Source organism: Nomascus leucogenys, chromosome 11 (assembly GCF_006542625.1).
Source record: "Nomascus leucogenys isolate Asia chromosome 11, Asia_NLE_v1, whole genome shotgun sequence".
Classification (NCBI taxonomy): domain Eukaryota; kingdom Metazoa; phylum Chordata; class Mammalia; order Primates; family Hylobatidae; genus Nomascus; species Nomascus leucogenys.
The window spans coordinates 116,989,743-117,258,426 of NC_044391.1; the positions used below are offsets into that span (position 1 = coordinate 116,989,743).

At 46.4% G+C, this 268,684-nt stretch overlaps 7 protein-coding genes, 2 long non-coding RNA genes, 1 other non-coding gene and 1 pseudogene across 15 annotated transcripts; 4 read left to right on the top strand and 7 right to left on the bottom strand.

Moving 5' to 3' along the window:
- Window positions 1–25,707: 25,707 nt before the first annotated feature.
- ZDHHC19 (zinc finger DHHC-type containing 19) lies at window positions 25,708–36,711 on the bottom strand. Its single transcript, XM_030823129.1, is given in 8 exon segments — window positions 25,708–25,767; window positions 25,770–25,881; window positions 26,219–26,304; window positions 33,123–33,228; window positions 33,937–34,109; window positions 34,924–35,063; window positions 36,077–36,198; window positions 36,566–36,711. Coding segments are annotated over 8 exon segments (945 nt in total).
- A 4,898-nt stretch (window positions 36,712–41,609) lies between these two features.
- On the top strand, window positions 41,610–59,117 carry SLC51A (solute carrier family 51 alpha subunit). The gene is made up of 9 exons (XM_012510647.2): window positions 41,610–41,856; window positions 43,275–43,369; window positions 52,382–52,536; window positions 53,104–53,177; window positions 53,562–53,720; window positions 54,247–54,358; window positions 55,373–55,519; window positions 58,104–58,209; window positions 58,747–59,117. The coding sequence occupies exons 1-9, from the start codon at window positions 41,819–41,821 to the stop codon at window positions 58,881–58,883; spliced, it is 1,023 nt and encodes a 340-aa protein (XP_012366101.2). The 5' UTR covers window positions 41,610–41,818; the 3' UTR covers window positions 58,884–59,117.
- Window positions 59,118–60,055: 938 nt separating this feature from the next.
- Window positions 60,056–109,551, bottom strand: PCYT1A (phosphate cytidylyltransferase 1, choline, alpha). 3 transcript variants are annotated; one of them, XR_004032372.1, is made up of 10 exons: window positions 109,414–109,551; window positions 91,944–92,070; window positions 81,187–81,286; window positions 72,725–72,841; window positions 71,868–72,019; window positions 68,318–68,396; window positions 67,710–67,852; window positions 65,310–65,498; window positions 61,384–64,658; window positions 60,056–61,334 (listed from the first exon to the last, which is right to left on the bottom strand). XR_004032372.1 is itself a non-coding variant. In XM_003280108.4 (9 exons), exons 2-9 carry the CDS (start codon window positions 92,058–92,060, stop codon window positions 64,452–64,454), a joined length of 1,104 nt encoding a protein of 367 aa, XP_003280156.2. In that variant the 5' UTR covers window positions 92,061–92,070; window positions 109,414–109,551; the 3' UTR covers window positions 60,056–64,451. The 3 variants fall into 3 exon arrangements, 2 of the variants coding, with proteins under 2 accessions (XP_003280156.2, XP_030678871.1); XM_003280108.4 differs by having other exon boundaries at window positions 60,056–64,658; XM_030823011.1 differs by having other exon boundaries at window positions 60,056–64,658; window positions 109,331–109,500.
- A 3,384-nt stretch (window positions 109,552–112,935) lies between these two features.
- Window positions 112,936–140,476, bottom strand: TCTEX1D2 (Tctex1 domain containing 2). Of its 3 annotated transcripts, XM_030823013.1 has the most exons (5): window positions 140,007–140,474; window positions 138,683–138,816; window positions 129,093–129,162; window positions 118,647–118,710; window positions 112,936–113,091 (listed from the first exon to the last, which is right to left on the bottom strand). In XM_030823013.1, the coding sequence occupies exons 1-5, from the start codon at window positions 140,114–140,116 to the stop codon at window positions 113,044–113,046; spliced, it is 426 nt and encodes a 141-aa protein (XP_030678873.1). In that variant the 5' UTR covers window positions 140,117–140,474; the 3' UTR covers window positions 112,936–113,043. The 3 variants fall into 3 exon arrangements, with proteins under 3 accessions (XP_030678873.1, XP_030678872.1, XP_030678874.1); XM_030823012.1 differs by lacking the exon at window positions 112,936–113,091 and having other exon boundaries at window positions 118,100–118,710; window positions 140,007–140,476; XM_030823014.1 differs by lacking the exons at window positions 112,936–113,091; window positions 140,007–140,474 and adding an exon at window positions 139,573–139,979 and having other exon boundaries at window positions 118,100–118,710.
- LOC115837320 lies at window positions 140,324–145,741 on the top strand. The gene is made up of 2 exons (XR_004032373.1): window positions 140,324–140,401; window positions 144,592–145,741. It is a non-coding gene; the product is annotated as an uncharacterized LOC115837320 (long non-coding RNA).
- TM4SF19 (transmembrane 4 L six family member 19) lies at window positions 144,320–148,846 on the bottom strand. 2 transcript variants are annotated; one of them, XM_030823015.1, is made up of 4 exons: window positions 148,192–148,846; window positions 147,747–147,824; window positions 145,155–145,320; window positions 144,320–144,881 (listed from the first exon to the last, which is right to left on the bottom strand). In XM_030823015.1, the coding sequence occupies exons 1-4, from the start codon at window positions 148,465–148,467 to the stop codon at window positions 144,598–144,600; spliced, it is 804 nt and encodes a 267-aa protein (XP_030678875.1). In that variant the 5' UTR covers window positions 148,468–148,846; the 3' UTR covers window positions 144,320–144,597. The 2 variants fall into 2 exon arrangements, with proteins under 2 accessions (XP_030678875.1, XP_030678876.1); XM_030823016.1 differs by having other exon boundaries at window positions 144,699–144,881; window positions 145,151–145,320.
- Window positions 146,907–148,766, top strand: LOC115837321. Its single transcript, XR_004032374.1, has 2 exons — window positions 146,907–146,946; window positions 147,569–148,766. It is a non-coding gene; the product is annotated as an uncharacterized LOC115837321 (long non-coding RNA).
- A 14,059-nt stretch (window positions 148,847–162,905) lies between the features above and the next one.
- LOC115837381 lies at window positions 162,906–163,012 on the bottom strand. Its single transcript, XR_004032430.1, has one exon. It is a non-coding gene; the product is annotated as a U6 spliceosomal RNA (small nuclear RNA).
- Window positions 163,013–176,022: 13,010 nt separating this feature from the next.
- On the bottom strand, window positions 176,023–255,540 carry UBXN7 (UBX domain protein 7). The gene is made up of 11 exons (XM_030823017.1): window positions 254,859–255,540; window positions 228,858–229,005; window positions 224,583–224,650; window positions 215,018–215,083; window positions 213,151–213,263; window positions 194,196–194,342; window positions 191,310–191,400; window positions 189,878–190,005; window positions 183,824–184,217; window positions 183,378–183,457; window positions 176,023–178,041 (listed from the first exon to the last, which is right to left on the bottom strand). Exons 1-11 carry the CDS (start codon window positions 255,346–255,348, stop codon window positions 177,880–177,882), a joined length of 1,887 nt encoding a protein of 628 aa, XP_030678877.1. The 5' UTR covers window positions 255,349–255,540; the 3' UTR covers window positions 176,023–177,879.
- LOC115837377 lies at window positions 215,176–215,295 on the bottom strand (annotated as a pseudogene).
- Window positions 253,153–254,886, top strand: LOC115837322 (collagen alpha-1(III) chain-like). Its single transcript, XM_030823018.1, has one exon. It carries the CDS (start codon window positions 254,149–254,151, stop codon window positions 254,884–254,886), a length of 738 nt encoding a protein of 245 aa, XP_030678878.1. The 5' UTR covers window positions 253,153–254,148.
- Window positions 255,541–268,684: the final 13,144 nt, after the last annotated feature.

Sequence of the window (268,684 nt, forward strand, 5' to 3'; positions counted from 1 at the left end):
GCCTCGGCCTCCCAAAGTGCTGGGATTACAGGCGTGAGCCACCACGCCCGGCCCACATTGCAGTTTTGCAAGAGCGAGACTTCTGGAGATGGATGGGGTGATGGTTACACAACAATGTGAATGAGCTTAATGCTACTGATCTGTACACTTAGAAATGACTAAGATAGTACATTTTATGTTATGTGTATTTTACCAGTTAAAAGCGTTTTAAATTTAATGACTTTTGTTTTCTGTATATAAAAAAAAATTATTAAAAATCGTGAGCCCAGGCACAGTGACTCACACCTGTAATCTCAGCACTTCAGGAGGCCAAGGGGGGAGGATCACCTGAGGCCAGGAGTTTGAGACCAGCCTGGGCAACATAGCAAGACCCTGCCTCTACAAAAAATAAAAAAATAAAAATTAGCTGGGCATGGTAGTGCACGCCTGTAGTCCCAGCTGCTAGGGCAGCTGAAGTGGAAGGACCGCTTGAGCCCAGGAAGTCAAGGACTCAGTGAGCTGTAATTGCACCACTGCACTCCAGCCTGGGAAAATAAATAAAAAAAAATAAATGGGCCGGGCGCAGTGGCTAATGCCTGTAATCCCAACACTGGGAGGCCAAGGTAGGCAGATTCCTTGAGGCCAGGAGTTCGAGACCAGCCTGGCCAACATGATAAAACCCCGTCTCTACTAAAAATACAAAAATTAGACAAGCGTGGTGGCGCGTGCCTGTAATCCCAGCTACTCAGGAGGATGAGGCATGAGAATTGCATGAGCTGGGGAGGCAGAGGTTGCAGTGAGCCGAGATCCTGCCACCGCATTCCAGCCTGGGCAACAGTGGGAACTTGTCTCAAAAAATATATATATAATAATAAATAAATAAAAATCTTGAATGTATAGAAAAATCGAAAGAGGGCGGGTGCGATGGCTCACGCCTGTAATCCCCGCACTTTGGGAGGCTGAGGTGGGTGGATCACCTGAGGTCAGGGGTTCAAGACCAACCTGACTGACATGGAGAAACCCTGTCTCTACTAAAAATACAAAATTAACCGGGCGTGGTGGTGGGCGCCTGTAATCACAGCTACTCGGGAGGCTGAGGCAGGAGAATCGCTTGAACTTGGGAAGTGGAGGTTGCGGTGAGCTGAGATCGTTCCACTGCACTCCAGCCTGGGCAACAAGAGCAAAACTCCATCTCAAAAAAAAAGAAAAGAAAAATCCAAAGAGGCAAAGATGTAATATCTCTCTTATATCATACATAAATACTCATAAAGAAATAAAACTACCTATAACTCTACTACCCAGAGACAACTGCTGCTAAAGACATGATCTATTTCCTTCTGCATTTGGAACATACACAGCTGTGTACCTATCTCTAGCCATCTATAATTCAGATCAGTTCAACAGCTATAGTTATGTACACTACTTTTTCACTGCATGTATTATTTCTAAAATCTCCTATAATATGATTTTTAGTGGCTTCCTGGTATTTGATCATATGGACATAATGTTCAACGAATCTTCTATTTCTGAACATTTAGGTTGTTTAAAGTTTTTCAATGTTTTAAACAATACTGTGATGTACATCCTTACGTATATCCTGTTATCCATATTTCTCGAACTCCTGACCTCAAGTGATTCGCCCGCCTGGGCCTCCAAAAGTGCTGGGGTTACAGGCGTGAGCCACCCCGCCCCACACTGTTATCCATATTTCTGATCATTTCCTTGGATGATTTCCCACAAGTCATTTCACCGAGTCAAACACTGAGTGTCTTGAGGCCTGGGGCACGCACGGATCGGGCCCTCCTGACAACAGGGCCGCGTCTGGCCCAGCGCTCTGTGCTGTGTCCCCTCCAGGCTCCTAAGGCCTCAGACTTTCTTTCCTTTGACTTTGGCCAGATTCGACTCCCGTAAGTGCTGGTGAATGAAAAGTTCTGGAATTTAAGCAAAATGGGGCCCCCGTGTCCATATGGGCTGACTTTGTAGGCTCAAATGAAATCTTTTTTTTTTTTTTTTTTTTTTGAGACAGAGTTTTACCCCTGTCACCCAGCCTGGAGTGCAATGGCGTGATCTCGGCTCACTGCAACCTCTGCCTCCCGTGTTCAAGCAATTCTCCTGCCTCGGCCTCCCAAGTAGCTGGGACTACAGGCACCCACCACCACATCCAGCTAATTTTTGTATTTTTAGTAGAGATGGAGTTTCACCATGTTGGCCAGGCTAGTCTTGAACTCCTGACCTCAAGTGATCCACTCGCCTTGGCCTCCCAAAGGGCTGGGATTACAGGTTTGAGCCACCTCGCCCGGCCCTCAAATGACATCTTAAGGCTGGGTATGGTAGCTTACACCTATAATGCTAGAACTCTGGGAGGCTGAGGCAGGTGGATCACTTGAGCCCAGGAGTTCAAGACCAGCCTAGGCAACATGGTGAACTCTTGTCTCTACAAAAAATACAAAAATTCGCTGGGCATGGTGGCATGCACCTGTAGTACCACCTACTTTGGAGGCTGAGGTGGGAGGATCACCTGAGGCCAGGAGGTTGAGGCTGCAGTGAGCTGTGATTGTACCACTGCACTCTAGCCTAAGTGACAGAGAGAGAGACTCTGTTGAAAGGAAGAGAGAGAGAGAGCAGAGAGAGAGAGGGAGGGAGGGAGAGAAGGAGGAAAGGAAGCAGGGATGGGGAGAGACAGAGAGAGAGAAAGAAAGAACAAAAAGAAAAGAAAGAGAGAGAAAGAAAATTTACAAAAAAACTCAGAATCTCTGTTGCAGGAAGAGGCTTAGAGATTGCCTCCTCCAACTCTTTCATTTTATGAAGCAGAAAAATGAGGGCCACACGTGGGATCCGCTATTCCCTTTTCTTGATGGACAGGCTGAGCTGGCACTGGCTTGGTCCATCACCCCAGGGAGTAATGGCTGGCTTCACAGCCCACAGCAAATTCTCTGGTTCGCTGGACCAAGCAGCAGGTTCCAAGACAGCTGTGGGGTCAGTTGGGGCCATCTTTGGACTCAGCCTGAGTGTCAGCTGTCTCACGCCCACATCCCGGCACTCGGAGGAGCCAGTAAAACTCTCTCCAGGGCAGTGGCTGAGACCCCGTCTCCTAGAGTAAACTCAGAAAACCAAGTCCTAACTTTGGGGACTTGGGGGGAAGGGTGGGAGGGGATTGAGGGATAAAAGACTACGAATAGGGTTCAGTGTATACTGCTGGGTGATGGGTGCACCCAAATCTCACAAATCACCACTAAAGAACTTACTCATGTGACCAAATACCGCCTGTTCCCCAATAACCTATGGGAACAATAGGAAGAAAAAGAAAACCGGGTCCTAGTCTCCTCAGCCAGTGGGGCGGTGTGTGGTGGGTGGTCTGCACTTGGTCCCAGAGAGGTCAGCGAGACCCAGACTTGCCCGTGAAGGGAACGGAGTGGTGGCGGGGCCCGGGAAAAACCCCTGCGTTCACTCGTTCACTCGGCGCCTGCTGTGTGGCAGGCAGCCCCCCTGCTGGGCTCGCTCAGTCCTCAGTACCATCCTTGGAGGCAGGCATTAGCCCCCTTTTGCAGATGAGCCTCAGAAAAGGTGAAGAACTTGACCAAGGGTCAAACTGAGCAAATGGCAGAGTCAGGCTCCCTGCTCTGGCTGACCACCCAATGCCCAGTGGCTGCGGCGTTCCCGTTACACAACACGATAGCTCTGCAACGCACATAAGCATGCATTAAACCAGAGATGCGCCATCACTCCCACGTCTGGAAGCTGATCTCGTAGCACAGCAAGAGACGAGCAAGAAGGATGTTCTATCAAGTGTGTTGAGGGTCGCAGAGGGGGCCTTTCTCACTCGAAGGCTCTGGGGCTCTTGGAACTCTGGTAGGAGCAGGGGAGACCAATCCTGCCTCGGATGCAGGGGCAGCATCCGAGGACCCAGATAATGACCACAAGAAAGAGGCAGCACCTCGAGGGGAGGAAAGTGCTGGGGGTCGGAGACATGGGTGCCATTCTAGGCTGAGCCAGGCTGGCGGTGTGAGCCCGCGTGAGTCGCTTAACCTCTGAACTTAGTGCTTCCCGTGCAAAAGGGGAAAGCATCCCTCATCCTCCTCCAGCCGTCACCCACTGCCTTCCTTCCTTCTCTCGGCAGCAAAACAGCTCCGGGTTCCGAAGTGTTGTCTACGCTTCTTTTCTCCGATTCTTTATTTAAATTTGCACTTACTAGGCCGAGCGCAGGGGCTCACACCTGTAATCCCAGCACTTTGGGAGGCTGAAGCGAGCAGATCACTTGAGGTTAGGAGTTCAAGACCAGCCTGGCCAACATGGTGAAACCCTGTCTCTACTAAAACACAAAAATTCGCTGGGCGTGGGGGCAGGCACCTGTAATCCCAGCTACTCAGGAGGCTGAGGCAGGAGAATCACTCGAACCCGGGAGGCAGAGGTTGCAGTGAGCCAAGATCATGACACTGCACTCCAGCCTGGGCCACAGAGCAAGACTCTGTCTCAAAAATAATAAATAAATAAATAAATAAATAAATAAATAAATAAATAAATAATTCACTTATAAATTACTCCCTAAATAAAAATAACATACGTCATATACATATACACCCATCTCAGCCTCCCAAAGTGCTGAGATTACAGGTGTGAGCCATCGTGCTTTGCCATAACATGGTTTTTTTAATGTTTTATTTTAAAAATGTTTTTATAACTTTTATTTATTTCTTTTTTGAGATGAAGTCCCGCTCTGTTGCTCAGGCTGGAGTGCAGTGGCACCATCTCAGCTCACTGCAACCTCTACCTCCTAGGTTCAAGCGATTCTCCAGCCTCAGCCTCCCAAGTAGCTGGGATTGCAGGCATGCGCCACCGCGCCTGCTTAATTTTTCTGTTTTTAGTAGAGACAAATTTTCGCCATGTTGGCCAGGCTGGTCTCAAATCCCTGACCTCGGGTGATCCGCCCACCTCGGCCTCCCAAAGTGCTGGGATTACAGGCATGAGCCACCGCGCCTGGACAAAATTTTTTTATACCTTTTAAATTCCAGACCCACCACCAGGTTGAATCCTCCGGGCCGACTGTGCAGACCCCCCACCATGCCCCCTACTTTCCATTAACTGACATGTTTTATGTTATCAAGAATATTAAAACAAACCTATGCATCTGCCATTGAGCTTAAGAAATAGGGGCTGGGCGCGGTGCCCACACCTGTAATCCCAGCACTTTGGGAGGCCGAGGTGGGCGGATCACCAGGTCAGGAGATTGAGACCATCCTGGCCAACACAGTGAAACCCCGTCTCTACTAAAAATACAAAAAAAATTAGCCGGGCGTGGTGGCGGGCGCCTGTAGTCCCAGCTACTCAGGAGGCTGAGGCAGGACAATGGCGTGAACCCAGGTGGCGGAGCCTGCAGTGAGCTGAGATCGCACCACTGCACTCCAGCCTGGGCGACAGCGAGACTCCGTCTCAAAAAAAAAAAAAAGAAATAGACGAATGCCAAGGCATGGGAAGCCCCAGTCACCCTTCCCGCCCTCAACCCGAGAGAAGTCATATTCGAAACCTAGCCTTTATCATTCCTTTCCTTTCCATTAGACTGTTATATATGTACGTATCCTTACACTTTATAGTAATGGTATCACATTATATGTCTTCTACTACTTTTAAACATTTATGGATTAAATTCTGTCCCTCCAAAAAAGATACATTGGAGTCTTAACCCCTAATACTTCAAGATGTGACCCTGTTTCCAGACACCGTCTTTACAGAGGTGCTCAAGGTGAGATGCAGTCATTAGAGTGGGCCCTCATTCAATATGACTGCTGTCCTTATAACAAACAGAACACAGGACAGAGGCAGACCCACCAGCAGGGAGAATACCACGTGAAGCCCGGAGTCAGGCTGCCACACACCAAGAAACTGCCGGAAGCCGGGAGAGAGGCCGGGAACAGGTCGTCCTCCCGCGCCTTCCCAGGGAACGTGGCCCTGTCGGCACCCTGATCTCCTCGCCCCTAGAACTGGGAGACCACGTTTCTGCTGTTAAGCCACCCTGGGTGTGGTACTTTGTTACAGCAGCCCCAAGAAATAAAGACACCATTCCATGTCATGTTCTTGAAATTCATCTGTTAATGAGTGAAGCTGAGGCTCATTTTCTCTGCCATGTTCTATTATATGATATCCCACAATTTATCCATTTTAATTTGAAGTTATATGGTTTGCTTACAGGTTTTATTGTTGTTTTGACATTGCAAACTGTGCTGCCCCGAACCTCCCTGCAAACTGTGCCGTAGGAGTGGAGCTGCCACTTGGGTCAAAGAGGGCAAAGGCAAGTCTTAACTGTGCAGCCCAGATCAGAGCAATAACAACTCATCAAGATAAGTCTAATTGCTACTCAACAGGGTGGAACTTACACTCTTGCCAGTGGGCAGTCAGAGTTCCCTGTGTCCTACATTCTTGTTAACACTTGAAACTGCAGTCTTTTTTTTTTTTTTTGAGACGGAGTCTCACCCTGTCACCTAGGCTGGAGTGCAGTGGTGTGATCTCGGCTCACTGAAACCTCCGTCTCCTGGGTTCAAGCGATTCTCCTGCCTCAGCCTCCCAAGCAGCTGGGACTACAGGCTCCTGGCACCACGCCCGGCTAATTTTTGTGTTTTTAGTAGAGATGAGGTTTTACCATGTTGGCCAGGCTGGTCTCAATCTCTTGACCTCATGATCCGCCCACTTCGGCCTCCCAAAGTGCTGGGATTACAGGCGTGAGCCACTGCACCCTGACCTGCAGTTTTGTTTTTTTATTATTTTAAAAAAGTGTTTTTGAGACAGGATCTCACTGTGCCACCCAGGCTGGATTGTGGTGGCATGATCTTGGCTCACTGCAGCCTCGTCCTCCCAGGCTCAAGTGATCCTCCCACCTGAGCATCCCAAGTAGCTGGGACCACCGGTATGTGCCACCATGCCTGACTAATTTTTGTGTTTTTTGTAGAGATGAGTTCTCACTGTGTTGCCCAGGGTGGTCTCAAACTCCTGGGCTGAAGCAATCTTCCTGCCTCAGCCTCCCAAAGTGCCGGGATTACAGGCATGAGCCAACACACCCAGCCAGAAGGAACTGCCATTCTTTTTATTTTTGCCAATCTGATGGTTGTAGAATGGTATTTCCTAGTGGCTTTATTTTGCGTTTTCTTGATTTCTAGTAAAGTTAAGCATCTTTTACATGTTGACTGACAATGTATATTTCCTATTTTGCAAAACACCTGGTCGGGTTTTCCTGGTCTTTTTTCTTATTTATTTCTAGGAGTTCTTTATGTACTCTGGACTCTGACCCTGCATTGGTCCTTCTAAAGCTTTATTTGTTGTGTCCTCTGATGAAGAGAGCTTTTCTTTTCTCTTTTAAAAGTAGTAGAATTTATTCATCTTTTTCTTAACAATTAGTGCTTTCAAGAAATTATTTGTACCCCCAAGGTCACAGAGCTATTATCCTATCCTCCCTTCATGAGGGTTGATATTCTGCCTGTCAAGTTGTTAATGGACTTGGCGTTGATTCTGGAGCCTGCTGTGTAGTCAGATCTAAACTGGGAAAGGAACAATTGTCTGCTTTTCTCACAGGGGCATTTTGAAGCTCAGAAGAGAAAATCCGTGTGAAAGTGTCCAGAACTGTGAAACAATGTGCAACTAAGAGCGTCTGCGATGCTGATGTGCTGGAGGTGACAAAGCAGTTCAAGAGAGGGCTGCTTTGGCCTTTGGTTTGCTAACCAGCTGGTAGCGTCACAGGCCGCCAGCAGGCCAGGCAGAAACCCAACCTCCATTCTGCCTTCTGAGGCTGGAGAACGCAGCCAAAAAGACCAGCCGAAGCATGTGGCCTTGGCAGGAAAGTAAGTTCCAGCGGCACTGCTGGGGCTGGCCCCCTGTCCACCCACACTGTTCACTCCATCAGCCACCTGACATTAGCAAATTCGGCTGCAAATACAGCCCTGAGACGTAGAGAAAAGATGAAATTACACTCAGGAAACTCTGCTCACCGAAGTGCGTGAGTAACAGGATGCAGAAAGACGCCCATTAAAAGAGGCTAAAGACGAGTCAGGCGCTCTAAGGCAGCCTGCTGCACACCCCAGCACGCGGGCAGGCTCCACCCCAGCTCCTACTCCACCTGGAGGGGCAACACACACCCATTAGACGAGCCACACGGGGGCCCCAGCAACTGGCCCAGACAAGGCTGCAGAGCCCACGCAGGGTGGAACCCCCTTTAGCGAGCTGGAAGTTTCCATGACGGGGCTGCGGGGAAGGAAGCCGACTCGTGGGGAGTTAGCTGAGCTGCCAGAGGAAACTGACAAAATCAAACGCACCCTTCGGCCTGCACAAGGCGATATCGTTGGTTCTCCTTGAAGCACATCCTGGCCAGGAGACGGAGCTTAGGCCAGCCCCCGGGCCAGGTGCCTGCTACCCAGACCTGTGACCCTAGCCAAAAGTCACTGAGTTCTGGGATGTCCACACTGGGAAGGGAGAGCAGCGAGGGAAGGGATATCAAAGGGGCCTGAGGAGACATTCGGGGGTGACAGATTGTCAGCGTCTTTTTGTTTGGTTTTTCTTTTAAGTGATGGGGTCTCACTATGCTGCTGAGGCTGGTCTCAAACTCCTGGCCTCAAGCAATCCTCCTGCCTCAGCCCCCAAGTGGCTGGAATTATAGACGTAAGCCACGGCCCCCAGTGCAGGTTCAGCATCTTGATTGCCGTGATGGCTTCACAGATGTATACATATGTCAGAACTTACCAAATTGTACATTTTCAATATGTATTTTAGACAGTTAGATCTCAATAAGACTTTAAAAAACTACAGAATGGTGTGATGGCGACTTTTACTAAATATGCATGTTGATAGCAAGAGGAACGACTAGAAGGAGGTCCCCAGATGTTAACAGTGCTTAGTTCTGGGCTGTGGGATTACAGAGGATTTTACTTTTCCTCTTTGTGTTTTTCTGTACTTTAAAAAATTTCTGAAATATATGTGTTTTACTTTTTTTTTTTTTTAAGATGGAATCTTGCTCTGTCGCCCCGACTGGAGTGCAGTGGCGCGATCTCGGCTCCTTGCAACCTCTGCCTCCCGGGTTCAAGCAATTCTCCTGCCTCAGTCTCTCAAGTAGCTGGGATTACAGGCATGTGCCACCACACCCAGCTAATTTCTGTATTTTTAGTAGAGACAGGGTCTCGCCACCTTAGCCAGGCTGGTCTCGAACTCCTCACCTCAGGTGATCCACCCACCTCGGCCTCCCAAAGTGCTGGGATTACAAGCGTGAGCCAATGCGACCAGCCGTGTTTTACCTTTATAAATCAGAAAAAAAAAGTGTCTATTTCAAAATAAGAGCAACCTTTAGGTTGCAGGGGTCTTCTGAAGGTCGGCAGCCATGACCTCACAGGGACACACGCTGGGCTTCGCACGGTGGAGCTGTGCTCAGGGGAAGCAGCTTGGGCTTTAGAGCTAGCTCTGCAGCAAACTGCTCGGGCCAAACCTCAGCTCTGCTGCCCATCTCCTCAGCGGCCTTCAGTTAGTTACTTGAGTACTTGGTGCCAATTTTAATCCCCAGTTATATTTCGGAGACAATTGTCAAAGCCTCTGCAGGTGGCTGAGAGACTCAGTGAGCCAATACAGGTAGCTCTCAGCAGCGTTCCCACAGCACAGCACAGACTGGGTGAATTACAGCTACTATTCCCTCCTATTAAAAAGAATAGAAGTGGCTGGACACAGTGGCTCACGCCTGTAATCCCAGCACTTTGGGAGGCCAAGGCAGGTGGATCACCTGAGGTGAGGAGTTCAAGACCAGCCTAACCAATATGGTGAAACCCCATCTCTACTAAAAATACAAAAATTAGCCGGGCCTGGTGGCAGGTACCTGTAGTCCCAGCTACTCTGGAGGCTGACATGGGAGAATTGCTTGAACCCAGGAAGCAGAGGTTTCAGTGAGCTGAGATCGCACCATTGCACTCCAGTCTGGATGACAGAGCAAGGCTCTGTCTCAAAAAAAAAAAAAAAAAAAGAATAGAATTGACTTAAGAAATTCTTTGCTTTTTTTTCCCCGCCGTGAGGTTAGAAAAGATAATTGAATCATCTCTAGAACAGGACGCCAGTTTCTGGAACTGAAGGGTTTTGAGGTTTCTCTTAACGAATATCAGAAATCTTTAACTCTCAACCAACTGTAACTACCATCTGTGGCCTCCTCCAGCCCTCAGCAATGTGGGTACCCCTCCCAGGCTTCCTCTCCTTCCCCGAGCTCTGCTGTGAATTATCTGAGTCCACTTCTTCGGAGGCTGCTTTTCTGGGACAGAGACAAGACTCTCCTCTTTCCTTCTCTTATTTGTTCCTTTTCTGCTGTCCGCCAGAAGTAACCACCCATTGCCCAAACCGATCTTTAGCTTGGCCTCCTTTCAGGGGTCTGGATGCCATCCTTGACTGCCTTAATCTGGTGGCCTGAGCAGCTTACCTGAGCCTCAGCTTTTTTCTTTCCTTTCCTTTTTTTTTTTCTGACAGGATTTCACTCCATCGGGCAGGCTGGAGTGCAGTGGTGCAATCACGGCTGACTGTAGCCTCGACTTCCAGAGCTCAGGTGAGCCTGCCACCTCAGCCTCCTGAGTAGCTGGGACTCCAGGCACGCACGCCATGCCCGGCTAATTTTTGTATTTTTGGTAGAGATGGGGTTTCTCCATGTTGTCCAGGCTGGTCTCAAACTCCTGGGCTCAAGTGATCCACCCGCCTTGACTTCTCAACATGCTAAGATTCCAGGCGGGATCCTACCAGGTGGGGCAGGAGTAATCAACCCTAGTAGACAGATGGGGAAAATGAGAGGCCGGGTGCAGTGGCTCACGTCTGTAATCCCAGCACTTTGGGAGGCCAAGGCAGGCAGATCACTTGAGGCCAGGAGTTCAGACCAGCCTGGCCAACATGGCAAAACCCCATCTCTACTACAATACAAAAATTAGCTGGGCATGGTCGTGGGCACCTGTAATCCCAGCTACTCGGGAGGCCAAAGCAGGAGAATTTCTTGAGCCCGGGAGGCAGAGGTTGCAGTGAGCCCAGATCACACCACTGCACACTCTAGTCTGGATGACAGAGCGAGATTTAGCCTCAAAAAAAAACAAACAAAAAAATGCACCTGTGTTTGTTAGTTTTATTTGAACCAATGTTTACATCTCTGGCAACCACAGGCTCATATGAAACTTCATGCTATTAAACTTTATGGGTGACATGGCCGGGCACGGTGGCTCGTGCCTGTAACCCCAGCACTTTAGGAGGCCGAGGCAGGTGGATCACAAGGTCAGGAGATCGAGACCATCCTGGCTAATATGGTGAAACCCCATCTCTACTAAAAATACAAAAATTAGCTGGGCGTGGTAGCACGTGCCTGTAGTCCCAGCTACTCGGGAGACTGAGGCAGGAGAATGGCGTGAACCCGGGAGGAGGAGGTTGCAGTGACGCGAGATCGCGTCACTGCACTCCAGCCTGGGCCACAGGGGGAGACTCCATCTCAAAAAAAAAAAAAAAAAAACTTTATGGGTGACAATAGAACAAAGGCAGAGGGACAGGACGGAACAATGAGTCACTCCAAGGGTGAAAAACACACCCTGTGTTCTCTAAAAGAGGCCCCGGGACGAACACCTGCTGCAGTAGGAAGGTCCTGCATTTGTGGCGGTGTGTGCTGGGTGGTTGTGGTGAGGACTGTGTCTGTGTCTGGGCGGGTGTGTGTAGTTGTGGAGTTTATAGCTTTCCTTTGACTCAAATCCTTCTTGCCTATCACCAGCTTACATGTTAGAGGCCTGTAACAGGAGACCAGTTCCAGGCCAACCTGTGGTTAAAAGAACCTCAGCCTGTGAGCAAATGTTATCCTCCTCCACACTCGAGGACTCTGTGGCAGCCCAGCCTGTCAGGCCTCTGCAGACATGAGTTGGCCCTGGTTCTCCTTCCTGCCATCCCTCACCCGCCAACCCCCAATCAGTCTCCACTGTATAAACAAGTGCTTCACTGAAGAGCCCAGCGCATCTGCGAAAGACCCAACACACAGCCCTTCTTGTTCCTTTTAGTGGATCCATTTGAAAAGCTCCTGTCTCCTGGCCGGGTGCTGTGGCTCACGCCTGTAATCCCAGCACTTTGGGAGGCTGAGGTGGGCGGATCACGAGGTCAGGAGTTCGAGACCAGCCTGGCCAACATGGCGAAACCCTGTCTCTACTAAAAATACAAAAATTAGCCAGGCGTGGTGCCAGGTGCCAGTAATCCCAGCTACTCAGGAGACTGAGGCAAGAGAATGGCTTGAACCCGGGAGGCGGAGGTTGCAGTGAGCTGAGATTGAGCCACTGCACTCCAGCCTGGGCAACAGAGCAAGACACCATCAAAAACAAAACAAAACAAAACAAAAATCCCCTGTCTCCAGGACCAGGCACAATGGCTTATGCCTATAATTCCAGCACTTTGGGAGGCCAAAGTGGAAGGATTGCTTGAGGCCAGGAGTTCAAGACCTGCCTGGGCAACATGACGAAAACCCCCTCTCTACAAAAAAATTAAAATTAAACAGATCAGCTGGGCAGGGTGGTGCACCTGCAGTCCTAGTTGCTCCAGAGGCTGAGACAGGAGGATGGCTTGAGCCTGGGAGGTGGAGGCTGTAGTGAGCCACGGTCTCTCCTTCACATTCTGGCCTGGGAGCAAGCCCTTCATCTCTAAAATAATAACAATAATAAAATTAATAAATAAACTGTCTCCAAATCCTTCCATTCTTGTCCAGGCCTCTTTTGAGTTAGCTCTATTTTTTCCTAATACTCATTAAATAAATACTTAACTATTAAAATAGAAAGTCCTCTGGGCAGGGGACGGGGTTGGGGGGCTGCCAGGCGGTGGCCAGAGGCTATTATGCACTGGAAACCCGGCATAGCAGAGGAGCAGCCCTGCACCTGCCCCTGTTCAAGGTAGGTGGGCGGTGACTGCAGGCCATGGGAAACGTCCGTCCTAGGGGAGTCACCAGCCACCTGGGAAGCCAGGATCAAGGCCCTCCACCCCCAGAGTACAGGAGACAAACGGAGGGACACCAGGGACAAGGAACCCGAGGGCCCGATGCAAAGTGGCGTCGGCTCACCTGGGAGTCCCACCTTCATGCCACTGTCAGCACTCGCCTCCTGCCCGCAAGCGCCTGAGACCGGAGTGCTGGGGAGGCTGGCTGTAGGCGAAGGAGGTGAGGGCAGATTCATTTCTTCCTGCAACCGCAGCCTGTAGAGCTGAGTGGGCAGGCAGGGCCTGGCTCCGTGAGCTCAGAGCTGACCCTCTACAAAGATTCCAGGACGTGGAGGTTGGGACATCTCTCTTCAAACACAGGTTAATCCGGAGGAGCTATGGGGCCTGTGTTTAATAAAGTGTACTCTGTCTTCAGCATAGAAAGTCCTTCCCACTCCCTGCTCTGTATCTCCCAGCCCTCCTAGGAGGCAGGCAGGGCAACTCCAGGACAGTCACCCTAGTTCACACATGAGGAAACTGGGGTTTCAAGACTGAGACATGAGCGCCCAGCACAGCCCAGGGTGGGGCGCAGCAAGGGGGTATTACTGGGCACCTCTCATGCCCTGCCGCAGCCCCACACCGTGCCCCACCTCATCCCTGGGACAGCCTGCAAGCTGCGGACTCCTGGCCAGGTAAACAAGGGGAAGAATCCTACCCAAGACGTAGCTGATTTGAATTTGTTAAGAATTAAGGCCAGGTGCGGTGGCTCATGCCTGTAATCCCAGCACTTTGGGAGGCAGAGGCAGACGGGTCACCTGAGGTCAGGAGTTCAAGACCAGCCTGGCCAACATGGTGAAACCCCATCTCTACTAAAAATACAAGAAATTAGCCAGACATGGTGGCAGGCACCTGTAATTCCAGCTACTCAGGAGGCTGAGGCAGGAGAATCGCTTGAACCTGGGAGGTGGAGGTTGCAGTGAGCTGAGATCGTGCATTCCAGCCTGGGCAATGAAGGGAGACTCTATCTCAAAAATATAAAAAAAATTAAAAAATTATGGCAGCCCCAATTTCCAACTAAGTTATATTACAAGATATGGTCAAAACACATTTTCCCACTGCAACAATGTTATTTTATTTAGATATTGGGGCTTGTCCATCAAGGGCCAGTTAACCCACAACACTCCAGAATTTCTGAACAAGTGTAATGAACATCTGACAAATATTATTACAACACCAATGGTCAAAATAGAAAAGCAATAGCATTTGATAAGAAATTACTTTTTTTGAGACAGAGTCTCGCTCTGTCACCAGGCTGGAGTGCACTGGCACGATCTCGGCTCCCTGCAACCTCCACCTCCCGGGTTCAAGCAATTCTCCTGCCTCAGCCTCCCAAGCAGCTGGGGCTACAAGCACCTGCCATCACGCCCGGCTAATTTTTGTACTTTTAGCAGAGACAGGGTTTCACCATGTTGGCCAAGCTGGTCTCGAGCTCCTGGCCTTAAATGGTCTGCCCGCCTTGGCCTCCCAAAGTGTTGGGATTACAGGTGTGAGCCACTGCACCCGGCCGACTTTTTATTTAATATTGTGAATACCTGCCTGAAAATCTGAGGCCAGATGGAAGAATGGACAGAATTGCCCCCACTCTCCTGTTTTGGAATTTAAAGAAGAAAAAAGAGGGGAGGCATCACCCAGTTGGGACCAGGATGGGGGAAAAAGGGATAGAATTTGCTGACCAAATAGGGAAGCTGTGAAAGAAAAAAGCAGGTCCCTGGCAACCAGCTCAGCAGCTGGAAATCCCCCTCGGTCCTTGGGAGAGACAATGAGCTCCAGCTGCTTTCAACTCCGAGGCCGAGAGAGCTGGTTCCCCACCTGCAGCAGTCCCCGTGTCCTTCTCCTCGCTGAGCCTCACCTCCTCTGCCTGCCACAGAGGCGAGCATCCCACTTCCTGCCCAGGGATGCAGCGGAGAATGAATATCACCTAGGTAACAACTCACAAGCACAGTGTCTGGCTTCGGGGCGTAGGGGCGGGGGCACATGTAATCAATACATGCCACCGCCTGCCTGGGTGGCTTCCCCCTTCCCTGATGAAGACCTCCAGGCCGCAGAGCCTGCTCTGTTCCTGGTCACGAGGCTGCAGCTGAAGGTTGGAGGAGGCCTCTCAGATTCAAAACAGGGCAGAGATGAGAGGCGTAATTCTAATTTGAGATCAGAGCCTGACAGCTGGGCAGGTGGCAGGCAGCCGCTTCCTCCCCTCCGTGGACCCTGCTAGGAGAGGGGCTGTGGTCGTATTAAGGGCGTGACCGGCAAGGCCCGCAGCGGGATGGGCCATGCCGGTGCAGCTCTGCGTAAATCCTTAGTCCTGAGTATTCTCGTGTAACTCACAGCTGGAAAGAGCCGTAGATCTTCTGGTTCCACGCTTTCATTTCACACATGAGGAAACGGGCCCAGAGAGGGAAAGGGCTTTTCGTAGTCACGTGGCGAGGCAGGGGAAGCTGGGCCCAGAATGCAGGTGTCCTGCCACCCAGACCCACAGCCAGGATCCCCCTAACAGGAAAACACTCGCTCGGCCACCATGGGCATTTGATGAATTTGCCTCTAGTCTTTTAAAAATAAATATGTATAATTTTATTTTAAAATTTTTTATTTTTATTTTATTTATTTTTTTTGAAACAGGGTCTCACTCTGTCAGCCAGGCTGGAGTGCAGTGGCACGATCATGGCTCACTGCACCTCCACCTCCTGGACTCAAGCAATTCTCCTGCCTCAGCCTCCCGAGTGGCTGGGACTACTCAGGCAGGCATGTGCCACCGTACTTAGCTAACATGATTTTTTGTAGAGATGGGGTCTTGCTCACCAAAGAGTTGGGATTACAGGTGTGAGCCACCACGCCCAGCACCTTTGGAATTTTCTACCCCAGCCCCAAGCTTGGGACGGGTCTGGGACACCCAGATACCCTCCCCATGAAGCCAGGCCCCGCACCCTGCTCAACCGCCTGCACACAGGCAGGTGCTCCTCTTACTCTGTGGCTCCTCTCACCTTTGCTTCCTCTCTCCTGGTACTGGGACGAGGAAAGACCTTAAACACGTGAGAGCCCCCAGGGAATAATTCAAATTCAATCATAGAAAATGAAGGCACAAAGCCTGGGCTGCTGGGAGGGCCCGAGGGCCTGGAGATGGAGGCTTGGCAGCCCCAGCACTGCTGAAGCCAAGGGAATGAGTGACTTCTCCAAAAGCAGGTTGAGTCATGCTGAACCTCACTGGTTCCCTAGTAGCAGGAGCATGAGGACCAAGGACGGGACTTAGGAGATTCATGGTAGGGGTGAGGGCAAGAGCAGCCAAGAGTCAGGAGGGTCAGAAGTGTGTCTGATCCCTTGGCAGGGTGCGGTGGCTCACACCTGTAATCCTAGCACTTTGGAAGGTCAAGGCAGGTGAATCACCTGAGGTCGGGAGTTCAAGAGCAGCCTGGCCAACATGGCGAAAACCCGTCTCTACTTAAAATACAAAAATTAGCCGGGTGTGGTGGCAGGTGCCTGTAATCCCAGCAACTCAGAAGGCTGAGGCAGGAGAATCGCTTGAACCTGGGAGGCGGAGGCTGCTGTGAGCCGAGATCACACCATTGCACTCCAGCCTGGGTGACAGAGCGAGACTCTGTCTCAAAAACAGCAACAACAACAACAACAAAAGAAGTATGTCTGATTCCTGACGCCAAGAGTAGAAGAGGTTTCAAGAAAGAGGGTGTGGTCAACAGTGCCAGGTGCAGCTGATGTAAAGGAAAAGTGGCCTCCTTTTTTTTTCCTTGACGTGGATGCGTACAAACCCTCCCCTGGGTCCAAGCTCAGGGCTGGGCCGCGATCAGGAGCCCTCAGGCTAGATCTGGTGCGGAGGAGACCTGCTGCCGAGGTTGGACGGGTGAGCCTGGAAGGGCGTGGACCCTCCACCCAACCTCAGGGACAAGTGCCCAACGTCCCACTGAGCAGAAACAGGGTGGGATGGAAACCAAACAAATTGCTCCTGAAATCCATGTTTTAGGAACGTTTGGTTTTCAGCTTCTCTTTCCTGCAGCAGGATATTTAAAGAAAACAAATCTTTAAAGTCTTCTACTCCAAAGCAAAGAGTGCTGTGTGTGCCTACTTCTGGTCTCTGCTTCAGGAACAAACCCCCTTTACTCTCTGGCCTGGATTGTGCCCAAGGCAGCCGGAGCCTCCTGGCCAAGCTGGGCCAGCAGCACAGGCCCCTGCCAAAGGCTCAGAGTGAGCTGGGCACCACCAGGCCTTGAGGCCTTCCAGAGGCTTTTACTCCAGGGCACTCTGAGGCCGGGGGCTGTGGGTGGCTCACTGACTATGCCGCCAGCTGGGAGCAGACGGGGCCCCATCTCTGCCCCAAATCCAAGTCTGGCCAGCTCCTTCCCCTAGGGATAGATACTTGGTGGGGAAGAGAGGGAGCTGAGAAGGTCACCTAAGAAAGGTGAGCCGGGCCGTCTGCCTGGGAGTCAGAATGAGGTGGCCCATCCTCAGCCTTGACCATTTCCCAATGCCCTATTTTATTTAAGTTTTTATTTTATTATACAGGGACAGGGTCTCACTATATTGCCCAGGCTAGTCTTGAACTCCTGGACTCACATGATCCACTTGCCTCGGCCTCCCAAAGTGCTGCGATTACAGGCATAAGCCACCACACCCAGCCCCCAGATAATCTAAATTCAGAGCCTGCAAAAGGGTCAGGGCCCACGGAGAGAAAATGGAGACAGAAGAGAAAGGGAATTTCTCCCTTCAGTTCCCCATGCCTGAGTCAGACCTTCTCACCGTTTCCTTTACAATCACCGCACACCCACCTGGCCCTGGCCTAAGAAAGGAATACAAGTCCATGAAGGTTCTCCCTTCTTTTTTCTTCTTTTTCTTCTTCCGTTTCATCTTTTCTTCTTCTTCTTTTTCCTCCTCCTCCTCCTCCTCCTCCTCCTCTTCTTCTTCTTTTTCCTTCTGTCGCCCAGGCTGAGCGAGTGCAATGACGCGATCTCGGCTCACTACAACCTCCACTTCCGTGTCTCAAGCGATTCTCCCACCTCAGCCTCTGGGACTACAGGCGCGCACCACCACGCCCGGCTAATTTTTGTATTTTTTTGTAGAGACAGGGTTTCGCCATGTTGGCCAGGCTGGTCTTGAACTCCTGACCTCAGGTGACCCGCCCACCTCGGCCTCCCAAAGTGCTGGGATTACAGGCGTGAGCCACCGTGCCCGGCCCATCATGTACCCTTCTGATCCTACAAGCGCACTGTGAGGTGGGCCGGGCATGGAGTTTAGTTTCAGCTTTGCATTGAGATCACAGCGGCCGGGTCTGGAGTTTAGTTTCAGCTTTGCATTGAGATCAGAGCAGCCAGGCATGGAGTTTAGTTTCAGCTTTGCATTGAGATCAGAGTGGCTCTGAGAGGTCAGGGCCTCATCCAGGGCCACACATCCAGCTGGCAGCAGAGCCACCTGTCCACCCAGCTCTCCGGATGCCCGGCCTGTGCTCCCTGCACAGCCGCTTACTGCCCTGCCTGGAAAAGGCAGGCAGGAGGGATCTTTCCACTCCCATCAGGAGCTGAGGAACAGGCATCTAGGAGCTAAATCTGGCTGGGGGAATCTCCCAGCCCAGACAGCCCAGGGCCCTGCTCAGGGGACCGTGCTTTCACTTGCTGACCTCATGCCTCCACCACTACTCGGGACAGATGAGGTTCAGCATGACTCAGGTTCAGCCAAAAGATACTAATGGGCCATGGAATAAATCCTGCCTGGAGCCCCATTCACCTCAGGACTTGTCCTCAGACCGTGGACCTTCCTCCCTGGTCACTCAGTCAAGGGATCGCAAGAGATCAGTGCAAGAGTAGCTCTGAATCGGCCGGGCGCCGTGGCTCACGCCTGTAATCCCAGCACTTTGGGAGGCCGAGGCAGGTGGATCATGAGGTCAGGAGATCGAGACCATCCCGGCTAACATGGTGAAACCCCGTCTCTACTAAAAAAATACAAAAATTTAGCCGGGCGTGGTGGCGGTCACCTGTAGTCCCAGCTACTCAGGAGGCTGAGGCAGGAGAATGGCGTGAACCCGGGAGGCAGAGGCTGCAGTGAGCTGAGATCGCGCCACTGCACTCCAGCCTGGGTGATAGAGCGAGACTCCATCTCAAAAAAAAAAGAGTAGCCCTGAAGGTTACCCCCCCAGCACGCCTGGTCTTTGCAGGCCCAAGACACCCACAAGAGTAACAGCAGCGCCTCATTCAGGAGGCCGAGGACTAAGTGAGCAAATGCAGGCCGAGCGCTTCCCCAGGCCTGGACCTCCATTAGCATTCAACCGTGTTATCACTGTCATCTTGCTACACTGAAGCCAGATCACTAGGCCTTTAGGAGGAACGTGCCCTTCCTGTTGACAGGCCAGGCCTCGGACCCAGCCGTCTCCTCTCCGTGGGGTGGCAGGAAGGGCCCAGGACTCAGGTGGCAGATCAGGGACCCCCCAGCCTGGCCTCTGCTCAGCTGTGTGATCCCTGGGAAGCCCCACCTTGCGTCCCCCACCGCCTTGGTTTTCTTCTCGCTGAGAAGGGAGGGAGGTGGCTGGTTGTTCAGTAAGTAGGGCCCCTTCCACTTTGGGAATCCCCAGTTCCAGCAGCAGAACTTCCCCAAGCAGAAAGCCGCTGGGAAAGTGGGTGCCCGGGTGGGAGGCGGAAGCCCCAGGGAGAGGCAGACAAAGGTGCCCTGTGCAGGCTCCGCCTCCAGCCTGGCGGACAGTTCCCTAGATTTCCACACCCAGATCAGGGCCTTCCCAGAACCGCAGCCAGGACATGAAAAGCTGTCAGACAGTTGCCTCTGTGTTCCTGGAAGCTGTGGTTCAGGAAAAGCGGGAGGGAGAGAAGGAGAGAGAGGGCAATCGAGGGAGAGCAGAAGAGAGTGTGAAGAGAAAGAGAAAGATGGGAGGAGGAGGAGCAGGGGGAAGGGAGGACACAAGCGTGGAAAGGTGAGAAGAGGTGAGGCAGAGGCCCACGCGGAGAGGCAGAGCCTGGGACGCTGCTTGCGGGGGAGGTCAGGTGAGGAGTAGGGAGAGCGGAGGCTGTGAGCAGCCACCCTGGAACAGAGCTCGGAACCACCGTTGCTTTTGACTTCCTTCAGCCTGAGACACTGCCTGGCCACAAAGCAGAAGCAGCAGTTGCTTTTTCTTAACAGAAGGCAGAGCCATTGCTGGGTGATCTTCTTCCCATCCCCTCGAAGAATCTCAGGCCCATGCCCCCATCCCCTTTGGCCTGGAGACACCAGTGTTGGTGGGTTTTCTGTAAAACAGTAACAAAGACCTCGTGTCCGAAGCAGCACCCTTCACCTCTGTTGTCAGGGCCACGGGGGAACCCACACCCAGCCTGGCAGGAGGCTGTTGTCATGGTAACTGGCATCCCAAGGCCTGGCCTGCCTCCCGCCTCCTTTATCCGGCTGTGATGATCATTGTTCCCTCCAAGAAGCACCTGTCATGTGTGGGGGTTTGTCCCAAGCTCTTTCCATGCACTAGGTAAGCCCTGTCATAACCACACGACGAGATACGACTAGTGTGTGTGTGTGTGTGTGTGTGTGTGTGTGTGTGTGTGTGTCTTCTAGAGATACAATTATTAATCTCACGTTACAGAGGGAGAAAGCAGGCAGCCCACCTTCAGAGCCCTCGTCTTAACTGTGACCCTACGCTGAAATACAATGTGGAAACCGCCCACAGACACACCTCGTGGTGGCTACGGGTCACGGGAGCTGCACTTCTGCCTCTTGGAGAGTTGCTTGTTTGCGCCATGCTGGTTTCCTCACCTCAGAAACTAGAATAACAACCCACACAGCAGTTGTGAGGATTGAAGGAGGGGGCCTGGACACTGAGCACAGGCCCTGGCCCAGGCAGGGCTCGATCGAGGGTTTGTTAGTACAGGAGTTCTGGCAAGCCTTCAGCCCCTGGGCTGCTTCCCTCCAGCCATTCTTCTGCATGCTAAGAACTAAAGAGAAGGGATTCAGACCCAGATGAAGCATGGGTGCCAGGCACTGTGCCCAGCTGCCCATGAAAGCCAGCAAGGTGCCTGAGTCCTTTGAGGTACTAGGATTCTGGGCCCTAGATCCTGCAGTGCGATGACCTCCCCTTCCCCCATCTGTCCCTGCCCTGCTCCACCCTCAGCCACCTGCCGGGCCCCCACCCAAGGGTCAGGGCAGAGCAGGGCAGGGCTGAGCGGGAGGCAGGCAGAGGGGGTCATTATCGCCAGCAGCACAGGGCTGAAGAGAGTTAAACCTTCTTATCAGTTCCCTGGGCCTGTGCTGAAATGCCGAGCCCAGCCCAGCTCTGAGGCACAGGGGCTGGAGAGCAGAGCCCTGGGGTTGCCAGCCAAGCCTGTCTCCTCTGGAATGGCCCAGGACCAGCGATAAAGGCAGCGGCCTGGGAACCAGAGAGTCACCAGACTGGCTGCACCGTGTGATCTGATGCAACCACTTCCCTCTCTGGGCCCCAGAGTCCCTGTTTGTGAAACTGGGGGGTGGGGGGCAGCTGGATGGGGCAGCTGGATGGGGCAGCCCGGGTCCCTTCCTCTCCTAGAGAGTTAGGGTCCTGTGATCCCTGGGAGGTGGCTACGACTGTCAGTCCTACAGACGAGGAAGCTGAGGCTGCACACGGGACAGTGGCTTCTCCACTGTCGCGCTAGTATCCTTTGGCTGAACCAGAGAGGAATGGCGGGGCTGAGCCCCACCCCACATGCCCATGAAGCTTGTGAGCCTTCCAGAAGGCCCGTGGAGGAAAGGCGTGGAGATAGGGGGGCGCTGCTCTGGGCACCCCGTCCCAGGGTCTGACCCCTTTCTTCAGGTCCTAGGGGCCAGCTGGGGACCTCTCAGAGGAGCCCTAGACAGTCAGGCACCTGGCAGCTTTGCAGGCCTGGGGGTCACTCTTGGCTCCAGCCCACAGAAGGCAGAGATGGCAGGGCTTCCTGGGCGTGTGGACAGTCGGCCCCGTAACTGGGCTCTGATAACACCCCTCCCCTTATCAGTGGGTCAACGACTGGGTGGGTGCATCTGAGAATCAAGGGTACATTCCGCAGAAACAAGGAAGGGGCAGAAAGGAAAAGTGGGTGCAGCTCAACCGAGGCCTCCCAGCCCGGCTGCAAAGAATCCCGGAGGGGTCCCCTGGCTTAGCGGGGAGAGTGTGGAGTGGTGGGGAGTCAAAGGGACAGTCTACGTCTCACTTACCCCTCCAGGAGCCAAGAGGCCTGATCCAGGCGACTTTCCTGAAGAAACCTTAGAAATCCTGGGCTGGGGCCGGGCACCGTGGCTCACGCCTGTATTCCCAGCCCTTTGGGAGGCTGAGGTGGGCTGATCACTGAACCCAGGAGTTTGAGACCAGCCTGGCCAACATGGTGAAACTCTGTCTCTACTAAAAATACAAAAATTAGCTGGATGTGGTGGTGCACACCTGTAATTCCAGCTACTCAGGAGGCTGAGGCACGAGAATCAATTGAATCTGGGAGGAGGAGCTTGCAGTGAGCCGAGATCGCACCACGGCACTCCAGCCTGGACGACAGAGCAAGACTCCGTCTCAAAAAAAAAAGAAAGAAACCCCAGGCTGAGAGGGACAGAGAGACCCTAGAATCTACATTTAGAGCAGGAGGGCATTGCCCTCAGAGGGGTCATGGTCTCCTTTGACACTATGAGGAAAATTATGTGTCCAGTGGGGAAACTGAGGCCTAGCGCGTGAGGGGAGAGGACTCACAGCTGGCTTAGGGCTTGAAAGGCCCTTGCCTGAGGCTGAGTGCGTCCCCTGCATACCTGGAGGCGAGGACCAGCAGGTGCCGTCCCGAACCAAGGGACAGGGCGGCAGAGGAAGGGCAGGGCGTCCCCAGATACTGGGCCTGGGCTCCTTTGCCCCTGTGGGCTGGGACTCCAGGCAGGCACCACTTCTTCAACCAGCCAGTTCCATAATTCACATCCCAGCCTTGGCCCAGGCTCCTGGACCCCCTCCTCCGTGGCCCAGGCCAGGCAGGTGGGTGAGGCTGGGCCTGCACAGGGAAGGGTCTGAAGCCTCCAGGGTCAGTTGTGGCAGGACCCAGTGGGCTGGAGATCTGGAGGGACGTCCTGCATCACCAGCAGTAGAGAGGACAGGGGCTGGGCCAGCACCCCCCTGAGAATGCGCTCACACCCCAGCACACAGACACACACATCTCCATGGCACCTGCGGGTGGCTCATCTGAACCCTTGGGTGACATCCTTCCGTCCCCACCTTCCTCCACACCCTGGTTTCACCCGGATACAAAGGTGACAGGAAGCAAACTGTGTGGCTTGTGCCCATTTTGACACTCCAGGTGGCAGAATCACTGGGACACTTGATAAAAATTCCCACCCACCCCTGACACGGAGAGGCTGAGCCAGAGGAGCCTGGCAGAAGGGACTTCCCTGAAGAAAGGGGCCTGGGTCAGTCTCGAAGGTGGTCCTTGGAGAAGCTCTGGGTGGTGTGTCAGCTGTGTGGTGGAGAAAATAATCATGATGATACTGGCTGCACTCATTGTGTGCCTACTGTGTACCTGTGTCCCGATGTTTTGCATGAAACACCTCATTCCAGCCTCTGACAACCTTCCAGAAAGATGACATTATTCCCAGTCCCACGGTCACATTCTGGCCGCTAGCAGAGACACAGTTAGATGTGCCCCCCGACCCCCCCCAACCCCAGGGGCCTGAAGACTTGTGGGGCCTGGGACCACCCCAGGGGCAAGACCAGAACCAGCTCCTGACTTCCCACCAGGAAAGAGGGACCAGGGTGAGACACAGCTGCAGGAAAAGATGCAAGCCTGGGCTGTGGTGGAGAACGCCCCCACCCCTCCACTTCCCCAGGACGCGGCAGGCAGGAGGGGTCCACTCCCAGCCTCAGGGCCCCAGAATCAATGGGGCCAGCCCTAACCCCACCCCGGAGGCTCCAGCGCGGCAGGGCTGGACAAGGCCAGGCCTGGGGAATCCCTGGGCTGTGGGCGCCCCCTACAGCCAGACAGAGGTGCGGCCGGGCAGAGGCCAGGTCCTCCCCAACCTCAGACACCCCGACATTGGTGGATTTTCCTGTTCCATCATCTCCAGCCCTAGCTGGGAGCTGGGCCAGTCAACTCCTGCAATTATTATTATTATTATTATTATTATTATTATTGTTGTTGTTGTTGTTGTTGTTGCCCCTTTTTTTTTTGAGACAGAGTCTCACTCTGTCACCCAGGCTGGAGTGCAATGGTGTGGTCTTGGCTCACTGCATCCTCCATCTGCCAGGTTCAAGCGATTCTTCTGCCTCAGCCTCCCTAGTAGCTGGGACTACAGGCGCGTGCCACCAAGCCCAGCTAGTTTCTGTATTTTTTACTAGAGACAGGGTTTCATTATGTTGGCCAGGCTGGTCTCGAACTCCTGACCTCAGGTGGCCTCGGCCTCCCAAAGTGCTGGGATTACAGGCATGAGCCACCACGCCCAGTCTATTGTCGCCCAATCTTAAGGAGGAGAGAAATGTTAGGTGTCTCTTCCGAGGTCACAGAGCCAGGCGGTGTCGGGTCCTGAACTCAGGCCTCCACAGATCCTGGCTCCTCCATCCCGGAAGGTCTTTGTCTCGGCCCATGAGAGCCTCCTCCAAGCCCTCACCCAGGACAGACATGCACAGCGTGACAGTTGTAAGAGGCAGGCAAGGGTATTTAATGGGCATTGAGGGTCTTGGCAGTCCCACCAGGGGAGTGGGCAAAGGGCAGGGCACAGAAAGGCTTCCACTCAGGGCTCAGGGAGTGGGAGGTAAGGAGGCAGGTTCAGGAGGCGGGTTCAGGAGGGGAGGAGGTGGAATCAGGCGGGTGGGGTTTCAGGAGGGAAGGGGCGGAATCAGGAGGTGTGGGTTCAGGAGGTTGGGAATCAGGAGGTGGGATTTCAGGAGGGTGAGTTCAGGAGGAGGTGGGAATCAGGGGGGTGGGGTTCAGGAGGTGGATGGAATTCAGGAGGGTGGGATTCAGGAGGAGGCAGGGGTTCAGGAGGCAGGAGGTGGAATCAGGAGGTGGAATCAGGAGGTGGAATCAGGAGGCGGAATCAGGAGGTGGGTTCAGGAGGCGGGTTCAGGAGGTGGAATCAGGAGGTGGGTTCAGGAGGTGGAATCAGGAGGTGGGTTCAGGATGTGAGCTCAGGTGCTGGTGCTGTGGGCATCTCCGGGTGCACGGGGCGACAGGAAGGCCGAACCTCGCCTGGGGGCTCCTGCAGCCGCAGGGACAGCACTGGGCCCGTGTGGAACTAAACACAGAACAGGGCATGAGCGCTCTCAACAAGACCCCGCCCTGCAGCTCATGCCAGGTCTCCTGCTCCTGGAGGCAAAGGGAGCGGGCTGGCCCCACAGAATGTGCTGCAGAGGCCCCGGGGGGCGCAGGGGTTGCCCAGCCCCAAGGTAGCCTCCTGATGCTCCACCTCCGTGTCTCATGGGGCTTCGAGTCAACGTTTCCTTTAAATAAAAGAATCTCCCACTACCCCCACCCCCTGGCCAAATTATAAACCACGAGACTCAGTCCTGCGAGTAGGTGACTGGCCCGAGGCCCATCAGCACATGTAGCGGGGGAGTCATCCTTCATTTATCTTTGTGACTCCAGGGACTCCTGGGTATATTCTAGAGGCCTGGGTCCTCCTTTCAATGCCCCTCCAGTGTAGAACCCTCCTCCCCCAAGCTCGGAGCACTCCAGCTTCAGGGTCAGCCCAACCTCAGGGGCCTCCCCCCACACCCTCACGACCTGCAGACATCCCTCTCCCGACACGCACAGACACCCACGCACACACATGCTTCTTACCTCCTGGAGAGCTGCAGCCTCACCACGCCCTGGGGCGCCCCTCCCTGGTTTGTAGGGATCCAGAGGTTGGGGCTGGGGGCCAGGGCAGGCTGGGGGGTTGAGAGCAGAGGGGGACATTGGAGGGTGCATGTTCGGCATGGATGTCCAGTCAGGCCCCACCACTCTCTGCAGCTGGACAGCTTCAGCCATGTACCTGGGGAGCAGCAGGCCAGATGCAGGGGCCACTGTCCTCCCTGGTCTGGCTCCCCTGCCCCCCTCAGCTTGGGAAGCACGAAGCCCAGGGCTTGGCTCTGCAGGAAGCTGAGGCCAGCCTCATCCAGGATGCAGCACCCCTCTATGCCATAATGGGGCAAGAACACACAGAGCCAAGGACGCAGGGAGGCCCCAGAGCTCCCAGTGCCCTGGAGAAAACCCCAGAGGTGCCGGAACGGTGGGTGTAAGGGTCTGGAGCTGTGCTAAGGAGCCAGGGGGAATCCGCCGCTGCCCCACCCCCAGGGTTCAGCAGTTGGGCCTCTGGTTTGCCAACTCACTTGGGTCCCAGTGGTGCACAAATTGTTAAATACCAGTTGCTGGCACAGCCCTGGTCGAAGGGGTTGTATCCCTGAAGGTGTCTGCACTGGAGCGGGATGGAAACCGGAAGAGGAGCTCAGAACCAGCAGGAATGGCTGGGCCATTGCCCAGTGGCCCTCCCTGAGCTGGTCAGCTAGCAGGCCTCAGCCCAGGGCAGCAGCAAGCTGGAGGCCAGGAGACCGAGAGGACCTTCCCACCACGGCCCCATCCTCCTCCTCTTGGTCTCCACTGGCCACACACATCTTCCCGCCGCCTCCTTCCAGACACTGAACGTCACTGTCTGGAAGGTGAGTTGAGCGAGGCCCAGTTACATTTCCCTAACCATGATCACAGGACCGGGAAAACCTGGGCTAAAAGCCTTGAACACACCACGCGGTAAAGGCCAAGTCCTCCCCTGGGCACTCTTGACCTTGATCAGGTTCTCTCCCTCCTCTCTCCGCTTCGCCCACTCACTCTACCCATCCGCCTCACCCCTCCCGAACTCCCCCTCCTCCCCAGGGCAGGCTGGGCCTCACCTGACTTCAAGAGCCTTCGCTGTCACGTTTTGTCACTGAAAGTGGCCCAGCAGCATCTCTGCCCACCACCAACTCCCCTGTGTCCCATGCCCCCGCTCCCCGGCGCACAGGCTGAGATTTTCAACACCATCCTCCACCAAAGGAACCAGGACTCCATGCAAGGGTAGCTGGCACTCACTCGAGGGAGGAAAAGTCTGGGTGGCCCCATAACAGCTCACTGTCGCCACAGGGCAACACGCATCCTTGCACTATTTGAGATTCTGCCTACTTTAAGGTATTTAAAGCATGTAAAAGAAACGTATTGGCCGGGTGAGATGGCTCCTGCCTGTAATCCCTGCACTTTGGGAGGCCGAGGCGGGTGGATCACTTGAAGTCAGGAGTTTGAGACCAGCCTGGCCAACATGGTGAAACCCCGTCTCTACTAAAAACACAAAAAATTAGCCAGGCGTGGTGGCAGGCACCTGTAATCCCAGCTACTGGGGAGGCTGAGGCAGGAGAATCGCTTGAACCCAGGAGGTGGAGTTTGCAGTGAGCTGAGATCGCGCCGCTGCACTCCAGCCTGGGTGACAGACTGAGACTCCGGCTCAAAAAAAAGAAATTGGTATTGTATTAGTCATTTAGAAGATTTTGATTAAATTTATGGAATTTGGGCCAGGCATGGTGATTGGCACCTGTAATCCGAGCATTTTGGGAGGTGGAGAAGGGAGGATCTCTTGAGCCCAGAAGTTCAAGACCAGCCTGAGCAACACAGTGAGACTTTCATCTCTAAAAAAATAAAAATAGTTAGGTGGCTGTGGCATTGTGTACCTGTAGTCTCAGCTTCTTGGGAGGCTGGGATGAGAGGATTCCTTGAGCCTAGGAGTTCGAGGCTGCAGTGAGCTGTGATTACACCACTGCACTCCAGCCTGAATGACAGAGTGGGACCCTGTCACTAGAAAAACTAAAAATATATTGAGAGAATTTTAAAATTTAGGGATATATATATATATACATTTTTTTTTTTTGAGACGGAGTCTTGCTCCGTCACCCAGGCTGGAGTTCAGTGGCGCGATCTCAGCTCACTGCAAGCTCCGCCTCCCAGGTTCACGCCATTCTCCTGCCTCAGCCTCCCAAGTAGCTGGGATTACAGGTGCCCGCCACCACGCCCGGCTAATTTTTTGTATTTTTAGTAGAGACGGGGTTTCACTGTGTTAGCCACAATGGTCTCGATCTCCCAACCTCGTGATCCACCCACCTTGGCCTCCCAAAGTGCTGGGATTACAGGCGTGAGCCACCGCACCCAGCCAAAACTGACCGATACATTTGTACCTGCCTCTCCCAGGCAAGATGCTTTCAGATATGAATGAAACCAACAGCTCTCGGCCAGGCACCATGGCACACACCTGTAATCCCAGCACTTTGGGAGGCCAAGGCGGGTGGATCACTTGAGGCCAGGAGTTCAAGACCAGCCTGGCCAACATGGAAGAACCCCGTCTACTAAAAATGCAAAAATTAGCCAGGCATGGTGGCATGTGCCTGTAATCCCAACTACTCAGGAGGCTGAGGCAGGAGAATCACTTGAATCTAGGAGGTGGAGGTTGCAGTGAGCCGAGATAGCACCACTGCACTCTAGCCTGGACGACAGAGTGAGACCCTGTCTCAAAAAATAAAAAAAGAAAAAGAAACCAACAGCTCTGAAGCACTCAGACTGTCCCCCTCACTGTCTCCAGACCTGGGGCTCCTGCTCCTGTTCTGTGTCTGAAACTGCCTGACACTCCACAGGACCAAAGCCAGGGTGGGCTGCTTCTTGCTCCGTCTCCCACCCAACCCCCCTCTCCATTCCCCGCCAGGGATCAGGGCATCTGCTTTCTCTCTCTGTCTTTTCGTCCCTCCCAAAGTGCTATGGATTCCTTTGTTGGTTGGTTCACTCGCTGTTTCAGAAATATTCTGGGGCCTTAAAAATGTTCCAGGGGCCGGGCATGGTGGCTCATGCCTGTAATCCCAGCACTTTGGGAGGCCAAGATGGGTGGATCATTTGAGGTCACAAGTTCAAGACCAGCCTGGCCAACATGGTGAAATCCCGTCTCTACTAAAAATACAAAAATTTTTAGTAGAGTGTGGTGGTGCATGCCTGTAGTTCCATCTGCTTGGGAGGCTGAGGCAGGAGAATCACTTGAACCCAGGAGGTGGAGGTTGTGGTGAGCCGAGATGACGCCATTGCACTCCAGCTGGGACAACAGTGTGAGACTCCGTCTCAAAAAAAGAAAAAAAAATTCCAAGGGCTGGTCTGAAAGCAGTGGTTTATCTAGGCTTTTCAGTAAGTTACAGACCCAATTCCTTGTTCTACTCTTTCCTCGCTGCTCGCTACTGCCCTTGTAGTCAAGAAAAAAAAAAAAAAGGGAAGTTCCAGTCACTGTGCTGGGGGTTGAGGACGCGCTGCACACGACATATCCTGGGCGAGCCTCAACCTTCAGGGTGGCGAGGGCAGCACCGAGGGAAGGCGCAGGAACCCAGGCAGAGGCGTCCAGGCACACTCAGAGGAGCCGCCCGGGGGCCAGAGGCTGAGCCCTGAGGGGCGGGGACAGGCCGCTTCCCTGCGTGCAGTTTCAGAAGCTGCTGTGTGCGCTCCGGAAAGAGTAGTCTGAGGCCTGACCGCTGGCTTTGGCCGCCTGGTGAGAGCGGCATCCGTGTGACAGTGAGCACGGCGGCCAGCTGAAGCCGCCTGGGAAGGGGGAGAATGGAGCACGTGAGCACTGCCAGCTCTGTCAGGAGACTTGGCTGCTGGAGAGCAGAGTAGAGCAGGAGGAGTGGAGGCTGGCGATGTTAAGGGAGGGTTTTGCTTTGCTTTTAAGATGAGAGAGACAGGAGCATTGTGTAAATGGTGATGAAAATGAATGGTGCCAGGTGCGGTGGCTCACGCCTGTAATCCCAGCACTTTGGGAGGCCGAGGCGAGTGGATCACCTGAGGTCACGAGTTTGAGACCAGCCTGGCCAACACGGTGAAACCCCGTCTCTACTAAAAATACAAAAAATTAGGTGGGCGTGGTGATGTGCGCCTGTAATTCCAGCTACTTGGGAGGCTGAGGCAGGAGAATCGCTTGAACCCGGGAGGCCAAGATCACGCCACTGCACTCCAGTCTAAGTGACAGAGAGATACTCTGTCTCAAAAAAGAAAAAAAAGAAAGAAGAAAGAAAGACCGAAAGAAAGGAAGAAAGAAAGAAAGAAAGAAAGAAAGAAAGAAAGAAGAAAGAAAGAAAGAAAGAAAAAGAAATTGAATGGTATTAATAGTAGCGACATCTAGAGCACTCACTTGTACCAGCTGCTACTCTATGTCTTAAACTCACCCATGCTGCCCACTTTACAGATGGGGAAAATGGACGCCTAGGTGGCTAAGTAATATACCCAGGACCTGTCTGCTGGTATGCTGTGGAGCTGTGATGTGAACATGTGTGAACTGCATCCAGAGACCTTGCTATCAACCACAGGCAGAGTTGCAGCCTGGGGATGGAGGAGGAAGGGAATGAGATTTGGGGCATGTGAAGAAGGCCTGAGGTGGGTGCTGTGGGCCGCGGGAAGGAGCCCTGCCTGGTGAATCGCAGGCCACGTTAAGGTCCCTGGAGGCTGGAGATCCTGGATCAGGAGGGCAGCATTCTGGGCAGAGGAGGGAGGGCAGGAAGAACCGCAGGATGTGAGAAGGGTGAAGGCTGCCCAGAAGAGGCTGAAACGATGCACTGAGGCCAAGGAGGGGCCACATGCCGACCAGAGCGGGCTGATGAGGAAGGGCGGAGTGGGGGAGTCACAGGTGTGGGAGCCAAATATGGGTGTGGTAGAGTGATTGCAGGGTGACTGTGATGGGAGGTGGTGGGCAGAGACAGCACCTCTGTCCTTCCAGCTGTCTGATACCTGCAGCTGCTCCCTCATCAGTGCTGCCCATCAGTTTTCCTAGAACAGCCAGTGTCCTGCTGAAGGAGTCTCATGGCGGGGAAGTCCACCCTCTCCACTCCTGCTCCACGTTGTGCTAGAGGCCCAAGACACGCAATAAGAAGAGAAAGAAATAAAGCCATACAGATTGGAAAAGAAGAAGTGAAACTGTCCTTTTTCACAGATGACAGGATTTCCTATATAGAATCAACAAAAAAGCTATTGGAACTAATAAATGAGTCTAGCAAAATGGCAGGATTCAACACCAATTCACAAAAATCCATTGTATTTCCCTATGATAATGAACAAATGGAAATTGAAATTTTAAAAAACATGCTTACAATAGCACAAAAAGCATGAAATACATATAAATCTAACAAAATGGATACAAAATCTGTAGCTGAAAAACACAAAATAAGGATGAAAGACATTGACGAAGACGTAAATAAATGGAGAGGTGTGGCATGTTCATGAATTCAAACACTCAGTCTTGTTAGAATGTCAGTTCTCCACAAACTGATCTATAGGCTCAGTGAAATTCCAATGAAAATCCTAGCAGATTTTTTTGTAACAAATAATAAGGAAACAATACAATTTTTTAAATGGACAAAAGATTGGAACAGATACTTCACCACAGTTACACAGATCGCAAAGAAGAACATGAAAATATGCTTAAACCATTAGTCATTAGGAAAATACAAACTGAAGCCACACTGAGATGCCACTACACATGTCTTATACCGGCTAAAACAAAAAACAACAAAAACAACTGACAACATCAAACCTTGGTAAAGATGCAAAGCAACTGGAATTCTTATATATTACGGGTAGGAATGCAAAATAGTACCACTATTTGGGAAGACAATTTGGCAATTTATTATGAAGTTAAACATTCAGGCCAGACACAGTGGCTCACGCCAATAATCCCAGCACTTTGGGAGGCTGAGGCAGGCAGATCACTTGAGGTCAGGAGTTCCAGACCAGCCTGGCCAACATGGTGAAACTCCATCTCTACTAAAAATGCAAAAATTAGCCTGGTGTGGTGGCTCACATCTGTAGTCTTAGCTACTTGGGAGGCTGAGGTGGGAGGATCACTTGAATCTGGGAGGTGGAGGTTGCAGTGAGCCAAGATCGAGCCACTGCACTCCATCCTGGGTGACAGAGTGAGACTCCATCTCAAACAAATAAACAAAAAACCACATTCAATTACCATATGACCCCTTCAAGTATTTACCCCAAAGAAATGAAAACTTATGTTCACATGCCTGTACACCAGTGTTTATAGCAGCTTTAGTTATTATAATCTCCCAAGCTAGAAATAACACAAACACCTTCAACTGGTAAATGGATAATCTATTGAACATCCATACAATGCAATACCGTACGGCAATCAAAAGGAATAAACGGCTGATATGAGCAACAACATGAATGAATCTCGAATGTATTGTGCTAAGTGAAAGAAGCCAGACTCACAAGCCAACAATCCCAGTTATTCTGGAAAAGGAAAATGTTAAGGACAGAAGGCAGATCAGTGGTTGCCAAAAGCTGCAGGTAGGGGGAGCAACTGACTACAAAAGACCATGATCTCTGATTTTCTGGGGTGATGGACCTGTTCTAAATATTGATTATGGTGGTGGCTGCAGGACTGTATCCACGTGTCAGAACTCATAGCTGTACACTAGAAAGGGGATTACATAGGTAGATTATTGCTCAATAAACGACTTTTTGTTTTGGTGTTTGTTTGTTTTGAGACAGAGTCTGGCTCTGTCTCCCAGGCTGGAGTGCAGTGGCACGATCTGGGCTCACTGCAAGCTCCGCCTCTCCGGTTCACGCCATTCTCCAGCCTGGACCTTTTTAATGTGGCCAGCGGAAGCAGTCGACTTGGTTGCCCACACCACCTTCTGCCCCAATTAGAATCGTTTCCTCTCCATCCTATCAGCATTCCACAGACTTTCAGGCTTCCCTGAGTTTTTGCAAAGGTGTCCCCTCACCTGCAATGCCCTCCTCTCTGTCTTCTGTCTCTCCCGAACCCCTAAGCTGCATGTCCTACCCTACCGTGTGGTCCTCCCTGAACCCTCAATGCCTGAGTCTGCGCCACACAGCTCAGAACCGGCCGCCTCTCTGAGTGTTCGTGGGCATCTGGTGGGTGTTACTCTGATTTCAGGTTCCTCATCAACACGAGTGTGGAATGTAGCCTTACCCACCTCTATTCCCATCGCTCAAAGAATCCAAACCGCCCAGCACACAGTAGGCCCCCAGGAGGGACACGGACCACCGAGCTCCCGGAGGAGGCGAGATTGGAACCTCTTAAGAGCTGGGTCTGGAGGCACCTAACGAGGCACCGTCGCGGGTGGAGGTCAGACTATCACAGGGCCAAGGGCAGTGGAGAAAGCGCGGGAAGCGCGGAGGTCCCGGAGGTGCAAGCTGACCACCCACGGCCCCGCGTACCTTGCCCTTGTAGGTGCGGTCGGCCGAGCTCACGGACACGGCCTGGATCAGCAGCAGGAGAGACAGCGGCACCAGGAAGCCCGCGGCGGGCACAGCCACCACGATGCTGCGCGGGTTAAGGAACGGAGCTGCGGGACCCCCACGCCTGGCCCCGCCACTCAGGCCCGACTCCGCCCCAAGCCCCGCCCCGCCCCCGGACGCCCACCCACTCACCCAGTCCCCTGGCTCCACCCTCATCCCGCCCACCCCCGCGAAAGCCTGACTCCACCCCGCTGTCCCCGCCTGTCCAGATCTGCGGTCCACCTTTAGCACCCGCTCCATGACCCCGCCAGATTCCTTTTCCTTTTTTCTTTTCTTTTCTTTCCTTTTCTCTTCTTTTCCTTTTTTTTGGAGGCACAATCACAGCTCACTGCAGCCTCGACCGGTTGAAACGATCCTCCCACCTCAGCCTCCTGGGTAGCTGGGACTATAGGCACGTGCCACCACGCCCGGCTAATTTTTCTATTTTTTTGTAGAGACGGGGTCTATGTTGCCCAGGCTGGTCTGGGACTCGGGCTGAAGCGATCCTCCCGCCTCCGCCTCCCAAAGTGCTGGAATTACCGGCGTGAGCCACTGCCCCCGGCCCGCTAGAGGCTTAACGCTCCGCCCCTTCTCCTAGCCCCGCCCATCCCCCGACCCCACCCACCTCACCTCGTCCCAGACTGGTCCTTCCAGGTGGCTTCTCCCTCTAGCCCCGCCCCCACAGCCCCGCCCTCAACAGCCCCCTCCTTGGCTGTCCCCGCCTCCTCCCCTCCTTCCCCACGTGGGCGGATACGCGATGGCCTTGTCGGTGGAGAAGGGCAGGTGGGTTGTGCGCACCAGGAAGATGAGACAGGTGACCAGCATGGCGCCCGAGTAGAGGCACAGGGACAGAATGAGCAGCATGAAGAAGCGGAAGTTGCGGTGACCGATGCAGTTATTGACCCACTTGCAGTGGTGGTCAAAGTCCTGGGCAACGGGGAGAGGGGCCAGGCTTGAGGACTTCTCCTCCGGCCCAACTTCCATCACCCCAGATCCTGAGGCCTTCCCCCTGCCTTCTAGGCCACCTGCCCTTGGCCCATGCACTGGCTTCCACCCCCAGGGAGAAACCGAGCCACGGAATCCCTCATGCTGACATTTCCCCTGTTAGAGCACACTTAGGACTCTGGTGTATACGGTCACCTGTCAGAAGACCTTTAGAGAGAAGGCTGGCCCGGCCTTCTGTGAGACACATCCTACTGTAACTTTGGGCAGAACGTAAACCATCTCTGGGCCTCCACTTTCTCATCCATTCGATGAAGATGACAGTAACAGTAACACCCTTGCCCAGCCAGCCTCCTGCACTTGTAAACCTATGCAAGCCGTGCTCACCAGACAGATGGTCACTCACAGCCAGGAGACCCTCCAACTTGGACACCCAGACGAGGCAGGCAAGGCCTCCCAGACCAGGCGGGCAGCCAGCCTGAGGGGCTTGGGTATCTTGTGTTAGCGAGCCCAGGGGTGGGACAGAGGGCTGCCTCTCCTCCCCTGGCCTGACCCAGCCCAGGACAGATGTGGACGCCCTGTGCATGTCAGCACCTCTGCAGGCAGTGGCCAGCCTCCCAGGACAGGTGCAGGTGGAGAACACATGAGTGACCAAGGGTGGCTGGGAGTACTGCCACCCTTGGCCTTTAGCAGTCCTGAAAGACAGCTTCACAGCCAGCCCTGGTCCCTGTATGAGGGAGGCTCCTGGTCCCAGCCAGACGTGGGGCAATGGCTGGTGGACAGGTAGAGGGGCACTCACCTCCACACAGATGTTGCACCAGGGGCAGTGGTAGGTCCGGGGCGGGCGGTGGAAGCAGCACTTCGGACACCACTGCAGGCGGAAGGCCCCGTGGTTCACCCACACCACGTGCACCGTCAAGGGGCCCTGCTCAGTGGAGCCTGGCATGGGAAGAGGATTGGGCACAGCAGAAGGCCCTGCAGTCACCCCGCGGCGGGGGCAGCTCCACGGCATCACAGGGCACGAGGAAGGGTGGGGACAAGGTGGGCAGAGGAACCCCTGTCCCCACTGAGCAAGCTGTCCAAGCTCAGAAAGGGTGGCAGTCAAAGGGAAGACGGGTTTCCAGCCAGGAAAGTTTTGTATGAAACTCAGGCGTTTGGAACAGTGAGTGCTGCTTTGAGTGTCATTGTGTAGTGAAGGGAGGAAGTGCATACAGTGGTTTGGAAGAGCCCAAACCTCGCCTGCCCAGTCCTCCCATCTAAGGCAACTGGGAAACCTCAACAATTCTGTTTTTCCACACCTTGGTGGCTTAAGAAACTGGGTAGGGCCAGGTGCAGTGGCTCACACCTGTAATCCCAGCACTTTGGGAGGCCGAGGTGGGCTGATCATGAGGTCGGGAGTTCGAGACTAGCCTGGCCAATATGGTGAAACCCCATCTCTACTAAAAATACAAAAAATTAGCTGGGCTTGGTAGCATGCTCCTGTAGTCCCAGCTACTCGGGAGGCTGAGGCAGAAGAATCTCTTGAACCTGGGAGGCGGAGGTTGCAGTGAGCCGAGATCACGCCACTGCACTCCAGCCTGGGCGGCAAAGCAAGACTCTATCTCAACAAAAAGAAAAGGAAAGAGAGAAAGAAAGAAGAAAGGAAAGAAGGAAAGAAAGAGAAAGAAAAAGAAAGAGAGAGAAAGAAAGAAAGGAAAGAAAGAAAAAGAAAGAAAGAAAGAAAGAAAGGAAGAAAGAAAGAAAGAAAAAGAAAGAGGGAGAGAGGAGGGAAGGGAAGGGAAGGAGAGGGGAGGGGAGGGGAGAAGAAAGTGCTAGGGCCAGAGCAATGAAGACGTGGGGTGAAGGGGTCCAGAGGCTGGAGGAGGGTCAGTAGGAAGAGCACTTTAGGAATCCCCCTGCAGGTTCCCAGCCCTTGGGTGTCACCTCCTTCTCCCAGGGGGCTGATGCCTCACCTTGATGTAAGATGCCAGGGTCTGAGAAGTTGAGTGAAACGAGACTGAAGAAGGAAAGGGCGAAGAGGGAGCCTGTGATGACAGGAAAGGCCCACTCCCCATTCTGAGCCAGCCACCTGCAACTGAGACCAGAGGCAGGCTCGGTCCTGAGCAGGGGCAGCCCAAAGCCCCCCGCCCAAGGCCTGTGGCTTACTCAGGTCAGGACCCACAGACCTTAAAGCCAGATTTAAAAATCCAGGCTCCAAATACCCAGGCAGACTCATAATGGCTCCACCAAATGTCACCAGCATGACCAGCCACCCAAAGCTCCCAAAATGCACAGGCACCCTTGACCTCTGCGCCTTTGCATGTTGGTTCCCTCGACCAGAATATCCCCCTTTCCCTGACCTCTCCCCCCGTCTTCTGCACTCCCCTGCCTCCATCCTATCATCTTCTGTTTCCCTGGCTGTCTCTTTGTAGGAAACCTAACGACTTGCCTGGGAAACTCACGGGAATGCGAAGAAGAGGCCACTGAAAAAGACTAGCAGCACCACATTGAAGGCAGCAAACAGGCTGGGGAGGACCCAGGGACGTGGGACCAGAGGCAGGGGATGAGGCTCCTTCACCAGGGTCATGGCATCCATTAAGAGTGTCATGGCTGGGCCTCCTGCACCTCCAGGGGAGGTCAGAGCCACCAGGCTTCCTCCCCCAGCCCAGCTTCCAGATCTCCATGACCACGGCGGCCTCGCAGCCCAGGATGAAAGGAAAGAAGGCCCAGTGTGACATCACAGAGGCTGGGGGTCCTCAGCAGAACTGTCTGCAGCCTGCTTTGGCTGCCTCCAGTGACAGCAACTTCCAACAGCAAACCCCACCCCCATCCCCACACATGCTGGGGAACCTAGAGGTCCTGCCCCTGAGAGGCTGATGTTGTTGGAAAAAATATGACCTGGAGAAACATATGGGAAGAAAGTTGGTAATTTTCAGCCGGGCACTATAATCCCTGTAACCCCAGCAATTTGGGAGACCGAGGCAGGAGGATCACTTGAGGTCAGGAGTTCAAGACCAGCCTGGCCAACATGGTGAAACCCAATCTCCACTAAAAACACAAAACTAGCCAGGTGTGGTGGTGCATGCCTGTAATCCCAGCTACTCAGAAGGCTGAGGCGGGAGAATCACTTGAACCTGGAAGGTGGACATCGCAGTGAGCCGAGATCGCGCCATTGCACACCAACCTGGGTGGCAGAGTAAACTCCATCTCAAAAAAAAAAAAAGAAAGAAAGAAAAGAAAGAAGGTTGCTGGGTTTTTTGTTGTTGTTTTTGTTTTGTTTTTGTTTTTGTTTTGTTTTGTTTGTTTGTTTTTGAGACAGAGTTTCATTCTTGTTGCTCAGGCTGGAGTGCAGTGGTGCAATCTCGACTCACCGCAACCTCCGCCTCCTGGGTTCAAGCGATTCTCCTGCCTCAGCCTCCCGAGTAGCTGGGATTACAGGCCTGCATCACCACACCCGGCTCATTTTGTGTTTTGTAGTAGAGACGGGGTTTTGTCATGTTGGCCAGGCTGGTCTCGAACTCCTGACCTCAGGTAATCCACCCACCTCAGCCTCCTAAAGTGCTGGGATTACAAGCATGAGCCATATTAAACTTCCTTTATAAAAGGCCTCAAAAAGAAGAAACTAAGGCGGAAATCTAAAAATAAATATGCATTCATTCACTCCAAGAAAAGTAACAAGCAAGGCAAAAGTTAAAAAGAAAAGAACAACTTTTCCTCTGCCTAGCAAGCACAGTTATAACGCTGTTTAAGAAGCCAAGGCCGAAAGAATAAGCTCCAGACACCCCGCCCCTCCAGAGCAAAGTTGAAGAAAAAAAAAGAAAGACAAATTCTTTTACTGTTACTCCTTTCCCAGGTTTGTTAAGCATGATTATGTTTTACAAATGACTGTATTTAGCCAGTTCTTGTTTTTCTTTCAATGCAGCTACAAAGTCACCAGCTATGCAAGGCCACAAGTTATGCTATAGATTATGTGACCTGTCATATGATTAACTACTTTTATTTATTGTAAGTCCGCTTATAAAAACCCTGCTCTGTCTTTGTTCAATGCTCAGCTTTTTAGATGCGAATCCACTGAGCCAGTGAGTACCTGAAATAAAGTCCTCTTGTTCTCCGTCTCAGTCTTGCCAGTCCTCAGTTTCCTGCAACATCTCTACTAAAAATACAAAAATTAGCCAGGCAAGGTGGCGGGCACCTGTAATCCCAGCTACTCGGAGTGCAATGGCACCATCTCAGCTCACTGCAATCTCTGCCTCCCGGGTTCAAGCAATTCTCTTGCCTCAGCCTCCCAAGTAGCTAGGATTATAGGCACCCGCCACCACGCCCAGCTAATTTTTTTTTTTTTTTTTTTTTTTTTGTATTTTTAGTAGAGACAGAGTTTCGCCACGTTGGCCAGCCTGGTCTCGAACTCCTGACCTCAGGTGATCCACCCACCTCAGCCTCCCAAAGTACTGGGATTACAGGTGTGAGCCACTGCACTCGGCCTAATTTTTGTATTTTTAAGAGATGGGGTTTCACCATGTTGGTCAGGCTGGCCTCGAATTCCTGACCTCAAGTGAGCCACCTGCCTCGGCCTCCCAAAGTGCTGGGATTGCAGATGTGAGCCACCGTACGCAGCCTCTTTTTTGATTTTTCATAACTGACCCTCATATTAAGGAAGCCAAAACTTAAGTGATAACTGAAGTGATCGTGTTACTGACCACAGGTTCTTTAAGCTCCGATAAAAATTGACACGAGGCCAGGCAAATTTCCCAGACAAGGCTTTATTGGGGGCTTCCGTTCCACCACGGGGGAGACAGCACTGCAGGGGAGTGCTCCGGCTGGCTCCCCAGGGGAACGCGTTGTGGCGTCTCAAGGAGCGCGACACGCGTAATTCATGAGGTAGGTGAGCGTTCCTGCAGGAGTGACAGAACGCACAGGGATAGTTAGGAATCGCAGTAACACATACATCGCAGGATCGGAACACGGCGAGCAAAAGCCTCTCCCTGGCACAGGCTTTTATTTTGTTTCTGTCTGTCACCGAGTCTGGAGTGCAGTGATGAGATCTCAGCTCCCTGCAACCTCCGCCTCCCAGGTTCAAGCAATTCTTGCGCCTCAGCCTCCCGAGTAGCTGGGATCACAGGTGCGCACCACCACACCTGGCTAATTTTTGTATTTTTAGTAGAGACGGGGCTTCACCATGTTGGCCAGGCTGGTCTCAAACTCCTGACCTCAGGTGATCCGTCTGCTTCGGCCTCCCAGAGGGCTGGGATTACAGGTGAGAGCTCCCGAGCCGAGGCAGAGATTTTGGTCTTGTAATGAGGCCAAGGGTGAAAAGTGGTCGTGCTTCCGGCTTTGTGCGCACGGAGGCCATGGAGTTCATTCCCTGAAGTACAAGATTGAAAGTGCGACGCTGCCTATCTTCATTTTTTCAAGGTCCTGTGATCAGTGGAAATGGCAATTTGTGTAAGATTTATAGTGGAATGCTGCTTATCTTAATTCTTTCACTGTCCTGCGATGAGCAGGTAAGAAAAAAAAAAGAAGAAAGAAAAAGTGTTGGGGGGAATGCATTAGCGGGGTTGGGAGCCGAGTCCCCTCCCTCCTCTGTCTCAATAAATGTCAAATGATGCTATCATATAATTTCGTGGGAAAAATAGGCCAAAGAAATGAAATTCAGAAGGACTTATTCTTTTTGGTTCTAAAAATCCGTTTCTGACAGCTGGCAGGCCTCAACTGCCAAGAGAAGAAGACCCTGGCGGCCACAGCTCATCCTCTCTGACCAAGTCTTAGCTGGGGATGGGCTGGCCTCCAGGCAGGGCCTCCCGCTGGCTGGATCCCGGGCCACACTGTACAGAAGACAACCCTTAGAGACCTTGGGTGGGGCAGAAGCCCCCTTTCCTCACTGACACCCTGCCGGTCTCTCCTGGGGTCTCCTAGTCTCTGCTGCCCAGTGGGGAAGCACCAGTCTCAGCCCAACCGTGGCCCCCTCGGCTCCCTCCTGCCCTTCCACCTTTCCTGCCGTTCCCCACTGTGTCCTGAAGTTTCTAAGAACATCCCCAGCGCCCTGTTGTCAGCTCTGGGAAGTCTAAAGTTCAGGGCTTTGGGTAATTAAACCCAAGGCCTCTCAGTGGGCTGGGGGTGAATGACCTGACGAACGTTCCTGCGGAGATGCTGGGAGGAAGCTGAGTCAGTCTGCGTCTTTGTCAGGGTGCGGCTGAGGCCAGTGACCCTCTGGGGGTCAGGGCCCTTGCCGGCCTCTTCCTTCCCTGACCTCCACCTTAGGAGGCAGCTGGTCCCTGAGATACCTGCCTCACGACATTGTCCTGTCCCAGGAACTGGACTTTAGGAGGAGGGGAAACTGGAGGGGGATCCAGCTTGACTCTTAGAAGAGACTTTGAGGTGTCTGGGGACAGGAGTGGGGAGTCCTCCGGGTACCCCATCAGGGACTGCTTCCACTGCTTGTATGGCCTCACCACCCCAGCATGGGGAGCCCCCTCTCCCTTCCCAGAATTGACCCTCTGCACCCTCTCCTGGGCCCTCTTCTCACTACCTCCAATCTCCACCATGCCCCAACAGAGCCCCTCCCCCAGGCCCCTTTGGCTGCTCTCCACACCCCATGGCTTTCTGTCTGACCTGGTTTCTTAACCTCTCCGGACCTCAGCCTCCTTATCTGTAAAATGGGAATAAGGATACTACTTTCCTTGTAACGCGGTGGTAAAGTTTAAATAAGCTAAGGAACACACTGCATGTCCTGCGGCCCCTGGCACACCAGACATGGTGACAGACGCTGGCTGCTGCTGCTCTGAGTTTATGCTTTCGTCAACTATGCAACCAAATTCTAAGGAAACTTCGTATGTGTCAGGTTCCGTGCCAGAACCTAGAGGTGCCACCGTGCCACAGCACAGGATGCTGTGTCTGGCTTCGAAGAGATTTCAATCTATTTGGAGAGAGAGAAAAGAGAAGCTATCAGCCAATAAAATCATTTGCAAGCCTGTAATTCAGCAGGTTTTCAAGACCTGTCAAATGCCCGGCAATCTCACTCTGCAACTCTGACTCTTAGATACAGCATCTTCCAGCCCAGCGCGGGGCTGGCCAAGCCCATCATCCAGATGTGATGAACTGGGGTTTGGGAAACCCACACCGGCCTCATCTGGCTTTTCCAGCCTGTCCTCCCTTCCACACATCAGGCCAACAGGGCCAAACACAGCCGAGGCCTCGGCCCTGAGCCTCCCCGCTGCGGAGCGCCCGAGCCTGAGTTCCAGCAGGTTCTTCAGGGGCTGCTGACCAGGCAGCACTGCGGTGAAGAGCGAGGACTTCGTCCCCAGCCCGGCCCAGGGCAGGGGCTTCGTGGGGAGCCCACCCCACCGCAGAAGGCTCCTGGAAGGGCAGGTGGACTCGCAACAAAATCCTACAGGAGGGGCCGGGCCAGAGGCAAGGGGCGGCCAAAGGCGCCTGTCCCAGAGGTGGGAGGGACCACACCTGGGGGCAGGGACGAGTCAGGCACAGGGAACTCCGCCAGCCTCGAGGATCAAATTCCTCCAGGGTGAACTCTGAGATAGAAAGTTGGCCCAGGAAGCTCAAGGAAGGAGCGTGGCCGAGGGGAAGACTGCAGCTCCGCTTGCCCCCACCCGGCCCAGGTGAGGCCAGCAGGAGCCACCCCGCCCCCGGCTGCCACCTGCCCGCCCCGCCGGCCCTTCCTCACCCCCGGTGCCTGCAGGATTGCTGGAGAGAACGCGGCGATGGAGCCGGGCAGGACCCAGATAAAGCTTGACCCCAGGTGAGTGAGGGCGGCGGGCCCTGGGCCGGTTGCTGAGCCGGGTGTCCCCTACCCCGCGGCCCGCCCTCCCTCCATCCCTCCCAGAGCCCTTCGGCTGCTGCACTCAGAATGACACAGGACTGAAGATGGCCTGGCTGTTCCTAGGTCCTTGGGCACAACGTGGGTTTGGGCCAGGGTGTGACACTTCAGGGCCTCGGCCTCGCCCCCCACGTGGGGAGAGAAAGATCCCAGAGCCGGGCCGTGGAAGGCACTGGCCGAGGAAATGGCAGCATCCCTGGCATCCCGTCCATCTGTGACGACTCACCCTTCCTCTGGGATCCGGCTCTTCCTCTCTGGCCAGTCCCTGGGCTGCGGCCCGAGGAGCGTGGAGAGAAGCCACGGTGGGCTCTTCAGGCACAGCAGCCAGGCACGCCCTGGCTAGGTGGCAGCTTGTCTCACTCCCCACCCGGGCCAGCTCTCCACTCCCTGTAAGAAAAGGGCTCAGAGGCCGGGCGCCTGGAATCCCAGCACTTTGGGAGGCTGAGGCGGGAGTGCAGGAGTTTGAGCCCAGTTCCAATTTGAGTCCAGGAGTTCGAGTCCAGTGTCTGAGGAACATGGAGAAATCCTGTCTCTACCAAAAATATAAAAAATTAGCCGGGCGTGGTGCACCTGTAGTCCCAGCTACTGGTGGGGATGGGGGTTGAGTAGATCACTTGAGCGCAGGAGGTCAAGGCTGCTTGTGTGAGCCAAGACAGACCACTGCACTCCAGCCTGGACAACAGAGCAAGACCTTGTCTCAAAAAGAAAAAAAAAGAAAGAAAAAGGAAGGGGAAGGAAGGAAAAGGGAAGGAAGGGGAAGGAAGGAAAAGGGGAAAGGAAGGGAAAGGAGAGGAGAAGGAAGGAAAGAAGAAGGAAGGAAGGAAGGAAGGAGAAGGGAAGGGGAAGGGAGAGAGAAAGAGAAAGAGAGAGAGAGGAAGGAAGAAGGGGAAGGGGAAAGGAGAAAGAGAAAGAGAGAAAGAGAAAGAGAGAGCGGAAGGAAGGAAGGAAGGAAGGAAGGAAGGAAGGAAGGAAGGAAGGAAAAGGGGAAAGGGAAGGGGAAAGGAGAGAGAGAAAGAGAGAGCGAAAGGAAGGAAGGAAAGAAAGAAAGAAGGAAGGAAGGAAGGAGAAGGGGAAGGGGAAGGGAGAGAGAAAGAGAAGAGAGAGAGAGGAAGGAAGGAAGGGGAAGGGGAAGGGAAAGAGAAAGAGAGAAAGAGAAAGAGAGAGAAGAAGGAAAAGAGAAGAGGGAAGGAAGGAAGGAAGGAAGGAAAGAGAGAGAGAGAAAGAGGCCCTGAGGGGAAATGGACAAAGTCCTGCACTCGGGAGTGATTGAGGGTCCAGTGTGCAACCCTCCCCCTTCCCCCAGCCCCCGTGGTTCTGAGCACAGGCTGTTGTCTCGCCAGGTACACAGCAGACCTTCTGGAGGTGCTGAAGACCAACTACGGCATCCCCTCCGCCTGCTTCTCTCAGCCTCCCACAGCAGCCCAACTCCTGAGAGGTGAGTGGGGACCCTCCCCAGAGGGAACTGAGAGGAGGGAAACCAGGATAGCTGAGTGGAGCTGGGGAGAGGCGGCCCTGAGCCAGTCCACCTGGGCAGCCGGGGAGAACCACTGGCCCGGTGTCTGTCATCATGGTTAAGGCCTTGGAGAAGGGCAATGCCTCAAGGAGTCAGTGGGTCCAAAGGGCTGCATGAGAGCCTGGCTCCGGAGAGCAACCCTCATGTTGGGCCTCCACAAAACTGGCCTCAAAGCTCATTCAAACTGCGGACACTGCGACCTGGGGCGCTTTTTCAGACCCCAGAGCCATCTGGGGACTCAAGATGGTGCCCAAGTGGTCCAAGCCCCATCGGGTCCCCTGGAGGACTGCACGGCATCCGCCCTGGACCCATGTCACTCTAGAGGGTGGTTACGGTGAGTGACGTGCTTCACACAGGTGAACCAGTTGTATTTGTTTTACGATCCAGCCTTTCTGAAAAACCTTTGTCCTCACTGGCGCATTCTGTTGTCGGGTTTTTGTGTGTGTTTTTGTGGGTATTTGCCTCATTCCACCCCTGAGCTCTCAGATGGACAGATGGGATTCAAAAACCTGTTCTACAGTGTTTATTGTAGTGGAGTGATTGGTTTGCAATAATAAGTCATAATTTTCCACTGAAGGGGGGTGTGGGGACCCCCGAGACCAGCTCGAGTTCAGTTGTTGGAAGAAGTCCTTGACCGGAAATTTTACCTTTGCGTTTTGTCGCTCTGTTTCCTGAAGATAACTTGGGGGTGCTCCCGGTCGTCCTTGGATCCCACCCATTCTTTCGCTTTAAGAAAAAAACAAGTAATTGTGGGGGAGGTCTCTGTTTTGCAGCTCCCCTTTTGCAAGAAGCACTTTTTCTGAATAAAACAGTAATTAAAAAAAAAAAAACATAGGTGAACCTGCAAAAGTCCTCTCAGTGTTGGCCAACAAGATTCTATTACTGAATTACTTTTGAAAGTGAAAAGCATTGGCTGGGCGCGGTGGCTCAAGCCTGTAATCCCTGCACTTTGGGAGGCCGAGGTGGGCGGATCACTTGAAGCCAGAAGTTGGAGACCAGCCTGGCCAACATGGTGAAACCCCATCTCTACTGAAAATACAAAAATTAGCCGGGCATGGTGGCGTGCACCTGTAATCCCAGCTACTCGGGAGGCTGAGGCAGGAGAATCGCTTGAATTTGGAAGGTGGAGGTTGCAGTGAGCCGAGATCATGCCATTGCACTCCAGCCTGGGCAACAGAGTGAGTGAGACTCCATCTCAAAAAGAAAAGAAAAGAAAAAGAAAGTGAAAGGCATAGGATGGGGCTCAACGTATTCCCCAGACACCAAAAACATTGAGAATCACAGCCCGAGCATGCTTAGAGAAAATGTGGCTCACGCCTGCATTTTGTTTTGTTTTCCTGCTGCATATTGACTACCCGTGAAATGTTGGATACAAGTCTGTGTCTCTGTAGCACATTCAATGCGTTTCCCAGGCAACAGGAAGCTCTCAGTATGCGTTCCCACGCAGACGTGGGCGTGTCCTTGGGCTGTGTATGGCTTCATTTCAGATGATCTGAACCAGAGCGGTTGCCAACTGCCAGTGTTCGGAGATGCCTGGTGACCACCTGTGGTTAGTGGCAGAGGTGGCTGCTACATCCAGTTCCAGGAACCTCCTGTTGAGAGAGTGCAGCTGGTGGCACAAGCCTTCCCTTACACAGCAGCTCTCCCCCCAGGGAACATTGGGCAGCGTCCGGAGACTGTTCCGGTTGCCACACTGGAAGGTGCTACTGGCATCTCGTGGTCAGAGGCCAGGAAAGCTGCTAAACTTCCTACAGTGCACAGGAAGAGCCCCCACAAAAAGATTATTCAGGCCGAAATGTTAATGGTGCTCAGGTCGAGAAAACTTGCCTTACACAATGAAAACGGTCCTCACGTTGCTTTGCTTCAAAACGTGCAGAGAGAAACCCCAAGGCTGTTCAGAACAGGCCATTCTGGGTCTGCTCATCCAGCAAGCCTCGCTGTGGGCAGAGTGGGGAGGGTTTGGCCAGCGGGCCCTCCTGGGACAGGGAAGCTGAGAGGATGCGTCGGGGGCGCCCCAGGCCCAGGGGAGCGAGTTCTGGCAGGATTCAAGGATCCCGGTGGAAGAGCAGGGGACAATTGAGAGGGCTGGGCAGGTGAGGTGAGGCCTGATGCGTGCTGGGCTGGCAGAGGAGCTGTACTTTATCCCACAGAGAGAAGGAGCTGGTGAGGGCTCTGAGACTGGGAGCGGCTGGATGAAAGTAGTGCTTCACGGCCGTTAATTAGTCATCAGGATGGACTGCAGGGGAGGAACCTTAAGGAGCAGGGATGTGGCCGGACATGGTGGCTCATGCCTGTAATCCCAGCACTTTGGGAGGCTGAGGCAGGTGGATCATTTGCGGTCAAGAGTTCAAGATCAGCCTGGCCAACATAGTGAAACCCCGTCTCTACCGAAAATACAAAAATTAGCCGGGCATGGTGGCACATGCCTGTAGTCCCAGCTACTCGGGAGGCTGAGGCAGGAGAATCGCTTGAACCCGGGAGGCAGAGGTTGCAGTGAGCCGAGATCGCACCATTGCACTCCAGCCTGGGTGACAGAACAAGACTCCGTCTCAACAATAGCAAAAAATAGGCAGGGATGTAAATGAGAGGTTGTTGCCCCGGCCTGGCATACGGGAAAAGAGTCTGAGGCAGGGCAGTGGCAGGGAAAGAAGAGGAAGGGTTGGGAAACAGGCAGTTCAAAGAAAGAGCAGGCAATCTGGTAAAGACCTAGGTGTGTAAGTGCTGGTTCTGGGCAACGGTGACAGCACGGACAGAAATAGGAGAAGCAGGAAGAAGTGCCTCCGGGAGGCCGTGGCGAAACTCCTTCCTAGCGTCATTTGTAAACTCTGTTGTTCCTTAATCTTTTTTTTTTTTTTGAGACAGGGTCTAGCTCTGTCACCCAGGCTGGAGCGCAGTGGTGCAATCTTGGCTCACCCCAACCTCCACCTGCTGGGCTCAGGTGATCCTCCCACCTCAGCCTCCCAAGTAGCTGGGACCACAGGCACATGCCACCAAGCCTGGCTAATTTTTGTATTTTTTTGTAGAGACGGAGTTTCTCCATGTTGCCCAGGCTGGTCTCAATCTTAAAATTAAATGCTAAGAAAACTATTTCAGGCCAGTCATGGTGGCCCAGGCTGCAACCCCAGGAGGTCAAGGTTGCAGTGAGCTATGATTGTACCACCAGCCTCAGCCTGGGCAACAGACCGAAACCCTGTCTCAATTTAAAAAAAAAAAAAAAAAAAAAAAAAAGGAAAAGAAAAAAAGAGAGAGACAGAAAAGCTATTATTCTAGAAGAATGATTGAATCAATTTTTTTTTTTTTTTTTAATCACGGCTCACGGCAGCTCGAGCTCTGGGCTCAAGTGATCCTCCCACCTCATCCTCTCGAGTAGGTGGGACTGCAGGCACACACCACCATGCCTGGGCTAACTTTCAATTTTTGTAGAGACAGAGTCTCACTTTGTTGCCCAGGCTGATCTCAAACACCCCGGCTCAAGCGATCCTCCTGCCTCGGCCTCCTGAAGTGCTGGGATTACAGGCGTGAACCACTGTGCCCAGCCTTAAAGCTACTTTTTCTTGAACAAATACTACATGCCAGGTGCTTTGCTAAGAAGCTTGAGGAGAGGATAAGTAACCTGTCTATGGTCATAGAGCTATTAGTAAGTGGCATTTTACTTTGTTTTTGTTTGTTTGTTTGTTTTAGAGACAGAGTCTCACTTTGTCGCCCAGGCTGGAGTGCAGTGGCGCGAAATCGGCTCACTGCAAGCTCTGCCCTCTGGGTTCACGCCATTCTCCTGCCTCAGCCTCCCAAGTAGCTGGGACCACAGGCGCCCGCCACCACGCCCGGCTGATTTTTTGTGTATTTTTTAGTAGAGACGGGGTTTCACCGTGTTAGCCAGGATGGTCTCGATCTCCTGACCTCGTGATCCGCCCGCCTCGGCCTCCCAAAGTGCTGGGATTACAGGCGTGAGCCACCGCGCCCAGCCTGGCATTTTACGTTGAATTCAAGTGTCTGACTCCAACGTGCTATACTGTGCTCCTAACCTCCTGGAAGCAAATATGCAATCATGGAAATAATTTTTGGTTAGAAAGCTGGGATTATGGGTGATTACTCTTTTTTCACATTCTTATTTAATGTTCTTGTTTTCATTATTTTAAAAAGTAATCTGTGCTATTCCAGAGACAGCGGGAAATTTAATAGTTGCAATAAGTATGATTATATTCAAAATGGTCAACTAGACAAGCATTTCCCAAAGTCTCGGACTCTTAATCCCAAGGAGTCCTTCATGGAAACAGAGTTCTGTAGGAAGTTAAGTTTTGTGACCAGGCGCGGTGGCTCATGCCTGTAATCCCAGCACTTTGGAAGGCCGAGGCTGGTGGATCACTTGAGGTCAGGAGTTCAAGACCAGCCTGCCCAACATGGTGAAACCCTATCTCTACTTAAAATACAAAAATTAGCTGGGCGTGGTGGTGGGAACCTGTAATCCCAGCTACCTGGGAGGCGGAGGCAGGAGAATTGCTTGAATCCACGAGAGGCAGAGGTTGCAGTGAGCCGAGATCGCACCACTGCACTCCAGCCTGGCGACAGAGTGAGACTCCATCTCAAAAAAAAAAAAAAAAAAGAAAGTTAAAGTTAAGTTTTGTAAAAGGTGCATTCTAGACCCTCCTTTTGGAAATTTACAATGTAAACTAGCAGATTAAAATTTTCAGTATGCTCTGCAGAAATCATATTTAACTTTAATGCATTTCCAAAAATTCTTTAGTCATGGCATACTTTTGTCCCATAGTATCCATTTAGATGCACTTTTGGGGAAATTGAGTTCAACCAGAAAAGAAGAGGCCGTCTCCTAAGAAGATAGTTTGATGGACAGGCCCAGTATCGGGCTACGGATGCCAAGGAACTTTTCCTTTCCTAATTAAGTACCAAAGGCAGCAGTTAGAAGACGCCGCAAAACCGTTTGTGTTGAACAGTCAGAATCTGCCCCACCCTCACCTTCATAAATGGAACGGCCCTCCCAGGGTTGCCGTTGATAATCTCTCCCATATCCGCGAGTACACACACCTGGAGTCACTGTAATGGTTAATGAGAGTGTGGGCTTAGCGTCACGAATCCCTGCGTTTAAATCTTCGCTCCTTCACTTCCAGGCTGTGTGACCCTGGGAGACGTGCTTCCTTCTCTGAGCCTCGTTTCCTGAAAAAGTCTGTAAAATGCAGATGATGATAGGAATTCTCATAGGTTATTTCTCTCATTCAACAAATAGTTACAGAGCCGTTACCCCTCCGGGCGTTTGAGAACAGAGCACAAGCTTGGCGAGGTCCCTGCCTCCGTGGAGTGTGCACCACAAGGCGGGGAGCTGACAGTAAACAGCTCTGCAAATACAAGTAGCCCTGATGTGGGCGGAAGGAGGACGTAACGTCACCCGGAATGGAGATTTTCACGGAGCAGGGAGCAGTTAGAGAAATGAAGACTGGGAAAGACTGGGTTGGTGGCGTGTGAAAGGGCAGTTTTTACGCTCTCCATGGGCTGTTGAGGACACGGGGCTGGGGGTAAGAGAGGCTCTAGCAGTGACCCCCGCTTCCCAACCACAGAACATTGGTTTTGGAAAACCACCTGCATTAATGTTGGCTTTTTCCTGTCTGGACTTTGCCTATTGCCTGAATTTTTTTAATTAAACATTTCTATTATAAAAATCATTCAGGTTTAGTTAAAAAAAAAAAAAAGAAAGAAAGAAAATACAGAACAGTAAAAAGAGAAAAAAATCATCTACAGTCCCACCCAGAGACAGGCACGGCAAATATCTTAGTGTAATTTCCTTTTTTCATGCCTTTTTTTTTTTTTTTGAGACAGAGTCTGGCTGTGTTGCCCAGGCTGGAGTGCAGTGGTGTGATCTCAGCTCACTGCAACCTCCACCTCCCAGTTCAAACAATTCTCCTGCCTCAGCCTTTCAAGTAGCTGGGACTACAGGTGCACGCCACCACGCCTGGCTAATTTTTGTATTTTTGGTAAAGATGGGGTTTCACCATGTTGGCCAGGGTGGTCTCAAACTCCTGACCTCAAATGATCCACCTGCCTTGGCCTCCCAAAGTGCTGGGATTACAGGCGTGAGCCACTGTTCCCAGCCCTTTCTCTATGCTTTTAACATTTGTAGAAATCATACTATTCCTATAATTTTATGTTCTGTTTTTGTAAGCATAACACAAAATAAATTTTTCACATCATTGTGTATGTGGAAAAATATGTTCTTTTCTAAAAAAAGGCTTATTTTCTTATAAAATACATATTCATTATAGAATAATTGGAAAAGAAAGACACTAGGGATTTTCGCACACAGAGAAAAGGCCATGCGAGGACACAGTAGAAACGTGGTTTTCGGCCGGACCCGGTGGCTCACGCCTGTCATCCCAACACTGGGAGGCCGAGGCAGGCGATCAGTTGAGGTCAGGAGTTCAAGACCAGCCTGGCCAACATGGTGAAAACCGTCTCTACTAGCTGGGCGTGGTGACAGGTGCCTGTAGTCCCAGCTACTTGGGAGGCTGAGGCAGGAGAATCGCTTAAATCTGGGAGGTGGAGGCTGCCGTGAGCTAAGATCAGGCCACTGCACTCCAGCCTGGGCGACAAGAGTGAAACTTCGTTGAAAAAAGAGAAGGGGAGGGGAGGGGAGGGGGAGGGGAGGAGATGGGAGGGGAAGAGAGGGGAGAGGGGAGGGCAGGGGAGGGGGAGAGGAGGGGAGGAGAGGGGAGGAGAGAGGAGTTGTCTGCAAGGGGAGGAGAGAGGAGTTGTCTGCAAGGGGAGGAGAGAGGAGTTGTCTGCAAGTGGAGGAGAGAGGCCTCAGGAGAAATCAAACCTGCTGACACCTTGATCTTGAACTTCTAGCCTCCAAAACTATGAGAAAATAAATTTAAGTTGTTTAATTAAGAAAAAAAGTGAATACTCAGAAAAGATAGAAAAAAGTAAGAAGACAGAAAAGAAGACACAAATCATCCATAGTCCCATCACCCGAACATAAGCATTGCTAACTTTTTTCAGTATTATAGGTATTTTCATTTTTTTTTTTTTCACCCAGGCTGGAGTGCAGTGGTGTGGTCCTGGTTCACTACAGCCTTCACCTCTCCCCAGGTAGCTGGGACCACAGGCAGGCGCCACCACACCTGGCTAATTTCTGTATTTTTAGTAGAGGTGGGGTTTCGCTATGTTGGCCAGGCTGGTCTTGGACTCCTGGCCTCAAGTGATCTGCCCACCTCGGCCTCCCAAAGTGCTGGGAGTACTGGTGTGAGCCACCGTGCTCGGCCGAGGGCCAGTGTATTTTTTGACAGATTCACCCATTGTCCTGGTTGGTCCTGTGGTGCCACCAGGTGCAACTGACCGAGACAACAGCTCCAGCTCCAGTCTGTGCCGTGGCCACCTTTCTCCCTGTTTTGGTTTCTGCAGTCGTATTGCTCCCACTGAGCTGCCCTCATGTTCCTTAGTCGCCACAACACAGAGCAGACTAGCCAATCCCTTCCCCGTGCTCACCCTGCAAGGCAACAGGACAATGACTGGAGTGCGGCAGTTTTCTCCCTTTCTTCCTCTTATCTAGCCCAGTAGGAGGTGCAAAGGAGGGTCCAATAACTAGAAAAGACACTTAGATAAATGACCACAGGGTCACTAAGGACCCAGAACCCTTTGTTTAAAACTAACGGCTGCAATAATGAATCACGTTTGTTCGGAAACACATATTGTGACTATATTCATTTTTTTCTGTTAGCAATGGTGAGGCCAGATGAGGTCTATCAGTATTTGTCAAAGTGTTTGCTAGCCTCCGACCACTATCAGGTGAACTTGTTAAAAATGCAGATGACAGGGCCCATCTCACATTGCACACGTCTGAAGGCAGGGCCTGGGCAGCTAGCTGCTTTTTAACAACTCCCAAAATGATTGCAATATCCACGAAAGTTTGAGAACCTTGGACTATAGTTCATGTAAGACCAAGCATGAGGCCAGCGTGCATCAGGTGTCCTTGGGGTTTTTATTTGATCCATTTCTCTTTTGTTGAAGATCCCCCCTGGCCGAGTGTGGTGGCTCAAGTCTGTAATCCCAGCACTTTGGGAGGCCAAGGTGGGAGGACTGCTTAAGCCTAGGAGTTTGAAACCAGTCTGGGGGCATAGTGAGAGCCCATCTCTATAGAAATTTTTAAAAACTAGCCGGCCTTGGTGGTGGCCTGTAGTCCCAGGCTACTTGGGAGGCTGAGGTTGGAGGATGGTTTGAACCCGAAAGGTCAAGGTTGCAGTGAGCCATGATCGCACCACTGCCCTCCAGCCTGGGTGACAGAGTGAGACCCTGTCCTCCTCCCCACAAAAAAGTTCCCTCCTAATGTCCTGGTTTCACCATATAATTTTGGTGAAATCAACTTAAACAGCTCCAGAATGTCCCGTAAATTATGTTCAGCTTCAATTATGTTAATTGATCTACATTTGCTAGTGCAGCACCTGGCACTGGAGATAGAAAAGTGAATTGGGGTCGGGCACGGGGGCTCAGGCCTGTAATCCCAGCACTTTGCAGGGCCAAGGCAAGTGGATCACTTGAGGTCAGGAGTTCGAGACCATCCTGGCCAACATGGAGAAAACTATCTCTACTAAAAATACAAAAATTAGCCGGGCGTGGTGGTGGGCGTCTGTAATCCCAGCTACTTGGGAGGCTGAGGCAGGAGAATCACTTAAACCCGGGAGGTGGAGGTTGCGGTGAGCCGAGTTCACACCACTGCACTCCAGCCTGGGCAACAGAGTGAGGCTCCGTCTTAAAAAAAAAAAAAAAAAAAAAGCACGACTATTTCTTAGTCACGTTGAATACTCTAGGCCTGAAAAACCCTCATTCCTGTGCACGGGTGAGACCCAGTAAGGCAATTTCGATCCGAGGGAATAAGCCCGGGCCTTCTCCCCTCAGCCCCAGTCGTCAGCTCTCTGCCTTCTCCTCCTTTAGCCCTGGGCCCTGTGGAACTTGCCCTCACCAGCATCATGACCCTGCTGGCACTGGGCTCCGTTGCCATCTTCCTGGAGGATGCCGTCTACCTGTACAAGAACACGCTTTGCCCCATCAAGAGGCGGACTCTGCTCTGGAATAGCTCGGCACCCACGGTGAGGCCCCTGGAGCTGCCCTGTGGGGGGAACTGAAAAGAAGGCAGAGACCAATGTGAGAATTCCTCTCAACTCAGCACGTCACTTCAGCAAAGAGTGTCTGTCCTGCCACGACCCGCTGAGGGCGGAGGTTTGCAATCTCATCTCCCCTTGCAGTTAGGATCCTCTGCTCGGAAGGCTGTGGGGTGCAGTGTTTGAATTCTAAGGACTGCGGAGACAGCTGGAGACCCGCTGAGCCCTCCAGCCGCCTCACTCACTGCTGCCCGCCACAGTCTTGCCATTAAAAGAGCTTCCTTCCCGTAGAGGCAGCTGCGGTTCCTCAGAGTGTGGGGGAAAGTCTCATCCCACAGGGTCACACTCAGCTCCACCCTTATGCCGAGGCTTCTGAAACGCCCTCCCACAGGTCCTTGGTTTGCTGGATTTAATTAGTTGTTTTTCCAGCTGGCAACGTTGAAGGAACGCTGCCTCAAATGTGTGGGTTTGGCCTCCTGTGCCCTCGCCACGAAAGCTTTCCGGAGCCTCAGGGTCTCCCTGCCGCCCTCATCTGCTCCTGCCCCTTCTGAGCAGGTGGTGTCTGTGCTGTGCTGCTTTGGTCTCTGGATCCCTCGTTCCCTGGTGCTGGTGGAAATGACCATCACCTCGTGAGTGCCCTGCCTCACCCCACCTCCAAGGGCCCCTCTGCTCCCGCTCACCAGGACTCCAGAGTCTGTGTCCTTGATCCCGGCTGACCAGCTTGTGCCAGTTCGGGGCTCTTGCGCTCCTGGTTCTGCTCAGGGGATGCCTCCTTTTGGCATCTGGCACATTCCTCAGCAGCCCTTTGTTCCCACAGTCTGAAATGCCCCCTCTCCCAGTCCTGCGGGCCGTCTCCTCTCCCTCGCTCCTCTTGGGTCACACACCCAGAACGCCCAGCCCTAGCTCTTCCCCTCAGTAAGCCCCGCCTCTCCCTGCCATCTTTCTCTCTGGCAGCAAAGGGGTGTCCCTGCAGCGTGCCCCGAACTCGTAGGCCCACTCCTCTCCCATCCCAGGTTTTATGCCGTGTGCTTTTACCTGCTGATGCTGGTCATGGTGGAAGGCTTTGGGGGGAAGGAGGCGGTGCTGAGGACGCTGAGGGACACCCCGATGATGGTCCACACAGGCCCCTGCTGCTGCTGCTGCCCCTGCTGTCCGCGGCTGCTGCTCACCAGGTGAGGCGGGGCCAAGGTGCCTCCTCCAGGAGCCGGGGAGCCTCTTCTGGCCCCTTCCCAGGAGCGTCTCCTGGCCCCCAGCCCCCTTCAAGGCTCTGGGAATTGGGTGGGCGTCCCACAGCCGGGACCCACGGGCACCAGCCTCAGGGGACAGGGGAGCAGAGGAAGGAGAGCTCCTAAATTCTCATCACTGAACTTCACTGCACCCTGCAAGCCTTAGCCACACGGAGAAAACTGGACTTGGGGCCATTCGCTTGCCCCTTCTGCCCACTTTGGTGAATGAGGTTGAGGTCACACTCCCAGACCTCGCTCCAAAGACAGCGTTCTGGTCTGGAGGTGAGTGGGAGACTAAGAGGGTTCCCAGTACTCTCAACATTCTGGTTTTTTCCTCGTCCCCATACACTTAACCTGAGTGGTGTTTATGACGGCAGCCAAGCCTCAGCCCAGGAGCCCAGTGAGGAGCCGGGGGGTCTTCCTGGGGCAGGCGGTTTGTGGGCCCATGTTCCTAACCCTCTTCCTCACTCAGGAAGAAGCTTCAGCTGCTGCTGTTGGGCCCTTTCCAATACGCCTTCTTGAAGATAACGCTGACCCTGGTGGGCCTGTTTCTCATCCCCGACGGCATCTATGACCCGGCAGATGTAAGCCAGGAGTGAGGGACAGCACAGTCCAAGACTCATTTAGTACCTTTGTGTTTAAAAGCAATCACCAGAGCCAACATCCCTTGACAGAGGGCCCCAGAAAAGGGAGGCTGTGGGAAAACAGAGGCTCAGGGACTGCCAGGGAGAGGAAAGAACAATAGGCCAGGCTCTAGGGCTTTTTCATTACCTTTCCTGCCATGGGAGAGGAGAGATCAAAGGAAGCACTGGGTGCCATGATGCATGCCTGTGATCCCAATGGCTCACGAGGCCGAGGTGGGAGGCTTGCTCAAGAGTGGGAGTTCAAGACCAGCCTGGACAATATAGTGAGACACCATTTCTAAAAATGTTTTTAAAATTAGGCTGGGCATGGTGGCTCACACCTGTAATCCCTGCACTTTGGAAGGCTGAGGTGGGAGGATCACTTGAAGCCAAGAGTTTGAGACCAGCTTGGGCAACATAGTGAGATCCCATCTCTTTTTGTTTTGTTTTCTTTTTTGAGATGGAGTCTCTCTTTTGTCGCCCAGGCTGGAGTGCAATAGCGCGATCTCGGCTCACTGCAACCTCCACCTCCTGGGTTCAAGCGATTCTCCTGCTTCAGCCTCCCGAGTAGCTGGGATTACAGGCATGCACCACCACGCCTGGCTAATTTTGTATTTTTAGTAGAGACAGGGTTTCTCCATGTTGGTCAGGCTGGTCTCGAACTCCTGACCTCAGGTGACCCGCCTGCCTCTGCCTCCCAAAGTGCTGGGATTATAGGCGTGAGCCACCACGCCCGGCCCATCTCTATTATTTGAAAAAACAAAACAAAAAAAAGTTAGCTGGGAATGGTGGTATGCACCTGTAGTCCCAGCTACTCAGGAGCCTGAAGCGAGGGCATCACTGGAGCCAGGAGTGTGATGCTGCAGTGAGCTACGATTGCACTTTCAGCTGGGCGACAGAGTGACACCATCTCTTGAGAGGGAGAGAGAGAGAGAGAGCTTGCCTGCCTCACTGACTACTTTCTGTTGCCACCAGATTTCTGAGGGGAGCACAGCTCTATGGATCAACACTTTCCTCGGCGTGTCCACACTGCTGGCTCTCTGGACCCTGGGCATCGTTTCCCGTCAAGCCAGGCTACACCTGGGTGAGCAGAACATGGGAGCCAAATTTGCTCTGTTCCAGGTAACTATACCCTGGGAGAGAAAAGATGTTTCATGACTGAGCTACAGATAGTTGGGGTGAGTGAGTGAGTGAGGGTGAGTGAGGGTTAGTGAGTGAGGGTGAGTGAGGGTTAGTGAGTGAGGGTGAGGGTGAGTGAGTGAGGGTGAGTGAAGGTGAGTGAGGGTGAGTGAGTGTTAGTGACGGTGAGTGAATGAGGGTTAGTGAGGGTGAGTGAGTGAGGGTGAGTGAGGGTTAGTGAGTGAGGGTGAGTGAGGGTTAGTGAGTGAGGGTGAGTGAGTGAGGGTGAGTGAGTGAGGCCAATAAAGGCTAAAAGTGGGCCTGGGAATCTTTTTCACAAGCCTCAGCCTTTATGAGATCTGGAAAATGACTCCTGTGCTTCCCGCTTTTGTCTTTCTGTGCTGGAATTGTTTCCCAGGGCTGCCATGACAAAATACCACAAACCAGATGGCTTAAAACAACAGACATGTCTTGTCTCATTGTGCTGGAGGCTAGAAGTCCACAGTCAAGGAGCTAGCAGGGCCGTGCTCCCTTTGAGCCCTGCAGGGGGTCCCAGCCTCTCCCTAGTTTCCGGTGGTTGCCAGCAGTCCTGGACCATCCTTGACCAGCATTTGCGTCACTCCAATTTCTGCCTCCATTATCTCATTATATTCTCCCCTTGTGTTTCTGTGTGTCTTCTATTTTTTTTTTTTTTTTTTGAGACGGAGTCTTGCTGTGTTGCCCAGGCTGGAGAGCAGTGGTGCCATCTCGGGTTAAGCAATTCTCTTGCCTCAGCCTCCCGAGTAGCTGGGATTACAGGCATGTACCGTCACACCCGGCTAATTTTGCATTTTTAGTAGAGACAGAGTTTCGCTATGTTGGCCAGGCTGGTCTCAAACTCCTGACCCCAGGTGATCCAGCCGCCTCCGCCTCCCAAAGTGTTGGGATTACAGGCGTGAGCCACTATGCCCCTCCGTCTCATCTATTTTTTGGACACCAGTCAAATTGGATTAAGGGCCCACCCTATTCCATTATGACCTCATCTTAACTAATTACATTTGTAACAAACTGTTCTTAAATAAGGTCACGAGTACTGGGGGGCAGGACTTCAACATAGCTTTTTGGGGGACACGATTTAACCTGTAACACGTGTGTGAACAAAGTTGACATTTGTCTCCTTGCTTCTTCCTTTCCTCTTCTACCTATGACTTCCTCAAATCCTATAATCCATCAACGCCAGCAGCAGCATTAGCATCAGCTACAGGAACTGCCTACGCCATGTGTCAGGCACGTTCACACATTACACTTACATTTTCACAACCCCAGGAGTCATTATTCCCATTTTACAAAGGAAGAAACAGACGCAGAGATGTTCTTGCTCAAAGGCACATAAGGGATGGGGCTAGAATTTATACCCAGGTATGTCTGACTCCTCCACACATCTGTCTTCTCCTTACCCTGCCCTTCATCTTCACACCACTTCTGAAAATTCTCTCAAAGGCATGTTGGCCCACCTTCTACACGCTGCATTCTCTAACCCCAAAGATGACTTTTCCACCAAATGCAATGACTTCTAACCCAGTCTTGCTCTCCTTCTCTCTCCATCCTGTCTCCTTGCTAGTCTTCTACTCCCAAGGCATAATGACTGCCCTACAGTTAACAGAGTGAGTTCACGTGCATTCTCATTTGATCTACGTACATGCCTCCCAAACGTGAACTTCCAGGCACATAGGAGGTAGAATGGAAGGGGCTATGGGAACAGAGACAGAAGTGCCCGGAATGAGTCAGGGACTGAAGGGGCAGAAAGGTTCTGGATCCCAGAAGTACTTGAGACCAGGCCGAAAGATAAAAGCGGTGTGATGGCCAAGCCTGCCCATGGTTCATGTGGGGGAGCCTGGGCGAGCCACGCCAGCCTTGAAGAAGCTGAGGCTTCCACACAGTACTCAGGGAGGGCAATACTAAGATCAATGGTGCTTCCAGGGCTTCTGGACAGTGATCTTCTTCTTCTCCCCTTTCGCCTTCTTTCTTTATTCTGGTGAAATAGTGATAAAATTTGCCCTGTTAATGATTTTGAAGTGTCAGGTTCTGTGGCGTTAAGTACATTCACATCGTTGCACTACCATTACCACTGTCCATCTCCAAGCACCCATTAAACACATTCCCCATTGCCCTCTCCCCGCAGTCCCTGGGATGGCAGAGTTTTCAAAGGGCATTTTAATGGTTAATTGTCCATTATTCTAGGAGCAGGGGCCTCAGGCACTTGAGCTGGATGGAATGACTCTTCTCTAATCACCCATCTTTTTATCCATTAAGTGCTCATTGGTAGCCATGGCTGAGAAAGGGAATTAAAAATGAACCCTTTAATCAGTTCTTATATCTTGTCAGAAACTCTAATAAACTATTGGGTAGAAAATGAGAATGTCATTTGCCTAAAGATGAAAATCCCACAGATTTTTAATGAAGTGAGAGCCTCAACCCTCTGTGACTGCACAGATCTGACAGCGGGTGGAATCTGCCCAGCGGAAGGGCAAGGCCCAGGAGTGGGCTGGCTGCGTTCTGTGCCGTGAGGGCAGGCCCAGCCCACCCTTGCCTCTCTTTTATGCCGCAGGTTCTCCTCATCCTGACTGCCCTACAGCCCTCCATCTTCTCAGTCTTGGCCAACGGCGGGCAGATTGCTTGTTCGCCTCCCTATTCCTCTAAAACCAGGTCTCAAGGTGAGCACGTTAAGCCTCCTGTCCCATCGTGGGATGGATGAGACGGGGAGAGTCAGGAAAGAAGGGGCCTCAGAACAGACATTAGGCCGGCCTGACTTCTGCTCAGAGTGTTCAGAAGGGATCTTCAGGAAATCCCAACAGAGTCTTTAAGGAAATTGTGACCTCTCTGATCACACAGAAGAGAAGTGAAACCCCACAGCTTGAGGCCAGCCCTGAGGGCCAACCCAAGAAGCCATGGGTTCAGTCCTCAGCTCCTGGGAGAGGAATGGGAATGGTTAAAAAGCAGAAGCCCATGTTGATTGAACACACGAGAAATGGACTTTAATGCCAGCCTCAGAGCACAGAAGTAGACAGCTAAGTTCCGATTCTGGCTCTACCATTAACCCGCTATGTTATTTATGACAATTTTGTATCCCAAAGTCCTAGTTTGGGGATAAGCTGGAGAAAGTGTTGCTCAACTCCTGTGCCAGGGCTGCTAGTAAAATACCACCTCTGTAACTCAGCATAACCTACGCTGTATTTCACCCCACACTGCAGTGATGAATTGCCACCTCCTCATACCGGAGACTTTTCTAATGACTGTGCTGACACGAATGTACTACCGAAGGAAAGACCACAAGGTTGGGTATGAAACGTTCTCTTCTCCAGACCTGGACTTGAACCTCAAAGCCTAAGGTGGATGGCTTGGACAATGAAAGGACGCTGTACTCATTAGAATACAAGATTTCTTTACTGTCCCTCAACCTTGACCAAATGGGGAGCATTCCCCCTTGTCAACACAAGCTGGCAGATTACATTTGACTCCACAGGTGAAGGTGAACAATGTTAGGATAAAATTGCTTTGGATCTTGCCTGGGGAAGGTGTTTTAAGTTTCGTAATAAACAAGATGACGTCTGAAAATGTGTAACTGGGCACCTTGCCTCTGTCCATGTCACTATTAGCCCTTCAAGGTTGTATATTGCTGGCTGGGTGTGGCAGCTCATGCCTGCTATCCCAGCACTTTGGGAGCCTGAGGCAGGAGGATCACTTGAGCCCAGGAGGTTGAGGCTGCAGTGAGCGATGGCTGTGCCATACACTCCGGCCTGGGTGATACAGCCAGACGCCGTCTCTGGAAAAAAAATAAAAGCTTACTGAGCTTTCCTAAAGCAGATGAAAAGAAGAGTAGATAGTATTGTGTCTGGCAGAAGAAAAGGAGAACTTGGTGAGGCGAAATAGCACCAGCCCAGAGTCTTGAAGAAGCCAGGGGCCCTGGAGAATAGACGGAAGGTGATCTTTCCCTGACAGGTGTGCTGCTAGGGCACCAACCACATGGGGCCCTGGGGTCTGGGTCGGCCTCACTTTGTGGGACAATGGCTTTTGAGTCTTCGGTGACAAGCTACAAAAGGAATCTCCTGACGCTGTGGTTCATGGAGCTTGATTTCTAAGGAGAGAATCAGCATGTGGAAGCAAAGGCACCAAGAGTCTAAGTAAAAGTCCCAAATCCATAAAATGCACCACACAAGTCAAAACACAGGACACGGCCGGGCGCGGTGCCTCACACCTGTAATCCCAGCACTTTGGGAGGCTGAGGCAGGTGGCTCACCTGAGGTCAGGAATTCGAGACCAGCCTGGCCAACATGGTGAAACCCCATCTCTACTAAAAACACTAATTAGCCGGGCGTGGTGGTGTGCGCCTGTAGTCCCAGCTACTTGGGAGGCTGAGGCAGGAGAATCGCTTGAACCTGGAGGCAGAGGCTGCAGTGAGCCGAGATCGTGCCACCGCACTCCAGCCTGGGCAAGAAGAGCAAAACTCCATCTCAAAAAAAATAAAAATAAAAAAATAAAAACACCACAGGACACAGAACATCAGGTAAAACCACATTGCCTTTATTTGGCTAAAGAACAAAATCCAAAATAAGTCAGAACAAACTAAGAACAGACAGGAAAATTACAGACTGAACCCCACTTGAGGAAAACTTCCCCACGGACTCACACTGGTGATGGGGCGAACGTTCACGACGAAGCCAGCAGTCCTTTCCAAGACTCTCTTGTCTTTTAGGGATCCTCAATACAAAACAACCCAACTAATCCAGGATATGTGTTCAAAACAGTCCATTTTCCCCCTCAAAAGGCGGGAAGGCCCACTTCAAACCTCCAGGAACACAACCCAAGTCATCCCAGTGTTAAACCTGGTGCTTCCGTTTTCTGCCTCAATCTGAGCGCTAACATAAAATCTTGGCAGACAACAATCTTTCTTCAAGAAAATTAACATTTAATGGTATAATCCCAAGAACATGTTCTACTTATTTACTTGGAAAAATAGAAGCTAGGGACCACTCTTTATCCCATGGCAGTCTATTCTATGAGAAAACAAGAACAATCATTGTTATGACTTTGAAAAATAGAACCTTTAAAAATACTTATATTGGTAAGTTTAAAAAAATATCATCAGTTAAAAACATTAAGGGGGCTTTCTTTTTCTACCTGTATTGGTTCAACTTCTGGTGAGACATGTGCTGATAGAAAATCTAGAAGCTATGGCTTTTAGGGAATTAAAGAAAAGCAGCAAAATATAATTGATTTGGAAAGATTTTGGATAAGTGATCTGGAACAGGATTAAAAAGGCAAAGAGCTCTTGAAAATAAGCTACCCATAGTCAAGATAATCCAGGAAGGCAGAATGACGCCCTGTGAACCACTGTGGAAAGAACATCTAGAGATGGTCTGACCAGCTGTGCAGCCTCCAAAAAAAATCACTATCGCTCAGGTGCAGCCCAAAAAAAACCACCATCACTCAGGTGCAGCCTCCAAAAAAATCACTATCAATCAGGTGCAGCCTCCAAAAAAACCACCATCATTCAGCCTAAGGAGTCATCAGCGATCAGAAAGTGTCAAAAGTTTTCTCAGCCTCCCTCATGTTTTTTCTCTCCTTCAGGATTTTCAACCTCCTCACATCCCTAACTTTCTCACCCAAGCCTCAGCAATATAATGGTCTTTGGCTCTAGCTATCAGCAATAGCTGCAACAGCACAAATGATCCCTTCCTAGTCCTCTCAAGTTTCAACCTCCATTCTTCAGTGCTTCTGAATCTAGCATAAGAGCAAGATTTCCGTTCGGCCCACCGGAAGGCAGTGGCTGCGCTGGCACCTCCCCGGCTTTCCATCCAGCCCACCGAAGGCAGTGGCTGCGCTGGCACCTCCCCGGCTCTGGCTGCAGGGCTCTGGCCTTCTGATATCTCACACACAGAGGCTCTGCTCTAAGGCCAACATTTCTGGCTCTCTCATCTTGGCCACATTTGGCCCATCCATGTTGACTGCTTTCTTGTGTGGGATTCAGGGAAACAGCTCCATAGCCTCAAACATTAATATCTGAAGATTTAGATCCCAGACGTTGTTGTGGTGTACACACCTCTAACCTCATTTAATTAGGCACAGATGACCACATTATGCAACTTTCCAACAGCTTTCTCCATCTACCCATGCTTGTCCAGCACCTCAGACCACATTTACCCCAAAGTATCTAACAGGCCACACCATAAAAGATTTTAGCTTTCAGTCAAATAGCTTTCAGTCAAAACGATTAGACTGAGGTGGTAGAAGCTCACCAAAAGGGGAAAGGGAGTTTCCCAAGAACATGTACGTTTGCTGGCCCCAGCAGTCTCAGAGGCCTGTCAGCCTGCAGGTCCCGTTCCAAGCACAGGGCATGCCAAGAGCAGCCCACTGAGGGCAGAGGAAGAGGGCTCAAACATTTGGGACCCAGACAATATATTTAGGAGGTGTGGCTCCAATAGGGAAGGAGGAGGAAAACCACGTTCTGGGCATCTCCCTGTCTATCCAAATACACTTGTGTAATGTGCACTCGGAGGAACCAAGTAGATGGGCTTCAGCACAGACTTCACTGCCCTTCCACACCAGGCAGAATCAGTCAACAGAAACAGGCAGGATTCCCAAAGAGAGAAGGCTGACGCAGAAAAGTTCACAGATGAGACTATATACGCTGGGTAACATGGGAAAACACTAACTTCAACTGTTTCAAAGACAGGATTCCAAGCCAAAGCTTGTGTGACTGGATTGGAGGAAGAACTGCGCTTCAGGAGAAGAGTTAGAAATGTCGTTGTCATGGGCGATCAGGATAACAAGAGGCTTCATTCTCCCTCGCCTCTGTGACGCTCATAACTTTCTGGGTGATCCAAGTTTTTGTATTATTATTATTATTTCTCTTTATTTCTGTGTGTGTGTGTGTGTGTGGTTTTGTTTTGTTTTGGAGACAGAGTCTCGCTCTGTCACCCAGGCTGGAGTGCAGTGGCACCATCTCGGCTCACTGCAACCTCCGCCTCCTGGGTTCAAGGGATTCTCCTGCCTCAGCCTCCCAAGTAGCTGGGATTACAGGCGCCCACCACCATGCCTGGCTAATTTTTGTATTTTTAGTAGAGGCGGGGTTTCAGCACGTTGGTCAGGCTGGTCTCAAACTCTTGGCCTCAAGTGACCCACCGGCCTCAGCCTCCCAAAGTGCTGAGATGACAGGCGTGAGCCACCGCGCCTTGCCTGGGTGATCCAAGTTTTAAGAACCAAGGTAGTCCTGCCGTTCAGGCAGTGATTCTAGCCTCTGACCCTCAGGCGGAAAGAGAGGTGTTACCAGAGTGTTTAGGGAGTGGACTATGAGATGCTCACAGTCCTAGCAGAGAGGCAAGAAAAGAGAAAATGTGGTTTTCTTAGCTGAAAACACTAAAATTCCACCCCCACAAGGGGTATTTATGAGTGACAGGGGGTGGGGCCTGGACATAAGCAATTTTCCCCTGAATCTAGCCACAGGATTACTGATGGTTGATGATCTGCTAGGCCACGTAGCTAAGTAGCTGAGGAGACAGGAGGCCAGGGCTTTAAAAGTTAGATCATGCTCAACAGCAAATGCTAAGCATTAGCATTCTTTGATTTGAAATTCAAGCGTCGAATCCCCCGGGCAAGCTAACAGGGGAGATGGAACCACAACCACCAGGCGTGTGCGAGAAGTGGGCAGAAAACCTACCACACTCTTGCCACGTGAGGGTATGCTCTGTGGCTTGCTGGAGAGGCGGCGGAGGGAGGGCCCTGCCAACTGCGGCTCTCAGAGGAATACAAAGACTGTGGACTGGTTCCAGTGAAGAATGTTCTTAAGAGGGACAGAGGTCAAGGTGATAAGGCTGTTGCTTTAGAAAGGAAGGTGTTTCCTACGCTTTCGCTTCTACATTCTGTGCAAATCTCTCTAATATGGCTATGACCAAAATGGATTAACATCAATTTCCAACAGCAGACATTTACAAAGTGTCCTTTGTAAAAGGCTAGGTAATATTCATAGCATTCAAATAGGAGTAGCAGGGCCAGGCACTTACTCCCAGTAGGAAACTAATCTCAGTTGAGTTGGTACAGGCTTGAGTATTGTCCCGCTCCTCTCATCATCGTAACCCTAAAGGTGTTCCTTCCTTCGAAGGTAGATGGCAGGAAAGAGACTGACAACAGCTCCCAAAGAACTGGGCCACAGAATTTTCTGAGAAGATGAACACAGCAGAAACACTGCAGTTGATGCCATGGGTCTGCTTCCATCCCCATCAGTGTCTTCATGGACCCCATTGGGTCCAACAAGAAACTCCTCAGGGAGTAAGAAAAGTTAGGCTCAGATCTCCTTCCCACAGCCACAACGACACCGGTGACGGCAGTACGTTGAGGGGATTTGTGACTGTAACTCTGCTTTTCACTTTTCCTTAAGGAAATCAAAATTAAGATATTTCTCCACAAATTACCCATCAGCATGGCTCATTTCGTGAAGGACTTGGCAAGCCACTTTGCTTCAGAACGGAAGGCAAATGCTATAGTATACCGGGAAGAAAAGGCCTCTGCGTATTACACTACCTCCTTCTTCTGCCCACTCCTCAGGGGCAAAACATTAGTTCTACATTTGAAAGACTAATTTTTTAAAAAATTAATAAAAATGACGATTTCCCTGTTGAGATCACGTGAACATAAACAGTGAAACAAAGCCCTGTTTCACTGGGGGGGTAAATGGATGCAGAGCAGCCTTCTAAGGTGCAGTCCCCCTCCTTCGTGTGGGTGAGTGACGTCACTTGGAGGACAGGCTGTTTTGGTTCCCCCAGTCCTAGGTCCTCTTGCCCCAGTTGTCTTTCCTTTGTAGCTGTCCTTAGGTTTAGTGTTGGGGTCACAATTTGGAATTCAATAGAGAGCTTCTGAAGGTAATGGGACAGAAGGAGAGGACGGGAAAGGAGGGGAAACATTAGTCTTCTTCATCCTCACTGATATCATAAGCTGCAGCCTTGTGCCTGGAGAGATTTGCTGGGGAGCAAGGTGGAGAAGTCTTGCCCGAGAAGGGCCATCGGAAAGAGGGGGAGGGGGAGCGCTCGTGAGTAGGGCTGCTGCTGGGGCTCTGCTTCGGGCTGATGGCCTGCAGCATCCGGCCCTTCCCCTCTTTCAGCATATGTTTCTGCAGAAACCGAAAGGAAGAGTCAGAGAAAAACCGTGGATCCTACTAAATCATCACTGAAGCCTCTGGGACTGGGATGTCTGTGCTGTACTATTTATTTAAGGGTTCTCACCTGCTGTCATCACCCGGGAAATTCCCCATTCTTCCCGAATAATCTAGTCTAGGATTATTCTCATCTATCCAAACACCTTCACAGACAGATCCTTCCTGATATCTAACCTAGGACTCACTTGCTCAATCTTGTATTTGGTTGAAAAGACTGCTACTCCCCAAAGACAGAACTCCCACCTTACCTGGGGTTCCTGCTGCAGCTACTTGTAGTGGAGGCTGCTTTCTTTTTATTGTTCTTTATTCTTTCCTTTCCTTCTATCTAAAATCATACCACAGATAAAAGCTGGGCAAGGCGACTTGCTTATCTTGTCACCAGATTTCAAGGTTGATAGAGAGCTGGCAAAATTATCTGGGAGAATGTGTAACGTCTTTCTGTAAAGATTTCAAAAACCTTGCTGGGGACAGTTGAAAGATAGTTCTGCCCAGATGAGGGGAGAGACTAGATAACTTCTTAATGTCGATGTCCCTTCCTGCTCGATGATTCTGTCATTCTCTCCGCAACATGGAACTCCCTACACTGTCCAGCGGGAAAGAACGTACCAGTGCCCCTTCCGGACCAAACATTTCCAGAAAACTTCCAATGAATTCTCGGGACTTCTCCTCCCACTTCTGAATGAGGTCAATGCTTTTCTCCTCCACCTTCTGAACAAATTCTTTTGACTTTTCCTCCACATCTTTCACTTTCTTCTTTACTTTGTCAACCCTCTCCTGCAAGTGGTATTTCTTCTCCTAGATAAAGAAGGAACTCTTTTGAGAAATAATGCTCACCTTAAACTTCTCTACCATAAGCGAACGAAAAAACATGGCTCAAGCACTCAATTGACACTGTTTTCAGTCTAGAATTTTGCTTTGCTTTAACCTACCCCACTCATCATTAGCATAATAACAGATAAGATATGCTGTGGATGTACACACAAGAAGTGGTAATTCTAATATTGTGGGCATTTGGGAATAAACTAAAAATATAGGCTATACCCAGTAACAGGCATGTAGCCAAATAGAGTCAGAGTTTTAAAGATAAAACATAAACTTGGAACATAAACATGCCCAGCATGACCCAAACCTCATTCTAGACGGAGACACAGAGGCAGCTAAAAGATCACTGCACAATACTGCCATGAATAAACTAATTACAATAGATTGAAAGAGAAAATACTGGATCTTTTACTTAATTAATCTGCCTGTTGTGCTGGATTTTCCCCTCTATCACTGGCTTATTGTATTATCTTAAATGAGTTGTGTTTTTTGCTTTTTGTTCCTTTAGTATTTTAAGATCCATTTCCCATTTGCAAAATGATGACACTCGTTGGTCTTACCGACTTTGCTAAAGATAAGGAAAATGGTATAAACCCTCTGGTGGAAGGGAAGGGAGTATTTAGTCAAATGAAAAGTATCCTTGGCCAGGCACAGTGGCTCATGCCTGTAATCCCAGCACTTTGGGAAGCCGAGGTGGGAGGACTGCTTGAGGCCAGGAACTCAAGAGCAGCCTGGACAACATAGCAAGACCTCATCTCTACTAAAAATAAAAATATAAAAAATAAGCTGGGTATGGTGGCCGGTGCCTGTAGTCCCAGCTACTCAGGAGGCTGAGATGGGAGGATCACTTGAGCCCGGAGGTCAAGGCTGCAGTAAGCCAAGATTGCGCCACTGTACTCTGGCCTGGGTGAGTGAGTGTGACTCTATCTCAAAGAAAGAAAAAGAAAAGTACTCTCATAATTTCCAGATCATAAAGAGGAAAGGGATTATGTATAGAATTTTTAAACACCTGATTTTTATGGGAAAAATAAAGCTATAGTAAGTAAATTAATAAGAGCTAGGGTTTATCTGCCTAGATAAATCATATTTAGATGTAATCATTTTATCCATTCTTACAGCACAATTTACAGAGATGGGAGGAGGTCAGGGAGCATGGTAAACTGGTTACGTAGAAGACATTAAAGTTAGCAGCTTTCTTCTTTTTAAATCGATTTTATTGGGGTCTAATTTACATACAAAATGTATAGTGTTGGCTGGATACAGTGGCTCATGCCTGTAATCCCAGCACTTTGGGAGGCCAAAGGGGGGGGCCGATCGCTTGAGGCCAGGAGTTCGAGACCAGCCTGGCAAACGTGGCAAAACCCCATCTCTGCTAAAAAAAAAAAATACAAAAATTAGCCAGGCCTGGTGGCACATGCCTGTAATCACAGCTATTCAGGAGGCTAAGGCACCAGGAGACAGAGGCCGCAGTGAGCCGAGATCACGCCACTGCATTCCAGCCTGGGCGACAGAGCGAGACCCTGTCTCAAAAAGAAAGAAATACTATATATATATATATATATTTACATGAGTTTTTTTGTTTGTCTGTTTGTTTAGAGATGGGGTCTCGCTATGTTACCCCCAGACTGGTCTCAAACTCCTGGCCTCAAGCAGTCCTCCCGCCTCAGCCTCCCAAAGTACTGGGATTACAGGCATGAACCACCATGCCCAGCAAAATATATACAGTTTCTAAAAGGCAATATTAAGCTAAGATAAACTTAACTTCCGTCAATCCAAATTTAAAACTCAGGTCTATGTGGGAAGTGGTGTGTCGGGTCTCCCTATCCACACGAGGAGAGGGTTCATAGCCTTTAGCAGGTTTCCAAAAGATCATCCAACCAAAAAAGAAAAAGGAAGTTTAAGAGACACCGTTTTCCATTTATTAACGGAAATACTGTACTATATAAATCACTCATTTATTTAGTTGGCTGTATGGCTTTATACGAATGTGTTGGTACTACACCATAACGGCAGAAACTGTCTGTTTCATCCTTTTTGTGAACAGTTAACATAGTGGTAATTCATTCACTGAACTTTTGGGAGTGATCATTAGAGCCAACTGCAAAGCCAGTTCAGCTAAGATGGAGTGGGAGGCAACATGTATCCTACAGAGTCAGGCAACTCTGGGGTGAGGCTGGAACTCACGTTGATAAAGCTGACATTGAGCTCCTTTGCTGTGTAGCCCCTCTGCAGGTTCCGCCTCGCATACACATCATAATCCCGCACAATTCGGGTGATGATGTCTGATGTGGAGATGCCTTCTGTCCTCTGTGTTGGAGCAAACATGCCTAACTCAGAAACATACAGACAAACACTGTGAGGTTCTGGTTAGCTCAGGTATTAAGACTAAATGGAAACTGGGGGCAACATTCCTTTCCTCAAAAAGAAGAATCTGTTATTACTAAATGAAACTGAAAGATACTGATATACAGAAGGTAGACTGAATCAAAGGCCAGAGGTAAGGCAAAGAAGAGTTACATAGCCCTAATATTAAGAAAAATATGAGAAAGGTTTCCTGAAATTAAGAGAGATATCCAAAGTAGATGTTTAGACCAAGAATTGATGGATGTCATGAACTGACAACAAAGAATTGATGGGTGCTATGCTCATCTTTACCTTTTATCCAAAATGTGGCCTGAAAGAGGATGTTGAATTTCTAATGTACACATTTTCCTCTGTAAAGTAGCAACATGGCTGAACATCTGCAGCTGCCCGAGATCCCCTAAAGTGAGGAAGCACATCAGCTCACTCACCTGCCTCCTTGATGTGCTTATAAACATCATCACTTCCAGCAGATGAATAAGGAATATCATCATGGGCTACAAAATCAATCTGAAAATAAGGAAACATCATTAAAATCCATGATAACTGCCATTCAGGAAGACCCAGTCAATGTTCTCAGGCCCAGAAAAGGGACAATAGGCAGAGGCCAGGCCTCAGTGGACTTCGTATCTCTCTTTGCTTTGCTCATAAATTCTACAGTCTATTCACAAACCACCCAACCTAATAATTTATGGAGTATACATATGAAGTTAGCCAGCTGCTTTTGTAGCTATTTCTCCTAGTCTACTAGGACTGTTACCCTCACTCTGTATACCAGTCATCTTGCTGTGGTCAATAGGGCCAGAGGGTTTGCTGGTGAACCGGTGAGTGGGTGGAGCCTAGGAAAGAAGGAAATCTCCCTGTCCTGGGTCTGGAAGGATTTGGTCAAATAAGGGTTTCTAAAAGTATGAGAAAGGCTGGGCGCGGTGGCTCATGCCTGTAATCCCAGCACTTTGGGAGGCCAAGGCGGGTGGATCACGAGGTCAGGAGTTCAAGACTAACCTGGCTAACACGGTGAAACCCCGTCTCTACTAAAAATACAAAAAAATTAGCCACGCATAGTGGCAGGTGCCTGTAGTCCCAGCTACTTGGGAGGCTAAGGCAGGAGAATTGCTTGAACCCAGGAGGCAGAGGCTACAGTGAGCCGAAATCGCACCACTGCACTCCAGCCTGGGTGACAAAGCAAGACTCTGTCTCCAAAAAAAAAAAAAAAGTATGAGAAAGAGGTTACTCCTTTCTTAACTAGTTTCTCTCAGTCCGTGAGAAAAGAGGGAAAATAAAAATAGCAACCACGAGCCCTCTGACTGGAATAGATACATCTATTCTCCTGAGAAATACAAACCCAAAGCCATAAAAGAAGTTTTATCCTCAGGGTCTATCATTTTGCTACCTTTTTTTTTTTTTTTTTTTTGAGACTGAGTCTCGCTCTGTTGCCCAGGCTGGAGTGCAGTGGCACAGTCTCGGCTCACTGCAACCTCTGCCTCCTGGATTCAAGCGATTCTCCTGCCTCAGCCTCCCGAGTAGCTGGGACTACAGGCGCATGTCACCCCACCTGGCTAATCTTTGCATTTTTAGTAAAGACAGGGTTTCACCATGTTGGCCAGGCTGGTCACGAACTCCTGACCTCAAGTGATCCACCTGACTCGGCCTCCGAAAGTGCTGGGATTACAGGCGTGAGCCACTGTGCCCAGCGATTTTACTACTATGAATATCCTTTGCAAGGGCAAAAAGAATGATACTGGGGATCAATAATGTTGTTTGGAGATGTGCTAAACTTCACTTACTCCTTCCCGAATGGGCCACCAGCCTTTTGCTGATAATTACTAAGATCACTATACCATCCCCCAGAGACCACAGGAGTGTGAAGCATGTTCATTGGGACTATGTCAGAGACTCTCAGCCAGCATCTCAATTACTCATGAACAACTTGTCAGGGATCCATAGGCAGCAAAGTAAAGAATAGGAGGCCGGGCGGATCACCTGAGGTCAGGAGTTCAAGACCAGGCTGGCCAAAATGGCGAAACCCTGTCTCTACTAAAAATACAAGAAATTAGCCGGGCATGGTGGCACGCACCTGTAATCCCAGCTACTCGGGAAGCTGAGGCAGGAGAATCACTTGAACCTGGGAGGCGGAGGTTGCGGTGATCCAAGATCACGCCATTGCACTCCAGCCCCGGCAACAGAGCGAAACTCTGTCTCAAAAAAAAGAAAGAATGGGACAAGCAAAACTCAAGGTTGAGTATATATTGTTAACAAAGAGAAAAGGGGAGTTAGAAATTCTCTAACTTCATACTTCTGTCTGGGCCTGTGGGCTGTGATGCTGAGAATAAACTTGCTTACCACCTTTGGTGCCACTGGCTGCTAAGTGTTGATGTAGAAAAGCCAGAGAATTATAAAAGGTCTGTCCTAATCCTCAATCGTTTTAATAAATATCCCCTCTTCAGGCCTACCCACATATTGCTTTAGAAGCACTTTGGCTGCCTTTATTCCTTCTGCCTCACTGAACAATTTACCTACAACATTCCACGCGCCCCTGTAGAGAACTGACAACATGCCTGCTGTTTCCTCAGGCTTGGGGACCTCTAACCTGGCCTAATCAATCCTTCTCATCTTTTATACCCACCTTTTGCAGGAAACCTGTGGCTTTTTTTTTTTTAAGTAGAGACAGGGTCTCGGTATGTTGCCCAGGCTGGACTTGAACTCCTGGGCTCAAGCGATCCTCCCACCTTGGCCTCCCAAAGTGCTGAGATTACAAGCATGAGCCACTGCACCTGGCTGAAATCTGTTACTTTAATGTGGGAGAAGTAAAAGGACGTAAGGGGTTGATAATAACTTACTAAGAAACAGTGAGAAATATCCTTGATTTCTGATTCCACCCAATTTCTAGCCTAAGATCAAAGCCCTAAAACGAAACTTAAGCCAAGAAAAGGCTATGTTAATCCATCTTATTTCCTGGTAATGTGACCGTCTTCAGAGTTCACCTGGGGCTATGGATATTCTCAGGAGACTGGCATGTTCTAAGGGTAGACGTGCCTATGGTGTGGGGGGAAGGTCGCGTAACTGGTGAGTTCAGTTCCCAGCCCTGCCAATGGTGTAACTTGCAGCAAGTTCAGTTCCCAGCCCTGCCAATGGTGTAACTTGTGGCGAGTTCAGTTCCCAGCCCTGCCAACGGTGTAACTTGTGGCGAGTTCAGTTCCCAGCCGTGCCAATGGTGTAACTAACTTGTGGCGAGTTCAGTTCCCAGCCCTGCCAATGGTGTAACTAACTTGTGGCGAGTTCAGTTCTCAGCCCTGCCAATGGTGTAACTTGTGGCGAGTTCAGTTCCCAGCCCTGCCAACGGTGTAACTTGTGGCGAGTTCAGTTCCCAGCATTGCCAATGGTGTAACTTGTGGTGAGTTCAGTTCCCAGCCCTGCCAATGGTGTAACTTGCAGCAAGTTCAGTTCCCAGCCCTGCCAATGGTGTAACTTGTGGCGAGTTCAGTTCCCAGCCCTGCCAATGGTGTAACTTGACTTGTGGCGAGTTCAGTTCCCAGCCCTGCCAATGGTGGAACTTGTGGCGAGTTCAGTTCCCAGCCCTGCCAATGGTGGAACTTGCAGCAAGTTCAGTTCCCAGCCCTGCCAATGGTGGAACTTGTGGCGAGTTCAGTTCCCAGCCCTGCCAATGGTGGAACTTGGAGCAGGTTATTTGGTTTCTCTAGGCCTTGTTACTCATATGTAGAGTGGAAATGACAAACACACCACGGGATTGTTGTGGACAGAAAATGGAACAGAATGGATGTAAAACTGCTTGCAAACCATCCAGCCCCATATAAACGTCAGGGATGACTATTATCACTAGTGATATCACTGTCATCTCCTACGAAACTTACATAAGAGGTAGAAGTAAAACAGGGCTAGTGGAAAACCAGCCTACGTGCCAGCAGCCTTGAGAGTTGAGGGGATTCTGGAACAACGAATGGGAATATGTGTCCGGTTTCTTACCCGGTGTTCGGCCAGGAATTCAGGTGTCAGCGTCCAGGGCGCATTCCTCACCACCTCATCCACGTAGCGGCAGTGCTGGACTGCGTCATAGCGCTCATTCTCGTTCATCACCGTGAAGCCTTTGAAGTTGTGTGTGAGCTCATCACTGCAAACTGAGTTCACCACATCATAAATTGTGGGTCGGAGTCCTCTTTGCTTAGCAACTCCTCAGCCACCGACCTCTCCCATCTTCTCCCACTGCTTAGGACTGCAACCATCTTCCCCAACTGGAGGAAAGTCTTCTAAAGGTAGTTGAACCTGGGTAACAACGCTTTTCCTAATGCAGTGTATACCTTCAGGAGCAACACTCACTAAAGAGTATGTTCATACTTTGGAGAAGGGACGGTACAACAGGTGACCAAGATCTTTGACTCTGAAATAAACCTGCTGTGCATGTCTGCATCAATTAAGTCCTTAAACATGTTTTCCTGTTTTATTCACACTGGACTGGACCACCTAACATTTCCTTGGCAGACTTTTGTACTCCAGTTGATTCAAAATGATAAACTGAAATCTAAAGCAAATGTTTTTAAAGTGGACAACAGAAGCCATTGTTGCTCCTGTGACCGCAGAAACTCAGCTAAAAACAGTGAGATAAATGTCAGACATCACAGTCAATGAGCTTGAAGCTCCTCTCTCCAGGTTTAGTTTGCTGGTACTCCATATACTTCATGTGTTTTAGAGAGGCTGTACTACATCCTTCATTTAAAAACGGAAACAAGAGCCAGTGTACTCAGGTTATAAAGACAGAAGAGAAAGACAGGTTCTACTGACATCTTTTTTTGCATAGCACCTGAAGTCATCAAATGTTTTCTTACCTCCCACAATGAGGTACGTATTAGGGAAAAGGTTCTTTGCTTGCATCAGAGCTCGGGCGTGACCAGAGTGAAATAAGTCAAATATTCCATCGGCATAAACTCTCACAGGTCGCTCACCTAGATCCAAATGAAAGAGTTGATCAAAAATACTTTTTATTTTTATTTTTATTTTTATTTTTGAGACCAAGTCTCACTCTGTTGCCCAGGCTGGAGTGCAGTGGCGTGATCTCGGCTCACTGCAACTTCCGCTTCCTGGGTTCAAGTGATTCTCCTGCCTCAGCCTCCCAAGCAGCTGGGATTACAGGTGCATGTAATCACGCCTGGCTAATTTTTGTTTTTAGTAGAGACGGGGTTTTTTCTTGTTGGCCAGGCTGGTCTCGAACTCCTGGTCTCAAATGATCCGCCAGCCTCAGCCTCCCAAAATGCTGGAATTACAGGTGTGAGCCACCGCGCCAAGCCACAAAAATACACTGATTCAATATCTTGTACTTGGCAAATGGAAATGGCCCTGTGTGACAGTTCCATGACTGCATACTCCTTTCTTTTTTTTTTTTTATTTTTTTCTTGAGACAGAGTCTCACTCTGTCGCCCAGGCTGGAGTGCAGTGGCGCGATTTCGGCTCACTACAACCTCCGCCTCCTGGATTCAAGCAATTCTCCTGCCTCAGCCTCCTGAGTAGCTGGAACTACAGGTGCCCGCCACCACGCCCAGCTAATTTTTTGTATTTTTTCTTAGTAGAGACCGGGTTTCACAGTGTTAGACAGGATGGTCTCGATCTCCTGACCTCGATCCACCGCCTCGGCCTCCCAAAGTGCTGGGATTACAGGCGTGAGCCAACGCGCCCGGCCCAACTGCATACTCCTTTCTTTAGGTGTTTTCTGGGTATTCACCCTGATTTTGGGGGTAGGTTGGGTTATGAAAAATAACTTGACTATAAGGACTTTTTCATTTTTTTTGAGACAGGGTCTCACTCTGGCACCCAGGCTGGAGTGCAGTGATGTGATCACAGCTCACAGTAGCCTTGATCTCCTGGGCTCAAGTGATCCTCCCATCTCAGCCTCGCAAGTAGATGGGGCCACAGATGCACACAACCACGCCCGGCTAATTTTTTTTTTTATTTTTTGTAGACACCAAGTTGCCCAGGCTGGTCTCAAACTCCTGGACTCAAGCAATTCCACCTTGACCTCCCAAAATGCTGGGATTCCAGGTATGAGCCACCATACTCAGCCTATAAAGAGATTTTTGACATCATCAATCTGCACTAACTGCGTCTATTAGCCTGGTTGTACCAAACTTGTCAGGCACAACAAATAACAGAGAACTGTCAACTGAGAAGCCCGGAAACGATTTCCTGGGGAACAAGACTAATTCCACAGCCAAATAAACACTAAAAACAAAATCAGCATAACGGTTCATCATGCTTTAAATAATAAATCTAAGGGGTCCATGTAACTTATTCCCTTTATGTGAATAAAGGAAGAGCTATTTTACTGCAGCAGAAAATGACAGGGGCATTTACATCATTTGGAAAAGATACGTCAAAGTGTCATCAGATACACTATGCCGAGGCTGAGGATCAGATACACTATGCCGAGGTTGAGGATCAGATACACTATGCCGAGGTTGAGGATCAGATACACTATGCCTGAGGTCTTGCAGGGATCAGATACATACCACTATGCCGAGGTTGAGGATCAGATACACTATGCCGAGGCTGAGGATCAGATACACTATGCGAGGCTGAGGATCAGATACACTATGCCGAGGCTGAGGATCAGATACACTATGCCTGAGGTTGAGGATCAGATACACTATGCCGAGGCTGAGGATCAGATACACTATGCCTGAGGCTGAGGATCAGATACACTATGCCGAGGCTGAGGATCAGATACACTATGCCGAGGTTGAGGATCAGATACACTATGCCGAGGCTGAGGATCAGATACACTATGCTGAGGCTGAGGATCAGATACACTATGCCGAGGCTGAGGATCAGATACACATGAGGATCAGATACACTATGCCTGAGGTCTATGGAGGGGATCAGATACACTATGCCGAGGCTGAGGATCAGATACACTACGAGTGAATCAGATACACTATGCTGAGGTTGAGGATCAGATACACTATGCCGAGGTTGAGGATCAGATACACTATGCCGAGGTTGAGGATCAGATACACTATGCTGAGGCTGAGGACCAGATACATCTCCTTCCTGTCTTCAGGGCAATGAATCAAGGAGAAGGAAAGTGGTTCTCAGGAGGTTTATGAATTTTTGTTTTCAAAAAGCTTTATTCATAAATAAGTAGATTTTAAACCAAGAAATCATACACTGCTGAAAGGAGTATCAGCAACTTTCAAGAAGGGCAACTAGGTAGTAACTATCAAAAGACAAACGACAAATGCTTATAGCTTGGCCCAGCTATTCTAATTCTGGGAATTATCTCACAGTAAATGTAGATGTTATTCATGCAGTACTGTTTATAATAGCAATAGTCAGGAAATGATCTAAATTTAAATGAAAGACTGAATATAGCATAATACACCCACTAAAAGGTGGAAAGATATATAAACGATTTACTCAGATATTCACAGAAATGGGTAATATTGGTGGCCTGTTATAGGGATACCAGGTGGCTGTGAGACAGGTCTTGAGAGGGAGACATTTTACTTTATGCCCTTTTTGTATTTTATGCATATTAAACTGTGGGAATGTATTGATTTCATTTGATTTGATTTTTTGAGACAGGGTTTGGCTCTGTCGCCCTGGCTGGAGTGCAGTGGCATGGTCTCAGCTCACTGAAACCTCCACCTCCCAGGCTCAAATGATCCTCCCGCCTCAGCCTCCCAAGAAGCTGGGACTACAGTGCACACCACCACGCCCAGCTGATTTTTGTATTTTTTGTACAGATGGGGTTTCACATGTTGCCCAAGCTAGTTGTATTTTTATTTATTTATTTATTTATTTATTTATTTGAGATGGAGTCTTGCTCTGTCACCCAGGCTGGAGTGCAGTGACATGATCTAGGCTCACTGCAACCTCTGCCTCCCGGGTTCAAGTGATTATCCTGCCTCAGCCTCCCAAGTCACTGGGATTACAGGCGAAAGCCACCAAGCCGGGATAATTTTTGTATTTTTATATTCATATCCCGTGTTGGCCAGGCTGGTCTCAATTTCCTGACCTCAAGTGATCTGCCTGCCTTGGCCTCCCAAAGTGCTGGGATTACGGGCATAAGCCACCATGCCCGGCCCAGGCTAGTTTTATAATACAGGAAATAAAAATTTTAAATTAAATATACCAATCCAATGGAAAACTAAGAATTAATTTAACGGATTTAAGAGTCAGAAAGGTCATAGCTCGAGCTTTCCAACCAGCTTTCTTCCTCTGTAACCTTCACTTCCTTATGCCTCAGTTTTCTCACCTATGAGAGAAAGCAAGCCGGGTACAGTAGCTCACACCTGTAATTCCAGCACCTTGGGAGACCAGGGCAGGGGGACTGCTTGAGCCCAGGAGTCTGAGACCAGCCTGGGCAACACAGTGAAACCCTATCTCTATTAAAATTATTTTTTACTGCCAGCATGTGTCAACTAAAAAAAAGAAGAAAAATAAATATTTTTTAAAAGATAATTTTTAATAAGACAAAGCAAAATAAAACAAAATCTGAGCATATAATCTCCCTTCTATATCCCAGAAGTCACTGCATTGGCTCTATGCCTATTAAAAAATAATACATTAAAAAGATTTTTGGGCCAGGCACGGTGGCTCACGCCTGTAATTCCAGCACTTTGGGAGGCCAAGGCAGGCGGATCACCTGAGGTCAGCAGTTGAGGCCAGCCTGGCCAACATGGTGAAACCCTGTGTCTACTAAAAATACAAAAATTAGCTGGGCGTGGTGGTGGGTGCCTGTAATCCCAGCTACTCGGGAGGCTGAGGCGGGAGAATCTCTTGAACCCAGGAGACGGAGGTTGCAGTGAGCTGAGATCGCGCCATTGCACTCCAGCCTGGGCAACAGAGCAAGACTCTGTCTCAAAAAAAAAAAAAAAAAAAAATTGAAGTATCCCAGAAGTCATGTCCATGAAGTAACTAACATACTTCCATTTTCCCTAAAAAAGTCCAGAGGGGCTACGATCTCACACTATTTGATCCTGAAACGCAAGGGATTAGAATATACAAATTAAGACTATTTTGTTGTTTCTTTGCTACTAGACGGCATACAGCAGGGAAATTTTGCCCAAGAAACACATTGCCAGGATGGTGGCAACAGCACAGAATGCTGTTGATCAAGTGGCTGCTTGCAGCACAGCTAATCATCCTATGTTAGGCCAAGTAGATCACTGAACCTTTTCTCAGACCAATCCCAGATGCGCCTCTTGCTCTCCCCAGTGCTTCCCCAGCCTACCAGCATCTCAACTGGCCACCATTCCATCCTGTCTTTGGCACACCCAGGCTGACATATTAACCAAACGGCCAGAAGGGGTCACTGTTGAACTAGTCTGGGAAGAAAGCTAGCGTTAGCCATTCTTTTACCAAGTGGCTATGGGCCAGGATAACCACACCCCTGATTTAATGTACATTATAGTATACATAATTATATTTATATAAATTATATACTTTTAATATAATTTTAATGTTTATATTATATCATGTACTATATAATACATATTTAATATCATTTATATATTATGTATATATTATATATGTATATATGTTATATAGATTTTTTTTTTTTTTTTGAGACAGACTCTCACTCTGTCGCCCAGGCTAGCGTGCAGTGGCGTGACCTAGGCTCATTGCAACCTCCGCCTCCCAGGCTCAAGTGATTCTCCTGTCTCAGCCTCCTGAATAGCTGGGATTACAGGCGTGTGCCACCATGCCTGGCTAATTTTTTGTATTTTTAGTAGGGACAGGGTTTCACCATATTAGCCAGGATGGTCTCGATCTCCTGACCTTGTGATCCACCCCACCTCAGCCTCCAAAAGTGCTGGGATTACAGGTGTGAGCCACCGTACCTGGCATATATATATTTTTTTTTTTTTTTTTTTTTTTTTTCAAGCTAGGATCTCTGTCACCCAGGCTGAAGTGCAGTGGTGCAATCATGGCTTGCTGTGGTCTAGACCTCCTGGGCTCAAACAATCCTCTCACCTCAGCCTCCTGAGTAGCTGGAACTATAGATGCACACCACCACACCTGGCTAATTATTAAAATTTTTGTAGAGATGGGATCTCACTGTATTGCCCAGGCTGGTCTTGAATTCCTAGCCTCAAGCAATCCTTCTGCCCTGGCCTCCCAAAGTGCTGGGATTACAGGCATGAGCCACCACACTCAACCTCTGTATATTATTAACAGCAACTCCCTTTCATGCTCAAAACTGTCCTGATTTGGATGATAAATTATACGGTTTATATGGATTATGAATTATATGCTGCACCACTGGTGATTAAGTAACCATATGTCCTCCTTTAGGCAGAAGAAACCTGGGTTTCAATTAATGATCTCTTTTGATATATTTATTCTCCCAAATACCTACCACCGAAACATTCTGTTGCTAACAGATTTCCATTGCCCTTCACACTCTCCCTTTTCCTTCCTTTCTCTGAGTTAAACATATTGCTGATTTTTTTCATCTTCCAAAAGATTCCCAGAGCTGACCTTCTTGTCTCTCAAATCATTTGTTTTTCTCTAAGTAGAGAATCTTCTCCTAGATTATACAACCTCCCTCGTAAAAACCTGGGGAGCAGGAGGGGGGTGTTGGGACTTCACTAGAGCATGTGCATTCTTTATTGCCTTATTCCTTGTCCTGCACTGGCATGAATGCAGTTACCTACTTGGTGATTTAACATAAAACAGTCAGACAAAATGAGATCTAGGAGAAAAACCAGAGTTCAAATTAAGCTGGCAAATTTATAGGCTAATTTGCGGCTGTCTGTTCCACCAAAAATACAATTATTTTGCTGAAGGCCCTTCTATTCTAATGCTTACAATGAGTAGCACCATTCCCGGGTGAGGTTTGAGCTGCAATTCTATCCCACTAATTATGTTTTACTGTAGAGGAGCCTTCACTTCTTAGTTACTGGACCTTAATTGCTTTATGTACATAATGAAGAAACTATAAAGTAGATAATCTTGACAATGACTTATTTGTGAAATCGTATAATTCTAAAATTAAAAACAATTATACTAGTCAGGACTTGTTAATTATAAGCTTTCAAACTTGGAAACAGGCCCGGCACGGTGGCTCACTCCTGTAATCCCAGCTCCTTGGGAGGCTGAGATTTGAGAACTGCTTGAACCCAGAAGGGAAACGTTGCAGTGAGCTGAGATCACGCCACCGCACTCCAGCCTGGTTGACAAGCGAGATTCTGTCTCAAAAACAAAACAAAACAAAAGACCATCTTGGAAACAGTACACATATTTTCAAATTTTATGTACCACAAATGATATATAGACAAATTAGCAACAGACTGGGTAATGCAACCCATCAGATCAAATCTAAATGAACAGCTGATTGTAGATGTGTGTCATTAGAGAGTACATAAAAAGTTCTTGCCTTCAACAGCCTCTACTATCACATCTGAATGTGAACCCTCAACTATCTTCTGGCGTTTTGAAGTTAGACCTGGCTACCATTACACTGATCCATACAGTCTCTGGTTTTCCCTGTCATTTTACCCTGCCTCCAGGAGCCTACCTATTACCCAAATAAGGGAAGCCAAACTCAAAAATCTTATCATGAATCAGAGGGTTGTGATCAATATGAACTATATCTAAACATTTTTTCTAAAGGAAAGGAGTCTCTGGAATTAGCCTCTTTTTTGTTGAGGACCCAAAACCCACAATACATACACCCAAGATAAGGCCAAAGGGTAGGTGTTAAAATTCCCAGTATTGGCCGGGTGCGGTGGCTCACACCTGTAATCCCAGCACTTTGGGAGGCTGAGGCGGGTGGATCACAAGGTCAGGAGTTCAAGACCAGCCTGGCCAACATGGTGAAACCCCATCTCTACTAAGAATACAAAAATTAGCCAGGCGTGGTGGTGCATACCTGTAATCCCAGCTACTTGGGAGGCTGAGGCAGAAGAATCGCTTGAACCCGGGAGGAGGAGGTTGCAATGAGCCAAGACTGTGCCACTGCACGCCAGCCTGGGCAACAGAGTGAGACTCTGCCTCAAAAGAAAAAAAAAATTTCCTGGTATGATACTGTACATCGCTTCTATTTGTTTTTTCTTTGTTTGTTTTGAGACAGGGTCTCGCTCTGTCACCCAGGCTGGAGTGCAGTGGCATGATCTCAGCTCACTGCAATCTCTGCCTCCCAGGTTCACGTAATTCTCATGCCTTAGCCTCCCGAGTAGCTGGGACTACAGGTGCCCGCCATCACGCCCAGCTAACTTTTGTAGTTTTAGTAGAGATGGGGTTTCACCATGTTAACCAGGCTGGTCTCGAACTCCTGACATCAAGTGATGATCTGCCCGCCTTGGTGTCCCAAAGTGCCAGGATTACAGGTGTGAGCCACTGCTCCTGGCCCACTTCTATTTGTATTTCACTGTTCTTCAGTTACAACAGAGACCAAACATACCAACACAATTAAGTAGCCACAAATATACTGTATATGCTGCAAATGCACAGATTTGTGGCTATAACCCCCTCTTATTCCCTGGTGTCTGTCTGAGTCTTAGTTCAGCCCTATGTCTACAGGGTAGACAGAACACTTAGTACAGTAATCAGAAGAAGTGAAAAAGGATTGGAAAAAAAGGGAGAATTAGGGAATCTACAGAGAAGAAAGAATATTTGCCTATAGGACTTTGTATTCATAACAAATGCTCTTGGAAGTTTCTTTTATAGTGATCTCTAAAACCAATTGCCCCACATAAGAAAAGCATCTCGAATATATATTAGTAATTTATGTGTCAAAAACTGCTAATTAATGATGTAAATTAAGCATACAAATAAAGAGCAAGGGCCTTGAAAATATTTTTTTAAACCTGGAAAATTATAATATCAGTAAAAATAAAATTAAGTGATGAGCATCTCCCAACTTGGGATATTTTTGTCCTCTATCAATCGGCAGCATCACAGCCAGCTGACAGAACGTAGAGAGGTGTGGGGAATTCTGAAGGCTATGAAGAATGTGACACCTTGACATATGATTTGGACGTTATAGAAATAGATAAGTTCATAACTCAGCTCAGGCTAATATAATATCGTATTGCTTCTGTTTTACTGTATCTCATAGCTGCAACAACAGCCCAGGAAACAGGTGCATAATAATAAGGAAAAAGTGAAAGTTTATGGAGTGCAGTTACCCTTCTAAATAGAACATCAAGGCAGGTGGGAAGAACCCCTTCGCCGCTGGCCTTTGCAAGTAAACAGAGGGAAGTATATACAGAGCAGGTGTGTATTTGATAAAGACAATGGAATGCTAAAAACAATAGTCAGACAACAAATTAAGAAGGTATTTACTTACAAGGAGTTCCTCTGCTGGCTTCTTCCATAGTTACCCTGACATAGGGCTTACTAAAGTCAACTTCAATTTCATCAGAAAAAGGAGCTGGTTGCCGTAAGCCCTTAAGAAATGGAAAGTGAAGGAAATGAAAGTTCAACTCAATGGCATACACTGTAATGCTAAAAAAAAAAAAAAAAAAAAAGCAAAAAAAAGATGAGAGAAAGGCGATTGATTTCCCTATTACAGATGGCTTCATTTAAGAGATTTCGTTATTCCCGCCTGTAATCCCAGCACTTTGGGAGGCCGAGGTGGGTGGATCACGAAGTCAGGGGATCGAGACAATCCTGGCTAACATGGTGAAACCCCGTCTCTACTAAAGATACAGAAAATTAGCCAGGTGTGGTGGCGTGCACCTGTAATCTCAGCTACTCAGAAGGCTGAGGCAGGAGAATCGCTTGAACCTGGGAGGCAGAGGTTGCAGTGAGCCGAGATCATGCCATTGCACTCCAACCTAGGCGACAGGGCAAGATTCCATCTCAAAAAAAAAGACAGTTTTTGTTATTCCTAAATATTTTATTCTACTTGATGCTGTTGTGAATGAAATTGTTTTCTGAATTTTATTTTTGGATTGTTCCTTGATATTATGTAACAGTGCAATTGATTTGTATTTGTGTTTGTGTAATTGAAATTTTCGGTATATTGATCTTATGTCCTATGACTTTGCTAAAGTTAATTATCAGTTCTAGTATCAGTTGTTGTTTCATAGATTCCTTAGCATTTTCTACATATAATATCATGTCATCTGTGAAAAAAGATAGTTTTGCTTATTCTTTTCCAATCTGGATTTTTCTTTTTTTTTTTTTTTTTTTTTTTTGAGAGGGTCCAGCTCTGTTGCCCAGGCTGGAGTGCACTGGCACCATTTCAGCTCACTGCAACCTCCAACTCCCCAAATCAAGTGATCCTCCCACCTCAGCCTCCCGAGTAGCTGGAAGCTGGGACTACAGGCATGTACTACTCAACACCCAGCTAATTTTTTATTCTTGTAGAGACAAGGTCTCACTACGTGCCTAGGCTGGTCTCAAACTCCTGGCCTCAAGCAATCATTCCACCTTGGCCTCCCAAAGTGCTGAGGTTATAGGCATGAGCCACCACACCCAGCTAATTTTTTGTATTTTTTTAAAATTCAATCTCCATAGAGACTGTCAAAAATTGTCAATGCTGACTATATTGCAAGTTGTCACAGAGGGGTATTGGGAAAAGTTTTCAAGGAGTAATAACTGCGCCTCAGATAAACCTCAGTGGTCTGTGCAAAAGCTATTTTATTACTGCTACTGTGCAAAGCTATTTTTTTTTAATTATTATTTTTTTAGAGATGGGGTTTTGCCATGTTGCCCAGGCTGGTCTCAAACTCCTGGACTCAAGTGATCCACCCAGCTCAACCTCCCAAACTGCTGGGATTACAGGTGTGAACCATTGTACCTGGCCTGGCAATTTTTTTGAGAGGGAGTTTCACTCTTATCGCCCCGGCTGGAGTGCAATGGTGCAATCTCGGCTCACCGCAACCTCTGCCTCCTGGGTTCAAGCAATTCTCCTGACTCAGCCTCCCAGGTAGCTGGGATTACAGGTGCACACCACCACACCTGGCTAATTTTAACTTTGTATTTTTAGTAGAGACGGGGTTTCTCCATGTTGGTCAGCCTGGTCTCGAACTCCCGACCTCAGGTGATCCGCCCACCTCGGCCTCCCAAAGTGCTGGGATTATAGGCGTGAGCCACCGCGCCCAGCCTCTGGCCTGGGATTTTTAATTATAGTTTGTTTCTTGTGATGTTTATGTCTGGCTTTGATATCTGGCCTCACAAAATAAGTTGTGAAGTGTTCTCTTTACCTTATTTCTGTGTAAGATTCATATTATTTATTCCTAAAATGTTTTTGTGGTTTTTGTAAAGACACTCTGGCTCCAAGGCTAGAGTGCAGCGGCACGATCATAGCTCTGCAGCCTCCAACTCTGGGGCTCAAGCAATTCTCTCACCTCAGCTGCCCTAATAGCTGGGACTACAGGCAGGCACCACCACACCCAGCCAGTTTTTTAACTTTGGGCCTGGACTTGCCTTTGTGAGAAGATTTTTAATGACTAATTCCTTTCTCTTCTTTTTTAACTTGATACAGGTCTATTAAGATTTTCTCCTTTGTCTTGGTTAGTTTTTGCAATTTGTCTCTTTCTAGGAAATTGTCTATTTAAATTGTCAAAATTTTTGGCATGAAATTGTTCCCTATTTCTGTATGGCTGTAGTGATGTTCAGTTCTAAAAAGATCATATCATGATTGGGCTGAATCCAGAGACTGGGAAGATACTGTTTTGTTTTCAGATAAGTGTAGATTTTTAAAATGGTTTTAACATTAAAACACTTTTTTTGTTTGTTTGTTTTGGCCGGGTGCAGTAGCTCATGCCTGTAATCCCAGCACTTTGGGAGGCCCAGCCTGGCAGATTGCTTGAGCCCAGGAGTTCAACACCAGCCTGGGCAACATGATGAAACCCCGTCTCTACAAAAAAATACAAACATTAGCTGGGCGTGGTGACATATGCCTGTAGTCCCAGTTACTTGGGAAGCTGAGGTGGGAGGACTGCTTGAGCCAGGGAGGCAGGGGTTACAGTGAGCTGAGATTGCCCCACTGCACTCCAGCCTGGGCAACAGAGCAAGACCCTGTCTCAAAAAAAAAAAAATCACTTATATAAGTTTAGTTTGAGATATACTTAATGATATAAATGGAAACATTCTTTTTTTTTTTTTTTTTTTTTTGAGGCAAAGTCTTGCTCTGTCGCCCAGGCTGGAGTGCAGTGTTGTGAGCTCGGCTCACTGCAACCTCTACCTCTCAGGTTCAAGCGATTCTCATGCCTCAGCCTCCCAACTAGCTGGGATTGCAGGCATGCACCACCACACCTGGCTAATTTTTGTATTTTTAGTAGAGACAGGGTTTCACCATGTCAGCCAGGCTGGTCTTGAACTCCTGGCCTCAAGTGATCCACCCGCTTCAGCCTCCTAAAGTGCTGGAATTACAGGCTTGAGCCACCACGCCCAGCCAAGACATTCATTTTTAGATGTGTGTGTGTTATTCTTCTTTGGAATACTTTTAAAAATAGAACCAAGGACCTAGATACTATTCAAAAACACAAGGAAATACTACTTCATGTCAACCAGGATGTCTATGAGCAAAAAGACAGGCAATAACAGTCTTGGTAAGGATGTGAAGAAGTTAGAACCATCATACATTGCTACTGTGAATATAAAATAATGTGCAGCTTTGGAAAACAGTTCTTCAAAACGTTAAACATAGAATTACCATATGACCCAGAAATTATACTACTAGGTATATACCCAAGATCATTGAAAACATGTATTAAGAAAAACACAACAATGTCGGGCGCGGTAACTCACGCCTGGAATCCCAGCACCTTGGGAGGCCAAGGTGGGTAGACCACCTTAGGTCGGGAGTTTGAGACCAGCCTGGCCAGCGTGGTAAAACCCCATCTCTACTAAAAATACAAAACTTAGCCAGGTGGGGTGGTGCATGCCTGCAATCCCAGCTACTTGGGAGGCTGAGGCAGAAGAATCACTTGAACCCAGGAGGTGGAGGTTGCAGTGAGCTGAGATTGTGCCACTGTGCTCGTCTGGGAGATAGATAAAGACTCTGCCTCAAAAAAACAAAACAAAACAAAAACAAAAACAAAAAACTTATACACAAAAAATGTTTACACTTGCATTACTCGTAATAGCCAAAAAGTAGAAACAACCCAAATGTCCATCAATGAATGGATAAACAAATGGTATGTCCATACAATGGAATATTATTTACCTATAAAAAGGAATAAAGTACTGATACATGCTACCACTTGGATGGATCTTGAAAACATTATGCCAAACAAAGGAAGTCGGACACAAAAGGCCACATATTGTATGATTTCATTTACATTAGATGTTCAGACTAGGCAAAGCTGTAGAGACAGAAAGCAGATTAGTGGTTGCCAGGAGGTAGCTGGAGGGGCAATAGGGAGTGACTGCTAATGAATACAGGGGGTTTCTTTTTGTGGTGATGAAATGTTCTGGAATTAGATAGTTGTGATAGTTGTACAACAGTATGACTAGACTATAAACTACTGACTTATATACTTGAAAACGGTTAAAATGATGAATCTTATGTTATGTGAATTTTACCCAAATTTTAAAAGATATATTGGCCAGGTGTGGTGGCTCACACCTGTAATCCCAGCACTTTGGGAGGCTGAGGCGGGCAGATCACGAGGTCAGGAGTTCGAGACCATCCTGACCATCATGATGAAACCCCGTCACTACTAAAAATACAAAAATCAGCCAGGCGCAGTGGTGGGCGCCTGTAATCCCAGCTACTCGGGAGGCTGAGGCAGGAGAATTGCTTGAACCCGGGACACAGAGGTTGCAGTGAGCTGAGATCACGCCACTGCACTCCAGCCTGGGCAACAGAACGGACTTCATCTCAAAAAAAAAAAATAAGATACTTTAAGTATCTTATCTTTCCCACATACTGTGTATATTCCCAGGTAGAAGACAAATACAGCTGTCCTTCCTGGCTGGGGTTTATGCTGAATCCGTTTCTCCTAAGTATAGGGAGTGAAACCTAACGTTGTGCAGCTATAACAAAGCAGCAAAATCTTTTTTTCTAGAGTTGTTTCCAGCTAGAAAAGGTAGTATTTTTTAAAACACTGTGTTATTCTCAAAGAACAGTGTCTCTAGAAGCTGAGGTTTATAAAAGTAGGACTAAATATTTCTATGTTCTCCTAAAACACATCTCCTTCATTTTAACCTCAAGGGAACCCCACAGTATTGCTTTCAAGTCTTAAGACTATCTGGTAGTGACGTTATCAGTGAAAGAACATGGGGTTAGGACTTGGAAAATTTAGATCTAAATCCCAACTCTATCATTTAATAGCTGTGAAATCACAGCAAGTTTCTAAAGCTTTCATCTTCTACAAAATAGAAAACGACAATACCTGCCCTACAAGTTTACTGTGAGGACTAAACAAAGTAGCATCCGCAAAGTAATTAGCATAATGTTTCACAAAAGTAGGCACTCAACAAATTTGTCGTTAGCTCGTTTCCTCTTGTATTCTACAGAACACAGATTTCAGCATGCCAACAAAATTAACCTCTATTAATCTAAGAGGTTAGCTTCTAAAATGCTATATAAACTTTCCAAATGTATGCAGCTAAAAGTTATAATGGCAATCAACAGTCCCCAAATTATGAATTGTCTCTGAATGCAATATTGCTTCCACAACAACTTTCTCCAGACTATATTCACACACATTATTTCACTATTCCTCAAAATTTCAGTGAAAATGAGAGGTTCTGGCATCCATACTAACAGGAAAATGGACATAATTCAAATAATACAGACTAGAACTTGATATTGTCTTCCCAGCACACTTTTTACTTTCTAAGGATTCTTTTTTTTGCTTTTTTTTGTGAGACAGAGTCTCACTCTGTCGCCCAGGCTCGAGTGCAGCGGCGCGATCTCTGCTGTAATCCCTGTGCTGGGATTACAGGCGTGAGCCACCGCATCCAGCTCTAAGGATTCTTAAATATTTTTCAGCAAAAAGTTTCTGAATGCCACAGAAAAAGATTTATTTCCCTTTCACCCAAACATTCTGTATTAATGATAACAGGTCCTCCCGAGATCCCAATTGTTTCTATTTTTTTTTATTTTTTAAGAGACAGGGTCTCACTCTGTTGCCCAGGCTGGAATGCAGTGGTGCGATCCATACCTCACTGTAACCTTGAACTCCTGGGCTCAAGAGATCCTCCTGCCTCAGCTTCCTGAGCAGCTAGGACCACAGGAGCACACCCCCATACCCAGTTAATTTTTCAATTTTTTTGTAGGGACAGTGTCTCTCTATAATGCATTGCCCAGGCTGGTCTCAAATTCCTGGCCTCAAAGGATCCTTCCACCTCCCAAGGTGCTTGGATTTTAGGCATAAGCCACTGTGCTTGGCCCAATTATTTCAATAATGCCACGGGAAATGCTACAGAGTCAACAGGAATACCATGTGGTATGAGAAAGAAGGGACAGAGAACAGAGGTGAAAGATTCCACCCCCTGGGGATCTGTTTTTTTGTTTTGTTTTGTTTTGTTTTGAGACAGAGTCTTGCTCTGTCACCAGGCTGGAGCACAATGGCGCGATCTCGGCTCACTGCAACCTCAGCCTCCTGAGTAGCTGGGACTACAGGCACCCACCACTGCACCCAGCTAATTTTTGTATTTTTAGTAGAGACAAAGTTTCGTCATGTTGGCCAGGCTGGTCTCGAACTCCTGACCTCAGGTGATCTGCCCAACTCAGCCTCCCAAAGTGCTGGGATTACAGGCGTAAGCCGCTGTGCCTCGCCTGCAAGTCCCCATTAAAAAAGAAAAAAAAAAAAGTTAATGAGCTCTAGGCTATAGAATTCTACTCTATGCTCACATCTCATAAAAGGAAGGTCTTGTTTATCTTTACACCTCTACCACCTACTGCCATACTAGCGCATTGTAAATATGCAATAAAGGCCGGGCGCGGTGGCTCACGCCTGTAATCCCAGCACTTTGGGAGGCCGAGGCGGGCAGATCGCGAGGTCAAGAGATCGAGACCATCCTGGCTAACGTGGTGAAACCCCGTCTCTACTAAAAAATAGAAAAAATTAGCCAGGCGTGGTGGCGGGCGCCTGTAGTCCCAGCTACTCAGGAGGCTGAGGCAGGAGAATGGCATGAACCTGGGAGGCGGAGCTTGCAGTGAGCCGAGATCGCGCCACTGCACTCCAGCCTGGGCAACAGAGCACGACTCCATCTCAAAAAAACAAATAAATAAAAATTCAATAAAATCTTGCTTACTCAACCCAAATGTCAACTGGAGAATGAATAACTAAAAAGTAGCATGTGATATATGATGGAATGTTATTTGCCAATAAAAAAAAATGAAGTACTGGCCAGATGTGGTGGCTCACACCTGTAATCCCAGCACTTTGGGAGGCTGAGGTGGGCGGATCACCTGAGGTCAGAAGTTTGAAACCAGCCTGAGCAACATGGTAAAACCCCATCTCTACTAAAAATACAAAAATTAGCCAGGCGTGGTGGCGGCGCATTCCTGTAGTCCCAGTTACTCAGGAGGCTAAGGCAGGAGAATCACTTGAACCTGGGAAGCCAAGATCACACCGCTGCATTCCAGCCTGGGCAACAGAGTGAGACTCTGTCTCAAAAAAAGAAATTGCCAGGTGCAGTGGCTCACGCCTGTAATCCCTGCACTTTGGGAGGCTGAGGCGGGCGGATCACGAGGTCAGGAGATCAAGACCATCCTGGCTAACATGGTGAAACCCCGTCTCTACTAAAAATAAAAATAAAAATAAATCAGCCAGATGTGGTGGCACGCACCTGTAGTCCCAGCTACTCAGGAGGGCGAGACAGGAGAATCGCTTGAACCCAGGAGGCGGAGGTTGCAGTGAGCCGAGATTGCGCCACTGCACTCCAGCTTGGGCGACAGAGTGAGACTCAGTCTCAAAAAAAGAAAAAAATTTAAGTACTTCTACATGTTGCAATATGAATGAATCTTCAAAACATGCTCAGTGAAAGAAGCCAGCCCCGAAAGACCACATACTGTATGATGTCATTTGTATGTAATGTCCAGAACAGGCAAATCCACAGAATCAGAAAGCAGATTAGTGGCTTCCAGAGGCTGGAGAGACTGGGGGGAAATGGGGAGTGACTGCTAATGAGTACAGGCCTTCTTTCTGGGGTGATAAAAATATCCCAGGCCAGGCATGGTGGCTCACGCCTGTAATCCCACACTTTGGCAGGCTGAGGCAGGAGAATCACTTGATCTAGGAGACCGAGACCAGCCTGGGTAACATAGTGAGACCCCATCCCTACAAAAACAAATGTAAAAATCAGCCAGGCGTGCTGACGTGCACCTCTATTCCCGGCTACTTGGGAGGCTGAGGTGGGAGGACTGTTTGAGCCCAGAAAGTTGAGGCTGCAGTGAGCTATGATCACACCACTGCACTCCAGCCTGGGTAACAGACCAAGACCCTGTCTCAAAAAAAAAGAGAAAAAAGTCTAAAATTGGTCATGGTGATGGTTGCACAATTCTGTGAATAAACTAAAAACCACGGAATTGTATACTGTAAATGATATGTCAATTATAACTCAAGAAAGCTGTTAAAAAAAAGAAAAACGTCTTGCTTGCTTTTGTTACAGCATTCAAAGGAGATTCAGAGCTAGAAAGCACAGGTGTACAGTGAGATGGCAGAAAGCTTACTAGCAGACACTCCTCCTCACTAAGGCTGGTCCAGGCTGTTGGGTGGATCTCTGCCCATTCGCCTATGCCAAATAGCCTGTGTGTTTCAGGGAGGAATGTGGAATAGGTAGCAAGTCACTGAACTGATTTCACATGAATATATGAAGCAAACTAATTTAAAGCATTAAGACTCCCTAGAAGAATTAAAAAAAAAAAAAAGACTCCCCAGAGTCTAAAGACCAAGAAATTTAAGTTTTCTCAGAGCTCATTCCACCGAAAAGACTGGCTTCCTTTGCTCTATTCCTATCTACAGTGATTGGCTGATTAGCTGACAGTATCACCTATTTGGTTATAACTTGTTCCTACTCCAAGTGATGTTGCTGAATTGATACACACCACCATTTCTTTAATCTGAATTCTCTAAGAAATATTCAGAAACTAACAGTGCCCTGTTTTGTTGATTGCTGAGTCACTTTCTGAGCTTAATTGCTGTAGTATGCAGAATAATACCACCCTGCAGATGGCCACACCCATTCCCTGGAGCCTGTGACTGTTTTACCATACATGGCAAAAGAGACTCTGCAGGCCAGGCACAGTGGCTCACGCCTGGTAATCCTAGCACTCTGGGAGGCCGAGGTAGGAAGACTGCTTGAGCTCAGGAGTTCAAGACCAGCCTGGGCAACATAGCAAGACCCTTACTCTAAAAATAAAAATAAAAATAGTAAGCCAGGCATGGTGGTGGGCACCTGCAATCCCAGCCACTTGGGAGGCTGAGGCAGGGAAATCACTTGAACCCAAGAGGCAGAGGTTGCAGTGAACTGGGATCGCGCCACTGCACTCCAGCCTGGGTGACAAAGCGAGACTCTGTCTCAAAAATACAAATAAAAATAAATAAAAATAAAAATAGTAAAGAGGCTTTGCAGATATGATTAAATAAAGGAAGATTATTCTGGTTTATCTGGGTATACCGAACATAATCACAAGAGTCCTTGTAAGTGAAAAGGGGAAGTAGGAGATTCAGAATCAGAGCAGGAGATATGGCAGAAGTAATCATCAGAGTGATGTGAGCAGAAGTAATAATCAGAGTGATGTGAGCACTGGCTGGTGCCAAGCGCTAAGCAATGTGGGAACCCTCTAGAAGCTGGAAAAGGCAAGAAGATGGACTTTCCCCTGGACCCTCCAGCTCTGCCAACACCCTGATTTTAGCCCTCTGAGACCCATTTCAGATTTCTGATATCCAGAACTGTAAGATAATTCATTTGTATATTTGTATTATGGTAATTTGTTACAAATGCAACAGGAAACAAATATATACACTTGCCCTTATGATCAGTATCAGCCCTGCAGGCACTTGTCTATTTGTAGGGTATTATTTGCTTTTATTGCTCAAGATAGAGCATTCATTTGGAATAACTATTAATTGTTTCAGAATAGATTTTTCCCTTTGGGCTGGGAAGCTCTAGAAATAAGCAGCGGAAACTGAGTTTGATCAATGCCTAATGGTCAATATAGGTAAAGAAACACACAATTCTGTCACTGGGACTTTGAAACACAGATTTCATAATAATATTAACAACAGTAGCTTCAATTGTGTGTAAGTGTTCTCTGACGTGTTTTTATTATGGAAAGTTTTAGGGAGGGTAGCAAGCTGAGACGAGATAGGCAGTGTGGAATGCGGTCTTTCATCTAAGGTTTGGCAATAATTAGGAAATACAAAGATAATTTTCCAGAGATAAAGGAGCATAAGGTAGGCATAAACAGAAAAAGGTTCTCATCTAAGATACAACTAGTAATAGAATGGAGGAATGATAGAGGGGGAAAAAAACCAGTAGAAAAGACGCACTAGACACCACGAGATGATACGAAGATCAAATCACTGCCTAGAGCCCCAATTTTTCTATTTCATTAGTTTTATTTATTTATTTATTTACTTTTTATTTTTATTTTTATTTTTGAGATAGGGTCTGTCTCTGTTGCCCAGGCTGGAATAAAATGGCGCGATCTTGGCTCACTGCATCCTCCGCCTCCCGAGTTCAGCAGTTCTCCTGCCTCAGCCTCCCGAGTAGCTGAGATTACAGGCATGCACCACCAAGCCCGGCTAATTTTGTATTTTTAGTAGAGACGGGGTTTCTCCATGTTGGCCAGGCTGGTCTCGAACTCCTGACCTCAGGTGATCTGCCCACCTCAGCCTCCCAAAATGCTGGGATTACTGGTATGAGTCACTGCACCTGGCCATATTTCAATAGTTTCAGCCTAATATACATGCAACTTCCATATTTTCCTAACATTTCTTTTTCTAAATCCAATGTAAAGCTTCTACGACCGAGCTGTGAGTCATAATCTAGTAAAAAGGCAAAAGATTTCCAGTGACTGTGAAAATACACTTATTATTCCTTCTTTTCATTATTTCAGAAGATGTGTAACACTGGTATCATCAATGTCATATCGGTTTCTACCCTCCCCCTGCCAGGTTAATCTCCACTTACCACTGCACAGCGCTGCACTTTGGAAGGAACCCCATCTTCCTCTGTTGCCCCGTTGGGTCCGGGCGCCTCTTTTCTCCTCTTCCTTGCATTGACCTTGGCTGAACACTGTGCATCCATCTTCTTTTAACTGGCCATAGAAAGTGAAAACAAAAATTTTCTCATTGGGGTGGGAAAAAGTTTGAAACCAGTATTTCGGAGATGTTGACATGGATACACTCAGCAAAATACCAATTCTATAGCTGTACTTCACCAAGATGAGCCAATGGCATCTGGCAAAAACAAAGAAGCTTCGCAAAACACAGGCTCTAGTAGAAATACTGAAATGCCTCTCTGTGGAACAATGGCCACAGTGAAGTGCCTGAAGTTGGAAGTAATTCCCCCTCACAGTGCAGCCTACATACTAACTGCTAATTTTAAATCCTGATTGCGTGCAAAAGATTGGAATAATTTGGCTGAGAAAGATAGTTACAGACTCTCGCACTACCCTCCGTATCATTGATGTGACAGGTATAAGGCAATGTGAAAGTATGACTGGTGCAGGTAGAGAAAAGAGCCTTTTGTAAAGGGATGGCTCTCACCAAGTCCTGGATTAACAAAATACGGATTTCTTAACTCTAATTTTTTTTTTTTAAGACAGGGTCCCACTCTGTTGTCCAGGCTGGGGTGCGGTGGTATGATCTTGGCTCACTGCAGCTTCAACCTCATTAGCTCAAGCGATCCTCTTGCCCCAGCCTCCCAAGTAGTTGGGACTATAGGCACATGCCACACCTAGTTATTTTTTTAAGAGACAGGCCTTGCTATGTTGCCCAGGCTAGTCTTGAATTCCTGGCCTCAAGTGATCCTCCCATCTCAAACTCCCAAAGACTTGGGATTACAGGCATGAACCACAGCACTGAGTTAATTTCTTAACTCTAAATGCTCTATAGATTTCAGTGACCACTTCCCCAGGGTTACTTGTATGAAAATTGTGGATTAGCATAGTGGCTTTTATTTACTTTTTTATTTTTTTTATTTTTTTTCAGGGTCTTGCTAGGTTGTCCAGGCTGGAGTGCAGTGGCTACTCACAGCCATAATCATAGCACACTGTAGCCTCAAACTCCTGAGCTTAAGCAATCCTTCCACCTGAGAATAGCTAGGACCAGCATAACGCATTTTTTAAATGTCCTTCTCCTTCTTTCCTTTTTATTTTTTGATAAAGAGTCTCACTCTGTAAACCCTGGATGGAGTGCAGTGGCACGATCTCGGCTCACTACAACCTCCGCCTCCCAGGTTCAAGCGATTCTCCTGCCTCAGCCTCCTGAGTAGGTGGGACTACAGATACCCACCACCACGCCCGGCTAATTTTTTGTATTTTTAGTAGAGACAGGGTTTCACTATGTTGGCCAGGCTGGTCTCGAACACCTGACCTTGTGATCCACCCACGTCCGCCTCCAAAAGTGCTGAAATTATAGGCGTGAGCCATGGCCCCCAGCCAATTTTTGTATTTTTAGTAAAGACAGGGTTTTGTCATGGCCAGGCTGGTCTTGAACTCCTGACCTCAGATGACCCACCCGCCTCGGCCTTCCAAAGCGCGGGGATGACAGGCGTGAGCCACCGCACGCGGCCCTTCCCCTTCTTTTCTCAGTACTCATTTCCCTTTCCTCTTTCAGGGTCTTAACACCTCAAGCTTGTTCACAGTTTCCAGCTATTAAAACCCCCTCAGGGATTCTCCTTCCCCCAAAGGAAAACTTATTTATTATTGTCTCATTTAGCAGAGAGTTTCTAGCAACTAGCTATTACAGCAAAGTTCTCAATATTCTATATTTCATGTTTATGTCACAGAATACTTGGGGTGTCACTTCGCTAGCCAGAAACCTCTGTGGCCAGTGGCACCTTTGCCTGAGTTTTGCTCAGGCCTGCTGGGCTCATTCCGTCCACCCAGCCTGGTAGGCTATGCTCAGCTTGTGTTACCAGCACAGATTCCACACATGCCAAGGGCAAGCCAGGCACAGAGTGGCAAGGGGTGCACAGGCGAGCGAGCACAGGGTCCGGCCACTGCGCACAGCCAGGCACGCCAGCTGCCAGGGGGTGAGGAGCTCGAGGCGCCAGCTCCCTAGAGAGGCTGCAGCTGAACCAGGCGTACTACAAGCAGCTTCCACTGCAGGCACTGGGGAACATGGTGGTGCCCAAAAGCTTGGAGATGCCAGGAACCCAGAGCTCCAAAGAGGGTGTCACAGCCCTGGCTCAAGGAGCTCCTAGGTCTGGGTTTCCCAAAGGGCTACAGCTCTTCTCTCTCTCTCTCTCCTCTCTTCGCCCTCTCTCTTGCTCACAGCGTGGCAAGCAGTGGGGGAGGGGAGGACGTGTTTCAGCTCTGTGTTACAGCTCTTTTAGTCCCGCCATTTGGTGGATCCCGAGTTCTTGTCCCACGTCCAGGAAGAATGAGGTATATGGGCAACTGGAGGATGAGCAAGGTGAAGAGGTGCTTTATTGAGCAACACAACAGCTCTCAGGAGACCCCAAGTGGGTAGCTCCCTTCTGCAGCAGGTCGTCCCAGCATCTGCGCAGCCCTCAGCGGAGAGGAGACCCAGAGTGGGAAGCTCCTATCTGCAGGCAGGTCATACCATCAAGTATGGCTAAGTCCAGGGTTTCTACAGGCTTCAGCGGGGAGGAAGTGCATGCTGATTGGTCCATGGACAGCCACAGGCAGCCCGGAAAAGGCATCATAAGTTCTCATTCCAGTCCACAGAACTGGCAGCCTGGGCCCCAGGCTTTAGGCCATCCCTGGCTTGAAGGTGGGGCTTCACCAGGGACCCGCCCATTTCCGCCTAGGAGCCTGTCTGCCTCCTGCTGCCATCAACCTGCTGTCCACGGCACCCAGGCTATTCATGCCAAGGGGCGCCTGCAGGCCTGCATGGAGCTGCCCTCAGCCCCGCCTTGGCCTCCCCTCCTGTGCTCCTGGACACCCAAAATCTGGAGGGGGCCAAGGCAGAAGGGGGTTGGCATGTCAGCACTGCCCCTAGCACATGCACACCCAGCCAGGTCATGGCAGTGCCCAGGCTTGGCCTCAACTTTGCTCCAGAATCAGAGCAGGCACCAGGAGCAAGGAGAGGCCAGGCAGTGGGAGCCGGCGTTTCAAGCCTGCAGGGGCAGGGGAGGTTCCTGGGCCCCCAAAAGCACAGGGAAGCCCGGGTATGTAGCCACGGCTGCTCCCGCCCCACCAACTTGGAAGCGGGCAGGGCTTCCACCTACTCCCAGCTCCCAGTGGCTCCATGGAGCGTGCAGCACAGACCATGCCTCCCCGACTGCAGCCGGCATCATGGCAGCAGCCCATCCAGACAGGCCACCGCTGCCATCATTTAGATGTTGGCTTTTCAGCCCCCTGCAGGGATAGTTGCGTTTTTCTTGAGTAACACAATTTGTACAAATAAATTACTTTCTTGATACTGATGAAATTTTAGGAATCAGCCAGAAATTGGGGGTAGGGGAACCTCTATGATCAACTGTCATCTCTGCACAACATACGATTCAGAGAAAAATCTTCAGAACAGGTGGAAAACCAACGCCAGACAGAATGAGGACAGTCTGCTCTGCCCTACTGCCTCTCGTAAGCCTGACTAAGATGTTCATCTAAACAACTGCAATTGTGCCTTACTTTCTTTCCTCCGGCTAAATTCCAAGTGGCAATACGACAAGATCTACAAGAAACTGGCCTAATTCTTAGAGGCTGAAGGTGACACCCCATGAGTCATGGCCAACATGAAAAAATGTCAGAGTCCAAAGTGAAAGATGAGCACCACCTAGAAACTTCCTTTCATCACAAATGCAAATTAAAATGGAAGAAGGGTTCTATACATTTAACTCTAAGTGCTTCCAGTGATGATGATCAGAGCTTGTCTTCACTATTGTTATTAATGATTCCTTCATAATATTCAGAGGTCAGTACTCTCATCTCAATGGTCTGAGTGAACTACTCAAAATGCCTAATCCATCCAATTAATGACGGTTTTCTAATTTGCACGTACTCTTCTGTAAGTATCTGCTCAATTCTTCTAAGTGTAGAGAGACAAAATCCACTATGAGAAATATAATCAGCAATTTGGCATCTGGCAAGTCAATAATATCAGGCAGTCAAAAATATGAGTACTTACTGTTTACAAAGTACTGTATCATAATTTTTAAGTACAAACTGAACCTGGAGGACATTATGCTAAGTGAAATAAGCCAGACAAGAAAGACAAATACCACAAACGAGCTCACTTATTTGTGGAATCTAAAAGAGTGGAACTCACAGATGTACAGAATAGAATGGTGGTTATGAGAGACGGACAGAAGAGGGTGGAGAGTGAAAAGGGAGATGAGTACAAAAATTCAGTTTTGAAAGGAGAAATAGGCCAGGCACGGGGGCTCACGCCTGTAATCCCAGCACGTCGGGAGGCTGAGGCGGGTGGATCACAAGGTCAAGAGATCGAGACCATCCTGGCCAACGTGGTGAAACCCCATCTCTACTAAAAGTACAAAAAATTAGGTGAGTGTGGTGGCGCTTATCTGTAATCCCAGCTACTCGGGAGGCTGAGGCAGGAGGATCGCTGGAACCCAGGAGACAGAGGTTGCAGTGAGCTGAGATCACACCACTGCACTCCAGCCTGGCAACAGAGCAAGACTCCGTCTCAACAACAACAACAAAAAAAAAGAATGGAGAAATAAGCTTTAGTGATCTATTGCACAGAATGGTGACTATAATAAATAATAATGCAGCCAGGCACGGTGGCTCACACCTGTAATCCCAGCACTTTGGGAGGCCGAGGCAGGCGGATCACAAGGTCAGGAGATTGAGACCATCCTGACTAACACAGTGAAACCCTGTCTCTACTAAAAATACAAAAAATTAGCCAGGCGTGGTGGCGGGCACCTGTAGTCCCAGCTGCTGGGGAGGCTGAGGCAGGAGAATGGTGTGAACCCGGGAGGCAGAGCTTGCAGTGAGCTGAGATCGTGCCACTGCACTCCAGTCTGGGCGACAGAGTGAGACTCTGTCTCCAAAAAAAAAAAAACCAAAACGAAATAAATAATAATGCATTTTATATTTCAAAATTGCTAAAAGAGTAGATTTTAAATGTTTTCACCACAAAAAAATAAGTATACAAGGCAAGGAATTTATTAGCTGGATTTCATCATTCCACAATGTAAACATGTATCGAAGTATCACATTGTATCCCATAAATATAAACAATTATTATCTATCAATTTAAAAAATTAAAGGCCAGGCGCAATGGCTCACGCCTGCAATCCCAGCACTTTGGGAGGCTGAGGTGGGCAGCTTACCTCAGGTCAGGAGTTTGAGACCAGCCTGTGCAACATGGTGAAACTCCATCTCTACAAAAATACAAAAATTAGCCAGACTTGGTGGTGCATTCCTGTAATCCCAGCTACTCAGGAGACTGAGGTGGGAGGATCACTTGAATCCGGGAGGCAGAGGGTGCAGTCAGCCGAGATCGCACCACTGCACTCCAGCCTGGGCAACAGAGCAAGACTCCGTCTCGAAAAATGAAAAAAAAAAAAATTAAGTACAAACTATTTTCTCAAGGAGGCTTCAATTAAGGCATGGAAAACACACACAGAGCTCCACCTCAAAAATGTTTATGATATTGGTATCCAAGAAGATGTTAAAAAAATGTTTATGATATAAAAATGCTCTTCAGGATTCTAATACCATGGGGTGAAAGTTTGCTGAGGAATAGGGTATTTGCAGTTACAAAAAATTGACCAGATGTAGTGGCACATGCCTGTAGTCCCAGCTACTTGGGAGGCTGAGATGGGAGGACTACTTGAGAACAGGAAGTCAAGGCTGCACTGAGCCATGATCGCGCCACTGCACTCCAGCCTGGACAACAAAGTGAGACCCTTTCTCAAAAAAAAAAAAAAAAAAAAGGCCACGTGCAGTGGTTCATGCCTGTAATCCTGGCACTTTGAGAGGCCAAGGCAGGCGAATCACCTGAGGTCTGGAGTTCAAGACCAGCCTGGCCAACATGGTGAAAATATAAAAATTAGCCAGGTTTGGTGGCGGGCACCTGTAATCCCAGCTACTCGGGAGGCTGAGGCAGGAGAATCGCATAAACCCAGGAGACGGAGGTTGCAGTGAGCCGAGATCACGCCATTGCACTCCAGCCTGGGTGACAAGAGACTCCGTTTCAAAAAAAAATAAAAGTATTTTTCTTTACCTGCTTACACTGTTATGTATTTATACTATTCCTTATCTGCTTACATACAGTTCTTCTATTTTCTAAAGATGACTTTTGGGTTTTACATTATATTCTACACTATTCTTTAAACTGAAGTCTTTAGATCCTTTGGATTTAAAATAAACATACCCACTGCTTTTTGGGTTTTAGTATAAGACACTTCTTTATCTCATTCACTTCTCAGGAGACGGAAAACATCTGGGTCACAGATATTCCATAATGATAACCCTAAAAGAATTTAGAAATTATGAATAGATTACTCCTCACGACTTTCCTCTAGAACTACTGCTGTTTAAACTTTACTCTGAGCTGGGTGCGGTGGCTCATGCCTGTAATCCCAGCACTTTGGGAGGCCAAGGTGGGTGGATCACATGAGGTCAGGAGTTCGAAACCAGCCTGGCCAACATGGTGAAACCCCAACTCTACTAAAAATACAAAAATTAGCTGGGCGTGGTGGTGCGCACCTGTAATCCCAGCTACTTGGGAGGCTAAGGCAGGAGGATCACTTGATCCCTGGAGGTGGAGGTCGCAGTGAGCCTAAATCACACGCCACTGCATTCCAGCCTGGGCGACAGAGCGACACTTTGTCTCAAAATAAAAATAACAATAATAAACTTTTACTCTGTAGGTCTCACAAGTTTTTTTCATTTTTCACCGGCCTTCTTACGCCATCCCAATGTTCTCTCACATCTACTAACTTATAACCGCAGCACCAAAGCATACAGAATAATAACTGATGTTTAAAATCATGGAAAAAGTTACCCCCAGTCTCCCTCCTGTTCCAATAGATGCTTGCCCGGACACATCACCTTTGCTACTGAGAAAGTATAGAGAAAAGATATGTGGGAGGATGAGGGTGTACTCAAGACAGTAAATACATCCTAACATCACGTTGGCTTCTTAATTTGTTACACTGAAACTTAGGTGTACCTAAAGCCACACCACCACGACAACTTTGATAACTTCCCAGTAACCATTTCGAATACCTCCAACAATGAGGAACAATATTTCTTGGACTCTCAGTTGATGATAAGTGCACCTCTGTCATCAACCAATACCATTCCAGTAAGGTACAGTGATGGCTCTGGAAAAGGAGGTGGCTTTAAATATCTACATTCAAAGGGGAAAAAAAATACACGCACACACACAGGCTGCCTTAATATCCCTGTTTGTCCAGCGGGCAATGGGACTGGGAAATGATCGCGCCTCCTCAGAGCCAATACAGTAGGAGGCGAACATGGGGCAGTGCATTACCTGATGCCCTGCAGACTGACCCTTAGGAATGAGACAGAAAGAAAAGTATTTGGAGATAGAATAGAGAACCTTCCTCAAGAGCCCTACTAGGATGGGCCAACACTTCCTGTTTGTTTAGTGGTTCATCCTCCAGAACACTTTCTTTGTCAAAAAGGCTATAACAGCCCGGTACAGTGGCTCATGCCTATAATCCCAGCACTTTGGGAGACCAAGGCGGATGGATTGCTTGAGCCAAGGAGTTCAAGACCAGCCTGGCCAACATGGCGAAACCCCATCTCTACTAAAAAGACAAAAAAGCCAGGAGTGGTGGTGCATGCTTGTAGTCCCAGCTACTTGGGAGGCTGTGGTGGGAGAATCGCTTGAACCCAGGATGCAGAGGTTGCAGTGAGCCAACATCATGCCACTGTACTCCAGCCTGGGTGGACAGAGCAAGACCTCATCTCAAAAAAAAAAAAAGCTAGGCCAGGTGTGGTGGCTCACACTTGTAATCCCAACACTTTGAGAGGCCGAGGTGGATCACCTGAGGTCAGGAGTTCGAGACCAGCCTGGCTAACATGGTGAAGCCCGGTCTCTACTAAAACTACAAAAATTAGCTGGGCATGGTGGCAGGTGCCTGTAATCCCAGCTACTCAGGAGGCTGAGGCAGGAGAATCGTTTGAACCCAGGAGGCGGAGGTTGCAGTGAGCCATGATCGTACCATTGCACTCCAACCTGGGTGACAAGAGTGAAACTTTATCTCAAAAAAAAAAAAAAAAAAAAAGGGCTGGCAGCCAGAATACAGCATTTGTAAGGCCTGATCTTTCCAACACTGCTGCCTATTCACTCCCTAGATAAGTCACCTTATCTTAATCACTGAAATTTGAGCACAGATTCTAAATATGGACATAAAAACCCACCCCCCAACACGCTGCCTGCTAAGTACATTAGTGTCTCCAACGTGCCCTCAAAATACAGAATGCAGTATCTGTGCCTGTGATTTTTACTCCGACTCACAAAGATCTGGCTCAGGTTCTGCTGACTCACCTACCAGTACACACTGCTTGCCTTGTTCCTCCACGTTCCAATAGATGCCTGCTGGGGCACATCAACTTTGCTAGACAAGTGGAAGATGTGTTTGTGGAGAGTGGGGTGGCACTGAGGAGACACTAAGGATACAGCGATTCGTATTTTTCCAATGCGAATGTCCTGAAGGAGACAGAATCTAGGTGCTGGCATGTCTATGCTTCAGTCTGAAAGATGAAAGGCTCCTACAAGTAGTTTTAGGGACTCCTATCCAATCCTTTCTTTTTTTTTTTTTTTGAGACATAGTTTCACTCTTGTTGCCCAGGCTGGAGTGCAGTGGCATGATCTCAGCTCACCGCAACCTCTGCCTCCCAGGTTCAAGCAATTCTCCTGCCTCAGCCTCCCGAGTAGCTGGGACTACAGGCGTGCACCACCATGCCTGGCTAATTTTGTATTTTTAGTAGAGACGGGGTTTCTCCATGTTGAGGCTGGTCTTGAACTCCTGACCTCAGGTGATCCGCCCGCCTCGGCCTCCCAAAGTGCTGGGATTATAGGCATGAGCCACCGCGCCCGGCCTATCCAATCCTTCCTATTCAACTTCCTTATGGCAAACAGACCTACCAAGCAAGAGAGGGATGGACTTTGCTTCCTGAACTATGTAACAATCTAAATATAGCAGAGTCCTCTCTTAGCCACAGGGGAAATGTTTCAAGACGCCAGCGGATGCCTGAACCCCTAGAGAGTATGAACCCCGATATGGACAGTTGTCCCTCGGAATCTGCAGGGCATTGGTTCCAGGATCTCCTGCAGATGCCAAAATCCACAGATGCTCAGAAGTCCCTTATACATATAAAACAGTGTCGAATTTGCATATAATCTATACCCCCTATATACTTTCAATCTTCTCTAGATTACTTACAACACCTAATACAAGGTAAATACTATGTAACCAGTTATTATACAATATTGGTTTTTTTATTTGTATTATTTTTTATTGTTGTATTGGTATTTTTATTTTTATTTTTATTTTTTTTCTGAGTATTTTCGATCCAAGTTTGGCTGAATCTGCGGATGTGGAGCCTGTGGCCACGGAGGGCTGACTCTGCTTTGTTTTCTCCCTATATACACAGAGCTATGAGAAAGTTTTATTTATAAATTAAGCACAGTAAGAGATCAACAGCAATAACTAATAATAAAACAATTATAACGATATACTGTAATAAATGTTATGTGAATGTGGCTGTTCTCTCTCGCTCTCAAAATATCTTACTACATCATACTCAACTACTTTCTGGCCGTGGCTGACTGTGGGTAACTGAAACCACGGAAAGTAAAACTGCGACTGAGGGTGAGCTCTCTTAGTAGCAAGTTGCAATTACATATGCTATTCCACATTTCAAAAATCGAACTCGAACTTGACCGATTACTACAAGGAACTATTTGCAAAAAGATGAGGCATAATTTTTCCTTTGCATTCTATTCCTGCCTTCCCCATCTCTAGGCCTACATTATCTTCCCCACTCAAACCCAATGCCCAGTATTTTTCTAGCAGCATACCAATGCCCAGTTCCAAAGCTGAGTGCACAAGCAGACTTTACATTTGGGATGTTTATCTGCGTCTACCGTGGTGGTGCTTAATAAGCTGGTGCTCTAAGAGGCAAGCTCTGGAAACTCAAGGGTTAAAGAGCATCTAATATTCCTGGCATTCATTAATCATATCGTCTTGCTGTACACTCAGGTCTTTCCGGAGATAACAGTGTAAGGACATTGCCCCCTATGTAAAGGCCCTTGAAGCTTGAGGGAGTATATGGCTAAGCAAAAGCAGGGAAAAGAGCTGGACTCACGAACCAGAAAATCGAGATGGGGGTCAGCAAACCACAGCTAGCTGGCCAAAGATGGCCCACTACCTGTTTTTGTAAGTAAAATTCGATCGGAACACAGCCATGTTCACTCACTGATGTATTTATTGTCCATGGCTGCTTTTGTGCTACAACAGCAGAGCTGAGTAGTCACAGATACTGTGTGACCTGCAAACCCTAAACTATTTACAATCTGGCCCGTTACTGAAAACGTTTGCTATCTCTCATCCTAGATGAAATCAGGACCAGCTTTATTAATAATTTGGTGGCAAATTCTACCTAAATTTACCCAATCTAAAGTGAAAAACAGTGTTAGAAATAGAATTATTTCGAGTGCAGTGGTGCAGTCATGGCTCACTGCAGCCTCGAACTGCTGGGCTTAAGTGATCCTCCTGCCTTACCCTCCCAAGTAGCTAGGACTACAGGCACATGCCACCACACCCAGCTAATTTTTTGTAGAGATGGGGGTCTCACTTTGTTGCCCAGGTTGGTCTCAAACTCCTGGCCTCCAGCAATCCTCCCACCTCAGCCTCCCAAAATGCTGGGATTACAGGTATGAACTATCACACCAGGCTGAGAACTTATAAATGTAAAACTGAGTTTCAAAACATGAGCTTCTCTGACAGATTAGTTCTAAACTAAAGCTCAATGTTACTTGTCATGAGCCCTATGAACTGTCACATTTAAGACCTTAGCTTTGAACTGGATCTCTTCCCTCTAATTTCGTCAGAGAAACCCTTATTCAACAAACACTGAGCGGCACTTACTCTGTACCAGACCCTGGGTTAGCCACGGGCACACATAATAAAGCTTATGCTCCTTCAGCCAGGGTTAGCCACGGGCACACATAATAAAGCTTATACTTCTTCGGCCTGGACACATAGTAGGATATTTCAGGAAAGAAAAAGCCATGAGGGACACATGTAATAGTTCTTACAGTTGAACAATTTTACTCTGCCACTATTCTACCAGAATATTTGGTGAGTAAACTCCTGTGTTTAGAATGTGATCTTCCTAGAGTGCGTTATGGAACTCATATCTCTAAGGCAGGGTCTATGATAGAATTCAGGAAGTCTGTGAATTTGGATGAAAAAGACTGTATCTTTATTTTCACTTCAGTTATGACATAAGCTACAGCAGTAATAGCAGACTTATTAGACAAATGGATTTGTTACCAGTAGAAATCATGGATATTTTCATATCATATCATACTTGTTATATTTTGATAACTATATATCAATATAATTCAATATAACTGGTTTTCTTTATAGTTCTATATATTTTATTTTTGCATATAAAAACATATTCCAAAAAGGAACTCTAAAAGCTTTCACCACACTGCCAAAGGAGTCCATAACACAAAAAAGATTAAGATTCCTATTCTGGCCGGGCGCGGTGGCTCACGCTTGTAATCCTAGCACTTTGGGAGGCCGAGGCGGGCGGATCACGAGGTCAGGAGATCGAGACCAGGTGAAACCCCGTCTCTACTAAAAATACAAAAAAATTAGCCGGGCGTGGTGGCAGGCGCCTGTAGTCCCAGCTACTCGGAGAGGCTGAGGCAGGAGAATGGCGTGAACCCGGGAGGCGGAGCTTGCAGTGAGCTGAGATTGCGCCACTGCACTCCAGCCTGGGCGGCAGAGCGAGACTCTGTCTCAAAAAAAAAAAAAAAAAAAAAAAAAAGATTCCTATTCTACGGTCAAAAAATAAAGAAACTTAATCACATTTAGGGTAATTCTCTGTATGTAAAAAAACTACCTGTTTTTTATTAAGGGTCATATGTTCATTTTCTATAGAGCAGGGACCACGTCATTATTTTTGGCAGCCTTCACTTCAAAACTGGTTTGCAAGTAGTTGTGAATGTGATATAACAGCCTAGCAGATTCATGGGTTCCCCTGGCTCACTGGCAGTCATCCTAGTCCAAACATAGAAAGCCTCAAACTAACGTAACTTTCAACTTGTGGTACAAGAGAATTCCCAAAAGGAAGCGAGAGGCCAGGCACGGTGGCTCACGCCTGTGATCCCAACACGTTGGGAGGCCGAGGCGGGTGGATCACTTGGGTCTGGAGTTTGAGACCAGCCTGGCCAACATGATGAAACCTCGTCTCTACTAAAATATAAAAATTAGCCAGGCGTGGTGGCGGGCGCCTGTAATCCCAGCTGAGGCAGGAGATCGCTTGAACCCAGGAGGCAGAGTTGGCAGTGAGCTAAGATTGCACCACTGCATTCTAGCCTGAGCAACAAGGCAAGACTTGATCTCAAAAAATAAATAAATAAAAAGAAAGAAAGAAAGAAAGGAGGGAAAAGACACACACAGAAAGCCTGCTATTAATATATATCTATTAACCTGGTTTACGAATGGTAAATACATGTAATTCAATTATTTACATTAATGAATAAGGTAGGTAACAAACCTAAAAGAATGCCAAATACGGCCGGGCGCGGTGGCTCACGCTTGTAATCCTAGCACTTTGGGAGGCCGAGGCGGGTGGATCACGAGGTCAGGAGATCAAGACCACGGTGAAACCCCGTCTCTACTAAAAATACAAAAAAATTAGCCGGGCATGGTGGCGGGCACCTGTAGTCCCAGCTACTCGGAGAGGCTGAGGCAGGAGAATGGCGTGAACCCGGGAGGCGGAGCTTGCAGTGAGCCGAGATCGCGCCACTGCACTCCAGCCTGGGCAACAGAGCGAGACTCCGTCTCAAAAAAAAAAAAAAGAATGCCAAATATGAGGCTCATTTCTTTTTATCTTCTGAGGTGGCGCTTCGGCACATGCTGCAAACATGAAGAGGTACATTCCTTGAATTTACTGGCTAAATTGTAGAAAGGAATTAGGATTTAAATTCTGCCACAAATAATCCACAAAGCAATTAACAAAACAAATCACAGATGAAACACGTGTCTAAGTATTCATTTGACAGGAATACTGTGAAAAGAGAAGTTTAGGACTAAAAACAGAAAGGTTTACGCTTAGGAAAGGGGTTCAAGGACTTAGGGAAAAGGAGATGCCAGAAGCTGCCAGCAGATAAGCAGGAGGGTTGACAAGGCCTAAAGTGCTGATCCCTCACTCTCCCAAGTCACCCCTTTTTCTAATATGCTCGATGTGTGATGTCAAAGATATACAAGCAGCCAGCCACAATCCTGAGCAAAAAACGGACTCTCTCAGTCCCGTGATAATTGGCAAGTACCCTGACTTCAGGGTTTCTCTAACTGGAAAAAAATCCAAGAAGAAAATGACTTTTACAAAAATGTATTCTTTCCAATCTATTTCAAGGTAACACAAACTTTGATGTAAGGGAGACCTATTTCTGCTTGATTCAGAAAGGGAAATTTCTATTAGTAGAAAAGTCAGAAGGTCTGCTTCAGATCAGTTATGTAAATACTTAGAAAAGCATGATGCTTGAGTAAGAACTCTACTATTATTAGCAGATATTTTGCCATTATCCATCATTAATAACAATGGAAAATTATGCTTGCTTTTTATTTGAGCATTTCAAAAACTAATTCTCATCAGCACTTATAACATCTCTAGGAGAGGTTATTCAGATCCCTAGGGAAATACTGTTTAACTTAAAGGCTAGACAGCTCTCAATTATAAATGGAGTCAGGTGGTTTACAAACTCTATGAAATTATATATAAAATTTGGTAAGTTCACATATATTTCAGATTATTAAAAGGCTGTTTAATCATAAGAAGAGTTACCTCTGGCCATGGTTAGAAAATCTAAAACGAGAAAGCAATAATGCTTTCCATACATAGTCACAGGGCGGGTCAATGTTAACATCAGAGAAAGTCACCAGGGACTGCTAAATCCAGGCCTCTATCTAACTAGACCATTCTTCTTAAGGGATCACATATCCAAAAAGCAGGTCCCCAAGGAAAATAAAACCCCACTGCTTATGGGAGGAGAATCACAGACTGAGGGGAAATGAAGCTCATTCTTTATCAACCAGGCCATCATGCTAGTTTTCAAAGGGAATTTGCAAAGCAAATCTTTTGTCCTACAAAAAGATTCATTTCATTCAGCAAAGAAAAAAGACCCTAGATCGAGTGCTGATGAGTCCCAAGCCTCTTCCGCAGTCTGTTACCTTGAAGCATGGATACTGTTCCAGAAGAAACCCTCGGGTAGTTCCTTTTAGCGACGTAGAATGTAAGTCAAGTAAACATCTAATGTGCTAGAAAAAGGTGTAACTAGCCAACTTATTTAGCCAAGAAAAGGCTATCCCCCGCCATTCTCAACTCATTCCCATTCAAGAACCTATCTGAACTCTATTCCCCTATTATGGAGTGTAGGAGGCAGGAGTGGTTATCAGATTAATACAGTGTCCGATAAATTAAATGACCTCATACTTCTCCTATTATAAAAAGCACTGGTGGCACAATCAGTAGCACCTTCTAAAAAAAGCTGTAAGGCCGGGCACGGTGGTCACGCCTGTAATCCCAGCACTTTGGGAGGCTAAGGCTAGTAGATCACCTAAGGTCGGAAGTTTGAGACCAGCCTGGCCAACATGGTGAAACCCTGTCTCTACCAAAAATACAAAAATTAGCCGGGCGTGGTGGCGCATGCCTGTAGTCCCAGCTATTCAGGAGGCTGAGGTAGGAGAATCGCTTTGAACCAGGAGGCGGAGGTTGCAGTGAGCTGGGATCATGCCAGCGCACTCCAGCCTGGGCAACAGAGCGAGACTCTGTCTCAAAAATAAATAAATAAATAAATAAATAAATAAATAAATAAATAGGGCTGTAAGAGAGAAGGAAGTAGTAACATTCACTTTAATTTCATCTACATCACTCACAGCCCTAAAGAAAGGGAATGTGTAGGAAATAAAGTCAGCAGCTAAAGCTTCATTTACATTACTCATAGTGTGGTCTCATTCCTAGTATGCCAGGCTTGGCCTCCAGTGTACAAATCATTGAATTAGAGAGCTAAGTACATTGAAGTCTCTCCCATGTGGCATTCCAATCACCACTATTGACATTGCGAGTGTCATCATTTTGTCCACCTTTCTTTCTCATCATGATCATAGTTTACTATTACTGCACCAAATCCCATTCTCAATATCTTTTTTTTTTTTTTTTTTTTTTTTGAGACGGAGTCTCGCTCTGTCGCCCAGGCTGGAGTGCAGTGGTGCGACCTCAGCTCACTGCAAGCTCCGCCTCCCGGGTTCACGCCATTCTCCTGCCTCAGCCTCCCGAGTAGCTGGGACTACAGGCGCCCGCCACCACGCCCGGCTCATTTTTTGTATTTTTAGTAGAGACGAGGTTTCACCGTGTTAGCCAGGATGGTCTCGGCCTCCCAAAGTGCTGGGATTACAGGCATGAGCCATCACGCCCGGCCTCAATATCTTTTTACTAGCAATTACCTGTACTTGCCAAATCACTAAATATCAAGATAAATAGGCTCTGGAGGTCATATCTTCCTTCCTACTTCCATTTTATTGTTGGTAGATTATTTTCTGTCCCTATCTTGAGTTTCCTTCCCAACCCTTGTTCCTATGCTCAAAGCTTCCCGTTCCTCATTAGCAGTTTCTGATACCATAAACCCCTAAATCCTCACTGCCTCTACAAATATCACTGTCCTTTTTTTTTTTTTTTTTTTTTTTTTTTTTGAGACAGGGTCTCCCTCTGTCACCCAGGCTGGAGTGCAGTGGTGCAATCTAGGCTCACTGCAACCACTGCCTCCTGGGTTCAAGCAATCCTCCTACCTCAGCCTCCCCAGTAGCAGGGATTCCAGGCATGCGCCACCACACCCGCCCAGTGTCCCTATTTCAATATAATTTCTGGTTCTCCCAACTGAGATGCCGAGTTTCAGCTCTCATAGCTAGTCACCTCAATTACATTCAGGAAGCCTCCTCCAGTTAGGCCAGGCTAATACAGCCTGTTCCCAATTGCATCTTTGTACTTCCAAACAATTCCCTATTCATAGAATCATTACATTTTAGAACCAAAAGAAAACTCAGAAATCATCTGGTCCAATGTTTTTCAAACTTTTAAAGTACATTTTGCTTCTTACACTTTGAGATGTACAAAATCTATTTTACATCATAATCTCATACGCACATAACTCAAACAAATCACATGAAACAATACTTACCCTTACTATGTAAACACACTGAAAGTTTCTATTCTATTCCACTTTTTAAAAGAAAAGTACAGGTTCAGGCCAGGCGCGGTGGCTCACACTTGTAATCCCAGCACTTTGGGAGGCCTAGGCGGGTGGATCACCTGAGGTCAGCAGTTCAAGACCAGCCTGGCCAACATGGAGAAACCCCGTCTCTACTAAAAATACAACAATTAGCCGGGCATGGTGATGGATGCCTGTAATCCCAGCTACTAGGGAGGCTGAGACAGGAGAATCGCTTGAACCAGGGAGGTGGAGGTTGCGGTGAGCTGAGATCGCGCCACTGCGCTCCAGCCTGGGCAACAAGAGCGAAACTGTCTCAAAAAAATAAAAAGAAAAAAAGTACAGGTTCCATCCACTAAATTGGTTTCACAGCTCAATACCAGGAAGAAACCCATAGTGTGGGAGGCATTAAACTAGTCCAAACTTCCATTTACTGATGAAGAAACTGTAACTCAGTAGTGAGGTTTGTCCGTAAAAATTAAACTCAGGCCTGTTAAGTTCCAGACCAGTGTTCTTTCCACTAACGACCTTCTCTGCCCAGTCACCGCCAATCACACCCCGTGCCCAAACGCAACCCTACAGCACCATCGCCCACCGCGGATCCCACCCTCTTCTCCAAGGCAGCCCCTCGAAGTCACTGCTCCGGGTCGGAGTCCCCTCGCGGCCGCTGCTCGTGCTCCCTTAGGTCAGGGTCCCCCACGGTCACTACCAATCGATCAGAGTCTCCTTGGAGTCCTTGCCCCTTGGTCATAGTGCCTTGCGGTCACTGCCTCATACTTCCTCGGTCCAAGTGCCGTCGCAGCCCCGGCCTCGCGCTCTCCGGGGTCACCGTGTTTCGCATTCACTGCTCCTGGGTCACAGTCCCCTCGCTGTCACTGGCCCTCGGTCACAGTAGCCTCGCAGCCCCTGGCTCCCACTCCCCTGGCTGTCACTTACCACTCTTCCTCAGTCACAGTCGCCTCGCGGTCCCAGCCCCACAGTTTGTCCTCTCAAACAGAGACGCAAAGATAGGCACACACCTGCAGCTCACGCTCCCCCGAGCCCGGTCCGGTCGGATTTCTGGCCGGCGCCGCGTCACTGACTAGGGAAGTTGAGGAGCTTGCGGGGAGACGCCCGGGGAAGGCAGCTGATGGAAGAGCCAGCCGGAAGTCCCGCCTACTTCCCCCACCTCTGTCAATCCGACTAGGACTTCTCCTTGAAAACCACGACTCCTGACATAGTAGTTCCGCCTCCTCAGAGGCCCCGGGGATGAAGTGACCCAGCAGAAATACCAGAGACCGGAGACGGAATGGCCCAGGGTCCGTCTCCACCCGGAACCGGAGGATGCAGCGAAGACGTCTCCTCGAAGTGGGATACGGATGTGAACCGGCCCAAGTGCTCGCCGGTCCATCAAGACGCGCTGCCCGGCTGCTCCCGTGTCCCAGCTCGGGCTGTGTCCGCGCAGGCGGGCCTGTGCGCGGAGGTCCTCCCGCTGCACCCCCGCACCCGGGCAGCCACCGTGCAGGAGGACCGGGCGCCTTCAGCGGAGACGCCCCGACTGCGGCTGCCTCGCCGCAGCGTCAGCTTTTACCTACGTGGGGATGGAAGGGGAATTTACGACCGCCAGTCCAGTCCGCTGAAAACCTGTGGCTGACCCCACCCTCTTCCTTTTTCTGACCCACGCTGGCCCAAAAAAAAAAAAATCCCTAGGGATCCACTGGGAGCTAGTTGAGCAGGATGGATTAAGACACGTGTCGCAGGGTGTATGGTGGAAAGAAACGTTTTCCTTTGCTAGAATGAACCTTGGGAAGGATCCCTTTTGATTCCGTAGATGTAAGAGGCTACACAGTATTATGGAAGAAGGATGTAAAAAAATTATTATTTTTTAGTTACCAACTGGACTGAAGTAAAAGACCTTTTTAACTTATTTACTTATTCTTTTATTTTTTTAAAGACGGAGCCTCACTCTGTCGCCCGGGCTGGAGTGCAGTGGCGCTATCTCGGCTCACTGCAGCCTCCGCCTCCGGGGTTCAAGGGATTCTCGTGCCTCATCCCGAGAAGCTGGGATTACAGGCATGCGCCACCACGCCCGGCTAATTTTTGTATTTTTAGTAGAGTCGGGGTTTCACCATGATGGTCAGGTTGGTCTCGAACTCCTGACCTCAAGTGATCTGCCCACCTCGGCCTCCCAAAATGTTGGGATCACAGGCCACCGCGCCCAGTCAACTTTTTGTTGTTGTTGTTGTTGTTGTTGCTTTGCTTTTTTTTTTTATTTTGCTTTTTTTGTCTACCTCAAGGGTATCCAATCTTTTGGCTTCCCTGGGGCACATTGGTAGAAGAGGAATTGTCTTCAGCCACACATAAAGTACACTAACAGTAACAATAGCTGATGAGCTTTAAAAAAAATAGCAAAAAAAAAAAACCTCATGTGTTTCAGAAGTTTACAAATGTGTGTTGGGCCGCATGCAAAGCTGTCGGGCCGCGGCTTGGACAAGCTTGGTCTACGTGCTTAACTTGAAAGCGGCTGAGAAGAAATAGGATGGGTATAACTGCGCATCTGCTGAGGAGCCTCCGGGGGAAAAAGGATTTAAATCTTAATTTCAAATATGTCTTTGAACATGGCGGATAGACTAAGGTAACCCAAATAAGGACAGTTAACTGGAGAAGACACCGGGGTCTCCAGGGGGAACTACAAAAATAGCGTTCAGATAGTAACCAACATCAGAATCTCAGACAGTCTTAAGGGAGGATGAATTTCATACGACCCTGACACTGGACAAAATGGATGGGTGTTTAGGCCAATAAGCTATGTAAGACATAGGATGGCAAGAGCTGAGCAAAAACACTGTGTGAGAAAGATGAAGGCAACAATTCAGAATGTAGGAAAAAGCAGCCAGGCATGGTGGTTCATGCCGGTACTCCCAGCATATTGGGAGGCCAAAGCAGGAGGATCACTTGAAGCCAGGAGTTCAAGACTAGCCTGGGCAACAGAGCAAGGCCTCATCTCTATAAAAAATAAAATTACTGTTGGGAGGCCGACGTGGGCAGATCACAAGGTCAGGAGTTCGAGACCGGCCTGGCCAACATGGTGAAACCCCGTCTCTACTAAAAATACAAAATTAGCCAGGCATGGGGGCGCATGCCTGTAATCCCAGCTACTCAGGAGGCTGAGACAGGAGAATCTCTTGAACCTGGGAGGCTGAGGTTGCAGTGAGCCAAGATGGTGCCACTGCACTCCAGCCTGGGCAACAGAGTGAGACTCTGTCTCAAAAAATAAATAAATAAAATAAAATTACTGGCCAGGTGTGGTGGCTCACACCTGTAATCCCAGTACTTTGGGAGGCCAAGGCAGGCAGATCACTTGAGGCCATGAGTTTGAGACCAGGCTGGCCAACGTGGCAAAACCCCATCTCTACAAAAAAAAAAAAAATACAAAAATTAGGTGGGCATGGTGGTGCCTGCCTGTAATCCCAGCTATTCGGGAGGCATGAGAATCTCTTGAACCCAGAAGGCAGAGGTTACAGTGAGCCGAGATCATACCACTTCACTCCAGCCTGGGCAACAGGGCAACACTCTGTCTCAATAAATAAAAAAATAAAAATAAACATTTTTTTAAAAATAGCCATGTGTGTTGGCATGCCTGTAGTCCCAGCTACTCAGGAGGCTGAGGTGGCAGGATCACTTGAGCCTAAGAGTTCAAGGCTGCAGCAAGTTACAGTCCCGCCACTGTGCCCCAGCCTGGGCAACAGAACAAGGCCCATTCTCTGAAAATCAAAATAAATAAATAAATTCAAAAGTTATTTTAAAGATGTAGGAAAAAGCTTTATGCACAAATAAAGCCATGTCTTTATTTTTTATAATAGTGAAAAATCAGAAAGAAGCAGACCCTCAATAAGGAACTGGCAAAAATAACAATATGGTATAACCTACTGAAATAAATGCTGCTATTAAGTCATGCATCTTAAAATCATAATGCAAATAAAATGACATAAAAACTGTTCATAACATCATGAGAAATGAAAAATGAGGGTATAAAATTATGTTTTTTAAACCTTGGAAATAAAAAACATTGGTAGAAAATATACCAAAATTTTTACCGTTGGTTATGTTTGAACAATTGAAATGGATTTTCCCCTACTTTTTTCTCTGTGTTCCAAGTGTAACAAGAATATAGTACGGCCGGGCGCAGTAGTTCACACCTGTAATCCCAACACTTTGGGAGGCTGAAACGGACGGATCATGAGGTCAGGAGTTTGAGACCAGCCTGGCCAATATGGCGAAACCCCGTCTCTAGTAAAAATACAAAAATTAGCTGGGCGTGGTGGCACTTGCCTGCAGTCCCAGCTACTTGGGAGGCTGAGGCAGAAGAATCGCTTGAACCCAAGAGGCGGAGGTTGCAGTGAGCCGAGATCGTGCCACTGCACTCCAGCCTGGGCGACAGAGAGAGACTCTGTCTCAAAAAAAAAAAAAAAAAAAGAGAGAGAAAAAGAAAGAAAGAAAGGAACAGAACATAGTGTAACAAAATCAAAACATTAAAAATATAAGGCCTAAAACACAACAGATTCAGTTGTCAAACTACTAACATCTTTATTTTGTCAAGATATTTAACAATATTAAAAAGTTCAGATTTCTTCATGGTCATGTCTTTTCCCAGCTTTTCAAAGATTCATTCAGTAGTAGAAACAGCCAAATGCTGCTACAACGCAGAATAAACTGTCCTAAAAAACAAATACAACACACACACACACACACACACACACACACACACACACAGAATGTTAGTACTAAACAGGGAATGAGAGCAGCACAGGCAATTGAAACTAACACCATCTCAGATCTTTCCAGTGTTTACTTTCTTTTTTGAGACAGGGTGTCACTCTGTCTCCCAGGCTGGAGTGCAGTGGTGTGATCTCGGCTCACTGCAGCCTCGACCTCCTGGACTCAAGCAATCCTTCTACCTCAGCCTCCAGAGTAGCTAGGACCACAGGTGCATGGCACCTTACTGGGCTAATTTTGTTTATTTTTTGTAAAGATGAGGTCTCACTATGTTGCCCAGGCTGTTCTTAAACTCCTGGGATCAAGCAATCCACCCACATTGGTCTCCCAAAGTGCTGGGATCACAGGCGTGAGCCACCTCGCCCAGCCACCAATTTTCAATCAGGAAGACTTTTTCCTTCTTCAAGAAGTGAAGGGTTTCCAGAGTATAGCTACACTACTGCTTGCCTGAGGGTAACTACAAAATTGCTTGCTAAAAGGTTAGGATGAGTAAAGAATTAGATTTTCTGAATGTAAAAATAAAATGTGAACTAATCAACTTTAGGTAACACATATTCATAAAATAATTATTCACATATTTCCTGATTTATCACAGAAATAATGTATGAAATGCTTTGAGTTTCTTGGAGTAAACTGCATTACTCATCCCAAGAAACCATATTATAAGTATCACCGATAAGAACAACAGGACCTTGTCATAAATTCTGGATAAAAGAAATAGTCTCTGGGTGTTTGTTCTTAATTGATAAAATTTACTTGTCCATCTTTTAGTTCAGAATCACAAAATGCTTTCCAGAGCCCAGTCAAATTGCTTAAAACACTTCTTAGGCACTTATTACAAGACTTCCACCTGCCTCAGCAACTCCTGAACCACTAACCTCAACTCCAGGCTGGTAATGATGGGATCAAGTACCTGATGATTAACCAAAAGCAAAATTCGTTGGTTTAGCCCAGCTCCCTGGCTCCTTGGGTGGATAACTCTGAACTGTGTTCTACCACAGTGCTGTGATAAAGGACCTGCTTTGTTTTTAACTTCCGGTCCTTCATGGAAGGATGCTTTTGTAAAATGCAATAAAAATAGATAACTCAGGCCGGGCGCGGTGGCTCACGCTTGTAATCCCAGCACTTTGGGAGGCCGAGGCGGGTGGATCACGAGGTCAGGAGATCGAGACCACGGTGAAACCCCGTCTCTACTAAAAAAATACAAAAAAAAATTAGCCGGGCGTGGTGGCGGGCGCCTGTAGTCCCAGCTACTCGGAGAGGCTGAGGCAGGAGAATGGCGTGAACCCGGGAGGCGGAGCTTGCAGTGAGCCGAGATCGCGCCACTGCACTCCAGCCTGGGTGAAAGAGCAAGACTCCGTCTCAAAAAAAAAAAAAAAGATAACTCAGAACATGAAATGAAAAAAAGGAACATACAAAATACAGCCCCAATGTTTTTCTTAGATTCATTGCACAAAAGATTACTTTGTCAAATTGCTGTAAGAGTTTCTAAACCAACGCTTATACTCAATGTATTGCTCACCTCATCATGGACCTGTACAGATCACAGAGTGGTGCTGGTCTGTGCACCCCACTGTGAGTGGCCCTGTTCTACAGCACCACCCAGAGTTCTCCAACAGGACTGAGCCCTGTCATCCGCAGCAGTTTTCCACTCAATACCACATGATTTTCCCTCCTCTCATTTCCTCTGCCTCTACTTATGTTTCCTGGAATCTCCCAAATAAAGTGCTTTTTTTTTTTTTTTTTTGAGACAGTCTTGCCCTCTCGCCCAGGCTAGAGTGCAGTGGCACGATCTTGGCTCACTGCAACCTCCACCCTCTGGGTTCAAGCAATTCTCCTGCCTCAGCCTCCGAAGTAGCTGGGACTACAGGCGCCCACCACCTTGCCCGGCTAGTTTTTGTATTTTTAGTAGAGATGGGGTTTCACCATGTTGGCCAGGCTGGTCTTGAACTCCTGACCTCAGGTGATCCACCCGCCTCGGCCTCCCAGAGTGCTGGGATTACAGGTGTGAGCCACCACACCTGGCCTAAACATTTTTATTACATATTTGTTCATTTGAGTATTGAGTGGCCCCCACTGGATGTTAATAGGCAGAAACCATGCCTGTCTTATTCATCATTTTATCCCTAGGCCCTCGAGTGCAGAAGCTGACACATAATAGGAGCTCAGAACTATTTGTTGAATGAATGAATTGTATCATCTAAAGACGCATTTTTTGGCTGGGCCCGGTGGCTCATGCCTATAATCCCAGCACTTTGGGAGGCCAAAGCAGGCAGATCACCTGAGGTCAGGAGTTGGAGACCAGCCTGACCAAATAGTGAAACCTTGTCTCTACTAAAAAATACAAAAATTAGCTGAGCGTGGTGGCATGCACCTGTAGTCCCAGCTACTCGGGAGGCTGAGGCAGGAGAATTGCTTGAACCTGGGAGGCAGATGTTGCAGTGAGCCATGATGGTACCACCACTCTCCAGCCTGGGTGACAGAGTAAGACTCCGTCTCAAAACAAACAAGATGCATTTTTTTTTTGAGACGGAGTCTCGCTCTGTCTCCAGGCTGGAGTGCACTGGCACAATCTCGGCTCACTGCAACCTCTGCAGGTTCAAGCAATTCTCCTGCCTCAGCCTCCTGAGTAGCTGGGACTATAGGCACCCACCACCACACCCGGCTAATTTTTGTATTTTTAGTAGAGACGGGGTTTCAGCATGTTGGCCGGGATGGTCTCAATCTCTTGACCTCATGATCCACCCGCCTCAGCCTCCCAGAGTGCTGGGATTACAGGCGTGAGCCACCGTGCCTGGCAAAAAAAACCATCTTCTTAGCTTGACTTTTCCCCCAAAGATAGCTGATAAATTAAGATTTACATAGTACTTCCCACTGTCCAGCCCCTGATCCCTAGGGTAGTTAAGCATAAAATAAAACTTTGGCCGGGCGCGGTGGCTCAAGCCTGTAATCCCAGCACTTTGGGAGGCTGAGGCAGGTGGATCACGAGGTCAGGAGATCAAGGCCATCCTGGCTAACACAGTGAAACCCTGTCTCTACTAAAAATACAAAAAATTCGCCGGGCGTGGTGGCAGGTGCTTGTAGTCCCAGCTACTCGTGAGGCTGAGGCAGGAGAATGGCATGAACCCGGGAGGCGGAGCTTGCAGTGAGCCAAGATTGCGCCACTGCACTCCAGCCTGGGCGACAGAGTGAGACTCCATCTCAAAAAATAAATAAATAAAATAATAAAAAAAAAACCCTCTGTTTCTTTGGCCGGGCGCGGTGGCTCACGCTTGTAATCCCAGCACTTTGGGAGGCCAAGGCGGGCAGATCACGAGGTCAGGAGATCGAGACCACGGTGAAACTCCGTCTCTACTAAAAATACAAAAAAATTAGCCGGGCGTGGTGGCGGGCGCCTGTAGTCCCAGCTACTCGGAGAGGCTGAGGCAGGAGAATGGCGTTAACCCGGGAGGCGGAGCTTGCAGTGAGCCGAGATCGCGCCACTGCACTCCAACCTGGGTGACAGAGCGAGACTCCGTCTCAAAAAAAAAAAAAAAATAAAATAAAATAAAATAAAATAAAATAAAACTTTGGTGGGGCCAGGCGCAGTGGCTCACACCTATAATCCCAGCACTTTGGGAGGCCAAGGCAAGCAGATCACCTGAGGTCGGGAGCTCCAGACCAACCTAACCAACATGGAGAAACCCTGTCTCTACTAAAAATACAAATTAGCCAGGCGTGGTGGCGCATGTCTGTAATCCCAGCTACTCGGGAGGCTGAGGCAGGACGCTTGAATCCGGGAGGCAAGGTTGCGGTGAGCCGAGATTGTGCCATTGCACTCCAGCCTGGGCAACAAGAGCAAAACTCTGTCTCAAAAAATAATAAAAATAAAAATAAAACCTTGGTGAGACCATAGAATTTTAGAGCTAAAAGTTACCTTAAAATCATCTACATAAGCAGTGTCCGTATCTGGCAGTCAGCAGAATTGTGGGGAACTTTTTAAATATTCTGATTTGCTGATCTAACCCCTGGCTTATTAGATCAGAATCTATTTGAATAGGGACCCAGCGTCTATATTTTAAACAACTTCCCAGATGATCCTTAGGCAGTCACAGCCAGTCTTTGGGAACATGTACTTCAGCTTCCTAATGTCACTGATACAATGTGAGAAAAATCCAATGACTTACCTGAAGTCATTCAATTAGAAAGTGACAGAGCTGGAGATAGAATCCCCCTCTTATTTCTTTTTTCTTTTTTTTTTTTCAATTTTTGAGACAGAGTCCTGCTCTGCTGCCCAGGCTGGAATGCAGTGGTGCAATCTTGGCTCACTGGAACCTCCGCCACCGGGTTCAAGCAATTTCCTGCCTCAGCCTCCCAAGTAGCTGGGATTACAGGCATGCGCCACCACATCCGGGCTAATTTTGTGTGTGTGTGTTTTTAGCAGAGAAGAGGTTTCACCATGCTGGCCAGGCTGCTCTCAAACTCTTGACCTCAAGTGATCCACATGCCTCCCAAAGTGCTGGGATGACAAGCGTAAGCCACCCCGCCCGGCCTCACTCTCTTAATGTACTCAATCTAGTTTCTGTTCTACTCTAACTCTGACTCTATGTATTCACAACCTGGGAGTAGATGAATAGAGGATGCAATCATTTCTGGAGTAAATATAAAATAATAACTTTAATGAAACCTTTTTTTGTGTGTGTGTGTGTCACCCAGGCTGGAATACGGCGGCACAATCTCGGCTCACTGCAACCTTCACCTCCGGGGTTCAAGCGATTCTCCTGCCTCAGCCTCCTGAGTAGCTGGGATTACAGGTGCCTGCCACCATGCTCAGCTAATTTTTATATTTTTAGTAGAGACAGGCTTTCACCATGTTGACCAGGCTGGTCTTGAACTCCTGACCTCAGGTGATCTGCCCTCCTTGGCCTCCCAAAGTGCTGGGATTATAGGCATGAGCCACCACGCCTGGCCTGAAACCTCTTTTTAAAGATTCCTCTTTATTTTTGCTTAATTTTAATAAATGGCTTTAAGATAAAGTAATAAATTTTATTACTAAAAGAAAAATTACCTTTGCTCATGGAATCCCTGCCATCCACATTTGTTTGCAACTTAGCAAAGTGTGATTGGTTCAAATGAACAAATAAGTGATGCTAAAATTTTAGTTATAAATTATTACTTTAATAAGGATTATCGGGATTGAGTTTTAGAACACAGTGATTTACGGAGGAAGTGGCTAAAAATAATGTTTAAATAATATGCTAACTAAATAATATGCTATTCAGAAATTCAAACCCATGAAAAATTATGTCGTATGTAAACATGTAAGTTTCCTTGCCTATAAGCAGCACTCTAGGTTTCTGCTTTAGTAACACAAAAACTAACAGTAAAATCATTTCATTCAGAAGTCAAAGATGAATGACAAGACTGCAGTGTCTTTCCACCCTAATCAATAGTAAGTAGTTTGACTTGCAGTGCCCATGTCCTTAGAAAGGGAAAAGAGGTTTCCAAATACACTTACATTCATGAAAACATCATGAGTATAGTTGTCAGTGTCAGCATCCCAGAAACAGCGAGAAGCCATGCTAAAAAATCCAAGAACGAAGAATTATCAGCAATCTAACAAGGACCTAAACGACACATATCTGCCATGAGAAAAAGTGTTCCTTAATACATTCTCATAGATCTGTACTTCCAAACCTTTCACAGGTTGGTACCCACAGAATATTGTATTTGTACCAGAGAGTAGACTGGGTGAACCAGAGAAACTAGAGTCAGATGCAGCTGTTTGCAACTAGAGGTGACCAGCCAGGGACTCTGACAGCCTCAGACCCTACCTCATGGCTACAGGGATCAATACTAGAGATTTGTGTGTGACTTTTAATGAGTTCAGCTCCTGCACAATAACAGGACAAGGAAGGCACAGAAAGAGCCCAACAGATTTAGTCCAACCTGATCATTTTATAGAGTCCCAGAAAAAGGAGCAAACTCCAAACTACAATTCAAACTTCTAACTAATTATAACTCCAGAAATATCTCTACAGAATGCTAAACTACCTCGAAATTGGCTATTCTCCTCTCTGCAATTCTTGGATAAGAAAAAAACATTAGTCAAAATAAAAGCCAATTAAAAATGGAAACAACTTAAATGCCCAATAGGACTGGATTGGTAAATGAAATTATGGTATTTCTCAGGATCTGGGAGAATTTTTTTAAAAAAGAAAAAAGAAATAATGATGTTTTCTGGCAATGAAATTCTATGTAGACCTTAAAGAAAAGTTTTGCAAGACACAGTGACGTGTCCCTGTAGTCCCAGCTACTCAGGAGGCTGAGACAGGGAGTATCATTTGAGCCCAGGAGTTCAGGGCTGTAGTATGTGATGATCACACCTGTGAACAGCCACTGCATTCCAGCCTGGGAGACACAGCAGGACCCTGGCTCTTAAAAAAAAACAATTCTGCACTTTGGGAGGCCAAGGCGGGCAGATCACGAGGTCAGGAGATTGAGACCATCCTGGCTAACACAGTGAAACCCCATCTCTACTAAAAATACAAAAAATTAGCCAGGCGTGGTGGCGGGCGCCTGTAGTCCCAGCTACTCAGGAGGCTGAAGCAGGAGAATGGCATGAACCTGGGAGGCGGAGCTTGCAGTGAGCTGAGATTGCACCCCTGCACTCCAGCCTGGAAGACACAGCAGGAACCTGGCTCTTAAAAATAAAATTCCAAGAACATGAAAAGCTATTCACAATATAATGTTGAGTGAAAAAAATAGGCCAGGCACGGTGGCTCACACCTGTAATCCCAGCACTTTGGGAGGCTGAGGCGGGCGAATCACCTGAGGTCAGGAGTTCGAGACCAGCCTGCCCAACATGGTGAAACCCCATCTCTACTAAAAATACAAAAATTGGCTGGGCGTCATGGCACACGCCCATAATCCCAGCTACTCGGGAGGCTGGGGCAGGAGAATCACTTGAACCTGGGAGGTGGAGGCTGCAGTGAGCCAAGATTGTCCACTGCACTCCAGCCTGGGCGACAGAGTGAGACTCTGTCTCAAAAAATAATAATAAATAATAATAAGTGAAAAAAAAATTTCAAATGTTTTACATTTCTATTAAACATACGTGTATGATTTATCATGCAAACACTTATTGAGCACTTACTTACTTTGTGCCATTCACTAGTCTAAGTGTTTTACGTGTATTAACTCACTGAATCCTATGAGGTACTATAATTATACCCATTTAGTGAATGTGACAACTGAGGATTACAGAAATCAAGTGTACAAGGTCATACAACTAGGTAACAAAGCTTGGCTTTGAACCCAGGCAGTTCACAACCCATAACTACAGAGAAACATATACATATACTATATATATATATATATATTTTTTTTTTTTTTTTTTTTTTGAGACGGAGTCTTTCTCTGTCCCCCAGGCTGGAGTGTGGTGGCACGATCTCGGCTCACTGCAACCTCCACCTCCTGGGTTCACGCCATTCTCCTGCCTCAGCCTCCCGAGTAGCTGGGACCACAGGCGCCCACCAACACGCCCGGCTAATTTTTTTGTATTTTTTAGTAGAGACGGGGTTTCACCGTGTTAGCCAGGATGGTCTCGATCTCCTGACCTCGTGATCCACCCGCCTCGGCCTCCCAAAGTGCTGGGATTACAGGCTTGAGCCACCGCGCCCGGCCACATATACCTTATATTATATTGGTTCTTTTTTTTCCTGAAACAAAAGGTCTCACATATTTATTACTGAACCCAGCCTACTATCGCAGGGCATATAAACAAAGAGAAAAAATATATTCCCAATAAAACACGTCCAACTGTTCAGACAGTGGTGACATTTTCAGCTTGCTATAGTAAGATGGCTGTGACCGTGATACAGCGTGAATATGTGTGCCAGCTCATGTGCAGTTCCTTATACACCCAGCTTGGCTTTTCTGCAATGTCTCCTTTCCAGCTGTGCCTGATTTTATTACCAGTTTTCAACCAGATCCACTGGAGAATGGGACGATTTGGCTTTTGTTTCTTGGCCGGGAATCACTTACTCTTAAAAGGCTTGTGAGAAGACATGACAAGAAGCAGAATCAAGCACGCACCACAAGAGAAAGAGAGAGAGTTGGTTTTTTTTTGTTTTCTGAGACAAAAATACAAGACAGTGAGACCCCAATTCTTTTATTTATTTATATTTTATTTTTATTTTTTGAGAGGGAGTCTCACTCTGTCAACCAGGCTGGAGTGCAATGGCACAATCTCAGCTCACTACAACCTCCACCTCCCGCGTTCAAGTGATTCTCCTGCCTCAGCCTTCCGAGTAGCTGGGACTACACACGTGCACTACCACGCCTGGCTAATTTTTGTATTTTTTGTAGAGACAGGGTTTCACCATGTGGGCCAGGCTGGTCTCAAACTCCTGAGCTCAAGCAATCGGCCCACCTCAGCCTCCCAAAGTGCTGGGATTACAGGTGTGACCTGGAAGAGGTGTAATGGTACAGTTTGTAGCAGGCTAATAATGCTCCCACCAAGAACAGTAAGAAAAGCTGGATAAAATGAATCAGGGAGCTGCCAAAGCAAACAGGCCTAGAGGAGCCAAAATTCCAGAAAGAGGTGAACTCTAGGAGGTAAGCTGATATTCTGCAGCAGATTTTTTACCTGGGGGACTTGCCAATTCAGGGCACAGGGCTAGATGCTGAGAATCTGGGCCTTGCCCAGAAAAAGAACCAATTACTGAGGGAAGATTTAACTAGTAGGAGAGTTGGCAGTCTTTACTTTTTAAAAATTTTTTATTTATTAATTTTACTCTGAGACAGAGTCTTGCTCTGTCACCCAGGCTGGAGTGCAGCGACATGATCTCAGCTCACTGCAACCTCTGCCTCCCCAGTCCAAGCAATTCTCATGTCTCAGCCTCCCAAGTAGCTGGGATTACAGGCATGCACCACCATGCCTGGCTAGTTTTTTTTGTTTGTTTGTTTTTTGAGATGGAGTTTCACTCTGTTGCCCAGGCTGGAGTGCAGTGACACAATCTTGGCTCACTGCAACCATCACCTCCCGGGTTGAAGCGATTATCCTACCTCAGCCTCCCAAATAGCTGGAATTACAGGTGCCTGCCACCAGGCCTGGCTAATTTTTGTATTTTTAGTAGAGACGGGGTTTCACCATGTTGGGCAGGCTGGTCTCGAACTCTTGACCTCAAGTGATCCGCCCGCTTTGGCCTCCCAAAGTGCTGGGATTACAGGCGTGAGCCACCGTGCTTGGCCCTAATTTTTTGTATTTTTGGTAGAGACGGGGTTTCACCATATTGTCCAGGCTGGTCTCGAACTCCTGAGCTCAGGCAATGTGCCCGCCTTGGTCTCTCGAAAGTGGTAGGATTACAGGAGTGAGCCACTGTGCCCAGCAGAGTCGGCAGGTCTTAACAAAGCTAAGAAGGTAAAATCAGATTCTGGAGGGAAGAAGATCCCATAAAAAAGGAGTTTTACTCAGTTCTACTTAGAACTGAGCATAGCACATGGCGGGTTTTCTTTTCAAGACATGCTGAATTCAGGCCGGGCGCGGTGGCTCACGCCTGTAATCCCAGCACTTTGGGAGGCTGAGGCAGGCGGATCATGAGGTCAGGAGATCGAGACCATCCTGGTTAACATGGTGAAACCGCATCTCTACTAATAGTACAAAAATTAGCTGGGAGTGGTGTCGCACACCTGTAGTCTCAGCTACTTGGGAGGCTGAAGCATGAGAATCGCTTAAACCCGGGAGGTGGAGATTGCGATGAGTCGAGATTGCGCCACTGCACTCCAGCCTGGGCGACAGAGCGAGACTCCGTCTCAAAAAAGAAAAATATATAAACTGAAGCGCAGAGAGGAAATAGAAAAATCAGAAAAAAGCATAAAAGACATGTGGAATACTGAGAAAAGACCAAACATACATGTAACCTGAGTCCTACAAAGAGAGCAGAGTGGATGGAGCAGCAGCAGTGTTTTAAAAGAGAATGGCCACCTCTAGGGCCCCGAGCTTAGTTTCTAATGCCATTCTCCAACACACTGAACAGGGGCTCCCTGGAGAAGTGGCTGAATTCTAGGCTTGGGGCAGGGAATGAACACAATGGAGCTTCTGATAGTGCTAGAAAGTAAGGAAGTGCTCAAAAAAAGCCACAGTAGTAGAGTCAGTGGGACACAGGAATCAACTGAAAGCTCTCAATGGCCAAGCTGGAACAAATAGAACTACAAAATAAATAAAGTAGTACTGAATAATCATCCAAAGTATAAAATATCCATGAGTCCATGTTGAAATAAATGACAGAATACATAAATAAATGGGAGAGGAGAGACAAATCTCCTGTGCTGAAAATTCCAAATAATTTACGCAGATACAATGCCCTCGAGGAGGTGGGTCATAACTCCCTGCTCTTTCAGTGTGGGCTACACACAGTGATTCCCTCCTAATGAGCACAGGACGAACACGGAGGAAATGAAACCGCCTTTGCAAAATGATGACTGAGACACTGAAAGAGATCCAACTTAGCCAACTCCATCGTGCTTCTAACCTCCAAGCTGTCCTTGTTCATTCCTGGGCGTAAGCTGAACTAACTTGGGGGGAAACTTAGTTTATAGTTTATAGTTTAAAACAAAGACGATAACGGCCCTTTCCCAAAGCAGACCTCCTTCTTGCCTGGGGACTAGACTAACACTAGCCACAGGATTAGAAATTATGCTTTAGGAGCCATGCAGCTGGAGGCTACAAGATTCTGACCCTCCCGAAACTGCTCCTAAGATCAGTGCTTGAGATATTTTGCAGATCCTGCACTTGATGGATCAGCTGGCACCACCCAGATGGATAAACTGGCTCATCTGATCTTGTGGCCCCGACCCAGGAACTGACTCAGCGCAAGAAGACAGCTCTGAGTCCCTATGATTCCATCCCTGACCAATCAGCACTCCCAGCTCACTGGCTCCCCCCACCCACCAAGCTGTCCTTAAAAACTCTGCTCCCCGGCCGGCGCGGTGGCTCACGGTTGTAATCCCAGCACTTTGAGAGGCCGAGGCGGGCGGATCACGAGGTCAGGAGATCGAGACCACGGTGAAACCCCGTCTCTACTAAAAAATACAAAAAATTAGCCGGGCGTGGTGGCGGGCGCCTGTAGTCCCAGCTACTCGGAGAGGCTGAGGCAGGAGAATGGCGTGAACCCGGGAGGCGGAGTTTGCAGTGAGCCGAGATCGCGCCACTGCACTCCAGCCTGGGCGACAGCGAGACTCCGTCTCAAAAAAAAAAAAAAAAACTCTGCTCCCCAGTGCTCAGGGAGGCTGATTTGAATAATAATAAAACTCCAGTCTCCCGCACAGCCGGCTCTGTGTGAACTACTCTTTCTCTATGGCAATTCCCCTGCCATGATGAATCGGCTCTGTCTAGGCAGCGGGAAAGTGAACCCACTGAGCAGTTATAGAAAGAGTAACTTTATAGTGAAGAAACCTGAGAAGCATCAGCTCAGGCAGGGAGTCAAAGTTCACACGAACAGTAACATGTCATGTTGATAGTATGTACCATTGATATATGACGGGAATGGCGTCTTACCTCTGTGATCTTCCTTCCAAAAACCTGTAACCCCAGACTAATCATTAGCAGAAAAATCTCAGTGGAGGAACATTCTATAAAATACCTAACCAGTACTCCTCAAAAATGTCAAGGTGATGAAAAATAAGAAAGTCTGAGAAACTGTTACAGCCAAGAAGAGCCTAAAGAGACATTTAATGTGGTATCCTAGATAGAATCCTAAAGTAGAAAAAGGACATTAGGAACAAACTAAAGAAATCAGAACAAAGCTTTATTTGATAACACTGTATCAATATTGGTTCATTAATTATAATAAATGTTCCATACTACGTAGATGTTAACAATAGGGAGTCCGGGTGCAGTAGATCATGCCTGTAACCCCAGTGTTTTGGGAAGCCGAGGCAGGAGGACTGGTTAAGCCCAAGAGGTCAAAGCTGCAGTGAGCCATGATTGCACCACTGCACTCCAGCATGGGTGACAGAGCAAGAACTGCCTCAATAACATAATTATCATTCTTATAGTAATAGGGGAAACTGGGTATGGAGTATATGCTAACTCTGCAACTTTTCTATAAATCTAAAACTATTTTAAAATAAAAACCTGATTTATTTATTTATTTATTTATTTTTTGAGATAGAGTTTCACTCTGTTCCCCAGGCTGGAGTGCACTGGCGTGATCTCAGCTCACTGCAACTTCCACCTCCCAGGTTAAAGGAATTCTCCTGCCTCAGCCTCCCAAGTGGCTGGGGTTACAGGTGCGCATCACCATGCCCGGCTAATTTTTTGTACTTTTAGTAGAGATGGGGTTTCGCCAGGTTGGCCAGGCTGGTCTCGAACTCCTGACCTCAAGTGATCCACCCACCTCGGTCTCCCAAAGGGCTGGGATTACAGGTGTGAGCCACTGTACCTGGCCAAAAACTATTTTTTTTAAACAAAGATAATGGCTAAGAATTTTCCCAAACTGATAAAAAAATCAACCTGGCTGGGTGCAGTGGCTTACACTTGTAATCCCAGGACTTTGGAAGGCCGAGCATGGTGTTGGGCACCTATACTCCCAGCTACTCAGGAGGCTGCGGCAGGAGAATCTCTTGAACCCGGGAGGCAGAGCTTGCAGTGAGCCAAGATCGCACCATTGCACTCCAGCCTGGGCGACAAGAGCAAAACTCCACCTCAAAAAAAAACAACAAAGAAATCAACCCATAGATTCAAGAGACTCTGAGTGCTCCAAGCAGAATAAATATAAAGAAAGTGGCCGGGCGCGGTGGCTCACGCCTGTAATCCCAGCACTTTGGGAGGCCGAGGCGGGTGGATCACGAGGTCAGGAGATCGAGACCATCCTGGCTAACACAGTGAAACCCCGTCTCTACTAAAAATACAAAAAATTAGCCGGGCGTGGTGGTGGGCGCCTGTAGTCCCAGGTACTCGGGAGGCTGAGGCAGGAGAATGGCTTGAACCCGGGAGGCGGAGCTTGCAGTGAGCCAGGATTGCGCCACTGCACTCCAGCCTGGGCGACAGAGCAAGACTCCGTCTCAAAAAAAAAAAATAAATAAAAAAATAAAAATAAATAAATAAATAAATATAAAGAAAGTAATAGTGGCTAGAGAGGACATATCATCTTCAATTGAATAACAAAACCTACAGCTGACTTCTCAACAGAAACAATGGAAACTAGAAGACAATGTAATCACTTATCTACCTACCTACCTACCCACCTACCTACCTATCCACCTACCTACCTACCTACCTACCCACCTACCTACCTACCTACCCACCTACCTACCTATCCACCTACCTACCTACCCACCCACCTACCTACCCACCCACCTACCTACCCACCCACCCACCTACCCACCCACCCACCTACCTACCCACCCACCCACCTACCCACCCACCCACCTACCCACCTACCCACATACCTACCCACCCACCCACCCACCTACCCACCCACCCACCTACCCACCCACCCACCTACCTACCCACCCACCTACCTACCCACCTACCTACCTACCCACCCACCCACCTACCTACCCACCCACCCACCTACCCACCCACCCACCCACCTACCCACCCACCCACCTACCCACCCATCCACCTACCCACCTACCCACCTACCCACCCACCTACCTACCTACCCACCTACCTACCTACCCACCTACCTACCTACCCACCTACCTACCTACCCACCTACCTACCTATCCACCTACCTACCCACCTACCTACCTACCCACCTACCTACCTACCCACCTACCTACCTACCCACCTACCTACCTACCCACCTACCTACCTACCCACCTACCTACCTACCCACCTACCTACCTACCCACCTACCTACCTATCCACCTACCTACCTACCTACCTACCTACCTACCTACCTATCTGAGGCAGGGTCTCACTCTGTCACCCAGGCTGGAGTACAGTGGCACAATCACGGCTCACTGCAGTCTCAACCTTCCTGGGCTCAAGAGGTCCTCCCACCTCAGCCTCTCAAGTAGCTGGGACCACAGGCGTGTGCCACCATGCCCGGCTAATTTTTGTATTTTTTTGTAGAGACAGGGTTTTGCTGTGTTGCCCAGGCTGGTCTGGAACTCCTGGGCTCAAGTGATCCTCCTGCCTCAGCTTCCCAGAGTGCTGGGATTACAGGTGTGAGCCACCACGCCCAGCCCTGATGGGAAACTTTATAATAGATGGATCCATCTCACAATATCTGAACTCAATGATCAACCTTAACAAAGCAAAAAGAGATGACCAGCTATTTTGTACCTTCTGAGAAGATGCAATAGGATGTATAAAAAACAGTCTTTCCCCAACCTCAAACCTATGGCTAATTAAGACTAGATCTAACTACTTATTTTCAAGAAGTACAGGAAATAGAAGACATATTAAACAATACCATAGGTATATAATCAGCAACTGCCAGAATATAGGAAACTCTACAGGACAAACAAACCAATTTCTTCAACAAATAAGTGGCAGGAAAAAATAAATGAATAAATAACTGACTGGGCACAGTGGCTCACACCTGCAATCCCAGCACTTTGGGAGGCCAAGGTGGGTGGATCATCTGAGATCAGGAGTTCGAGACCAACCTGGCCAACATGGTGAAACCCCATCTCTACTAAAAATACAAAAATTACCTGGGCATGGTGGTGAGTGCCTGTAACCCCAGCTACTCAAGAGGCTGAGGCAGGAGAATCGCTTGAACCTGGCAGGCAGAGGTTGCAGTGAGCCGAGATAATGCCATTGCACTCCAGCCTGGGTGAAGAAGCAAGACTGTCATAAAAATAAAATTAAATGGCAGGATTAAAAGAGGAAAGAGAGAAATGAGGCAGTAAAAATGACAGATTAAAGTAAATTTAAAGCCAGATGCTGTGGTGTGCACCTATAGTCCCAGCTACCTGGCAGGCTGAGGTGGGAGGATCACTTGAGCCAAGGAGTTCTAGTCTATAGTGTGTTATGATCACATCTGTGAATAACCACTGCACTCCAGCCTGGGCAATATAGCAAGATCCTATGTCTTTAAAAAAAAAAATCCTAATTTACATATTAACCAAATGCAATGTGTGGACCTTGTTTGAATCTTAATTTGAAAAAATTGTAAAAAAGACAATAATAGGTCTGGCATGGTGGTTCAAACCTGTAATTCCACCATTTTAGAGGCCAAGGCTAGTGAATTGCCTGAGCCCAGGAGTTTAAGACCAGACTGGCCAAGAGAGTGTGACCCATCTCTGCAAAACAAAAAAATAGAAAATTAGCCAGGTGTGGTGGTGCACACCTGCAGTCCCAGCCACTCAGGAGGCTGAGGCAGGAGGATCACCTGAGCCCAGGAGGCCAAGGCTGCAGTGAGTTGTGATACTGCCATTGCACACCAGCCTGGGTGACAAAATGAGACCCTGTCTCTTTAAACAAAAAAAAAAGAAAAAGAAAACACATACATACATATATGAGGCAATCTAGCATATCTGAACAATAACAGCATATTTTATGATATTTAAGACTGAAAATATTTTAGCGATAATAAAGGTATTTTATTTACTTATTTTTGAGACAGAGTCTTGCTCTGTCACCCAGGCTGAAGGGCAATGGCATGATCTCTGCTCACTGCAACCTCCGCCTGCTGGGTTCAAGCGATTCTCCTGCCTCAGCCTCCTGAGTAGCTGGGACTACAGGCGCATGCCATCACACCCGGCTAATTTTTGTATTTTTAGTAGAGACGGGGTTTCACCATTTTGGCCAGGCTGGTCTTGAACTCCTGACCTCAGGTGATCCGCCCGCCTCGGCCTCCCAAAGAGATGGGATTATAGGTGTGACCCATCACAACCGGCCCCCTTCACTCTTGTAAAGACACTCTTACTGAATTGTCCAAAGGACAGATACCTCATAAGAAATATAGATGAATAAAACAAGAAGGAAAATCCAGCTACTCACAATACTCCTTCACCTCTTTGTTCTCCAATCACTACTTGCACCACCATTTTGTATCGGTCAAATCCCATTTCTAGAAAGAAAAAATAAGAAGGTTATTTATAAGCAAATATGTAGTAAAATTACTTATTGAGGACAAATTTGCCCAGAAATGGACATAAACATTCAATCCACAAGTACTTAATGAATATGATGGTAAGCTTGGGAGTCAGGAAGACGTGAAGACAGACCCTAACTATAACTCACCAAGTGTATAACCTTAGAAAGTAATTTAACTTTTCAGTTAAAGTCTCCATCATTAAACGAGAATATCAGTACCTACCTCCCAGGGTTGTTATGGTTAGGTAAGATATAGTAGTATCTTTTTTCTTTTCTTTTGAGATGGATTCTCACTCTGTTGCCCAGGCTGGAGTGCAGTGGCACGATCTCGGCTCACCGCAACCTCTGCCTCCAGGGTTCAAGTGATTCTCCTACCTCAGCCTCCTCAGTAGCTGGCACTACAGGTATGTGCCACCACATCCGGCTAATTTTTGTATTTTTAGTAAAAAAGATGTTTCACCATGTTGCCCAGGCTGGTCTCGAACTCCTGAGCTCAGGTGATCCACTCACCTCAGCCTCCCCAAGTGCTGGGATTACAGGCGTGAGCCACCACGCCCAGTCAGATATAGTAATATCTAAAGCATCTAAACAGTGCTGTTAAATACTAGTCCTTCAATAAACCTCAGCTTCCTTCCTTTTTCCCCTACTATAAGTCAGCTACTGAGCTGAACCTTCAAGATAGAGAAATAAATAAGACGTTTTTCTTGCCTTAAAGAACTCACAAGTAGTAAAGAACTCAAAGGAAAATAGAAAAATAGGCCGAGCATGGTGGCTCACGCCTGTAATTCCAGCACTCTTGGAGGGCGAGGCTGGTGGATCACCTGAGGTCAGGAGTTTGAGACAAGCCTGGCCAACATGGTTAAACCCTGTCTCTACTAAAAAATAGAAAAATTAGCCAGGCATGGTGGCAGGTCCCTGTAACCCCAGCTACTCAGGAGGCTGAGGCAGGAGAATTGCTTGAACCTGGGAGGTGGAGGCTGCAGTGAGCTGAGATCACGCCATTGCACTCTAACCTGGGTAACAAGAGTCAAGAGCAAAACTCTGTCTCAAAAAAAAAAAAAAGAAAATAGAAAAATAAATTGAGAATGCAATATGCTTATAATTCAAGGAGTGGCATGTATGATGTACATCAGGAACACAGAGCCAGCAGGGCAGTTCCTCTGTTTGTCTGGGCAGTGGCAAGAAATCACTGAAAAAGACTTCTTGGAGGATGTGGTCGGCCAATAAGCTGAGTCTTGAGGGCTGAGTGAGAGGGGACCAGGTCAGCCCCATCTCCCCACACACCCAAGACGGAGGCGCACATGCACAGCAGGAGAGCATGGGATCTCCAAGAAACTGTAAGCTGTTTGGTGAGACAGACAAGAAAAAAATGAAGATTCCACAGCAAAACCAGGTGATCCAGCACCATTTAGCTGTTTACCCCAGAAACTACGTTGCTAAAGCAGCAAAATCCTGAAAATTCTCACTAACACCAAGTCTAAAGAGAAAAAAATGGAATTGGCATTTTTAAATCTTTCTACTTTTTTGACCAAGGAATAGTGGAAAGAGTTTAAAAAAAAAAGAAGTGAAATAAGTGAAGCTGATACAGAGACAGCTCTCTCTGATGAACGTACAGGTTCCAAGATTACACTGTAACCGGGACAATCTGAAGACTGCAGGCAATCTCCCATGTGGGGCATGAACCTGATTCAGAGTGTGTGAAGACAGAGTCCAAGTTATGTTTAAAAAACACTGCGCACAACTCAGCTGAGCTTCCTCCTTTGTCTAACCAATCCCGAATCCTACAGAAATGTGTCTAGAATAATAAATACCCAGCCCTTAAATCACAGTTCTGAGGGGAAAATAAAATAGTCTCAGATATGGTGGGGAGGGGAACTTAAAAAAAAAACCCACACCATATCAGAGCAATTAAAAATCCCCCACATCATATCAGAGCAATTAAAAATCCCCCACATCATGTCAGAGCAATTAAAAATCCCCCACATCGTATCAGAGCAATTAAAAATCCCCCACGTCATATCAGAGCAATTAAAAATCCCCCACATCGTATCAGAGCAATTAAAAATCCCCCACATCATATCAGAGCAATTAAAAATCCCCCACATCATATCAGAACAATTAAAAATCCCCCACATCATATCAGAGCAATTATGATGTATGGGCACAAAATGAAATGCAGCCAAATGGCAATAAACAAAGATGCAATAGCAAAAACAAAAGAGTAACAAAGAAGAACAAAGCTACTGCTGGGTGCCGTGGGTCACGCCTGTAATCCCAGCACTTTTGGAGGCTGAGGTGGGAGGATCTCTTAAGGCCAGGAGTTCAAGACCAGCCTAGGCAGCATGACAAGACCACCAACTCCACAAAACAATTTTTCTTTTTTTTTTTTGAGATGGAGTTTCACTCTTGTTGCCCAGACTGAAGTGCAATGGCACAATCTCAGCTCACCACAAACTCCGCTTCCTGGGTTCAAGCAATTCTCCTGCCTCAGACTCCCGAGTAGCTGGGATTACAGGCATGAACCACCGCACCTGGCTACTTTTGTATTTTTAGTAGCGATGGGGTTTCTCCATGTTGGTCAGGTTGGTCTCGAACTCCCGACCTCAGGTAATCCATCTCCCTCGGCCTCCCAAAGTGCTGGGATTACAGGCGTGAGCCACCGCACCTGGTCCACAAAACAATTTTTCAAAAAATATTTAAGAAAAGAAAGAAACTTCAAGTGGAGGGAAGGAAGGAAAGGAAAGAAGGAAGGAAGGAAGGAAGGAGCTGTGTAAGAGAAAAAATTTGGCTGGGCACGGTGGCTCACACCTGTAATCCCACCACTTTGGGAGGCTGAGGCGGGTGGATCACTTGAGGTCAGGAGTTTGAGACCAGCCTGACCAACATGGAGAAACCCCATCTCTACTGAAAATACATTAGCGGGGCGTGGTGGTGCACGCCTGTAATCCCAGCTACTTGGGAGGCTGAGGCAGGAGAATTGCTTGAACCTGGGAGGTGGAGGTTAAGGTGAGCCAAGATCATACCATTGCACACCAGCCTGTGCAACAAGACTGAAACTCCATCAAAAAAAAAAAAAAAGAAAAGAAAGAAAAAAATCAACCTAGGAAGTTATACAAATCAAGGAACGAAGAGTTATTCCTCACAATTAATTCACAATGCTAGAACAATGTAAGCTTATAAACTCAATGAAATAAGTACTCGATCAGGTTATGAAATTTTTTAATTTTTTTTTCTGGAGACAGAGTTTCACTCTTGTTGCCCAGGCTGGAGTGCAATGGCGAGATCTCAGCTCACTGCAACCTCTACCTCCCAGATTCAAGCGATTCTCGTGCCTCAGCCTCCCAAGTAGTTGGGATTACAGGTATTCGCCATCACACTTGGCTAATTTTTTTTTGCATTTTTAGTAGAGACAGGATTTCACCATCTTGGTCAGGCTGGTCTTGAACTCCTGACCTTAGGTGATCCACCTACCTCGGCCTCCCAAAGTGCTGGGATTACAGGCGTGAGCCACCACACCTGGCCAGGTTATGGTTTTGTTTGATTTGGTTTGGTGTTTTGAGAGGCGATCTCGCTCTGTCACTCAGGCTGGAGTGCAGTGGCACCATCTCAGCTCACTGCAACCTCCGCCTCCTGGGTTCAAGCGATTCTCCCACCTCAGCCTTCCGAGTAGCTGGGATTACAGGCGCGCACCACCGCGCCCGACTAAATTTTATATTTTAGTAGAGACAGGGTTTCACCATGTTGCCTAGGCTGGTCTGGAACTCCTGACCTCAAGTGATCCACCTGCCTCTGCCTCCCAAAGTGCTGGGATTACAGGCATGAGCCACCTCACCTGGCCTGTTTTGTTTTGTTTTTGTTTTTTTGGAGATAGGGTCTCCCTCTGTCACCCAGGCTGGAATGCAGTGGCATGATCTCGGCTCACTGCAACCTCTGCCTTCTAGGTTCAAGCGATTCTCCTGCCTCAGCCTCCCAAGTAGCTGGGACTACAGGCGAGCATCACCACGCCTGGCTAATTTTTTGTATTTTAGTAGAGACGAGGTTTCGCCATGCTGCCCAGGGTGGTCTCGAACTCCTGAGCTCAGGCGATCCACCCGCCTCAGCCTCCCGAAGTGCTGGGATTGCAGGCGTGAGCCACCGCCCGGCCGCAATCAGGTTATTAAGCAACATAAAGAGATGGAAAGAAAGACCACGGCCCTGGGGAACAAACAGAAAAGATCATTCCAGAACAAATAAATTCAAGATGGCGAGAACAAAGACACAAATGAAAACAATTACTGGTTTAAGAAAATCAGAAGGAAATGGCAATAAAAAGGGAAGAAGCCTAGGCAAAATGGCAAAACCCCGTCTCTACAAAAAATACAAAAATTAGCCAGGTGTGGTGGCAGGTGCATGTAGTCCCAGCGACTCGGGAGGTGGAGACGGGAGGATTGCTTGAGGCTGCAGTGAGCCAAGACTGCGCCACTGCACTCCAGCCTGGCCGACAGAGTGAGACCCTGTCTCAAAAAAAAAGAAAGAAAGAAAAAAGGATTATGGCAAAGAAAAACTAACAAATATAGAAGACAAAGATGGCTCAACATAACAATATTTGGTGTCCTGAAGGAAGTAACAAATGGAACAGGAAACATATTCAGAGATATAAGGAAATTTCCTTTACATGGAAAGAATAAAGTCTGCAGGTTGAAAGCTATAAAATGCTCATTAGAAAGTCAGAATCTTTAGAAAAGTTACTGAGCATAAAGGTGAAGATGAGGATTCTTTCTTTATTTTATTTATTTATTTATTTTGAGACAGAGTCTCGCTCTGTCGCCCAGGCTGGAATGCACTGGCACGATCCCGGCTCACTGCAACCTCCTTTACCTCCCAGGTTCAAGCAATTCTCCTGTCTCAGCCTCCCAAGAAATCCCAGCACTTTGGGAGGCTGAGACGGGTGGGTCACCTGAGGTCAGGAGTTTGGGACCAGCATGCCCAGCTAATTTCTGTTTTGTTTTTTTGAGAGAGTTTCACCCTTGTTGGCCAGGCTTGAGTGCAATGAGACGATCTTGGCTCACTGCAACCTCTGCCTCCTGGGTTCAAGCGATTCTCCTGTCTCAGCCTCCCGAGTAGCTGGGATTACAGGCATGTGCCACCACGCCCGGCTAATTTTGTATCTTTAGTAGAGATAGGGTTTCTCCATGTTGGTCAGGCTGGTTTCAAACTCACGACCTCAAGTGATCCGCCCGCCTTGGCCTCCCTAAGTGCTGGGATTACAGGTGTGAGCCACCATGCCCAGCCCCTAAATTTTGTATTTTTAGTAGAGACGGGGTTTCACCATATTGTTCAGGGTGGTCTCAAACTCCTGACCTCAGGTAACCCACCTGTCTCAGCCTCCCAAAGTGCTGGGAATACAGGCGTGAGCCACCACGCCCAGCCAAAGGTGAGGATTCCTGAAGCAGAGAACATCAAGCTGGGCTCAGATTTCTTGACAGACAAGTTACCATTGAATGTCAAAGGGCAATGAAGCACGAGAGTCAAGAAAATAAATTATTACCTCAAAAATATATTTATCCAAAGTATATTCTACTTTTTTGCGGGGGAGGGCCGGGGGATGGAGTCTCGCTCTGTCGCCCAGGCTGGAGTGCAGTGGCACTATCTTGGCTCACTGCAGACTCTGCCTCCTGGGTTCAAGTGATTCTCCTGCCTCAGCCTCCCAAGTAGCTGGGATTACAGATGCCCACTACCACGCCCGGCTAATTTTTGTATTTTTCGTAGAGATAGGGTTTCACCATGTTGGCAAGGCTAGTCTCAAACTCCTGACCTCAAGTGATCCACCTGGCTCCACCTCCCAAAGTGCCGGGATTACAGGCATGAGCCACCGCACCTGGCCCATATATTCTACTTTAAAGGCAAAAGGCAGGCATTCTCAAACACAAAAGAACCCAGGGAATACGGCATTTCTGAGTCCTTTCTGAAATCAACTTACAACAAAATCTCATCATCCAAGAGTTGAAATAAAGAATTCTTCCCAGCTAATTGAGAGGCTGAGGCAGGAGAATTGCTTGAGCCCGGGAGGTTGAGGCTGCAGTGATCTGAAATTACACCACTGCACTCCAGCCTGGGTGACAGAGAAAGACCCCGTCTCAAAAAAAGAAAAGAAATAAAGAACTGAACAATGAAAATGACATGGTCAAGGAACTAAACAGGAGGCAACTGATCCAGTTACAGAATGAATATGACATGACTATGGGAAACAATTCTACAATATCCCATTGTCATTTGTCCATATATATGTAGAAAAGAAGTCTGTTGTAATGTTTGCCTAGTATTAATGATTTTTTTTTTTTTTTTTTTGAGACAGAGTCTCACTCTGTCGCCCAGGTTGGAGCACAGTGGCATAATCTTGGCTCACTGCAATCTCCGTCCCTGGGCTCAGGTGATCCTCCCACCTCAGCCACCCGAGTAGCTGGGACTACAGATGCCCACCACCAGCCCGGCTAATTTTTGTATTTTTTTAAGAGACAGGGTTTTGCCATGTTGGCCAGGATGGTCTCAAACTCCTGGACTCAAGAGATCCGTCAGCCTTGGCCTCCAAAAGTGCTGGAATTACAGGCGTGAGCCACTGTGCCCGGCCAATATTAATGATTGTTTATTGGTGGTGGCATTCAGGTGATTTTTCTCATTTTATTTTTCTAGTGCTTAAATTTTGTATAATGAATGTGTACCATTTTTTACAAAAAATCTTAACAATGAACCTTCATTAAAAAGTCTAAAAACAAAAATGCTAATATACTAACAGCAGTTAATTCTGGGTGATGGAAATACACAGGATTGCTATTCTTTGTACTTTTCTGTATTATTTAATTTCTAAAACAAAACAAATTCAGAAGAAAATAACAAACACAAACATTAAATAGTAACTGCCTTTGGTTAATATTTTAAAACTTTAAGGGGCCAGGCACAGTGGCTCACACCTGTAATCCCACCTCTTTGGGAGGCCGAGGCGGACGGATCACCTGAGGTCAGGAGCCTGACCAACATGGAGAAACCCTGTCTCTACTAAAAATACAAAAATTAGCCGGGCATGGTGGCACATGCCTGTGATCCCAGCTACTCGGGAGGCTGAGGCAGGAGAATCACTTGAACCCGGGAGGTGGAGTTTGCACTGAGCTGAGATTGTGCCATTGCACTCCAGCCTGGACAATGAGAGCAAAACTCCATCTCAAAAAAAAACCTTATACTTTTTTGTATTGTCTAGGTTTATTACAATAAGCATGTATTACTTTTATGAAGATATTCCTTCTCTTCAAAAAATGGTGTCTTCTAAGAAGAGCAGATAGAAATAGGCCAGGCACGGTGGCTCATGCCTGTAATCCCAGCACACTGGGAGGCCAAGGCGTGCAGATCTTTTGAGGGTCAGGAGTTCAAGACAAAATTAGCCACGTGTGGTGGCGCATGCTTGAAATTCCAGCTGCTTGGGAGGCTGAGGCGGGAGGATCACTTGAGCCCAGGAGGAGGAGGTTGCAGTGAGCTGAGATCACACCACTGCACTCCAGCCTGGGCAACAGAGCAAGACTCTTGTCTCAAAAAGAAAAAAAAAAAAAAAAGAACTTTTCAGATCAGATGGTATAACACTATTAACAAAAGAGAGAGACCATGCGCAGTGGCTCACGCCTGTAATCCCAGCACTTTGGGAGGCCTAGGTGGGAGAATCGCTTGAGGCCAGGAGCTCAAGATCGGCCAGGGCAACATGGCAAGACACCATCTCTACAGAAAAATTTAAAAATTTAAAAATTAGCCAAGCACGGTGGCACAGGCCTGTAGACCCAGCTACTTGGGAGGCTGTGATGGGAGGATCGCTTGAGCCAGGAGGTCAAGGCTGCAGTGAGCCATGTTCACACCACTGCACTCCACCCTGGGCAAAAGAGCAAGACCCTATTTCAAAAACAAAACAAAACAAAAAAACAAAACAGACAGAGAGACAAAGAGAACAGGGTAGGAAAAGCACAAAATATGCTCTACAGATGTAGTTTGGTAGGGGTGGAGGGTTGAGTAAGGGAAGTAGCTAAGGATTAGGGAGGAGAGATGGACTGCGGGTACTAAATGCCAGGCTGAGGAATTGACAGCTTGGGGGAAGAAACAACCAAGAAATACGGGGGAAAGGAGTCCCTGTACTTTCTGGCCTTTCTGAATACTAAGATTTTTTGGACAGTGTTGTATTTCACATCTTCACTCTTTCCCACTATCTGCAAAAACTTACATGAGTAAAAGTCACCAAATAATTAGAGAAGACAAGACACTGAAGAACAAGTTGTCTTTAATAGAATCCACAGCTAACATTCTATTTACGTTTTTATTTTTTAATAGAGATGTTTTATTTTTTAATTTTGCTTTTTTTTGAGACAGAGTCTCGCTCTGTCACCCAGGCTGGAGTGCAGTGGCGCGATCTCAGCTCACTGCAACCTCCACCTCCTGGGTTCAAGTGATTCTCCTGCCTCAGCCTCCCAAGTAGCTGGGACTGCAAGTGCGTGCCACCACACCCAGCTATTTTTTGTATTTTTAGTAGAGACGGGGTTTCACGGTGTTAGCCAGGATGGTCTCGATCTCCTTGACCTCGTCATCTACCCGCCTCGGCCTCCCAAAGTGCTGGGATTACCGGCATGAGCCACCGAGCCCGGCCTTTATTTTGCTTTTTAATAGACATGAGGTCGGCCAGGCACAGTGGCTCACGTCTGTAATCCCAGCACTTTGGGAGGCCGAGGCGGGTGGATCACCTGAGGTCAGGAGTTTGAGACCAGCCTGACCAACATGGAGAAACCCCGTCTCTACTAAAAACACAAAATTAGCCAGGTGTGGTGGTGCATGCCTGTAATCCCAGCCACTCAGGAGGCTGAGGCAGGAGAATCGCTTGCACCCGGGAGGCGGAGGTTGCAGTGAGCCAAGATCGTGCTATTAGGCCGGGCGCGGTGGCTCACGCTTGTAATCCCAGCACTTTGGGAGGCTGAGGCGGGCGGATCACGAGGTCAGGAGATCAAGACCACGGTGAAACCCCGTCTCTACTAAAAATACAAAAAAATTAGCTGGGCGTGGTGGCGGGCACCTGTAGTCCCAGCTACTCAGAGAGGCTGAGGCAGGAGAATGGCGTGAACCCGGGAGGCGGAGCTTGCAGTGAGCCGAGATTGCGCCACTGCACTCCAGCCTGGGTGAAAAAGCGAGACTCTGTCTCAAAAAAAAAAAAAAAAAAAGATCGTGCTATTGCACTCCAGCCTGGGCAACAAGAGTGAAACTCCATCTCAAAAAAAAAAAAAAATAGACATGAGGTCTCACCATGTTGCCCAGGCTGGTCCTGAACTCCAGAGCTCAAGCAATCTTCCTGCCTTGGCATGCTAACGTGTTGGGATTACAGGCGTGAGCCACCATACCTGGCCCCAATGTCCTTTGTTTAAAGATGGAGAGGGGGCAAATGGGGAATACTGAGTCTTTGAAGAGAATGAGCCGTTTCCAGTTATCACCATGATTACCTTTTAATTTATCTTTAATGTTTTCTGATAAATGTTTTGTAAGCTGAGGCATTTCTTCTGGAGAATATTCAGCATTTGCCAGTTCCTCCTTGAGCACAGCATGGATACAGTCTTTAACCACAGAGGGCCTGAACCTGAATGGAACAATTTGTGAACATCTAGTCGGTGACTGCACAACCGCAGCTTACCTTCATACCACAACTTCCCCCATCTTTTTGTCATTAGTACCACTTAATCCTTCTTTTTCATATTTTTTATTATAAAATATAAACAAATTACGACAAATCATAGGCCATATGTATATCTTCAACCTGGACCCGCACCGAACTTCAACACATTCCAACCCATGCTATATATGGATGCTTATTAGGCAACTCAGTACATCCAGTACTGAGCTCCTTATACTCCCTCTCCCCCAAAACAAAATATATGTTTGTTGTTAATTTTGTTCTGCATGCTTTCACAAAATAAAATAAATAAAAATACAGCTGAATGGCACTCTGGGCATTCAGAACCTTTTACCAAGATAACTGAGCGTATCTTTCTCTGTGTTCATTCTACCCAAGGGAAAAATCCTGTATGAAATTTGTGTCACTTTTTCTGTGAGAATAAAAATAAACAAATAAATTTGTATCACATTTATTTATATATTATAAATTATTATGATCAAAATTCCTGTTTTCCATATTTGCCAAGCATAAGATTCAGCAATCCGGTTTCAAACAACAGAAGAGACTAGGACATTTTTTTAAATCTGTGTGTGTGTGTGTGTGTGTGTGTGTGTGAAGTTAGTGATCTTACAAACCTAGCTGAGTACCCTCTGCTCTAGCCCGTGAGCCTTAATCCCGGCAAGGGCTCGGTGCGGTGGTCTAAGGGCCTCCGGATCCTACCTGGGTAGGACTTTGCACACATGCAGCTCCCGCGCCGGGAGTGAGCCCATCCTGGCACCCGTGTGCACACGGTCACCCTCGAATCACGGCTGAACGGCATCCGACGCGAGTGGCTTCCTGCCTCTATTCTACCCATCTCCTTACTCAGGACGCCATCGCGGGTTTCCCAGGGCCAACCATTCCCGCGGCGCCAGCCTAAGACGCGCCCGGCGCCCAAACACTGAGGAAGCGGGTGGGGTCCCCTGCGGCCCCTGCAGCGGGAGGCGCGTCCGGACGTCGGAGCAGGGCCGCCCTCCCGCCCCGCGGCCTCCCGCCCCCCGCCCCGCGGACCCCGCGCGTCCCCCGCGATCCTTCCGTGGCCCAGGTCCCAGGCGAGCTCCGCCCCTCAGACCAGCGCGCGGAGGTCGCCGCGCCACGCCCCGTCCTCTACCCGCCTCTGCTGGAAAACAGGCCGCAGAATATAGGTGTTCTCGGGCTCCCCTGAGTTCTTCTCAGACTCAGGCACCCCGTCGCCCACCGAGGACACTCCGACGGACGTGGCCATGGCCGGGGCTTCTCGGTCCGGGCGTAGCTCGCGATGAAGGCCTAGCGGGTTGCGGTCGCGGCCGGCAGCTGGGAAAGCGTCTCCGGGGCAACAGGGCCGCTCTCCCGCCTCCTGAAGCCCGCGAGCGCCCCGCACAGCCGCCCTCCCTGCCCGCGCCTGCGCACCGGCCGCTGGGCGGGAACTGGTCGCGTCCGGACCCGCGACGGCTTCCACCCGCCTTAGCCAGTGCCAGCCGCACCGCAGTCGGAGGAAACAGACGCAGGGCCTGAGGCTCACGGACTTGAGGTATTTGGCTGGTGCAGAAGTAACTGCGGCGGCCGGGTGCGCGGGCTCACGCCTGTAACCCCAGCACTTTGGGAGGCCGAGGCGGGCGGATCACCTGAGTCAGGAGGAGTTCAAGACCATCCTGGCCAACATGGTGAAACCCCACCTCTACTGAAAATACAAAAATTAGCCAGGCGGGCGCGGTGGTCACGCTGTATCCAGACTGGGAGGCGAGGCGGTGGATCAGAGGTCAGGAGATCGAGACCATCCTGGCTAAACAGTGAAACCCGTCTACTAAAAAAAAAAAAAAATAGCCGACGAGATGGGGCGCCTGTAGTCCAGCTACTCGGAGGCTGAGGAGGAGAATGGCGTGAACCCGGGGGCGGAGCTGCAGTGAGCCGAGATTGCGCCACTGCACTCCAGCCTGGGCGACAGCGAGACTCTGCCTCAAAAAAAAAAAAAAAAAAAAAAAAAAAAAAATTAGCCGGGCGTGGTGGCGCGTGCCTGTAACCCCGGCTGCTCCGGAGGCTGAGGCAGAATAATCTATTGAACCCGGGAGGCGGAGCTTGCAGTGAGCCAAGATCGCGCCACTGCACTCCAGCCTGGCGACAGAGCGAGACTGCGTCTCAAAAAAAAAAAAAAAAAAAAAAGGAAGGAAGGAAAGAGACTTAGGGTGCGTTCCCTGCTTTTAAAAATATATATTTGTTTTTATTTTTTTAAACGAAGTCTCGCTCTGTCACTCAGGCTGGAGTGCAGTGGCGCGATCTCCGCTCACTGCAACCTCCACCTCCCAGGTTCAAGCAATTCTCCTGCCTCAGCCTCCCCAGCAGCTGGGATTACAGGCGCGCCCCACCACGACCGGCTAATTTTTTGTGTATTTTTATTAGAGACGGGGTTTCACCATATTGGCCAGGCTGGTCTCCAACTCCTGACCTCAGGTGATCCGCCCACCTTGGTCTCCCGAAGTGCTGGGATGACAGGCGTGAGCCATCGCACTCTGCCGCATTACCTGCTTATAAGCACCAGTCCCTGGTCCTGTTTTAGAAGGCTGTTGTATCTTGGCCTCTGCTAGCTTCAAAAACTAAGGCCCAATGAGGTAGCTCGTGCCCGTAATCCCTGTTTACTGGAGAGGCTGAAAGGGCAGGGATTCGTTTTTTTTTTTTTTTTTTTACTTGAGACAGGGTCTTGCTCTGTTGCTCAGGCTGGAGTGCAGTGGCACACTCACCGCTCACTTCAGCCTCGACCTCTTGGACTCAAGCAGTCCTCCCACCTCAGCCTCTGGAGTACCTGGGACTACAGGCGAATGCCACCGCGCCTGGCTAATCTTTTTAATTTTTGTAGAGACAGGATCTGGCTATGCTGCCCAGGCTGGTATTGAACTCTTGGGCTCAAGCGATTATCCCACCTCAGCCTTCCAAAGTGCTGGGATTACAGGCATGAGCCATCACACCCAGCTGAGATAGTGTTTTTCAAATCACTGTCATGTTCTGTAATATAACTATGCAGTTCCTGAAAGAATGGAGGCAAGAAGGAGTCAGCTAACCACTGTGAACTGTCTTAGTGCCAAAGACCGACCTTTCTCTCCTTGGGGTCCTGCTGACCCATCAGAACAGGGCTGGGCCAGGATGGGGCTTGTGGAGATGATGTGTATGAGTGTGCACGCACTTGTGTGCGCATGCCTAACATCCAAAACTACATACAAATTATCTTTAAACTCTTCATTCCTTGGCCGGGCACGGTGACTCGCGCCTGTGATCCCAGCACTTTGGGAGGCCGAGGCAGGCAGATCATGAGGTTAGGAGATCAAGACCATCCTGGCCAACGTTGTGAAACCCGGTCTCTACTAAAAATACAAAAATCAGCCGGGCGCGGAGGCTCATGCTTGTAATCCCAGCACTTTGGGAGGCCGAGGTGGGCGGATCACGAGGTCAGGAGATCGAGACCACGGTGAAACCCCGTCTCTACTAAACATACAAAAAATTAGCTGGGTGTGGTGGCGGGCGCCTGTAGTCCCAGCTACTCGGAGAGGCTGAGGCAGGAGAATGTCGTGAACCTGGGAGGCGGAGCTTGCAGTGAGCCGAGATTGAGTCACTGGCACTCCAGCCTGGGTGAAAAAGCGAGACTCTGTCTCAAAAAAAAAAAAAAAAAAAAAAAAAAAATACAAAAATCAGCTGGGTGTGGTGGCACGTGCCTGTAGTCCCAGCTACTTGGGAGGCTGAGGCAGGAGAATCGCTTGAACTCGGGAGGCAGAGGTTGCAGTGAGCCGATATTGTGCCACTGCACTCCAGCCTGGGCAACAGAGCGAGACTCCATCTCGAGAAAAGAAAACAAAAGATGTAATTGGTTCACAGTTCTGCAGGTGTTACAGGAAGCATAGCACCCACATCACTCAGCTTCTGGGGAGGCCTCAGAGAGCTGTTACTCATGGCAGCAGGTGAAGAGGGGGCAGGCGAGTCACATAGAGCAGGAGCAGGCGAGAGAGAGGCCAGAGGGCCCACACGCTTCTAAATGACCAGATCTCGCGGGAACCCACTATCACAAAGACAGCTCTGAGCTGTGAGGGATCCGCCTCGTGATCCACACACCTTCTGCCGGGCCCCACCTCTAGCACCGGGGATCACAATTCAACATGAGATTTGGGTGGGGACAGATATCCAAACTGTGTGAACAGAGGTGATGCTCCTCTACTTGTTGAACTCTTGAACACCAGTGAAGAGAACGCTGGTGTGTTAGTCTGCCAGGCTGCTGTTACAGAATACCATGAACTGGGCCACTTAAGCAATGGAAATAGATTTTCTCACAGTGCTGGAGGCTAAAAGTCCAAGATCCAGGTGCCAGCAGGTTTGGTGTCTCCTGAGTCCTCGCCCCTGCGCTTGCAGACAGCCGCCTTCTCACTGCGTCCTCACAGGGCCTTTTTCTTTGAGCCAGTGTAGAGAGCTCTGTTCTTTCTTCCTCTTTTTATAAGCACACCAGTCCTATTTAATTAGGGTCCCACCCTATGGCCTCATTTAATCGTTTGTTGTTTTGTTTTTTGTTTTTTTTTTTGAGACAAAGTCTCACTGTGTTGCCCAGGTTAGTCTCAAACCCCTGGTCACAAGTGATCTTCCCATATCGGCCTCCCAAAGTGCTCAGATTACAGGTGTGAGCCATTGCGCCCAGTCTCATTTAACCTTAATTACTAATTTAAAGGTGCCATCATGGCCAGGCGTGGTGGCACACACCTGTAATCCCAGCACTTTTGGAGGCCAAGGTGGGTGGATCACTTGCAGTCAGGGGTTCGAGACCAGCCTGGCCAACATGGTGAAACCCCTGTCTCTACTAAAAATACAAAAATTAGCTGGGTGTGGTGGCACATGCCTGTAATCCCAGCTACTCAGGAGGCTGAGGCAGGAGAATCACTTGAACCTGGGAGGTGGAGGTTGCAGTGAGCCGAGATCTTGCCACTGCACTCTAGCCTGGGTGACAGAGCGAGACCGTCTCAAAAAAAAAGAAAAGTGCCATCACCAAAGACTGTCACATTGGGGATTAGGGCTTCAACCTACAGATTTGGAGGAAACACTATTTAGTCCACAATAACTGGAGAAGTTGAATTTAGAAGATTGGGGGTTGGGGCCAGGCACAGTGACTCATGCCTGTAATCCAGCACTTTGGGAGACCAAGCTGGGAGGATCACTTGAGGTCAGGAGTGCAAGACCAGACTGGGCAATGTAGCGAGACTCCATCTCCACAGAAAATAAAAAATTTAGCCAGGTGTAGCGGTGTGTGCCTGTATTCCCAGCTACTCGGAGGCTGAGGCAGGAGGATCGCTTGAGTGCATGGGTTGTCGGTTACAGTAAGCTATGATTGTGCCACTGTACTCCAGACAGGGGAACAGAGCAAGACCCTGTCTCAGCAACAACAAAAAAACAAGGAGATAGGGGGTCAGGTGCTGACTTCACCTTAACTTCACTGTGTGCTTTTACAGCAAGCCTGTTACCCTCTGTGAGCCTCACCTTCTCTATGTGTAACAACTGGCCAATTTTATGGGATTGTCAAGAAGCTGAAATGAGACCCTGGCTAGAGGATATTTGATGGACTATCAATTCCCACACAATTATAATGACTCAGTTATTTATCCTACCCATGGGTCACCTGCAAGTTTACAGTGTGATTTAAAATGATTCTATCATTCCACCGACATGCAGTGAATTTTGTTGTCGTTATTACTCCAGGGATACCTAAAGGGGAAGTTTGTTTATAATTCGTACCCACTCCTTGGAGAAAGGATTCAAGGCAGCCGGTGATGAAAACACCCATGCTTGCAAGTGAAGGTTCTGCCTGTCACTTCTCGCAGAGGCTGCAGAAAAGGCCCAGGAGGCTGTTGATGACATGAACGACCACCAGGAGAAGCTGGAGCAGGCTGATGCACAGAAGGGCGGAGAAGAGGGACACGTGCCAGACAACAGCTGCAGAGGGCTCCAGGCAGACGGAGTTCCAGAGCGAACGGTCATATAGATAATTCCTATCCCAAAAAATAAAGACACCAGGGGTCGGGCGATAAGTAAGGAAAGCCAAACAGGCAACCCCAGTAGAAAACTGGGGTCTCCCCTGACTGGGTCACGGGACTGGGCTCGTGAGGGTGACCATTACTGCTCCATTTGCAATTTTCTGAGTATCAGAGGAGCAAGATGCTAGGATGTGTGACCCAAAGGAGCTTGTAGTTCATCAGTGTGTCTTTTTGTCTCTCTCTCTCTGTCTGAAAAGACCAAGCCCAGGCCTCTACCCATTTACCTACTGTGCAGGTCTTTGAATGGGTAACCATATTTCCAAGCTTGTGTCTGATTGAAGGACGAAACATCAAACATGCAAAAAGGACCATCTTTCAGAGCAGCTCCAGAAGTGACAAAGCAAATCAGGGCTCCAAGTAAAGCCAGGCCACTTGACAACAGAGCAGTAAGCACCTGCGGAGGGAGGGTGAGACGGTGAGCTAAGATGGGGTCGCGGCTGGGGAGCCTGTGGGGCGGTCTGCACAGGTCTGACTTCTCTGGTCTCAGGTGTTCTTCTGTCTTGTCACGGGAGAATTCTGTCCATGGCACCCCCTTTGAAGCATAACCCAAGGTGGGGAGGCCAGTGAGGGGGTTCCAGGAGAGAAAGGAACAAGAAGCAGAATCGCAGGCCCCAGATCTCCCGGACTCTGTGAGTTCGCCTGAGCTGCTCAGCAGCTTGGCATCACAAACCTTTTGCAGATTACAGCCATTCAGCCTCTGAGCTAAAGAGGCAGGTTATCACAGGCCCACCTCTGACTCTTCTAAGGAAAAGCTGCATTTTCAAAAGTTCCAGGTTCCCAACTCTGATTCTTCTCTATTTCAAATCAAGGATAAAGGAAGGGAGGGAAGGAAGGAAAGAAAGGAGGAGGAAAGAAGGGAAGGAGAAAGTGGGAAGGAGGGAAAGAAGGGAGAGAAACAGCGAGAGAGAAGTTGCAGCCAAACTATGAAATGACTCCACTCCTGTCGCTGCATTTCTCCAGCCAAGAGCTTTCTTGGCCATCAGTCTGTGCTCTCACTGCCCTCCCAGAAAATAACTGGGTTTCCTTCTTTGACAGGTTTCTAGCCTGCTTCTATATTGGCTTCTTTCTTGTTCCTTCCTTCCTTTCCTTCCTTCCTTAATTTCTCTCTCTTTCTCTCTTTCTTTCTTTTTGAGACAGAGTCTTGCTCTGTCACCCAGGCTGGAGTGCAGTGGCACGATCTCAGCTCACTGCAACCTCCGCCTCTGAGTTCAAGCAATTCTCCTGCCTCAGCCTCCCAAGTAGCTGGGACTACAAGCGTGCACCACCACGCCCAGCTAATTTTTGTATTTTTAGTAGAAATGGGGTTTCACTGTGTTGGTCAGGCTGGTCTCAATCTCCTGACCTTGTGATCCACCTGCTTCAGCCTCCCAAAGTGCTGGGATTACAGGCGTGAGCCACCGTGCCCGGCTCATATTGGATTCTTTCTTAGGGTTCTAGATTTTTTTCTCCCTCCCCCAAAAATGCTGATTCTAAAAATGCGAATAACACCTACATAGCGTTTTTCTGCAGAGTCATGGAGTCATTTTCCCACTGAGGTCAAGCTGGTTTGGAGTTGGGGAGGGATCAGAGAAAGGTGCATAGTAAGTTTTGACTCTGAGTTAAAAGATTCAAGATTAATTAGTAAGCTAGGGCAGTGGTTCCCAAAATGGGGTCCCTGCCCAGCTGCATCACATCACCTGAGAACCTGTTAGAAATGCAAAACCTCCCCCCCATTCTGAATCAGAAACTCTTGGGAGGGAGCCCAGCAATCCGTGTCCTGGCAAAAGCCCTCCAGGTGATTCTGATGCACGTTAAGCATCAGAACTACGTGCCTCGGGGAAAAGCAGACGGGACTGAGAACAGACAATGAAATGTGCAAGTGTTTATTTATTTATCTATTTACTTGTTTATTTATTTTGAAACAGAGTCTCGCTCTGTCACCCAGGCTGGACTGCAGTGGCGCCATCTCGGCTCACTGCAACCTCCACCTCCCGGATTCAAGATTTTCCTGCCTCAGCCTCCTGAGTTGCTGGGATTACAGGTATGTGCCACCACGCCCAGCTAATTTTTGTATTTTTGGTAGAGATGGGGTTTCACCATGTTGGCCAGGCTGGTCTCAAACTCCTGACTTCAGGTGATCTACCCATCTCAGCCTCCCAAAGTGCTGGGATGACAGGTGTGAGCCGCCGCGCCCGGCCTATATTTAATTCTTTAACATGTAACTGAGTCTGTGGGCTTCCCAACATGTGGGCTGCAGATATCAGAGCACGCTGTTACTGTAAGGCCACAGATTCATGTCTGAGAACGAGTGTATGTGTGTGTGTGTGTTTGTTACACACACAAATACTGAGATCTTTCAGGTTTATACAGTTGCTGCTGTAATTAATAAGGCACAAATTTATTCTGGGCCTCAGTTTATCTGTAAAATGGAGGGGTTAGATTAGAATCTAGTGATTAGATGATCTCTGGAAAACTTTCCTGTTCTAAGAAAATATTAGTTAAAATAACTAGGAAAATTTCCATCAATGACACATGATGACAGTGTCATAACTCGTGTCCATATTGTCCAGCGCGCTAAGAGGATAACAGTTCCTCACACTGGTACAGACGTCTGGGCTTCACTAAGCACTTCTCCCTTGACTTGAGCAGCTCCCATTTTACAGATGAAAGCCTGAAACTGGAAAGATGAAGCAATTTGCCCAAGAACTTAGCGTTACTGAGGGTCACAGTGAGGACCTGACTTCAGGCCCCAAGACCAAAATTGCCTCTTTACCACCTTAAGTCTAGAGTAATAGAGGTGGAGACATTCTCAGTGTTAGAAGAGTGGAATCTGGTGCTTACGCTTCGACAGAGCCCACTCTTACTGAAGCAGCCGTATCTCCAGCCCATCAAGAAGATGAGGATAGCGGCAGTGAGTACCTGCAGGAGAGAGAAGAATGTTGAGATGGGGAAATTGACTTTGCCAGCTGTTTCTAGGTGCTGCCCACAGCTGTTGAAATAAGGTGGCTGGCACCTCACATGAACTCAATTGTCCTGTTGACTCTGACTCTGGGGACCCACACTTGTATGACTAGCCTGATCTAACGCTGTGGATGTTAACTTTCACACCCGACCTGCCTGGTCCCAAGCTAGTCTTCCTGTCTCTTAGAGCTTCTACAGACCCAAGACCAGCTTGTCAGAATAAACTTTTCTGCAAGGAATCAGAACACTCTTCCCATGCCACCTTCCTGCTCCCCGCCCCGGGGTCTCTTTAAGCGTTCACATTCAGGGAACCCCAGACACTTACCATGAGGCCTCCTCCCCAGAGCCCAGTTCCCAGCATGGCATGCCTGCCAATGAGGCCTCTCAACAGGTAGGTCACATCCCAGTTAGGAAAGAGGAGTGCCATGTTGGCCCCAGCAGCAAACAGGGCTGCAGTCCCAAGGCTCAGTCCCAGGATACGGGAGCAAGTCCGTGAGCTTGCCGGCGTGCAGGGAGAGGACAGCATCCTGGAACAGATAGAAAGGGGTCGAGGCAGCTCTGCTGTGGGGGGATGGGGAAGGGAACTCCAGCAGCATATCATGGGTGGGGGAAACAGGCTACAGAAACCGCCACCTTCCAGGGTCAGACCAATGAGAGCCAACTAACCTGCTTAAAAACTCTGCTCCTTCTGAATCTTCCCCAGTCACTAGGATTTGTTTCCTTTTCTGCCAACCCCTGTTCACACATACAGAGTTTGCATTCCATCATAGTTTATGCCTCTATTACAGTCAGTGATTATTTCTATCTGACAAAAAGAAATGTTTAAAGATGTCTTCATGACGTCCATTTTCTCCACTTCTATTCAACGTTGTACTGGTCACAGCCAGTGCAATACGAAAATAAAAGGAAGCAAAAGCCATACAGATAGGAAAGAAAGAAGTAATATTGTCGGCCGGGCATGGTGGCTCACGCCTGTAATCCCAGCACTTTGGGAGGCTGAGGCGGGCAGATCACGAGGTCAGGAGTTCAAGACAGCCTGGCCAACGTGGTGAAACCCTGTCTCTACTAAAAATACAAAAATTAGCTGGGCACGGTGGTGGGCGCCTGTAATCCCAGCTACTGGGGAGACTGAGGCAGGAGAATTGCTTAAACCCGGGAGGCAGAGGTTGCAGTGAGCTGAGATCATGCCACTGCACTCCAGCCTGGGTGACAGAGCAAGACTCCATCTTAAAAAAAAAAAAAGTAACATTGTTATTATTCACAGATAATGTGATCACATTATGTAGAAAATCCTAAAGATTACTAGAATTAACAGGTGAGTTTAGCAAGGTCATAGAATAAAAGATTAATATACAAAAATTCTATTGCATTTCTATATACAAGCAATAACGAATTGAGGATTGAAATTAAAATATATCTTTACAATAGCATAAAAATATAATACATATGGACGAATTTAACAAAATATTTGCAAGACCTATATAGTAAGAATTGCAAAGCATTGCTGAGAAAATTAATGGAGACCTAAATAAATGGAGACATATACCATGTTCCTGAACCAGAAGACTCAAAATAGTTAACATGTTCTCCCTAAATTGATGCAGATTTAAAGCAGTATCAGTCAAAATCCTAGCAGAGTTTTGTTATAGAAATTGACAAACTGAATCTAAATGTATATGGAAATGCAAAGCAATTGTGAAGATTAGCCAAAGCAATTCTGAAAAACAAACAAAGCTGGAGAACTTTACACCATGTGATTTCAAGACTTACAAAGCTACAGTAATTGAAGACACTGAAGCCACGCGTAAGGAAACACATATGGACTACTGGAACAGGCTGGAGCTCAGAAACAGACCCGGTCCAGGATAAATGATTTTTTTTTTTTTCTTAAGACGGAGTCTCGCTCTGTCGCTCAGGCTGGAGTGCAGTGGCGCAATCTCAGCACCCTGCAAGCTCTGCCTCCTGGGTTCCAGCGATTCTCCTGCCTCAGTCTCCCAAGTAGCTGGGATTACAGGCGCCCACCACCACACTCGGCTAATTTTTTGTATTTTTAGTAGAGACGGGGTTTCACCGTGTTAGCCAGGACGGTCGTGATCTGACCTCCTGATCCGCCCGCCTCGGGCTCCCAAAGTGCTGGGATTACAGGCGTGAGCCACCGCACCCGGCCGATAAATGATTTTTTAAGAAGATGACAATTCAGCGGGAAAAAGTCTCTTCCACAAATGGTGCCGGAACAATGCATATGCAAAACAAAACTGCCTTCACTATTATTCACTATTACTTCATAACATATTCAAAAATTCACCTGAAATGAAGCATGGGTCTAAAAGCTTTATAAAATTTCTAGAATAAAACAAAGGAGAAAAGCACTGGGACCTTGGGTTAGATAAAGGTTTCTTACTAAAATGCAAAAAGTACAGTCCACAAAACATGATTAATCAGACTGCTTAAAAATTTAAATGTCGGCTGGGTGCTTGCCTATAATCCCAGCTACTCGGAGGCTGAGGCAGGAAAATCGCTTGAACCCAGGAGGCAGAGGCTGCAGTGAGCTGAGATCGCACCACTGCACTCCAGCCTGGGCGACAAGAGCAAGCGACTCCATCTAAAAAAAAAAAAAAAAAAAAGCATGCTAAAAGAAATAAGCCAGACACTAAAGGACAAATATTGTATGAGTCCACTTATATGAAATATGCAAAATAACAACTTTATGGAGAAAGAAAGTAGACTGAAGGTTATCAGGGACTGTGGGGAGGAGAGAATGGGGAGTTACGGTTTAATGGTTACAGAGGTTTTCGGGTTTTGTTTTGTTTTGTTTTTTTTGAGACAGAGTCTTGCTCTGTCAGCCAGGCTGGAGTGCAGTGGCGTGATCTCAGCTCACTGCAACCTCTGCCTCCCAGGCTCAAGCAATTCTCCTGCCTCAGCCTCCCAAGTAGCTGGGACTACAGGCATATGCCACCACGCCTGGCTAATTTTTGTATTTTTAGTAGAGACAGGGTTTCACCATGTTGACCAGGCTGGTCTTGAACTCCTGACCTCAGGTGATCCGCCCGCCTCGGCCTCCCAAAGTGCTGGGATGACAGGCATGAGCCACCGCGCACGGCAGTTTTGGGGTTTTTCTTTTAGAGATGCAATCTCACTATGTTACCCCGGCTGGTCTTCAACTCCTGGGCTCAAATGATCCTCTAGCCTGAGCCTCCGGAGTAGCTATGACCAGATCTGGGCCACTGCGCATGGTTTAATGGTTACAGACTTTCTGTTTGGGGTGAAGAAAAGTTTTGGAAATAGATAACGGTAATGGTTGCATATCATTGCAAATGTAATTAATGTCATCGAATTGTACACTTTAAAATGGTTAAAACGACAAATCTGATGTTATATACTTTACCACAATAAAAAATCAGTTAAAAAATTTGCAATTACCCAAATAGTTATCAGTAATCAATAGGTGAATCAAGACAAATTGTATTATCCGTACAAATGAGTTCTATTAGGTAATAAAATGAGTAAATTTCTGCTACATAAAACAACATGGATGAATCTCAAAAGCATTGTGTTAAGAGAAAGAAGCCAGAAACAAAAGACTACTCACATGTTTCTATGTATACGAAATTCTAGAAAAGGCGAAACTTTTAACAGAGAGCAGATGAGCAGTTGCCACGGGCTCAGAATGGGAAAGAGGATTGGCATGGGGCATGGGAAGCTTTCTGAGGAGGTGGAAGCGTTCTGTGTCTAGATTCTGGTAGTGAATACATAACTGTATGTATTGACAAAACTCATTAAACTTTGCACTTAAAATTGGTGAATTTTATTGAATTTTAACTATATATCAATAAAGCTAATTACAATTAAAATGTCATATCTAGATAAATTATAAAATGTCTCTTCCACTCCTTTTCTTATATTCCTCTCTCCCTTTCTGTCTTTTATATTTTCATTGATATGTGAACTTCTTGTTTTTTAGAAAAATATGAATTAAGGCCGGGCACGGTGACTTACACCTGTAATCCCAGCACTTTGGGAGGCAAAGGCAGGTGGATTGCCTGATGTCAGGAGATTGAGATGAGCCTGGTCAACATGGTGAAACCGTGTCTCTATTAAAAAATACAAAAAATTTGCTGGATGTGGTGGCAGGCACCTATAATCCCAGCTACTTGGGAGGCGGAAGCAGGATAATCGCTTGAGCCCAGGAGGCAGAGGTGGCAGTGAGCAGAGATCGCGCCACTGCACTCCAGCCAGGGAAACAAGAGTGAAGCTCCATCTCAAAATAAATAAATAAATAAATATATATATATATATATAATATATATATAATATATATATATATATGAATTAAAATAGGACTAGTAATATTTGGGCAGACTCATGTCAATGTAGATCTGAAAAAAATCAGCGTCATGACATCCCCAGGAAGGGCCTGTTCCCACTGTGCAGTTCAGTTACATGTCTGTCTCCCCTTAAGGCTCTTTATTTATTTATTTTTAATAAAAAACAATTATTTTTGGTCGGGTGCAGTGGCTCACGCCGGTAATCCCAGCACTTTGGGAGGCTGAAGTGGGCAGATCACCTGAGGTCAGGAGTTCAAGACCAGCCTGGCCAACATGACGAAACCCCGTCTCTACTAAAAATACAAAACTAGCCAGGCATAGTGGAGCATGCCTGTAATCCCAGCTACTCGGAAGGCTGAGGCAGGAGAATCACTTGAACCCGGGAGGTGGAGGTTGCAGTGAGCCAAGATCACGCTACTGCACTCCAGCCTGGACAACAAGAGTGAAACTCCGTCTCAGAAAAAAAAAAAAAATGTAATACAGGTGAGGTCTCCTTATGTGGCCCAGGCTGGTCTCAAACTCCTTGGCTCAAGGGCCCTCCCACCTCAGACACCCAAAGTGCTGGGATTACAGGCATGAGCCACTGCACTTGGCCCTTGAGGCTCTTGACACTCCTATAACACATTGCTTTGCACCTAATCAGAAAATATGTGTATATAGGCCGGGCGCGGTGGCTCACGCCTATAATCCCAGCACTTTGGGAGGCTGAGGTGGGTGGATCACGAGGTCAGGAGTTTCAGACCAGCCCGGCCAACAGAGTGAAACCCCGTCTCTACTAAAAATACAAAAAAATTAGCTGGGTGTGGTGGCAGGCGCCTGTGGTCCCAGATACTCCGGAGGCTGAGGCAGTAGAATGGCATCAACCTGGGGGGCCAAGATCACACCAGTGCACTCCAGCCTCGGCAAGAGAGTGAGACTTGGTCTCAAAAAAGACGGCATGGTGGTGTGCGCCTGTAATCCAAGCTACTCAGGAGCTTGAGGCAGGAGAATCGCTTGAGCCCGAGAGGCAGAGGTGGCAGTGAGCCCAGATCATGCCACTGCATTCCAGCCTGGGTGACAGAGCGAGCGAGAGAGAGAGAGAGAGAGAGAGAGAGAGGAGGGAGAAAGGGAGGGAGGCAAGGGAAAGGAAAGGGGAAGGGGAAGGGGAAGAAAATATATATATATATAAGATATGGATCAAAGGCTCTCTATATATATGCACACACACATATATGTCATACACATATAATGTATAATGTGTGTATATATGTGTGTACATACACACACACACACACACACACAGTAGTCCCCCATATCTGCAGGGGATATGTTCCAAGAGCTTCAGCGGATACCTGAAACCACAGATCATACCGAACTCTGTATATTCAGATGCTTCTCCACTTATGATGGGGTCATACTCCTATAAACCCATTGTAAGTCAAAATATCCTAAGTTCAAAAGGCATTTTATGCTGGCAACATGGTAGACAGTCCCTGACTCACAATGGTTAACTTACAATTTTTTTTTTTTTTTTTTTGAGACAGGGTCTTGCTTTGTCACCCAGGCTGGAGTGCAGTAGCACAATCATTGTTCACTGCAGCCCTGATCTGGGCTCAAGTGATCCTCCCACCTCAGTCTCTCGGGTAGCTGAGACCGCAGGCATGCGCCACCACACCTGGCTAATGTTTTAGTTCTATAGAGACAGGGTCTCACTATGTTGCCCAAGCTGATCTCAAACTCCTGGCCTCAAGTGATCCTCTCACCTCCACCTCCCAAAATGTTGGGATTACAGGCGTGAGCCACCACACCCGGCCCCAACTTACTTTTGACTTTGTGATGGTGCAAAAGCAATGAGTATTCAGTAGAAACCGTAATCCCATCATAAAGCATAAGGAGTTAACTTATGATGGAGTTAGGTCCCTAGAAACCTGTCGTAAAGTTGGAAAATTAGAAGTCAAACCACCCTAAGTAGAGGACTGTCTGTAGTATGCTTTTTCCTATACATATATATCTGTAATAAAGTTTAATTTATAAATCAGGCATAGTAAGAAGTTCACAACAATAATAATAAAATAGAACAGTTATAACAACATACTGTAATGAAAGTTATGTAAATGTGGTCTTTCTCATTGAAAATATTTTATGTAAGTTTTTTGAACTGCAGTTGACCAGAGATAGCTGAAACTATGGAAAGCAAAGCTTCAGATAAGGGGGGATTACTTTACATCACACAAAAATAATGAAATATTTCACAGCATAAAGAATTAAACATCGGGGGAGGGCCAGGGCTGAAAAACTGTCTGTAGGTAGTGTGCTCACTACCTGAGTGACAGGAATGACTCATACCCTAACCTCAACATCACACAATAGACACATGGAACAAACCTGCATATGTATCCCCGAATCTAAAATAGAAGTTGAAATTATATTTTTAAAATCTGCATTAAAGGCCAGGCGCAGTAGTTCACGCCTATAATCCCAGCACTGTGGGAGGCCAAGGCGGGCGGATCACTTGAGGTCAGGAGTTCAAGACAGCCTGGCCAACATGGCGAAGCCCCATCTCTACTAAAAATACAAAACTTAGCTGGGAATGGTGGTGTGTGCCTGTAGTCCCAGCTACTCAGGAGGCTGAGGTAGGAGAATCACTTGAACCCGGGAGGCAGAGGTTGCAGTGAGCCAAGATCGCGCCACTGCACTCTAGCCTGGACCACAGATCGAGACTCCGTCTCAAAAAAAAAAAAAAAAATTGCATTAAAAAAGAATTAAACATAATGTGTAAAATATATTTGTAACTTGTGTGGGATAATTAACACCCATGTAAACACAACCAATGTAAAACATATGCCATTACCCATCACATCACTGACACTCCAGGTGTGCCCTCTCCAATCCTGCCTTCTTTCTGGATTCCTTCCTAGGAACTACTATTCCTATATTTCATCTTCAACATATCCTTTTAAAAACAGTTTTACAACTTAGGAACTCAAAATTTTTTTAGAAACTTGGTTAGTCGGGTGTTTTTTATTTTTTAAGACTGTAGCTTTTCTTTTCTTTTCTTTTTCTTTTTTTTTTTTGAGACGGAGTCTTGCTCTGTCTCCCAGGCTGGAGTGCAGTGGCGCAATCTCAGCTCACTGCAACCTCCGCCTCCCAGGTTCAAGCGATTGTGCTGCCTCAGCCTCCTCGGTAGCTCGGACTACAGCTGCCCACCACCGCACCCGGCTAATTTTTGTATTTTTAGTAGAGACGGGGTTTCACCATGTTGGCCAGGCTGGTCTTGAACTCCTGGTCCAAGTGATCCGCCTCCCTCAGTTTCCCAAAGTGCTGGAATTACAGGCGTGAGCCACTGAGCCCAGCCAGACTGTAGCTTATGGTAAAGAAGAAAAGGGGAGGGGTGCACTAGGAGGGTACGGTTAGGAGAAGGGAGGGGTGCCCTGGGAGGGTGGGTGTAGGAGAGGGGAGGGATGCCCTGAGAAGGTGGGGGTAGGAGAGGGGAGAGGTGTCCTGGGAGAGTGGGCGGAGGAGAGGGGAGGGGTGCACGGGTAGGGTGTGGGTAGGAGAGGGGAGGGGTGCAACGGGGAGGGTGTGGGTAGAAGGGAAGGGTGCACGGGAGGGTGTGGGCAGGAGAGGGGAGGGGGGCACTGGGAAGGTGTGGGTAGGAGAGGGGAGGGGTGCACTAGGAGGGTGGGGTTAGGAGAGGGGAGGGGTGCACGGGAAGGGGGGGGTAGGAGAGGGGAGGGGTGCCCTGGGAGGGTGTGTGTAGGAGAGAGGAGGGGTGCCCTGGGAGGGTGTGGGTAGGAGAGGGGTGGGGGGCACTGTGAGGGTGTGGGTAGGAGAGGGGAGGGGTGCATGGGGAGGGTGGGGGCAGGAGAGGGCAGGGGAGGGGGCAGGAGAGGTGGGGGCAGGAGAGGGCAGGGGAGGAGGGCAAAGGAGGGGGTACACTGGGAGGGTGGGGGTAGGAGAGGGCAGGGGTGCCCTGGGAGGGTATGGGTAGGAGAGGGGAGGGGTGCATGGGGAGGGTGGGTGTAGGAGAGGGGAAGGGTGCCTGGGAGGGTGGGTGTAGGAGAGAGGATGGGGGCACTGGGAGGGTGGGGGTAGGAGAGGGGAGGAGTACCCTGGGAGGGTGGGTGTAGGAGAGAGGAGGGGGGCACTGGGAGGGTGGGGGTAGGAGAGGGGAGGAGTACCCGGGAGGGTGGGTGTAGGAGAGAGGAGGGGGGTACTGGGAGGGTGGGGGTAGGAGAGGGGAGGAGTACCCTGGGAGGGTGGGTGTAGGAGAGAGCAGGGGGGCACTGGGAGGGTGGGTGTAGGAGAGAGGAGGGGGCACTGGGAGGGTGGGGGTAGGAGAGGGGAGGAGTACCCTGGGAGGGTGGGTGTAGGAGAGAGGAGGGGGGCACTGGGAGGGTGGGAGTAGGAGAGGGGAGGAGTACCCTGGGAGGGAGGAGGTAGGAGAGGGGAGGGTGCCCTGGGAGGGTGGGTGGAGAGAGGAGGGGGGCACTGGGAGGGTGGGGGTAGGACAGGGGAGGGGGGCACTGGAAGGGTGAGGGTAGGAGAGGGGAGGGGAGCACTGGAAGGGTGTGGGTAGGAGAGCGGAGGGGTGCCCTGAGAGGGTGGGGGTAGGATATGAAGCAACAGTGACCCTTAGCCTGGGGGCCCAAGGGTCCTGGGGCAGGATGGGGTCAGGAATCGGGAGGGACGGGGTGTCTCTTCCCCCATCAACCCTCTGGCTGACAGGCCACTGGACTCCTCAGTCACAGCAAGGAAGCTGTCCTGCTCCTGGGAGCAGGGCGCCTGTGGAGAACGGCCCCCCTCACAGCCTGCCCACACTGCTGCGAGGCCCCCGCGTGTCTGCGGCATCCTCCCTCCCAGACGGTCCCATCGTGCAGTGTGGGGCTTGCAGTGTGTAGTTCTGTGTTGAGGCCAGAACACCCAGGGTGTTAACAACTCACAGCTTTAATCCACTGCCCACCCAGATGTCTGATGGGGGCCCAAGGAAAAATGGGTGTGTGGTTGGCCTTTCAAGCGGGTGCTCTAGATCATGGGGTCAAGAGAGGCCCTTGTGCAGGAATGCATTTAGTGCCTTCAAATCACACCACCTCTGAGAAAGCACTGTCTACACACTTCAACATCAACCCCCCCCTGACCAACCCCCCCCATCAGATCAATCCTCTCTCTACAAAAATGTGTCCGTTCCATCAGAAAAGTCTTTTTTTTTTTTGAGACAGAGTTTCACTCTTGTTGCCCGGGCTGGAGTGCAATGGCGCAGCCTCAGCTCACTGCAACCTCTGCCTCCTGGGTTCAAGTGATTCTCCTGCCTCAGACTTCTGAGTAGCTGGGATTACAGGTGCACACCACTACGCCCGGCTAATTTTGTATTTTTAGTAGAGACAGGGTTTCTCCAGGTTAGCCACGCTGGTCTTGAACTCCTGACCTCAGGTGATTCACCCGCCTCGGCCTCCCAAAGTGCTGGGATTACAGGCGTGAGCCACCGCGCCCGGCCCAGAAAAGTCTTAAAGGGGAATCTAAAAATGATGGACACCGAGGGAAAACTACCAGCTGGAGATGGCTTTTGGATGAGTGGAATTCAGAGCCGTCAGCCAATCCAGCACTAAAAGCACTTGTCTTGCTGCGGTTTCGTGTGAATTTCACCCCCTCTTCCTGACTTTATTCCCCTAGAAATTATAACATTTGGAGAAATGCTTCCAAAAATATGAACCAGGAGGTTAGCAAAGAGGTGGGCTAATTTGATATCTGAAGAGACAAGCAAGATCAGAAGGTAAAACCTTAAAACCAGGCTGTTGGGGAGTTCCTTGTTCTGTCCTGAGGTCCTGGCTAGGTGAGCACATCATCGGCTAGATGTCCAGGCACCAACAGAAGTGATCAGCTCAATTCCATGGAGGAAGAGACCGCACATTCTCTACATCTGTGGCTTTCCCTCTCCACCCAGCAAGCCTTTTCTTTCATTCTTTCTCCAGTCGGATATTTATTAAGTGATCATTACCTGACAGGCACTTGGGGGGGCTAGGGATATAATGATGACACAGATGTAATCCCTTTTCTTGATAATCCCTTTTCTTGAGGAGCTTAAAGTCTAGTGGTGACACTGCTGACGCAAAAAGCAATTCTTTTTTTTTTTTTTTTTTGAGACACAGTTTCGCGTTTGTTGCCCAGGCTGGAGTGCAGTGGCATGCCCTTGGCTCACTGCAACCTCCGCCTCTCGGGTTCAAGTTATTCTCCTGCCTTAGCCTCCCAAGTAGCTGGAATTACAGGCATGCACTACGCCCAGCTAATTTTGTATTTTTAGTAGTGACGGGTTTCCGCCACGTGGGTCAGGCTGGCCAAAAAGCAATTCTAACGAGGTGTGGTAAGAAATAGAGCAGACATGAGCAGAGCTAGGGAGGGCCGCCTACCCCAGTAATGTCAGGTGACTATCAGGTGATGGTCAGGCGGTTGTTACACTGTGTTTCTAAAATAATATTGGTCACAGCCAGCGTCAGGGAAAGACAGTCTCCCAGTAGATGGAAAATACCTGAACCTGGTGATCAGCAGCTTCCTGATGAGAGCTCAGGAATTGGGCGAGTGAGCTCAAGCATATGCACTAAGAAGCAAAATGGCGGAGTTTAACTGGCGCGTGACCTTCCTCTAGCGCCGCTCCGCTGGTAAGGGAAAAACGCCTCAAGTGAGCATGCGCACGACTTCAGTAAACACACTGCGCATGCGGCCCCTCCCAAGCGCCTGTGCGGCGGGCAGGCACCGGGGCGTGCGGACAGCCCACCCCAAGGGAAGATCCGGGGAGAAGAGACGGAGACCCCGGAACCATCCCAGTGTAGAAAACCCAAGTCAAGGGCCGAACAGCGCACTTGGGTGTCTCAAGTCGCGCACTTGGCCCTTTTCCAAGTGTACTTTACTTCCTTTCATTCCTGCTGGAAAACTTTTTAATAAACCTCCTGCTCTAAAACTTGCTTCGGCCTCTCCCTCTGCCTTAAACCTACTTCTGCCCCTCAGCCGAATCTCTCCCCCAAGAAGGCAAGGATTGAGTTTGCTGCAGACTCGCTGGATTCGCAGCTGGTAACAGTAAGTACCAGGCAAGGGCGTCCAACGTAAGGTGTCATGGAAGCACGGGGGGAACCTAATCCTATCTTGGCAGAAGCATAAACGAAGCCTGGCGGAGGAAGGGCTGCCCGTGCCCAAGCTTGATGGACGATGAGATACTAGGCAGGGAAGAGTATCCTAGGTGCAAAGGCCAGAAGTTGACAGACTGAGGCAACAGGAGAAGGTAAGTGAGTTGCGCAAAGTCACACAGCCGCCAAGCTGCAGAGCCAGGCTCACTGGAGTGGAAGCGTGCACTCTCGTCTGTGAGGCTAGGCTGTTCCCTGGCCGTCACCTCACCCTGTCATCTCTGCTTACCTGCATCTGGTGTCAAGAATCAGGATGGGAGAGACAGAACCTGGAGAAAGGCTGCCTCTTCAGAGTGGGGTCCACTCCCGCAGCCCCAGGGCTGGACCTGAAGGTTGTCTTTCCAGGAGGGCCAGGGAGGCTCTGTATATACGTAGAGGTCACCCAGGCGTGTGTGTGCGCGCCCCCACGCCCCTGCCCACAGGCCTGCGTTGAAGGCGCTTCCGCTCCCCGGAGAGCCCTGTCCTGATGACCCACCCTCTGCTCATTTTCATGTGATTCTAAGGCAGGAAACGGGAGGCATGGCCTCATGAGCTCCACTGTCCTGCTGAGTCACTGGATGCACCCGTGAGAAACACCTCACCCTCCGGTCTCCCCAGGCGGCAACACTTGCCACACCCCAGCTGTTCCCGTCCTCATCTGCCACCCCGCGAAGAATTTCGGCTCTTTGGCAGAACAGCACCGAGCAGGGCAGCCACCCCTCCTTCCTCATCACTCTCCTTACCTTGCCCTTGGCTGACTAGATGTTGCATGGTTCCTGTACTAGACGTCTAACTTTTTTTTTTTTTTTTTTGGAGACAGGGTCTCACTCTGTCACCCAGGCTGGAGTGCAGTGGCATGATCTGGGCTGACTGCAACCTCCGCCTCCCACACTCAAGCAATCCTCCCACCTCAGCCTCCTGAGTAGCTGGGATTACAGGCACCTGCCACCATGCCCGGCTAATCTTTGTATTTTTAATAGAGACGGGGTTTTGCCATTTTGGCCAGGCTGGTCTCAAACTCCTGACCTCAGGTGTTCGCCTCAGCCTCCCAAAGTGCTGAGATTACAGGTGTGAGCCACTGCACTCAGCCTCCTAACTGTTTTGTTCAAGCCCCAGGCCACTATCATCTTGTGCCATACTCTCACCAAAATGCTGAGGATTTTGTGGGGCTCTCTGCGTGGGAGATCCGTGACCCTCTATGGACAAGCTCCTAGTCAAGATTCAGTTCAAACATTCCCAGTGAAGTCGGCCAGGATTTCTTTACTCCCAGTTAGGTACTTTTTTCTCTATGCTCCCATTGCATTTTAAACATCTAGATATTATATACAGTAAAGTGCACAAATCTTTTTTTTTTTTTGAGACGGAGTTTCACTCTTGTTCCCAGGCTGGAGTGCAATGGCGCAATCTCAGCTCACCGCAACCTCTGCCTCCTGGCTTCAAGCAATTCTCCTGCCTCAGCCTCCCGAGTAGCTGGGATTACAGGCATGCGCCACCACGCCCGACTAATTTTAACTTTGTATTTTTAGTAGAGACGGGGTTTCTCCATGTTGGTCAGGCTGGTCTTGAACTCCCGACCTCAGGTGATCCACCCGCCTCGGCCTCCCAAAGTGCTGAGATTACAGGTGCGAGCCAGCGCGCCCAGCCTAAAGTGCACAAATCTTAATTATAAAATCTGATGAATTTTTACATGTGGTGAACCAGCACAGAAATCAAGATACAGGACATTCCAAATCCCCAGAGGTTTCATTGTGTCTCCTGTCATTCGTATCCCTTGTCCCCTGTGTTAACTTTCATTTTGGCTCTTATGATAATTGATTAGGTTTTAGTTGTTCTTGAATTTCACATAAATGGAATCAAACAGTTCTCTTTTTAAAAAAAAAAAAACAAACAGGATTTTGCTGTGTCATCCAGGCGGGAGTGCAGTGGCACAATCATGGCTCACTGCAGCCTTTTGCCTTCACAGGCTCAAGTGATCCTCACACTTCAGCCTCCTGAGTAGCTGGGACCACAGGCAAGCGCCACCACGCCAGCTGCTTTTTTTATTTCGTGTAAAGATGGGGTCTCGCCGTGTAGCCCAGTCTGGTCTCGAACTCCTAGGCTCAAGTGATCCTCCTGCCTCGGCCTCCCGAAGTGCTGGATTACAGGCGTGTGTCACTGTGCCCAGCCCAGTGTGGCTTTTGTGTGTGGCTTGCTTCACTCGATGTTCTATGTGTAAGATTCATCCCTCATGTAATTTATTCTTCTTGTATTGCTGAGTATTATTACATTGGATATTACAACTTTTTCTACTCTTAATGGACATTTATATTTTCAACTTTTGCCTGTTATAAACAATGCTGCTATGAATACTCTTCTGCATGTCTTTTGAAGGAACTATGCACTAATTTTTCCAGGGAATATTCTTAGGAGTAGGATTGCTATCATAGGGCAGGTGAATATTTAATTTTGGCAGATATTGCCAGATTCCCAAATTACTGCTACTAATTTACACACCCACCAGCAGTGTGTGACAGTTCCGGTTTCTACACATTCTCACAGACATTTTTAATTGTAGGCATTGTGGTGGGTGTTTAGTGTAATCTCCTTGTGTTTGAATTTGCATCTCCTTGATGAGTAAGCACCTTTTCATATACATATTAGCCATTTGAAGATCCTCTTTGAGAAGTTCCCGTCCATGGGTTTTGCCCATTTGTTATGGGTTATCTTTTTTTCTTACTGTTTTCTGGTTCATTATAATTCCAGGTATGAGACCTTTATCAGGTAAATTTATTGTGAATATTTTCCCCCAGTTTGTGGTTTGACTTTTTACTCTCTTTATTATGTCTTTTTTTGTTTTGTTTTATTTTATTTTATTTTATTTTATTTTATTTTATTTTATTTTATTTTATTTTATTTATTGAGACAGAGTCTAGCTCTGTTGCCAGGCTAGAGTGCAGTGCCACGACAATCTCAGCTCACTGCAACCGCCATCTCCCAGGTTCAAGCAATTCTCCTGCCTCAGCCTGCTGAGTAGCTGGGATTACAGGCATGGGCTGCCACGCTCAGCTAATTTTTGTATTTTTAGTAGAGAGGGGGTTTCACCATGTTGGCCAGGATGGTCTCAATTTCCTGACCTCGTGATCTACCCGCCTCGGCTTCCCAAAGTGCTGGGATTACAGGCGTGAGCCACCGTGCCCGGCATTACTTATGTCTTTTCATGAAGAGAAAGTACTGATTTTAATTAAGCTCCATTTATCTATCTTCTTTTATGGTCAACATTTTTGTGTCTGTTTAGGAAATCGTTGCCCACTTCCCACTGGAGTTGACTCACTTCTTACTCCACAGCTGTGAGGTCCTTGCAGGCAGGGACTAACTCTTACTCTGCTCTGTATATTCTGAGCCTCACACAGAGCTTGGAACATGGTAGAAGCTCAAGAATGACTTGATGAATGAAGTAATTCATGCAATGCATAATTCGTGCAACACAGTCTCTACACAGAGATTTTACTTCCAGTGACGAAAACAAACGATTACTGAGGAAACCCCTGATGCACATAAATGAGAAGGGATCGTTATGACTGGCTATCACAGTTCAATTTTTTAAAATAAAATTGGAACCCTTCATTAATTTTCGTGTCATCCTTGCACAGGAACCACGTTAAACTTATCTGCATCGTCCCAATTTTAGTATATGTGTTGCCAAAGCGAGCACAGTTTAAGTCTTCTAAACTGTTTATGAGCTGCTTTCTCTATAAGAATTTCTTTTTTTTTTTTTTTTTGAGACAGAATCTTGCCCTGTTGCCCAGACTGGAGTGCAGTGGTGCAATCTTGGCTCACTGCAACCTCCACCTCCCAGGTTCTAAGCAATTCTCCTGCCTCAGCCTCCTGAGTAGCTGGGATTACAGGTGCCCACCACCGCGCCTGGCTAATTTTTGTATTTTTAGTAGAGACGGGGTTTTGCCATGTTGGCCAGGCTGGTCTCAAACTCCTGACCTCAAGTGATCCGCCCACCTCAGCCTCCCACAGTGCTGGGATGACAGGCGTGAGCCACTGCACCCGGCCAGCAAAAGAGATTTCACATGCAGTGTCTGTTAGAACGTCTCATATTTAGGCAATCAGAATAACTGAATGGCTGATTGCCGTATATCACTCAGATTTTTTTTTTTTTTCTCTCAATATGGGGTCTTGTACTGTTGCCCGGGCTGGAGTGCAATGGCACAATCTTGGCTTACTGAAACCTCTGCCTCCTGGGCTCACTCGATTCTCCTGCCTCAGCCTCCCCAGTAGCTGGGATTACAGGCGCACGCTGCCACACCCAGCTAATTTAATTTTTTAATTTTTTAATTTTTAGTAGAGACAGGGTTTCACTATGTTGGCCAGGCTGCTCTTGAACTCCTGACCTTGTGTTCTGCCTGCCTCGGCCTCCCAAAGTGCTAGGATTACTGGCGTGAGCCACCGCGCCGGCCTAGCACTCAGATTTTTAGATGTTATCTCCATGTCCAACCCAATGGCTTATGTAGATATCATTAAAATGTTGCTTTTGGGACAAAGGAAAGTGCTGGAATTTGTTTTTAATCCCTTAAAGTGTCAAACTTAGTGTGGGGCTGGTGATGGCAGCTGTGGGTTTTTGCTCCTTAGGGTAAACTTGTGATGATTAATTCAATGATTATCTTATGAACAAGACACTTCTTTTTTTTTTTTTTTTTTTGGAGACGGAGTCTCGCTCCGTCGCCCAGGCTGGAGTGCAGTGGCGCGATCTTGGCTCACTGCAAGCTCCGCCTCCTGGGTTCACGCCATTCTCCTGCCTCAGCCTCCCGAGTAGCTGGGACTACAGGTGCCGGCCACCTCGCCCAGCTAATTTTTTTTTTTTTTTTTTGTATTTTTAGTAGAGACGGGGTTTCACCGTGTTGGCCAGGATGGTCTCGATCTCCTGACCTCGTGATCCTCCCACCTCCGCCTCCCAAAGTGCTGGGATTACAGGCGTGAGCCACCGCGCCCGGCTGAACAAGACACTTCCTTAAGAAATCATTTACTTGAGATAAACAGGTCTACTAAGGCTAGCGTTAGGACTATTTCTTCATTTCTCTGTGGTGAGCCTCCTAGGGCAACAGAGGCATGGTCGCTGCCATGAAGGAACTAAAGCGTCACCTTTTTGCAGACGTGTTAATAATCGTAGAGTGTGGCTCTACTGGAGATGCAGCTACTTGCTGTTACTTTGTCGCTGATACTCCTAGGGAGGAGCAAATGGGAGTCTGAGGACATAAATGACGAACAGGGCCTGGGGTGAGAAAATCAGTCATGCCATAAAAGGCTTCCTGAGGCTGAAAGATTTGGGAGACGGCCAGGTGCCAGTGACCCACACCTGTAATCCCAGCACTTCGGGGGGCAGAGGCCAGTGGATCACTTGAGGCTGTAACCGCTGAAGGGGTTCACTTGCCCGCTGCCTAGACAGAGCCGATTCATCATGACAGGGGAATTGCCATAGAGAAAGAGTAATTCACGCAGAGCTGGCTGTGTGGGAGACTGGAGTTTTATTATTATTCAAATCAGCCTCCCTGAGCATTCGGGGAGCAGAGTTTTTAAGGACACCTTGGTGGGTGGGGGGAGCCAGTGAGCTGGGAGTGCTGATTGGTCAGGGATGAAATCATAGGGACTCAGAGCTGTCTTCTTGCGCTGAGTCAGTTCCTGGGTCGGGGCCACAAGATCAGATGAGCCAGTTTATCCATCTGGGTGGTGCCAGCTGATCCATCAAGTGCAGGATCTGCAAAATATCTCAAGCACTGATCTTAGGAGCAGTTTAGGGAGGGTCAGAATCTTGTAGCCTCCAGCTGCATGGCTCCTAAACCATAATTTCTAATCCTGTGGCTAGTGTTAGTCTAGTCCCCAGGCAAGAAAGAGGTCTGCTTTGGGAAAGGGCTGTTACTGTCGTTGCTTAAACTATAAATTATAAACAAAGTTTCTCCCAAAGTTAGTTCAGCTACCCCCAGGAATGAACAGCCTGGAGGTTAGAAGCAAGATGGAGTCGGTTAAGTTGGATCTGTTTCACTGTCTCAGTCATCATCTTGCAAAGGCGGTTTCAAGGCCAGGAATTTGAGACCAGCATGACCAACATGGTGAAACCGTCTTTACTAAAGATACAAAAATTAGCTGGGCGTGGTGTGCACACCTGTAGTCCCAGCTACTGGGGAGGCTGAGGTGGGAGGATTGCTTGAGTACCAGAGGCGGAGGTTGCAGTGAGCCGAGATCGTGCCACTGCACTCCAGTCTTGGCAACAGAGTGAGACTCTGTTTAAAAAAAAAAAAAAAAAAGTCCTGGCGCGGTGGCTCACGCCTGTAATTCCAGCACTTTGGGAGGCTGAGGCAGGTGGATCACGAGGTCAGGAAATCGAGTCCATCCTGGCTAACACGGTGAAACCCCGTCTCTATTAAAAATACAAAAAATTAGCCGGGTGTGGTGGCGGGCGCCTGTAGTCCCAGCTACTCGGGAGGTTGAGGCCGGAGAATGGCTTGAACCGGAGAATGGCTTGAACCCGGTAAGTGGAGCTTGCAGCGAGCTGAGATCGCGCTTCTGCACTCCAGCCTGGGCGACAGAGGGAGACTCCGTCTCAAAAATAAAAATAAAAATAAAAATAAATAAATAAAAAAGACTTGGGAGAACAGGCTAGACAGATGTTCCATTCTGGGGTATATTGTGGGATCTGGAGGTGGGATTTGAGCAAGAAATAGAGGAAATTGATAAAATAGAATTCACTGGCAGAAGAAAAAGGGAGAAGATGATAACAGCTAGACAACCAGGCCAGCTATTTTCTGGTGTTCCCCAGATAAGAGCGACAGGACTAATCAGCCTGCTGTGGGTGGGCTCCAAACAACTGAAAGCTGACGAGAGCATGTTCCCTTAATTGGAGGGAGGAAAAAGAGGAAGATATGTTGAAAGAGCTGCCTTTTTATACCAGACCACTACAGAGGAAGTTAGGGTTTTCTCATTAGTACATAAATATCGTAAACTTCTACCCACCCAAACTAGATTTCTGCCTCCAACGTTGCACTGAAACTCTTGGTCTCCAGTGATTTCGTGTCTCTGATGAACGCTACACTGTTCTCTTGACTTGACTCTAGACATAGTTAGCCACAGGATCCTTCTTGAACATTCTTACTCTTGGTTCCCTTGACACCCCACTCTGGTGTTTTGTTGTTGTTGTTTTTGTTGTTTTTTGAGACAGAGTTTTGCTCTTGTCCTTCAGGCTGGAGTGTGGAGTGCAGTGGCGTGATCTCGGCTCACTGAAACCTCCACCTCCCGGGTTCAAGCAATTCTCCTGCCTCAGCCTCCCGAGTAGCTGGGACTACAGGCACGCGCCACCACACCCGGCTAATTTTTGTGTTTTTAGTAGAGACGGGGTTTCACCATGTTGGCCGGGCTGGTCTAGAACTCCTGAGCTCAAGTGATCCACCTGCATTGGCCTCCCAAAGTACTGGGATTACAGGCGTGAGCCACTGTGCCCGGCTGAGAATTCTCCTTTAAATAGAATGTTGGGGAGTTTACTTTGAGGCTGAGACCTAAAGGATGAAAGAAAGTGACCCATGCTAAGAGGAGGAGAACTCAAGCAGAAGAAAGGCCTCGGCTGTGGATCAGGAAGGTGTTTGATGTTGGGGTTTGAGAGGCCAGTCAGCTGGCAGGCAGGGGGCAAAGGGGGTGGCATGAAGCAAGGCGCTTGGACATTCTGAGTGGAAGGAGAAGCCAGTATGCAGAGAATGGGTAGGAAGAGAGTAAGAGCAGAGACTACTGCAGTGGTCAAGATAAAAAGCAGGTCACTTGGACCAGAGTAATGGCAATAGACTGAAAAGTAGGGTTATATTTTATGCATTTTGGAGGCAGAAGTTAAAGGACTTGCTGTTGGATTGGAGATGGGGGAATAAGCAAAAGAAAATGACTTAAGTTTCTGGCAGGTTCGTAGGTAGTGGTGTCACTGCAGGTCTGGGTGGGGAGGCGTCATTTTAGATGTAAGTGTGATACTTCCAACTGTAGGCGTAGTGTAAAAAGTCAGACATGTGAGTCTGAAGCTTGGAGGAGAGACGGGCTGGAGTTGGAGATCTGAGAAATCATTGGCATTATACATGGCGGTTGGTACTATCAGAATGAGATCACAGAGGGAGAGTTAGAGGGCCAGGTCCTGGGCATCACCACCATAAAGACCCAATCAAAGAGGTGCGGGCAGTGAGAAGAAACACCAGGCTGGGCGCAGTGGCTCACACCTGTAATCCCAGCACTTTGGGAGGCCAAGGCAGGTGAATCACTTGAGGTCAGGAGTTCGAGACCAGCCTGGCCAACATGGTAACCCCATCTCTACTAAAAACACAAAAATTAGCTGGGCGTGGTGGCGGGCACCTGTAGTCCCAGCTACTCGGGAGGCTGAGTCAGGAGAATTGCTTGAACCCAGGAGGCGGAGCTTCCAGTGAGCTGGGATCAAACCACTGCACTCCAGCCTGGGCGACAGAGCCAGACTCCATCTCAAAATTAAAAAAATAAAGAATTCTCTACTGGCTCCTTTTTTTCATTCTATTAGAATCAATCTGTTTTTCCATGCATGTTTATCGTCTGTGTTCCCAACTAGAAAGTAAGTTCCTTGAAGGCAGAGGCTGTATCTGTTTTGCTCCCCATCACATACATCCCTATGATTTGGCACATGAGGCTGGTGCATGGGGATGAGAAATGGTTCCACAAGAAGAGGGGGGGCACAAACCCATCACTGTAGAACTGTGAGCTAAGCAGCAATCCCATTTTTATTTTTATTTTGTTTTCTTGAGATGGAGTCACTCTGTCACCCAGGCTGGATGCTATCTTGGCTCACTGCAACCTCCACTTCCCAGGTTCAAGCAAGTCTCCTGCCTCAGCCTCCCAAGTAGATGGGATTATAGGCACCGCCACCACGCCTTTTTTTTTTTTTTTTTTGAGACAGAGTTTCGCTCTTGTCGCCCAGGCTGGAGTGCAGTGGCATGATCTTGGCTCACTGCAACCTCCACTTCCCAGGTTCAAGCAAGTCTCCTGTCTCAAGCCTCCCAAGTAGCTGGGATTACAGGCACCCGCCACCACACCCAGCTAATTTTTGTATTTTTAGTAGAGACGGGGTTTCACCATGTTGGCCAGGCTGGTCTCGAACTCCTGACCTCAGGTGATCCACCCGTCTCGGCCTCCCAAAGGGCTGGGATTACATGCACGAGCCACTGCATCCAGCAGCAATACCAATTTCTATTATACCATTAATTTAGTAATTATCTTTCCTTCACTTAAGCTAAGTCCTTAATTAACCATTAGTAATTACTGCTGGTCTGAAAGATTAGACACTTGAATATTCGCCCAAGTATGTCAAACACAGAATCATACTTACCTAACAAGGCTAGCTTACCCAATGTTTCTGTAACAACTGGACTAATATTTACAGAGTGTTTACCACAAATGTTTGACATACCACAAAGAGCAGAAAAAAGGCTAGCAAATGTTACATGTGACAATGGGACTACAAAGTAACCTTTGTCAATCAGTAGTAACTGACCTAAATGAGAAGGTGAGGGGGCAAGCTTTTGGAATCTGAATTGTATTACTGAAAATAATATCCAGAGTCTTATCTTGCAATAACAACAACACACAAAAAAACTAATACTGAAAAGTTTTTGTTTTTATTTCCAAGATCAAATATTACAACAGGACATTTACATGTATTTATAAAAAAATGCAGCAGTTGAATGTATAGATCAGAGGTTTCCTTGAGTTTGGTCCCTCTCTCAGCACAGTGAGCTGATGTCTTCAAAAGACTTATCGTCCCACTCCCCTCCCTCCCCCACCCCATTGTCCCCCCCACCCTCCCCATTTCAAGTTGCAGTATTAATATAAAGCAACTGGGTACAACACAGCAAGAGTATTCACAATTTGGTACAGCCCAAAGCAGAGGATCCCCAACTGACAGCAAGATCCTCCTTCTGGAAATTATTACCTATAGACTATATGTAGATCTATAGGTAGATCACACCCAGTTATCTAAGATTTCCCTGGTTTTAGAGCAAGTGGAAGTTCCATTGAGTCTTAGCCAGCAGTTACAGCTCTGCGTTAACCTAATGGCATGTTTTTCTCCTCTTACAAGTTTAATTTTCTACCGCCTCCATGTGTCTTCAAATTTAAGGCTTTCCCAAGCACCTTTATTATGACTTACTAGATATACAGGAGGGTCTCTAATGTGTGTTGAACAAAGAAATTTAGTGGATGGTCCAGCTGCCCCCTGCTCAACAATCCCAAAGACTTCTTCCCACCACTGAGAGGAGCTGCAGAAATCAACGGTATCTCCTAGCACCATGGGAGAAAAGGCCCAGAAAACAGAATTCGATGTGCATTTTAGGGAGCACTGTCTGTTATCTTCTTTGATTTGATTCAATCACAAATTTAGAGTACAGATGAAATTTAGAGCCTGTCCTGCATTAAGAATGCAAATCTCAGTAAGACCACCCCCACATACACTTTGTCCAGAATAAGCTGAGCACACAAACATCCCAGGGAATCTCTAAATACTGTTAGGAACTGCTTTAGAAAACACTTTAAACAAACACCCCGAGTTGACTTCACTCAAGCCCCCAACCCACCCTCATCATCCCTATCCCCCTAGAAATTTCATTCCTTTATTAACTTCTCTGAGTAAGATGTAAAGTGAGGTTTGGAAAATGACATGAAACATGTTTAAAAACACAAACAATGAAGACATGCCAGAATTGGACATCCCAGGTGATTTCAAATGCATTGTTCAAACTGAACTCATACAAAGCATGCACAGAGCCTACACAGACACTGCTGAGAGTTTCCATGGAACAATCAATACCTACTCGAAAAAGGACTTTCCTGAAGGGCAAACAAAACAAAACAAAGTAACACTGGATGTTTAGAATTTGTTAACAACAACAACAACAAAAAACCATTCTGGAAAAAAAGATCATCAGAGGAGTGAAGAAAACTGTGTCTAACAGATTCATGCCAAAGCTTGGATGGAAGCCCCTCAAAGTCTAAGTATCATGTTAGCATCAACTGGTACTCATTTCTCTATATCTAAGACTAGAAGATTCTCTCACAGTTTTACTGTTTCCTGGCAAGTGTTTTCAACAGCCTTTCCAGCTGAAGGGACAAACCCAGGAAAGTAACAAGGCCCAAGACCCCAAATGGGTCAGATAAGCAGCCCCTACTAGAAGCTTGCTACTCGTTAACTGAAAAGTGAGGCCACGTGCTACTTTCACTCTCACTAGCAGGTGAAAGGGGATTTTCTGATGGCAAGAGTCACTCTGTGTAAGGTTTAACTTACAGGGCAACAAGTTATCAAAAAGTTATTGTTAAAATCATATGATTAGTGTCATAAACATATTTATATTTGGAATTACACCATTTGATATCTCCATTAAGAATGCAAAGCTTTGAGAAAAGCATACTGTAAAATCATGTTGCTGCAAACAGCAAGGTATCCAACTGAGTGTAAACGGTCTGTCATCAACCTGAAATGGACCCTGGTGACAGGCACTATGGAACCAGCTGCCTTGAGAGAGAGAAAAAAGCAGAATGGCAGGGAATGGTTCCAGATCAAGAATCTCTCCCTCATCAGTTAAGAGTTCCATACTGAGTCTATGAAAAAAGCAAATTAAAAAGATTTTAAGAAAAGGAGAATTCAATTCCAGGTCAGAATTTATCTAATGATTTGAAATGTTTCCCACTTATCATGTCTAAAAAATGAATGACTCATGCTAACCCAGTTAGATTAATAACTTCTTTTGATGAGATAAAATATTCCTTAGGTTTAGTCCAGCTTAGCTTGACTATTCTTCCCATCTGAAAACCCAAATGACCTTTAGAAGGGATATAAAATACCCGGAATATTGTGATCTCTAGAGAGGAAACACAATTAAACAATAAAAACGTGCTGTTTGTTGCCAAAGAATTAAGTACAATAATGCGACTTCTCATATTTACAGATTAATATGTGATTGCTCTTGGGAAAAATAGTGTCATTGGTATTTGCCACCTCTAATCCTAGAAGTAAATCCGGTTATCTCTTGAAAATACTTTCTCATTACAGAAATGCTAAATTATGTTTATTAAAGTAGTTCAAATTGGATTGCCCAACTTTATTTTGAAATCAATATGGCAAAGAAAGGCCTGTGCCAAAAATCATCATGTTTATGAGAATATCTGCAATTTTAAGCAACACAACAGCAACTAGTAGGCCACAAAGAAGGTGGGGTATCACAGAACTAGCCATTCTCTATTTGAAACCAGAGAATTCTCCTTAACTAGAGAGAAAATGAGCTATAAAAGTAAGTTTGCCTCAAAAATGTCCTTCAATTTTATAAAAAATGAAGATTGTTACATATTAAGACTTTCAAATGGAATTTCTTAAACATAGCCAATTACATTAAAAATCATAACTATTTTCAGAGAATGAATGTTAAAAATAAATGGTGGAGAAGTAAAATAGAAAGCAGGATTAGAAGATTTTCTAATTAAGGGTCTGTCACATTCAATAATCCAGCCATGTAAGTTCACTTCACAGGAAAACTAGCAAGGCCATTAAAATCTCTATTTTTAAAAAGACACCAAGAAATTCTTGATTCTATACTGTCTCTCTAGCAGGACTGACACAAAGGTGAGTCAAAAACCAAAACAACCATCACTGAAATACCAAATCTCTATATAACAGGAGAAGCTGATATATTGGGATGGTATTCTCTGTCGGGTTATCTGCAGTTCTAAAGAACATTCTTGCCACTATTCTAAAATGTGTACAGCAAGACAATAACTGAAAGGCGAAGCCAGGCAACCCCGTGAAGCTGAATGTCCACAGTACACAGCTGTCTTTAGCCTATTCATCAAGGCTGGTATTACCGGAAAACTGCCATGTTCACCAGAAGAGCTGGTTCTTCCTATGCTCATTACATTTTAGTTTTACAAAGACTACTAATTCATCAGCCTGCACCCCATGATTTACTACTGAGTAGTTAAATGATGGTCAAAAAAGGCAGAGAGAGGGTAAGAATGACATAATAAAGATACATTCTGTGGGATAAAAAACATTTTTAAAAGCCTAACTGTATCTTTAAAAAGTTGTTTCTGCCAAAACCAGGTGTGAATCTTACAACTTATACAAATCAATTTCCCAACAGGCCAGTAAAGTACTTTAAGTACACAAGTAAAAATAAAATTTAGTGCCAGCGTTAGTGTCATATTTGGTTCTCATTTACATTTTAGTCATACTCAATACTAGGCACACAGCATTAAGTTTTAAAAAATAATGAATTGTTTAAAAGATTATTACTAGACCTATAACTATTATACTCTCCTCTTTGGAGATTTCAGTCATCACAGTAAGATTAAGAGCAAGTTACTGGTCAAATGATACCTGAACACAGAAAAAAAAAGAAAAAAAAACAAAAAAGAAACTGATTAACCAGCACACCTTTAATTAGCCTAGGGATAACATGCAATAAAGGGGAGAGACTGGAAGCATAAAATTTTGGAGGGGAAAAGGACTTCAGAGATCATCTAATTTGTTGGTCTAGAAAAGGCTGAGAACTATTAATCTAGTCCAATTATCTCATTTTTCAGATGAGAAACCCGAGATTAAGAAGAAAGAGAAGTATGAAGGTAACAACTAGCAGAGCTGTTACCCAAAGGGCTCCCACACGTCCAGTGCCCTTTCTGCATATAATAGATACTACACTATGCACTGGATTTGGACCTGGGTAGAGAAATTAAATCTTTCCTTCATTTTTCAGTTGCTAGTGGCTCCCTCTGGTCTTTCCCCTAAGTGTGCAAGTGAGATCCCTGCGAGCTAGGAATCTTTACTCCGGGGATCAAGAATCCTTTCCTACTTGGGTACTGGTTATGCCTTACTGGCAGAACTTCATGCCCCAAATCTAGAAGTTACAAAAGGTGCAGCTAAAGAAAAAGGTGAGTCAAAAGAAAATATGAGCTACAGTGCTTGCCACTTTTCCGTCTTAAGACTTTGCTAACTAAAACATATTCTTCCCTTTTTCCAAGCTTGAACTAATAGGTAGACATTTACACGCTCTCCAATTATTTCATGTGTAGTGTGTCTCTCTAACTGGATAAAACAGGCAGGAATCATATCTTATTTATTATTTTTTGAGACAGAGTCTCGCTCCATTGCCCAGGATGGAGTGCAGTGGTGTGATCTCGGCTCACTGCAACCTCCGCCTCCCAGGTTCAAGAGATTCTTGTGCCTCAGCCTCCCCAGCAGCTGGGATTACAGACATGAGCCACCATGCCTGGCTAATTTTTGTATTTTTTAGTAGAGACGGGGTTTCACCATGTTGGCCAGGCTGATGTCGAACTCCCAACCTCAGGTGATCCGCCCACCTCGGTCTCCCAAAATGTTGGGATTACAGGCATGAGCCACTACACTTGGCCAGGAATTAGATCTCAGATTTCAAAATATTTCCAACTTCTATAAAGAACTCAATAGCTAATTGTTGACTTGTAAGTCAAGGAAGTAGAATTATATACAAAATTTAAAAACATACACACAGAGGGTTCAATAATCTGGTATGGATGGGACATAGAAAACAGAACTGTAGATCGGGCACAGTGGCTCATGCCTGTAATCCCAGCACTTTAGGAGGCCGAGGTGGGCAGAACGCGAGATCAAGAGATCGAGACCATCCTGGCCAACATGGTGAAACCCTGTCTCTACTAAAAATACAAAACTTAGCCGGGCGTGGTGGTGCTCGCCTATTAAAAAAGATAATTGTATCTTTTCTGAAAAATGTTTAAAAAAAGAAAAAATTCTTTTTTTACCCTTTTCATTTATTCTTGGCAAATAATGCCACATGGCAATTTTACTTTCACATCTTCACCAGTGCATCATTTTAAAAAAGCAATAATCAACCTCTCAAAATAATGGCATAAATAAAAATTTATAGGCATAGTGCAAATCCCACAACTTTAACCCAACTATTTCCTCTATATTTATGGGAACAAAACTAAGTGACACTTTACAAAGCCAAACAATGAGAAGAGAATCATCTGGGTAGCTTGATTCTCTTGCTGAAGGAGAACACAGCACGGACGTTCAAACAGCATGGACTCTGGATTCCAATTCTGATTTGCCACTCACTAGCTATGACATCCTGAATAAGTTCTCTATACCTGTTTTCTTAACATAGGAAGAAAATATACATTTTGTACGATTCTTAGGGAGACTGAAGAAGAAAATGTACATAAAAGTCCCTGGCGCATGCCAGTTAGTATTACGTTTCCTGTTCTCTTCTCATTTGGCACTGTTCTTTCTCTTCTCCAGTTCCTTCCGATACCAATTTCAAAAAAGTATTCCTCTCACTTTTTTCTCACTAGTTTTTTCTTTTTTTTTTTTTTAATTTGAGATGGAGGGTCGCTCTGTCGCCCCGGCTGGAATGCAGTGGCACAATCTCGGCTCACTGCAACCTCTGCCTCCCAGGTTCAAGCCATTCCCCTGCCTCAGCCTCTGAGTAGCTGGGATTACAGGTGCCCACCACCACACTCAGGTAATTTTTGTATTTTTAGTAGAGATGGGGTTTCACCATGTTGGCCAGGCTGGTCTCGATCTCCTGACCTCAGGTGATCTGCCCGCCTCGGCCTCCCAAAGTGCTGGGATTACAGGCGTGAGCCACCGTGCCCGGCCTTCCCGGTAGTTTCCATTCCATCTCCCTGTATTTTTCTCTTATCACACTCAAAGTCTATCTTTCTTGTTTTCCTCCTTAGCTTTTTTTTTTAACACTCCTTTCAAGCTGTGTCCAACATCCACAGGGAATGACTATTTTTAACTAACCTTACTGACCTCATTTAATCTATTCAATAAAACCTCTGCCCTAAGGAGCAAAGAAACTTGCAGAGGAAGTAAGGCAAACTGGAAGAAGCATACTCTGTCAGTGGATTAAATTCTTGAGCAGGGCAATACTCCTTATGGACTCTTCCCATGTACAATTCGTAACTCTCCCCATGGGCCTCTATATCAACCCTAAGATAATTACACTCCTGCCTCAAAATAAAATAAAATAAAACCCACCACATCTTGTATTGTAGACATCCCAGCTGCATGTTAAACTGGGTGAAAGTACCATGCCGTCTTTTAAATCACTTTATATCTACTTAATCATCTCACAGTAACCCAAGCTGAAAGAGTCACTTTGGTTTCTCATCAATGAACGTGCACGTGCTGAACATATCGGAAAGAACTACACCCTCTCACTGATGAACATGTTGGCAGTTCTCCCAACTGTTTTCTCAAGAGAAGCTAGAAGGTAAAGAGAATGAAACAGAGCCCTATAGGAAACATGGTTGACTTGACATGTCTGAGCGATCTGGGCTTCAGCTATGACTTTGCTGGAGTACAGATGGCCACCGTCAGAGCACAAAGCTGAGCAAATCTCCTCTTCTTACCCTGTGCCCTCCCTGAATTTTTGGATTTCTGACTTTGTCTACTACCAACAAATGTTTTACCCTCCAGTGCACCTTTGACAGTATACAGCTCTATTCTTCAAATGGCAAGTATGTTATCCAAGTTCAGAGCTACAACTGAGGAATTAACATGAAAACCATCTTTCACTCAATAAATCAGAAGCTGCTAGTTAAGCCTCAAGAGCCTATGAAAAAACACCAAAGTGTATTACTCAGTCACCAATCTAAAGAGAGAACTTTGACTCAAGGTAGAAATGAAACCGTAATTATATAAATATATTTATAAATATTTATACAATTATATACTTATACATAAGCACTTACACAGACTTAGAAAAAAATGTAAGAACATTAATTCAAAAGGACTCACTGAAGAAGAAAAAGAATTTTCCATGATTTCCTTGAGGAGATACATAACTCATTCTTTAGGGAGAGTTCCTCAAAATTCAACCATTAGAAACCATATCCTATAACTGTGTACTAGCAACACATAGCATCTTTTTTTCTTCTTTTCCCAAATCCCCTAATTGCCAAGAGAGCAATCTTAAAGTAGATGAAAACCTAAAGGTGTCTACACAACATCTGAGGAACATATGTTCCTCAGATAAAAGAATGAATCTAAATTCTCAACTGACAAAAAGGTCCATTTAATATTTTTCATTTTACAAGTAAAAGTTCTAGTTTTGCCACCAGAATCACGACTACCCCTTCAGAGGACTCCATTTAAGCTCAAAATACGAAATGAGCATAGGGGAAGTTGATGTGTAAATGGTATTCCACAGATTGAAGATGGCCTCTTCTAAAAAATACTGAAGAAAGCTTTCACCAACTCTAATTTGATTTTGGGTTTTGTTCGCAGAAAAAACCCACAACATCTGAAAATTACTAGTAACCTCCGCCATCCTCCTTACTAAACGTTGTCTTCTGAATGGAGTTTAAAGGTCTTCCCCTTAGAGAGGCTTTCCATTTTGATTCCTTTTGAAAGAAAACAGCATGCGGCCTCATGTTCAATTCAGTCACCAGAGCCTTTTAGAGACTATTCCAACCAGGGGCAAAAAATGAACCATTACTTCTAACCAAAAGAACATGGTTAGCAACTCTCAGCTGAATGGTTTTCTTTTTCCCCAGGGACATACCTAAGTATGCCTGGAACAACACAGGACAATCAATAACCATAGTGGTTACAATTCCACGCCATTGTACTACATGATTATTGACCAGCTGCCTTCCTACAGATCACTGCAGACTCAGACAATGGAGGGCTCCAAAGGAACTAATATGCCGTGCTGGCAAAAATAGCAAGCACCTTCCTATCCCAGTCACCACGATAGGTTCACTTAATGTCCATTCTTGGACTAGCAGGATCAATACAGAGTAATAAAGAAAACTGTCTCAGGCTAGGACAATGAAAGTCACCCCATGCTATATGTTCCATATTTAACACTCATTCTGCCAATAACACATGTCATGGAAATAGTCCTTATAGCTGGGAACATGAAAATCCTTTGAAAAAAGTTTTTAAGTATGATGAGCAATAATTACAAGGGATGCTTTTTCCACGTAAACAAAAGCCTGGATATTTTGTTAAGTGATATTTCCACATGAAGAACACAACAAAACCAAACCCATGTTAGAGAATTTCTTCTCCCTACTAAACATGGGGGCTTACAAAAAAGGGAGGGTTGTTCTTACTCTGAATCTAGCCATTCCTTTGCCCGACGAGTCTGGGGAGTAATGTTAACATTTGATCCCAAAAAAGTGCTGTGCAAGAGACCACTTACTGGAACACACAATTCCTGCTGCTAGTACTAGGAGAGGTCGTATCCTTACACTTCAGTTTGGTCACCAGATTAGGTAAGAAAGAAAAGTGTGGAGGGAGGCGGGAGGAGGAAGGGTACGGAGTGGGGAGAAAACAGAAGAGGAGAAAGAAACAGAGGCGAAGAAAGAGACTGATTACAGGAGAGATCAAGAAGTAAGAGAAGGAAGGTGACTTGCTTGCCCAACTTTGGCTCTGTGGTCCTATGAGCCAAAATGCATACTTAGTGACATGGTATCTCATAGGAAAAGGGAAAAAAGGGGTGAGCTGAGAGAGGTCAAGACATGGTGTTAATTTCTTTCCTGTACAAAGACAGTCTCTTGAGGACAAAGGCCTGCCTCTTGCAATGTAATATCATAGTCCAGATGAGATAATTTCCTTCGAGGAAAGTTGGTGAGAAGTTCAAAACGTTCATTTGGGTATCCTTTAGACTGGACGTGCTTCACCAAAGCCTATAAAAACAAGAGAAAGACAAAGCCATTAGATGGAAAAAAAGGAAAGAGCGTATTAGTGAATTAAATATAAAACATTCTCTTTTTAATCATTTTAGATCAGCTATTAAGTGTAAGTTCTTCTTTCATATAACCAAAGCTTGCCCTTGTGGAAGGGCCAAAATAAACCTTCGGACAGGGAGATAAATCTGAACCCAATTACTTACAGCCATTAAGTGATACTGAAATACACAGCTATTACTTGTCTCCCCAATAAATGTACCCAGTCACTATTTATAAAATTAAATTATTGTTCTCATTTTAAAACATTTGATCTGTTTTCCTTTCTTCCTTTTATCAAGGAAGACATGTCCTTCATTCTACCTACCCCCAATCTTGCCACCTGTGCACTGAATCTCTTCTTGCCTTCTCAGAAACTGGACCATTCCCATCTTTTGCAGGTTTCTTCAACATCTCCCTCTCTGCTTCCCATCAAACTTCAACACTGCTTGCATTTCAGTAACACAGTCTTCAAGAATCAGCCTAATTATCTCCAGCCACAGCAAACGGCCAGTAATGCCTGACCCAAGGGATTCATTCACAGGCTAAGCTAAGCTAGTCAGACTCAAGATTCTGTTTCCAGCAGTTAAAAACAGAGGGTGTCGGGGCACGGTTGCTCACATCTGTAATCCCCGCACTTTGGGAGGCCAAGGAGCGGGACAGCTTGAGCACAGGAGTTGGAGACCAGCTGGGGCAAAATAGCAAAACCCCATCCCATCAAAAAATATGGGCCAGGCGTGGTGGCTCACCTGAGGTCAGAAGTTTGAGATCAGTCTGGCCAACATGGTGAAATCCCATCTCTACTAAAAATACAAAAAAATTAGCTGGGCATGGTGGTGCACACCTGTAATCCCAACTTTGGAAGGCTGAGGCAGAAGTGCTTGAACCCAGGAGGCAGAGGTTGCAGTGAGCCAAGACCATGCCACTGCACTCCAGCCTGGGTAACAGAGCCAGACTTCGTCTCAAAAAAGGTAAAAATAAAAATAAAAACTAGCCAGGCATGGTGGTGTGTGCCTGTAGTCCCAGCTACTGGGAAGGTCAAGGTGGGAGGAGAATGGCTTAAGCCTGGGAGGCAGAGGTTGCAGTGAGCCGAGGTCATGCCCCACAGCACTGCAGCCTGGGCAGAGCCAGATCCTGTCTCCAAGAAAAGTAAGAAAAAAACAAAACAAAACAAAAACCACAGAAAGCTCATCAGCTGTGTTAGATGAAAATGCCCACAGCATCACCATGATAAACCACGTGCGAGCTGAGGAATAAACAAAAGCCACCAGTATGCAGAGAATGGTGTGAAGCAGAGAATCCCAAGAGAAAACCTACAGGCCCCAGAAGAGAAAGAGAGAGAAAAACAGACACAGTTCTTTTTTTTTTTTAGACGGAGTCTCGGTCTGTCGCCCAGGCTGGAGTGCAGTGGCACGATCTCAGCTCACTGCAAGCTCTGTCCCCCGGGTTCACACCATTCTCCTGCCTCAGCCTCCCGAGTAGCCGGGACTACAGGCGCCTGCCACCACGCCCGGCTAATTTTTCTGTATTTTTAGTACAGACGGGGTTTCACCGTGTTAGCCAGGATGGTCTCGATCTCCTGACCACGTGATCCGCCCGCCTCGGCCTCCCAAAGTGCTGGGATTACAGGCTTGAGCCACCGCGCCCGGCCCAGACATGGTTCTTAAACACTTTGCAGTTGCAGCTGCTACGAAAACCACTATCCTCTTCAAATAACTCCAGTCATCCTTTTCCAGAAGTAATCATTTCAGTTGGGTTTCTATTCCATGCAGGCATGAAACAGAAAAATCTTCACTGGAACATACCTTATGTGGCTTACCTAATTGAATCTGGGAAGGAAATAAACTAATTAGAATTAAGATTCACAACCAGGTGCTCCCAACTGTAATCCCCGCACTTTGGGAGGCTGGGGCAGGAGGATGACTTGAGCTCAGGAGTTCAAGACCAGCCTGGGCAACACAGTGAGAACCCTTCTCTACAAAAAAGAATTTTAAAAAATTAGCTGGGTGTGGTGGCACACACCTGTAGTCCCAGCTACCTGGGAGGGTGAGGTGGGAGGCTCGCTTGAGCCCAGGAGGCAGAGGTTGCAATGAGCTGAGATTGGGCCACTACACTCCAGCCTGAGCGACAGAGCCACCCTGTCTCAAAACAACCAACCAACCAACCAACAACAACAAAATGACTCACCACAGTTTGCAGTTAGAGATCAGACTAAACATCTAACACCTCTTTCTTTTTTTTTTTTTTTTTTTAAATAGAGACAGGGTCTCACTTTGCTGCCCAGGCTGGTCTCAAACTCCTGGACTCAAGTGATCCTCCCCACCTTGGCCTCCCAAAGTGCTGGGATTACAGGAGTGAGCCACTGCACCTGGCCTCCCACACCTATTTCAAAGAATTATCAAGCACTGAACTTACTCCAATAAATTAGCTTCTCTGCTTCAAGAAAATGCTTCCGACGCCCTGTTTCATTGTGCTTCAAGTTATTGAAGGTCTGCGGCAACCTTGTGTCAAGTGCCTCTATTGGCTCCATTTTTCAAACAGCATGTGCTCACTGCATGTCTCTGTGTCACCTTTTGGTAATGCTTGCAGTATTTCTCTTTTTCATTATTTTATCTATTATAATGATCTGTGAGCAGTTATCTTTGATGTTACTATTCTGCTTTTGGGCACCACAAACCACGCCCACACAAGACCGCAAACTTAATAAAGAAGTATGTTCTGACTGCTCCACCTACTGGGAGTTTTCCCATCTTTCTCCCTCTATTCAGGCCTCCTTATTTCCTGAGACATGACAGTATTGAAATTAGGCCAATTAATAACCTACCATTGTAGGCCTCTAAGTACCCAAGTGAAAGGAAGTGTTGTCCATCCTCAAAGTCAATTGCTAAAAACGATTAAGCTTAGTGAGAAACGCATGTGGAAAGCTGAGACAGACACAAAGCTAGGCCTCTTGCACCAAACAGCCAAGCTGTGAATGCAAGGAAAAGTTCCTGAAGGAAATTAAAAGTGCTACTCCAGTGAACACACAAATGATAACAAAGCAAAACAGGCCGGGAGCAGTGGCTCACACCAGCACTTTCGGAGGCTGAGGTGGGCGGATCACCTGACGTCAGGAGTTCAAGACCAGCCTGGCCAACATGGTGAAACCCCATCTCTACTAAAAATACAAAAATTAGCTGGGTGTGGTGGCAGGCGCCTGTAATCCCAGCCATTCGGGAGGCTGAGGCAGGAGAATTGCTTGAACCTGGGAGGTGGAGGTTGCAGTGAGCTGAGGTCGCACCATTGTACTCTAGCCTGGGTGACAGAGCAAGACTCTGTCTCCAAAAAAAAAAAAAAAAAAAAAGGAAAGAAAGCAAAACAGCCTTATTGCTGTGCTGCTGAAAAGGAGAAAGTTTTAGTGGTCTGTAGAGAAAAATCGAACCAGTCACAACATTCCCTTAAGCCAAAGCCTAATCCAAAGCAAGGTTCTAACTCTCTTCAATCCTATGAAGGCTGAGGGAGTTAAGGAAGCTACAGAAGAAAAGCTGGAAGCTAGCAGAGGTTGGTTCATGAGGTTGAAGGAAAGAAGCCACCTCCATAACATCAAAGTGCAAGGTGAAGCAGCAAGTGCTGATGCAGAAGGTGCAGAAACTTACCTACAAGATGTAGTGAAGATAACTCATGAAGGTAACGACACTAAATAACAGATTTAAGTTTGACAAAACAGCCTTCTATTGGAAGAAGATGCCATCAAGGACTTTCACAGCTAGAGAGAAGTCAGTGCCTGCACTCAAAGGTTCAAACAGGCTGACTTTCTTGTTAGGGGGTAATGTAGCTGGTGACTTCCAGTTGAAGCCAATGCTCATTTAACATTCCAAAATCCCAGGTCCCTGAAAAATTATGTTAAATCTACTCTGTCTGTGTTCTACAACTCTAACAACAAAACCTGGAAAGACAGCACATCAATTTACAGCATGGCTTACTAAATATTTTAAGCCCATTGTTCAGACCTACTGCTCAGAAAAAAGATTCAACATATTACTGCTCATTGACAATGCACCTAGTCACGTAAGAGCTCTGATGAAAATGTAAATAAAAATGAATGTTGTTTCCAGTCTGCTAACCCAACATCCATTCTGCAGCCCATGGATCAAGGAATCATCTTATTTAAGAAATACATTTTGGCCAGGCATGGAGCCAAATCTCAACACTTTGGGAGGCTGAGGTGAGAGGATTACTTGAGTCCAAGAGTTTGAGACGAGCCCTGGCAACACAGCAATAAAACATCTCTACAAAAAAGAAAATTAATTGGGTATGGTGATCTACTCAGGAGGGTGAGGTAGGAGGATCACTTGAGCCGGGGCAGGGAGTCAAGGTTACAGTGAGCTATGACCACTGCACTCCAGCCTGGGCAAGAGACCCCCCCCGCCCCGCCAACTTTTTTTTTGTTTTTAAGGCTATAGCTGCCATAAATACAGATTCCTTTGATGAATCTGGGCAAAGTAAACTGAAAACCTTCTGGAAAGGATTCACCAGTCTAAATACCATTAAGAACATTCACGACTCATAGGAGGTAAAAATATCAACATGAACAGGGCTTTGGAAGAGGTTGATTCCAACCCTCATGGATGACTTTGAGGGGTTAAGAATTCACTGCAAGTGGGGTAAAAACTGCAAGAGAACTAGAACTAGAAGTGGAGGATGGCGATATGACTGAACTGCTGCAATCTCATGATCAAACATTAAAGGGAGGGGGGTTGCTTCTTATGGATGAGCAAAGAAAGTGATTTCTTGAGATGGAATCTACTTCTGCTGAAGATGCTTTTAACACTGTTGAAATGACAACAAAGGATTTAGAATACTGCATAAACTTGGTGCATAAAGCTGCAGCAAATTCTGAGAAGACTGATTCCAGTTTTGAAAGAAGTTCTACTGTGGGTAAAATACTATCAAACGGCAACACATGCGACAGAGAAATTTTTTGTCGAAGGAAGCAATTGATGCAGCAACTTCATTGCTGTCACATTTTCAGAAATTGCCACAGTACCCATCACCCTGATCAGTCAGTAGCCATCAATATCAAGACCCTCCACCAACAAAAAGATGACTCACTGAAGATTCAGGGGATCATTAGCACTTTTTAGCAAAAGCTTTTCTTAATTAAGTTATGTGCTTTTTTTTAGATATAAAGCTACTGCACACTTAATAAGACTATGGAATAATGTAAACGTAACTTTTATATGCACCAGGAAACCAAACAATTTGTGACTCGTCTTACCGCAGTGGTCGGAACTGAACCAAAGCAAGCCTGTACTTACTAGCAGTTTAGCTTGCTCTGGAAGAGTGATCTGTTCCCTTTTTCCATCTGGATACCGCAACATCAGCTGTGCTTTTGGTCCTAAAAGAAGGGTTTAAAAAAAAAAAAAGGGATACAGGAGTTTAAGACAGAATATTAGTTTAAATAAATATGTAAATAAATACAGCCATTCAGCAATTATTCAAGTGTTTTGCTGGAGTGCAGTGGCGTGATCTCAGCTCACTGCAACCTCCGCCTCCCTGGTTCAAGCCACTCTCCTGCCTCAGCCTCCGAAGTAGCTGGAACTATAGGCACGTACCACCATACCTGGCTAAGTTTTGTACTTTTAGTAGAGACAGGGTTTTGCCACGTTGGTGAGGCTGCTCTTGGAACTCCTAACCTCAGTGATCCACCACGCCCGGCCCCAATATCTAAGTTTGCAGTAAAGTATGTCTAAATGTAACTTACCATTCACATCTATCCCCTCCACCACTCCATCTGCTTTTTCAGGTGGCATCTCCAGTATCTCTGAATCCACGGCTGGCAATCCTTGGTGGTTTGTGGCTGTTCCAGGATCAGTTCTGACTGGTGGCTCAGTCAGCGGCCTTCTATTCTCCTCTTTTCTATGCCCCAAATCTTTGTGGGGAGACTTTCTGGACTTGGCAAGATTCTCGACCTCTTCTTCTTCATCAGAGCCGCAAACGGATATGAACTCCTCACTGCCAGAAAAAAGTTCAGATTCAGATTCTTCATCTGAGCGGCTATCCTGTTTTGTCTGTGTTGAATCAAAATGTGTTTCTTGTAAGGAGGCTCTGATGGCAGCTTCTAGCTGGCTGTCTTCACTTGCATCTATAAGGCTCTCCTGTGAGATGGAGTCATAAAACACAGGAAAAAGAACAAGTTAAACCAAAAAACAAGTCAAACAGCATAAGAAAAATAATAGCTTGCCATTCATTATTATGTTCTGCTGACTGTATCCCTTCTACTTTAAGAGCAAGGACTACATCTTACATAGCCAAATTGGAATGGAGATATATATATGTGCGTGTATACACACACACACACACACGCACACGTTTTTGTTGTTTTTTTTTGTTTTTGAGATGGAGTCTCACTCTTGTTGCCCAGGCTGGAGTGCAGTGGCGCGATCTTGGCTCACTGCAACCTCAGCCTTCCCAGGTTCAAGCGATTCTCCTGCCTCAGCCTCCTGAGTAGCTGGGATTACAAGCGCCCGCCACCACGCCCAGCTAATTTTTATTTTTTATTTTTTGTATTTTTAATAGAGATGGGGTTTCACCACGTTGGCCAGGCTGGTCTCAAACTCCTGACCTTGGCCTCCCAAAGTGCTGGGATTACAGGCGTGAGCCACCGCACCTGGCCTATACATACATACATACATACATACATACATACATATATATATACACACACACACACACACACATACACACACACATATATATTTTTTTAAGAGACAGGGTCTCACTATGTTCCCCAGGCTGGTCTTGCACTTCTGGGTTCAAGTGAGCACAGGCATTTTTTTAAATATCAAAATGAAGGCCAGGCGTGGTGGCTCACGCCTGTAATCCCAGCACTTTGGGAGGCCAAGGCGGGTGGATCAAGAGGTCAAAAGATCGAGACCATCCTGGCCAACATGGTGAAACTCCGTCTCTACTAAAAATGATTAAGCTTAGTGAGAAAGGCATGTGGAAAGCTGAGATAGACACAAAGCTACGCCTCTTGCACCAAACAGCCAAGCTGTGAATGCAACGAAAAGTTCCTGAAGGAAATTAAAAGTGCTACTCCAGTGAACACACAAACAAAGCAAAACAGGCCAGGCACAGTGGCTCACATCTGCACTTTGGGAGGCTTGAGGCGGACAGATCACCTGAGGTAAGGAGTTCGAGACCAGCCTGGCCAACATGGCGAAACCCCATGTCCACTAAAAATGCAAACATTAGCTGGGCATGGTGGTGCACGCCTGCAGTCCTAGCTACTCAGGAGGCTGAGGCAGGAAAATCACTTGAACCCAGGAGGCAGAAGTTGCCATGAGATCGTGCCACTGCACCCCAGCCTGGTGACAGAGCGAGACTCCATCTCAAAAAAAAAAAAAAAAAAAAAAAAATCAAAATGAACAAAATCAAGGAAAGTTTATCTATTACCTGCCTAGAGAAAGACAAGAATTAAAAGTTTTAACTATAAAGTCAAAACACCATTCTTTAAAATGACTAAAACATAGAGACAAATATTTACTTTGTTCACCACTGTATTCTTCAACTAGTAATTCCATTAATTACAATGAAGGTTTTCATTATGATAACGAGAAATGCAACCTTCTACAGTTTTTCCCTTGGTAAAGTTCTAATGCCACAGATTTTACTAAACTTAATGAATCACAAAATATGTTGTTTGAGTGGAACTTACTTAGCTCCTGAGTCAAACATACGATGGAGGAAAAAAATTGTAAGATAATCTAAAATTGAACACTGGATATTTCACGATATTACAGAATTACTGCTCATTCTTAAGGCATTGTGATAGTATTTTTAAAAATAAAAAAGCCTTTATCTTTTAAATATATATGTCAGAGTATTAATTAATGAAACAATGAATTCTGAGATTTGCTTCAAAATAATTCAGATGTGATGGGATATAGAGGAAAGAAGACTGGCCATCTGTTGATAATTACCGAAATTAGCTAACAAAGAGGCTCAATAAACTACTTCAACTTTTGAATATGCTTAAAATTTTCCACAATAAATAGGTAAAAAAAAAAAATGTGGGTTGCTAATAAAAAACTAAAGAAACCACATTTTGGCTTTTACTATCAGGCAATCATGTAGCTAAAAATTAAAGGGAAAAACATTTTTTTGGTGGTGGTTTTTTTTTTTTTTTTTTTTTTTGAGACAGGTTCTACTCTGTCACCCAGGCTGAAGTGCAGTGGCATAATCTCGGCTCACTACTACCTCCACCTGCCAGGCTCAAGCAATCCTCCCACCTCAGCCTCCCAAGTACCTGGGACTACAGGCACACATCACCACACCCGGCCAAAGGAAAATTTTGAAGTAAACTTCAGGTTAACTTACCACCCCTCAAAAGCAAGTAGAGGTGTCTATGTGACATGCAATGGCTTAGGTGGATTGTAAATTTACAGCAGTGACATTGCACATATAGCATGTAGCTTGATTTAAAAAATTGTGGCCATGGCAGACACTGTCAGGCTCCTATTGAATTTCATTCTCCTCTCATTTCCTTACTTATATAACCCTAATTAAGTTTATAAAACATGTTCAACTAAAAAATTCATTTTACTAATTTCTCTTGTAGCTAGAAAATAGTATTGAGCAATAGCAGTACTTATCAAAAAATTACAGAATTAAATGCTTATATTAGAAGAGAGAAAGGTATCAAATTAATGACCTAAGCTTCCCCACCTTTAAAAAAAAAAAAAAAAAGAGTATACATCCAGGAAAAGAAAATAAAATTAAGCCCAAAGAAAACATAAATTAATAAATGACCTAGAAAGCAAATACAATAAACAAAAAACAAAAAAACCCCACCAAAATCCCAAAAGCAGTTTTTTGGGTTTTTTTGTTGTTTTTTAAGAGACAGAGTCTTACTGTTGCCCAAAGACTGGAGTGCAGTGACTACTCACAGGCATGATCATAGCACACTACTGAACTCCTGGGCTCAAGCAATATTCCTGCCAAGCAGATGGGACTATAGGCACATGCCACACCCCAGCTGGTTCCGTAAGATCAATAAAACTAAGCCTCTAGCCAGACTGTCAGGGGGAAAAAAGGGAAGCCACAAATTACCAAAAACAGAATTGAGAGGGGACAACTACAATCTCTACAGTCATTAATGGCATCACGAGGGACTATAATGAACTCTGTCAATATAGTAAAATGAACAAATCCCTAGAAAGATACAACTTGCTAAAGCTTATCCAAGAAGAAACAGATAACCAAGTAGTCATGTATCTACCGATAAGACTGAATTTGTAGTTTAAAATTTTCCACCAAAAAAAACTCTAGGCCCATGCAGCTTCACTGGTAAATGTCATCAAACATTAAGGGAGAAATAATAACAATTCTACAGACACTACTGCAGAAAACAGGAAGAAATACTTCTCAATTCATTGTGAGGTCAGCATTAACATGCTATCAAAAGCAGAAAACGACATTATAAAGCATTACATGGAAGAAAGGAAACAACAACAAAAAGCTCTCAAAAAAACTATAAATCAAGCAGGAGAACTGCTTAAGGCCAGGAGTTCGAGACCATCCTGGCCAACAAGAGTTCTATACTATCCCTTAGGGCTTTTCCTTTATGACAGGTGATAACTGAAGGAAGTGTTCCTCACATCTTCTAAAACTATTTTTAGGCTGGGCATGGTATGGTGGTTCATGCTTATAATCCCAGCACTTTGGGAGGCCAAGGGAGGAGAATTGCTTGAGCTTAGGAGTTTGAGATCAGGCTGAGTAACATATTGAGACCCTGCCTCCACAAAAAATAAAAAATTAGCCAGGCATGATGGTGCACACCCATAGTCCTAGCTACTCAGGAGGCTGAGGCAAGAAGATCAACTGAGCCCAGGAGTTCAAGGCTAGCAAGTTTTCTTTTTTTATTTTCATGTTCTCTCAAGGCTGCAAGGACTATAGTGAGTTAATATCATGCCACTGCAGTCCAGCCTGGGCAACAGTATGAGACCACATCTCAAAAAATACAATACAGGCCGGGCGCGGTGGCTCACGCTTGTAATCCCAGCACTTTGGGAGGCCGAGGCGGGTGGATCACGAGGTCAGGAGATCGAGACCACGGTGAAACCCCGTCTCTACTAAAAATACAAAAAAATTAGCCGGGCGTGGTGGCGGGCGCCTGTAGTCCCAGCTACTCGGAGAGGCTGAGGCAGGAGAATGGCGTGAACCCGGGAGGCGGAGCTTGCAGTGAGCCGAGATTGTGCCACTGCACTCCAGCCTGGGCGACAGAGCGAGACTCCGTCTCAAAAAAAAAAAAAAAAAAAAAAAAAAAATACAATACAATACGATACGATACAATACAATACAATACAGTACAATACAATACAATAAATACAATACAATACAATACAAATTTTGCCGGGACACCCAGAATCCCAACGCTTTGGGAGGCTGAGGCAGAAGGATTGCTTGAGGCCAGTTTGAGACCAGCCTAGACAACATATGGAGACCTCCGTCTCTACAAAACTTTAACAACTTAGCTGGCATGGTGATGCACATCTGTGGTCCCAGCTACTTAGGAGGCTGAGGTGGAAGGATCGCTTGAGCCCAAGAGGTGGAGGCTGTAGCAAGCCATGATCACAGCACTGCACTGCAGCCTGAGAAATGGAACGAGATCCTGTCTAAAGAAAAAAACAGGCCGGGCGCGTTGGCTCACGCCTGTAATCCCAGCACTTTGGGAGGCTGAGGAGGGCGGATCACTTGAAGTCAGGAGTTTGAGACCAGCCTGCCCAACAAGGCGAAACCCCATCTCTACTAAAACTACAAAAATTAGCCGGATGTGGTGGTGCACGTCTGTAATCCCAGCTACTTGGGAGGCCAAGGCAGGAGAATCGCTTGAACCCGGGAGGCGAAGGTTGCAGTGAGCCAAGATCACACCACTGCCCTCTAGCCCTAGCAACAGAACAAGACTCCAGCTCAAAAAAAGGAAAAAAAAAACAACCAACAAAACAAAACTATTTTTATCCCTACTGCTATCAAACCCAAACAGACATGAAAACCAATGTGAGATTGCTGTATCTTTGCAAGTTCAGTCTCTTATTTGCAACCAATCTTGATACCAATTATCAAACATGTCTACCTAGTAATAGTATATTCTAGAAATTAAGTATAGAAGTAAATTCTAGGAGGGCCAGAGAGCCAGGCCCTAAAGCTATATTAACCAATAAAAATGCTCAACTATACCATGACAGTTGTTCCAGCAAAAAACAAACACACCACTTCCAGTGTGGTGGCATGTACCTGTAGTCCTAGCTACTCGGTCAGTTGAGGTGAGAAGACTGCTTCAGCCCAGGAGTTCTAGGACAGCCTGGGCAAAACAGCAAGATCTCACTCCAAAACAAAAAACAAAACACACAAAAAAACCGACCACTTTCACTGCTATTTAGACCTGGATATCAGAAGCCCTCCCAGAGCTGTCCCTAAGGAAGTAGCCACCTCTACCACTAGGCTTGCCAGGTCAGTCCTCCTGCCCAACCTATTCACATTGCTTCCTTCTAAATCCAGATCCTGGGGCATCTGCCTGCACTCTAGCTGCAAGACAGACTGGGAGGAGTATGAGTATCATGATTTCACCAAGAAGATGGAACTCTCATGTGGGAAATTATCAAAATATAAGGAGGATATCTAAGATGCTATAGCCACAAGTGAAAGTTGTCCACTAGTTAGATTATCTTTACCATCTGAACATCAAACATTTTATATAAGATGCTTACGACCAATTACATTTATTTTCCCATCACCACCTCCTAATTATACTTACTGAACGGGCACATTTTTTGGGGGGACTGCTAGAAAGTCCATCCAGTTGTCCATGTTCACCCAGAAATCCCGTCACTTGGTCCAAGAAAGAAGATACATCTAACTGGTGCCATTCTACTAGCTTCTGACCTACAGATTAAAAACGAGGATCTATAAATATAATATCTAGAATCCTTCTGAACATTCTCATTAAGTATCTCTTTCAGCATATGCACAGATTTAAAAACCAGGATCTATAAAGGTAATATCTAGAATCTTTCTGAACATTCTCATTAAGTATCTCTTTCAGCATATGCACAGATTAAAAACCAGGATCTATAAATATAATATCTAGAATCTTTCTGAACATTCTCATTAAGTTTCTCTTTCAGCATATGCACAGATTAAAAACCAGGATCTATAAAGGTAATATCTAGAATCTTTCTGAACATTCTCATTAAGTATCTCTTTCAGCATATGCACAGATTAAAAACCAGGATCTATAAATATAATATCTAGAATCTTTCTGAACATTCTCATTAAGTTTCTCTTTCAGCATACACATAATTAAAGTGTACTGTAAAGACGTATCCTCTCAACTAGCTTATGCTATATAGTGTCTTCATAACCTAGAAGTCACATCAATTATACTCACCTAACAGATTCCCACCAATAATGAGAGGGCAACTATCTTATGCGCTGCTATCGCTTACTGCCATTTAGGAAGAAGAGATTCAGACAAAGCAATATCTATACAAAACACAATCAATTAATAAAACCAGCTCCACCCTCTGCTTCTCGGGTGGGATCACAACTAGTATCTGGGCAATCTTAATATTTTAGTGATAAAAAAAAACTTTTCGTTTGTTTTTTTGAGACGGAGTCTCACTCTGTCGCCCAGGCTGGAGTGCAGTGGCGCGATCTCGGCTCACTGCAACCTCCGCCTCCTGGGTTCAGGCCATTCTCCTGCCTCAGCCTCCCAAGCAGCTGGGACTACAGGCGCCCGCCACCACGCCCGGCTAATTTTTTAAATAATTTTAGTAGAGATGGGGTTTCACCGTGTTAGCCAGGATGGTCTGGATCTCCTGACCTCGTGATCTGCCCGCCTCGGCCTCCCAAAGTGCTGGGATTACAGGCATGAACCACCACACCCGGCCGATAAAAAAACTTTTAAAAACCCCTTAAAAAAGGTAAGATGAACATATCAGTTATTCTTCAAAAGAACAGAACTGCACAAACATAAAATACTACCATCTCCCAATGTTGCCAGAAAACGATGTCCTAAATACATACATCAATAGATGTTTAAATATTATAAAGGGAAACAAACAGGAAACCTTCACCTAAATTACTACAATTCTGAAAACAGATCCAGTCAAATATTAAAGATCAATCATTTAGGTAACTGAAAGACAAGTAATAGGTTAAAAGCTGCATGCTGATATAAATCTTACCTGTCCGTGGGTCCAATATGGAAACATAGGGGAAATCCCCTAACTTATAAAACTGTATGTATCTCTGACCTTCCTCACTGTCATGATAAACCTGTTAAATCATTGATATAGAAGAAAGAAGTCAGCCTCTAAGAAAAGAACCAACTATAACCTTGTAATATACCAACATCAATTAGCTCTCCAAATATACCTCTGGCATATGTATTAAGATCTCACTCCTACACTAAAAAGAAAATGAAGGTCATCTGGTTTGAACTCCTTCAACTTCCTACTTTCAGCACCCTCTGGAAATTTACCATAAACATATTGACCCATTCCTCCTCTTTCCCAGTTCAGATGAGGTATTATTCCTCCTGCTCAAGTTATCTGTCAACCTATGTCATTCGTAACTCTCAACCATATACATCTTAATAAATCACAATATATTAAGATTATGGGCCGGGCAAGGTGGCTCACGCCTGTAATCCCAGCACTTTGGGAGGCCGAGGCGAGTGGATCACAAGGTCAGGAGATTGAGACCATCCTGGCCAACATGGTGAAACCCCATCTCTACTAAAATACAAAAAATTAGCTGGGCATGGTGGTGCGCACCTGTAGTCCCAGCTACTCGGGAGACTGAGGCAGGGAAATCGCTTGAACCCAGGAGGCAGAGACTGCAGTGAGCTGAGATCACGCCACTGCACTCCTGCCAAGCGACAATGCAAGACTCTCTCTCAAAAAAAAAAAAAAAAAAAAAAAAAAAAAAAAAAAAGATTATGGCTCCGCATGGTGGCTCGCACCTATAACCCTAGCATTGTGGGGCAGAGGCAGAGGACAGCTTGAGGCCAGCAGTTTGAGACCAGCCTGGGCATCTCTACGAGAAGTTTTTTTTGTTTGTTTTTTAAATTAGCCAGGTTTAATGGTGTGCACCTATAGTCCCAGCAACTCAGGAGACTGAGGTGGGAAGATCCCTTGAGTCTACAGGTGTTAGAGCCTGCAGTGAGCTATGAGTGCACCACTGTGTTCTGGCCTGGGTGACAGAGCAAGACCCAAGAAAGAAAAGAAAGAAAAGAAAGAAAGAAAGAAAGAAAGAAAGAAAGAAAGGAAGGAAGGAAGGAAGGAAGGAAGGAAGGAAGGAAGGAAGGAAGGAAGGAAGGAGAGAGAAAAGAAAAGAAAAAGAAAGAAAGAAAGAAAGAAAGAAAGAAAGAAAGAAAGAAAGAAAGAAAGATTATAAGCTCAAGAGTCCAGCACAGTGCTAAAGCAAAGAGCTGCTCGATCAATATTTGTTGAATAAAATACAAGGAATTTTACCATTAAAGTTACATTAAATTTAGGGGCCTGTAAAATATAAACAGGCAAATTAATAACATTTTTTTTTTTTTTTTGAGACGGAGTCTCGCTTTGTCGCCCAGGCTGGAGTGCAGTGGCGCAATCTCGGCTCACTGCAAGCTCCGCCTCCCGGGTTCACGCCATTCTCCTGCCTCAGCCTCTCCGAGTAGCTGGGACTACAGGCGCCCACCACCACGCCCGGCTAATTTTTTTGTATTTTTAGTAGAGACGGGGTTTCACCGTGGTCTCGATCTCCTGACCTCGTGATCCGCCCGCCTCGGCCTCCCAAAGTGCTGGGATTACAAGCGTGAGCCACTGCGCCTGGCTAATAACATTAATAGTATATCTTAGAGTAGGGGAAAAAATTAAGCTCCTTCATAAGTTTTTATTTTCTATAACTTTTCACAAAATAAAAAATTAAAAAATTGAGCCAGCACGGTGATTCATGCCTGTAATCCCAGCACTTTGGGAAGCCAAGGGAAGCAAATGGCTTGGGCCCAGAAGTTCGAGACGAGCTTGGGCAATATGGCAGGACCCCATCTCTACAAAAAATAAAAAAAAAAATTATATGGGCATGGTGGTGCATGTTTGTGGTCCCAACTACTCAAGAAACGGAGGTGGAAGGATCATTTGAGCCCAAGAGGTCAAGGCTGAGCCATGTTCATGCCACTGCACTGCAGCCTGGGTGACAGAGCAAAACCCTGTCTCACAGTGGGGGAAAAATGGTACAAGGTCTGTAACCTTATCTCATTAGCTAGGAAGACTAAAGTGACATGTCTAAGAACACAGAGTTAAAAAGTATCAAACTCAAGCTAAAATCTAGGTCTTAGCCAAATGCTTCCAATTACCTCAAGATCTTCTATACCTGCACTGTCTAATACAGCAACCACTACCCAGAAGTGGCTACTGAAGCACCTGAAATCTGGCTACTCCAAATGGAGAAGGGGTTTAAGTATAAAATACAAACCATATCTTGAAGACTTAACACCAAATAAATGCAGATCATCTCATTATTTTTGTATTAGTTATATAGACATATTGATTTAACCAAATACATTATTAAAATTAATTTCATCTATTTTGATTAATCTTTTTTAATGTGGCTACTGGAAAAATTTAAATTATGTGTATAGCTTACAATATACTTCTACTGAACAGCAGTTTGTTTGTTTTGTTTTGTTTGAGATGGAGTCTTGCTCTGTTGCTCAGGCTGGAGTGTAATGGTGCGATCTTGGCTCACTGCAATCTCCGCTGCCCGGGTTCAAGTGATTCTCCTGCCTCAGCCTCCCGAGTAGTTGGGATTACAGGCGCCTGCCACCACACCTGGCTAATTTTTTGTATTTTTAGGAGAGATGGGGTTTCACCATGTTGGCCAGGCTGGTCTCAAACTCCTGACCTCAGGTGATCCACCAGCCTCAGCCTCCCAAAGTGCTGGGATTATAGGCGTGAGCTACTGTCCCCAGCCGGTTTTACCTTTTTTTAAATGTCTTAATTCATTATAACCAAATTCCTTTCCCTCAACATGCCACACTACAAAAGTAAAATTCTACAAAACTTCTGATTAACTCTCCTTCTCACCTGCCAGAAAATGAAATGTTCCCGGATAATATTCTTCACAGCTTCGTTGCTCCACACATCGCGGTTGAGGCACTGACATGCAAAGTCTTGAACATTTTGAATGTTTATCATCAGCCACTTATTTTGCATCTGGCCACACTCTTTGGCCTGCAAGAGTAAAGTTACAAATTTGTTAGAAATAATTTCTACTTGGTGACAGATGTTTCCGTAGTTGTTCAGAGGTTGTTGTCTTTCACTAAAAATACTAAGTTTTTGTCAGATATGACATCTAGAGTTTTCAGTATTTATACATTCTATATATTTACTTCGTATATGCATGTATAGCTATACTGTCCATTTCAAGCACTTCTCAAATTTAAATGAACTCATTTCTCTTCTATGCAGTTATTTGTTATAATGGCTGATTTTTCCTTCCTTCCTTCCTTCCTCCCTCCCTCCCTCCTTCCTTTTTTTCTTTTTCTTTTTTTTTTTTTTTTTTTTTGAGACAGAGTCTAACTCTATTGCCCAGGCTAGAGTGCAGTGGGGCAGTCTCGGCTCACTGCAACCTCCACCTCCTGAGTTCAAGTGATTCTTCTCCTGCCTCAGCCTCCCAAGTAGTTGGGATTAAAGGCGCGCCCCAACACGCTTGGCTAATTTTTGTATTTTTAGTAGCGATGGGATATCAACATGTTGGCCAGGCTGGTCTCGAACTTCTGACCTCAAATGACCCGTCCACCTTGGCCTCCCAAAGTGCTGGAATTACAGGTGTGACTCACCGTGACCGGTAATGGCTGAATTTTTAATGTATGTTTTAAACATCTTTATCTGAAAAGGATTCAACAAACTTAAGATCAACAAGTCACATAATTTTATTCTCTTGCAACATCCAACAACAATTTTTTTTTTTTTTTTGAGACGAGTTTCGCTCTTGTTGCCTAAGTTGGAGCACAATGGCACGATCTCGGCTCACTACAACCTCCACCTACTAGGTTCAAGTGATTCTTCTGCCTTAGCCTACCGAGTAGCTGGGATTACAGGTGTGTGCCACCACGCCTAATTTTTTTATGTATCTTTAGTAGAGAGACGGGGTTTCACCATGTTGGCCAGGCTGGTCTCGAACTCCTGACCTCAGGTGAGGCACCTATCTCAGCCTCCCAAAGTGCTGGGATTATAGGCGTGAGCCACCGCGCCCAGCCAATTATACTTCTTTTTATGAATGCAATTGCTGTGTATATTTTACTTTGTTTTCTTCAACATCATTTCTGGAACATTTTTAAACATCATATTAATCTCAGTTATTAGGCATATATGCTATTTGGAGAATCACCCTAAACATTTTAGTAAAAACTGCTGAGAGTTTTTTCTCTTAAGAGTTGTCTTCCTAGGAGTAGATTTCAAAAACTGAGATTACAAGGTCAAAGAATGTTTGAGAATGATCCCCAAACAACTCTACGATTCATACAACAGATATCACTATATCAATCGTTAGTGTGTACTTTTTGCCTGTCAGTCCCTTGTCAGCATAAAGACCCATGAAATGCTGCTGAGTGGAAAACAATGGCAGAAAAGCAAATGAGCAAATGCTGCCTCAAATCTTTGCCTAGGAAAGAACAGTGACACGAAACCATAGTTTTGGAATAAATTTATCCTAGAACAATATTCTTTTCCAAATCAGTGTGACATGGGAAAATCTTAAGAATCAATGAATTTGGTGTAATAACAATCCAAGAACATACAGGACATCATTTTGTGGGTACTGAAAAATGTGAGACTGAGAATATCTTCTGTTTTAAGAAGGTTTACATCATCTCACAAATAGCTTTTTTTGTATGAATCCCCAGAATAAATTATTTTCTTTTTTGCTGTTTATATTTTTTGTAGAGACAGGTGTTTCACTATGTTTGCCAGGCTGGTTTGGAACACCTAGCCTCAAATGATCCTCCTGCCCTGGCCTCCAAAAGTCCTGGGATTGCAGGTGTCAGTCACCCCACTCAGCCCCAGAATAAATTATCTTCTAATATTTGCTTACTGATTCCACAGGTGAAAACCCAAGGTCTAAAAAGAAATATCCTTATATTGAGCCAGGAAGCTGCATTTAACTGCTCAAAGGCTTATTTTAAAATATACAAATATAATAATTCCTTGCTTATAGGAAGTAATACTTCCATTTACTTCCTTATAGGACAAAGATTTAAAAAGTGAATGATAAATGAATAATTATGCTGCTTTAACTACAGAAACGGTATTTGAAAATAAATGGAAAAATGACCATACATTCTAGAGATAGACTAGAGAGCACATATTCCTGTAACAGGGTAAATTTACGTAAGTCTGCCCCAAAAACAATGACAAGAAAAAAATGTACAAAACTGAAAATGAATAAAAGTCCAGAGTTTAAAATGGAAGAGTCACTTTTTTTTTTTGCTTTAAAAAATTTGTTTACTTACATTCATGCTTTCATTATCTCAGATTTATTCATTCAACAAATACTGAGTACCTATCATGTTTCAGGTACAGTTATAGATATTAAAGTTATAGCAGTTCCAAAATATAAAAATCCTTGCCTTCGTGAAGCTTCCAATGGGGGAGAAACCTAATACTAGCAAAAGAAACTTGGAAATGATACTAACCACATTGAAGATATTGTTAAAAAATTGTTACTGCTAAAAGTAAGGGTCCAAAGACACAATCTTCAAACAAAACAACAATATTGGGAGGGAATAAAAGAGTCTTGAATAGGCTGGGTGCAGTGGCTCACACCTGTAATCCCAGCACTTTGGGAGGCCGAGGTGGGTGGATCACCTGAGGTCAGGAGTTCAAGACCAGCCTGGTCAACATGGTGAAACCCCATCTCTACTAAAAATACAAAAATTAGCCAGGCATGGTGGTGGGCACCTGTAATCCCAGCTACTCAGGAGGCTGAGGCAGGAGAATTGCTTGAACCCAGGCGGCAGAGGTTGCAGTGAGCCAAGATCATGCCACTGCACTCCAGCCTGGGCAACAGAGTGAGACTCTGCCAGAAAGAAAGGAAGAAAAGGAAGGAAGGAAGGAAGGAAGGAAGGAAGGAAGGGAGGGAGGGAGGGAGGGAGGGGAGGGAGGGAAGGAAGGAAAGAAGGAAAGAAAGGAAAGGAAAGGAAGAAAGAAGAGTCTTGAGTAAGTCTAGAGATCTCATGTATAACATGAGGACTATACTTAATAATATCGTATTATACATTGAAAATGTGCTGAGAGCAGATTATTAGGTGCTCTTACCACACACACACACACGTAAAAAGACAATTATGGAAGGTAAGGACAGGTTAATTTGCTCGACTGTAGTAATCATTTTACTATGTATATCCGATCTTCATGTTATACATCTTAAATATGTACAGTAGTCTGGAGCAGTGGCTCACACCTATAATCCCACAGCCTTGGGAGGCCAAGACAGGAGGATTGCTTAAGGCAAGGAGTTTGAGACCACTCTGGGCAACACAGCAAGACCCCATCTCTAAAAAGATTTAAAATAATTAAATATATGCAATTTAAAAAGAGAGTCTTAAAAATAACCTAAGTATACCAATTATGTGAGTCAAGGACTGGAGGTGAGAGTGGGCCATGAGAAAAATAACCTCCTCATGGAAGAAGATCATCATGGAAGAAGATTATTGGAATCCTTGGAATCTATTAGGTTGTTCTGAATCAACATTTCAAAGCCATTATAATGGAGACCCCAGAGTAAAACAGCGGAAGACTAACATCTCTCCCAGTACCAGCCAGATCAGGAAGGCATGATAAAAAAGGATTTAGGCCTGGCATGGTGGCTCATGCCTGTAATCCCAGCACTTTGGGAGGCCGAGGTGGGCTGATCATTTGAGCCCAAGAGTTCAAGACCAGCCTGGCCAACATGGCGAAACCCCATCTCTACTAACAATACTAAAATTAGACGAGCGTGGTGGCGCATGCCTGTAATCCCATCTACTTGGGTAGCTGAGGTACAAGAATTGCTTGAATCTGGGAGGCAGAGGTTGCAGTGAGCTGGGATCATGCCACTGCACTCCAGCCTGGGCAACAGAGCAAGACTGCCTCAAAAAAAGAAAGAAAAAGAAAACGAAGGATTTGAACAAATTTAGTATGTTTCAGTAAGTATATATGCATAAAGTCTAGAAGAAAATATATTAAAATATATACAGTACTTTTTATGGAAATTACAATTTTATTTTTCCTTGTTCGTTTTCTAAATCTCAATGATTTGTCTAATTTGAATAAAACTAAATGTAAACAACATAAAGTTTAATCAGAAAAAATGTTATATATTGCCAGGGGCAGTGGCTCTCGCCTGTAATCAACAGCACTTTGGGAGGCCGAGGTGGGTGGATCACCTGAGGTCAGGAGTTCAAGACCAGCTTGACCAATATGGTGAAACCTCGTCTCTACTAAAATTTTAAAAATTAGCCAGGAGTGGTGGTGTGTGCCTATAGTCCCAGCTACTCGGGAGGATGAGACAGAAGAATCGCTTGAACCCAGGAGGCAGAGGCTGCAGTGAGCCAAGATCACACCACTGCACTCTGGCCTGGGCGACAGAGCAAGACTCTGTCTCAGAAAAAAAAAAAAAAAAGCAAAAAAAGGAAAAAATTAGTTACTAAGTAGGCTCTTCTTCACATTTTCGGCTACATATTTTCACTTGCATTTATACTAAATACTTTTGAAATTAACAAAATATTCTTAGTAATTAGAGCTAGGTGCACGTGTAACGGGATACCAATTTAAAATGTGTTTTGTTTTTTTCTCATGAAATAAGAAATATTGGCCGGGTCCAGTGGCTCACACTGGTAATCTCAGAACTCTGGGAAGCCAAGGCTGGTTGATCACTGGAGCTCAAGACCACCTGGGCAACGTGGCAAAACCTAATCTCTACAAAAAATACAAAATGTAGCTAGGCATGGTGGCACGCGCCCGTAATCCCAGCTACCTGGGGGACTAAGGTGGGCAGATCACTTGAACCCAGGAAGTTGGGGCTGCAGTGAGCTGAGATCGTGCCACTGCACTCCAGCCTGGGTGACAAAGTGAGATTCTGTCTCAAAAAAAAGAAAGAAATATTACAGAAATTGTTCTGATTCTTTCTGCACAATATTCCTTCTGGCATAATCATGATTTCATGAAGGCTAATTAAACTGTTTTAGGCCCTGTGGACACACAACAGTCAAGAAAACGAAGTCCCTGTGTTCATACAGCTTACAGGATGGTGGGGAAAGAAGAAAACGTAGGAAACATTCCCTTGCCCAGGTCAGACCATTTGGCCTAAGTGCTTTGCTCACTCATCTGGTTTTCCTGACTGTACCAGCTCTTTCCAACATCAGTATGCTCACACTGTATTTTCCCTCAGACCTCCCCATCGTTCGCATTCCCTCGCTTCACTAAGGTTTCTATTCATATCTCATCCTTTCAGAAATCTTCCCTCATCTTCCTAACACAGTCCTTTCTCCTCACAATTTTAAACATATGTGGAACCTACGAAATCAACCTGGCTTTCGATTTGGCTGTAAGAAGAAACTGAATTTGGCAACATGGACACATCTACTTGCAAAGGACACTAGAAATTTCCAGATGCTTAACTCAATTCAGACCACACACATCAAATGGCCCTGAACAAAAAACAGCCCCCCTCTCTCCTTCCCTTATTCTATTTTATTCTCCTTTTTTTTTTTCTTTTGAGACAGGGTCTCACTGTGTTGCTCAGGGTAGAGGGCAATGGCACCACCACAGCTCACTCCAGCCTCAACCTCCTGGGCTCAAGTGATCCTCCCACCCCAGCCTCCTGAGTAGCTGGGACCACAGGTGTGCACCACCACGTCTAGCTAATTCTTTCAACTTTTTGTAGAGACAGGGTTCCACCATATTGCCCAGGCTGGTCTTGAACTCCTGGGCTCAAGTGATCTACTCCCTTCAGCCTCCCACCAAAGTGCTGGGATTACAGGCATAAGTCACTGCGTCCAGCCACATTTTATTCTTTCTCCAAGCAACTACTATAACTTGAAATGAATGTCACACTCTCTCTCTCCATCAAAGACAAACATATGTATTATATTCACTGTTATTATATGTGTGTGTGTGTGTGTTTTATGTTATTTGTTTATAGTCTGTTTCTCCTACTAGATTATAAATGCTACAATGGCAAGGATTTTATACAATTTACCACTATCTCCCTGTGGCAGAAACTGCTTATAGGTACCAAATAACCCATTCTCCCCTTGTCCCTCTTATAGAACCTCCAATTTTTAACTAAGCATCAGGATTTCCTAGTGTCCCTTGCAAATGGGTGTAGCCACGCTGCCAAGTTATAGTAGATGAAATGTAGACAGAAGTGCTGTGTACAACTTCTAGGTTGTTCCTTTAAAGAGAAATGTGTACCCTTATCAGCTCTTCCCTCTTCCATGCTGTTTATTTTTTTTTTTTAAGTGAAAGCAAGTTTATTAAGAAAGTAAAAGAATAAAGTATGGCTATTCCATAGGCAGAGCAGCCCAAGGGCTGCTGGTTGCCAATTTTTATGTTTATTTCTTGATTATATGCTAATCAAGGAGTGGGTTACTTATGAGTTTTCCAGGAAAAGGTTGGGCAGTTCCGGGAACTGAGGGCTCCTCCCCCTTCTTAGATGATATAGGGCAACTTCCTGATGTTGCCATGGCATTTGTAAACTGCCATAGCGCTGGTGTGAGTGGAGCAGTGAGGATGACCAGGTCGCTCTCATTGCCATGTTGGTTTTGGTGGATTTTAGCCGGCTTCTTTATTGCAACATGTTTCTTCAGCAAGGTCTTCACGACCAGTTTCTTGTGCTGACCTCCTATCTCACCCCATGACTTAGAATGTCTAACCATCTGGGAATGCAGCCCACTAGGTCTCAGCCTTATTTTACTGAGCCCCTATTCAAAATGGAGTTGCTCTGTTTTAAATGCTTCTAACATTTCCTCCCTTCCTTTTATAAGAGAACCCTTAATCCTAAGTGTCGTAGAGGGAGAAAGATTCAACTTCCGTAACTTCTTCATGTTTAACAGGGACGATGATATTCCTGCCTATTAGATATCTTGCACTCAGAGTAGAGAGGACCTCAGTCTGAAAGCATCTGTATGGCGAGCACCATTCCTAACTCTTGAGTCCCAACAGAAGGTGGTATCCTTCAGCCAACTGGTGCTCACAGATGATTTTCCTTTGGGTCGGGGGTATGTTCAGTATCATCCCTTCTGTGATTCGCCAGAAAGACGTTACTGGGCCCCACCACTTAACCAAGGTTAGCCTTTGGGTTGGGGGTTTCCTCAGTATTGGCCCTTCTGTGGTCGCCAGAATGATGTTACCAGAAAGGGGTCTGGATCCAGATCCCAAGAGAGGGTTCTTGGATCTAGTGCAGGAAAGAATTCAGGGTGAGTCTATAGAGTAAAGTGAAAGCAGGTTTATTAAGAATGTGAAGGTCACGCCTGTAATCCCAGCACTTTGGGAGGCCAAGGCGGGCGGATCACGAGGTCAGGAGATCGAGACCATCCTGGCTAACATGGTGAAACCACGTCTCTATTAAAAAATACAAAAAATAAGCCGGGCGTGGTGGCAGGTGCCTGTGGTCCCAGCTACTCAGTAGGCTGAGGCAGGAGAATGGAGTGAACCTGGGAGGTGGAACGTGCAGTGAGCCGAGATAGCACCACTGCAGTCCAGCCAGGGCGAAAGAGTGAGATTCCATCTCAAACAAACAAACAAAGAAACAAATGTGAAGGAATGGAGAACGGCCACTCCACAGGCAGAACAGCCTTCCATGCTGTTTAGTAAGCAAACAAGGTGGTAAGCCAATTTGAATCACGTAGACAAGGGCAAGCAAGACCTAGGGGATGGCAGAACAAGACAGAAAAAAATTCTGCCAACTCTAATAACTTTACAGAGCTAATCATCCTAACAGCCTGGACTTCCATCTTGCTTAAGCTACTGTTTGTTTGTGGTGGGGTGTTCCAAGATGGCCAAATAGGAGCAGCTCCAGTCTGCAGCTCCCAGCATGATCAACGCAGAAGACAGATGATTTCTGCATTTCCAACTGAGGTACCTGGTTCACCTCAATGGGACTGCTTGGACAGCAGGTGCAGCCCACGGAGGGCGAGCTAAAGCAGGGCAGTGTGCCGCCTCACCTGGGAAGCGCAAGGGGTCGGGGGATTGCCCTTTCCTAGCCAAGGGAAGCCGTGACAGACTACCTGGAAAAACGCGGCACTCCCACCCAAATACTGCACTTTTCCGAAGGTCTTAGCAGCTGGCAGGCAAGGTGATTCTCTCTCGTGCCTGGCTTGGCAGGTCCCACGCCCACGGAGCCTTGCTCACTGCTAGCGCAGCAGTCAGAGATTGACCTGTGAGGTGGCAGCCTGGCTGGGGGAGGGGCGTCCGCCATTGCTGAGGCCTGAACAGGTAAACAAAGCGGCTGGGAAGCTCGAACTGGGCAGAGCCCACCGCAGCTCAACAAGGCCGGGCGCGGTGGCTCACGCCTGTAATCCCAGCACTTTGGGAGGCCGAGGCGGGTGGATCACGAGGTCAGGAGATCGAGACCACGGTGAAACCCCGTCTCTACTAAAAATACAAAAAATTAGCCGGGCGTGGTGGCGGGCGCCTGTAGTCCCAGCTACTCCGAGAGGCTGAGGCAGGAGAATGGCGTGAACCCGGGAGGCGGAGCTTGCAATGAGCCGAGATTGCGCCACTGCACTCCAGCCTGGGGGACAGAGCGAGACTCCATCTCAAAAAAAAAAAAACAAAAAAAAAACAACAACAAAAAAAACAAGGCCTACTGCCCCTAAACTCCACCTCTGGGGGCAGGGCATAGCTGAACAAAAGGCAGCAGACAACTTCTGCAGACTTAAACGTCCCTGTCTAACAGCTCTGAAGAGAGCACTGGTTCTCCCAGCATGGTGTTCGAGCTCTGAGAACGGACAGATGGCCTCCTCAAGTGGGTCCCTGACTCCCGTGTAGCCTAACTGGGAGACACCTCCCCGTAGGGGCCGACAGACACCTCATACAGGCGGCTGCCCCTCTGGGATGAAGCTTCCAGAGGAAGGCTCAGGCATCATTATTTGCTGTTCTGCAGCTTCTGCTGGTGATACCCAGGCAAACAGGGTCTGGAGTGGAACTCCTGCAAACTCCAACAGACCTACAGCTGAGGGACCTGACTGTTAGAAGGAAAACTAACAAACAGAAAGGAATAGAATCTACATCAACAAAAAGGTCATCTACACCAAAATCCCATCTGTAGGTCACCAACATCAAAGACCAAAGGTAGATAAAACCACAAACATGGGGAGAAACCAGAGCAGAAAAGCTGAAAATTCTAAAAATCAGAGCGCCTCTTCTCCTCCAAAGGATCGCAGCTCCTTGCCAGCAACGGAACAAAGCTGAATGGAGAATGGCTTTGACAAGTTGACAGAAGTAGGCCTCAGAAGGTTGGTTATAACTTCTCCGAGCTAAAGGAGGATATTCGAACCCATCGCAAGGAAGCTAAACACCTTGAAAAAAGATTAGACGAATGGCTAACTAGAATAAACAGTGTAGAGAAGACCTTAAATTGACCTGATGGAGCTGGAAACCATAGCACGAGAACTTCGTGACGCTTGCATAAGCTTCAATAGCTGATTTGATCAAGTGGAAGAAAGGGTATCAGTGACTGAAGATCACATTAATGAAATAAAGTAAGACAAGGTTAGAGAAAAAAGAGTAAAAAGAAACAAACAAAGCCTCCAAGAAATAAGAGACTATGTGAAAAGACCAAATCTACGTCTGATTGGTGTACCTGAAAGTGACGGGGAGAATGGAACCAAGTTGGAAAACACTCTGCAGGATATTATCCAGAAGAACTTCCCCAACCTAGCAAGGCAGGCCAACATTCAAATTCAGGAAATACAGAACACCACAAAGATGCTCCTCAAGAAAAGCAACACGAAGACACATAATTGTCAGATTCACCAGGGTTGAAATGAAGGGAAAAATGTGAAGGGCAGCCAGAGAGAAAGGTCGGGTTACCCACAAAGGGAAGCCCATCAGACTAACAGCAGATGTCTCTGCAGAAACCCTACAAGCCAGAAGAGTGGGGGCCAATATTCAACATTCTTAAAGAAAAGAATTTTCAACCCAGAATTTCATATCCAGCCAAACTAAGCTTCATAAATGAAGGAGAAATAAAATCCTTTACAGACAAGCAAATGCTGAGACATTTTGTCACCACCAGACCTGCCTTACCAGAGCTCCTGAAGGAAGCATTAAACATGGAAAGAAACAACTGGTGCCAGCTGCTGCAAAAACATGCCAAATTGTAAAGACCATCGATGCTAGGAAGAAATTGCATCAACTAACGGGCAAAATAATCAGCTAACATCATAATGACAGCAACAAATTCACACACAATAATATTAACCTTAAATGTAAATGGGCTAAATGCCCCAATTAAAAGACACAGACTGGCAAATTGGATAAAGAGTCAAGATCCATCAGTGTGCTGTATTCAGGAGACCCATCTCACATGCAAAGACACACATAGGCTCAAAATAAAGGGATGGAGGAAGATCTACCAAGCAAATGGAAAGCAAAAAAAACGCAGGGGTTGGCCGGGCACGGTGGCTCACGCCTGTAATCCCAGCACTTTGGAAGGCCAAGGCAGGCAGATCACAAGGTCAGGAGATCGAGACCATCCTGGCTAACATGGTGAAACCCCATCTCTACTAAAAATACAAAAAAAATTAGCCAGGCGTGGTGGTGGGCGCCTATAGTCCCAGCTACTCGGGAGGCTGAGGCAGGAGAATGGCATGAACCCAGGAGGCGGAGCTTGCAGTGAGCCAAGATCGTGTCACTGCACTCCAGCCTGGGCCACAGAGCAAGACTTCGTCTCCAAAGAAAAAAACAGAAAAAAACACAGGGGTTGCAATCCTAGTCTCTCATAAAACAGACTTTAAACCAACAAAGATCAAAAGAGACAAAGAAGGCCATTACATAATGGTAAAGGGGTCAATTCAACAAGAAGAGCTAACTATCCTAAATATATATGCACCCAATACAGGAGCACCCAGATTCAGAAAGCAAGTCCTTAAAGACCTACAAATAGACTTAGACTCCCCACACAATAATAATGGGAGAATCTAACGCCCCACTGTCAATATTAGACAGATCAATGAGACAGAAGGTTAACAAGGATATCCAGGACCTGAACTCAGCTCTGCAACAAGCAGACCTAATAGACATCTACAGAACTCTCCACCCCAAATCAACAGAATATACATTTCTTCTCAGCACCACATCACACTTATTCCAAAATTGACCACATAGTTGGAAGTAAAGCACTCCTCAGCAAATGTAAAAGAACAGAAATCACAACAAACTGTCTCTCAGACCACAGTGCAATCAAATGTAATTAGAACTCAGGATTAAGAAACTCATTCAAAACTGCACAACTACATGGAAACTGAACAACCTGCTCCTGAATGACTGTTGGGTAAATAACGAAATGAAGGCAGAAATAATGATGTTCTTTGAAACCAATGACAACAAAGACACAACATAATAGAATCTCTGGGACACATTTAAAGCAGTGTGTAGAGGGAAATTCATAGCACTAAATGCCCACAAGGGAAAGCAGGAAAGATCTAAAATTGACACCCTAACATCACCATTAAAAGAACTAGAGAAGCAAGAGCAAACACATTCAAAGGCTAGCAGAAGGTAAGAAATAACTAAGATCAGAGCAGAACTGAAGGAGATAGAGACACAAAAAACCCTTCAAAAAAATCAATGAATCCAAGAGCTGGTTTTTTGAAAAGATCAACAAAATTGATATACCACTAGCAAGATTAATAAAGAATAAAAGAGAGAAGAATCAAATAGACGCAATAAAAAATGATCAAGGTGACTACCATCAGAGAATGCTATAAACACCTCTATGCGAATAAACTAGAAAATCTGGAAGAAATGGGTAAATTCCTGGACACATACACCCTCCCAAGACTAAACCAGGAAGAAGTTGAATCTCTGAATAGACCAATAACAGGCTCTGAAATTGAGGCAATAATTAATAGCCTACCAACCAAAAAAAGTCCAGAACCAGATGGATTCACAGCCAAATTCTACCAGAGGTACAAAGAGGAGCTGGTACCATTCCTTCTGAAACTATTCCAATCAATAGAAAAAGAGGGAATCCTCCCTAACTCATTTTATGAGGCCAACATCATCCTGATACCAAAGGCTGGCAGAGACACAACAAAAAAAGAGAATTTTAGACCAATATCCCTGATGAATATCAATGCGAAAATCCTCAATAAAATACTGGCAAACCGAAACCAGCAGCACATCAAAAAGCTTATCCACCATGATCAAGTGGGCTTCATCCCTGGGATGCAAGGCTGGTTCAACATACGCAAATCAATAAACATAATCCATCATATAAACAGAACCAACGACAAAAACCACATGATTATCTCAATAGATACAGAAAAGACCTTCGACAAAATTCAACAGCCCTTCACGCTAAAAATTCTCAATAAACTAGGTATTGATGGAATGTATCTCAAAATAATAAGAGATATTTATGGCAAACCCACAGCCAATATCATACTGAATGGGCAAAAACTGGAAGCATTCCCTTTGAAAACTGGCACAAGACAAGGATGCCCTCTCTCACCACTCCTATTCAACATAGTGTTGGAAGTTCTGGCCAGGGCAATCAGGCAAGAGAAACAAATAAAGGGTATTCAATTAGGAAAAGAGGAACTCAAATTGTCCCTGTTTGCAGATGACATGATCATATATTTAGAAAACTCCATCGTTTCAGCCCAAAATCTCCCTAAGCTGATAAGCAACTTCAGCGAAGTCTTAGGATACAAAATCAATGTGCAAAAATCACAAGCATTCCTATACACCATTAACAGACAAAGAGCCAAATCATGAGTGAACTCCCATTCACAATTGCTTCAAAGAAAATAAAATACCTAGAAATCCAACTTACAAGGGATGTGAAGGACCTCTTTAAGGAGAACTACAAACCACTGCTCAACGAAATAAAACAGGACACAAACAAATGGAAGAATATTCCATGCTCATGGATAGGAAGAATCAATACCTGAAAATGGCCATATTGCCCAAAGTAATTTATAGATTCAATGCCATCCCCATCAAGCTACCACTGACTTTCTTCATAGAATTGGAAAAAACTACTTTAAAGTTCATATGGAACCTAAAAAGAGCCCACATTGCCAAGACAATCCTAAGCAAAAAGAACAAAGCTGGAGGCATCACGCTACCTGACTTCAAACTATACTACAAGGCTACAGTAACCAAAACAGCATGGTACTGGTACCAAAACAGATATACAGACCAATGGAACAGAACAGAGGCCTCAGAAATAACACCACATATCTACAACCATCTGATCTTTGACAAATCTGACAAAAACAAGAAATGGGGAAAGGATTCCCTATTTAATAAATGGTGCTGGGAAAAACTGGCTAGCCACAGGTAGAAAGCTGAAACTGGATCCCTTCCTTACACCTTATACAAAAATTAATTCAAGATGATTAAAGACTTAAATGTTAGACCTAAAACCATAAAAACCCTAGAAGAAAACCTAGGCAATACCATTCAGGACATAGGCATGGGCGAAGACTTCACAACTAAAACACCAATAGCAATGGCAACAAAAGCCAACCAAAATAGACAAATGGGATCTAATTAAACTAAAGAGCTTCTGCATGGCAAAAGAAACTACCATTAGCGTGAACAGGAAACCTACAGAATGGGAGAAAATTTTTGCAATCTACCCATCTGACAAAAGGCTAATATCCAGAATCTACAAAGAACTCAAACAAATTTACAAGAAAAAAACAAACAACCCCATCAAAAAGTGGGCAAAGGATATGAACAGACACTTCTCAAAAGAAGACATCTATGCAGCCAACAGACACATGAAAAAATGCTCATCATCACTGGTCATCAGAGAAATGCAAATCAAAACCACAATGAGATACCATCTCATGCCAGTTAGAATGGCAATCATTAAAAAGTCAGGAAGCAACAGATGCTGGAGAGGATGTTGAGAAATAGCAACGCTTTTACACTGTTGGTGGGAGTGTAAATTAGTTCAACCATTGTGGAAGACAGTGTGGCGATTCCTCAAGGATCTAGAACTAGAATTGCCATTTGACCCAGCAATCCTATTACTGGGTGTATACCCAAAGGATTATAAATCATGCTACTATAAAGACACATGCACATGTAAGTTTACTGCAGCACTATTCACAATAGCAAAGACTTGGAACCAACCCAAACGTCCATCAATGATAGACTGCATTAAGAAAATGTGGCACATATACACCATGGAATACTATGCAGCCATAAAAAAGGATGAGTTCATGTCCTTTGCAGGGACATGGATGAAGCTAGAAACCATCCTTCTCAGCAAACTATCACAAGGACAGAAAACCAAACACTGCATGATCTCACTCATAGGCGGGTATTGAACAATGAGATCACTTATTACAAGGCTGGGAACATCACACACTGGGGCCTGTCGGGGGCTGGGGGGCTGGGGGAGGGATAGCATTAGGATAAATACCTAATGTAAATGAGTTGATGGGTGCAGCAAACCAACATGGCCCATGTATACCTATGTATCAAACCTGCACGTTGTGCATGTGTACCCTAGAACTTAAAGTATAATAAAATAAATAAATAAATAAATAAATAAGCTACTGTTTTTTTTTTCCCCGGTCTCTCTCACATGCAGTCAAACCTTTACTCTCGATCACCTAGAATTAGGTCCTGCAACACAAGGCCTCAATAAATATGTACTGAGTGAACAAGTGAATTAACCAGTCTCTCTCATCTGGTTAGCATGAGCCAGAAAGAATCCTTGAGGCCGGGCGCGGTGGCTCATGCTTGTAATCCCAGCACTGTGGAAGGCCGAGGCGGGCAGATCACGAGGTCAGGAGATCGAGACCACGGTGAAACCCCGTCTCTACTAAAAATACAAAAAATTAGCCGGGCGTGGTAGCAGGCGCCTGTAGTCCCAGCTACTCGGAGAGGCTGAGGCAGGAGAATGGTGTGAACCCGGGAAGCGGAGCTTGCAGTGAGCCGAGATTGCACCACTGCACTCCAGCCTGGGCCACAGAGCGAGACTCCGTCTCAAAAAAAAAAAAAAGAATCCTTGAACATGACCCACCTCTAGTTACACTAGCTTCTAACCTGTAAAACTGTGGCTCACATTTACATCTAATATGAGGAACAAACCTATGGGCCCTCCTTGGTCAGCCAAAGAGTATCCCTCTAATTTTTAACATTTATCTTCCTAAACTTTAATGACTTAATTTTGCATGTTATCTCCCTAATTTTTTTTTTTTTTTTTTTTTTTTTTTTTGAGACGGAGTCTTGCTCTGTCCCCCAGGCTGGAGTGCAGTGGCGCGATCTCGGCTCACTGCAAGCTCCGCCTCCCAGGGTTCACGCCATTCTCCTGCCTCAGCCTCCCGAGTAGCTGGGACTACAGGCGCCCGCCAACACGCCCGGCTAATTTTTTGTATTTTTAGTAGAGACGGGGTTTCACCCTGTTAGCCAGGATGGTCTCGATCTCCTGACCTCGTGATCCGCCCGCCTCGGCCTCCCAAAGTGCTGGGATTACAGGCTTGAGCCACCGCGCCCGGCCTCCTAATTTTTATAAAACTAATACATGTATCTTTAACCATAATGAAATACCTGCTTTTGGAAGGGAATGTTTATTTCATTTAAAGTCTTGCAGATGGTTAAGTATATTATCAGTGAAAAAAAAAATGGACTGCTGTAAACACAGGCCATGAAATACAAGGCAAAAAAGGTGATATAACTTAAATTTCAGGGGACAACATCAAAAGAGATTCGTATTTTCCCTTAATGAGCAAGCAGAAGAATAACTGCCTTTTCCCTCCAAAGTGACCAAACTAAATCAAGCTTAGTTACTGCATTACGTCCTAGAGCAATTCATAAGCTAATAAAAATAGAAAACATGCCAAAACAAACTAAGATCCTTTTCTGCCTTTCATATTGCTGCTATTCTCTCTCTCAATGGCTGTAGTATCACCAGAATACTAGAAAGGACAGGCAGCTGCCATGTTGAGACCATGACGGAAAGATGAAGAAAACTGAGGAGACATCTAACCTGACATTTTTGAGCTTATGAATGAACACCAATAATTTCTTCAACTCTAGGCTTATTACTGACAAAAATAAAGCATTGTTTGGTCAAATTATCATCATTTGGGTTTTCTGTTACATGCAGCCAAACCACTTTCAAGGTTTTCTGATTCAGAAAATTGAAACTGGAGAGTACGCTGATATGGTTTGGACATTTGTCCCCTCCAAATCTCATACTGAAATGTAATCCCCAGTGTTGGGGGTGGGGCCTCGTAGGTGGTGTTTGGGTCATGGGGGCGGACCCCTGGTGAATGGCTTGACCCCTTGCTCCTCACACCATGTGCTACACCGGCTTCCCCTTTGCCTTCTGCCATGACTGCAAGCTTCCTGAGGCCTCACCAGAAGCAGATGTCAGCACCATGCTTTCTATACAGCCTGTAGAAATGTGAGTCAAAATAATATCTTTTTTTTTTATAAATTGCCCAGTCTCATGGATTCCTTTCTAGCAATGCAAGCAAACTAACACACAAGCTTACATTGAAATTCCTTCTCCTAAATACTTCATGTATGACAGTGTAAAAGTGTATCAAAGGACACATTTTAAAAAATACTATCAGGCCGGGCGCGGTGGCTCACGCTTATAATCCCAGCACTTTGGGAGGCCGAGGCGGGCGGATCACGAGGTCAGGAGATCGAGACCACGATGAAACCCCGTCTCTACTAAAAATACAAAAAATTAGCTGGGCGTGGTGGCGGGCGCCTGTAGTCCCAGCTACTCGGAGAGCCTGAGGCAGGGGAATGGCGTGAACCCGGGAGGCGGAGCTTGCAGTGAGCCTGGGCGACAGAGCGAGACTCCATCTCAAAACAAACAAACAAAACAACAACAACAACAAAAAAACTATCATAACATGTTCAAATACGCAGCTGATATACGTCGGTTGTTTATTTTAAGAAATGGGGTCTCAGCTCATGCCTGTAATCCCAGCACTTTGGGAACCAAGGCAGAAGGATCACTTGACACCAGGAATCTGGGACCAGCCTGGGGAACACAGCAAGACTCCCTCTCCACAAACTATTTTTTAAATTGGCCAGGTGTGGTAGTGGGTGTCTACAGCCCTACTTATTTGGGAGGTTGAGACCAGGGGATCAATTGAGACCATGAGTTGGAGGCTGCAGTGAGCCATGATTCTGCCACTGCACTCCATCCCAGGTGACAGAATGAGAACCTGTCTCAAAAAAAAAAGAGAAAGAAAAGGGAAAGATAGGGTCTATGTTGCCCAGGCTGGAGTGCATTGGTTTTCATAGGCATGATCATCACACACTACAGCCTCAAACTCCTGAACTCAAGGGATCCTCCCACCTCAGCCTCCCAAGTAGTAGTTAGTTTGGGGCACCTGTCGGGCTTGATATACATCATTCTTGCAGTTATTCTTTGGCCTACAGGGTCCTAACAGGTAAGACTTAACTGAAGGCTGGGCGCGGTGGCTCACGCCTGTAATCCCAGCACTGTGGGAGGCTGAGGTGGGTGGATCACGAGGTCAGGAGTTTGAGACCAGCCTGGCCAATATGGTGAAACCCCGTCTCTACTAAAAATACAAAAACTTAGCCAGGCATGGTGGTGCGCACCTGTTTTCCCAGCTACTCAGGAGGCTGAGGCAGGAGAATTACTTGAACCCGGGAGGCGGAGGTTGCAGTGAGCTGAGATCGTGCCACTGCACTCCGGGGAGACTCCATCTCAAGGAAAAAAAAAAAAAGACTCAACCGAAATATAACTGATTTACACCTGTGGAAATTCTATTGTAATTCAAAAGAGCATTAACATGCCAATCAACATGAAAAGGCAAGCTGTATGAACACCTCAACAGAAGAGTATCTAAAATCTTGACTAAACTCCTTCATTTAACATATAATGTGTTCCTCCTAATGCACGAGAAAGGGTCCCAAGGATTATTAAAAAGAATGATCTTCCCTCTGCCTCAGTAAGTCTGTAAGTTAGCAGCAACCAAGTAAACATACTCTGGAAAGTTTTTGTTTGGGTTTAGTCATGATAAAACCAAGAAGAACTGAGGGTGAATGTGTTCTCCAATTAGAGATATTCTTTCAAACACACTAGGATCCGCACAGAAGTATAGACAAAAGACACCTATCAACAATTTACAAATGGCTAACAAACCACACACACTATTTTCAGTAGTAGTCAAAGATATATGAACAAGTGAGATATTTTAAAAAGCTATCAAAATGGCAAAGATTCTAAAATGACACCGCACAAGGCTAATAAAAGGATTTCATCAAACAATCTCATATACTGCTGGTAGAAATATATTTCATATATTGCTGGTAGGAATGTATTTCATATATTGCTGGTAGAAATATAAATCAACGTAACCTTTAGGCATATCATGTAGATATACTTATTATAATGCCAATTCCCTATACACTGACAATGGTTTTTTGTTCTCATAAAAATAAAAAATGTCACTGAAGGCCAGGTGCAGTGGCTCACACCTATAATCCAAGCACTCTGGGAGGCCGAGGCAAGAGGATTGCTTGAACCTAGGCATTCAAGACCAGCCTGGGCAACACAGTGAGACCCTGTCTCTACCAAAAAAAATTTTTTTTAATTAGCTGAGTGTGGTGGCACATGCCTGTAGCCCTAGCTACTCAGGAGGCTGAGGTGGGAGGATCCCTTGAGCCCAAGGCTACAGTGAGCTATGATTGTGTCACTGCAGTCCAGCCTGGACGACAGAGCGAGACCCTGCCTCTAAAACAAGTAATATTTTTAAAAAGGCATTGAAAATGCAAAAGCATTCATAGTTAAGGCACTGACTCTCCAACAACTTACTGTTTCAAAGCTGCCTTTATGCATCAAATCAATGGGTGGCCGGAATAGATCTGCAAGGGTAGTTAATTTCTTATCGATAGCTCCTCCATTTCTTAATTCTTGTTCTTGCCGAACTATAATACAGAAGGATGAAAAAGTTTCAGTTAGCCATAATCGTGAATCACACTAAAAAAAAAAAAAAAACCTTCTGTCAATTGAAGGAATTGCTGGCAATATGCTTGACCTCAAATACAAAGATCTAATGTTGACTCTGAAAAAAAAAAATGCAAAGGGAGATAAGAGGAATCTTAAGACTTGGTGGTATTCCCTATCCCAAGGATACAAAGAAAATTAACTGAAAATATTCACATACTCAAAATAACTTCTTCACATATTCAGAAACTAACTGTAACATGGGAGAGGCTGAGTGCGGTGGCTCACGTCTGTAATTCTAGCACTTTGGATGGCCGAGGTCAGCAGATCACCTGAGGTCAGGAGTTTGAGATCAGCCTGGCCAAGATGGTGAAACCCCATCTCAACTAAAAATATAAAAAAAAAGCCGGGCGTGGTGGGACATGCCTGCAGTCCCAGCACTATGGGAGGCTGAGATGTGCGCATCACCTGAGGTCAGCAGTTCAAGGCCAGCCTGAGCAACACGGTGAAACCTCGTCTCTACTAAAAATACAAAAATTAGCCAGGTGTGGTGGCACAAGCCTGTAGTCCCAGCTACTCGGGAGGCTGAGGCAGGAGAATAGCCTGAACCCTGGAGGCGGAGGTTGCAGTGAGCAGAGATTGCGCCATTGCACTCCAGCCTGGGCAACAGAGCAGGACTCCGTCTCAAGAAAAAAAATTAGCCAGGTGTAGTGGCGCATGCCTGTAGTCCCAGCACTATGGGAGGCTGAGATGTGCAGATCACCTGAGGTCAGGAGTTCAAGGCCAGCCGGGGCAACATGGTGAAACCTCATCTCTACTAAAAACACAAAAATTAGCCGGGTGTGGTGGCACAAGCCTATAGTCCCAGCTACTAGGGAGGCTGAGGCAAGAGAATCGTTTGAACCTGTGAGGTGAAGGTTGCAGTAAGCTGAGATCACGCCACTGCACTCCACCCTGGGTGATAGAGCGAGACTCCATCTCAAAAATAAATAGTAATAATAATAAAAATATTATGACAGTAGAGATGATGACCACTGTTGTCACCTTCCACTGGAAGGACACAGGATTCCCTAGATGACCTGAGTCAGTTTAGGTTCCCCATCAATTCTCTCCAAAGTTACAAGACCTATCTGTGCCTCAATGAACTCATTATAAATAAACTACAAAATCAAGCATGGTCCAAGGGTTTCTCATATATCCTCTTAACATAACTGTCCTTTCTTTAGGATTCCATTGCTAAATCAATACTAAATCCTCTAAAAGTATAAGACCAAGATTCTCATTCTAACTTATTACACAAAAATATTTCAAATAACTGTAGCCAAAATATTAATAGTGGCTGCTTTGGGTGGCGTGGCTTTTCCTCCTATTTTTCAATCTCTTACAATAACCATTTTCATTATATATTCCTTTCATTGACAGAAATCAGGATCCTGAGGGAAATCAGTTTATTTTATTATAGTAAGCATTTTAAGTGTTTATTCACAAGCGAACTAAGTTTGTCAATTACCATATTTCCTACATTATCTCCATCTCCTTTACTATTTTTCTATAACCAAATAGGTTAGAATTTGGAACAATTTAGCTCAGGGGAGAATTAATCACATTCTGGATCCATAATTTCACTTTTTAAAGAAGGTGAAAACTTAAAAGTAATTGGGCCTAATAGTAATCATCTTTGTCTTTTTAATAGGAAGAGAAGAGGGAGATGATAAACTGGTCCATAGATACCTACTAGTTTCAGTCTGAAAATCCCGGAAACCATCAAAAATTGAACGTGCAGGCCGTCGTCTTTTAGGAGCTTTCGGGAGAAAAAACAGAATTTAAAAATTTAAAAATTAATTTTGAAACTTAATTCTATAAATGTCCTTATCTAAAAGTATTTTTTTAATAAAATATATGAAACCCTTCACGAACTGCATGTCACCCTTGCGCAGGGGCCGTGCTAATCTCTGTATCATGCTAATCTCTGTCTCGTTCCAATTTTAGTAAATGTGCTGCCGAAGCGAGCACAGTATTTCTTGTTTTAAAACACTCAAGATTCATAATGGTGCCTTCCCTCAAAAAATAAAAAAGTTTAAAAACTTTCAAATCATTCATGTATAATTAATCCAAACATCTTCCATCCAGTCATCTTGTATTACAAATGAGAAAATTCAGGTCTAGTTAAAACAGACTTAATCAAACTTGTGTAAAAAGTTTACTATTGGTTGGGCATGGTGGCTCATGCCTGTAATCCCAGCACTTGTGGGAGGCCGAGGCAGGTGGATCACCTGAGGTCAGGAGTTTGAGACCAGCCTGAACAATATGGTGAGCCCCTATCTCTACTAAATACAAAAAATTAGCCAGGCGTGGTGGTGCATGACTGTAATTCCAGTTACTTGGGAGGCTGAGGCAGGAGAATCACTTGAACCTGGGAGACAGAGGTTGCAGTAAGCCAAGACTGCCGTTGCAGTCCAGCCTGGGCAACAAGAGCAAAACACCATCTCAAAAAAAAAAAAAAAGTTTACTATCCTGGCCAGGCGCTGTAGCTCACGCCTCCTGTAATCCCGGCACTTTGGGAAGCCAAGGTGGGTGGATCACCTGAAGTCGAGTTCGAGACCAGCCTGACCAACATGATGAAACCCTGTCTCTAATAAAAATACAAAAAACTAGCCAGGTGTGGTGGCAGGCACCTGTAATCCTAGCTACTTGGGAGGCTGAGGCAGGAGAATCACTTGAACCTGGGAGGCGGAGGTTGCAGTGAGCCAAGATCACGCCACTGCACTCCAGCCTGGGCAAGAAGAGTGAAACTCCGTCTCAAAAAAAAAAAAGTTTACTATCTTAATATCCAAGTGGTGATATCAGGAAGAAAAAAGATTTTGAGGATGATGCCACGTAGAGATGATGCCACACACATGCTGCAGACATCCAATTCAGGTTAGCCTTCGGGATCTGACTGCCTTGTTGTATAGAGTAATTCTACATTCTAAACTCTAAGACTTAAGGACTATTTCTTAGGGACTGGACCCACGTGCAGAACCATAAAGACAAAAAACATCTTTAATTTTGGAAACTTTTCACAGTTACACAATGGTTTAATGACAGAAAAGTAAACAGATCCACCTAAGGTATTCCACTACCCCTGTAGAGTCTATTACCCAGTCTTTAAGTATTTTACAGATAAAGTCTAGAATGCTAGAATCAAAATGTTATCTTCCTATATCTATGTGTTCTTAAACCTAAACAAATTACCAGATCATTTATGTACATTACAATAAATAAAGGCTTTTCATGATTCCCTCAATATGGGTAGGTTACTAAGTTGGCTTATGGCAAGACTGGCCAGCATGTAACAAGAATAATTATCTGTGAATAAATGATTGGTATCAAGATTAGACAGAGACTACAGAATCCCCTTAACCCATGTCAAAACATCTTTCCCAATAACTCGTGTTTGTGATTACATAGGATAATTATTTATATCCAGAACTACCGAGTAAAAGGCAAAACAAAGCAATAAAAAATGCAGAACATATTAAAAACTTCATTTTTGTTTAAAACATATTCATATGCATATCATTCCTGTGTATATGTGTATGTTTTTATGTTAAACAATCACATTATCATCTCTGGGAAAAGAGATTTTGTAATACACTGTCATGTTTTATTTTTTATTTTTTGAGACAGTGTCTCGCTCTGTTGCCCGGCTGGAGTGCAGTGGTGTGATCATGGCTCACTGCAGACTCCATCCACCTAGGCTCAAGCCATCCTCCTGCCTTAGCCTCCCAAGCAGCTGGGACTACAAGTGTGCAGCACCACGTTCAGTTGTTTGTTTGTTTGTTTGTTTTTAAGAGATGGGCATGTCACTATCTTGCCCAGGCTAGTTTGGAACTCCTGAGCTCAAGGAATCCTCCCACCTCATCCTCCCAAGGTGCTGGGATTACAGGAACAAGCCACCATGCCCAGCCTGAATTAATTAATTAATTAATTTATTGCGACAGAGTCTCACTCTGTTGCCCAGGCTGAGTGCAGTGGCATGATCTCAGCTCACTATGACCTCCACCTCCCAGGTTCAAGGCATTCTCCTGCCTCAGCCTCCCTAGTACCTGGGACAACAGGCGTGTGCCACCACGCCCAGCTAATTTTTGTATTTTTAGTAGGGAGGGGGTTTCACCATGTTGGCCAAGCTGGTCTGGAACTCCTGATCTCAAGTGATCCACCCGCCTCAGCCACCAAAAGTGCTGGAATTACAAGAATGAGCCACTGAGCCTGGCCTGAATTTTATTTTTAATTTAAATATTGCACCGTGTCCCTCTCTACCTTCCTCCCTCCCTCCTTTCTTCATTTCTATTCAAGAAAAAGCAAGAAATGTCACACTTTTCAATCTTGGAACTATTTTTGATCAAGAGCTCCTATTTCAAATGTACATGGCTTCTAGCAGGAATAATACAACCTGCCAAAGAACGCCTCTAAAACTAGTTATCTGGCCCTGGTGCAGTGACGTGAGCCTACAGTCCCAGCTGCCCAGGTGGCTGATGTGAGAGGATTGCTTGAGCCAAGGAGTTCGAGTACAGTCTGTGCAACATACTGAGACCCTGTCTCTTAAAAAAAAAAAAAAAAAAAATTAAATTTTTAAAAATAACTAGATATCTGATACTTTTTAACTGTTAACAATTAAGAAACTGGCTGGAGGCTGGGCACGGTGGCTCACGCCTGTAATCCCAGCATTTTGGGAGGCCGAGGTGGGCAGATCACAAGGTCGGGAGATCGAGACCATCCTGGCTAACAGGGTGAAACCCCATCTCTACTAAAAAATAGAAAAAATTAGCCAGGCGTGGTGGCGGGCGCCTGTAGTCCCAGCTACTTGGGAGGCTGAGGCAGGAGAATGGCATGAACCCAGGAGGCAGAGCTTGCAGTGAGCCAAGATCGTGCCACTGCACTCCAGCCTGGGCCACAGAACGAAACTCCATCTCAGAAAAGAAACCAAGGATGTCTTAGAATAAGAATAGCTGCCTAAGAAAGTATATTATTTTAGGAAGGTTGCACATAAAAGGTAATTTTCTTCTACTTTTAAACTGCCAAAGGTAGGTAGGTCAATATTCCACATCACCTTTCCAACCTCCCCCTTCTCTATAAGGCATCGATCTGGGTATACTCACTAGTTCCTCTTATTGCTATCCTTCTACCCAATTCCTTTTACTACTTGGGCTAATAACCCTTTTCCCATTTGTCTTCCCTTCATTTACCCTATTTCTAAGCAAAAACCTCTCCTCAGACCACACCACCTCTAGCCATAGGACTATTACTGCTACCTGCCTTTTCAATGTGGTCTCCTGGCTCTTCCAAGCCGTCTGCCACAAGCAAACATCAGTCCTCTGTCCTCACTCTACTGCCCACATAATAGAAGTACTGGTCACTGAAGCCAAAGAGACTAAGCTATAAAGACCTAAAAGAGATTCAGAAGCTTCAAAGTCAGCATAGGGGAGGGACAGGTGGAGAAAAAATGTAGTGAGAAGAGTGGCACTGTTTTACATGTCCACATATCTGTTTGTATTTGGCTTCAGAGAAGACATCTGGATCTTCAGATCTGCTTCTGCATTCCTTTAGATCTGCTGCTATTCTTTCAGTTCAAGTATAGAAAGAAAATTACAATTTACTCTCACGCAGACACGCAGTTGTAAAAGGGAGGAGCGGGCTTTTTGTTTTAAAAGATGGGGGTCTCACTATGTTGCCCGGGCTGAAGGGCAGTGGCTATTCACAGGCACAATCCCAGTACTGATTTGCACCTGCTCCTTTTCCTCTTCCTTAGGTCATCTGGTGGTCCTCCACTGCCGGCAGGTCACCATATTGATTCCGAACTTAGTGCAGACACCCAATCAGCATAGGGCCCTACAGCCAAGAACTCCTGGGGCTCAAGCCACACTCCCACCTCAGCCTCCAGAGTAGCTGAGACTACATGCCTGTACCACCATACCCAGCAGGGAGGAGTGTTTTAAAGTCTTAGATGATTGTGGATATTCTTCTTTAATAGTACACCAATACTTAACCAATGGTAGTTTATTAGAGGACAGCTGCAAAGTGGAATCTGAAATCTGATCAACGAGTTTTTCATACTGTTTCATTGAAACCCACTGTAGCATGTGGTAGGCAGTGTCTAAGACAGCCCCCAATTCTCCCAGTATTGATAACCTGTGTGTGAATACTTTGAGTGCAGGCAGGATTGAACAGCATGTGGCAGACGTGATGGGATCAGGTTGCAAAAAGACAGTGGCTTCCATTTTGGGCTGCCCTCTCTGACTCTCTCATTTGCTCTGTGTAAGAATGGATGCCCCCAGGCAATAGCCACATGAATGAGCTTAGGAGATCCTCCTCCATTCAGGCTTTGAGATGAATGGTAGCCTAGCTGACATGTTGACCACACCCTTGTAGGAGACCCTAACCAAAGGCCACACCCAGATTGCTGACCCAAAGAAACTGAGATAACGTTTGTTTTTTTCAGGCAGTTTAATTTTGGAACAATTTTTCACTCAGCAATAAATATCTAATACAATTCATCTCGTAGTTCGAATGGATCTTTTACCTATGCACAATTTTGTAGTATCATGCATTGGTTATTCAAAAATACTTGTTTACTGAGTAATGCAAACATTTCAAATATTAATGGTTTCATTACACAGTATTTTAAAAATCATGTTTCATGTCACCACCGATCTTATCAGAAAGCCTTCAAGTATTGGGAAAGTATCAAGCTCACAAAGGTGGGTACAAAAAATTTTCTAAAACTGTTTTTTGCCTGAAAGCTTTTTATCATTTTTTTTTGAGACGAGGTCTGTCACCAGTAGGCTGGAGTGCAGTGGTGCAATCATGGCTCATGCCTGGACCTCCCAGGCTCCATCTTCTCACTCCTCAGCCTCCTGAGTAGCTGGGACTACAGGCATGTGCCACCACACCCAGCTAACTTTTTTCTTAATTTTTTTGTAGAGATGGGGTCTCCCTATGTAGCCCAGGCTGGTCTGGAACTCCCAGGCTCAAGCAATCCTCCCGCCTCAGCCTCCCAAAGTAATCCCAAAGTGTTGGGATTACAGCTGTGAGTCGCCACGTCTGGCCGAACCTCTTTTTTAAAATCACTGATAACAAACACTCTCAGTTGTATTGAGGTAACAAGCTCACATTTTCAAGAAAATGCCAACTGTCGTGATTTTTCAAGTAAAAAGAATGTTCCAAGAAAAAAGCTGCCTAGTTGAGCTTGCTACTCTAACAATCACACAAGTGCTTTTCCTTAAGGTAATCATGGTACTTCATTATGCCAAAGTGCTTTGTGCATACATCCTATTTCAAACAATATTTTTAAACTGTGTAGGCCGGGCACGGTGGCTCACGCCTGTAATCCCAGCACTTTGGGAGGCCGAGGCGGGCGGATCATGAGGTCAGGAGATCGAGACCATCCTGGCTAACACAGTGAAACCCTGTCTCTACTAAAAATGCAAAAAATTAGCCGGGCGTGGTGGTGGGTGCCTGTAGTCCCAGCTACTCGGGAGACTGAGGCAGGAGAATTGCTTGAACCCGGGAGGCGGAGCTTGCAGTGAGCCGAGATCGCGCCACTGCACTCCAGCCTGGGTGACAGAGAGAGACTCTGTCTCAAAAAAAAAAAAAAAAACACTGTGTATTCAAGGGTCAAGATTTAATGAAATTAATCATTTTTATTGCTTCATCAAGAACATTATTAAACTGCTTTTAAATTAATTAATTAATTATTATTTTTTTGAGTTCGGGGTCTCAATATGTTGCCCAGGCTGGTCTCAAACTCCTGGGCTCAAGCAGTTCTCCCGCCTCAGCCTCCCAAAGTGTTGAGATTACAGGTGTTAAGCCACTGCAACTGTCCTATTTATTTTTCTTTTATAGACAGGGCCTCACTCTGTTACACAGGCTGCAGTGCAGTGGCATGATCATAGTTCACTACAGCCTAGAACTCCTAAGCTCAAGCGATCCTCCCACCTCAGACTCCCAAGTAACTAGGACTACAGGCGCGTGTCACCACGCCTAACGAATTTATTTTATTTTTTGTAGAGATAAGAGTCTTCCTATGTTGTCTGGGCTACTCTCCAACTCCTGGTTTCAAGTGATCTTTTCAACTGCAGCCTCCCAAAGGACTGGGATTACAGGCATGAGCCACTGCACCTGGCCCTGCCTTTTAAATTTTTTTGTAAACTTCAAGTATGCAGCAGTGAAGAATTCACTACCTAGTGATACAGTCTGAAGCCACTGCATGAATTCAACCAAGATGCCAGCAGTCTGACTCATCACTGTTTCTGAACTATCAGTCTAAATGTCACCACAATGAAAATAATTTGATGTCCAGTACAATGGTGCATGCCTATAATCCCAGCTACTCAGGAGGCTAAGATAAGAAGATCACCTGAGCCTAAGAGTTCTGGCCTGTAGTGTGCTATGCCAGTCAGGTGTCTACACTAAGCTCAGCCTCAACAGAATTGCCTCCCGGGAGTAGGGGGACCACCAGGTTGCCTAAGGAGGGGTGAACTGGCCCAGATTGGAAACAGAGGTCAAAACTCCCATGCTGATCACTAGTGGGATCACACCTGTGAGCAACCACTGCACTCCAGCCTGGGGCAACACAGCAAGACCCCATCTCGGGGGAAAAAAAAAAAAAACCCTTAGTATTATTACGTAAGTTGTTTTAACTTTACAGACAACCTGAAGGGGAATATTAGGGACCTGAGGCCACACCTGAACTGTGATTTAAATCAATACTGTCTTAAGAAAATAGTTTCTAAAGACCCATTTCAAGTTATAACGTCTAATAATGAAAGGTAAGAATGACTTCCTAACTGTAAAAAGTCATTCTCAGTGTCCTCCTTACTGTACATCAATTCAGAGATAAAAAAAGGAAGAAAGTGGCCAGGTGTGGTGGCTCACGCCCGTAACTCCAATACTTTGGGAGGCCAAGGCCAAGGCAGGAGGATTGCTTGAGATCAGTTCCATAGCAGCCAGGGCAACATAGCAATGCCTTGTCTCCACAAAAAAACAAAACAAAACAAAACAATTAGCCAGGCGTGGTGGCATGCACCTATAGAAGGCTGAGGTGGGAGGAATCCTTGAGCCCAGGAGTTTGAGACTGCAGTAAGCAAGGATTGTATCACTGCACTCCAGCCTGGGCAACAGACTCCATCTCTGTAAAACAAAAGAAAAAAAAAAAAAGAGTAAAGTGGGGCTTTCAAATGGAATTCTTTTGCCTCCGTTCAAAAGCAATACAACACAGAATTTACTTCCTATAGTCCTACAAAGACCCTGTATTATTCCTTGCAATAAAGAGAAGATAAAGCTTCCAAGGGCATTACTCTTTTGCTCCAAATCTATTCCTAGCATTTATATTTTTAAAAATATGAGCAATATGGTATATTAACAGCATAATGACTATCTGCAGTGAACAGTCCAGAAAGCACTTCATTACACTACAGTATTCAGACTTACAGCTTTCCTCTTGCCTTTTATTTCCGAATCTAGACAGTATATTCTTTTGTTTCTTGCTATAATAAACACCAAAGCTGCCAAGTTAAAAATATTTATGTCATAAAAACTCTCAACTGAAGTACTTTACCAAATCAAAAGACATACATATAATTTTATTCATCCTTTTGTTACAACGTATATTTCCTCCTCTTAGTTTACCGATGAAGGCTACATGTGTATTATCCTAAGTGAATTAATGCAGGAACAGAAAGCCAAATACCGCACGTTCTCATAAGAGAGAGCTAAACACTGAGTACAAATGGACACAAAGAAGGGAGCAGACACTAGGGCCTGCTTGAGGGTGGATGGCAAGGATTGGAAAAAATACCCATAAGCCAGGCGTGGTGGCTCGCTCCTGTAATCCCAGCACTTTGGGAGGTTGAGGCCAGAGGATCGCTTGAGCCCAGGAGTTTGGGACCAGCCTGGGCAACATAGCAAGACTCCATCTCTACTTAAAAAAAAAAGTAAAGAAAGGAAAGAAAGAGAAGAGGAGAGAGAAGAGAGGAGAGGAGAGGAGAGAGGAGAGAGGGGAGAGGGGAGAGGGGAGGGGGGGAGGGGGAGGGGAGAGGGGGAGAGGGGAGAGGGGAGGGGCAGGGGGGAGGGGAGAGGGGGGAGAGGGGAGGGAGGGGAGGGGAGGGGAGGGGAGGGGAGGGAGGGGAGGGGAGGGGAGGGAGGGGAGGGGAGGGGAGGGGAGGGGAGGGGAGGGGAGGAGAGAAGAAAAACTACCTATTGGGTACTATGCTTATTACCTGGGTGATAATCTGTACACCAAACCCACGCAACATGCAATTTACCCATGTAACAAACCTGCACATGTACCCCAAACCTAAAATAAAAGTTGGAGGGAAAAAAATTTGTCTCTTGTACTCAATTGTATTTATTTATTTATTTTGAGACACAGTCTTACTCTGCTGCCCAGACTGGAGTGCGGTGGCACGATCTCGTCTCACTGCGACCTCAGCCTCCCGGTTTAAGCGATTCTAGTGCCCCAGCCTCCTAAATAGCTGGGATTACAGGCATGTGCTACCATGCCTAGCTAATTTTTGTACTTTTAGTAGAGATGGGATTTTGACATGTTGGCCAGGCTGGTCTCGAACTCCTGGCCTCGAGTGATCTGCCCACCTCAGCCTCCCGAAGTGCACCTCAACACAAAGTATTTCTCTGCGTTAACTGTTGTCAATATATACTACATACAGTTTCTGTCTTGGTCTGCCCAAGCAGATTATAATTCCATCTTGTATTTTTTCTATATAAATTCATGATTAACACAAACTCTTTAGCTTACAAAAGGGAAATAAGTGCTTATTTAACGATAAATTAATCTGATTAAATGTCGCATTCTCTATCACCAGTCTCTATCCAGATTCATATCACAATTTTTCACATGAATGAGGGGTTACTGTGCCCTTCATTCACATGAGGAACAGCACTTCCAGAAATTAAGAGAGAAGGTAAGGCATTTCTAGAGAGTAAGGATATGGCAGTCAAGTAGATATCCAGAAAATAAAAATTATCAGAATCTTTTCATTATTCATTCCCATTACAAGGCAGCAATTCTTTTTGCTAACGTCCCTCCTGTTGGCATTTTCCAACAAATATCAATTTTTAACATCTGCTCCACTCTTTGTGAGTCAACTGTGCAACTTTCTCGACAGGACTATAGAAAAACAAGGTAAGAATTGACACTACACTTCTAACAGTCTCCTAGCAAACCTTCACATCTTTTGATGGTTTCATTAAAGTCCTAAAGAACAAAATCAAATAAGGCTAAGGGAAAAAAGTGAACTTACCACCAAATAATGGTTCTGGTTCCACCAGTATTTCCTGCTTTTGAGGAATTGGGGCACGAACTTCTTCTCTATTAAAAAAAAATGGGAAAACAAAAAATGAGCTGTTTTCTGCTACCTGTTTGCTTTCTGTAAATACTGTGAATATATTCAAATTAACTTAGTGACTTTTAGAAGCACAGTGATAGTAAGTTTTTTTGTTGCTATTTTTTGGGGGCGGGGGGGTGGAGACAGTGTCTCCCTCTGTCGCCCAGGCTGGAGTGGACCCACACGACCTTGGCTCACTGCAACCTCCACCTCCCGAGTTAAAGTGAATCTCGTGCCTCAGCCTCCCTAGTAGCTGGGACTACAGGCATGCACCATCACAGCTGGCTAATTTTTTTTCATATTTTTAGTAGAGACAGGTTCGCGCCATGTTGGCCAGGCTGGTCTCGAACTCTTGAGCTCAAGCAATCCACCAACCTCAGCCTCCCAAAGTGCTAGGATTACAGGCATGAGCTGCTGCATCCGGCTGATAAATGAGTTTTAGATGGTTTCCACATAAAGCTCAAGTGGAAAAGAGTACCTGGCATCCATAGCTCAAATGGTTTGGAAATAAAAACAATTTCCCCTTCCCTCTCAAGTTTCCTACCTTAAATTCTGTCAGAAAAAAAGAAAAAACTTTTCCCCCAAAAAATCAGGCAGAAATGAACAGAAAAATATAGGCTTAATAGAAGCAATATCACATTACTACTATATCAAAGAATAATTAAATCACAAGGACATATTAAAATAAACTTAAAAAGGCAGTGAATTTCATGCTAATTATGAAAGAGGCTAACAGGTATGATCTTGGATTATTTACTAAAAAGATCCTAATATACAGAAAAAAAAAGTAATTACTCATTTTTTAAAAGCCCATTTTCTTCAAAGTTTACATTCATAGGGTTTATTGATAATCCATCTCTTCCAGTAAGAAAAAACTCATTTAGATATACTGTAAAAATGGTGTGTGCCTTTAGAGATTAGTTTATTTTAGGTTGGGCATGGTGACTCATGCCTGTAATCCCAGTACTTTGGGAGAGGAGGCGGGAGGCTCACTTGAGCCCAGGAGTTGGAGACCAACCTTGGCAACATAGTAAAACTCCATCTCTTAAAAAAAAAGAAGAAAAGGAAAAAAAAATTACTTCGTTTTATAGTTGTAACTCAACTATTGAACTCTGCTGATTAATGTTCACAGCAAATAGTAACTTCCTAATTCATTATCTTCCTGCTTATAAGTATTATTATATAAGCATGTAAATTCCATATAAATTTATGTTAGCCCTAATGGTTTTTTTTTTTTTTTTTTTTTTTTTTTTGAGACTGAGTCTCACTCTGTCGCCCAGCGCAGTGGCATGATCTCAGCTCACTGCAAGCTCCGCCTCCTGGGTTCACGCCATTCTCCTGCCTCAGCCTCCCCAGGAGCTGGCACTACAGGTGCCCGCCACCACGCCCGGCTAACTTTTTGTATTTTTAGTGGAGACGGGGTTTCACCATGTTAGCCAGGATGGTCTCGATCTCCTGACCTCGTGATCCACCCGCCTCAGCCTCCCAAAGTGCTGGGATTACAGGCGTGAGCCACTGTGCCCGGCCAATGGTTTTCATTCAGGTGTTCTGAATAGTATTAACTAAAGATCTTGTTTTTGATATTTAAGCATTGGAACTCCAAAACATCCCTTATGAAATGAAGCAGGAATACTCATTTGTCAACAATTACATCCTGTAATCGAAGAAAAACCAGTTAAAGGAATTTCCAATAAACCAAGTGACAAAAGGATAATTCAAAATTATGTTAAGTACTCTTTCCTACTGCTCACACACAAAATTTCAATTATCTGAAGAAACAGACAATACATCTATAAGAGGAAGCTCTGTCAATCCTTTCATCAAAAGGAAATAGGCCAGCCAGGCATGGTGGCTCACACCTGCAATCCTAGCATTTTGAGAGGCCAAGGCAGGTGGATCACCTGAGCTCAGGAGTTCAAGACCAGCCTGGGCAACAAGGCAAAACTCTCCATCTTTACAAAAAATACAAAAATTAGTCAAGTGTGGTGGCATGCGCCTATAGTCCCAGCTACTTGAGGGGCTGAGGCTGCTTGAACCCAAGAGGCGGAGGTTGCAGTGAGTTGAAAGCAGTAAGCAGAGATCACACCCCTACATTCCAGTCTGAGTTACAGAGCAAGACTATGTTTAAAAAAAGAGAGTTAATTATCTTAAGAAAACTGGCCGCACACAGTGGCTCATGCCTGTAATCCCAGCACTTTGGGAGGCCGAGGTAGGTGGATCACGAGGTCAGGAGATTGGGACCATCCTGGTCAACATGGTGCAACCCCGTGTCTACTAAAAATAAAAAAATTAGCCAGGCGTGGTGGCGTGTGCCAGCAGTCCCAGCTACTTAGGAGGCTGAGGCAGGAGAATCTGCTTGAACCAGGAGGCGGAGGTTGCAGCAAGCCGAGATCACGCCTCTGCACTCCAGCCTGGCGACACAGAGAGACTCCATCTCAAAAAAAAAAAAAAAAAAAACTTTTACCTAAACAAAACTTTCCATTATTGTTATACCTCGCTTTACAGTGTGTGTGTGTGTGTGTGTGTGTGTGTGTGTGTGTGTGGGTATATATATATATAATTGTCTCGATCTCAGACAACTCAGTTGTTCTATAAACAAACTTTAATCTGATGAAATGCATCAATTAGAGGGGTGGATTAAGTAGTACAGTTGTCCTTACACGAAAAGACTTGATTACTACATTATCTGAGGGTATCTGTACCAAGGTTGTCAGCTACCAAGAATGGAAGGATGGAACAGAAAAAAGTGAATAAAGAAAATCATACTTTAGGAATTAGGAGCCATTATCAAATGTTAATCAATTAGCAATACAAACTAAGCCAAGTTATATATAGGGGAATTCATTAGGAAAAGATATTCATTTTCAACACAATTGAGAAAACATGTTTTATACAATGAGGATAAATATGCTCTCCCAAATCAACTATGAATATTTGCTATTCAAGTTTCTGTATTAGGTGGTTTTTTATTTTTATCTTTTTTTTTTTTTTTTTTGACACAAGAAGCCTCACTCTGTGTCATCCAGGTTGGAGTGCAGTGGCACAATCATGGCTCACTGCAACCTCAACCTCCCAGGCTCATGTGATCCTCCCATCTCAGCCTCCCAAGTAGCTGGGACTACAGTCGCGTACCACCACACCCGGCTAATTTTTGTATTTTTTGTAGAGACAGGGTTTTGCTATATTGCCCAAACTGGTCTCAAACTCTTGGGCTCAAGCCATCCTCCTGCCTTGGCCTCCCAAAGTACTAGAATTACAAGCATGAGCCACCATGCCTGGACTTTTTTTTTAAATATTAGGGTTTCATACTGATTTCTGTTAAAAGTTTGAGTTATATTGGGAGCGAAATACATGGCCAACATTAACAGAAAAAACTCTACATGATATTATTTTTATTATTTTTTTGAGACAGAGTCTTGCTCTGTCACCCAGGCTGGCGTGTAGTGGCACAATCTCTGGTCACTGCAACCTCTGCCTCCTGGGCTCAAGCAATTCTCGTGCCTCAGCCTCCCGAGTAGCTAGGATTACAGGTGCCCACCACCATGCCTGGCTAATTTTCGTATTTTTTTTTTTAGTAGAGACAGGGTTTCACCATGTTGGTCAAGCTGGTCTCGACCTCCTGACCTCGTGATCAGCCCACCTCGGCCTCCCAAAGTGCCAGGATTACAGGCGTGAGCCACCGTGCCCAGCCTAGCTTCAAGCATTTTTCATAGCAACTCAAAACATTTCTGTGACAATGTGGAAAAATCTAAAATTGGGAAATCTGAGCTTTACTGGACTCTATGCTACTTAATTGCTGTGTAGCTTGGGGAAATGGCCACGCCTCTGCTTCCTGATTGGTAAAATGTTGGTAATGCCATCCAATAAGGTTTTTGTTTGTTTGTTGCTGCCATGAGGCACACAGGCCCTGCTGGCCACCGGCCAATCCTAGCAGAGCAGCACCACACACTCTAACCAACCCCATCTCCCCGACTTCACAGAGCCTACATGGTTCCTTTGAGGATTAAAAAGCAGGACAGTACTCTAAAGAATTTAAAGTATGTAACTACAAAAATTTCCACTTCATACGTTTTCACAGGCTTTCAGTGTTTCATTTATTTCAAAACCAGAGAATCGACCTAGCTTTGATAAAAATGCAACTACTTAATTTAGGCAATGGATAGCTCCTGACAACACATAATAAATTCATACTCTGTGTGTGGTCTGACAGTAGAGACACTTGCTGAACTGGTACTGGGCTCTTCAGCGATTCCTCCACCATCCAAAAACATAGTGACTGCCATTTCCAGATTATTGTTGCACGCTTCAAGCATATGTTTTCCTACACTTTCACTTGCACCTGAAACAGTAAAAAGACAGGAAAAATGTTAAAAAAAAAAAAAAAAAAGACAGCCTCTTTTTTCAGCTCATATTAGAATTCCCAAGTAAATTAATAGTATTTTTCCCTTTTAGAATGAATGACTTTCTTGTGAAATACAGAGCTAGAAAAAAATGTACATATTCTTGAAGTGAAATAAACAGAGCTAGAAAAGAATTTAGCAGCATTAAAGAGTAATCATCCCTCATAATAAAACAAAAACTAAATAAAGCATTTTCTGGCCATTTCTTTGGCCATTTATTTAAATGGCCAAAGTATATATTTGGGAATAAGCTGAAAAAAGATAAACAAAAATGAAAGACTACATTCTAGAAAGTTAGAAATGCTTTGTTAGAATATATTTCAGTTAGCATTTCTGTTTCTGTTAAAAAGAAAGTGTCAGGCTGGGCGCAGTGGCTCACACCTGTAATCCCAACACCTTGGGAGGCTGAGGCGGGCAGATCACGAGGTCAGGAGTTGGAGACCAGCCTAACCAACATGGTGAAACCCCATCTCTACTAAAAACACAAAAATTTGCCAGCCATGGTGGTACACACCTGTAATCCCAGCTACTCGGGAGGCTGAGGTAGGAGAATCGCTTGAACCCAGGAGGCAGAGGTTGCAATGAGCCGAGGTCACGCCACTGCACTCCAGCCTGGGCAACAGAGCGAGACTCTGTCTCAAAAAAAAAAAAAAAAGCATCTTTAATACCAATGGCAAAGAAGTAAGATGGAACATTTTTTGTCTAAGACATAACTAAGTCAAAATCTGGGAAGAAATGTCAATCTTCATCATTTAAAAATGTCCCTATTACAAATGTACTCATTTGTAAATAAAGTAAAGCTAACAGAGTCTGCTAAATGAAATGGAAATTGGTAAGGTCCTTTAAGAAAACAATTTTACAACATGCATTCCAGAAACAAAAATACTCATTCCTTTTTTGACTCAGTAATTTGGGCTTCTAGTCAAAAGAAAATAAAATCTACATAAAATACTATATGCATAAACATGTTCATACACATGTCCAGCATAGCTTCAGTTTATATTGAAAAGTTGGAAACAACATAAATGTCTAGTGATAGAATGTAAATTGAACATTTTCTGGTCACTAAAAAGCACCTCAAGCTTTCCATTTGGGATGATTTTTCTTCTATCTGAATTATGTCCCTTAGAATCTCCTCTTGGTGGTAAATGCTCTTAAGTTTTTGTCTGCAAATGTCTTTATTTCGCTGTCATTCCTGACAGTTTTACTGGGTATTCCATTTCAAAGCTGACAGCTATTTTCTCTCAGAATACTGAAGACAGCATTCCAATGTCCTCTGGCTTCTGTTGTTGCTGCTGGGAAATCAGTTGCCAGACTAAAGAAAAATGTTTTTATAGCAATCTGTTGTTTCTAGTTGCTTTTAAGGCCCTCTGTCTTTAGCCTTCTGCAATTTCACTCTGATTTGTCAGGGCTAATTTTATTTATCCTCTTTGGGATTCAATGGACTTCTACCACTTGAAGGTTATCTTTTATCAATTCTGAAAAATTCCCAGCAATTTATATTTGATCGTTGTCTCGCCCCTCCATTCACACTTATTTCCTCTGTAACTCCAATTAGATGTATGTTACAACTCTTCACTCTAACCTTTATGTCTCAACCTTTCTTTCATATGCATATTGTCTTTTTGAGCTCTCTATGGTGCATTGTGGGTAATCTCTTCAATGCTATCTTCCAGTTCACACATTCTCCCTTCAGCTGTGCCAATCTGTTTCTTCACTTGCTCACTGAGCTTTTTATTTCAGCTAATTTTTTATAACTAGAAGTTCTGTTTTTGTTTACTTCCTCATCTGCTTGATCATGTTTTGGAGATCCTTAATTCCTACTCCTATTTCAATCCTTCATTTCTTCAAACACATTAACCCAACTTATTGGAATCACTAAGGGAAAAAATAAATTTTCTACAGTTTCTATAGGTCAGTGTTTCTTGTTTCTGCTGGATCTTGCTTACTGTGCCACAGTTTTTGTGTGATTTGTGATTTTTTTACTGTGATGTCATGTGCCTTGAAATTTTAATCTACAGAATTCTGAAGCCTGGGTTGAAGGCACATTTCCTCCTAAGAGGATATGATTTGACAGACTTTGCAAGGCACCCACAGGCACTACCGAACTGAGACCACTTTAAATACATTTCTGACTTGGGAGGTTTTCAAGACCACATGGGAAATGTGACTGTAACAATCTTTGTTATAAATTATCTGTGAAGATGTTCATCTCCATACATCCCCTCCCCACTGCCAAGGTAGAAGCATCCTACTCTCTGCTTCATGAAGGGGAGTAGCCTTCTTTCAGGCCCCTTTCCTTGCCAAGGCCCCAAGCTTTCTTTCCTGTGACCCATGAGTCTACCAAAAGTGAAGTTCAAAGCCATCCAGTGTGGACAGATTCCACCAGACCTGCTTTAAAGGTAGCTAACTTCTGCATTCTTCATTTTTAGCCTGGTGCTAACCAATAATGTATTTTTAAAAAAAAAAATTTATTTTTATTTTTATTTTTATTTTTTTTTGAGACAGAGTTTCACTCTCATCACCCAGGCTGGAGTGCAATGGTGCAATCTTGGCTCACTACAACCTCCACTTCAGGGTTCAAGCGATTCTCCTGTCTCAGCCTCCCAAGTGGCTGGGATTACAGGCGCCTGCCACCACACCGGGCTAATTTTTGTACTTTTAGTAAAGTCAGGGTTTCACCATGTAGGCCAGGCTGGTCTTGCCCTCCTGACCTCAGGTGATCCACCCACCTTGGCCTCCCAAAGTGCAGGGATTACAGGAGTGAGCCACCACACTAGGCCTAAAAAAAGTTTAAATACATACATTCTTCAGCACTTTTTTTTCCCAGCAGCAGGGTTATTAATGTTATCACTCTACATTATCCTTACTGCAAGAAAAGGAAGTGCTAACTCTACTCTTAATGTCTCTCATTTGTTTTCTCTTCTGTACTACTGTCTCTAAGGCAAATCCTTAATACTTACCTCAGTTACTTCAATAGGCTTCTAACTGATCATTATTCCATCTTCCACCTTGCTGCAGAGGGTGTGTTCCAAAATATAAGTCTCATTATATCATCCCTCTGTTTAAAATCCCTTCATGGCAGCCGGGCACGGAGGCTCACGCCTGTAATCCCAGCACCCTGGGAGGCCAAGGTAGGCGGATCACGAGGTTAGGAGTTCGAGACCAGCCTGGCCAAGATGGTGAAACCCCATCTCTACTAAAAATACAAAAATTAGCCAGGCATGTTGGCACACACCTGTAATCCCAGCTACTCAGGAGGCTGAGGCAGGAGAATTGCTTGAACCTGGGAGGCAGAGGTTGCAGTGAGCCGAGATTGCACCACTGCACTCCAGCCTGGGCAACGGAGCAAGACTCCATCTCAAAAAAAAAAAAAAAAAAAAAATCCCTTAATGGCTTTCTTCTGATGCCTGCAGTATAAATTCAAGTCTTTATGGTCTGGAAAGCCCTTTGTGATCAGGCCTCAGCTTATTTCTCTGGCTTTTCCTTTCTTCTTCCTCATCCTACAGTTTACTATAGTCAAACTAAATTGCATGCTTAGAATGCTCTTATCTTCCCCATCATCCCCTCATCTAGTTCATGCATGCTGAAATCAATAGAAATGTTACTTTGTTGATTTGTGTACTAGCCTACCTGCCCATTCCCATCCCTGTGATAATGTTCTATTATATCCATGGATATACTACTAGTAAATGCTGGTTTGTTTTCTGGCTCCCCCAAAAGAATAGAAGGTTCTTGAACAGAGGAACTGGTTTTCTTGCCTTGGTATCTCCCAGTACCTGGCATCAGGCTTGCTTGCATGTGATCAATGTCTGATAAACTTAGTGATATCTCATAGTACTTTAACTCAATAGCTATATACTAGAGAGAGAGAGGGAGTAGGCCTTAGTCAAAACCACTGGCAACCCTTTTATAACAATTTAATTTTGTACTTTGTGCATATACTTACGTTTTAAAATTAATTTATAAAGCAGTACGGTTATGGTGTGGAAATAAATAGCAAATGGATACGCTGGATTCATGGTTTAAAGATAAATTTAAAGAAAAGTGAAAATAACAGGCTTCAAAAAACTAGCAGATGGCCGAGCACGGTGGCTCACCTCTGTAATCCCAGCACTTTGAGAGACCGAGGCAGGCAGATCACCTGAGGTCAGGAGTTCGAGACCGCCTGACCAACATGGTGAAACCTCTTCTCTACTAAAAATACAAAAATTAGCCGGACATGGTGGCAGGCGCCTGTAATCCCAGCTACTCGGGAGGCTGAGACAGGAGAATCACTTAACCTGGGAGGCGGAGGTTGCAGTGAGCCAAGATCGTGCCATTGCACTCCAGCCTGGGGCACAAGAGTGAGACTTCGTCTCAAAAAACAAACAAACAAACAAACAAACTAGCAGATGACATGGAGTAGCTATAGCCTTTTCTGATAGCTGATAAAGATATATATTTAAGGTACAAATGAAAACTGAATAAACTCATTTCATAAAATATGACTGAGAAAAGGCAGCCGGCCAGGTGCGGTGGCTCATGCCTGTAAACCTGGCACTTTGGGAGGCTGAGGTAGGTGGATCATTTGAGCTCAGGAGTTCACGACCAGCCTGGCCAACAGGGTGAAACTCCGTCTTCTACTAAAAATACAAAATCAGCCAGGCATGGTGGCGGGTGCCTAATAGCTCCCAGCTATTAGGGAGGCTGAGGCAGGAAACTTGCTTCAATCCAGGAGGCGGAGGTTACAGTGAGCTGAGAGCACACCACTGCACTCCAGTTTGGGTGACAGAGCGAGACTTTGTCTCAAAAAAAAAAAAAAAAAGAAAAAAGAAAAAAAGCATGAATATACAACGTGTGTAAAAATGTTAAATCAATAAATATTACCAAAGAAAGCACCTGATCATTTCACTTAAATCTCTAGAAACGCACATAGTTGACAGTCAACTGTTTTTTTAGTACCAGCTTATACCCATTAAAAAGGCTACTATTAAAAAACAAAAAATAACAAGTGTGGGTGAGGATGTGGAGAAACTGGAACCACTATGCACTCCTGATGGGAATATAAAATGGTACAACTAGGGTGGAAAACTATGGCGATTCCTCAAAAAGCTAACAACCGAATTACCATATGATCCAGTAATTTCACTTCTGGAGATATAACCAGAGAACTGTAAGCAGGGTCTCAAAAAGATATTTACATGCCCACTTTCATAATAGCATTATTCACAGTAGGTAAAACATGGAAGCCATCCAAGTATACATCAACACATGAAGGGATAAACAAAAGTAGTATATTCATACAATGGAATCTCATGGAGCCTTAAAAAAGAAAGAAATTCTGACATGAATGAACCTTGAGGACATTATGCTAAGTGAAATAAGCCAGTCACAAAATTACAAATGCCATATGATTCCACTTATGTGAGATATTTAGAGCACTAAAAATCAGAGTCAGAAAGTAGAATGATGGTTGCCAGGGGCTGGAGGAAGGTAGAATGAGGAACAGGGAGCTCTTGTTTAATGGGTATAGAGTTTCAGTTTTACAAAACAAAAGAGTTATAGAGAGGGATGGTGGCAATGGTTACACATTATTAATGTATTTAATACCACTGAACTGTACCCTTAAAAATGGTTAAAATGGGCCAAGCACGGTGGCTCATGGCTGTAATTGAGCACTTTGGGAGGCCGAAGTGGGCGGATCACTTAGGTCAGGAGTTTGAGACCAGCCTGGCCAACATGGTGAAACCCCGTCTCTACTAAAAATACAAAAATTAGCCGGGTGTGGTGGTGGGCACCCGTAATCTCAGCTACTGGGGAGGCTGAGGGAGGAGAATCGCTTGAACCCAGGAGGCAGAGGTTGCAGTGAGCCGAGGTTGCTCCACTGCACTCCAGCCTGGGCAATAAGAGCGAAACTCCGTCTCAAAAAAAAGGTTAAAATGATAAATGTTGTTATATACATGTTAATACAATTTTAAAAACTGAAAAAAAAAAAACAAAACACCCTTTTTGGGAAATTTAGAGAAAATTGCCTTTCATTTGGGGTCTGCCTTTTATCTAGGTATATATGGTAATTTAAGTTACACAGGACCAGGGAGGTTTTTCCTTTAAAAGAGCTTCATACATTACTCAAATTTGAGAAACATTCTTAGACCCTTCTTTCCCCGCCGAGTGAACATCCCATCAGTTAACCAAAGAGAGCTATAGTTCCTTCTAGTTAATACCACTCCTATCCAGCCTTTTCTATGTCCACTGCTACAGTCTTAGTTCAATCCCTCAACATCTCTTACATGAATTCCTGTATCTCACACCTCATGGCCCCCTTTGATATACAGTCATCCCTCCGGTATCCATGGGGCACTGGTTCCATGACCGTCCAAGGATACCAAAATTTGAGAATGCTCAAGTTCTTCATATAAAATGGTACAGTATTTACAAACAATCTGTACTTTAAATCATCTCTAGATTACTTGTAGCACCTCATACAATGTAAATGCTATTACATTGTACCTAATACAATGTAAACAGTTGTTATACTGTAGAGAATAATGACAAACAGAAAAGTCTCTACGTGTTCAGTAGAGATGCAACAATGTTTTCTTTTTCCCTGAATATTTTGTTTCTTTTTTGCTGGAGTGCAGTGGTACCATCTCCGCTCACTGCAACCTCTGCCTCCCAGGTTCAAGTGATTCTCCTGCCTCAGCCTCCCAGTTAGCTGTTCTGTTGCCGCCACCACACCTGGCTGATTTTTGTACGTTTAGTAGAGACAGGGTTTCGCCATGTTGGCCAGGCTGGTCTTGAACTCCTGACCTCAGGTGATCTGCCTGCCTTGGCCTCCCAAAGTGCTGAGATTACTTACAGGCATACGCCACTGCACCCGGCCTTTTCCCTGAATATTTTCAATACGCAGGCTAAATTCACCAATACGGAACCCATGGATATGGAGGGCCGGGTGTACTTTCAACACAGCAAAATAATGTTAAGTTCAATTGTCTGTCTTCCTATTTCAACAGTTCTGTGTTACTGATTGAAAAAGTTTTAATCCCTCTCAAGCTGCATACAAGATTTGTTCCTTACTCCTCCCATTTTATATCCCTCTACTCTCATCTCACCTCTGTACCATCCCTTCAGCCACATGGACCTACCGGCATCATCTAGGCAGTTCCCTTGGTAGGACTTTATAAAGCCCTATCTTTGCATGATGTGGATAGTGGTCGGGACAACAAACCAAACACCCACCTTTCTGTTACGTTCTGAACATTTCCCCTCCCTCCTCGCTCTGAAGCAGGAACAAATACATACTTTTCCACTGAGTCATAATCTTTACCCTTGTCTCTGCTAGCTGCTCTGTCTCTCAGACTTTAAAAGCTCACTCAACTAGCACAGATCTCACTTTTCTCATCCCAGTTACTTCTTCCTAAGTTCTCAGTGGAGCTGAACCAAAAGTTAAGTTGTAGTATATATAAATTTAACATTCTAACCATCAGAAAACACTTTAAAAAATGAAGTATCAAAACAGAAACACAAATGCAACTTTTTGAAGGAAAGGAAAAGTTCTAATATCCCCACAGCCAACCTTATGTAACTAAATACAAATTCTTGGGGCAAAAACAGCACAAATTTGATAAACAATTTCAAGACACATATGCTACCATATTCTTACTCATAAAACCTGAGGCTTTGTTTCAGTGTTTCCCTAGTATTTGTACACTGTCTCGAGTTACATTGTGTTGTATTATCATATGTCTTTTTTTTTTTTTTTTTTTTTTTTTTTGAGACAGAGTCTCGTTCTGTTGCCAGGCTGAAAAACAGTGGTGCGAATCTTGGCTCCCTGCAACCTCTGCCTCCCAGGTTCAAGTGATTCTCCTTCCTCAGCCTCCCAAGTAGCTGGGACTACAAGCACACACCACCACCCCCAGCTAATTTTTGTATTTTTAGTAGAGACGGGGTTTCACCATGTTGGCCAGGATGGTCTCGATCTCCTGACCTTGTGATCCGCCTGCCTCGGCCTCCCAAAGTGCTGGGATTACAGGCATGAGCCACCGCACCCAGCCATATTATCATACTTCTTAAATGCTAGTCTACACAAGTTCAGCAGGCTGGGCGCAGTGGCTCACACCTGTAATCCCAGCACTTTGGGAGGCTGAGACGGGTGGATCACGAGGTCAGGAGCTCAAGACCATCCTGGCCAACATGGTGAAATCCCGTCTCCACTAAAAAAATAAAAAATAAGGCCGGGTGCGGTGGCTCACGCCTGTAATCCCAGCACTTTGGGAGGCCGAGGCGGGCGGATCACGAGGTCAGGAGATCGAGACCATCCTGGCTAACACAGTGAAACCCCGTCTCTACTAAAAATACAAAAAATTAGTCGGGCGAGGTGGCGGGCGCCTGTAGTCCCAGCTACTCGGGAGGCTGAGGCAGGAGAATGGCGTGAACCCCGGGGGACAGAGCCTGCAGTGAGCCGAGATCGCGCCACTGCACTCCAGCCTGGGTGAAAGAGTGAGACTCCATCTCAAAAAAAAAATAAAAATAAAAAAATAAAAAATAAAAAAATTAGCTGGGCATGGTGGTGACATGCCTGTAATCCCAGCTACTCAGGAGGCTGAGGCAGGAAAATCGCTTGAACCAGGGAGTCGAAGGTTGCAGTGAGCCAAGATTGTGCCACTGCACTCCAGCCTGGTGACAGAGAGAGACTTCATCTCAAAAAAAAAAAAAAAAAGTTCAGTGACTACTGTGCTCTACCGTTTTAATTTAGACAGCAGCTGAAAATTAAAGGTTTCTTACAGGAAGACTACTTTTGGCTGCTTGTTCTAGCAGAGATGCACAATCTGTTAACATTTGCCTCCCAATGAACCCTAAAACTAGCTTCTCAATGTATGGACCAAACTTTCTTTTCAGAGAATTAAGTGGCCAAGTTCACACTATTTTGGCTCTTGTCTAAGTGCTCACACCGCATTACAGCACCACAAAAAAGCAGAAAGAACATGTTTATGGTGAAGTGAAACTCACTTCTACCATAACAGCAACCAATCCTGGCTACTTTCATTCACAAACTTACCTGGTCATAGGAAATTCAACTTACACCGGGCGTGGTGGCTCACGTCTGTAATCCCAGCACTTTGGGAGGCTGAGCAGGGGGCGGATCACCTGAGGTCAGGAGTTCAAGACCAGCCTGGCCAACATGGCGGAACTCCATCTCTACAAAAATTAGTCGGGCACGATGGTGGGTGCGTGTAATCCCAGCTACTCGGGAGGCTGAGGCGGGAGAATTACTTGAACCCAGGAGGCAGAGGTTGCAGTGAGCTGAAATCGCGCCACTGCACTCCAGCCTGGGCGACTGAGCAAGACTCTGTCTCAAAAAAAAGAAAAGAAAAAGGAAATGCAACTTAAGAATGCCACTGCATATAAATATTGCTGCCACCCTTTCTACCAGCCTTCATCTACCAGAACTCCAATGCCACTGCCAGGGGAACCATTTAGAGAATCTGTGGGTTCTGATGAGAATCAGAACTTGTGAAGTTAATCCTCAAGCAGGCCTGTCAACACTGTAGTCTGCCTAGCCCAAAAGTCTTTTCCTAAGTGCATATTTTTTTTCACGTTTTTAGGCTGCCTAAAATACTTCCAATTCAGAGATTAATTTGGGTAAACAAACATTCTATTTAAAAATATGAAGACTTACTAGAGTTAAGGATGTATCCATCATTTCATAACATAAATTAATTCAATCATATTGCCTTCTCTTAAAAGCTAGTAACAATACATTTAGAGTTGATATACAGAGGAAAAGCATGTTGATTTAGAAGAAGAGGGATGTAAGTAGCTTTAGCGTCACTAGTGCCTTTTGGGGGAGAGGTAAGAAAGGCCTGCAGTACCACGTGAGGGCAACTTAGAGCATGAAAAGATACTGAACACCTGGAGCCATAGACACAGCAAGAAGTTAAAATAAATGTACAGCCAGGCACGGCGGCTTATGCCTGTAATCCCAGAACTTCGGGGGGCCGAGGCGGGCGGATCACAAGGTCAGGAGATCAAGACCATCTTGGCTAACACGGTGAAACCCCGTCTCTACTAAAAATACAAAAAATTAGCCGGGCACAGTGGCGGGCACCTGTAATCCCAGCTGCTGGGGAGGCTGAGGCAGGAGAATGGCGTGAACCCGGGAGCGGAGCTTGCAGTGAGCCAAAATCGCGCCACTGCACTCCAGCCTGGGTGACAGAGCGAGACTCCATCTCAAAAACTAAATAAATTAAATAAATAAACAAATAAATGTATAAAAACCTTTGCCTCTGCCCTGTCTTATGCCCAGTAACAAAGAGAAAATATTCTTCAAATTCCCTTCTGTACTCATGCTAAGGAGTACAGAAGATATGATTTAATAAGAGCCTGGAAACTACTCAGCTAACCTGGGTTCGACTTCTACTTCTGTCATTCACTAGTGTGACTCTGAGTAAGATGCTAATTTCTCTAGGCATCAGTTTCCTCAGTTATAAAATGGGGATTTATCAACTCCATGAAGTGCTACTGTGAATTAAGAGAATTCAGCTGAGCGTGGTGACTCACACTGTAACCCCAACACTTTGGAAGGCCGAGGCAGACAGACTGCTTGAGCTCACAAGTTTGAGACCAGTCTGGGCAAAATGGTAAAAAAAAAAAAAAAAAAAAAAAAAAACAACCCATCTCTACAAAAAAGATTAGCCAGGCGTGGTGGCACATGCCTGTAGTCCCAGCTACTCCGGAGGCTGAGGTGGAAGGACTGCTTAAGTCCAGGAGTTTTGAGGCTGCTGTGAGCTATGATCATACCACTCCAACCTGGGTGACAGAGCAAAATCCTGTCTCTAAAAAAAAAAAAAGGAAAGAAAATTCAATTAAAGAACTTGGGATACCTCTTAATTAGCAGTTAGCTATTAATAAAGACTGGCCAGACACAGTGGTTCACTTGAAGTCAGGAGTTCAAGACCAGCCTGACCAACATGTGAAACCCTGTCTCTACTAAAAATACAAAATTAGCTGGGCGTGATGGTGGCAGCCTGTGATCCCAGCTACTCGGGAGGCTGGGGTGGGAGAATCGCTAGAACCCAGGAGGCAGAGGTTGCCGTGGGCCGAGATCACGCCACTGCACTCCAGCCTGGGCGACAGCAAGACTCTGTTGAAAGAAAGAAAGAAAAGAAGGAAGGAGGGAGGGAGGGAAGGAGGGAAGGACAGAAGGAAGGAACGACGGAAGGATGGAAGGATGGACAGACAGTCCCAAGTTTACAGTACTCTATACGTAAATGACATGGAAGTATAAAGTGTGAATATATATAGCTTATGGAGAAATACATTTTTGACAGTAAACAGGCGGAGAAAGACATCTCAGTTTTCTTTTTCTCACTCATCTGATGCTATGAACATGTGTCACATTCAAGTTAAACACTCATTTTTTAAAAAGCGGTACAATGAAGACAGAAAAAACTATTACACTAGAAAAATGTGAATGGTATGCATAGAGAACAAAATGATACATGAAAGGGATCTGCTTCAAAGAAATCTATAACAGCACTCCAGTGTGACTGAGAAGCATTGAGAGCTGATATAGAGGCAGTAGAAAACTAAATAGAAGTACAGTATGTATTCTAGAATTTCTAAAGATTCATAGGTCTATAGAGCTAAACATTAAAACAAAAAGGATTCTACAGAGAATGTCATTATGACACACAACAGATACAACTACAGTAAAGGAAATAACAACTGTAATATTTTGGGGCAGATGATGTCAACACTCAGGGTCCAGAGTTAGAGGATAGGGAAAGACTATTTTGCCATCCTATCTACAATCTTCACACAATCATTTAATGCGAGAACCTAACCTTTAGGGAGCATATTCCTGAGACGGTGCTACCATACCACTGGTAACAATCTGAGGTCGAGCGCGGTGGCTCAAGCCTGTAATCCCAGCACTTTGGGAGGCCGAGGTGGGCGGATCACTTGAGGGCAGAAGTTGAAGACCAGCCTGGCCCACATGGCGAAACCCCATCTCTACTAAAAATAACCAAAATTAGCTGGGCCTGGTGGCGGGCGTCCACCTACTAGGGACGTCCCAGCTACTAGGGAGGCCGAGGTGGGAGAATCACTTGAACCGAGAAGGCGCAGGTTGCAGTGAGCCAAGATCACGCCACTGCAGTCCACTCTGTTGCCTGCGCAACAGAGCAAGACCATGTCTCTAAATAAATTAAATAAATAAATAAACAATGTGACAGGACGACTTCCATCTTTGGAGTCTGTCAGGACAGTGACCTGCAAGAGCTTTCCAAAGAAAGTACCACTACACATGCAGATTTTTTAAAAGGAAGCACATGCTAAATCTTGGTTAAGTCTGAACAAAGGCAGTGCTAGAAAGAAGCCCATGAAGCAAAGTACACCATCCACTTTCTTAAACAAAGCCAAACTAAGCCATCTGTTCCCGTATCATCAGTTGTTCTTAGTGTATCACTTAGTGAATCATTTTAGAAACAGGAGCTAACTGAAAGATAATTAAAGGTTCCAGTGGTTCTTAGTGTTGAAGCACTGGAGGCATTCAGTAACATGAAAGACCATTTTTGGTGTTTCATGCCTGGGGAGTCGGGGATACTACTGGCATTTCGTGGAGAGAGGCCAGTGGTGATGTGGTGGACTGAAAAATGTCCCCCAAAAGCCTACTCGAACCTTCATTTCAGACTTCCGGCCTCCAGAACCATGACAGAATAAATGTGTGTTAAACCACTCAATTTGCGGTAATTTGTCAGCAGTCAAAGGCAACTGAAAGTTAAACTTCTGGAACGGATAGAACAGTCATACTGTAACTGCCAATAACACCCACTGAGCTACACAGAGGAGTATGAAGAAGTGAAGGTTAACTGAAAGGGAAGAGGAAGAGTAAGGAGGGCTAAGTGACGTAAGTGAAGGAACAGCGATAAACAAGTTTAGTGAAGTTACGCATTTTACCCACATTTTACCCATACACTCAAAAGGTACTTAACAATTTCTGATGGATCAGCTGTAAAGAATTTGGACTTCTATCTTACTACAGTTAGAAGAACATACCTTTTTTTTAAAGGGTGGGGCTAATTAAACAAGTTTGACAAATTTACAATTTAAACTATTTGCAAACTTGTTAAAAATGGGCTTTTTGGGACTGGGTGCAGTGTCTCACATCTGTAATCCCAGCACTTTGGGAGGCCAAGGTGGGTGGATCACCTGAAGTCAGAAGTTCGAGACCAGCTAACATTGCGAAACCCCGTCTCTACCGTAAGTACAAAAAAAATTAGCCAGGCGTGGTGATGCGTGCCTGTAATCCCAGCTACTCAGGAGTCTGAGGCAGGAGAATCGTTTGACCCTGGGAGGTGGAGGTTGCAGTGAGCCAAGATTGCGCCATTGCACTCCAGCCTGGGTGACAGAGCAAGACTTCGTCTCAAAAAAAAAAAAAAAAAAAATTTAAATTAAAAAACGGGCTTATTTTGAGGCTCCAATATTGTAGGCAGCAGCAGGGTGGCTTAATCTAATCCAGTCATCTATACTCCATGACAGGAGTCCTACTTTGTTTCTCACCACATGAACCCCCTTCTATAACATCCTTTATCTGTCCTTCTCTCCATCTGTTTTACACTTGCTACTGAATTGGCACCAAAGGGCCTTACTTAACCCCGCTGTGGCACACAATTTATGATGGCCATTTTCATGCTGCTGTCTCCTGGTTCATACTCTTATGCATATTGTCTCCACTACTCTCAGTGCCAAAAGACAGACAGTGATCAGCTCTTCACTACCATCCAGAAACCAAAGTATAGCAGTCAAAGCGACTTTTAAAAACAATCCTCATCATCCCTCTACAGAAATGATAGCGACAAGAGGTTACTTTTCGGTTCCACATTTTCCCCAGCAATGATACCAAAGTAAGCTAAACTATTTGCCAAGGATATGGGAGTGGATGACAGTTGTGAGAAATAAGCTGAAATTTTAACCTCAGTCGCTAATCCTGGAGTTTTTAAGCTTTCAAATATTGAAAACATTTTTAAATGCATACCAGAAAAAACTGAGTACAGAGAAATCGAATTACTAAGTTAGGGGATAGATAAGGCAAACATTCATTAGTTCACAAAAGGAACCAATGGTGCGGAAGTAGTGCTAATGGTGGGAAACACATGTGCCTAGGAAGCAAGAGTTCCAGTCCCTGTTCTGCCATCACCTAGGCCAGTACTACCCAAATGGTAGTCCTTAGACCAGCTATCTCTTACTAGTCTGTGACAAGATAAACATAAAAATTCCACTGGAAGCATTCAGAAACGTTTACAGCCATTTGAGAGAGTAATTTTATGTCTGTTGAATCTCATAATTAAAAGTTGGGGCTTGAAAGATTTATGGATGGTGGCCGGGTGCAGTGGCTCACGCCCATAATCCCAGCACTTTGGGAGGCTGAGGCAGGTGGATTACAAGGTCAGGACATTGAGACCATCCTGGCCAACACGGTGAAACCCCCGTCTCTACTAAAAATACAAAAAATTAGCTGGGCGTGGTGGCAGGCGCCTGTAGTCCCAGCTACTTGGGAGGCTGAGGCAGGAGAACAGCTTGAACCTGGGAGGTGGAGGTTGCAGTGAGCCGAGATCACACCACACTCCAGCCTGGCAACAGAGCGAGACTCCAACTCAAAAAAAAAAAAAAAAAAAAAAAGATTTATAGATGGTAAGTTATTACATGGAAAATGCCCCATATCATTAGTCACCTGAGAAATGCAAATTAAGACCACAATGACATACCATTACACGCTTATTGAAATGGCTTTTTAAAAAAAAAATGGCCAGGCGCGGTAGCTCACGCCTGTAATCCCAACACTTTGGGAGGTTGAGGCGGGCAGATCGCTTGAGGTTCAAGACCAGACTGGCCAACGTGGCGAAACCCTAGTCTCTAGTAAAAATACAAAAATTATCCAGGAGGCCAGGCACAGTGACTCAAGTCTGTAATCCCAACACTTTGGGAGGTTGAGGGGGGCAGATCGCTTGAGGTTCAAGACCAGTCTGGCCAAGGTGGTGAAACCCTAGTCTCTAGTAAAAATACAAAAATTATCCAGGAGGCCAGGCACAGTGACTCAAGTCTGTAATCCCAGCACTTTGGGAGGCCAAGGCAGGCAGACCACAAGGTCAGGAGATCGAGACCATCCTGGCTAACAGGGTGAAACCCCGTCTCTACTAAAAATACACAAAAAAAATTAGCCAGGTATGGTGGCGGGCGCCTGTAGTCCCAGCTACTCGGGAGGCTGAGGCAGGAGAATGGAGTGAACCCGGGAGGTGGAGCTTGCAGTGAGTGGAGATCACGCCACTGCATTCCAGCCTGGGCGACAGAGCAAGACTCCGTCTCCAAAAAAAAAAAAAAAAAAAAATTATCCAGGTATGGTGGTGCGCGCCTGTAGTCCCAGCTACTTGGGAGGGTGAGGCAGGAGAATCGCTTGAACCCAGGAGACAGAGGTTGCAATAAATCAAGATCACACCACTGCACTCCAGCCTGGGTGACAGGGTGAGACTCCATCTCAAAAACAAAAAGCAAACAGACCAAAAAGCCCAGGCATGGAGGCTCACACCTGTAACCCCAGCACTGTGGGAGACCAAGGCAGGAGTTTGAGACCAGCCTGGGCAACACAGGGAGACCTCATCTATATAGAAAATAAAAAATTAGCTGGGCATGGTGGGGTGTGCCTGTAGTCCCAGCTACTCAGGAGGCTGAGGCAGGAGGATCGCTTGACCCCAGGAGCTTGAGGCTGCAGTGAGCTATGATAACACGGCTGCACTCCACCAGGGCAAGAGAATGAGATCTTGTCTCAAAAAGAAAAAAAAAAGACAACTAAAATACCAAATGATGGCAAGAATGCAGAACAACTGGAACTCTCTTTTATTACTATTTTTTAATAGAGATGAGGGGATCTCTCTCTGTTGTCCAGGTTGGCGTCAAATTCCCGGCCTACAGCAATCCTCCCACATCAGCCTCTCAAAGCCACTGTACTTTCGAAAGTGACTTTGGAAAGTCACTATACCAGAAAGTCACAAATTATTTGTCAGCTTCTTAGAAAGTTAATATAACTATTATTATATGATCCAATAAACACACTCCTAGGTATTTATCAAAAGATATTCACACACTTGTACACTACTGTTTTTGGCAGCTTTATTTATAATGTCCCCCAAATGGAAAGTGTCCTTCATTTGATGAATGCATAAACAAACCACAGTATAACCATACAATGGTATACTATTCCCCAATAAATAGGAAGGAACTACTAATCACGACAACATGAATGAATCTCAAACGCAATAGTTTAAGAGCAAGAAGCCAGACTCAAAAGGCTACATATCGTGATTACACTTACATGACATTCTGGAAAACAGGAGACTAAAAACAGATTAGACTATGGGCAGCCCAGCCCGCCAAGTCCTCGCCTGGCTGCACGCCAGCCTGATCAAGCCATAGCCAGGGGACACAACAACCCAACCTAGCGGGGCCAGTCACCACCTGGTCTGGGGATCATCTCTACCACAAGGGGCTGAGGTACAGCTGCCCTGGGGAGGGCGGAAGGCCAGGCATGTGGGCTAAACTGGCAGGCCACTGCAACATGTGAATGTTTCCAGGCCAGCAAACATTTACTGAGTATCTGCTATGTATACGAACACTGGCAGCAAGCCCTCCAACAAGCCGGTCCCTGAGAGGAGCATGTGGACAGTGCCTGTGTGGGCCAGCGGACCCTCTCTGGAGCTGCAGGGCCAGCCATCCCACTGGGATGGGTGGAGCTGGCCCCCTCATCCGCTCCAGATTGTGGCCTGGCCACTGTGCCTCTTTTCTTGGCTGTGATGGGGCTTGGGGTACTTGTTCCCCTCCTGCCTGACCATCAGGTGCCAGCTGGCTTCACTGTATCCTTGGGAAACTGTGGAGCTGGGGCATGGAAAAGTGGGGACATGGCAGAGGCCTGAAACTCAGCTCAGAGCCTCAGGGAGCACAAGGTGGGGCATAGCAGGACAATCCCAGTCTCGGAAACCAGTTGCTTACCTGCCTGGCCTCCAACCCCCATGTGACTTATCCACCTGACAGAGTGAGTGGATAAACCCAAAGTACCTTGGAGCACTTAAAGTCCTGCACGGATGTGAATTTTATCAACTCTAAGATTCTGAAGCACCACAGGGAAAGAAGAGAGCCATCTTGAAGCTAATTGTGCTAGCTAAACAAAGGACTAATTAGAGACTAATTATTCCATTTACAAAATAATTTTTCACTTTTTTTTTTTTTTTTGAGACAGAGTCACACTCTCTTGCCCAGGCTGGAGTCAGTGACACCATCTTGGTTTACTGCAACCTCTGACTCCTGGGTTCCAGCGATTCTCCTGCCTGAGCCTCCCGGGTAGCTGGGACTACAGGTGCCCACCACCACGCCCGGCTCATTTTTTGTATTTTTAGTGGAGACGGGGTTTCACCATATTGGCCAGGCTGGTCTCAAACTCCTGATCTCGTGTGATCCACCCGCCTCAGCCTCCCAAAGTGCTGGGATTACAGGCATGAGCCACCACACGTGGCCACTCCTGATGTTTTAAGTGCCATGATATTCTCCTGGTTTTCCTCCTGCATCTTTGGTTTTTCCTGAGTCCTCTCTGCACTTTCTTCTTTGCAGTCCCCTGGATGTTGGTGTTCCTTCAGCATTGTGTCCTGGAGTCTACTATTTCCCACACTACACTCTCTCCTGCAAGATGCCATCCTTTCTCTTTTCCTAATTTTTTTTTTTTGTTTAGACACAAGGTCTCTCTCTGTCACCCAGGCTGGAGTATAGCAGCACGAACATAGCTCACTGCAGCCTCAAAGTTCTGGGCTCAAGCAATCTCCCCAAGTCAACCACGATTACAGGCACGCACCACCAGGCCCAGTTAATTTTTTTTTACTTTTTGTAGAGACAGGCTCTTTGCTATGTTGCCCAAGCTGGTCTTGAATTTCTGGCCTCAAGCAATCCTTCCACCTTGGTATCCCAAAGTGCTGGGATTACAGGTGTGAGCCACTAGGCCTCGCCTCATCCATTTTTATAATCTTTATTTATTTATTTATTTATTTATTTATTTATTTATTTGAGACAGAGCCTCACTGTCGCCGAGGCTGGAGTGCAATGGCGCGATCTCAGCTCACTGCAACCTCTGCCTTCCAGGTTCAAGCAATTCTCCTGCCTCAGCCTCCTGAGTAGCTGGGATTACAGGCACGCACCACCATGCCTGGCTAGTTTTGCATTTTTAGTAGAGACGGGGTTTCACCATGTTGGTCAGGCTGGTCTCAAACTCCTGACCTCAGGTGATCCACCCACCTTGGCCTCCCAAAGTGCTGGGATTACAGGTGTGAGCCACCACACCTAGCCCCATTTTTATAACTTTAACTGCCATGAATATGACAGATTTCTCACTCTTCTTTCTAGACCCAAATATTCATCTGCTTGAACAGCTCCATCTGGAAGTCCTATTAACAGCACCTTAGCTTATCCAAAACTGAGCTAACCATCTTCTCCCCACACCTTTCTGCTATTCCATACCTTCATAAATAGCACTGTTACATACCTAGGTGTCCGAAACAGAATCCTACACTTCATTTTTACTCTGATTTCTTCCCATACCTTTCGGAGTCCACTTCTCCGCCACTAACTTTTTTCAGGACACCACTATCTTTCTTGGGTTAATATAACAGCGTTCTACTGATCTCTGTGCCTATCTCTTCTCCATTATAGCTCAGTAACTCTTTCTTTAAAAAAAAAAAAAAGCCAAATCAGATGTAACTCCTTTTTTAATAAATAAAATTTTAATACATTTTGTAGAGATGGGGTCTCACTATGCTGCCCAGGCTGATCTCAAGCTCCAGGCCTCCCACCTCAGCCTCCCAAAGTGCGGGAATCATAGGTGTGAGCCACAGTACCCAGTCTCACTCCTCTAATTAAAACCTTGACTCCCCACTATTCTCAGAATAAAGCCAAGATTTTTTTTAACATGGCTTACAAGGCCCAATCCAATCTCCTATTCACCTCTTGAGGTCCATTTATTGCACTAGCTGTGCTTTACTCATTTGGAATTATCAGTTCCCTAAACTGATGGTCTCCCCTCTCTCATCTCTGTCTGTATATATGCCTGCCCAGTTCTCCTCCAAGTCTCTGCATGTTTCTCCTGTGAGAAACATCTTCCAGATTTTAGATAAAAGATTGTTTATTCTGGGAAGGCTTTCTTGACCTCCCTCTTTTGTGCTCCAGCATTAGCTCCTTACCACTCTCTCACTGTATTCTAATGCCTATTCATGTGTCTCTATTCCTGTTAACCTTCAAGCTTTCTGAGGACAGACACCATGCCTTGCTCACAGTTGTATCCTTAAGATGTGAACCACGCCTGGCGCGTAGCAGTCTATCAATAAATGAATCTACTAGTAAGATTCCATTCGCAACTCAAAATTACCTCCCTTAAATTTCTGAAACTTCAGCCAGGCGTGGTGGCTCAAGCCTGTAATCCCAGTGCTTTGGGAGGCCAAGGTGGGTGGATCATCTAAGGTCAAGAGTTTGAGACCAGCCTCGCCAACAAGATGAAACCCCATCTCCATTAAAAATACAAAAAATTTAGCCAGGTGTGGTGACATGCATCTGTGGTCCCAGCTGCTCGGGAGGCTGAGGCAGGAGAATCACTTGAACCAGGGAGGCGGGAGTTGCAATGAGCCAAGATCGCACCTCTGCCACTCCAGCCTGGGTGACAGGGTAAGACTTTGTCTCAAAAAAAAAAAAAAAAAAAGAAATTCTGAAACATATCCCCTATTGAAACTATTCTTAAAATTCCTGAAGTGTTCTCTTAACATCTGTAATACTGTGACCACCTTTCCAGACACAGAGAACTTAATCATATTTTAACATTAACCCAAGAGAAAGGAAATGTTCTGTACAAAAGAATATGAATGAGGCCAGGCGTGGTGGTTCACACCGGTAATCCCAGCACTTTGGGAGGTCGAGGCGGGAGGATCACCTGAGGTCGGGAGTTCAAGACCAGCCTGACCAAAATGGAGGAACCCCGTCTCTACTAAAAATGAGCTGGGCATGGCGGCGCATGCCTGTAATGAGGCAGGAGAATCGCTTGAACCCGGGAGGTGGAGGCTGCAGTGAGCCAAGATCGTGCCTTTGCACTCCAGCCTGGGCCACAGAGTGAGACTCCGTCTCAAAAAAAAAAAAAAAAAAAAAAAAAAAAAAAAAGAATATGAATAGAAATTGGCCATAAAGCTAAATACTACAAACATGACAGTTCCTAATTTTTATAATAAATATGCACTCATTCAACAACTTGAAAGATTAAGGTCCCTTCTACAACTGAGGTTCTATAATTTTCTGAAGTATGTGATTGCTACTATGCACAAAGCTCTGTGAATTTCTGTACCAGTAACCTCTTGTACTCTTCTTAGCCTCCACTTTCTATGCCCTCACATTTGTCCTTAGACTGCTAGTTTATTTTTCACCTATTCTATAGTGTCTATGTATCCCTCACCTTCACTCCATGAATTATTCTGATTACACATGTGCACTAGTGTATATGTGTGGTGGATGTCAGCCCAAAGTTGGTGCTAATGGAATACTGCCATGGCTCAAAACATTTTTACTTTTATTATTTATTTATTTATTTATTTATTGAGACAGGGTCTCGCTCTGTGCTCACTTCAGCGCACATATACTAAAATTGGAGACAGAGTCTCGCTCTGTCGCCCAGGCTGGAGTGCAGTGGCTCGATCTCAGCTCACTGCAACCTCCGTCTCCTGGGTTCACGAGATTCTCCTGCCTCAGCCTCCTGAGTAGCTGGGACTACAGGCATGCACCACCATGCCCAGCTAATTTTTGTATTTTTAGTAGAAACAGGGTTTCACCATGTTGGCCAGACTGGTCTCAAGCTCCTGACCTCCGGTGATCCACCCGCCTTGGCCTCCCAAAGTGCCTGGGATTATAGGCGTGAGCCACCGCACCTGGCTTCAAAACATTTTTAAAAATTGCTCTTTCAGAATAGATCCAGCTGCATATTTTTCCTTCATGTTTTGAGAATTGATATGACTTCTGAAAGTTTTCAACAGTAATTCAAAGCCATGTATGATAAATATCAGAGGAGATCAAACAGTAGTATCGTAAAATGTGGAATGACTATAAAAGTAACAAGACTGGTTTTCTCATGTAGCTTTAAATGACACTGAAAGCATCAGTGGGGCTGGTTGCAGTGGCTCACGCCCATAATACCAGCATTTTGGGAGGCTGAGGTGGGCAGATTACTTGAGGTCAGTTTGAGACCAGCTTGCCCAACATGGTGAAACTCCATCTCTACTAAAAATACAAAAATCAGACGGGTATGGTGGCTTGAGCCTGTAATCCCAGCTACTGGGGAGGCTGAAGCAGGAGAACTGCTTGAACCCAGGAGGCGGAGGCAGCAGTGAGCCAAAATCACGCCACTGCACTCCAGCCTGGGTGACGAAGTGAAATTCTGTCCAAAAACAAAAAAGAAAAAAAAACAAAAAGCAAGCATCAATGGTAAACCATACTGTATATAGCTTCTCAGTGTGGTTACTTCAAAGGTCATAACTTCTCTTGGCCACCTGCTTATCAGTCTGACCATGAAAAAAGGTTTGTGGCATAATGTTAAGTGAAAATTTCAGAACTGTGTATTTTAGCTGGGCATGGTGGCACACGCCTGTAGTCCTAACTGCTGCTCTGGAGGCTGAGGCAGGAGAATCACTTGAGCCCAGGCGGCAAAGGATGCAGCAAGCTATAATTGTACCACTGTACTCCAGCCTGGGTGACAGAACAAGACTGTCTTTAAAAAAAAAAAGAAATCTCAGAAATTGTATATACTATGATCCACAATGTAAAAATAAGTATATAAACAAGAAGTGGAAGATAATATGTAAAATAAATATTGCTGTTGTGAGGAGAATTAGTTCTTTTCCCTTTTATCAAAATTATTTCGGCCAGGTGCAGCATCCCATGCCTGTAATCCCAGCACTTTGGGAGGCCAAGGTGGGTGGACTGCTTGAGCCCAGGAGTTCAAGACCAGCCTGCGCAACAAAGTGAGACCCCCGTCTCCACAAAAAATATAGAAAGTTACCCTGGAGGCTGAGGTGGGAGGATCACCTGAACCCAAGAGGAGGAGGCTGTGGTGAGCCGTGATCACACCACTGCACTCTAGTCTGGGTGGCAGTGTGAGACCCAGTCCATCTCAAAAAAAAAAAAAAAAAAGTTGTTATGGTATTGTCTTTTTAATAATCTTTTTTAATCAGCCATTACTGAACCAGGCACAGTGATGTGCACCTGTAGCCCCAGTTACTGAGAGGGCTGAGGCAAGAAGATGGCTGAGCCCAGAAATTGGAGAACAGCCTGGGCAACAAAGAGAGGAGACCTCCATCTCTTAAAAAAAAAAAAAAAATCAAAAATCAGTCATCAGGCCGGGCGCAGTGGCTCAAGCCTGTAATCCCAGCACTTTGGGAGGCCGAGGCAGGCGGATCACGAGGTCAGGAGATCAAGACCACCCCGGCTAACACGGTGAAACCCCGTCTCTACTAAAAATACAAAAAATTAGCCGGGCGTGGTGGTGGGCGCCTGTAGTCCCAGCTACTCGGGAGGCTGAGGCAGGAGAAGTGTGAACCCGGGAGGCAGAGCTTGCAGTGAGCCGACATCATGCCACTGCACTCCAGCCTGGGTGACAGAGCAAGACTCCGTCTCAAAAAAAAAAAGAGAAAAAAAATCAGTCATTATTTCATACTCACTGAATCAGAGAGAGATCTGTTCTATTCAGTAAGAAATAAGACTTTTCTAAAATCTTTCAATTTTCCGTTCTATTTCTAAATGCCAAAGAAAAGATAAGACTCACATTTATTTTTATTTTTTTCTTTTTCTTTTTTTCTCCTCCTGCCTAAGGACTCACATTTTTGATGATGCATTTGTTTTTACAAGAATATTGAGCTTCCGAGTAAAACCTTTGTGAAATCAGAGCATAAGCTTAATTAAGGTCACTAAAATAAATATAAAATACCTTTTAATTATAAACACTACGATTAAAACATATGTGGAGAGAACCCCAAAAATTTCTTTTTAAGACACGTAAAAAGGCAAACAGAAATCAATCATGTGTTTCTAATGGTTAATCACTATCTTCTAAAAAGAATCCCAGAAATTATCAATAGAAATTCACAATATTTCAAGAACACTCAAAGGTATTTTCCTTCTGTAGATTTTCAGATACCACTGTCTACTGATTGAGGGACTCCAGCAATCAAGCTATGTAGACTAACAGAAACAGAACTAAAGCAATTCAGTGAGTCAATTCATCTCATCACACTTTGGTTTTTGTGTGTACCTAATAAAAATGTTGCAACAGAAGAAGTAATGTGGCGTTAAACCAATCAGAGTTTGGGAAGAGTAGTAATTAGCATAAGAAACTGAAAATTAATTAAGTGGCTTTTAGGGCCAGGCGCGGTGGCTCACGCCTGTAATCCTAGCACTTTGGGAGGCTGAGGTGAGTGGATCATTTGAAGACGTGAGTTTAAGACCAGCCAGGCCAACATGATGAAACCCTGCCTCTACTAAAAATACAAAAATTAGCCGGGCCTGGTGGCAGGCGCCTGTAGTCCCAGCTACTCGGGAGGCTGAGACAGGAGAATCGCTTGAACTCGGGAGGTGGAGGTTGCAATGAGCTGAGACTGTGCCTGGGCGATCTGCACTCCAGCCTGGGCAACAGAGCGAGACTCTGTCTCAAAATAATAATAATAATAATAATAAGAAGAAGAAGAAGAAGAAGAAGAAGAAGAAGAAGAAGAAGAAGAAGAAGAAGAAGAAGTGGCATTTTTTTCTTTTTCTCTTTTTTTTTTTTTGAGAAATGGTCTTGCTCTCTTGCCAGGGATGGAGTGCAGTGGCATGATCTACTCACTGCAGCCTTGAACTCCTAGGCTCAAACAATCCTCCCACCTCAGCCTCCCCAGTAGCTGAGACTACATGTCGGTGCCACTACATCCAGCTCATTTTCTTTTTTTCTGTAGAGATGAGGCCTCACTATGTTTTGCCCAGGCTGGTCTCCAACTCCTCGCCCCATGTGAATCTCCAGCCTCTGTCTCCCAAACTGCTAGGATTACAGGAGTGAGACACAGCGCCAGGCCCAAGTGGCATCATAAACCATCTCTAGGAAATCTAAAGGATTAATAATGATATTCACTTCTCTATCAGATTCACTGCAAAGATTTTTCTATATAAGCATAATGCAGCAACACTAACTTACATACACAATAATCTTCTCCATAGCAATGATTTGTTAGACATTAGGAAATCCTTTACGTATTTAATATAATAATCCAATCCTTTATATCTTCAATAATCCAATCACAAAGTTTAAAAATATTAAGAGAAGTTATCATGCAACTCCTCACCCCAATTTTATTACAAATTTTCCTTTACTAACTTTGACCTGATGTTCCATGCCCACAAGCTAGATAACAACGCGTCAAATATCTCGTTATCATTGCAAAGCAAAAAAATAAAACTAGCTTTAATATAAAACGGTAACTAGTATACAACCTGTAGTAGTTAAAACAATATAAAATTTTACTTAACCAGATATTGCACGTTAAACTCTAGGAACATTAACAGTGGAAACATTCTCCGCATCTAACAAATTACGAGATAAAGTATAGATCCGTTGAGAGAGGGAACTAACATTCTGACCTCCTTCCAAAATGACAAACTAGAACGGCAAAATTACACTCAGGCACATTGGAGTACTCTTCTCTCAAATCACTCCACAGAGAACTTCATCATTTGCTCCGCCCTCTAATAACTCATGCAAGAAAAGTTCAGCACCATCAGAGAGAAACAAGACAGACAGAATTCACAGAATGGCTTTAGGGCCTTTCCTCCAGGCGGTAAGAGGATCTGCGTGTGCCCTTCGCAGGGGTCCAAAGGGAGAGAACCTAGGCCTAGGGTTTCGGGGATACTGACACCCAGAAACAGATTTTCTCTCAAAGAAGTTTCTGCCGCCATCCCTATCTTATCAGCAGGAGGCCCGGCGCCATCGTCTCCGTCTTTATGGTTTTATTATGGGGAGGTGGGAAACGCCACCCTGGATTCCTCCAGGCCTCCCCTATTCAGCTTGGGGGTTCCCCCTCATTCTTCCCTCAAAGCCTCAGTCCCTGAGGTCCTCCTCAGCACCCCCCGCTTCTGGCGGCCTGTCCCCCGTGAAGTGTAAAGGCACGGCCGAACCCACCGGCCTCGCCGTGAAGGCGGGAGGGCCCGAACCCGCCAGGGCCACGGCGATGGCTCCGAGGGGCCCAGAAAGGGGAAGGGCAGGCCGGGAACCGGGGCAGAATGACCTGGCCGGGGAAGAAAGGAAAAAAGGAGGTGAGGAGATGCACCGCACCGCAGGGCTGCACAGAGAAGGGAAGATGATGAAGGAGGAGGAGGAGGGCGGTGGCCCGGGTGCGGCCCCCCACTCCTCCCGCCCCCGGGTCCCCGGGCCGGCGGGGGCGGACGGACTCGGCCCATTCCCAGGTCTGGGCTGGCGGGGGGTTGGGGGATCTCCCTCCACACTACTAGGAGATAGAGAACGAGGGTATCGGGAGCGCGGGGGGGCTGTCTCCCGCCTGAACCCGGAGACCCCGACGCCGTCGTCGCCTCTTCCTCAGGAGGGAGGACGGGAGCTGTGGGTAAAGCCCGAAGGAGGAATGCCTGAAGGTAAGGGGAAGCCCGGGGCAGACCCGCCGCCCGCTCCGGACCCCACTCTCCACCTTCCGGTAACGGCGTCTCTTACCGGTGATGGTGGTGAACTGTTGAATTAACCCCTTCAGCGCCGAGGACGCCGCGGAGCCCCCGTGGGCAGCCATCTTACCGCCGCCGCCGCCGCCGAACAACAACACAGACACACACGGACTGCCCTCCCCCACCTCGCCGTGCGCTGTGCGCAGGCGCATTGACCGCCCCTGAAGCCCCGCCCCTCCCGCCCCCAGCGGTCTGCGCAGGCGCATTTTCCCACCGGGCCGGCGCGCTCCCCGCTCTCCGGTTGGCTGCTCGATGCTGCCTGCATCTTTTTTGCCACTGCTGGTGCCTTCCTCTCCGGGCTCCAAGGCTAGCCTCGCAGGCGCGGTGTCGACTCCTAGATTCCGAAGGAAGCTTCGGTCTCGGCAGATAGTTCTTCGCATTTCAGCTTCGCGAGCTTTATTGACAGAGCCAACTGCCGATGACAGTATTTTTTTCTGTTTTGCAGTTCCACCGCACTCTATTAGGTTTCCTGCAGGTCCCATCAAAATGCAAACCCTACCTCCTCGCTTTGAAGCGACTCTCCCCGTACTCGCCCCCCAGCCTCTAAACTAATGGCTTAGCTAACCGATTGTGGCGAGTGAAATACCAGAACCCTTCATGCCAAAGAAAGCACTTAGCGCAGGGCTGCCACCCAGTAGGTTTTCATAAACGATTGTTTAGTCTGCTTTCCCTAAATAAATTGGCCATCACGTCTCCCGTTAGGGTCTTAATGAGACCCCAAGAGGTGTCATTTGTATAAAAAGAAACTCTGTATATGCAGTAGAGGAAAGAAAACATATAGAAAGGAGACTGGAAAAGTGTGCTCAAAACGCTGGTAATGGTTACCTCCAGAGAGGAGAACGATCGGGACGATGGTCAAAGCGGACTTTACTTCGAGTTTCTTATTTATCGTTTTATCTTTAAACAAACATTATTGGCCGGGCGCGGTGGCTCATGACTGTAATCCCAGCACTTTGGAAGGCCGAGGTGGGAGAATCGCTTGAGGCAAGGAGTTCGAGACCAGACTGGGAAATATATCAAGAATCCATATCAAAAAAAAAAAAAAAAAAGATATTCGTGTGTTACTTGAATAATTTTAAGTATTTTGTAAAACAGTTACATGAGTGGGGTGCGCGCAAATCTAATAATCCCCCACCTTGCCCATAAAGTTGAAAGAGATTCCGTGTGATTCCGTTTGTTTTAGCCTCCCACCTTCCAACCTCCACCCACATATTTTGCATCTTCATAAGAAAATGGCCCAATAAAAGATGGGATGAGCTGTCTGAAGAATTGACACATCCTAAGAGTAAACATGCTATTGGGGAGAATTAAGAAAGAGCCATGTCAAATCAAGGGGTATAGTTTTTTGTTTTGTTTTGTTGTGTTTTGTTTGACAGGGATATAAAAGATATTTTAAGTTAAATGACAGATTGATCCTGGCACTGCCTTCCTAGTTGCTGCAGTTCTCTAGATGGGCTGAGGAAGGGCAGGGTTCAGTCATAAATTTCGGAAGCTGATTCCTTCACATTTGGTGCAGAGGTGCAAAAACAGGCAAGGGAAGAAAGCCAAATCAAGAAAGTGTTACCTCTGTCTCCCTAACCCTTCATCCTAAAGGCTGAGTCACTAGCCAGCCATGCAAAATCAAGCTCCATGTAAAATGGTATAACACCATTAACTACAAAAACTAAACACAGTGATCACTGTACCTCCATCAGATGGAGAGGCCAGCAATGAGCTCTGCAGGTTTATCAGGTTTATTTCCAAAATCTTATAATTCAGATTTAATGATATGATTTAGATTAACAGTGCAGGAAAAAGTGATAAAGCCTGTGGCATCCACAACTCCAGAAGGCATTTTTTTAGAAATTAAAAAATAAGATAAAAGAAAATTAGACAGGTGGCCAAAAAGATTCCATGGTGAGGTGGGGGAGTAGGGGGAAAGAAGGGAAGAAAATGAGACAGTTTCCATGGATAACCAGGGAACTGGGAAAAATAAATAAAGAATTAATGAATAATACAACCTTGAAAAGCTTTTTTGGATTATTAAAGAATATGAAGGACTGACTGGGTGCAGTGGCTCATACCTGTAATCCCAGCACTTTGGGAGGCCGAGGCTGGGGATCAACTGAGGTCAGGAGCTCCAAACCGGCCTGACCAACATGGTGAAACACTGTCTTTACTAAAAATACAAAATTAGCTGGGCGAGATGGTGCGTGCCTGTAATCCCAGCTACTTGTGTGGCTGAAGCGAGAGAATCGCTTGAGCCCAGGAGGTGAAGTTTGCAGTGAGTCAAGATTGAGCTACTACACTCCAGCCTGGGCAACAGAATGAGACTCTGTCTCAAAAAAAAAGAAGAATATGAATATGAAGGATGGGTGTCATGGCTCATGCCTATAATCCCAGCACTTTGGGAGGCCAAGGCAGGAGGATCACTTGAGCCCAGGAGCTTGAGACCAGCCTAGGCAACACAGGGAGACCCTATCTCTGAAAAAAGAAAAAAAAAAAGTTTAATTAGCCAGGTGTGGAGGTGCAAGCTTGTAGTCCCACCTACTCTGGAGGCTGAGGCGGGAGGATCACTCGGGCCCAGGTGGCCCAGGCTGCAGTGAGCTGTGATAACACCACTGCACTCCAGCCTGGGTAAGATACGTGGAAATCACAGGGAACAGTGGAGGATCTCATACCCAGTAACAGTAGAACTGTCACAACCCATATGTCCAAAGAGATGAGAACAGAGAGAAGTTAGAGAAATCCCCAGTGAGCTTTTTTTGTAGAGCAAACCACCACGCAAGAAGCAACGACCTTCTGTGAAGGGACATAAGCAGCTTGAGGCGGTCTCAGAGAGGAGTTCAGGGACATGGATCCCCTGACCTTGATCTTCTCTTCCGTCTCCTGCCAGGAATCCTCAGTGGCGGAACCCAAATGGAAGACAGAGGGCACAGCAAGCAGCCCCTTGTAGCTCCCACAGGCAGCCCCGGGGCAGAGAGCAGGATGGAAAAGAGGAAATTGATGGACACAGATGTAAAATGGAATGGTCATGGAAACGCATTCCAAAACTCGAGGAGCTTTTTGGTTTGTTTGGGTCTTTTTTGTTTTGTCTTGTTTTGTTTTTTGAGACAGAGTCTCTCTCTGTCACCCAGGCTGGAGTGCAGTGGCAGGATCTTGGCTCACTGCAGCCTCTGCCTCCTGGGTTCAAGCAATTCTGCCTCAGCCTGCCAAGTGGCTGGGATTACAGGAGCAGGCCACCACGCCCAGCTAATTTTTGTATTTTTAGTAGAGACGAGGTTTCACCATGTTGGCCAGGCTGGTCTTGAACTCCTGACCTCAAGTGATCCACCTGTCTCGGCCTCCCAAAGTGCTGGGATTACAGGGGTGAGCCACAGAGCCTGGCCCAAAACTTGTGGAGTTTTAACAGAAGCTAAAGGAGAATATATAAGCTTAACGGGTTATATTAGAGAAGAAGACTGGAAAATAAGTAGCTCAGCATTTAATCAAGAAGTTAATAAAGGAACAGCAACTCAGCGAACAAGGAAATATGACAGGAAAAATATGAAGAAAAAATGATAAAGATCAGAAATTGATAAAACAGAATACAAAATACAGCAGAGAGGATCCATAAAACCAAAAGCTGGTTCTCTGAAATAACAATATTTAAAACCCTTGACAGGCCAGGTGTGGTGGCTCACACCTGTAGTCCCAGCACTTTGGGAGGCCGAGGCGGGCGAATCACCTGAGGTCAGGAGTTCCAGACCAGCCTGGCCAAACATGGTGAAACCCCTTCTCTACTAAAAATACAAAAATTAGCTGGGCATGATGGCAGGCGCCTGTAATCCCAGCTACTTGGGAGGCTGAGGCAGGAGAATCACTTGAACCCAGGAGGCAGAGGTTGCAGTGAGCCGAGATTGTGCCATTGCACTCCCGCCTGGGTGACAGAGTGAGACTCCATCTCAAAAAATAAAAAAAAAGTAATAATAAAACCTTTGACAGATTAAGAACAAAGAGAAAGACACAAACAATATTATGAAAAAAAGACATAGCAGACACAGCCATGGCTTGAAAAATAAGATAATATTATGAATCATTTTATGCTGATGAATTAGAAAATAGATAAATGACAGTTTCCTAGAAGAAATAATTAATAAAATGGGACTCAACTATGCATAGACTTATGACCATTAACAAAATGAAATCTGCCACACAAATAACCACACCCCAGTGATTTTACAGGAGACTGCTACCAAAAAAGTTAAGAAACAGATTATCCCAAACTTATACAAATGCTTCCAGATAAAGAACAATGGGAACAAATAGCTCATTCTATAAGGGTAGCATAACCTTGATATCAAATCAAACAAAATAATAAATGAGAACTCATCCTCACTCATGGCTACTGAAACAGATATCTTAAATTAAACCAGAATTTAGAAATCCACATATTCACACATACGTGAACATATTTTTTTGTTGAGTTTACTTCAGGAATGCAAGCATAACTTTACAGTAAAAAGCTCTTAAAATGGCAGTTGCTCGCCCCTGTAATCCCAGCTACCCAGGAGGCTGAGGTAGGAGGACCACTGGAGCCCAATTGTCTAGGAGTTTGAAGCTGAATGAGTTATAGCACCCCGCACACTCCAGCCTGGACACCAGAAACTCCAGAAAAAAAAAAAAAAAACACCTCTGTCAATGTAATTCACCATAGTAAAACAAATTAAATAAGAGAAATTATTTGATTCATTTGATCAGACACAGGAAAACCATTGATATAAATGCATATCCATTCACAAAATTTTTTAAAAACCTTAACAAACTAGATAAAGAAAATTCCTGAATCTAATAAAATGTATCTACCAAAAATGCAGAGTAAACAGCATCATAGTTAATAATTAGACATTTAAAGTCAGTAACAATAATGTGTTCTATCATTACATCTACTCAGTATTATTCTAGAGGTTCTAACCATGGCAGTAAGACAAGAATAGGCAGTAAATTAAAAACCTATATTCAGGGGCCAGGCGCCTTGGTTCATGCCTATAATCCCAACACTTTGGGAGGCCTAAGTGGAGGCATCGCCTGGAGCCAGGCATTTGAGACCAGCCCGGACAACATAGTGAGACCCCATTGCTAAAAAAAAAAAATTTGTTTTTTAATTATTCAGGCATGGTGGCACATGCCTGTGGTCCCAGCTACCTGGGAGGCTAAGATGGGAGGATCACTTGAGCCCAGGAGGCTGAAGCTGTAGTGAGCCATGACTGCACCACTGCACTCCAGGCTGGGAGATGGAGTGGGACCCTATCTCAAAAAAAAAAAAAAAAATCTATATTCATGTACGGAAAGACTCCATATTATAAAGATGCCAGTTTTCCATATATTAGTTAGCAAATTCAATGTAATTTATTTTTTTTTTAATTTTTTTTTTCCTTGAGATGGAGTCTCGCTCTGTCACCCAGGCTGGAGTGCAGTGGCGCAATCTCTGCTCACTGCAAGCTCTGCCTCCCGAGTTCAGGCCATTCTCCTGCCTCAGCCTCCCGAGTAGCTGGGACTACAGGAGTCCGCCACCACGCCCGGCTGATTTGTTGTATTTTTAGTAGAGACGGGGTTTCACTGTGGTCTCGATATCCTGACCTTGTGATCCACCCGCCCTGGCCTCCCAAAGTGTTGGGATTACGGACGTGAGCCACCGCGCCCAGCCAATTCAATGTAATTTCAATCAAAATCCCACAGAGTTTCTACGCATTTTTGTAAGGTTATTTTTAAATTCACGAGTAAAGAGTCAACAATAATCAAAACACTTTTGAAGTAAAAGGACTTGTGGAAGTCTTGCCCTACCTCGCATCAAGAATTTTTAGGCCAGGCGCCGTGGCTCACGCCTGTAATCCCAGCACTTTGGGAGGCCAAGGAGGGCGAATCACGAAGTCAGGAGATCGAGACCATCCTGGCTAACACGGTGAAACCCCGTCTCTACTAAAAATACAAAAAATCAGCCGGGCGTGGTGGCACGTGCCTATAGTCCCAGCTACTCGGGAGGCTGAGGCAGGAGAATGGCGTGAACCCGGGAGGCGGAGCTTGCAGTGAGCCGAGATTGCGCCACTGCACTCCAGCCTGGGCGACAGAGCAGGACTCCGTCTCAAAAAAAAAAAAAAAAAAAAAAGATTTTTTATAGGCCGGGCGCAGTGGCTCACACCTGTAATCCCAGCACTTTGGTAGGCTGAGGTAGGCGGATTACTTGAGGTCAGGAACTCAAGACCAGCCTGGCCAACATGGTGAAACGCTGTCTCTACTAAAAATACAAAAATTAGCTGGGGGTGGTGGCACGTGCCTGTAATGCCCCCTTGGGAGGCTGAGGCAGGAGAATCGCTTGAGCCCGGGGGGCAGAAGTTGTAGTGAGCCGAGATTGCGCCACTGCACTCTAGCCTGGGTGACAGGAACAAGACTGTGTCTCAAAAAAAAAAATTATTATAAAGGTGTAGTAACTAAGACTACTCACACTGTGTGGTATTGATAGGGAGTAAACAAAGCGAGCACAGAATAGAGAGTCCAAAAACAGACACAAATATATACAGACACTGTGGCAGAAGTGGCATTACTAACCAGTGGAGGAAAGGATGCACTATGACCCTGGGACCAGGTAAAATAGGATTCCAATCCCACATCAGATACACAAATAAATTATATGTTTCTGAAAGATTTAAATGAGAATAACAAAACTTGACAACTTTCTTTTTTTTGGTGGGGGGGTTGAGGGAACGGAATTTCACTCTGGTCGCCCGGGCTGGAGTGCAGCGGCGCAATCTTGGCTCACCACAACCTTCGCCTGCTGGGTTCAAGTGATTCTCTCGCCTCGGCCTCCTGAGTAGCTGGGATTACAGACACGCACCACTATGCCTGGCTAATTTTGTATTTTTTTTTTTTTTTTTTTTTTTTTTTTTTTTGAGACAGAGTCTCGCTCTCTCACCCAGGCTGGAGTGCAGTGGCGCAATCTCGGCTCGCTGCAAGCTCCGCCTCCCGGGTTCACGCCATTCTCCTGCCTCAGCCTCTCCGAGTAGCTGGGACTACGGGTGCCCGCCACCACGCCTGGCTAATTTTTTGTATTTTTAGTAGAGACGGGGTTTCACCGTGGTCTCGATCTCCTGACCTCGTGATCCGCCCGCCTCGGCCTCCCAAAGTGCTGGGATTACAAGCGTGAGCCACTGCGCCCGGCCTAATTTTGTATTTTTAATAGAAACGGGTTTCTCCGTGTTGGCCAGGCTGGTCTTGAACTCCCAACCTCAGGTGATCCGCCTGCCTCGGCCTCCCAAAGTGCTGGGATTACAGGCGTGAGCCACTGCACCTGGCTGAAACTTGACAACTTTCACAAGAAAATATAGGGGCTTATTCTAGTGATTTTGAATAGAACTGCTTTGCACAACTTAAAGGGGATGCCGTCCACTCTGCATCCCAGGAAATGCCATGCACACAACACGACATAACTGGACGGCCTTGAAGTTGTGGATCATGAAAGTCCAGCTTGGGGAAGGGGAAGATTTTATAAAGAAAACACAAAATCAGAAACCATAATGGCAATGACTAATAAAGTTGACTTCATTAAAATTAGAAACATCTGTTAGCCAGGCACAGTGGTTCACTCCTGTTATCCCAGCACTCTGGAAGGCTGAGGCAGGTGGGTCCCTTGAGGCCTGGAGTTTGAGACCAGCCTGGCCAACATAGTGAAACCTGTCTCTACTAAAAATACAAAAACTAGCTGGGCATGGTAGCACACACCTGTAATCCCAGCTACTCAGGAGGCTGAAGCAGGAGAATCACTAGAACCTGGGAGACAGAGGTTGCAGTGAACTGAGATCTCGCCGCTGCACTCCAGCCTGGGCAACAGAGTGCGACTGTCTCAAAAAAAAAAAAAAAAAAAAAAAATTAAAAAAAGAAACATCTGTAATGTAAGAAGTGAAACTGGGATTTGAACCCAGACAAAATGAATTGACAGAAAGTTTGGGCAGGTGATGTGCATAGCAATTAGCATATAAAAAGAAAGTTCAAAGAATAAAAATATTTCAGTTATTTTTTCAGCACCTCTCAGGTGGGTCAATATTGCTGCCACCAAAAAGACATAGAATATTGTGGGACAGGCATTAAGTTGTTTAGGGTATTGGGTATTATGTCAGGAAAACCCAATTTAGCTTAAATAGCAAGGTAAGCTAGGGTAGGGCCCATGTCCAGTACCACAGGGCTCCAGCTCTGCCTCTGATTCTCTTGACTTTCCCAGGTCTCTCTGAGCTTTGTTCTAGGCTGGTAGCAAGACAGCTGCAGTAGTTTGAAGCATCACATTCAGGTTCAGTAACATGCAAAGGAAAAAGCATCATCTCCTCTCTTCTGTGAGAAAGGACACATTTCCTAGAAGTCTCTTGGGAGAGACATTCCTTCAAAACTCGTCTGAATTGAGTCTGAATTGAGTCACAATTCTGTTCCTAAACCAGTCTCTGCCAAGGGATGTGAGATAAACATAACTGGTGTAGTAAAGCATATGGCTTTGTGGAGGAAGGTGGATACCTCCCCAAAGTTTGGTGCCTTTAAGGAGAAAGGAGGGGAATGAATGTTAATTAGGCAATTAACAAAATCTGCTCCATTCATGAAGCTTCACTATGAGCACCGTGAAACATTCCTACACTTCCCTTCGTTCTGATTCCACCTTTACCTAGAATCTTTCTGATTGACACTTAACTTTTCCAGATTTCTTGATACTAGGAAAGTACTGAATGAGTATGTCAGTCACTGAAAACATCTATCTCTCACTATTAAATTTAAAAATTGATATTTCGGTTTAGGGTTAGGGTTTTCTGTTCCTATGATTCTTGCTATTTCTAGAATGTTTTGTAAATGGAATCAAACAATGCAGTAGCCTTTTGAGTCTGGCTTCTTACACTTAGCATAATGCATTTAAAATTCATCATGGTGGTGTCTGCGTCTGTATTTTTTTCCTTTTCATTGCTGAGTATCATTCCATCATAAGGATGCATCCCAGTCTGTTTATCCATTCCCCAGCTGAAGGGCATTTGGGTTATCTCCAGTTAGGGGCAATTATGAATAAAGCTACTATAAACTCATATACAAGTTTCTGTACGAACATAAGTTTTCATTTCTCTTCTAAAAACACCTACATGAGGAATTGCTGGCTCATACAGTGAGCGTATTTTTTTTTTTTTTTTTTTGAGACGGAGTCTCGCTCTGTTGCCCAGGCTGGAGTGCAGTGGTGTGATCTCGGCTCACTGCAAGCTCCGCCTCCCGGGGCTCATGCCATTCTCCTGCCTCAGCCTCCCGAGTAGCTGGGACTACAGGCGCCCGCCACCACGCCCGGCTAATTTTTTGTATTTTTAGTAGAGACGGGGTTTCACTGTGTTAGCCAGGAAGGTCGCGATCTCCTGACCTCATGATCCGCCCGCCTCGGCCTCCCAAAGTGCTGGGATTACAGGCGTGAGCCACCGCGCCCGGCCTTTTTTTTTTTTTTTTTTTTTTGTGAGACGGAGTCTCACTCTGTTGCCCAGGCTGGAGTGATGTGGTGCAATTTCAACTCACGCAACCTCCGCTTCCCGCGTTCAAGCGATTCTCCTGCCTCAGCCTCCCAAGTAGCTGAGATTGGAGTCATCCACCACCATGCCTGGCTAATTTTTGTATTTTTAGTAGAGATGGGGTTTCACCATGTTGGCCAGGCTGGTCTTGAAGTCCTGACCTCAGGTGATCTGCCTGCTTCAGCCTCCCAGAGTGCTGGGATTACAGGTGTGAGCCAGTGAGTGTATGTTTGACATTATAAGAAGCTAAAAAACTGTCCTGTGATTCTTTATTTTTTATTTAATTTTTATTTTTTTTTAGATGGACCCTCGCTGTGTCACCCAGGCTTGAGTGCAATGGCACAATCTCGGCTCACTGCAACCTCTGTCTCCCAGGTTCAAGCATATTCGCCTGCCTCAGCCTCCCAAGTAGCTGAGATTACAGGCATGTGCCACCACTCCCGGCTAATTTTTGTATTTTTAGTACAGATGGGGTTTTTCCATGTTAATCAGGCTGGTCTCGAACTCCTGACCTCAGGTGATCCACCCACCTCGGCCTCCCAAAGGCCTGCCCTGTGATTCTTAAATGTCAATTTGGGGAAGATATCTGGCAACCATCACTTTGACCAAGTGATCCAACTTAACATTAATGAGTGGGACAACCTGATAATTTTGATGTGACGTGTTAGGAAATGTTTGGTATCACCTATGACGTATTCTTGGCAAAACTGTACCAATCAAGCCTCTAGGCCTAATTTCCAGACTACAAAAAGTATAGGAAGATCAAGATACAAGTTAAAGGAGGCCACGAGGAAGCACTCAGGCAAATCCAGACTATGGGCATTCATAAGATAACTGTCCTGGTCTCTTCAAAAAGTGAACATCAGCCGGGCTCGGTGGCTTACGCCTGTCCATCCAGCACTTTGGGAGGCCGAGGCAAGCGGATGACCTGAGCTCAGGAGTTCGAGACCAGCCTGACCAACATGACGAAACCCCATCACTACCAAAAATACAAAAATTAGCCTGGCATGGAGGGGGGCACCTGTAATCCCAGCCACTGGGGAGGCTGAGGCAGGAGAATCACTTGAACCCAGGAGGCAGAGGTTGCAGTGAGCCAAGATCGTGCCACTGCACTCCAGCCTGGGCCACAGACCAAGACTCCGTCTCAAAAAAAAATTTAATTTAATTTAATTTAAAAGGCCAGGCACAGTGGCTCACGCCTGTAATCCCAGCACCTTGGGAGGCCAAGGTGGGAGGATCACTGGAGATCAGGAGTTGGAGACCAGCCTGGCCAAGAGAGGGAAACAGGGGAACTGTTATGAATGAAAAGAGAGTAAAGACATTACCAGCAGATGCAAAGCTTTGATTGAATCCTGGTCATTAAAAGCAATCTTCCTGTCTCGGTCTCCCAAAGTGCTGGAATTATGGGCATGAGCCACAGCTCAACTGAATTTCTCCCAAGGGCCAGGCGCCGTGGCTCATACTTGTAATAGCACTTTGGGAGGCTGAGGTGGAAGGATCACTTAAATCCAGGAGTTTGAGAGCAGCAACACAGCAAGACTCTATCTCTACAAAATTAATTAATTAATTAATTAAAAATTACCTGGGCATGGTGGCACAGGCAGCTTGCTTGGAGGGCTTAGATGGGAGGACTGTAACCACCCAGCAGGTTCACCTTGCCCACTGCCTAGATAGAGCTGATTTACCAAGACAGGAAAATTTAAACAAAGAAACAGCGATTCACAGCCGGCTGCATGGGAGACCAGAGTGTTGTGTTGTGTTGTGTTGTGTTTTGCTTTGTTTTGTTTGAGACGGAGTCTCATTCTGTTGCCCAGGGTGGAGTGCAGGGACCCGATCTCGGCTCACTGCAACCTCTGCCTCCAGAGTTCAAGCGATTATCCTGCCTCAGCCGCCCACGTAGCTGGGATTACAGGCGAGAGCCACCGTGCCCAGCTAATTTTTGTTTTTTTTTTTTGAGACGGAGTCTCGCTCTGTCGCCAGGCTGGAGTGCAGTGGCACGATCTTGGCTCACTGCAACCTCCACCTCCTGGGTTCAAGCAATTCTTCTGCCTCAGCCTCCCGAGTGGCTGGGATTACAGGCACGTGCCACCACATTCACTTAATTTTTGTATTTTTTTTTTTTTTTAGTAGGGACAGGGTTTCACCATGTTGGCCAGGATGGTCTCGATCTCTTGACTTTGTGATCCACCCGCCTCGGCCTCCCAAAGTGCTGGGATTACAGGTGTGAGCCAACGCACCTGGCCATGCCCAGCTAATTTTTTATATTTTTAAGAGAGACGGGGTTTCACCATGTTAGCCAGGATGGTCTGAATCTCCCGACCTCATGATCCGCCCACCTCGGCCTCCCAAAGTGCTGGGATTACAGGTGTGAGCCACCACGCCCGGCCTGGGACAGGAGATTTATTACTACTCAAATCAGTTTCCCCTAGCATTTAGAGATTTTAAGGATAATTTGGTTGGGGCTTGGGGGTTGGGGGGCACTGAGTCAGAAGTGCTGATTGATTGGTTCGGAGATGAAGATATAAGAAGTGGGAGCTGTTTTCTTGTGCTGAGTCAGTTCCTGGGTCAGGGCCACAAGATCAGATGAGCCAGTTTATCCACCTGGGTGGTGCCAGCTGATCCATCAAGTGCAGGGTCTGCAAAATATCTCAAGCACTGATCTTAGGTTTTACAATAGTGATGTCATCTCCAGGAGAAATGTAGAGAGGGTCAGAATCTTATCGCCTCCTCGGAGGTTGCAGTGAACCAAGATCAAACTACTGCCCTGCAGCCTGGGTGACAGAACAAGACTCCGTCTCAGGAAACAAACAAACAAACAAACAAACAAACAAACAGAATCTTATAGCTTCCGGCTTCATGGCTCCTAAACTATACTTTCTATCTTTTGGCTAATTTGTTAGTCCTACAAAGGCAGTCTATTCCCCAGGCAAGAAGAGGGTTTGTTTTGGGAAAGGGCTGCTATTGTTTTGGTTTCTTTTTTTTTTTTTTTTTTTTTTTGAGACAGAGTCTTGCTCTGTGCCCCAGGCTGGAGTGCAGTGGCGCGATCTCGGCTCACTGCAAGCTCCGCCTCCCGGGTTCACGCCATTCTCCTGCCTCAGCCTCCCGAGTAGCTGGGACTACAGGCGCCCGCCACCACGCCCGGCTAATTTTTTGTATTTTTAGTAGAGACAGGGTTTCACTGTGTTAGCCAGGATGGTCTCGATCTCCTGACCTCGTGATCCGCCCGCCTCGGCCTCCCAAAGTGCTGGGATTACAGGCTTGAGCCACCGCGCCTGGCCTTTGGTTTCAAACTATAAACTAAGTTTCTCCCAAAGTTAGTTTGGCCCAGGAATGAACAAAGACAGCTTGGAAAAGTTTTGACAAAGGAAGGAAGGAAAAAAGGGAGGAAGAGAGGAAGGGAGGGAAGGAGGAAGGAAGGAAAGAAGGGAGCAAGGGAGGGAGGGAAGGAAGGAAGGAAGGAAGGAAGGAAGGAAGGAAGGAAGGAAGGAAAAAGAAAGAAAGAGAGAGAAAGAAAAAGAAAGAAAGAGAAAGAAAGAAAAGGAACAGAAAGAAAAGAAAGAAAGAGAGAGAGAGAAAGAGAGAGAAAGAAAGAAAGAAAGAAAGAGGAAGGAAGGAAGGAAAGAAGGAGTTGGTTAGGTCAGATCTCTTTTGCTGTCTCAGTTATAATTGTGCAATGGTAGTTTCAGGATCACTTTAGCCCGGAAGGTCCAGCCTGCAGTGAGCTGTGATTGAGCCACTCCACTCAGCCTGGGCTATACAGAGTGAGACCCTGTGTCACTAGTAATAATAATGATAATAATAACTTTTAAAAGTTTAAAAAGAAACATTTAGTTTACCCTTAAACTTGAAAGCGAGGATGATAACAGTCCCTCCCTAAAACTAATCCCTTCCTTGCTCAAGGACCAAAAACTGCCTTCGAAGAACTAATAAAAGGCCACAAGATTAGGATTGTGGGAGGGGCCTGAACTCTGCTAAAATGTAAGCGTAGTTTATTTTTCTTTTCTTTCTTCTTTTCTGAAACTGAGTTTTGCTCTTGTTGCCCAGGCTGGAATGCAGTGGTGCAATCTCAACTTACTGCAACCTCCACCTCCTGGGTTCGAGCAATTCTCCTGCCTCAGCCTCCGAAGTAGCTGGGATTAGAGGCGCCCGCCACCATGCCCGGCTAATTTTTGTATTTTTAGTAGAGATGGGATTTCACCGTATTAGCCAGGCTGGTCTCAAACTCCTGAACTCAGGTAATCTACCTGCCTCGGCCTCCCAAAGTGCTAGGATTACAGGCATGAGCCAC

Coding starts and splice junctions, on each gene's coding strand:
- PCYT1A (XM_003280108.4), bottom strand. CDS start 92,060: ATGGATGCACAGTGTTCAGCCAAGGTCAATGCAAGGAAGAGGAGAAAA. Junction 67,853..68,317: donor TAAGCACATCAAGGAGGCAG/GTGAGTGAGCTG, acceptor TTTCTGAGTTAG/GCATGTTTGCTCCAACACAG. Junction 64,659..65,309: donor TTGGTCCGGAAGGGGCACTG/GTACGTTCTTTC, acceptor CGGTTTCTGCAG/AAACATATGCTGAAAGAGGG.
- LOC115837322 (XM_030823018.1), top strand. CDS start 254,149: ATGGGGAGGTGGGAAACGCCACCCTGGATTCCTCCAGGCCTCCCCTAT.
- UBXN7 (XM_030823017.1), bottom strand. CDS start 255,348: ATGGGACCTGCAGGAAACCTAATAGAGTGCGGTGGAACTGCAAAACAG. Junction 224,651..228,857: donor ACTGTCAGACCACACACAGA/GTATGAATTTAT, acceptor TTTTTTTAATAG/AGAAGAAGTTCGTGCCCCAA. Junction 178,042..183,377: donor CAGAGCAAGCTAAACTGCTA/GTAAGTACAGGC, acceptor TTGTTTTTATAG/GCTTTGGTGAAGCACGTCCA.
- TCTEX1D2 (XM_030823012.1), bottom strand. CDS start 140,116: ATGGCCACGTCCGTCGGAGTGTCCTCGGTGGGCGACGGGGTGCCTGAG. Junction 138,817..140,006: donor CGGCCTGTTTTCCAGCAGAG/GCGGGTAGAGGA, acceptor TGTTCCATTCAG/GTTCAGGCCCTCTGTGGTTA. Junction 118,711..129,092: donor CAAAGAGGTGAAGGAGTATT/GTGAGTAGCTGG, acceptor TGGATTTTTTAG/CATGGCTTCTCGCTGTTTCT.
- SLC51A (XM_012510647.2), top strand. CDS start 41,819: ATGGAGCCGGGCAGGACCCAGATAAAGCTTGACCCCAG. Junction 41,857..43,274: donor CAGATAAAGCTTGACCCCAG/GTGAGTGAGGGC, acceptor TTGTCTCGCCAG/GTACACAGCAGACCTTCTGG. Junction 53,178..53,561: donor GTGGAAATGACCATCACCTC/GTGAGTGCCCTG, acceptor CTCCCATCCCAG/GTTTTATGCCGTGTGCTTTT.
- TM4SF19 (XM_030823015.1), bottom strand. CDS start 148,467: ATGATATGCTGCTGGAGTTCCCTTCCCCATCCCCCCACAGCAGAGCTG. Junction 147,825..148,191: donor TCTGGGGAGGAGGCCTCATG/GTAAGTGTCTGG, acceptor TCTCTCCTGCAG/GTACTCACTGCCGCTATCCT. Junction 144,882..145,154: donor CCCATTCAAAGACCTGCACA/GTAGGTAAATGG, acceptor TTTTTGGGATAG/GAATTATCTATATGACCGTT.